The sequence below is a fragment of the Ochlerotatus camptorhynchus genome, unplaced genomic scaffold (assembly GCF_037179485.1).
Source record: "Ochlerotatus camptorhynchus isolate MF236.1 unplaced genomic scaffold, CSIRO-AGI_Acam_v1.1 ptg000477l, whole genome shotgun sequence".
In the NCBI taxonomy this organism is placed as follows: Eukaryota; Metazoa; Arthropoda; class Insecta; order Diptera; family Culicidae; genus Ochlerotatus; species Ochlerotatus camptorhynchus.
Genome location: NW_027040963.1, coordinates 185,001 through 460,000, shown reverse-complemented (window position 1 = coordinate 460,000; position 275,000 = coordinate 185,001). Strand labels below are relative to the sequence as shown.

The following is a 275,000-nucleotide window of genomic DNA, read 5'->3' as shown; positions in this document are numbered from 1 at the left end:
CCAGTTAAATCTGAGATACTGAGTCAGTACAACAATAATCATTCTACTGGATGTTGAAAAGTCCAATAGCCACGGTCCGACCATTATGTATGGAAATCACATTTCCAGCGTTGTTCAAAAGATAAAACTCTGTAAACTGATTTGGTAGTCTTCATCCGCTTGAATTATATATTATTTATTCAAATTATTCATCAGCTTCTTATTCGACATAGAGGCTACAAGCTTTTTTTTCATCGTTTCTTTCCGTCTTCCGGTATTGAAATTAATTCCGTTATAAAACCATCATGCACATAGTGTGCATAGTTGTACGATAAGTTGTTGGGCTGTGTTCTCAACAGCAATTGGTTTTGCCTGTCAATTTAATAAATATGGATATGTGCCTATGAAGGGACAAGCAACCCAACGGATATGTTCCTTCGAAATAAAAATAGCAGGTCGAGTATTTTGCTTTTCATTGCACACATGAATTAGTGGTCTTGCACTATTGGTCGTACACACACGATAGGAATAATGTTATATTTTATTACATACTTCGATGTCACCAATTGAGATAAGTAGTAAATTATAGAGAACATCCGAATGTAGACTTGTCTCAACGGATTTCGATTGCAGAGACTCAGTAGGGAGATAATACTGTCCGTCAGCTTACGATGAACCTTCTTGAAAACAGTTTATTTTTTGTTTTGTTCTGTATGCATGAGTTTCAATACTGCGGATGTTTGAAAAGTGTTTGCTACTTCTTGTTTATATATATCCATGCACAATAATACGAAAAAACGCCAGTACCGAACAAATAAGAGGCTATCCTTACTTTCATAAGGTAACGCGTGTAGAATAAATTAAACTGTACCTACGTCCAAGTAATCATATTCAATGTTGCCATCAATGGCTCGTGTAGCATTTTGGATTTTTATTGCACCGTTTCCAAAGAGACAACAGGAAGAAAGAATAAAAATCAACGGCTATTTATGTCTCCATCGCTAGCTTGTATGGTGAAGAAGAATATTATTATTGCGTTTTTTACATCACTTTAAGTCATGCACGTCAACGATCATGTTAACGGCGAAGACGAAGACTCGCAAGACAGGAACTGAATAAAAAAGAAATCTATCATTGAAATGTTTGTGAAAATTGAACGTTTCTATTTTGCTTCCGATCGCTGCAACGTTCAGAAGCATCGTATCGCTTACTTTACTTTTGTTCTCTCGCTTAATCTCGGTCGTGATCACGGGATATCTTCTCGCTGATAGTTTAATCGCGCCTTCTGTTACGTGTGGTTGCTCGAAGTACAAGATGGCAAGTGATCATAAAGAACCACATTTCTCAGGTGATTGGGTGGCAAAGTTTAATTATAGGAAACCGATGTATATTCGGCGCATCGTTTGTGTTACACGCTCATAATCCATGGGAAAAAGTGCACTGACGCATTGAGTTTATTTTTGGTTACGATTCATATATGTCGTTCGAAAAATGCAACAGTTAATATGTGAAGAAATATATGATAAATAAATAACAAATTGCTGTGAACAAAAGAGATTGAACAAAAAAGTGTTCTCAAACATCGCGCTAAAACTGGATAACTAACACAGAAAACAAAGTGAGAGTGATAAAAATTAACGCAAATATTTATTTAGTGTAACGTACAACGGAATGAATAAAAACAATTTTCAACTTTAAAACATGCAAGATGTTTTACGTTTTCGTCACTTTCTGTATGCATTATTATTTGAGAAATGAATACACTTCTTGAATTTCGAATTTGGTCAAACGATTCATCGGAACTTGATGCATTTTGTTGTAAGAAATGAGCCATCAAAGACATAATTTACCACCTGACAATAATAGGAATAGGGAGTGTCAAAGTTGTCATTTCTCCTAAACGAATGGATGAAATCTGAGTTCTGTGGTGGTTTCTTTGTATGATTCAGTTTTGAATTTCACGAAATGTCCTTGAATTTGAAACGTTGTATACACCTGCAAAAGTTCGTGATGATAAAAACTTGAAGGCATTGTGTTCTTTAAGCTATAAATTGCTTTCAAAGCAAGGATGCATACTATTTAAATGGTTCACTATATAAGCAAATGAGTGCAATCATTGCAGCCACTCCCAGTTCGAATCAAAGATTTCAAATATATGCCTGTGTAAACAGTCGTAAAGATTGTTGAAGGTTTTACAGGTCAGGCAAGAGGTTCTAAGGATGTATGGATGGAAGATTTTAAATTTTAATACATATTACTCCAACTTTGGTTCGTGTAGTCCCAAAAAGGCATGGCAAGTTTTCCAAAATAACGACCGGCGATAGAGGGGCAAAATGTTTTTGGTGATGGAAGATTAATTTGGTTAAATACCAATGGGTTGAATGCTATAACACTGAAGGCTGCAAGGCTGAATGTGAGGTTGTTGGACAAAAGGGCGAAGGACAAAAGGACAAAGGACAAAAAGGTCGAAGGGACAAAATGTCGAAGGATACAAAGTCGAAGGGAAAAAAGCTCGAAGGGAAAAAATGTCGAAGGGACGAAAGTTCGAATCATCAAAAAGATAATAGGACAAAAGGTTGAAAGGACAAAACGTTGAAGGGACAAAAGTTTGAATCATCAAAAAAACTAATCGAACAATAGATCAAAAGGAAAAAAAAAGGTCGAAGGTATAAAAAGAAGGGACAAAAGTTCGAAGGAAAAAATGGTGGAATCATAAAAAAAAAACAGTAGAACAAAAGTAAAAAGGAACAGAAAGCCATTATTTTTCTCTACAACTTTGTCCCAGACGTGAATTCAATCAGAAATGCTGTTTCCGTGTCACAATTTTTTGAAAAATTTCAAAGATGCCATTTTGAAAATTTAAACAATTACGCAAAGTTTCATACAAATCTCATATTGGCATACTACATCAGTATTCCTTACAATCATGAGCTTTTTCTCAATCCTGTATCATGATTTTTTTCTGTTTCTAAGATGTTGAAATATTACCACTAAGATCCTTTCATTATTGCCCTAGAACAGGAGTTTCATGCTTTCGCATTCCAGGAGAACTTTTAGGTAAAGAATTATTGGCGAAGCACTGCATTTCCCAAGTAACAATTTTGTTTTATGAGGGTTCTGTAGACCATGATTTAGACTTGTAGAATGCTATAAAACATCGATAAAACCTGCAATGTTACTTGGGTTACTTAGCCACCATTCTTATTATACAGTGGCTCCATTTTGCAACAGTCAGTGGATTTGATACACCACGCTGGGTCTTGCAGTATTTCCCAAAAGGGGTTTTGCACAAAGTTTCACACGACCTTTGTTTTTTGAAATGAACGACCGCGCCTACACGGTCGATGAAACCGTCTCAAAAGTGAGATGAATTTGACACAATTTGGTCAAAAGGAGATTTGCTCAAAAAGAGAGTACAATTTGCTGAACTTTTCCAGGAAAAACTTCTCGAATATGAAGAAAATCAATGGAAAACTTATTTTTTCCTGGAGTATTCTAATAGACTGAGTGAAACCTCTCTCGATTTTCTTCACATTCGAGAAGTTTTTCCCGGAAAATGTCGGAAAATTCAACTCACTTTTGTGCAACCCCTCTTTCGGAAAAATTTGATCCAATTCAACTCACTTCTGAGTCGGTTTCATCGTCCGTGTAATGAAAGGCTCAATGATATTCCCCATAAGGGTTAAGTAAACCGGGAGCAAAAAGCATGACGCGTCTTTTGGCTAGAGCAGTTACAGCAGTTTTCCAGTTTTCCACCGTCGACAGAACCCGATTAATGAAACACAAAAACGTTCCATACCAACAAGAACTATTTGGTGATATATCGTCACCAACCGGAACTTGTAAAAAGTGGACCCCTTTCACAATATACGTTACAGACAAGTGCACACCCAATATTACCCTCTCCCCTCAACAACTTGTGCAAGTCAAGCTACAATGAGAGTAACTCTCTATTCTACACTGTGCACCTGCATTGGGATTAGTATATAGTAGGAACAGTTAATTAAAATCAATAAATGGAACATTCTATCCTGAGTGGCTGACACTTTAACACTCCGAATACGATGCCTCCGAAAAACGTGTAACGGCAAGTTTGCAATGTCATAACTTAGCCATTTCTTAATGAATTTCAAAAATTGTGATACCTTTAGAATTTCTAGGGTTTGTAGATGGTTTTGATTGCAAAAAGATTGGAAATAGAGTCGTCTACTTTTTTAAAAAGCGAAAAGAGTTGTTACACGTTTTTTGAAAGGTGTGTTTGAAAGGTTTTGCAAGTGGCGCAAGATCTGTAATTTAGATTAATGGGCACAAATTTTCACAATTAGCCAGAAAACAGTCTCAGTTCCTATATATGGATTCTGGAGACAACGGAACGGTCCTCAAAAATCCGGAACATCCGTAAAAGTGGTCAATCCATGAACCTGATCCTAGAGCTCTGCGGTTTTTTTGAAAACATTAGGAACTGTGATATAAAAAATATTTGGGGTCGTGACATAAACATGTACCTGGCTGGCCATGAGACCGTCCTCCGGAAGATCCGGAACATCCGTAAAAGTGGACAATCCATGAAACTGATCCTAGAGCTCCGCGTTTTTTAACATTAGGATCTGTGATATAAGAATGAATTTGGGACATAGACCCAGATGACCATGGGACCGTCCAGCGGAAGATCCGGAACATCCGTAAAAGTAGTAAATCCACGATCCTGATCCTAGAGCTCCACGTCTTTTTTTATAAACATTAGGAACTATGATGATAGAAAGAATTTGGGCTTGTGACATAAACATGAATCTGGATGTCCATAGGACCGTCCTCCGGAAGATCCGGAACATCCGTAAAAGTAATCAATCCATGAAACTGATCCTAGAGCTACGCGTTTTTTTTTAACATTAAGATCTGTGATATAAGAATGAATTTGGGTCATTGACCAAGATGGCCATCGGACCGTCCAGCGGAATATCCAGAACATCCGTAAAAGTAGTAAATCTGCGGTCCTGGTCCTAGAGCTCCGCATTTTTTTATCATTAGGAACTGTGATGATAGAAGCAATTTGGGGTTGTGACATAAACATGAACCTGGGTGTCCATGGGACCGTCCTCCGGAAGATCAACAACATCCGTAAAATGGTCACTCCATAAAATTGAAAGGTGGAAGCATAACTATGACGAGCACCTCAACGGTGATGCAGCAGAAAACGAAGGTGGCACGGCAAAAGATCTTGGAGCACGCGCTGAAAACGACAGGCTACCGGCCCTTGACCTTCAAGAAGTTGAGGAGGAGATCGGTCGGCTAAAGAACAACAAAGCAACTGGTGTAGACCAACAATAAAGTGAGCTATTAAAATACGGTGGTGAAGTACTGGCTAGAGCGCTGCACTGGGTAATTGCCAATATTTAGGAGGAGGAGATATTACCGGATGAGTGGATGGAAGGTGTTGTATGTCCAATCTGCAAAAAGGGCGACAAGTTGGATTGCTGCAACTACCACGCGATCACAATGCTGAGCGCCGCCTACAAGGCACTTTCCCAGATTATATGCCGCCGCCTGTCACCATTTGTAAGAGTTCGTGGGGCAATACCGGCCGGGATTCATGGGTTCATATTCGCGAATCGATCCTAGAGCTCTGCAGTTCTTTTTTAAACACTGTGATATAAGAAACCACTGGATCACTTTTACGGATTTTCCGTATCTTCCTATGGCCATCCAGGTTCATGTTTTTGTCACGACCACAAATATCACAGTTCCTAATGTTTTTGTAAAAAAAACTGCGGAGCTATAGGATCAGTTTTATTGATTGACCTCTTTTACGGATGTTCCACATGCTTTCGAAAAAAAAACGCAGAACTCTAGGATCAGTTTCGAAGATTGACCATTTTAAAAGATGTTCTAGATCTTGCGGAAGACAGTCCCATGACCTTCTAGGTACATGTTTATGTCACGACCGCAACTTAATTTATATATGACAGTTCCAAGTGTTTTTGAAAAAACCGTGGAGCTCTAGGATCAGTTCCACACATTGACCACTTTTCCGGATTTTTCGAAACTTCCGGAGGACGGTCCGATGGCCATCTGAGTCCTTGATTATGTCACGATCCCAAATTCATTCTGATATCATAGTCCCTAACGTTTTCAAGAAAACTACGGAGCTCTAGGATTAGTTTTGTGAATTTTCCACTTTCACGGATGTTCCGGATCTTCCTGAGGACGGTCCCATGGACATCAAGGTTCATGTTTATGTCACAACCCCAAATTCTTTCTATCATCACAGTTCCTAATGTTAAAAAACGTGGAACTCTAGGATCAGGATCGTGGATTTACCACTTTTACGGATGTTCCGGATCTTCTGGAGGACGGTCCGATCACCATCTGATTCCATGACCCAAATTCATTCTACACGGACAGAAAATTGTTTGCATTGAACCAAACAAAACTTTAGTTGTATTTAAACAAACAATTCCGGTTGAAATTATATTGCATTTTGTTGTTTCAATAATACTTATTCATATAAATTCAAAGTAGGATTCTTTTTGTTTTAATAAGCCACTTTTCAATTGCAACTATTGTAAAAATAACTATATTCTATTATTAATCCAACAATAGTTCATTTTAATTTAGCATTTATTTGCTGTGTCCATTCCCCGGGCCATGAATGCAAAAATAACTACCAACCATTCCTTCGTTTTCACCCGGACAAAAGTGTAAACAATAACAAAACTTGTGAATTTCGGGAAATAAGTGCAAAATTTCCGAAAATCTTGAGACTTGAGGTAAGTAAGTATGCTGCAGTTGCTGAATATAATCAATTTTCTGTTTTTTTCCATGATTTTGATTTTAATATAGTAATGAAATTGGGTTGTTAGCGGAATGCTAAATAAAACAGCAAAAAAGGTTATCTTCCATTTAATTCCACTTAATTTATTTTGGTATCCATGACAGATACGTATTTCGACTACAATGTGCAGTCTTCATCAGTGTCATTCCCACTAAAGAACTTTTCAAAATCTAACCCCCTTAAGTACTCATCCCCTAGGTAAAAAAGTCAAGATCATAGGTATAAAAATGAAACTACAATGTGTTGAATCGGAACCTACCTAACTAATACAAACCAAAGATTTAAGTAAGCTAAAGGAGAAAAATCTATACAATTAGAGTGTTCAGGAAAATCCCCAAAGGCTTGGTAGCCATCATAATAAGTAGCCATCATCATAGTGGGAATGACACTGATGAAGACTGCACATTGTAGTCGAAATACGTATCTGTCATGGATACCAAAATTAATTAAGTGGAATTAAATGGAAGATAACCTTTTTTGCTGTTTTATTTAGCATTCCGCTAACAACCCAATTTCATTACTTTATTATGATGGCTACCAAGCCTTTGGGGATTTTCCTTATTAGAGAGTTGTATAGATTTTTCTCCTTTAGCTTACTTAAATCTTTGGTTTTTATTAGTTAGGTAGGTTCCGATTCAACACATTGTAGTTTCATTTTTATACCTATGATCTTGACTTTTTTACCTATGGGATGAGTACTTAAGGGGGTTAGATTTTGAAAAGTTCTTTAGTGGGAATGACACTGATGAAGACTGCACATTGTAGTCAAAATACGTATCTGTCATGGATACCAAAATTAATTAAGTGGAATTAAATGGAACATAACCTTTTTTGCTGTTTTATTTAGCATTCCGCTAACAACCCAATTTCATTACTTTATTAGTTCCTAATGTTTATAAAAAAAAAACACGGAGTTTTAGGATCAGGATCGTGGATTTACTACTTTTACGGATGTACCGGATCTTCCGCTGGACGGTCCGATGGCCATCTGGGTCCATGACCAAAATTCATTCTTATATCACAGATCCTAATGTTAAAAAAACGCGGAGCTCTAGGATCAGTTTCATGGATTGTCCACTTTTACGGATGTTCCGGATCTTCCGGAGGACGGTCCCATGGCCATCCAGGTACATGTTACATGGTTTGAGCACTTTTACGGATGTTCCGGATTTTTTGAGAACCGTTCCGTTGTCTCCAGGATCCATATATAGGAACATTGACTGTATTCTGGCTAATTGTGAACGCTTGTGCCCATTAATCTAAATTACAGATCTTGCGCCACTTGCAAAACCTTACAAACACACCAAAACGTGTAACAACTCTTTTCGCGTTTTAAAAAAGTAGACGACTCTATTTCCAATCTTTTTGCAATCAAAATCATCTACAAACCCTAGGAATTCTGAAGATACAAAATTTTTTGAAATTCATTTAGAAATGGCTAAGTTATGACATTGCAAACTTGCCGTTACACGTTTTTCGGAGGCTTCGTAGTCGGCGTAAAGTTTTTTACCCACCGTATTCGGAGTGTTAATCGCCGTTCCCGGTCATTCACTAGAATCAGCTAAGTGCCAAGAACAAACACTGCATCGTGATCGTGACATCTGTTATTTAAAAAAAAAACACAAAACACTCCCGTGAAAAAGCTAGCTCATTTCATCACACCAAACGAACAGTTACAGGGCTCATTTGATAATTGATATACCTTCCAATAATCTGTCTCTTTACTATAGTTTCAATAACGCAAATCAAATTTTTGATAAGACTAAATTTAAAACACTTCAATGGTGGGTCAAGAACACATGATATAATTTAAATAAATCTAAAAAAATCCAATGTTGTAGCTCAGAGGGAACCAATCACTTTAGGGCAAAATCCAAAAAGGCGTTTTCTCAGAATTTTGAAATAAGCAGTTTAGTATAGGTAGGTTGAAATCGGTGTCATCAACCTCAGGTGCTATACACACACTAAAAAATTCTCTTGGAATATTTCTTAGAATTGACTTCATAAACTATTCAGAACTACCTTGGGAATCTATTCAGAATTCTCTTAAATTTTACATCAGAATATGAATATGATAGTGAAATACTTCAAGAAATGTGCTTATTATAACTTTTACTATTTTGCTACTGCTGCTTGACTATAAAAGGGATTAAGTAAAGGAAGTTGGGCATTGTGTTGCAAATTGTGAAAAAATGAATTCTCGTCAGAATACGTTTAAAATTTTTTCGCAATCAGAGTGCCTTTCACTCATTTTGGCAAAAAAAAGTTTTATGAATTTATGGAATAATAAGATATTATGATGATATTTTGTATGTGATCACGAAGAGTGAAGAGCGAAGAGTGGGTGAGATAACTGACTTACTGACTGACTGATCGCTTATTGCGACCCTCAAAACTCATCAAAATCCTTTGGAATTATTCATCAAACTGAATCGCCCAATTAAATTAAAAACAAAAATCCTCGAACTGAATTTAATTAATTATCCACAAAATTCCTTTGGAATTGTTACAACAATTCTAAAGAAATCTCTTCGAAGTACCGTTATTTGGAGGCACTTTGATCACTGGAGTGATCATTATGAGTGGAGGTTTTGAATGCCGCGTATGTAATTTTCGAGAGAAATGTTAATAGTATTTTATCGTGAAACTCCAATGATTGGTTCAACGAGTTTCTCATAACAAAAAAAGTAGGTTTTAGTGCATACATTTCAATTTTTTAACTGAAGTTCAACAGCATTCAAGGTTGTAACGATTGATGTTATTAACTTGAAAGTGGTAGTTTTCATCAAACTAAGTGTGAATCAATCTGAATTATTTTAAAAATATACGGTACCATATTTTCAATATTGAGAAATCAATGGTTTTGTGTGACATTTATGCCACGGATACACTTGTATGACAAATTATGATCATGTGACTTATTTGTATAATGCTCCTCCCCTGGTTCTATCCTTCGAAAATGTATAACTCAAACCTCGGGTAAGCCGCGAGTTTCGACCCAACTCCTATTAGACATAGAAATAAGAGAATTTTGCTACAAATGAACAATGAACTAACGGCTCCGTAAAGCTAACGCGATTGAGCCTTTCAAATAAATGAACTAGATATAATTGATTATACAAATAATGCTCATGCTCATAGTCTGCCAAACAAGTACATCCGCGGCATTACAGTGATTTCTAATGAAATCTTTTTGAAATTTCGGCTGTAAATATACTTCGCACAAGGATTTAATGAGGCTTGGTAGCTTAGTGGTTACTGTTTCTGCTTACTAAATCGTAGGTCGGGAGTTCAATCTCAAGTCCGTCCCTTTCCTCGTATTTGTCACTATGCCTAATTATCTATCCCCTATATCTATTATTAAAAATCAGGATACATCAGGATTTTTCTATAAAAAAACAGTATAAATGAGTTTTTTTGCCATTTCATGAGGATGATAAATAAGTATATATGGCATCCCTAGCGTTAAACTCAATAATCAGTTCAAGCGAGTTAACATTCGAAGCAATTTTAGATATCAACGACGTATTCAGAGCAAACTTAAGTTGCACCCGAAGTCTTTCTTGAATTATGTAAATGAGCAGCGCAGAAAGTCCAGCCTACCATCGCCAATGGTGTTGAATGGTGAACGCTTGCATCCCTCATTTTATTTTATGTTTGTGGCCAGAACAAACTGAGTTTACGATTAAATTTACCTCAAATATATTTGTTTCCACGGTAATTTTTTCTGCGTAATGTATCACATGATAGTTTTGACGTAAGACTACGTCTATAACTTCTATACTGGGGAAAAATCTCAAACACGGACGTAACGATAGAGTGCAAATCGAACACACGACACATTGCGCATGCTCACATGAGCGAGCTCACAGCTTGGTTGACCGCTCACCATTTCACCAATGAATCGAAGGGAGGAGAAAAGCAGCGATATAATAAAAACGCTTGCCAAATCGTTTTCTTCGTCATTTACTTTCGAGTAACGGACAGATAAGCGTCGGACACGACGTATGAGTAGAATCCCGCATAAACAATAACCATAAGAAGCGCCTAACCACCAATTAGGGATATCATCTCAAATGTATGTGATATGGTCGTACTATCTATGATATCGTTAGTGTATGGTACCCGTTTATTAGGGATAGCACGCATTGCACCAATACAAAGACGACGAAGAATACGCCCACATCGACCGGAGGAAAGGCTTCCTGCAATAGGTGCATGACTGGGCCGCCGTCATTTGGTCGGCATCGACTTGCACTGGTGTGAAAGAGTCGAGTAGCGTTAGTTGTTCTTTCACAACAATCCAATTCAATGCTGGTCGAAGCACGTCTTGGTCTGGTGTGAATGCTGCCATATACTTGCAACTAGGGACGCTCTGATGTAAAATACTCCAAAAGGGAGGAGCCTAATTATCTATTCTGCAAGTATGAAACAGACTGTAATTCAGTGAACGCGATCATACATTCTGTGCTTGACCGTCAAGCAGTTCAGTTCGGTGTAGCTTGCTCTCTCTAGTTGTTCGAAAAGTTCGTGGCGATAGTGTTCGCACTTTCTCTTTCGCGGTTTTTTATGTGCGTGCCCCGAAATGGGGAAGTATCGCTCGAGAAGCCCGGTGATGGACAAGAACCCCGGTGAAGGAAGATCGGGTGTACCTGCATCCAACAGGTTTGCTGTTCTCTCCATGGATGGGAATATCCAGCTAGCTGTGACGGAAAAACGCAGCAAGAAGAGGAAGAAATATAGGGGCCAGTCCGATGGCACGATTGGTCGTGACGATGCCTCTGCAACGAACGGAGATTTCGATGACGCTGCCGAAAAAGAAAATGCTGCCGACATGAGCGCGGCAAGAGTGAAGCTACCTCCGCTGGCGGTGAAAAATGCCCATCTTAACGAGCTCATCGCGGATCTGGCGTCACCGTGCCTCAAAAGCCGAAATCAAGTTGGGCATAGTCGGTACCAAAGTTGTGCTCCGTACGCAACTGGAGTATTACTTGGTCATCGCCCACCTGAGGACTTCCAAGGTAGAATTCTCACCCACGACATTCCCGGTAAGAAACCTTTCAAGGTTGTCATCAGGGGCCTACCAAACATTGACCAGAAGTTTATCGAACATGAAATCAGGACCGGTACAAGCCGGCCTGAAGCGCCGTCTACGACAAGGAAGGACGAAAATGTGAAGGCGTATCCGGATTGCCTTTTCCTGGTACACTTCCAGAAGAGAACAGTGACGCTTAACGCGCTGAAAGCCATCCGCTCCATAAATTCCATCATCGTCCGCTAGGAGCCATCGCGATGTGACTCAGTGCCAACGGTGTCTGAACTTTGGACATGGCACCCAACACTGCAACATTAAGCCACGCTGTGGCAATTGTGCTCAAAACCACGCCACCTCCGAATGTGCTGCGGATGAAGCTGTGGCATCCGAATGTGGCAACTGTGGTGGTGCTCACCAAGGATCCGATAAGCAGTGCCCTAAACGGGAGGATTTCATGCGCATCCGAAAACAGGCGTCCACCAACAATCAACCATGACGAAGAAAGGATAAAGCCCCATCTTTCAGGGAGGAGGACTTTCCGCCTCTTTACGGAGGAGTGAATTTGCGGGTGCAATCTGCTCCTCCTCAAGAAACGTCTCGATCTTCTACTGGACAAAGCTCTCCATCCCCCTGGATTTTGGAGACAACCAACAATGCAAACCGATCTGTTTTCAGCGGATGAACTGATGGAAATTTTCGTCAACATAACCGGTGCTCTACGTAAGTGCTGCAATAAGCCCGAACAGATCAAAGTGCTCGGCAAGGTCATCATCCAGTATTGTGTCTAAACCGCTAAACATCGCTACCTGGTACGCTTGCTCTGTAAGAGCTAAACAGATTGAGCTTGCTGACTTCCTCCGCAGGCACAGCATCGACGTGGGTCTTCTAACCGAGACCCACCTAAAGTCCGATGACAGCTTCTGGTTGCCTGACCAGATCGGCTTGATCGCTCCAGGGGGGGGGGGGGGGGTGTAAAGGGAATCAAGTTCTGTACTCTGCCCCACATCCGCACCTACACATCGAGGCCGTTAGTGTGGAGGTGGAATCACCACCACGCCAGTGTACCGCAAGAAACGGACTAGGAATCCAATTCAAGAATGCCTGACCGCCGTCACTCGTACTAGCTCCCGATTCATCTTTGGGGGTGAACTGAATTCCCGCCATGAAGTTTGGCGGAACTACCAGCGGAACCGGAACGGATGTCTATTGTTCGACCACGCACAACATAGACTGTACACTGTGCAGTTTCCGGAAGATCCAATTTTTATCTCTCCAGCGGGAAATCCCTCCACCCTGGACTTTTTCCTGTCGAACATCGGACTATCCAAGCCAGAGCCGCACAACAATCTCAGCTCCGACCACCAATCGGTGGTGATTGAAGTCGGTGTCAACGTGGTTCCTGCTAGAAGCGGCCTACGTAAAGACTACCACCATGTCAACTGGGTGCAGTACGGACGAATGGTGGACAGCAACATCGATGAAAATCCACCACTCGACACCGTAGATGATATCTATTGACCGGGCGTTGGAAGGACTACAACAGGCCATATCCATGGCTGACGAGGCATACGTTCGACAAGCTCCTGTGAGGGGTAAGTTTGTTGCCATTGATTTCCACCCCCAATTACTGATTTGGTTGAGAAATGTTCGTAGACGCCAGTTTCAGAGGACTGGAGATTTGGGCAAAAAACGTGAAATGGCCGATCTGAACAGGCAGATTGCTTCCAGAATGGACTCACTCCGAAATGAAAGTTTTGAGCGTGTTGTCCAGAATCCATCCTGGAAGGTAGCCAAGGTCCTGAAAACTCATCCCAAACCCATTCCAACTTTCAGAGTCAAAAATGATGACGATCGGCTTTTAATCACCCCACAGGAGAAAGTTCTCGATGATCAGGTTGCGCAATGCGTTCAAAACCTAGAAGCCTACCCTTGTGTCGTGCCTCCGGTGGATATGATTACGGTACAACACATTAGCTCAGCGCTGAAATGCACCAAGAACATGAAGGCTCCCGGGTTTGACGGCACATTCAACTTGACTCAGCATGAAAGTTCAGTCTTTTCTAATCGCTATCTTCAACAGATGCTTGGAACTGCACTACTTTCTAAGTTTGACAATGTTTGGCATGACGGACTTGTGTACAAGCTTTGTAACTTCATCTTTCCATTACATCTGGTTAAAATCACCCGTAACTAGCTCTAGCAAAGGTTGTTTAAGGTATCGTTGAATGGTTGTCTTTCATACACGTTTTCCATCCCAGCAGGAGTACCGCATGGCAGTCTGCTGGGCCCCTTACTTTATAGCATTTACACTTCCGACATTCCTCCCTTCGGAGACGTTTGAGTGTTTTTCCTGTTCGCGGATGATACCGCAATAGCTGTCAAAGGAAGGATGCCTCGCGAAATAACGAACAAACTTCAACGATGCCTTAACGCCTTTGCTGATTATGCCACCACGTGGCAAATCAAAATCAATGCCTCCAAAACTCAAGCGTTCATGTTCCTCCATCGGCAATCGCCCAAACTGAAACCGGCTCCGTCTTGTACTGTAATCATGGATGGCACTAGGGTTGATTGGTCTGCCGAAGTAACCTATATCGGGATGTTGCTCGATGAAAAGCTCGTCTTCCGTTCGCATGTACAGAAAACTATAGTCAAGTGTTTTGCCTTGGTTATGTATCTGTATCCGTTGATATGCCGCAGATCCCGCCTCTCAACGGTGAACAATCTGGCTGTCTATAAACAAATCACAGCACCTGCGATCACTCACAGGAACAAAATCCAGGTCGCTCAGTATAGAGTGCTCACGATGGTACTTGATCGTCCTTTCGACACTAGAATAACAAATTTACACGAAAAGGCAAGCATTCCCAAAATATATTCTTGAATAAACGAAATTAAGACTAAATTTGCACTAAACCGTTATATATCAGAACATGCTTTGATAAGAAATTTGTATATAGTAGAGTAGGTGTATATAGTAGTTGTAGGTTAGTTGTAGTTGAAAATAGTAGTTATAAGTAGTTTCCCTTTTTTCAATTTAAAAAATACCAATCCCACCAAGGTGGTCATTCTCTAAAACAGGCCTGATAGAAGTAGGAACCCTAACTAATAAAAATTTAAATTTCAAAAGAACTAAAGTTGAAAAGTTGAATCTGTGTCACTTGATAAGTAATACATGTAAACCACCCAAATACAAGAAATAAAGATCATTTAAAGTAAAAAATAGTCGCAAAGCGCAAATACGTGTACCAACCATTGTATCGAACGGATCATCGTGAACATGATCAGTTGCAATTCCATTAGCTCTGGGGACAGTCGTCACAACTAATTTGAAAGACGCAGAAATATTTTTGAACCATGGGTATTTTCCAGGCCAGTGACAAGGCCTACACCATCAGCAGCGTTTGACAGTAGGCAGCATGTCCCAGGCTCAAATCATTTATTTTGCTGTGCTGAGCCTGCACTCACGGTATAGCATGTTGCCTACCTGCATAAACGCGAACCATAACATGACCTTACCGAAAATGGTTAAAAAAAAATTTATAATTCCTGCTAAACTTTAACTGAAATGGTTAAGGAACTTTAAATGAATGTTTGTGTGATAAAGTTTTAACCTTATGTAGGAGAAATGTCTATAATGTTGGCCTATGGATCTAATACCCTGGACAGACTATGGCTTATATCATGTAATATAGACGGTCTTGCAATGAGCACTCATACATAGGATTTCCAGTGAAAACTAGATGTATGAGTGCTCATTGCAAGCTAGCCTATATTACATGATATAAGCCATAGTCTGTCCGGGGTATAAGATTGCACAGCTAAAAAAAAGTAGAGTAAATTTCCGTTGCTATGATGCACATAAATGGAGCGTCATAAATCATACAAATTTACATTATAAATCGTGTAAATTTATGAGACATGTCATGCAATATTCCATATATTGTATGCAACTTTCCACCTTTGTTTGCAACATTTCTTGCAAGCTGCTAGTTTACGTGAAAAGGAAGTTTTACAGTGAACCTTTTGACGTAGGACTACGTCTTTAATTTATATAATGGGGGTCACATTAAAAAAAAATCAAAATTCTGACATGTAACGAAAAATCCCAAACACGGACGCAACGATAGAGCGCAAATCGAATAAACGACACATTGCGTAAGCTCACAAAAGCGAGCTCAATGCTCGGTTGATCGCTCACCATTTCACCAATGGAATGAATGGAGGAGAAAAGCAGCGATAATAGAAATGCTTGCCAAAGCGTTTTCTTCGTCATTTGCTTTCGAGCAACGGACGGATAAGTGACGGACACGACGTATGAATGAAACAGCACGCATCGCAGCAATACGAAGACGACTCAGTGTTGTCAAATTATTTTCAATTTCAATCTGTATTTTCACCGTGAAACATCTTTTTAATCTGTTTCTGGCTGACAAAAATCTGTAAAATAATCTGTATAAATTCTATAGTATGATCTTATTGCGGATCGTCGTAAATATACTTTGAGTTCATTTGAAGTTCAGAAATAGTGTGTTCATAATTTAGAATCTTGGAGAATGACTTAAGTTTGCTTTCTTAAGAATTTATCTATTTAACAGACCTCGAAATCCTGAATCATGATTTTTTAATGATTTGTATCTTTTCAGGGCCACTAATTTAAAAACGGAAAAAGTTAAGAACTAAATGGTCAACATATTTGTTCCGTCCACTAGCGGTCCTACGTCAAGCTTCCATTCGTGCCCCTAGGCACAGATCCTTCTACTTTTTTCTTTATCGCTCAGGGTCATAACCCAATCGCCGGAATCGGATTCTTTCTGATCGTAGATTTCAAGTAACTTTTTGTGAAATGCCTTCATGTTCATCGCTAGTTCCTTCCATTGCTCGTATGTAAGATTGCCGTAGCGTTGTATTGTTTGATGGATACTGTCCCACCAAGTAAAACTAGGTCTGAAGCGATGCAAATGTAGTACTCTCAGACGAGCTGCACAGCGTAGTTGATGAGATGAGGGTCGTCTCCTTACATGCCCCTCAACCCCCATCGCATCTGGTACATGCGTAACTTCTTGGTGATCCGCCGTTTCTGCAGCAAGTATAGCCCCAAGTATCGCAGAGGTTCTGTCGTCTTGTACGTTGCCACGTTGATGACGATTTCCAAAAGAACCTCACCGTTTGGATCTCGTATAAGTGCCTTACAATTTTTCTAATTTAGGTAGAGTCCGACGTAGGATAGGTATTCTTGCAGCATTGAATAAATTTTCTCAACTTCCTTCTTCGATTCCGCAATGATTATTAGGTCGTCCGCAAACGCTAAAACCATGGGAAACGTAAAACGCTCCGACTGATTCAGTTTCAGATTCTCTATTTCATCCTCAACTGACTCGAGTACAGATTCCATCAGCAAGTTGAAGATGAATGGTGATAGGGGACAACCTTGCTTGATGCCCCTGCTGCGGTAGAAAGGTTGTGACAGCTGCACTCCCCGCAACACTTGCTGCTGTTCATCTCTAAGACATTCCATAAGACAAAACCATAATTTATTAAACCAGATTTATGAAGAGGTCCGAAACACCCTTGCCTTGAAAGGGAGAAGAAAAGGAGAGGAAACCAGAGGTTGAATCAGATTTAGCATACGTCATTCGCATCAGTAAAACAAACCTCTTAAAATTGTTGGTAGTGCATCAAGAGAAACTTGATCGAACGCCTTTTCAATGTCAAGGGACATCAATAGAAGAGGTCTTCCACCATTCCATCGTTCCTGCAGAATTCTCTGCAACACATGTAAGTGATCAGTTGTCGACCGAAGAAATGCAGCTTGGTGAAGTCCTATTGACTCAATTGATCATTGAAGTTTTTGTAGAATCCAAGACGCATACACCTTGTATGCTGTGCAGCTTATGCTAATACGCCTATACTCGTCCACCGATTTAGCGTTCCTAACCTTTGGTATTGGAACTACCAGAACTCTCTTCCACTCCTCGGGCAACTTGTTTTCGTTCCAAACTCTGACTAGAACGCTGTGTAGTTCTTGAATCGTTCACTCATCGTAGTATTTAAAAAAATCGGAATAGAGACCATCTATTCCAGGGGACTTTCCGTTCTTCATGCTGTTGATGATCTGCTACACCTCACTCAAGGTAAGAGGGTTAGGAACGGCACGTGTAGAATCTTCAGGCAGATGTCCAGGAATCATTGAGGGACATGAAATATTAGGTATCCACTCATCCAAATGAATTTGAACCCTATTCGACCGAGGTTTGCTCTTCTTATTGAACCTCTTAAGATACCTGAAAATGCGATTGATCCTTTCTCTGGCTGAGTACTGATTAAAGTCTCGAAAGAACTTTTCGATCTCTTTATCTTCAAAGTTTCTCAATGCTTTTCTATACTCTTCATTTGCCTCAGCGAGCTTATAAGTCAATTTTGGATTAAAAGATCGATTTGCCCAGAACAAGAGTTTCTTAATCTTGGCGAAACCCAATAGGCATTGCCAATACATCAGTACCGCATGGTCGCACCATAGAGGTAACTCTAAGACCAGAAGGTCCCGAAGAAACGTGCTCAACTTTTTGGCTCAACTCTGGTACTATCTTCGGTCCCAAGCTAATCGATGCACCCCTCGAAACATAGGGAAATCCACGAACCCCTCATGTTATCTGTCAAACTTTCATAGCGAATCAAAACAAACATAGTGGAGTACTAGAATTATGACTAGAATGGGGTACGCTTATAGATGTACTTGGGACCAATAGGCTGGTCACCCGAGTAGCAAACTTTCATCACAATAAGTCATAGCAACTTGTTTATGACTGAAATAAGTCGTATATAAGTTTCTACAATTGATTTGTGATAAGCGTGCTACTAGCATAGAGGTAACTCTAAGACCACTGGGTCCCGAAGAAAATCATTATTATTTTTGGCTCACTCAGTACCAGAACAACGGTCCCAAGCAGTCCCAAGCTATTTCACTCACCCCTGCATGTTCTGCATGAATCCACACACCCCTGATGTTATCTGTCAAACTTTCATAGCGAATCAAAACAAACATAGTGTAGTAATAGAATTTCAACTAGAATAGGGTACGTTAATCGTTTGCTTGGGACCAATAGGCTACTAAAGTGGTGAGCCAATTTAAAATCGTTAGTTTCGTATTGATTGTTGCTACTAGGGCAAGTAGTGATCTAATTTAAATCGTTAGTTTCCACGGGTTGGTTGTACTCCTTTAATCTAGTACCTCAAAAGTACAATTTGTGGTACTAGATTAAAGCAGTACAACGGTAGTACAACAGTATACTTTGTATGTCTTCATCTATATGATTCCTAATCTTCTATTCGTTGTTCCCTAGTTTGAAGTGGTTAAGACTAGGGTTCTGATGCATGGTCATTATCGGTGTCATTCCTTAATTTTGTTGCTAAGGAATCTAATTTTGACTGAAAAAGGGGCGCGCCTTTGGAGGGTGTTTCAACACTCCGAAGGGTATAAATAGCGGGACCTTTCAATTAGAGTCGGATCCTTGCGATAAATGCAAGAATGACAACTGTAAACAAATCGAATAGGGGAAATGCAGGTAATGTCGGCCTAAGTGTCCCTAATTTGGGCCCATACATAAATTCAGCAATCGACTAAATTTTCAATAGCAACCAAAAATATGCATTAGTAACGTCCCAATAACGCGTTCATCTAGATAAAATTAATAAATAGCAGATTTTTAGCGATGGGCCCAATCTTAGATCCATAGGCCAACATTAGAGACATTTCCCCTACTTCATCATTTCTCAATAATGATGGAGTAATACGACATGCACTAAACTAAAGACACGGGATATATTACATTAGATCAAATTACTGGTCGCAGTGGTGTTAGGTCACGAACAGAGGGAAAAAATACTGATGGGGGAGAACAGTACATAATGCACCCCTGGGGTAAAATGACCCCGCGTGGTTTTTCGTTTACTCTTTCCAATAATGCAATATATAATAGGGGTTAATTTTTTCCGTTATTGTGCAACCGCTGAACTAATAGTTCAACTAGCTGTGAAATTTACTGTTATTGATGTAAGGGTCCGGGTTACCTTTCCACACATTAACAAATATATAAAACCTGATTATATGATCTTCTCCACTGTAATCATATTAATAATTCATAATTATCCTGATTATCATAGAAAAATACCAAATAGAGTTTAAGCAAAGAACAAGCTAATTAAAGACATTGGAGATGTGTTTCCAAAATCATACTCACACTGTAGAAAGATTTACCTCTGCTAGTTTGTTTCGTTCTAGCATAAATTCACTGCCTACATTTCTTATGACAGCTTTGTCTATGATTAATTTTTGCTCTTCGTACGATAATACTGAGAATATACCACTTACTAGGTGGATTAATGTTGCTATTTTATGTTGGTTTTCCTTGTTTGGGTAAACAAAGACGATAAGAACGAGCGTTTCATGTGGTGCTGCTATATGATCTGTTGCAATTTGAAAATGTTAAACTGCAGCAGACATTTAGTTCAGCTCTATCTACCACACCAAACATATGCATTTTGTACCAACAGTGCTGCAAAGGCATGGATTATCCATAACATTTTTGCGCTTAAGCTATTTTTCATAGAGGTGGTGATAATAAAATGTTTTTTTTTCTTTTCCTTTTAATCAGGTGAAAATTCAATGCATGCCATAGATGATATCCTGTTCGTCACAATCCGACACAATGAACAAGCTGTGATGTGGGTGAATCATTTGAAGACGTGCTTTGACAAAATAACAAAACAACGAGGCCGGTTACCTTTCAAGTGAGTATCGCAGGATGAAGCATTATGTTTTACGTGCATAGGTTTGTCAAAAACATAATTTGATATCCTTTATTTTCAGTTTCTTACACGTAAAAATTGACGAAGATCAAGTAACACAACAATTATCTCATCGATGCCAGTCAACGAAGTTGCAGATTGTAATTGTTTGCCCAGCATTTCTCTCGCTGTCGTCTCAGTTTTTACACTCCAATTTGGGACTGCTACTGAAACCGGAGCGAGTCTTAGGCATGCTTTTGGACGTAACAGAAGCACGTGTGTGGGAAATTCACAAGGGCACATTCCCATCGTATAACAAATGGCGTACGTGTGCCGTGGGCGATCACGAACAATCATTCGTTAGTGAACTACTCGGTATCGCTACGGACATTCTTGGACGCGCACTGCGTCAGCAACCGCTCTGTTCAGAAGCGACCATTGTACTTTCATCGCCAAAACCGTCGACGGCAGCTCATTCTGCTGGTCATCAAGAGGCATTTACTTTGTTTCCAAGAAAGGTGAAAGTTGGTCAGAGTAAAATTATTGCTATTCTCGTTGAGCCGCTGGTAAAGGACGATTGGATTAAGATCAAAATTGAAAAGGCTAATGAGATAATCGAAATAACCAACATCAAGAGAAGGAATCCATATACCATACAGTTCAATATACCCGGTAAGTGCAGAGTTGAATCATGTTAACGGGTTTTAGGGGTGTATTTGTATATGTAGTTGACCTGAGAGATGATAGAGATCTTCAGGAATAGCTTTGAAATACAACAAAAAAAAAAAATCCATTTCTGACATAGCGTTATCGTTCGGCTGGCTGATCGCTTGTAAATTTGTCATTTTGAGATATCTTTGATTCCTTATACCCCGTTCACATTACAGCGTATATCACGTGATATACGATGCCTTGCAATGAGCACTCATACATCTAGTTTTCACTGGAAATCCTATGTATGAGTGCTCATTGCAAGACAGCCTATATTACGTGATATAGACTGTAATGTGAACGGGGTATTACACACAACACAATATACGAGAGCAAAAATGGGAAAGGCTCAAAACGGTCTCATGTACTACTATTGATGAGCTCAAAGAGCACTAAGAAACATCTACCTATATTTGACTTTTTTGTGGTCCCTTGGCCCCCAAATTATGTAAGGGTTTAGGGGCTCTCAAAATTTCTTACAGTTTATCATAATGCAGGAGAGAGGGTTAACATTTTCTTACATAAGATTCAATAGTTAGAAGAAAATAATTTGATCTTAACCATTTTTATGTTAACAATCCTTAACAGACATTAAATGAGCATATGATAAACTAAATTATGATCCCAACTAAATTTTTTAAGATTTTCTGATAATTTTAAAATTTTGCTTAGATTTTAGGGGGAAGGGGGGTTAACTGAAATTTTTACAGTGTCCCCTTGGGGGATTCTATAAACATTCAAATCCCCTTACATAATTTCTGGATGACCCCTTGAGCTAAAATCTATAACGAACTTATATCCTAAAAAAGGGCACACGTTACGTTTTCTTGCTACCACCTTATTTATGAATTTTGATTATTTACTGCTAACCAAAGCTTGTGGTAATATTGTTGTGCAAGGACCAATTGCAGTAAATACCAGTGATGAAAAATTTCGACAGAACACGACGATATTCAAAATTCTACTTTGGTCACTCGTTTGAGCTAATATTCATTATCAAGGCAAACCATGCCAATTGTCAGTGACAATGCTGTCAGTGACAAACATGAGTAGATTTTTTTTTATTAGCTAAATTTGTAACGAAATTAAAAGACTTGAGCAAAACAATTACATGGAGCCGTTAAAGTGAAAAAGCATCTTCATCCTGAACTGCTTGGATAATAGTGATGTGATACAGAATGCACGATATCACACTTTTTGTTACCAGGTCAATCTTTGTTATTAACGAAAAATTGAATGAGATTTTGACGAAGATTTTTTTTTATCTAGTTCGTTTATTTGGAAGGCTCAATCGTGTTAGCTTTACGGAGCCGATAATTCATTGTTCACTGTGTGTAACAAAATTCACTTAATTCTATGTCTAGTAGGAGTTGGGCCGATTACTCGCGGCTTACTCGATGTTAGAGGGGTGAAGCGCCCATACTCCGTTGCGCATCCATGTTTCACTCCCGTGTTGAAGTGCCCAATGTAGAACAACAACTCGCGTGGTCTTTCTTTCTCCATAAAATGAAAGACAGTGCAATTCCATTTCTACTGTATGGAAAAAGCTCTTTGATGAATCCAGTTATCCTGAGGTTGGAACTGTGCTCGTCCGCACCTAGCAAACCTCGGATAATAAACTCATCAGAACAACTGCCCCGATTCTTTATTATTCGAAACCTTTTATACATGAATTTGTTACTTAAACTCTACACAATAGTTTTTCTCCAGTATGTACATATAAAGCGAGACAGATAGCTTTTCTCTTGGAAAGTCGGTGTCTGTTTTTTTAACAAGAATTAATGCTCCTCGCGGTAGGAACGGCTATGTAGGATGCTTACTCACCAATGTTTACTTTGACCTTTCTCGAAGCACCTAGTTAAGCCAGCGCGCATCGCTGACGACGCGGTAGCAACTGTTTATAAACAACTGACCCTGGAAATGTGCAACATTGTCACTGCTGCTGTTAAGTTGTGTATTTTCTACTACCGTATGGGGGTCTATTACTGGTTAATTTCTTACTCAGATTGATATTGGATTTTGAGGCCTTTGCAGGGGTACATTTTCGAAGGATAGGATCAGGGGAGGAGCTTGGGGTAGGGTTTCGTTGTCTCATCAGAGCGTTGTCGCTAGTATGAACGGTAGTGCTGTTCTAGCTTCGTCCGGAGTTCGACCGGCTATGGTGGGTGACCAGTGGGCGACGATGAGACTCATCGAGACGGGGGGACAAGACAAACAAAAACTGATAAAGAGAGACAAAAGACAAAAGGAATTAAATTTGTATACTAGACATTTGAAGAAAAAAATAAACGGACTGCATATAGCAGAGATCACGGGTTGCCAACACGTCTCTGATAGGAACATAGGGTTGTCTTCCTTGGGCCTCGAGGGTATTCAAAAGTCGCTCTCTGGCGGCGTCATTATCCGTACATTTGAAGCGCCCAAACTCCGTTGCGCATCCATGTTTCACTCCCGTGTTGAAGTGCCCAACGTAGAGCAACAACTCGCGTGGTCTTTCATTCTCCGTAAAATGAAAGACAGTGCAATTCCATTTCTATTGTATGGAAAAAGCTCTTTGATGAATCAGTTATCCTGAGGTTGGAACTGTGCTCGTCCGCACCTAGCAAACCTCGGATAATAAACTCATCAGAACAACTGCCTCGATTCTTTATTCTTCGAAACCTTTTATACATGAATTTGTTACTTGAACTCTACACAATAGTTTTTCTCCAGTATGTACATATAAAGCGAGACAGGTAGTTTTTCTCTTGGAAAGTCGGTGTCTGTTTTTTTAACAAGAATTAATGCTCCTCGCGGTAGGAACGGCTATGTAGGATGCTTACTCACCAATGTTTACTTTGACCTTTCTCGAAGCACCTAGTTAAGCCAGCGCGAATCGCTGACGACGCGGTAGCAACTGTTTATAAACAACTGACCCTGGAAATGTGCGACATTGTCACTGCTGCTGTTAAGTTGTGTATTTTATACTACCGTATGGGGGTCTATTACTGGTTAATTTCTTACTCAGATTAATATTGGATTTTGAGGCCTTTGCACATTGCCAAACTGCGTGTTCGATGTCATCGTAACCGTTTCCACACCGACAGATGTTGCTGTCCACGAGGTTTATTCTATTGAGATGAGCATCTAGCGAGTAGTGGTTGGTCATAAGTCTACTCATCACGCGAATGAAGTCACGACTTAAGCCCAAGCCTTTAAACCACGCTCTCGAAGAAACATAAGGAATAATTGAATGTAACCACCGTCCAAGATTTCCAGTGTCCCAATCGGTTTGCCAACTCGAAAAGGTACTCTGACGCACTAAATGGTAAAATTCATCGTGTGAAATTTGCCTGTCATACAATTCACCTTCCTGCGCCCCACCTTTGCGAGAGAGTCCGCCTTCTCATTGCCTGGGATTGAGCAATGTGAGGGGACCCATACAAAGGTAATCATATATGATCTTTCGACCAGCACACACATCTGCTCCCTTACCTTTGAAAGGAAATAAGATGAGTGCCTACCTTGTTTCATCGACCGAATAGCCTCAATCGAACTGAGACTATCCGTGAAGATGAATTAATGGTCTGCGGGCATGTTGGAAATCATCCCCAATGCGAAGTTGATTGCTGCCAGCTCAGCAACAAAAACGGAACAAGGTTCTTGAAGTTTGTGGAAGGCGCTAGAGTTTTCATTGAAGACACCGAAGCCAGTGGATCCATTGAGACGGGACCCGTCTGTAAAAATATCTTTTCATGCAATTGACTTGTTGGTACTTTTCAGTAAAAATACGCGGAATAATAATAGGTCGAAGTTGATCGGGAATCCCATGAGTTGCTTGTTTCATGGTCAGAAGATTTTTTTAAGGGTAAAGTCTATCAGTGACTATGTGAAAAACAATTTTGCCAATATCGCGCGAAAGTCTGTCAACGACAATGACAAATATAAGCACTGGTAAATACTTCAAGAATCGGACTGATTTGAAATTAGGGCGCAACTACTTTTGTAAATAATGACTTCTCGCGAATTAAAGCTAACTCTAAAAAAACTAGCTATACCGCCTGGTAGAGGAATCATTCATCTACCTGTTTAGGTTTACAAAAGCTGTTGCACCAAAATCTCAAATCACTCCAGATATCCTAATACTTTGGCGGTTTCTTTCAGAACACGTAGCACATCTTATACAGCGGTACAGCCTTATAAAGCAAGCGGTACCTTAATGCAGTGGGGAAACGGATTTGAATATTAAAGATTGCACTCGAGAAAAAAAAAATGCAACACTTTTTTGTGTGTATAACTTTTTATTGCATGGGTAAAAATGATGTAATTGTGAGTAAAACTAGTTTAGAGTGTAATGCTTACATGTGCAAAATCTCGTCTTAATCTGCCAAGTGGTTATCGAGATGGCTTCCAAGCAAGAAGTGCTTCGACAAAAAGTCATGGAAAATCCAGACCATTCTTACAGGTGGATCGCGAAACAGTTTGGAATCAACAATTTGACCGTGTCCTGTGTGGTAAAATCGTTCAAGAAGACCCAGACGACCCAGCGGCGAGCTAGCAGCGGAAGGAAAGCGAAGACGACCGACCCCGTGAACACAAGGAAGGTGAGGGTTTACTTCAAGCGCAAACCAAACCTTTCGATTCGGGACGTGGTCAAGAAGGTCAATTCTTCCGTTTGGCTCGTCCAGCAGACAATGAAGCGGGCCGGACTTCATGTCTTCAAGGTAAGGAAGGCGCTTAATTGAACCGATAAACAGAATACGATGGCCAAGTCCCGCGCCAGGAAGCTGTACCGCGAGTGGTTGGTGCAGACGAAATACATCGTAATGGACGACGAGACGTACATAAAGCGGACGCCAAGCAAATCACCGGCCTGGAGTTCTTCGTCGGCAAGTTCCGCCTGGATGTTTCGGAGAAGTTCCGGAAGAAGAAGGTCAACAAATTTGCCAAGAAGTACTTAGTGTGGCAGGCGATCTGTGGATGCGGCAAATTCAGCAAGCCATACATAATGCCTGCTGTCCTTCCTCCGGTCCCACGAACGTGACACTCTGTTTTGGCCGAGTCTGGCATCGTACCATTACGCGAAACCGGTGGTGGAGTGGTACGAAACCAACGATATTGTATTTGTGACGAAAGAGGCACATCCGCCAAACTCCCAAAACTTAGCTCAATAAAAAAAAATCTGGGCGATTATGAAGGACAAGCTCCGGAAAACAGGGAAAGTCTTAAAAAACGACAAGGATTTGAAGAAAGAGTGGATGAAAGTCTGTAAGAAAGATGGCGAAAGTGTTGCACAGGGTTTGATGGGTAGCGTAAAGTTCAAGGTGTGGGCATTTAGCTTAGTAGAGGAGGTTGATTTAACTAACTTTGCAAACACATAGATAATATGTGTTTATTTATTCCCTGAGAGTTTCAAAAATATACGACATAAAATGAATTTTTGGTCCTCATTTTTGTCTGTTGCATTTTTTTTTCGAGTACAGCCTTTACATGATTATTAGCCAAATACTCGTATATTATCTAAATCGTTTAATTTGACTTAAAAGTTGTTTAACCTTTATAAAAGGTACACATAAAATGTGACATGTTAGGGCAAACGTATGTTCTACAAAACGCATACGCACATTAAAAAAAATCATATAGTAATGAATTTTGGTTGGACCTATTTATGTAATTTTCACAGTGCGTCTAAATGTATGCCGTGTTTTTTTTATGACTATAACAATTTTTTTTCATTTCAATTTTTTTATTTGTTCAGGCTTAATCGAATAAACTTTACAGAGCATAATTATCTTTTGCGTTATACATTATTAATGTCTTAAATCTAAAGTTAAAATCTAAAGTTAAAATGTAAAGTTAAAATCTAAAGTTAAAATCTAAAGTTAAAATCTAAAGTTAAAATCTAAAGTTAAAATCTAAAGTTAAAATCTAAAGTTAAAATCTAAAGTTAAAGGAATTGAACCGAGCACTCGTGGCCGTCTCTAGGTTAGTGGAGATTTACAGTTTCATGGATGGGGAGAGGAAGAAGGAGGGTTGAAGTATGATTATAAATATTTATGATACAAATATTTCATTATTAGTAAACATGAACATGAACACAAACACACAGACACAGACACGCATACACACACACTCACACACACACACACACACACACACACACACACACACACACACACACACACACACACACACACACACACACACACACACACACACACACACACACACACACACACACACACACACACACACACACACACACACACACACACACACACACACACACACACAGACACACACAGACACACAGACACACACATACACACACACACACACGCACACACACACACACACACACACACGCACACACTCACACACACACACACACACACACACACACACACGCACACACTCACACACGCACACACACACACACACACACACACACACACACACACACACACTCACTCACTCACACACACACACACACACACACACACACACACACACACACACACACACACACACACACACACACACACACACACACACGCACAAAATACAAACTAAATACAAGTTTAATCAAACTTACAATCTGAGGTTAATATTTTTCAAGAAAACATATATGAGTTTCATAAACTCCAGATCACGTCCAGCCAAAACATCCCGAACTGGAACACTAGGTTGTCAACCTCGAGTCCGAAGGGGATCATATACCTCAGATCTGACTCCACGATGCTCAGCACAGGACCAAATAACGTGATCTGCGTCCTGGTAACCTTGTCCACATTCACAGAGATTGATGTTCTTCAGCCCAACACGGATCAAGTAAGCGTTTAACGAATAGTGATTGGACATGAGGCGAGATATCACACGAATCCACCTCCAACCTTTTGAACCAAGGAATCTTCGACACCTTAGGGATGATCGAATACAGCCATCGTCCCAAACACCCTTCACTCCATTTATGTTGCCAGCTGGCGAGTGACTGTTGACGATAAATGAAGAAAAATTCGTTGCAGGCGATTTGTCGATCGTAAATATCGCCTTTGCAAGCGACTTCGGCTTGTCATTGCCCTGAATCGAGCAATGAAATGGGACCCATGTAAAGGTGATGACAAAAGATCTTAAAGATAAATCATTTAGAAGCTCTCGTATTTTCATGAGAAAATACGAGGAGTGCTTTACCTCATGGAGCGAATAGCCTCGACAGAACTGAAACTATTTGTAAAAATAAAATAATGATTTGGTGCAAGTGAGGCGATAGTTTCTAGCGTATAATGTATTGCCACCAGCTCAGCAATATATACGGAACAAGGAGTTTGAAGCATTCGAGAGGCGCTATGAAATTCGTTATGAATACCAACGCCTCTTTTAGTGATCCATCTGCGAAGAACGATCTTGCGGAATCAACTTGGCCAAACTTTGCAGCAAAAATTGACGCAGCAATCATGGAACGATGATGCTCTGGGATTCCACGAATCTCTTGCGTCATAGATAAATCAAAATTAACTGAATTGCCGAAATCGGAGAAGCATACACGATGAGAATTATGTTGTGAAGGGTTGACATCCTGTATTATGTACACGTAGTACAATGACATAAAACGGGTTTGAGTGTTTAGCTCAAGAAGCTTGTCAAAGTTTTCCATTAAATTCACAACGGGTGAGGAGCCTGAGGGACAATTCTGAAAACCGATCACAGAGTGGCAATATGCCCGCCCACACTTTAAGGCTCATCGTATGAGTCGAATGCATGCATCCTAACGCGATACGAAGACAGCGATACTGGATCCGTTCCAGTTTGATGATGTGCGTTTTAGCCGCCGACTGGAAGCAAAAACTACCGTACTCTAAAACCGATAAAATCGTTTTTCGGTATACCGTTAGAAGATCTTGCGGATGGGCTCCCCACCACGTTCCGGCAATTGTACGGAGAAAAATGTATCCTTTGTTGGCATTTCTGCTTCAGATACTCAATGTGGGATTTCCAGGTGCATTTAGAATCGAACCAGACCCCAAGATATTTGAATGACATAGAATGAGTGATCGGTTTACCCAAAATTTGAAGCTTCGGTTGTGCTGGGCTTCCTAGACAAAACGACCAACTCAGTTTTCTCCGTGGAGAATTCGATACCTAGCTGAATCGCCCAAGTAGACAAACTGTCTAAGGTATCCTGTAAGGGTCCTTGCAGGTCGACCCCTTTGGGCCCTGTGACAGACACTACGCCGTCATCTGCAAGTTGTCTCAACGTGCAGTTGTCACTAAGACACACACCAAAAAATTCTGAATTTTACTGGCGATGTAAACATCCATGCATGCAAACATTCATACATGTAAACTTCCTTTTCACGTAAACTAGCAGCTTGCAAGAAATGTTCAAAATCAAAAGCCCCCTTAATATTCAAGAACACAGAAGCCATTTGCTTTTTTTTTTTAGCAAAAGCCAACTGAATTTCTGTGGAAAGCAACGCGAGGCACTCGTTCGTTCCCTTGTCCCTACGGAAACCAAATTGAGTATCTGAAAGTAGGTGGTTCGTCTCAACCCATTTGTCCAAGCGAAAAAGAATAATTTTCTCCAACAATTTTCGAAAGCACGGGTTTGCCAGGCTTTTTAATAGCTATAACTCTCACCCACCTCCAATCATCCGGGACAATATTGAGCTCCAGGAACTGACCAAACAAGTTCAACATGTGCCTCTTAGCGACGTCTGGGAGGTTCTTTAACAAGTTGAACTTGATCCTATCATCCCCGGAGCCGAATTGCTACACGAAAGGAGCGCGATTGAGAGCTGGCTGATCTCGTCTACCAAATTCGTCGTTTCGCGAGGAATCATCCGTTCTGGCACGGAATCAGGACACACTTTTCGCGCGAACTTGAGAATCCAACGATCCGATTCTCCTCGCTCTCGTTGTTTGAAGACCGGTTACGCATCCTTCGCGCCGCGTTCCAAAGCGTATTCATCGACATTCCGCGCGATAATCTGTCTACGAATTACCATCAGTATCCGCGTTTCATGGCTTTAATGAGGCTCTTGAGCTCACGTTCAAGAACCGAGTATGCTTCGAAATGTACCGGTGTCCCACGTTTCCGGAAAAGTTTACGATAAACCTCAGTGCATTGCTGGTCCCACCAAGGGGAAGGAGGTTTCCTACGGAAAGACGTTCCTGGAACCGGCCGAGTTTGAGCTTGAAGCGCGCTGTCCAAGATCAGATTGGAGAGGAAGTTATATTCCTCCAATGGTGGAAGCCCTTCTACCGACGTTAGTGCTTCATCGATCACAGTCTTGAACTTTGTCCAATCGATATTACGGGTAAGATCGTACACGACGTTAACGGTTTCCGACGGATTGAGTGGGCAACTGAAACTTTGATCGGCAAGTGATCACTACCGTGGGGATCTTGGATCACATTCCACGTGCAATCCAACGATAATGCATTAGAACAAAGTGTGAGGTCTAATCTACTTCTATTCGATGATGGGCCAGCCAAACGTGTTACTTCTCCATTGTCAAGAATTGTCATATTGAAGCTGTCGCAGAGGTCATACATCAAAGTAGAACGGTTGTCATCATCCAGTTCCCCCCAGCCTGTACCGTGGGAATTAAAATCTCCCATAATCAACCGTGGAGCAGGAAGTACTGAACATATAATTGAAAGTTGTTTTCGATTAACAACGGCTCTAGGAGGAATATAAACAAAAGCAATACAAAGGCTCTTATCTTTAAAAATAGCCTGACATGCGACAACTTCAATAACTGGAAATTGTGGAAGATTCACGCTATAGAAGGAACGGAACTTTTTGATCCCCAAAAGTACCCCTCCTCCACGCGAATCCTCGCGATCTAATCGAATAATGTTAAAATTCATAAAAAGGAAGATCTATATCAGAAGAGAGCCAAGTTTCACAAAGAGCAAATGTATCACAATCATTATTGTGGACTTAAAACTCAAATGAGTCTAATAATAATAATAATAATAATAATAATAATAATAATAATAATAATAATAATAATAATAATAATAATAATAATAATAATAATAATAATAATAATAATAATAATAATATTTTTTTGTATTTATTTAAGACACTTTTCATCCGCAGATGCATTCATGTCTGTTTCAGTTTAGTGTAATGATGTGTGGGTGTGAGCAGGCATGGACAATCATTTACATTCATTTCATGCATTCATTTACATTCATTTGCCTCTAACTTTTTTGATCAACAGCATTCCACAAAATTATGTATAGAGCTTTAGTAGGTATTGTTATAAGCTACAACTTTTGCTTGTAATTCAAATCTGTATCTCTTATGCATCACGAATCAGAGCGGGCAGAACTCGTTACTGTTTTTCAGTGAATGTAAAATACATTCACTGAAAAACAGTAGTGGATTCTGTTTGCTCTGGTTCGTCATGCATAAGAGATACGGATTTGAATTTTTAACAAAAGTTGTAGCTAATAATAAAATCTACAAAAGCTCCATACATCTTTTTGCGGAATTCTGTTGATGAAAAAAGTTAGGGGCAAATGAATGTGAATGAATGCACGAAATGAATGCAAATGATTTTCCATGCCTGGGTGTGAGTGTAAGTGTTTATGGTTAATTGCACTTAGCTTTGTTTTGTCTCCTTCTGGTTCTTCGTTGATCATTACATTTCATCTCTTTCACTTCTGCTTCTCAATTAATTTCACTTTTACTTCTTCTACCTTTTCTTCATCTTCTTTCTGCATCATCTTCGTTTTTGTTCGTAGCCTTCGTCCGCTTCTTGTTATTTTGTTGACGGGTCTCCTTCATCTTGCTGAATTGGCTGCGTCATCTTCTTATATCTTCTTCACTTCTGATTATTTGTTGCTTAATGGTATTCTTCTTCATTCACTATCTTCTTCTTTCTTCTCACCATACTTCAAATTATTTTTTTTACTTCTTCATCATCTTCTTTCTTCATCCTTCTTTAATTCCATTGCTTTGGTTTCCTCTTCCACGTCTTCACGATTTCTCCAGATTTCCATCGGTGTCGTCTTCTGCATTTTGTTATTTTCCGCTTTATCTTCTTGATCTTCTTCGTATTTTTCCACTTAATCTTGCGTTCCGCCTTTACTTCATCATAATTTTCTTTTGATCTTCTTCTTCTTCTTTTTCTTCCATCCGCTATCCGCTTTGTATTCTTGATGACCTTCATTTTCTTTACTTGATCTTCATCCAGTTACATGTTTGCCTTCATCATATTCTTCCTTCCTTCCTTGCTCAGTTAACTGTTTCACCTTCTTGCCTCTACACCGGGTTTCGGCTGCTCCATCTTCTTCACATTCTTCCTTCCTTCCTTGTTTCGTTAACTGCTTTGCCTTCTTGCCGCTACACTGGGCTTCAGCTGCTCCATCTTCTTCACATTCTTCCTTCCTTTCTTGCTACGTTATCTGCTTAATCTTCATTGCCATTACACCGGGTTTCGGCTGTTCCTTCTTCTTTTCTCTACATCCTTCAAATTTTCCGGTACAGTCCAGTTTGCCGAAGAAAATTCAGCATATTTGTGGTTTGCTCCTCAGAGTTTCCTAGCGCATATCGTAAGCTTGTTGTGTCAATGCTGTTCTCTTGTCATTGCCTTTGATAGTTTTTGCACTGCAAAATCACGTGTCGGACGTCTAAAACCGTTCCACAACAACTGGGCGGGGCTTCCTTCTTCAACAAGTACGTATGGGTTAGCCGCGTGTGACCAATTCTTAGTCGTGTTAGCACACGCTGGTCGAAAGTGTTTCCCCGTTCCGTCCACTTGTGCGTGTCGTCTTTGACTTCTCTTAGTTTGGAGTCTCTGGTCGCGAACCGTTGGTCGTTCCATCGTTGGCGAATGTTTTGCATCACCATTCTCAGCGCATCATCGCCTGGGATTGGTACATCAATGGGAGGTTGTGTTCTCGCCATGTTTGCCAACCGATCAGCTTCGTTGTTTCCGTGGATGCCGGCGTGTCCAGGTATCCAGCAGAAACGGACGGATTTGTTTCGTGATATTTGCTCCACTTCCTGAATCCATGGGTGCTTAGATGTTCCAGCTTCTAAGGCCTGGAGACAACTTGCAGAGTCCGTTAGAATGACAAACTCGTTCGAAATATTCGGAATGGAAACAGCCATCTTAATGGCGTACGCCTCCGCAGAAAAAACGCTACATTCTTTTGGGAGGCTGTACTTTCCCGCTAAACCATTGTTATGGAATGCGGCACCTACAGTGTTGTCGTGTTTGGATCCATCGGTGTAGACGACGGTTGATCGATGGAAGTGGGTCGACAGTAGTTGTTGCACTACCGGGTGGACTTTCTCTGGAGGATCGCCGGCTCGTACACATTTTTTAACGTCCCACAGTGTGCCACGGACAATCGGTCTGCCGTACAAGTTGACCGACAGCGGGGAGCTGAGTTTGTCAGCTCATTGAGGCGATCCGATGCTCGTCGAATGAGAGGGAGGCTGTTGTTGTTCTGATTCTTTGCTAGTATCCGAATTGCAATTCGCGCTATGGATTGTGCTGCTAGCAGTTCGAACGGTAAGGTGCCCGCTTCAGCCATGAACGATTGTATCGGGCTAGTGACGAAGGCTCCGGAAGCAAACAGTACCATTTTATGGTAGGCTGGAGCGAGACTCTGTAGCGTTACTGGTCCTCCTCGGCTAACTATTCCAATACCGTACATCAGTTTCGCGGTCACTAGGGCCGATCCCACCTGCAGTAGCGATTTTCGATCGCCACGCGGAAGTTTGGCACCGATCATCTGAAGGATTCGTAACCGAGGTTCGCACGCTTTCTTCACCATTTGACAGTGAGGTTTGAAGCTCAGAGTTCGGTCTAGGGTTACACCCAGGACTCTTAAACGGTTTGTCTTCGGGATGCATACTCGGTCTATCACGATGTTACTTCCAGGTTCTCGACGTGCATTCGGACTGCAATAAAAAATGTAGGACTTTGTTGCTGATATGCTGAATCCAACGCTTTTCGTCCACTTGTCGACAGCTTTGAGGCTTGTAGTTTGCGATGTAGTCCTTCACTTTTTGCCCCTCGTACGACGAGGAGAATGTCGTCTGCGTACAGAAGAGTGTCGACTCCTCTCGGTATTACCTGGAAGATAGGCTGCATTGCGACGAGAAACAGCGTCACTGATAGAACGGAACCCTGTGGTACTCCATTTTCCAGCTGGTGTTTGCGAGACATATGTCCTCCTACGGACACCTGGAATGTCCTTTCCGAAAGGAAGCTTTGCAGCATGTTCATCATCCGCCCACGTAATCGCCATGATTTTAGTATCCGCAGAACTCCGTGTCGCCAGGTAGTATCGTATGCTTTCGACAGGTCCAAGGAAGCTATCAGGCAGTGTTCATCTTGGGTTGGCAGCGATCTTTCCAACTCGCCAAAATAGGTATCAGTGCCGCGGCCTGTACGAAAGGCGTGCTGATGTTTGTCAAGACGTCCACTCAATTCTAGTTCGGTGGTCAACGACGATTGAGAATCCGTTCGAACAGCTTCGCCATGCAACTGGTGAGCGATATTGGACGGAAAGCATCAGGTCCGGAGTCGTTGCAGTGCGGTTTTGGAATGGGTACGACGACAGCATTCCGCCAGCTAACGGGAAACACACCCTCGTCCCAGATTCTGTTAAGAAGCTCAAAAAGCGTCATTTTCATGGATAGTGGTAAACGTTGGAGTAACGGATACCCAATTAAGTCAGGACCTGTCGAAGCACCTCACCCTTTGTCGAGGGCCCACAGAAGTTCATTAAGCGTGATATCGATGTTGTATACATCATCGATCGGTGTCGGTGTTTGATCCATGGATTCTCGTTCGGCTGCTGTCTTAACCATCTGGCAAGATGAAGAGTAGCTAGAGGTTGCTGATCTTCCACTATAGCATTTCGCTAATTCTTCCGCTACTTCTTCGGGCTTGTCCGTGAATCCATCTGCTCGCTTGAGCACTACGGTGCGTTGTTGTCGACTGCCTCGCAGAGTGTTGACCGTCCTCCACAAATCGGTGGTTGAGCTAGTGAGATTTTCGCTACGAAGTTTTCCCACGATTGCGTTTTGGCCTGGTTGATAGCCTGTCGTGCCACTGCTCTGGCTTCCTGGAATCTAGTCAGTGCTTCGTGTTGGTCTGTGTCGGAAAGTAGTAGACGTCGCAGGGATCGCAAACTTTTTCTTCGCCGTCGAATAGCCGTCTTTACTTCGGGGCACCACCATGATACCGCTTTAGGTCCAACACGACCGCTGGTTCGTGGTATGGACTTAGTCGCTGCGTCGAAAATCATTTCGGTGAAACTGTTGATTGACACTTGATCGAATACTTTCGGCTGTGATGCTTTCGTATAACGACCAGTCGGCTTGTTCGTAGAGCCATTTTCGTCGCGTCGTTCGCGAATACGACCACCCGGGAATGGACATCGTTATAGGAAAGTGGTCGCTGTTGAATGTGTCCGAAAGGGTTTGCCAAGTAAATCTACGGGCCAGATACTCGGAGCAGAACGTCAGGTCGATTGCCGAAGTGCTACCTGTAGCCGGATCGATAGGAGTAGGGGAGCCGTTGTTGAGAATAACTAGTTGGTTGTTTTTTCGGCAATGAATCTGTCGAGAGCGGTTGATGTTTTTGACCCCCAAGCGAGATGGTGCGCGTTGAAGTCACCCAGAAATATAACAGGACCGTTTAGTTGCTCGAACAACTCATTCAGTGCGGCCTGACTACCCTGGATTGCACTCGGCGGAATATAAATGGATACTACTGTTACCTGCATCGGTGCGTAGATGCGTGCAGCTACGAGCTGTAAAGTGGTATCAATTTGCACGCGCTCGAAAGGTATACCTTCCCGGATAGCAAGGCCTACCCCGTGCTGCCAGTGGTGTACACTGCTCGACTCTAAGAGGAGCGTGTAGTTCCTTCCAACAAAGTCTGGCTGTAACACATTTTGATTCACCTTGGTCTCCTGAAGCGCTACCATGGAGGGTTCATGGTCGGCAATGAGGAGTTTTAGCTCGTTAATGTTGGCCCGTAGTCCTCGCAGGTTCCATTGCAGGGCAAAACAACCGCCAGGGCGACTATCCGGGGATGATAGTGATGACGAACAAGACGATGATGATGATGAACTGTGCACTCGAGTAGAAATTTCGACCGGATTCCAGGAGGAGGTAGAAGGTGCAAGACACTCGTGACAGGTCCCACCTGCTGCCCCCTGAACATCCGCTCCCATCCTTGGGAGGGGGGGAGGTTACTTCACGCTCTCCCTCCCCACACCGATTTTGCGATACTGGTTGTTGCAGTGATGATGACGGTGTCGATGTATCTCGACGCACTTCACCGGTGGAATGCCGGTTACTAGGATCGATTGTATGGAAGGAACGAAATTCACCGGCGGTATGTCGAGAGGAAAACTGCATGGGCGTTCTTTCCCCCGGAGCAGACCCAAACCGGCTACTAGGAGTGTTGTTGCCAACACTGTTGTGATTGCTAGTTAGCGCTGTTGCTGTTTCCGAAATGGAAAAAGCTTCGTGACGTTGGGGTGATGGCGAAGTGCATACGTGTGGTTGTGGTTGGTTGGTAGGTAGGTAGGTGTTCGAAAAATCCGTTACATTAACATGGATCGCAGAGGGGGAATCTCTATCAACGGGTTGGGGTAAGACGTCCCGGACAGATCCTCCCACCTGCTGCGCTCTCGCTTGTGAGAGTGGAAGAGGTACTACACATTCCCTGCTTCCAAATCGATGGTCCAAATCGTTGTCCGTGTTCGTTGCTTGGTCATTAATACTGCTCATTGTGTAATTAGAGGAGTTGATGTCGTCGATTTTGCTGGCTAGGGGGCGTTTCGTCGATTTCAGACTCCTCGTCGATACTTACAGTTTCGGAATCGTGCGGTGGGTTTTGTTCGGCGATTACTTTCTTCAAAGGAGGACTTTGGCAACCGGGTGATGTACTGTTCGACTTGTTGCGTTTTTTCTTCTTCACAGGTTGACTTTGTTTCATTTCTACAACTGCAGGTGAGCGGGTCCTTAGATGCATGGATGGTCCCGCTGTTCGCGACTCTCTGACTTGCTGCTGCTGTTGTTGCTGCTGTTGTAGCTGTTGTTGTTGCTGCTGTTGTTACTGCTGCTGTTGTGGTTGTTGAGCTGGTTGGCTTTCCGCATGGCACATGTTTTTGATATGGGCAATCAGCTTGTCGATCTTCTCGTCCTTTCGCTTCATTGCTTCCAACAGATTAGCAATCTGGGCATCTTTCTTCTTCATCTCTCTCTCTCGAGTTGTTCGAGCTTTTGACGATCGAAACTTGGCTGGGCTGCTGCTGCTGCGTAGCTTCTCACTCCTGCTTCAACCTGCTTGCGTGCTTCCGGGTACGTGAGATTGCGATCGACCTTGATACGGATAACATCCGTCTCCTTTTTGTAAACGGGGCACTGGCGATTGTTCAGACAATGCGGTCCTTCACAGTTAATGCAGTGGGCAGCTTCTCCACATTCCTCATTCTCTTCAACATGGCGCTCGGCGGAACAATGCAGACAACGTTGTGGACCAGGACAACGGACACGCGGATGACCATAACGGAAACAACCATAACATAGCAGCGGGTTTGGGTAGTAAGGCCCGGTAGCAACACTCAAAAGACCAATCTTAAAATTGTCGGGATAATTACATTTAGCAACAGTAAGAATTAAAGTGGACGTGTTGACACGGCTACCGTTATCATTACGCGTAATTCGTTGAACACGAATCACCCTCTGCCTGATAAGTTCCAGCAGTACATCTTTTTCCTCTATGTCAATCAACTCGAAACAGGAAATGACGCAGCGACTAACGTTCAGGTTTGGATGTGGCTGGACCAAAACCTCAGTGTTATCGATCAATGCTGTCATCTTCAACAATTTTTCAACCTGGAAAGGGTTACGAACTTTTAGGGTGTACCTGGTACCTTGCGCTTCAGTTGACGCACCTTCGATAGGATCACCTGCGACTTTTTCAACTGATTTGCCGATTAAAAAAGGATTTTTCGGCAGTGGCGCATTGTCCTTTCCGATCAGTTGTAGATACGTGAATTCTCCGAACTTGTTCGTAGGATCCATGAACGTTGGCAGTCTTCTCCCAGACCCGCAAGGGTCACCGCTACTTGCGGCCGTCATGGCCACACTCCTTTAATCTACCACTACTACCGCAACCAGTTGCACGTTGGAAGAAATCAATGAAAAAAGACAACGCCCAAGTAACATTGCAAGTTTTATAGAGGTTTTATAGCATTCTACAAGTCTAAATCATGGTCTACAGAACCCTCATAAAACCAGAATTGTTACTTGGACGGTCACCCGTTGCCTACCCCAAAGATAATAAAAATAGAAAAATAAGGGTTTTTCTTACCTTATTATCCCCTTCAACGGCTATACCACAACACACAAGGTCAAAAAATAATTTTTCCGACCTTCCGATTCTGTCAACAAACTTTTCACCAAAAACCGAAAAAAATCGGTTTGTTCGCACTTGAACACCTCTTGCAACTCGGGTCACACAGCAGCGAAACCACAATGGGCCACACTACACACCGGTAGAACGATGCGATGGCGCGCCGTTGTTGTCACTATTGCTGCTGGCAGAGGCACTTTAGTCGCACTTATTTCACTGAAATCTTCGCCGATTATGATCGGACTTTAGTGTTAGACACTAGTAATCACTATCCACTTGCTCTCTTAAATAAAGAAAAAAAAAAAAAAAAAAAAAAAAACTATCCACTTGTTGCTAATCGCGTTTTTGGAACGAAAAAACCGAACTCGAATGAATAATAATTGTTGTTGTTGTTGATCTTTATTATTGACATTTTACATCCTGCGGATGCATTCATGTCAGTTGAATTTGTTTTTGTGTAAACAGTGTGTGGGTGTGTTCAGAGTGATTACTGCAAATTTCCTGCAGTGCAGAATAATGTGACGAACGTCAACAACGGTTCCACAGCATTCACATGCTGGCGGAGCTGTTTTCTTCAGCAGAAATTCATGCGTAACCCTAGTATGACCAATGCGCAGACGAGTGAGTATGCGTTGATCGGCAGAGCTGTACTGATCGATCCACTTCTTCGTTTCCCTTTTGACCTCCTTCAGCTTCACATCTGTCCATTGTGCCCAACGTGCTTCCCATAGCTGACGAAAGACTTGGTTCATGTTATTGATGGAATCAATCCTTGGTACGGCGACGTTGGTGTCGTACGCTTTCGACAGATCAAGTGATGCAATCAAGCAGTGTTCGTCCCGATTTGGCAATGACCTATCCAACTCCGCCAAGTATGTATCGACGCCTCTCCCAGCTCTAAAGGCGTGCTGCCTCTTATCCAGTCGTCCATTCGACTCCAACTTAGTCGTCAATCTGCGGTTCACGATACGTTCGAACACCTTTGCGATGCAGTTGGTCAAAGTGATAGGTCGGAAAGCAGCAGGTCCAGATTCAGAACAGTTTGGCTTCGGAATCGGCACTATTATTCCGGTTCGCCAGCTGATAGGGTAAACGCCACTACACCAGATTCTGTTTAGAAGCTGCAACAGTGCAATTTTGACGGATACAGGCAGACGTCGGATCATCGGATACCCTACCGAGTCAGGACCTGTAGAGACACTACGTCCTTTGTCGAGTGCCCACAGAAGCTCATCCAGGGTGAAGTCCGCGTTATATATCTCGTCGTTGTCCGGAAGAAAATCCACGCGATCCCGTTCCGCTCTTTCCTTCGCTGTTTGAAACAGTTGGGGATAGCTTGAGGTCGCTGATCTCTCACAGTAGTGCTCGACCAGTTCTTCTGCTATTTCTTCCACCTTCTCCGTGTAGCCATCGGGTCGCTTGATAACCGCCTTGCTGTATTGTCGTTTGCCTCTCAGGGTGTTCATCGTCCGTCACATTTCTGCCGTTGTGCTGCTAGGTGATATTTTTCCGACAAAGTCCTCCCACGAATGTTCCTTAGCTTCCTTCACTGCCTTCTTAGCCGCTGCCTTCGCTTCCTGGAATTGCTTCAAAACATCCGCTGTGTCCGATCCTGCTGTTCTGCTGCGCTTCAGTGCTCTCAGAAGTTTTCGACGCCGCTTAATCGTCGTTTTCACTTCCGGGCACCACCACGGTACCGATTTGGAACCAACTCGTCCTGATGTTCGAGGAATGCTAGCGGTTGCTGCTGATAATATCCGATCTACGAACTCATTAACGCCAATCTCGTCATCCGGTTTGATGCTGCTGGAAGTCAGTCGTTCGAAGAATGTCCAATCTGCTTGGTCGTAGAGCCATCTTCTTCGCTTCGTTGCGATCTGTGAGAATTCAGGTGAAGAGACGGTGATTGGAAAGTGGTCGCTGCTGTGGGTATCCGGAAGTGTTCGCCAGATAAATCTGGGAGCTAGCACCTCCGAACAGATCGAAAGATCTATGGCAGAAAATAAACCGTTTGCTGGATCCACCCGCGTGTGTGATCCGTCATTCAGGATTATCAGATGTTCCGTCAGTGTCTTTTCAGCGATGTAGCGGCCAAGCGCATTCGATGCCGTAGAACCCCATGCGGGATGGTGCGCATTGAAGTCGCCAAGTACCAACATTGGCACGGGCAGACGCTCCAAGAAATCATTTAGTTCTGTTTGGCACTGTTGCTGGGATTTCGGAGATATGTAGATTGACACTACCGTCATTGGCGTCGGAAGATGGATGCGAACTGCAATGGCTTGTATATCATAATCGATATCGATGCGCTCGAATGGAACCCCTTCACGGATGGCAAGGCCCACTCCTTGCTGCCAGTACTGACGACTACCGGTTTGAAGAAGCAGGGTGTAGTTCTTGCCGGCAAAGTCTGGCGCGACCACACGATTATCCACTTTCGTCTCTTGCAGCGCTATAACGGACGTTTCATGCTGGCTGATGAGCAATTTGAGCTCGCTGATGTTGGCACGTAGACCACGTATGTTCCACTGGAGGGCAATACATTTCGTGGGATGACTACTGCTGACTGTTGCTGATGACGAAGATGATGCTGACGGTCTACGCGTTGGACTTGACATATCGGCTGGATTCCAGGAGGAAACAGAGGGTGTAAGACACTCGTGACTGGTCCCACTCTCGTCCCCCTGGACATCCACTTCCCTCCTGGGAAGGGGGGAGGTTACTTCACGCTCTCCCTCCCCACACCGATTTCGGAATGCTGTCTGACGACGAACTTCACCGGCGGAAAAATTTCCGAACCGGTTACCGGTGGCACTCACAATGTTGTGGTAGCTAGTGTTGGCTGACGGTGGATTTTCGCTTGGCACTATATGCCGACGGCTGCTTTCGTTGGAAAGTGGCCATATGGGTGTATTGGATGTAAGCGAGTGATATCGAGGTGGTATTATGGTAGGTAGGTAAGTGGTATGTTGCTCTAATGTTTCATAATCGACCGCAGAGGGGGATTCTCCATCAACGGGTTGGGGTAAGACGTCCCGGATGGATCCTCCAGCCTGCCGCGCTCTCTCCTGTGAGAGTGAAGGAGGTACTACACTTTCCCTCCCTTCAAGTCGATCGATGTCGTTGTCCGTTTCGCTTGTCCGGTAATAGTAATAGTAATAGTAATAGTAATAGTAATAGTAATAGTAATAGTAATAGTAATAGTAATAGTAATAGTAATAGTAATAGTAATATAGTAATAGTAATAGTAATAGTAATAGTAATAGTAATAGTAATAGTAATAGTAATAGTAATAGTAATAGTAATAGTAATAGTAATAGTAATAGTAATAGTAATAGTAGTAATAGTAATAGTAATAGTTATAGTTATAGTTATAGTAATAGTAATAGTAATAGTAATAGTAATAGTAATAGTAATAGTAATAGTAATAGTAATAGTAATAGTAATAGTAATAGTAATAGTAATAGTAATAGTAATAGTAATAGTAATAGTAATAGTAATAGTAATAGTAATAGTAATAGTAATGGTAATGGTAATAGTAATAGTAATAGTAATAGTAATAGTAATAGTAAGGAGGAGGAACCACTTCAATGTCAATTGCTTCAAGAGTGTCTTCACAGTAGGAAGCATTGCCAGGACAATGCTTTTCAGAGGATCAGAAATATCGATACCGTCCACAATGTTATCAAATGAGAACAACCCAGTTGAAGAAGGGACTTGTGTTCTTAAAACTGAGACATCAGGGGTTTTGGAAGTTCCCGGGAGAGGTGGAAAATCCTGGGTATAGTCAGTTCTGCGGAATCCAGGAGGAGTAGAAGTCTCCTTTTTTCCGCCACTCCTTGATTTGGGCAAGCTGATTTGGGGTTCTTGATTTGCAACTTTCCGCGAACGGATGCGTTTTCGTTTCCATGCAGAACCTTCCAGAAAACGGAAAGAAGTTCCCTCCTCAGCCAAGTCAGAGTCAATCTCGTCATCTGACAAAAGAGAAAAGGGATTTTTGTCGTTGGTCGATGGCTTTTTTGCAAAAGACTGTCTGGAACGTTCCTTAAGTGAGCGTTGTACACACTTAGAAAAATTCATGTAAATTTAGGTGCTCTGAGACTGACATATACGAGCGTCAATTATGACATAAAATTGAGTCATAATAGACGCGAAATTCAGCTAAATCAAATGTACTTTTCGTCGAGTAATGAACTTTTCAGTCTCGGAGCACTTAATTTTACATGACATTTTTGTTTACGTCTCATCCATTATGTCAAAGATGGATTCCGTCACGTGTAAAATTAGGTATTTCTAAGTGTGTAGTTTCTCCCCGCGTTGTTTGTACATCGGACACGAAGGGGGGACCATGAGGAGGAGTTTCTTTGCAGTACACGCATTTTGGTGCAATGCACAGGCGCCATCCTCATGCTTCTCCCCGTATTTGGAATAGCGTGCCTTGCTGCCACACTGGGAGGCCGTATGTAAAAATGCATCATGGTTGGACCTATTATATAAAGTGTAAGTGCATGTGTACGCTTGGGAAGCCCGCAAGTAACCGCGTGTATGTGTATGTATGTGTGTGTGTATGTTAACCAGTTCCGGAAACATGGCCAGAACATGCTCTGGTTTATATGGGGCATGAGGCTAGTTCTGCTCTCAAACGAATAAAACTCATCATGTGACACCTCAAATCACATTAGAATTCAAAACATAGTTCAACGCTAGTTATTTGAAGGCTCAGGGCCGTTGGCTACACCTGGCTATGTTTTGAAACCCCCAGGGAAGTGGCCACTTTCAGACTTGGATCAAAATTCATCATGCAATGCCTCAAATCACATGAGAATTTATCTATTTCCTCTATGCCCTATGTTTAAGAAAGTTGTGTCTAGGAAAGTAAATAGAAAATCTTTTTTTTAAGTTTGTTCTGTGCTAATAGCCGCGACGAGATAACATCGATTCAAAACTGCTGCGTGCGAAGGAAATTGTAAGCACAGCTGACGGACAATGGAGGAAACAACTAGGTCCAACCATGATACAGCGTAGGTTCAACCATGACACAAATATGAATCAATATGAATTAATGCATTAATAATCTGCTAACATGAAGTTTACCACTTTAAGTATTATTATACTGCAGAAAACTTTTGAACATGTAACAAAACATTCATATTGTGGAACCAAGTTGATGAGAAAATGAGATAAAAGTGGGACTGTTTTTAAAAACATAATAAAACCGATATTATTTGAAAAATTGTATTTTTTTTATAGTAATGAGCTTTTAGAGGAAGTTTCTTAGAACATATGGACTAAATTAGCACTAGTTAAAATGAGTCCAACCATGATTTATGTTTGGATGGGTCCAACGAAAAGACATTACCCTACAAATTGTATGAAGATTTTTACATTTTACTGTGGACTTTAAATCAGAAGACCATAAGAAAGTAATTGAAATTCGCGCAGTACAGTGTTATCATATTTTGTTTGGGAATTCATCTCACCAAGCATATTAACCATTACTATTTTCTACTTTTAGAGTCATGCATGGAAATTTCAATGATGATTGGCATTCGACTGGAAAGGAACAACGTTGATCTTGGTAGTCGGCCTCTCAAATGTGAGAGTCGTTTACGTGAGCTCGAACAGATATTGAAAGCACATGACGCACCGATGGAGTTTCTCTGTCAGTCGATTGGCATCGCCATTTCGGATCGGGATAAGTTGGACACATACCTGTTGCAATCTTTTCAACGGAATATACCGCCCAACTTTCATCTACTGAATTCCGTTGACACTGTTGATCACCCGAAGTCACACCGAGAAGCAAGTTAGTATTTCTATTTTTGTAATTTTGCATTAACAAAATTACCAATAATTACTGCGATTTATTAGATCCAGAAGAATATCCGACTCTACTACACTTTGCCGCCTATTGGGGACTCGAGAGATTATGCCTTCAACTGATGGACTGTCCTGGAGGAGATGTTGCCTGTGAAATGAGGAACATTTCTGGCCGTACTCCTTCTGACCTGGCGGAGATAGGAGGTCATTTCAAACTGGCAAACAGTTTCAAGAATTTTTCGGTAAGTTTTATTACTACATAAATTATCTCTGCGAGAACCACACTGAAAATGAACGCGACACTTTTTTCAAAATGTTGTATCTCGGATTCTAACCATTTTCTAATATTTTTATTAAGTTCAAATTGACCTAGGTGGTAAATACAAATTTCAAAAATAGTTTTCTCATAGACATCACTTCAGATTGGAAATTCTTATGGCGACGATTTCTGCAACGTTTGTTTTCGGATCCACTTTTCCACGCTTTGACACATTTTTTTTTTCATTTTCCTCTGTTCCTTGGAGAGGGAAAGAGAGGAGTGAAAAGTCAAACCTCGAGTTCCAGTTTGTAAACGATGCATTTCAAAACCAGTGCAGGCCGCCATCGTCGAGCGTGGAAAGCTGGATATATTACCATTATTTTAGATCTTTTTCGAATGTTAGTCATGATGCCCAGCTACAAAATGTATTTATCACGATTGCATATTAGATAACAAAAAAAAATCATCCTCAGGCACGGAGACTATCAGAATCACCCGTTCTGTTTTAGACTCAGCCGATGAAAATCAAGTTGATGTTGTCCAATATACCCAAGACAAATTTCACGCAAACTCGACTAGTGGTTGGTAGTGCCCTCTCAGATTACAAATTACAGTTATTGGGTGTAAAGAATTGGACTTACTAGACATTTCTGTATACTTGTTTTCATGGCATGATTTTTGATATCAGTTGATATCAATGACGCGTTCATCTAGATAAAATTGATAAATATCAGATTTTTAGCCATAGATCCATAGGCTAACATTGGAGTCATATCATTTCCCCTATATATAAATTTACATATGTTTAGTAAAATTAGGTAAAAACATAAAATAAATTAAAAAATGCTTTTAAGCAATTTATTATCTAACACTTTGAACCAGATTTGAGGACAATTTCAACATTATTCACAAAATGTAAATCGAAGCGGGGTCTTTTGAGAAAATTTAAAAGAAAACAAGATTTTTCAGTGACTTTTTCCGTTTTGAGCTTCTGGAAAAATAAACGCGGTTAAAAAGTGTTAAAAGTGCACGTTTACATCAAATCGTTTTGTTGTCGTCGTTGCACTTATTCCTTAATCCTTATGAAGCAAGAAAACGATTTGACGTAAACGTGCACTTTTATCACACTTTTTGTATTTTTGAAGCAGTCCAGTTTTAGTGTCAACCAAAAATGCTGTCATATATTCTCCGATTTTGATGCGACCAGAAGAATTATTTTTCTTTTAAATATTTGATCGTATGCTCTGTGGCTTTTGCTCAGTAGTCTTAAATGGTGAAAACACATGCTTATTTTCAGTTATTATCGGACCTTTTTTCAATAATTTATGGCGTTATCTTTTAATTTCGATTTTGTTGTATTTTCTGTCATCCCGACTGTGAAAATTATTTACCACACTTTAGTATAGGTAGGTAATTATAGGCAACTAATCGCTCCCTTACTTCTTTTTCAGCAAATGCATGAGTTCACTACCATGTACCATTATTTCAAAGGAATCAGTGAAGCCTCCCCCCATAAGGTAGTCATTGAGCCCAAATCATCGGCGTCTGTGTCAGGGCATAATACAAAAGAGAGGTCACCGATGATGGTCAAATCATCACCGCATGCGGGTAGAGTACCGCGTCATCACCAAAGCGAAGGTTACATGGAAATGAATGGCAGTGGCAGTGATATTGAATCTAGTCAGTGCGAAACCATGAATTCGGTTTCGAATTTGAATTATTTGAATGTAGATGCCTTGGCATGTGGCCATGATGAAGTGGACTTTGAAATCGATTCACAAAAACAGGCAGAGAAGGATAAGGAGATATTGAATAATCTTAACAGCCATGACGAAAGTGTCGAGCGGGAGCATGGTATACTGTTCAACGAGCTGCGAATAACGGAGCCCGAATACTTTGAATCCAGTGATGTCAACAAAAGTGACGCTTTTAGCCAAGAGTGTTCCAATTTGTTGGAAAATTGTAATGTATTTTGCAATAATGACTTTGATTATATGACACATCCTTCTAATCTGCCAGTGAAAATCGCTGAATCTGAAAGCGATTATCTGGTTCAACCATCCAACATCCCCATACACGAATATTGTAATTTTGATTTCGGCAGTGATTATCAACATACTCCTAGTAATAAGCAAATCAATGTAAATCAAGAGGCTGGCAGAGAGATCTCACACCTTCGATTGAGTTTCAAAAGAAAAGACCAGGAACATGAGTCCAAACCGAAGGGTAATACCTTGAAGAGACAGGAAAGCAATACGTCGAAGAAGTCTGTGGATGATGAGCTGCTGGAAATAATAACAGATTTTAAGAATAACGTTTTTACAATTCAGGAAGTGGAGCAACTGGTCGACTCGTGGAAATCACGTAACGATGTGCAGAAAAGCTTCAAGGATAAGCAGGAACAGCTGCAGAAAATGCGAGAAGAGTATGAACGAATCCAGCAGCAGATGAAAGAAAAGCTAAAGAGACCGACCCCATTCGAGAGAATGAAGAAAATGTTTACGAAAAATAAGAATATTCCATCGAAAAAAAACAATCCTTGTGCTACCACCCCGTCAGATGTTTGTGATGATATCAAATTCTCAATGCTCTCACCTTCACCAAATTCTCACCGACCAATCAGTTCAACCAGTCTCCAGAGCATTTCTAGCGGATCATCAGGTCGCATGAGTACCCTAAGTGGTGCCAGTGTTGGGGATAGTGGGACACATTCGGATTCTGATGAGCGAAAATTCAACCGAAGCAGTTTGATGGATAACTATATGATTCCTCCGGCTCCGCGACCAGTCATCACTCCTTCGGGAACACCTACTCCGATTGATGAAAAAGATCGTCCATGTGTCCCATCTTCTAATACCGATGGACACTACACTATCTTTCCTTCAAATATACCAGTTTTCCAAGATTCTTCTAATGATTACGTAAATACGCCATGTTCTCCGATGCTGAACCCCATCGACGAAACCAAAGAATCAGAAACTCACGTGCAACCTATAAAGATCCAACGTCACGAAATTATTTACTCTCAGTTAGAAAACGTAAGACCTTCATTGAGTTCTTTTAGATCTAATTCGGACGATGGACAAACTCCTAGTATTGATGATAAATAGTTAAGATTATTATAGTACACTTTCAAAAGGCTTGCTAATGACTGCATGTATTATAAATGTTAGTGAAATATTTTATTACGCTCCTGTATATACTATGGTACCTATAACCTATATATATGATCGATACTCACTGAAAGCTAATAATGGAGGACTTCTGCTGGACTCTTCCGTTGGAAAAATATATTGCAAATATTTTTCCGTAATTATTTTCGTTCACTATATCCGAATGCAATGAGAAAAACAAAATATGAAAAGTTTTACTTCCAGGAATTATTTTTATTAATTTAGGGGAAAGTGGGCAATTTCGCCATAAGGTCAACTTTTTGAACATATTTTACAAAAATCTTCTGCAGGCTTAATGCTTGAAGCCTACTTGAATAATCAATTTAATTTTAGTCTGAACATTTATTTTTCTACAGTGTGAATATTCGAAAAGTGTTAGACTAGCTCAAAATATCACAAGTGTCTGCAAGTGTAGTTTCTTATGACTTATCGGTAATATTCCGTCAGCAGCTACATAAATGTATATATTTATTTACACGATGTTTTTCTAGTTTTTAATAAACATAACAAAATATTACCTAAGTCCATTTGGGAAAATATGAGCACCCCTCATATTTCAAACAGTTTCTACTTAAATTCTTCGATTTTGCATTCTTCCCTTTAAACATGACAGCATCTTTGTGATGAAACTGCTTTGTTTAAAAATTGTTCATTGCTGACCATACATAAATCCTCGTTATAACGGTTGTTTACTAAGGTGCTCATACCACCCCTGTAGAGTGCATTTAAAAATGTGTTTGTGATTAAATAAAAAGTATGTAACATATGCAACTTTTTCATTAAAAATTCTCATTTAATTTCATGATGTCATCAATGCTACATCGAATGAGAGATGTAAACAAACAAACAATCATCGCTAGATTTCTTTCAAAGTGATTACCGAAGAAATCTAGCAACATTTATTTATAGAATGCAAATGGATTAAACGTATTTTAGACAAATTTTCGATCAACATTCTATGATTTATGGATTGTGCTACATTACCCCGAATGTGAAAAGACCCAGCTGTTATCAAAAGAAGGCAGAATCTCATTCAGAGTAATGAAGCACAACCTGATATTTGAATGCTTACTTATGAAAGGTGATATATTTTTTATGGCCCGCCCGGGATTGTTTACATCCTTTGATGGACTGTCTAGAATAATGTAATAAATACAAGAATTGAGCTATTGGTAATTGCTGATTGGAAGCAACAATGAAACAATAGATGGGATGAATAACACTAAACTTAATTCGAAAACATGTGTAGACCTTGACTAAATAAGCACTTTTGCATACTCAGTTTTTCCAAAATTTATCTAGAGAGGGATTCCATCCAGAATGAGCTGAAAAAACCTGAAATCGTGCTCGACCATCTTCGATTTGGATGATACTTTGCCCATATTTTCAGTATGATAGACCAAGTATTTTCCGCAGGAGAGGAGACCCTTTTGACTCAAGGGTAATTTTTGAAAGGGCCTATGTGTTTTTGCACACATACTTTAAAAAAATGTAGTTCGAAAACAGTTGGTTGTAGAAAAAATTTACTAAGAAGTAGTTGTAGTAAACTAATAAGGCTTTATAAAAAAAATACACATGGAATTTTTTTTTTCGTTTTTTTACAAAAAAAAATTAAAAATAAACCTCAAAATTCAAAAAAACAAAAAAATGTATTTTTGATTTTTTTTTTATATTTTTTTTATAAAAACTTCAATAGAGAGCAGAAGTTTTGAAAACAATTCTAGGATGGACAAACTTTCAATAAAAAAGTTTTTCTAAGTGCAACTTTTGAGGCATTTTTGAAAATTTCATTATTTACGGCGAAATGTTCAGTTTGATGTTAGTATATTGTAACGCTGTGCGTTTTTCTTCTTTTTTTTCCTGTAAATATTTTATCGATTAAGTTCAACTAAATTTAAAATAAAATTCATTTCATTATTTAAATTTTCATTTAGATTTTCATTCAGTAGTGAAATATTTCGTGCGTTTCATATCGAAGCTACGCGTTATTTATGGTTAGGTGTCCTGGATAAACCTTTTGCTATAAAAAGCTCATCTTTATAGATAGTAGCTTTTATTGCACATGCTTTCGGAAGGCGCCATGAAATACTTCGCCATTCGATTAGTTTGGCGCAAATTTTGAATAAAAGAATCGGCATCCTTAATTTCTAAAGAAGAATGTCGTTAGGAACTTTCTTCTCGGCGAAAGGTACTCTGACTCGTCCATTTCGCTTTCGAATCGGCTGGTGAACAGAAGTGCGCGAATTAAGTTGTATGTATGTATGTATGTAAGGTAGCCACCATCCCTTCGAAGATCTTGTCTTGTATGCAGCTCCACTTAATAGCAAGATCAATTTGAGCTACCGATCTGAATTCACAATATCGCTGTATGAAGGGCCAAAAACGGTGGGGTGGACCCTGAAGTGCGCGAATTAAGTTCTCGTTAAAAGTCGTTTGTGCATTTAGAATTGCATTAAAAGGTAGTTAAACTTTAGTGAGTGAGTTTTATTTTCAGAAGTTTTACTAAGACGTTTTCTTTCTTTGTACAGTGTAGCTAAGGTAGTTTTAAATTCCGCGTAGTCTGTTCGTTTTGTTTCAGTGAATTCTGTACAAAAAAGGTAATAATTGATTTTAGTCTATTGTAATTATTTAATTAATGTGAGTTCGCGTTGAATTTCCAGCGCTTTGTGCTTTTTTTGTACGGGCTAGCTTTTATCTTCAGTTCGGCTATCGCAAGGCCGGACAAGGGGTCCTGTTAAGTGGCATCGTCCGTGTGAAACGGACCATCAGACTCGTGCGCCAAGCGAAGGCCTCAAAGGTAGCCAAACGGAGAAGAGTGAAGTTCGCTATTCCACGGAGCGAAACTTTTCCGACGGTCGCAAATCAACAGTCGACGATGTCATTTTTCCGCTACAACCCCTTGTGGACCATTCTTTCCGAGAGCGCGGACCGTTTGAGTGCGTAGCCAAGAGCGTACTACGGTCCGGATTCAATCCAAGGAGAAGGGTGGGTTTCATTCCATTCCGGGCGGTCATAGCGGAAGCTTAGTACGCGAAGCCGTGCGGCGGTAAGTTGGCCCTCTTTTCTCTGAGGGGTGAATCTCCCGGGAAAGCACGACTACGGTTGATGCTCAGCTCTCGACGTATTAAATCGGAAGCCTTCCGTCCAGCCGCCACTCTCTCCGCAACTCTAGTTCGGCCATACTGCGCACGGGTCACCTTCATCGCTGCTCGCCATACTGCAGCTCATGTGCGGCGCCATCACGCCTCGCCGCCATCGCCACGCTAACTGGAAGGTCGCCTTCCGTCGCCATAATCGAGTCGTCGAGTCCCCACCGTCAGCCATCATCGAGCCTTCGTTCTTCGCGTCGAAAAACCTGCGCAGGTATGTTAGAGCATGTTTTTATTCATGGCCATGATTTGCTCTTTTTCCGTACACTCATCGAGAAGTCCAACCCGAATAAACGAACTCAATAATAGTGTTTAATGAAAATTGAAGATTAGTTTTTTATGCTTTAGAATGTTTTTTCCTTGGAATAAAAGACACTCGCTATCTTACGTTCAGTTTTTCCTTCGATTACCGCTCAGATGAGTAAGAATTCCTTCTTTCTCTTTCCGTTTCGTTCATGTTCTGGGTAAGTCAGAGTAATTCTTTCGTCCGATAATATCTGCGGTTCTACGGGACTTGGCGTTTTACTTTTGATATTAAAGCTAGTTGTGCCATTAGATATAAGGTCTCACAAATCGGGCAAAATTCGAACATGACCAGTGGTCTCTCCTAATCGAGAGTGGCGCTTAAGCCACTGAGTACTACGAAAACCTCAACGAAAATTCGTGAACGGTTACAATATGATTATAAAAATCATTTCAAACGATAGTGCTCATATCGATAAACTTCCTAAATATAACCGTTTTCGAGATATTTCAAATTTACTTTCATCAAAATCAATTTTTTGTAGAAAATAAGCCATTTTCATAAGTTAATCGTGATTCTCCATCAGCATTGATAAGTTTAGCAAGATACACATATATTTACCTTCAATTTGTCTTTTGACGATTGAACGATCAGACAACCCGTTTAGAATTTACAGGGGAAATGAAAACACTATTATTTTAAATATAGAAACCAACACAAGTTAAGTTGCACTTATTTTCATTATCAAGCGTAGTTTCATCCTATTTAAGTTGTTAATATTGATGTACCTATCCATCTTATTATTTTAGGTACATTATAATGTCTTCCATGGTATTTTTCATGAAAAAAGAGCTTCTCTGTTAGAGTAGCTTCAATACCAAAACAATATTTATACCTGAATATCCAAATGGTACCTACGTTTGTGTATAAGCATGACCATCCTTTTGAAAACAGACATCACTAAAAAAATCTTTTTGAGTGAACAAGTATAATTAGCGTATGGAATTCAAGAAGGTCGAGTGTTGCAAGCCGTTTCCTAATAAACGGTGTTCGTCAAAGCTTCGTAAATTATCCAAAAATTTGATTGAAAAACATAAGTTCCTAGAGTGGAAATTTAATTTGGATGCATCTCTATCAATCTGTGATACGTGTCGCTTGAATTTAAATAGAATCAAACCATGTGCTGAAAATCTGGAACTAGAAGTGCAACCGTCAGTCATGGACATCGTGGAGCCGCAGTCATCTACATCTCGACATGGCCTCGAAGAAATACCATCAACTACGTCAATAACAACAGCATCATCTCAGGATAGTGGAGAGCAACAATTTTCCAGGACGCATAATAATGAGCTATTCAACAAGGGCATAGCTGGTATCAACGTATCGCCAATATCGACAAAAAAAATCCAGAATGTTAACTATCCCCGGAGAAAGTATATGGACATTACCAATGGCATTAAGAAACGCATCTTCGGTTTTCAAGCGGAAGAAGATGACCTGGAGCAACTAAAATTGAAATCTGCGGAACACAATGAGATGATCGGACAACTGAAGGAGAGATTTGCTGATCCAGGTTCATCGAGAGACGATCAAATAAGGATTCTGACGATTTTGCCGAAATCTTGGTCAACGCAAACGGTAATGGACGAGTTTGAAACAAATAAACACGTTGTATTGCAAGCTCGATGCTTGGCAAACGGGAAAGGAGTATTGGACACCCCCAATGAAACACGGTTTGGACCCCGAAATTAAAAACGAGGTTGTTTATGGTTTTGGAATTGAGTTCATCCATGACTGATTTTTCTGCAATACAATTACTGTGTGAGAGAGAGAGAGATTTCAAGAACAGGAACTTTGCCTGTCTACCCGATATCGTTTGTTTTTTGATTGCTACTACGTCTTAATTATTCTAATAAAAGTGAATTTGAGAGCAGACATTTTTGTTCTTCAAGTTTTGTTTATTTTCGTTTCGGAAATTCGGAAAAGTCCCGGTTTCGCGTGGTAGAACTTCGCGTCAGTTCTCGGTAGTCGTGCCTTGTCCACTTCCGCATCATTTCGAACGATTAACATTTGGTCCTTCGCGATCCGGATCGGCGTGAATCAGCGACAATGGTGGAGCTGATCAGGAAAAGAAACGTGGCCTTCGAGAGGCTGAAGAGAGTACATGCGAGTGCAAGGCAGCTGGCAGAACATGAAACACAGGCGTTCGAAGTTCACGATCGGCTTCGGAAATTAGCCGAGATGGAGGAATCTTTCGACAGGATTCAAGCTGAAATCGAAGAAGCAGTCCCGAACGTAGAACTTTCTTTGGAGCTCAGTGTGCGTTCGGACTACTAACAACTTTTCTACACAACGAAAGGACTGATTACAAAGCTGCTGCAAGTGAAGGAAGGTCCATCAAGTGCTGGCAGTGACTCTACAGGGGTAGATCCTAATAACGAGCTGAAGGAGGCAGTCCGTGTACTGCTCGAAACGCAACGAACCCTCCTTTCCAGCCAAGCGACAAGTACAACGAATATGGAAGGGTTGGCTGTGCAGCTTCGTCAGCAGCATTTGGAGCCAATCGACACGCAGTTGCCATCGTACAATTTGCCCGTGTTCAGAGGCGACAGGAAGCAGTGGGCTTCTTTTAAAGATCTTTTCGTCAGCGGCGTCGACAATAAAAACCTAACTAGTGCTCTAAAGCTACAATTACTGATGTACCATCTGGAAGGTGACGTCAGAAGCCTAGTTAGCTGTTACTCTATCACCGATGCAAACTATAAACAGGTGTGGGATACACTTGTTGAGCACTTCGACAAACCAAAGTTCACAGTTGCCGCTCTGGTTCAGGAGTTCTGCGACCAACCGGCAATAAGGCCTTTGAATCTTGCAAGCTTACGAAAGTTCGTCAACTCTGTGCCCTGGGGCCAACTTGCGAAACGAGAGATCCTTGGTTGAATCACATCGTACTGAAGAAGCTTGATGATGGTCTTCGGTCTCAGTGGGCACAGCATATTGTGGATAATGACGACTCAACGTTCGTCGATCTTCTCAAGTTTCTTAAAAGGAAGTGTGAAGCGTTGGAGACCTGTGCAGCATTCGGTGGAAAACCCTCGGAGTACGGCAGAAAGGAACCTCATAGAGATGACCGCAAGCAACTCACCGCAAAAAAGGAAATCAAGGCATTCAATGCAGTTCAACAGCAGTCTTGTCCGGTTTGCGCGGAAAGCCACAGGATTTATGAGTGCACCGTCTTCAAGGAATCTCCTGTCAACGAAATGCGCGAACGAGTGCAGCAAGCGAAACTATGTTTCAATTGTCTGAGACCAAACCATTGCGCCAAATCCTGTCCGTCGAAGTCGGTATGCCGCACACCACACTGTCAACAACGTCATCATACGATGCTCTGCAAGGCAGACAAAAATGAGCTAACATCGACCCCGCCGTCAGAAAAGCAAGTTTCGTCTTCGCCTTCACCACAGCAGCCGCAAAGTTCTGCAGCAGCGGTGTCCTGCACGACTAACGTCAAAAACAGCTGTTCTTCGGTTGTCATCGGCCTACTACTAACGGCATTAGTACGAGTGAAGCGAATTAATGGTCAGTGCCAGGAAGTACGAGTGATGATTGATAGCGGTTCACAAGCATCACTTATCACGGAGAATTGCGTGACCAATCTCGGATTGCAGCGAAGCAACGCTAATCTGATTGTCACCGGAATCGCAAGCTGCTCATCGGAAACCACCAGAGGAGTTGTCGACCTGGAAATTTCTTCTCGCTTTTGCTACAATTCGGTGGTCAACGTCAAGGCATATGTGCTGTCCAAGTTCCCGCGGATCGTACCAAACCAGCGATTGGATCCTGAACGGCTAAAATGTTTGGAAACATTGCAGCTAGCGGACCCACATTTTGACAAGCCCGGCAGTATCGATATTATTCTTGGAGCTGATGTTTTCTTGGCTATTTTGGAAGATGGCAAGGTAAAAGATGGATCGGGACTTCCAGTGGCGATCAACTCAACTTTTGGATGGATTGTTGCCGGTCAAGTTTTCGACGCAGCGGCGCCGGTGGTGTAGTGGTAAGCGTGATTACTTCTCACCCCAGCAGGCCTGGGTTCAATCCCAGTCGGCGCCGCCGGGATGTTCTGAGGCATAACATCTCTGATCACGCCTTCCTTCGGAAGGGAAGTAAAGCCGTTGGTCCCCGGTTCATGAGTTGATGGGTCGATAGGTAGGGTCCAGGTGTGGGAGCTGCCTCTCTGGCGTCGGTAGCATTGGTGCTCAGCACGGAAAACAAGATCGACGGAAACAAACCAAGAAGTTTTCGACGCCAGCGAGGTGAATTGCAAAACGGCCATCATCAGTCTCAACATGGACATGGACATCGACAAGGTTCTTCGGAAATTTTGGGAAGTTGAAGAGGTCAACAGACCGAAACCTTTGACGCAGGAGGAGCAGCAAGCAGTGGATTTATTTAATACTACGCATCGACGAGATAAAACTGGTAGATTTACAGTGCGTTTACCGTTCGACGAAAGCAAACCCGCATTAGGTGAATCGATGCCAGCAGCAATCCAGCGGTTGAAGGCGATGGAAAGGAGATTCGTTCGAGATCCAGGCTTCAAACAGATGTACGGTGAGTTCATGACCGAGTACCTTAACCTTGGTCACATGGAGAGGATTCCAGACGACGAGGTTAACGTTGCGCCGTAGAAAAGTTTCTACCTTCCACATCACGGTGTCATGCGGCAAGACAGTGTCACAACCAAATTGCGAGTCGTGTTTGACGGCTCATGTCAATCGTCATCCTAAATTTCTTTGAACGAGAAACTGTTGACTGGACCGAAGGTCACCGAGGACTTGCCTGTCGTCCTTTCCCGTTTTCGTAGCTACGCTTTCGACTTTATTGCGGATGCGGAAAAAATGTATCGACAGATATGGATACACAGAGACGATGTTGATTACTTGCGTACTGTATGGAGAGCGGAGGCCGATAAGCCCATTGAACATCGTTCGAATTACATCGGAAGCAGGTTTTCATCTTCGGAAGTGGTCAGCAAATGATTCCCGGCTGCTGGACGAGAATGCAAACGCTGCTCAACTCGAAGCTCAATCTTCAGTCCCTGTTAATTTACAATCAGAAGCGGATGCAGTAAAAGCACTGGGTATTCATTGGTATTCAGCCACAGACTCTTTCGGATTCCGTTTGAATTTCGACATCGACAAGCCAAACATTAAGCGGCAACGGTTTTTCGATCCCTTGGGCTGGATCTCACCGATAATTGTGCGTATCAAGATACTGTACCAAACACTGTGGTTGCATGACTTACAATGGGATGACCCACTTCCAGCTGTTATCCACAAGGAGTGGAACAACATCAAGGCAAGTTTGGCATCAATCAAAGACATTCGCATTCCAAGATGGATCGTAAATCACCACGGAGCGGTACAGCTACACGGATTCGCTGACGCGTCTGAAGCAGCCTATGCAGCAGTGGTGTACGCCAGATCCAAAGACGATGATGGCAATGTCAGCATATCGCTGGTTGCGAGCAAAACCAAGGTTGCTCCTATTCAGCAAGTGTCCCTTCCTCGGCTTGAATTAAACGCTGCCGTTCTTCTTGTGGAGCTCATGAAGCAGATTATCGAATCACTCGATCACTTGGATGTTACCTTTCACGCGTGGACGGATTCTACCGTTGTGCTTGGATGGCTCACGTCGTATCCCAAGAAATGGAAAATTTTTGTGGCAAATCGGACATCGGCGATATTAGATTTCCTGCCTCGTAGTTCGTGGCATCACATATCATCGAGTGAAAATCCTGCTGACTGTGCATCTAGACGTTTGCTACCAACGGAGCTGGTTGACCACAATTTGTGGTGGACTGGTCCGTCCCTCCTGTACGACAACGAAGACATCTGGAAGGAAAGTACAGAAGCGGTACACATTACGGAAGACACAACGGAGCAAAGAAGAGCAATTTCAGCGGTTACGGCTGCTGTCAAACCTGCATCGGACTGGAAAGTTGAAGAATATCTTCTGAAACGAAATACATCTTTAAAGGATTCGCAACGAGAGCTAGCGTGGGTCTACAGATTCAAGATCGTCAACTCACTAGGGAAGCTACGAGGAACTGAGAAGATTACTGGACAACTGAAGCCATTGGAAGTTCATGATGCCAATCTACAGTTGGCCCGTTTTGCTCAGCATCAGGTGTTTGGAAGCGATATCGAACATCTTCGAAAAGGTCAACCACTTCCTTTTAACAGTAAACTCAAATCGCTTTTCCCTTTTGTGGTAGTGGCTTTTAATATTCAGGTGTGTGTGGAGTGCGAAGGGGTTCGCGTTGTTTTATAGCAAGAGTGCGGGTAGTCCTACTTAGCTCGGCGTCGTATACGGTTCACTTTGTATATATATTATCAGTTCTCTGAAGTTAGCTACCACAAGATGGCGACGAGGATGGGATCCTCTGTAGTGCAGTGAAAGAAAAAAAAATCGTTTCCGTGAAGAAAAATATTACCAGTGATTTCCGTATTTCATTCGAACATCTGAAGCCTGGGAGGTAATGATTTGAAACTCCATTGTTGGTCAAAGAAAAACAAAAATAGAATAAAAAAAAAAGTGTGCTTCTATGCCAGAATCTGCGTTGTAAAATTTCTGCATAATTAAGCCTTGGCTTATTGAATAAGCTTGATAAACGGAGTAATATGCTGTAGAAGAATATTTCGGAAAATAGGAAATGGGTTGTGCGTGTAAGGTGAAGGTTTAATTATAAATAAATGTACGGTTCAATTAGAATTGCTCAAATTGGTGCGAAATTGAAGTGACGCTCGAGGTGACGCTATAGCCGCCATCTTCTATATATATAAAAATTAATTTCTGTCTGTCTGTCTGTCTGTCTGTCTGTCTGTCTGACCCTTATAGACTCGAAAACTACTGAACCGATTGGCGTGAAAATTTGTATACAGGGGTTTTTGGGGCCGTGGAAGGTTCTTATGATGGTTCGAGACCCCTCCCCCTTCTGTAAGGGAGGGCTCCCATACAAATGAAACAGAAATTTCTGCATAACTCGAGAACTAATCAAGCAAATGGTACCAAATTAGGCATGTGGGGGCGACTGTGTGGGTATAAAGAGATAATCATAGGGGGTAGCCCCTTAGATAATAGGGGGGGGGGGGGGCTACGTACAATATAGCATGCTTTTTTTTTAAATTGGCGCATAAACTCAAACTAATATTGAATCCCGAGCAAGACCAGACACACTCAGCTAGTATTGAATAAAAAAACAAAAATATGGAAGCGAGCCAGTCGAGTTTGGCTGTATGTCTGTGTATATACATATACATAATCTAATTCTATAAGTGTTCATACAGTGAATTACCAGAAAGAACAAGAGAGAAGAGAACAACGAATCAGTGTGAGAGTATTGGAAAAAATAACCAGTGAGAATAGTGCGAATGATGAGAATGTTTGTTGTAGTGAGATATTTATAAGCTTGGATAAAATAGTGAGAGGTTTTTGTTGCTTGCGTGAGAACCGCACATAGGAGTTCATGACGCTGTTCTGTGCCGAATTCGAACCGGTGCTGGAGAGATGGTATGTTGTATGGCTGTTTATATGAGTAAAAAAAAAGGTAGTCTACAAATCTGAGGTATGTACCACATTACCCAAATAAACGTTACAAAGATTTCGAAATTATATGCCAATTAGATTACCATTCGGATAGCAGGCATTATTTTTTTTTATTTATTGGTGTGTCGATTTTATTTCGGCTATTTGGATGAGCTTCAATCCTTGAACGTGAGAAGGAATTGAAGTGAGATTTTATTTGTGTGTGTTTATTCAATTTCGACTAATATGCTTATATTAGTGTGTGACAATATGAAAATAAAATAGATATAAAATGAGTTGATGTGTGAACAAATTGTTTCTATATGAGGCGAACGAGTATGTACAAGTCATCCTATCGTGGAAAATGAACGTGAGTGCCAATCACGTGAGTGCCAATTGATAATGTTAGGTTATGGCTCTTAAATGTAGCAATAGAGAATAATAAAGGAAATTCTAATGAATTTTGTATGAGAACTGGGAGAACTATGGTCAGTAAATAATTCTGAGAAGATTCTGGTATTAAATTGCACACAAATATATACAAAAAAAATTGATTTGTTTATTGAATCGTAAAAAGCAAATGCTTTTACTTAAATGTGCTGTGAATTGATATCATTGACAGATCCACCAAACATGGATGAACTTCGGAATGAACCTGATCTGAGTGAAGGTGGTGCTAACGCGTCGATCATTCAACAGAATTTATCGTTCTTTAGTCCGGCATCATACAATCTGCCACATTTTAAATACAAACATCTGCCACAATCCGAGATCCGAAATGCGTGGGGATCATGGATTCGATGGTTCGAAACAGTCATGGCAGCAGCGAGTATTACAGATGGTCCCTGCCGTAAAATGCAGTTACTTGCTATGGGAGGCCTGGAGCTCCAGAGTGCTTTTTATGGTATTCCTGGATGTGATGACGATGATCCAACAAAGGACCCGTACATTTTAACGAAAGATAGATTGACACAATATTTCTCACCGAAGCACCATGATAGCTTCGAAAGATTTCTGTTTTGGTCTATGATACCTGGTGATAGTGTGAGCATAAGCAAATTTGCTCTCAGGGTGCAGCAAAAGGCTGAAAAATGTTCTTTCGGGAATACAGAGAGTGAAAGAAGGTATATTGCGGTAGTGGATAAAATTATCCAATATACAATTATGGATGGTTTTACATAAATCACTTTTTAAAAAAGATTCACTTAGTCCTAGAGGACAGATTTATTCGCGAAGTTCACTGTTACACGATTGAATTAAGACTGAAATTCCCAGATTGCCTACTGAACCTAACTACCTCGTAAGGTCCTAACTGGAATGTGCTATCTAAGCAAGACGACATGTCCACGTGCTGGCCATAGGTGCTCGATGATTGCTGACTCGTCGTCTAGTGCCTCGGTGCCCGCCGGTTGGCGCCTCGTGGATAGCTGGTGCGATGGATCAGGTAAACGGCCGGATGTGCTGTGCTGCGTCAGCTTCTTGTTGGTTGATACTGGGTGTCTCTGTTGGATCGGGTTTGAGTTGCTAGGAGTGGTGGCCAGGTCCGTACATAACTCCCCCCGCCTTAGATTGAACCATCCCGGTTCAACTCGGATTGTGGATGCGGGTTCGCTTCTACGTTGGACGCTGGGATTCGAATCGTCAATCTCAGCTGAAGTTTACGAATTTCTCTTATTTGAAAAATGAAAACAGCTGCAACGATGAAGATAATTGCAAAGGTTCCTCTATAGCTTAGGATTTTTGTTCTATTGTATGTTTTTTCCAGATGTTCCAGTTTCATGCGGTTATGAATATGTTGTTCCTCTAGGTTGTCGATCGGTTTGATTTCTGTCGCTACTTCATTTATGTTTACTGAATGAAGAGGAAGAATAGGTGTCTTAATGCCAAAGTCGAAAATCTTATTGCTGTACTGCTTTCCATTTATAATGATGGAACAGTCTTCAAATGTTATAAGAAGTGTTCCCGTTAAATTTCTCGAACCGAAGCCACAATCATTGTCGAAAAGTATGGGTTTCTTAGAGTTTTTGATTAATACCCCAATATTTTCGATTGTCTTAACTTCTGGTTTCATCGAGGTTTTTATAAAGGTGCAGTTTCCAGTATTGCCTCGCAATATTTCATTCAAACACTCATCATTGGTTGCGTTGAAGATTTGTTTGACATCGCAAATAAGGTTTTTTTTTTTCGATTTTTACACATGGGTTATCGACTAAATACGTCTCGTTATTACCAATAACAGCATTTGTAGCATTTATCGCAATAACTTTGTTGCGCAAAGGTATGGTTTCTACTCGAAGTTGTACGTATGGTCCTGGCTTCATCTTTGGAATTTTGATTAAAAAGACGATGTCTGAGCCGTTGTGAAAAGTAATTGGCTCCAAAAACTCGTACGTCTGATCGTAGCTTTCAATGGAAATTCCTTGTGATTCTAAAAGTGTGGTCGCAAATTCCAGCTCAGCTGACTGTAAAAGTCCTTTAGAGATGATTCCAAGTTTTGACAGTTGAATTGACTCGAAGATGGCATCTAGATGGTGGTGGACTATGTCGATGTTAAAAATTATGCTATGTATTTGGAGCATATGCTCCCAACTTACTGCTCTGTATATGTTCGTTATAGCTTGCCTAATAAAGTTATTTAATTCTGCTGTTTGTCTATAAACTTGTTTGGTTAAATTATTAATTCGGTCTTCAAACAATTTGTTAATCATTACTTGTTCGTTATTTCCTGTTATTAGTTTGTCATTCGAAGTCTTAAGTGATGTCTACTGGTCTTCAATCCTGATCAGATCTTCGTTATTAAGGTTTCCTGTTATTAATTTTATAGTGGATCCTAAAATGTTAATTGCTCTTTTTAACCTGTGTTTTGGAACTAAATTTTCTAGAATGGATGTTGCTTGATTATGTCTCTGTTTAATTAATCTTACAATATCTGCTATGTTTGGATTTTTGTCTAGTTCAGAAATTATTGTTTCGTATTGTTTAAGTATTATTCTGAATGCGTATAAGTTAAACCTTTGAATTAGTGTATGGAATCCTTCTTTAATGAAAACTGTACCAGTTTGGATTGCAATAATTCCAGGGTTTTCGTTGAGGTCAAGGATTTCCAGGCGGGAATAGGAATAGGAAACCAAGGTTAGGAATATGATAATGATTCCGTGTCCCATGCTTGCGAATGCTGCAAAGATAATAGTAATTATAAAACAATAAAAACTGAAACGAGAAAAAAGGTCTACTTTAGTATTTTTTTTATTAATATTTATATAGGGTAAATGTTGGCTTCGGCACCTATTGACTGTTTTCGGCAACCAAAATTTAAACGTTAATTTCACTATGGTTTCCCATCTACACACTTCCCTGAATGTTTCCAAACGATTATTTAGTCTTTCAGCTTCAATCTGATTATATTTGTACGACCGAGCAATTCTGTAATGCCAGATTTTTCTTCAAATGAAGCATACGCACTAAAAAATGGGGTTGATTTCGAGTTGCCGATAATAGAACAGCTATTTAACAGGCAGTTCTAATGGGAAGGTTGCCGAAGAAAAAGAGGCTGCCGACAATAGTAACACTCACCTGAGAAGTTTGGAGCGTTATAAAAACGCTTTCAAACCGTTTTGAAAAATTCTGTCGATTGGAATGGATAGAGAAGCAAGCAGCAGATGAATATAAACAAACAGACACGTCATATATGTGCGTGACACTGAGAATATGCTAATACTGCTTAGATTGACGAGAATACGTAAATTCCCCTATTTTTTCTAATTTAGTTTCCGTTTTCTTTTAAGCTTAGATTTATGGATTTTCTGTCCATGTTCGTCGATGAAAGTGACATCTCTATTTTCTAATACTGTCACTTCCTTGTATCTTTCTTGATGCTTTAGTTTCTTTTTCGTGCATATAACATTTCGTTTTCCGTGAAATTTTCGGGGTTTTCACTATTTCTGTTCAATTTTTCGATTTGGTTATGTTTTTCTTTTGATATTTTTCCTGAGAATTCAGCATACATTCTTTCCTTTATTCTGATTCGCTCGTCTAAATCTTCTGGAACTGGATCACTGTTTCTGAAACCGTAGAATAATTCTTTCGGGGTAATGTTAGTTTGAGAATGAATTGAATCGTTATTTATGGAAACAGCTAAGTTGATTTTTGTAGTTTCAGAAAAGTGTTTTGTGGAGTCTTTATGAGATAAGATATTATGGAGTTCTCTTAAGGTTCTGTGGATTATCTCCACTGAGCCATTAGATGATGATTGTGCAACACTAGTAAAATGGTATTGCACATGGTTTTCGTCGAGGAAACCTCTAACTGCTGTGGATGTGAAAGATGCTTCCTGGTCCATGATAATGAGTTGTGGTTTTCCAACATTAGCCATAAAGGTAGTAAGGGCTTTAATTATGTGAATGGTATTACGAGTCTGAATTGGTATTGCCATTGCAAGTCTCGAAAATCTATCACAAAATGTTAAATAATTTTTTTCTTTCATTATGAAAATATCCATGTGAACTATCTGTAGAGGTTTTGTTGGGGTGTCGGTCAGTTTATATTTTACTTTGTACGGGTGTCGTTCATATTTTGATCTTTGGCAAAGTCTACAAATGTTAATGAATTTTGTCACTTTTGCCTTGAGTTTTGGAAAAAAGAACTTGGTAGAAATATGTTTAGACGTTTCAACAATACCTCTATGATTGGCTTCGTGTTGTGCTTGGATTATTTGATCCTGTTCAAGTTCATCGGGTACATCAATCAATAATTTTTCGGTCCACAATATTTATAGTGCTTTGGCTCTTGAAAAATAATTTTTGTAGACAATTTGTAGGGGCCTTAAAATGTCAGTATGGCAATACAACCCGTTAATACAATTTGGCGAAGCGAAGTCTCTCAAAATGTTGATGAGTACACCAGGACTAAATACTGGTTTCTTTATGATTGTTCTGGTATACCTGGGGAAAATTGTTACATGCTCTCGACTATCTTCATTTGATTGTTCAAGAATTATCTGGTTTTTAAATTCGTTCAGCGGTCGCTCCGTACTTCCAATGAAGTCACCGTCATCCGTATCTGCTGAATGTTGCGTCATATTATCGTCGGATGAATTTATGTTGATTTCACACGTTGGTTCTATCCTTGAAAGTATGTCGGCAATGTTATTTAAAATTCCTTTCTTGTATTTTATTTCGAATTCGAACTCTTCAAGATCAAGTTTACATCTGAGTAATTTTCTATTTAAATCGTTCTTTTGTCGGAGCCATACCAGTGGTTTGTGGTCCGTGCGGATCTCGAATTTGGTGCCATAAATATACGGTCTAAAGTGTTTTGTTGCATAGAGAATTGCCAAAAGCTCTTTCTCTGTGGCTGAATATCTGCACTCAGTGTCACTTAGAGTTCTAGACGCGTAAGCAACTGGGTGTTCTTTTCCATTTTCCGATCGCTGTGATAAGACAGCGCCCAAGGCAAAATCACTTGCATCGGTTTCTAAAATGAACTTTTTACTGAAGTCTGGGTATTTCAAAATAGGGTCAGTAATAAGTAACTGTTTGCATTCGTTAAAACAGTTTAAAAATTCTTCGTCATGCACAATTTTGGCGTTTTTCTTTAAACATTTCGTCAGAGGTTTAGTTAACTTGGCGAAATCTTTAATAAATTTACGGTAATATCCCAACAACCCTAAAAATCCCTTTATTTGAGTAGTAGGTTTGGGTAGTGGCCAATTAACTATTTTTTCAATTTTGTTTGGGTTTGGTTTGATACCGTGTTGGGTTACAATGTGACCCAAAAATTCACATTCTTCGCGAAGGAATTCGCATTTATCAAATTGAACTTTCAAATTTGCTTTTATTAATCGTTTGAGAACTTTGTCCAAGTTTTCAAGGTGCTGTTGTAATGAATTGCCGAAAATAATAATGTCGTCAAGGTAAACCAAACAACATTTACCTATCAGATCGCTTAAAATGTTAGTCATTGCCCTTTGGAAAGTCGAGGGCGCATTTTTCAGGCCGAAGGGCATACGAATAAATTCGAAATGCCCTTTATCAGTACTAAAGGCTGTTTTCGGTCTGTCTTTAGGTTCTACTTCGATCTGGTGAAAACCAGATATCAGATCTAAAGTAGTAAAATAAATGCTACGGCCCAATCGGTCCAGAATCTCCTCGATATTAGGGATCGGGAATTTATCATCAATAGTTTTTTCATTTAATTTGCGATAGTCAACGACTATTCGCCCCTTTTGTTTACCACTGGCGTCTACCTTTTTAGGCACGATCCAGATGGGTGAAGTCCAGGATGATAAGGAATTTTGAATTATACCATCAGCGAGCATTTCATTTATTTGTTTTTCTACTTCCATCTTGTGAATTTGTGGATACCTGTATGTTTTGGTATGAATCGGAATATCATCAACTGTTTTGATTGCATGTCTTACAGTAGTTGTACATGAGAGCATCTGATTTTTATTGTGAATGATTTCAGTGTTGTTACTAAGGAGTTTCAGAAGGGATGACTTTTCTTCAGAATTTAAATGTTCTGTACGGATTAGGTCTTCAAAGACGGTCTTGGGAGTATGAAGCTCAGCGTATGTGTTGTTCACTTCCATATAAGCGGAAATCGGTAAAACTTTTGCAGGTTTTGTCCAGAAAAATGTAACATCATCACCGAAATTAGTTGCTGCCACTTTTATTGATCCATTTTCTGACTTGTAAAGTCCAGCGGGAATTTCGGCGTCTTTGATTCTAATATTTTTCGGGAGAAAAACATCACAATTATTATAAGATACTGGCATTTCGATTATATGGGTGGAATGTGAATTGATAGTTATTTCCGGAAAGCCTAATTTCCTAATTTTTAGGTCAATTGTTTCGTCAGGTAGTACAAGTTTGTTATTACCAATAGGGGAATTTACGTATTCTCGTCAATCTAAGCAGCTTCCGCACTTCTATTAGCATTTTATCAGTGTCACGCACACATATGACGTGTCTGTTTGTTTACATTCATCTGCTGCTAGCTATTATATCCATTCCAATCAACAAAACTGTCCAAAACGGTTTGAAAACGTTTTTAAGGGGCTCCAAACTTCTCAGATGAGTGTGACTATTGTCGGCAGCCTTTTTTACTTCGGCAAGCTTTCCGTTTAAACTGCGTGTAAACCAGCTGTTCTATTATCGGCAACTCGAAATCAGCCGTATTTTGATGTGCTTATGTTTCTTTTGAAGAAACACCTGGCCTAACAAGTGTGCTCAGTCGTAAAAATGTATTATGATTGAAGCTGAAAGACTAAGGAATTGTTTAAATAAATTCAGCGAAGTGTTTTTGTGAGAAAATACATCGAAATTAACGTTTAAATTGTGGTTGCCGAAAACAGTCGATGGCTGCCGAAGCCATCATTTACCCTATCTAAAATTGCTTCCATTTCTGATAGCGTTTCATAACCCAAAATGCCGTCAAAAAAATCATGGAATTTAAAAAGGTAAAATGTTGCCTTTTTACTTTTTTTGAAAATTTTTGTTGTGAAACATTGATTAGTCGTGTGTTTACCATTATTTTTTGTTATGCTAATAGGTTTGCAAGATTTTCTTTGAGATTGAGGTATCAAGTGTGGTGAAATAAAATTTTTATTTGCTCCACTATCCACTAAAATTTTTGCATCATGGTTGCCTATTTTTAAAGTTACATAAGGTAATCCAGTAACGGTGTTTACCTCGAAGCGGTTATGTTGCTTGCAATTCGAAAATTTAATTCCTCGGGTTCATCATCAGTCTGGTCAGATTCGTGCTCTTCTTCTTCACCTTCTGCTGAATGATTAAAGATTGCATTACGAACATTAGACCTGATTGATGGATCGACTTCCATAGGTACAATTTTATGTCTCTCTGACGCTGGTTTATGAGTGTTAGTGTTTGAATTCTTCTGTTCTGATTTAAAAAATGGTTTTCCGAAAGTTTTTTGAGGATGCGGGCTAGGGTTTGTAGTGTGTTTCTTTGTATTCTCTGCATTTTGAAACTTACTGAGAAACGCATAGGCTGATTCTAAATCTTCTGGTTTCGCAGCTTGTGCGTAGCCAAAGTATGGTTTATTGAGCCCGTTAATAAAGGCCGCTAAACACTCTTGATCCAAAAAATCACTTATTGCTTCCCAATGATTGTTATATAATTCTTTTTGTTTGGCTAGGGCTTTCATATTTTGTAGAATTTCTTTCGTGCGCTTATAGTATAAATGGAGGGATTCTTCCATTTTTAATGACCACATCTGTGTTTGATACGTGGCCATATCATTCCTGTCCCCATAAATTGATTTGAGAACAATTGAGACTTCTTCAAAAGTCGGAGGGTTTCCGTTGACACAAATTGGGTCGCGAGCTTTGAAGGCAAACGACGGTTTGCTCATACACTGAGTAAACCTCGGCTGAGACAATATCTTTAAATATTGCCAGGGTTTTTTTAGCTGTCGCTAGCCAGGAGGCTAACTGCTTTTTGTTACCATCAAAAGACGGTATTGTTTTAATAGGATCGGGGATCCTGAAAAAATCATTCTGCGTACCTCCCGAAGATGCGGGAGCAACTTGAATAATTTGTGGCTGCTGCTGCTGCTGTTGCTGAGTCAGCTGCTGTGTTAAATTTACGTTTTCCCGTTGGAGAGAGTTCACTCGCTCTTCCAATGCGCAGAAATTGTTGAACAAGGTTTGAAGATTTGGCTGATCCATTTCTTCGGTGAATTTAAGCGCCTTGACTTTTGGCACTGGATTAAATTTTGGCATAAAGCACGAAGGAAGAAAGATCACTCACTTACCTGAGATTTTGGATGTAGGTTACACTCCTCTGGATTGAAATCCGCTAAGCTGGGGTCCACAATTTCTTGGTATCACCGCAAGTCCTCCACGGGTTGGGAGATGGTTTTCACCGGATGATTCCACACCGCAAGTTTGATGTCACGTTTCGGATTTAACTTCACGGCTTACTAAATGTCACTTGAGTTCGGTTCTTGTCGATTCTGTTCACTCACTCAAACGCTTTTTTGCACTAGCGTTGTTGTTCCTTAATTTGCTTCGGTTTGCTCACTAAGGACTGTAACACCAGAAACCTAAACGATTTTGTGTTTGAAAAAATCACAAGTCCTTTTTCAAATTGGCACTTAGCACGAAATTGTTTTCTCACTACTCAGGGAGTGGCCCGAACGACTGCGCCAATTATGGATGGTCTCACATAAATCACTTTTTAAAAAAGATTCACTTAGTCCTAGAGGACAGATTTATTCGCGAAGTTCACTGTTACACGATGGAATTAAGACTGAAATTCCCTGACTGCCTACTGAACCTAACTACCTCGAAAGGTCCTAACTGGAATGTGCTATCTAAGCAAGACGACATGTCCACGTGCTGGCCATAGGTGCTCGATGACTGCTGACTCGTCGTCTAGTGCCTCGGTGCCCGCCGGTTGGCGCCTCGTGGGTAGCTGGTGCGATGGATCAGGTAAACGGCCGGATATGCTGTGCTGCGTCAGCTTCTTGTTGGTTGATACTGGGTGTCTCTGTTGGATCGGGTTTGGGTTGCTAGGAGTGGTGGCCAGGTCCGTACATAACTATACATCTGAAGATTTACGTCTGAAGCTGTTATAGAAAGAACACTTGACCCTCGATGAAGCAATTAAAATAATCAATGCCTACCAATCAGTAAGGTACCAGTCAGCAAAAATGAATCCGAAACCGGTTGGAAGCTCACTTAACCGTCCCTACGAGCCTGTAGGAAGTACAATCAACCGACTCTACGAAAGTTCTTCTAAGACATTCGGAGCAAAGTCACGGTGCTTGCGTTGTGGATACAGTCGTCATAGAGAAGCTGAACAATGCCCAGCCTTGAATAAGGTGTGTCTTCGTTGCGGAAGAGTTGGCCACTTTCAATCTGTTTGCAAGACTAAGAACACAACTAATACTGTAAGTATTGTTTTTCTTTCTCATCTATCAATAGCAAACTCAAACCTTTATTGTTTTATTTTATGCAATATGATTAGGTATTCCAGGCCAGTTTACAAAATCAATGAACATAATGATGAATCAAAATCTGAAGATCTTTCAGTGTACAATGTGGGAGATTCCGACGAATTGATAACATGTTGTATTGGGGGAGTTGACATTACCATTGACATTATTGATTCAGGATCCAAGCATAACTTGATCGATGATACTACATGGGAACTTATGAAACTGAGAGATGTAAAGATACACAATGAAATATTCGATCACGAAAAACGGTTTCTCGCATACGGTCGAGTTCCGTTGAAACTTATTACGGTTTTCGACGCCGACCTGGAAATAAATGTCGGTGGAAAGTTATTAAAAACGAGTGCTTCCTTCTACGTTATCGAAAAAGGGCAGCAACCATTGTTGGAGAAAATAACTGCACAAGAAATTGGAGTACTTAAAATTGGATTGCCTAGTGACCACCCTGTCAGTCGAATAGAGATGGTCAAAGAACCATTCCCCAAAATGAAAGGCATTACGTTGAGTCTGCCTATTGATAGAATGGTTCCATCGGTTATCCAGCCTCTTCGTTGATGTCCTATTCCACTTTTGCAACAGGTTGAATCTAAACTGAACGAATTGTTGCAGTTAGATATCATTGAAAAATTTACGCGACCAACTTCGTGGGTTTCCCCTTTGGTTCCGATACTTAAAGACAACGGTGAGCTACGACTGTGTGTAGACATGCGAAGAGCAGACCAGGCCATCCAAAGGCTCAATCACCCTCTACCAATTTTCGACGATTTACTAACGAGGTTTCGGAATGCCACACTGTTTACGACATTGGACATAAAGCAAGTGTTTCACCAAGTGGAACTAACGGATGAGTGCCGGGATGTGACAACATTCATTACGAATTGGGGCTTGTTTCGATACAAGCGGCTACTATTTGGGGTAAATTGTGCGCCGGAGCTATTTCAAAACCTGAAGGAAAGCATTCTCGCGGAATGTAAAAATACAGTTGTATTCATCGATGATATCGTAATTTTTGGATCTACTGAAGAGGAGCACGATTTGGCAGTTAAACAAATTATGAATGTCCTGAATCGCGACGGTATTTCATTGAATGACCACAAATGTAAGTTCAAGCAAAAGAAGATATCGTTTTTGGGACATACGCTTTCATCAGAGGGAGTTGCACCTACAGAAGAAAAAGTTAGATCAATTCTGTAGTTCAGAGCACCACAAACCAAAGAGGAGTTGATAAGCTTTCTTGGGCTAGTGACGTATGTGTCACGTTTTATTCCAAATTTGGCAACTGTGAACTACCCATTGAGAGAATTGCTGAAACAGGAGATACCATTTGACTGGAAACCGGAGCACCAGAGTTCATTTGACCGGCTCAAGCAAATGATTGGATCCCTTGACCATTTAGGGTATTACGATCCTAAAGATAGAACATTGCTGGTTACAGATGCGTCAGGTGTTGGATTAGGTGCTGTATTACTGCAATTCAAGAAGACCCAACCAAGGGTTATTGGTTATGCATCGAAGAGCCTCACGGAAACCGAGAAAAAGTATCCAGCAATTGAAAAGGAAGCACTCGGAATTGTGTGGGGAGTAGAGCGTTTCAGAATATATCTTTTAGGGATACATTTTGAATTGGAGACTGACCACCGACCTTTAGAGACTCTTTTTACGGCCACTTCTCGACCGACGGCCAGACTTGAAAGATGGATGCTGCGTATTCAAGCATTCAAATTCAGAGTATGTTAGCTAATACATAAATTAATTATATGCAAAGAATTTAATTTCCAATTTCTACAGGTAGTGTATCGTAAAGGGTCAGCTAACTTGGCTGATTTGTTTTCTAGACTTGGGGCACATGTCCACGATAATCAGTGGACAGATGAATGTGAAGTGTTTATTCGTCGCCTTTCAGTTGAGTCGTTGTCAACATTAACAAGTGTGATAAATCAGGATGATTTTGATCCAGAAACAGAAAACATGATTCGAACCATTCAGGAAGCCGCCGCTATGGACATTGAGGAAGTTATTCATGCCACCAGTCTGGATCCAGAGATGCAAAAATTGAGAGTATGCATCGCAAACGACTCCTGGGGCCACGAAGGTTTGAAACAGTATCTTTCATTCCGTCATGAGTATACATATGTAAATGCACTTATCTTGCGCGGATCAAAACTTGTCATACCGACAAGCTTGCGACCAAGGATGCTCCAATTAGCCCATGAAGGTCATCCTGGACAGTCTCTGATGAAACGAAGGTTGAGAGAGAGATGTTGGTGGCCCAGCATAGATCAAGCTGCGGTTGAAACATGCGAAGCTTGCGAGGGATATCGTTTAGTTCAACTTCCTGACCCGCCTGAACCAATGATGCGACGTTCATTGCCCGATCGTCCATGGGTTGATATTGCGATAGATTTTTTCGGGCCAATGCCAACAGCAGAATACATTCTCGTGGTTATTGACTATTATAGTCGTTATATGGAATTGGAGGTTATGTCTAAAATCACGGCTCAAGAAACAATCAAACGATTGAAACGCATTTTTTGCATTTGGGGACCGCCAAGAACAATTACATTAGACAATGCTAAACAGTTCGTATCACGTGAATTTGAGGAATATTGCAAACTAAATGGCATTCACCTTAATCACTCTTCACCCTATTGACCGGGGGAGTCGAACGCCAGAACAGATCTTTGTTAAAAAGAATGAAAATTGCGAACGCTTTGTACAATGGTTGGAAGGCTGAACTCAATAATTATTTGGAACAGTACAACAATACCCCACATACCATCACGGGTAAGGCACCAAGTGAGCTTTTACAGAATCGAAAATTGCGTACCAAATTACCCTGCATTGACGATCTGGAAACGGTTCCTCCTAGTAAAGATTTCAGAGATCAGGACTATGAGAAGAAAATGCTTGGAAAGCAGCGGGAGGATGTGAAGCGTAGAGCGAAACCGAGTAGTCTCTCGGTTGGAGACAGTCCTCATGAGAAACCTCTGTCCAATGAACAAGTTGTCTACAAATTTCAATAAGGAGAAATTCACTGTTATAGACAGGCAAGGTTCAAACATAGCTGTTCAATCCAAAGATACTGGAAAAACCTACACGGGAAAAAAAGAGTTCCCATATTCGTGAACCACAGCCGTGAACCATAGTTCACGGTGTATATTTGATAAAATTTTGTTCTGGATAGCTGGCCGTGATTTTTAGTTCACGGTCCGTTCTCGTTTTCGGGAACGGATTTTTTTCCGAGTATGACCGCAACACATCCCATTTAAAAGCTATCTCTGATCCATTAACTGTTGACACTGATGACCAGAATTCGGATAAGCATCCAACACCAACAGCCTCAGGTGATTCAAGATTTGATGAAGAATCTTTGGACCCAATGATTGTTCCGGAGTTGGCTTTGGGTACAAATGAGCTACCACCGCCAACTACCCCACCAAGACGTTCAGGAAGGACACACCGACCGAAGGTGATATACAGTCCATGAAGATAAGTATCGTTTCTTGCTTTATATAAACCTTTAATCTATAAAAATATATACAACCTAGCATACAACATTGATATATGAGAGGTTGATAAAATAAAATAAGTATCTTGAGTGAAAGGGGGATGTGGTAGTGGTAGTGGATTTTAATATACAGGTGTGTGTGGAGTGCGAAGGGGTTCGCGTTGTTTTATAGCAAGAGTGCGGGTAGTCCTAGTTAGCTCGGCGTCGTATACGGTTCACTTTGTATATATATTATCAGTTCTCTGGAGTTAGCTACCACACCTTTCATCGATGGAGATGGAACACTGCGTGTGGGAGGAAAATTACAAAATTCCGACCAGCCATTTCACATGAAGCATCCTGTTATACTTCCCAAGTCGAATCGTTTTACACTACAGCTGATATCGATGTTGCATCTACAGAATCTGCATGCTGGTCCTACTCTGCTTATCGCGACACTGAACCAACACTACTGGGTAATCGGCTGCCAATCAGTGGTGCGGTCTGTGGTAAATACGTAGGTATGTGGTACGCTGTGCACGGTGGAAAGCTAAAACAGCAAACCAATTGATGGGTAGTTTGTCTGCGGTGCGAATTGTTAGCAATCGAACATTTGAAAACGTTGGCGTGGACTATGCTGGGCCTGTCACAATAAAGGCCAGCCTACTGCGATCTGTGAAAACCGTTAAATGCTACATAGCAGTTTTTGTGTGCCTTGTAACAAAAGCTGTGCACTTGGAGGCGGCTACCGATGTATCATCAAAAACCTTCATATCAGCTTTGAAACGTTTTTGCGCTTGTCGTGGTTTGTACAGTCAACTGTGGTCTGATAATGGCACAAATTTTGTTGGTGCCGACAGCCAGCTAAAGGAGCTTTTGGCGTCAGCTGCATTCAACACCGAAGTAGACCAATACGTGAGCAGTTTGGGAGTACAGTGGAATTTCATCACTCACACACACGCACATGGGCGGTATTTGGGAAGGAGCAGTAAAAAACATGAAAAAACACTTCCGCGTTGTGCTGGGAACCAATGTTTTGAGTTCCGAAGAGTTGACCACTGTCTTAACCCAGATTGAAGCATGCTTGAACTCACGACCTTTGTGTGCGCTTTCAAAATCAGTTGATTCCTGCGAGGCTTTGACACCCGGACATTTTATCATCGGCCAACCATTGAACATTGTTCCTGAACCGGACTTATCATCTGTACCAATGAATCGCCTCGACAGATATCGCCAATTACGAAAGATTACCGAAGAGTTTTGGGAACGTTTTCGGACTGAATACGTCTCAACACTTCAACCCCGGACGAAATGGCAGAAAATCCAGGACAACCTGCAGATCGGGGACCTTGTTCTGGTGAAGAACGAGAACACGCCACCTGCATATTGGGAACTTGCTCGGGTGGTTGCTACTCATCCGGATCGTAGCGGCATCGTTCGTAACGTAAGCCTGAAGAGAGGTCAAACTATCTACCAGCGACCAATCCATAAGCTGGTGGTCCTTCCTACTAATTGAGGCATCCGCCTCCAGGCCGGGATGATGTTTATGGTTTTGGAATTGAGTTCATCCCTGACTGATTTTTCTGCAATACAATTACTGTGAGAGAGAGAGAGATTTCAAGAACAGGAACTTTGCCTGTCTACCCGATATCGTTTGTTTTTTGATTGCTACTACGTCTTAATTATTCTAATAAAAGTGAATTTGAGAGCAGACATTTTTGTTCTTCAAGTTTTGTTTATTTTCGTTTCGGAAATTCGGAAAAGTCCCGGTTTCGCGTGGTAGAACTTCGCGTCAGTTCTCGGTAGTCGTGCCTTGTCCACTTCCGCATCATTTCGAACGATTAACAGAGGTATTGCAGTTCTTCGAAAGCGACCAGATAAGCAGAGCCACGCCAGGACTAAACGATTACGTTTCAGTGAAGAAGAAGGTTCATATTCAAAAGCGACTTTTAGTTTGTACATTGCGAGAAGCTTTTATTAAATTTCAAGAAGTTAGTAAAAGTAGCATTGGATTTAGTTCATTTGCAGCACTAAAACCAAAGCATTGCAAAATACTTGGTAGTTCAGGTTCTCACAATATTTGTGTTTGTACCATCCATGAAAATATTAATTTAATGCTTAATTATCTTAGAAAATATTCATTCGAAAAAGAATTCAACCATTATTTTGAAGAAATATTAGGCACCTCATCATCCAGAACTAAACATTGATATCTCCGCGAATGCGAACGTTGTCCAGGTCTCTCAGATTTTGAAAGAAGTTTTTCAGAAAAAATCGAGGAACAGGGTATGTCTGAAATATGTTTTGAACAATGGGTTTCAACTGATCGATGTAGTTTAGAGAAACTTGTAAAACCAGTAGATGGATTTGTTCCTTATTTTTGCGAAAAGTTGGAAAAACTGGTATCCCATGATTATATCAAAACTCAGCAGTCTAGTTTCTTGAGAAATACAAAAAATACTCTTAAAAATGGAGAAGTTGTCATAATTTGTGATTTTTCCGAAAATTATTCATTTGTTCTTCAAGATGCTGCCCAAATTAGTTCCTGGAATAATCAACAAGCTACTATTCATCCTTTTTGCATTTATTATTCAGAATCAGATATAATTAAAAATTTAAGTTTGATCGTAATCTCTGAAGTTTTAAAATACGATACAATTGCGGTGTAAGTATTTATTTCAAAATTACTGACCTTTTTGCAAACAAAAATACAAGTAAAAAAAGCGATGTTTATGTCTGATGGAGCTGCATCCCAATATAAAAATTGCAAAAATTTTGCAAGTCTTTGTAAATTTAAAACAAAGTACAATATTGATGTTGAATGGCACTTTTTTGCAACTTCGCATTGCAAGGGACCATGTGACGCAATTGGTGGCACATTAAAACGAATGGCAAGGAACGCAAGTGTGGCTGTAGAACACGAACATCCAATCACAAGTGCAAGGGCTAACCAGAAGAGTAATGATTATTTAACAAAAATGTCATTTTGTTTTGTGTCACAAAAGGAATACGAACAGGGGGCTGCAGAATGGAAAAGCATTTTTGAAAAGGCCAAAACGATCCCAGGTACAAGAAAATATCACTGTATTGTTCCGATTTCCGAAAATAAAATATCAGCGAAACTATTTTCGAATGACGAAGAACGCACCATTCATAACATATAAAAACATGCCAATCAAAAGTTCATCAAATAAAAATATATCCAACGAAAAGGTTTATGTACAAATTATTATTATTAAAGACGATCGAAAGTAATAAATGTAAGATACAAATAAAAACGCATGGGTATTTCATTTATTTATCTTATTTATCTTATAAGTTTAAAACCAATTTTCCTATAGTCTATTGGTGCAACGGTAAGTTGAAGGTAAGTACATGCATATCTTGCAAAACTTATCATATTTGATGGACAATAAAGTAAAACTTACGAAAAAGGCATATTTTCTACAAAAAAATGATTATGATGAAAGTAAATTTGAAATATCTCGAAAACGGTTGCATTTAGGAAGTCTATTGATATGAGCACTATCGTTTGAAATGATTTTTATAATCATATACTGACATAAATCTGAACATTTTGCCGTAAATAATGAAAGTTTCAAAAATGCCTTAAAAGTTGCTCTTACAAATTTTGTTTTTATTAAAAGTTTGTCCATCCTGGAGTTGTTTTCAAAACTTCTGCTTTCTACTAAAGTTTTTATTAGAAAAACATAAAAAAAAATCATAAATACGTTTTTTTTGTTATTTGAATTTTGAGGTTTATTTTAAAATTTTTTTTGTAAAAAACGAAAAACAAAATTCCATGTATATTTTTTTATAAAGCCTTATTAGTTTCGTACAACTCCTTCTTAGTAAATTTTTTTCTACAACCAACTGTTTTCGAACTACATTTTTTTAAAAGTATGTGTGCAAAAACACATAGGCCCTTTTAAAAAAATACCCTTGAGTCAAAAGGGTCTCCTCTCCTGCGGAAAATACTTGGTCTATCATACTGAAAATATGTGCCAAATATCATCCAGATCGAAGATAGTCAAGTTTGGTGACTGACCGATTTGGCGTGGAATTGGTCTAGACTAACATTTGAGAAGGGCCAAACTTTTTCTGCCGATTTTTTTCAAAAAAATGTTATAGAAAAATGACCACTCCTACAAAAATATGTTGTATGGATGACTTTAAGGAAATTGTCAAAGTTTTCGAAAAAAAAAATTATAATGGAAGAAATTCCATTTGAGACCTACACTGAAAAAAAAAACGATTTTTAAAATTTAAAGTCGATTAAATTGGCATGTTTGATTTGAATGACTTTGCCTCAAGATAGGTAATTATGTTCACTACCATCCGTCCACAAATCGCGAGATGGGCACTATAAAGGAAAAAAAACTTTTTCTTACAAAAACTTTTTCATGACTGAACTGATTTTTTTTAACGTACCTTTTTCACACAAAACTAAACCAGTGAAGCTCAAAATCATCTCAGAACCCAATGGAGCTCCATTTGTGATTCAATTTTGTCTAATCAGCAACTAATCAGTTGGATGAATCGAGAATCCCATATGAAAAGGACTTATATCATTAGAAATTGCTTCTATAGCAACTTAGCATTATAAGATAAAATTATCCATAAAGAATTAGGTATGAATAAAATTTAAATTGAGATCTTCTTTCGTATCAACAACGATTTGGGAAGTCAACCTATCGCATCATATTTCTATATGCCCTTCTTTTATTTATACCTAAACCATTAACATTATTTACCTAGCACTTCATTCTACCTATGAGCACTATAAAACTAAGGTTGATTTCATACAAGTAAATTAAGGCTCAAAGGATTGAAATTTTCATCGTTTTCTGGGAAATAATTCCGAGTATAAGCGTGTGGATCAAAAATAATTATGAGATTGCCATTGAGTAAAAATCATGACAAAATTCCGCGAGTATATAATAGATTAACACCATGGTTAATGTTCGCAACAGATGTCACTAGTAAAAAAATATATAGTATTTTATTTTGTATGCAGAAAACCACAAACTGTAGATTTTTATGATACAGGAACCTTTTTAGAAATAAATATTTGATACAAGTGTAGCATTTATTTTTAACAAACTGGCCACCAAATATTTTTCGCATCTATGATCGATTTTTTTCGATTACTCGAAACCTTAAATTGGTATAGATGAGCCTGACATAAGAGGTAAAATACAAAAAAAAATGTTCCCACAATACCATTCCAATACCAAACTATGATAATACAATACCAAAACAATACCACACAGGTATTCTTTTGGTATCCAAATATAAATTTTTGATATTTACAAAGTATTTTGCATGCAAATTTTTGTATTATTCTTCGGAATTTTACATCTTATGTCATGCCAAATTTTGGTATCAGGTCAGAATAATGTATTCATTAGCTATTTTCTTGTGCTCGGGTATAACGATCTAATAAACAATATAGCTACTATAATAACTAACGAATAATCAACGCTTTTTTATGCCAAAAGGTTTTAATACCAATCCAACAAATTTTTTAGGTGAAACTGTATATAAACTGATAAATCATGTTTTGTTATTTAGGTATTTATTTGATAATTTACAAAATATTTCGATAACTCAATAATACCTGAGCAGGAAAAAACTATCTTATTAATACCAAATTCAGGTATGAAAATAGCATAACTTGCAACCTTAATATGGTATTAGTGAGGCTGACATAAGAGGTAAAATACCAAAAATAATACCTCAAAAATATTCTGCGAATAACGGACTAATAAATAATTTAGTTATTACAATAACAAACGGGTAACAGACGTTTTTTTTAAATGCCAGAATACCATATTTTGTTATCTTGAAGGTCTTCTAATACCAATTAAATAACTCTTTTAGGAGTTATTGTCTAAAAACTGAAAGATCACATTTTGTTATTTTGGTATTCATTCCATTCCAATACGATTTCTATTTCAATTTAATGTGCTGGGAAATATTTCACTAGCGTTCTGATTTCATCACCTCCTGTCTGGCTTTCAATATTGCATAAGAGCAGAGTTTGAGTTATAGTATGCTTCATTGTGTGTGTATAAGAATTTAATCTAGTTTTTGCTGTTTATGGAATGTATTTTTATTCTCGCCATATGTGCTGATGAAGAGGCATAATGTGCACGGAAGTGGGATATTTAGTTGAGCTCGTGTTGTGTAGGGGCACGCCAGCAGACATAAGAACATATGGACACGCTGGGATGAGCCAGAAATACGGGCCACAGTGGCAATCTAGACGTGGCAAACGCGTTCTCCCGTCGTTTCGCTTCTTATGCTGGATAAGCAGCTGAAAAAAGCACACACAAGCACAGAAAACACTCGGATAGTTCGCATGAGGAGCGTTGCGCTTCGGTCACACGGTTACGCATTGTTGCATTTTCAATGTTTTTACTCGTTTTCGGTTGCTTTCTGTTCATATTATAATTCAGAATATTGCAGATTAAAACAGTTACATAGAAGGAGTGTTTAGGGGTGTCAATAAAAGAGAAGTTGAATCATAAAATGTATTATACCGCCAACGGCAGTGCTGCAAAATATCAACATGCAAAAAATAAATTTAATACTACATCCAATAGTCACTTCAATCATGTCGAAAATCTCATACATTTTTTAAGGCCACAAAAATAATCAAACGCAGTAAAAGCAGCGTAATGTCAGTTCATGCACTGTATTAATTATAATTTTGTCCTTTTTGACAAGTAATATTACACCATATTTTTGACACGACTGAAGTGCATCCACTTTGACGTGATATCAACATTATTTTTTGCTGTGAATGTCACTCACCTCAACGTCAGTGTGCACCTACTTATATCTTAGGTATCCAAAGTTTTGTAGCAATTATTTCTCATTTACGCCAGTTAATTGAGTACTGATCTTTGGAAAACTCATCAGAACTATTGAAACAATGCACAGTGCATAGTGATGAAGAGCGAAAAATACATGGAAATTGGGTTTTCCGCAAAATTTACTGGTTTTAGCGTTTTGATGCCTTGGAAAGAGATGTAGGCAGGCATGGAAAATCATTTGCATTCATTTCGTGCATTCATTTACATTCATTTGCCCTTAACTTTTTTCATCAACAGAATTTCACAAAATGATGTATAGAGCGTTTGTAGGTTTTGTTAATAGATACAACTTTTGTTAACAACTCAAATCCGTATCTCTTATGTATGACGAACCAGAGCGAACTGAAGCCACTACTGTTTTTCAGTGAATGTATTTTACATTCACTGAAAAACAGTAACAAATTCTGCCCGCTCTAACTCGTGATGCATAAGTGATAAAGATTTGAGTTATGGGCAAAAGTTGTAGCTAATAACAAAACCTACTAAAGTTCAATACATGATTTTGAGGATTGTTGTTGATAGAAAAAGTTAGAGGCAAATGAATGTAAATGATTGCATGAAATGAATGTAAATGATTTTCCATGCCTGGATGTAGGTATTAAAAAAACGTATCTTTTCATTGAATCAGTCATTAGGGTGGTTCAGTTTTAGGGTGACTTCAAAAATCTAACTCTTCGGGAAAATTATTGGGAATTTGTTTTTACTTCTAGTTGTAGAAGATGCAAAACCAAGCAACTTTGTCCAAGACGTCAAATTTTTATCTCATCATCTACGCATCAAAAGATAACTTTAAAACGCGCATGCCAATTTCAAATCTATTGAAAATAATGGAAAGAAGAAATTTGGTTCTATATTTGCTGAAAAAATGGCAGGGGTAACATTTTTTTAACTCGAGATTTTTGAATTAGAAAATTGTCATTTTTTAAGGAAAATAGCCATAGAACATGAATAAAAGTGGCAATAACCGGTCATTCCTCCCACCCATATAATTTACCGATCTAACCATATAAAAACGTCATTGGTTCGATTTGAACCCCTTGTTTTGACCGTTCTTTGCGTTCTTTTGCATTGACTGGAAGTTTGAAGATCGTTTCCCCTATGGAGATTCCCTAGTCAAAGATGAGTCTTGTAAACTGGCTTCTTATTTTTCTGCATATAATCGTTTTCTTGTTCTTCTTCGCGATCGCATTGAATCACATAGGCTGGTTCGCGTTTGACAGATAAGTTGTTCATTTTCGGAGACGTATTGGCAGTTCTTGGTCTTAGAGTCAAAGGTCAGCTGTATTTTAAAAATCTAGATAGAGCTGGAATTAGGGCGTAACAGCCTTTGTAAACAATGATTTCTCTAGATGATTTCTATGAACTCAAGGCACTACCACGTAAACCAACATAACCGTCGTGTAGGGTAAGTCTTCCCCTACCCGATGGTGTTGTTGATTTGCGTTGACGAGCCTTAACTTTCTAGACATTATCGAAAGAAGTCATTGTTTACAAAAGCTGTTACGCCCTAAGTCTAGCTCTATCTAGAAATGGTAGTCGCTCGATCTGAGTTTGTGAATCTCCTGATCGCCGGGAAGAAAGTGAAAGTATGACTTGATTTTGTAATACAACGAGTGAAAAAAGTAGATGTTGAGAAAACCCGTAAAACGATACAATTCTTCATCGCAGAATTCAGAGCGAAGTGGATCAGCAGCGGAAGAAAACGTGACGTGTTGCAGCTCCGTCATGCGGAATGGTTGAAATGAGTGGAATTGTTTCCGACGATTAAAATTCGAAGCAAGAAATCATTCTCCGCAGCATGTAGACGAACAAAGCTCAGCTGAGTTAAAGAGCTCATATCGAAGTTTTCGGCCGAGGAAGTTAATTTCGCCGCATATGCTAACGCTTCCAGCTTCGGGTTCCGGCGAGCAGCAAGGCGAATCCAAAAGCTTATCTTGAGCTCTGAAGCCGCCATCGATGTGAGCCTGAATCAACAATATCACCGTACACTGCAGAAGAAGCAGAGGCATTCATTGGCCGAAATAACCTCTCCAAAGCACAATAATCGGACATACGGAAGATGTTGATGAGGAAGAAAGTGGATCTGTTACCGGCATACAACCACATTATTGAGGCCAAATTAGAATGTTATCCACCGAGTAAAAATTATTGATCACTATTTTTTTATAGTATTTTAAACCAGCTTCCAATATGCAGGAATCTCTGTTCAACTATCCAAAGCCAGTGTGCTTCTGCAAAGTTTGGTAGACCACTCGGTTCAGCGGCTGTTCAGTCACCTGAATATCACTCCCAGCTCTTCGTTTAAATTTACTGTGCAGTTCAAGTGGGGTTGCGATGGTACAAGTAACCATGCACGGTATGTATTTCGACATTACTTTAAATGTGCCTATTAAATTTATAATTTTGAATTAGCTACAAGCAAACTTTCGTGGACATAAGTGAGTCTGGGGAGCTGGTGGAATGCCAAGATTCACACATTTTTGCTACTTGCATCATCCGACTAAGAGTTGAATGCCGCGAAGAAGGTACTGATAACACGACGATCACGTGGAATAACGAGCTACCATCTTCGGTTACATTATGTAGACCAAAAGAGTTGGTGTACGCCAACGAGAGCCAGAAACTGACAAGATTAATTGTTGACAAGATGAACGACGAGATTTCCGCTTTGGTTCCGACGAATGTGAAAGTTGGTGACACCGACAGTTCGGTTGATTCCAAAATGACACTCTCGATGGTAGACACGAAGGTTGTCAACGATATAACCGGAACCAGCTCGCAGAAATGTTTCACCTGCTTGAGATCTGGGAAAAGGTTGAACGAAGCTGTACCGCCATCGGAGACTTACGATTTGGGCATTTGCGCACAAGTGTTTTTCCCGTTACATGCAAAGATCCGCACTATGGAGCTACTTCTCAACGTGTCATACAAGATGACTTTAGAAAAACCGACCTGGCGCGTGAGCAGAGGAAACCTGATCGTGAGAGCTCGCCAAGAAACGATCCACCTAGGTCTACGACAGGGAGTGGGGCTTCACATAAGCGAACCGTTGCCGTTAGGAGGTAACACTAACGATGGAAATTCATTCTGACACATTTGTTGAAAATGTCGAAGCCGTTGCACGCATCACAGGTTTGGACCGAAACCTTCTGGAAAGGTGGTTCTAAGTAGCAAGGAGGAGATCGACCACGAAGCATATAAGGTGTATGCTGAGGAAACGCGCCTACTATATGTAGAACTATATGGTTGGTATCCCTTGTCACCAACTGTGCATAAAATGTTAGTACATGGGGCAAGCATAGTCAAGAACTCGTTGTTACCAGTCGGTATGCTGAGCGAGGAAGCACAGGAGACAAGGAATAAGTCTATTAGGAACTTATGTGAACACCACGCTCGGAAAATCGATCGAACTGTTAACCTCGAAGATGTCTTCAAGCGATTAATGTTCACATCGGATCCAAAGATTTCTCTCCTAAACAGAAATGAGAGAACTCGAGCCCATTTAAACTGCCGGATAACGCCAAGCACCTTGTGTAAAAGAAGTAAAGAAAAAAAAAAACTCTCAAAAATTTCCCTGAAGAGTTAGATTTTTTAAGTCACCTCAAAAACTAAACCACCCTAATGCGTTTTTTCATTACCAACAACTCTTTCGAAGACATCAAAACGCTAAAACCAGTAGATTTTGCGGAAATCCCAATTTCCATGCATTTTTTGCTCTGGATCACTGTGCAATGGTTTTGTGTAGTTCATTTATCCAGATAAAAGTAAGATTTTCAACTCTTGCTCAGTGATATTCATATGGATTCATATGCCTAAGTCGTGCTACGTCACGCTTGCTACGAATATCAGTGTCGGCTGGGAAATTCACTGCTGGAGCAATATCTAATATTAATTGACATTGTTGATAGCTTGCTGCACTGCCGTCAGACAAGCATTGAGCTGTTGTCCAGGATGTGAATGGGAAAGTCCTAGTCGTTTTGTATTGAGTTATACACGTTAATTAAACTTTTTTTTTTTTGCTTAACATGAATTCAAAAATAGTTCATAAACTAACTTTATTAGTTTTGAAAATAGAGACACATGACCTTCGGAAAAGTTGTAGCTGAGATGACATCAAGTTATTTTGTTGAATACACATTTATTCTAACTCTCGACGTACTCATTTTGTGTTTCAGGTCATACTCAAAAGTATTGACAATCACATTGATGTAAATATTGACGACGAATATATTGATGAGCATATTGACGCAAATTCAATAGTTTGATTTTATGTTTCAATATTTCCCCTAATTTCCCCCTTCTGTTCGAATACAGCATCAGATGGGGCCTGTTCCTCGGCATCTTTTGTCAAGATGCTTGTGATTTAACTCGGAATATTCCATGGGATGGAAAAATGTTAGTGATGATAGCCCCCCGATATTGTTAAAAAATATTGACATGAACATATTGATGGAAGTATTGACAAATATTCTGTTTTGAGGGGTACACTTAACATTTCCTCCTTCCTTCGTCCTTAAGTTCGGTTGTGGGGATTTAGGTAGCCCATAATTGAAAATCGATTTTCTTCGATTCGTGATTCGTATTCGCCCATCGGTAGTATAAAAACCCCAGAAAATGAGCACTCTTAACCATATATTTACCGAGATACAGGTAATAGAGTCAGACAGGTAACGATTTTTGTAAAAAATAAATAATAAATTCAATCTCACTTATTTTTAATGCTGCTTCTATGCTTTAAGATGTTATGTACTTATAGAGTGGTTGTACCTGATAATTTATAAGCATAAAATATTGACTGATACATTTTTTAGAACGATTTAAATTCAGGACAACCATTACGATTATCCTTCAGATGGCTAGAAAGGGTTGAAATCAAATTTGACTGCACTAACTTGCAGTTCCGAACTTAAAATTACTTGAATTAAATTGAAGGGGGCTGCATTATTTTGCATATGGAAGGAAAGTTGAATACTTGGTCTTATACAATTATCGATGCAATTAGTTTGTGTTTGTTTTGCCTCTCTCCTGCCTTGATGAGTCTCATTGTGGCTCACCATCGACAGCTGGTCGAACACGAGACGCCATACCCTGGTTACAAGACATCAACGTTGCTACAACGATACCCCATCTACAAGCTCTTCCCCTGACCCTACCATCAACAATGCTACCTTATTAACCTCAAGTAAATCGCGAGTAATCGGTCCACCATCCTAGACGATGTATTAAGCTATTTGTGTTAAACTGCAAACAATGAAATATAGGCTTCGTAAAGCTAACGCGATTGAAATTAATGAAATTAATTGAAAGAAAAACCTATGTGAAAATATTAAATCCTCTTCTTATTGGAAAGCATAGAATATCTTATTAATGCCATTCAATAATGTGCATGTTGTCAAATGTCTCTCATAGGCTCATTAAGATTTTCAGGACATTGTTCAAGACTTTATTTAGTCTGAAGTACTTCAATATCTGAAGAATGGGTTGGAAAGCATTACATCTCTCATTGATATAATTCCATGATGTGCATGTTGTTAAGAGGGTATCTTGAAATTCATGGACTCTTTTCCATCCGTGGGGGCTCTGGTCTATTTTTTGTGGGGTCCCCTATGATTTGTTAACAATTTTCATATTCTAGCAAACATGAGCAATCAACAAAATGTTTAAGCTGTTGACAATCTCAAATCAATTTCTATACCTTCATGGCTAATTTGAGCAATGCTATGACAGTTCATCATTAGTGCATTTTGTAGACTACTTTTAAATTTCTGAGGGAAGTATTTTTTTCCAACGACAGATGAAAATTATTAACTTTCTACTTAATTATTTTTAAGCTGCGTTTAAAATCAGAATAAACGTTTATTTTCGGAAAAAAAATAGCGTTACAACTCATCTTCTTCTGGTTTCCATTTATGGCTTAACAAAAAAAGAGATGAGTTTCTAGACGTAGTGCATGAGCATGAGTATTGATGACCATACATTTCAGCAGTTGCTACTCCGTGATTGACCAGATTTAACGAAATTTAACAATCCATTATCAGTGTACAAAATCCGGAGAATCCTTATTGTTGAGGTCAATAACCGCGCCGGCCACGTCTTTATGGTTATCGGGGACGGAAAGCCGATCTTTTCAAACCTTTTAGGACGTGACCCTATCAACTCAGTAATGTAAAGGTGGGTTCTAGCCCACGCTCTTCTGGTCAGTAAGCAAGAACGGTCGCTCTAAGGCCACCGTGCCCCTTACATCACAACAAGCTACGACCGATGATCGTTCATTATCGGTTACAAGAAGCTATTACAATGAATTGAAATCCTCCAAAGTAGTTAACAATGTCTTACGAACCGGATCAGGCGTACGTCACATAGGACTAAATATACTTATTACTTTTCTGAATCGTTCCTCCAATTTCTGTTATTAACAATTTTCTACAATAGTGGCCTGGATTATAGATCACACGTCTAGTTTCATATTTCATTTCACACGTCTATAGTTTCAGACGTCTATGAAAGCAGCCAACAATGTCTTCCAAACTAGATCACGCATACACCCTTTCCGAAACTCAAGGTTTAAACAATCCAACTATTGGTTAATAACTGCATTTTATGCTCTCGGAACCCGGAACTATGGTGGTTTATTATGTTGTGGGAGATCTTGGAAAAAAACCCATGATATTCTGCTCATTAACCAAAACCGATCCCTCTAGCCTAGAGGCTCTAGGGTTATCGAGCATCTCAAAACCACAATACTCTACGGCAAAACATGATTAAGTTTTCACTTGATATGTAATGTAATGTAATGAACAACAACGCGATAATTCATATAGTTTCAGCGGCTGATGGTTAATTTTAAATATACTAACGGTACTGCCTACGGTGACTACGATAGCGACTACGACGGCGTATACGACGACACCTACAAAGACGACAACAGCGAATTTGTAGCTTACCATATGTCTAGGATATAACACCTTTGCCCGGCACCTCCACTTGAGCTTCATGTCTGCTATCTGTCACTGATTGCAAAAATATCTAACAGTAATTACCTTTCTTGTAATCAGTCTTGTAAGCGGTCACGGTAGTCGACACAATTTCTGTGATAATCGACTGCTTTTGCCTCCGACATTTGCAAAACGAGCTATCATAGTACAGTACCAAACTAAAATGTCATATGACATGTTCTGTCATACGACACTGTCGCCGAAGACCGTGACGAATGTATGTATTTTAGTTTTTCTCATAATAAGAGCTGCTGATGTTGTGATTGTGTGAATTCTGAAAATAGCAAGCAATGAAGTAATAACATTTCTGATCAGAAATGGTTTATTTTACACAACGATTCAATTAGAACGAAATCACACAAATGTCATATGATAGCTATTTTATAATTTTCTTTTTGTTCGAATGTTATTCTACCGTTTGTGTTGTGAGAGACGACAATAGAGCATGAGTGTACGAATACAAACAGACTGTCATGCACGACAATGAAGCAAGTGTAGTAAAAACGTCAACTGTTTCAACCCCTGGTTGTAATACTTCCTTCAACGAAAACAAATTTTCTTGCATTGTCATGGTCAACTGGGAGGAGGTTCGCGTCTAGTGCTTTCCCCAGGAACCGTTCACGGCCACCAGCTACCTCTCGGCCCGTTCAGTCGTGAGCGTATCCAGCGAGGCATCCTTCAGTTTGCTCACAATCTTCGACACTGGCGAGAGACCAGCAAACGAGCATTTTTGCAAGCCGTAAACTTGCTGATTCACGGCAACTTCGGCCACCGAATCACCAAAAAAACTCGTGACGGACAGATTATCAGCACTTTACTCGGCTAATTTAACCTAGTTCAAACTCGCACACGGTAACGAGACTCTCGATAGAACTACACGTCGAAAGCGTGACATCCGAACACGGTGAACCGGCCTTCTGGGAGGCTATGAAAATCACAAGCACACTTACACACCGCTGGTTACAAAAACACACTCGTGCAAAGAAACGGATCCAATAAACGTCACTCTTGCGAAAGCAAACCCGTCGTCGTCGAACGGCAAAAAAGGAACTCGGTGGGCAATTTTGAGATCCGGAATTTCAACTGAAAATTAACCTACGACGAATTTCACCACATCCAACTGCAAAACACGTTCAGAAGCACTTTTGGTACACTTTCGATTTAAATTTTGCTCGGAAACACTTAATTTTTTGCAAAAATAGTTGCGAGCAAACTAAACTGAAAAATAAACTGAAATTAAAAATTATCACTCGCGATGCCACAAATTTCTGGTCCGGGAGAAAAAATCGAAAAACGCAGATAGCGACATCTCTTCTGATGCTTGCAAACATGATGAATCACGTTTTATTTCTCGATTCTAAAACTTCTCGGGTGCGTGAAAGAGTTCGGCACAATCGGTATTGATGTTGGCTCGATTCCAACTTTTTTTTGTGTTTTTGAAAGAAATTGATCGAAAGTGTACCAAAAGTGCTTCTGAACGTGTTTCGCAGTTGGGAATGGTGAAATTCGTAAATTCGCGGTTTATGTTCAGTGAAAATTCCGTATCACAAAATTGTTCACCGAGTTCCCTTTTTTTGCCGTTCGACGACGACGGGCATGCGAGAGAAAAATAAGCATCGGGAATGTGCTCCCGGATGTATTGATTTGGTGAGTACGTTCCAGTTGAAGATTGTTCTTATACATATCTCGATTGCATTTTCGAGGGGACGTCCGGAGAGCTTTGAGATTTAGGCGATGTTGCTTTTGCGGGCAGACGAGTTGGGCCAGTAAGGGCCAGTAAGTGCTGCCAGCAGATGAATCAAGAGGTATTCGAAACAAAATTGGTAAGAAATGTCCATTCAAATCGATTTAATAAAGTTGAACAAATTTCAAAACTATATACGTGCCAGATTTGGAAATAATATTTTTTGAATCTGGAAGTGCGTTTATGATACTATTATCCATTTGATAAAGGTAGAGTGAACATGCTTATTACTGCCAATACTGAAAAAAAATTTCATTTGAGACCTACACTGAAAAAAATCGATTTTTAAAATTTAAAGTCGTTTTAAAATAAATGGCCATGTTTGATTTGGATGAAACTTTGCCTCAAGATAGGTAATTATGTTTACTACCAATCGTTCATACATCGCGAGATGGGAACTTTTAAGGAAAAAACTGATTTTTTTTTATTGCCATTTTCACACAAAACTAAACCAGTGAAGCTCAAAATCATCTCAGAATCCAATGAAGCTCAATTTGCAATTCAATTTTGTCTAATCAGCACTTAAGTTCACTTTGATTAATCGAGAATTTCATATGAAAAGGGCTCATGATGCATTTCTCGCCAAATCGTATTTGGAATTGGCAGTACCCTCTCAGAGTTCAATAAAACTATTTGGACATGTAGACCTTGTCAAAAAAATATAATTCCTTTATTCTGTTGACTACTACTGATGCAAAATTTGATAATATGTGAGAGAAAAAAGACAAGATTTTTCATATATCATTTATTTATATAATTTCAATGTTTTAAACCTATTTTCATACATGCTATTTTTTCCTTTTTCCAATCAAGTTAAATATTTTTGGTTCATCTTCTGAATTAGAATACCTTTTTGCCGCTACTTTGTCACCAGTTATAGGCACAAAACTGTGGAATTTCTGTGTGCCAGATATTGTATTTGTGCTGTTATATAGTTCTTCGAGTTCTTCTGACATTTCGATGTAATGTTCAGTGGATATGTACTCGAAACTGAGTTTTGTGATATTTATATCTGTTTGTTCAACTACCCAGTTATATAATTCTCGTGGAGTTGTTATGGTGTTTCCATAATCTCGAGCAAGACTAGCTCTCTTTGCCATTCGCTTGAGAGTGCCACCAATGGCATCACAGGGACCTTTTCCATGAGACGATGCAAAAAATGCCATTCTGCTTCTAATCCATGCTTTGACTGAAATCTACACAGACTAGCAAAGTTTTTTTTTTATTTTTTTTATTTTTATGCTGCCTCATCTGACATAAAAGTAATTTTAGAAAAACCTATCGATTGTTTAATAAAATCTATCATTTTTGAGATGAACAACTGAACTGCAACTGTATCGTGAGTCATTACTTCTGATATGATAATGAAGCTAACATTTTCAAGTTTATTGTCTTTCCTATAATAAACTTCAAATGGATGTATTGTTGCTTGAGAATTATTCCAGTAATATCCTTGAGCAACGTTTTGGATAATGAATGAATAATTTTCAGAAAAATCACAAATTGCTAGAATGTCGCCTTCTTTTAATGATTCTTTTTTATTTCTTAGAAAAGATGAAGTCATGAGTTATAAGTTTGTTATTTTTATCAATGAGATACGGAAAAAATTCATCAACAGGCTTGATAATCGTTTCCAAATTACAACGATCAGTATTCAGCCACTGTTGAAACACAACATCTTGTTTGTCATTTGATTCTAATAGCAAAGTAAGTTCCTCTTCAATATGTTCATTGGAAGCACACTTTTCGCAAGCACGGAAAAAGCAATCTGTTGTTCTAGTAGAAATATTACAAAGTATTTTTTCTATTATTGCATCTTGTGACATAATTCTTAAACTGTAGATCATTAATTTTACATTTTCATGAATTGTACAAATACATACATTATGTATACCAGTAGAATCAAGCAAAATGCAATGTTTTGGTCGCAATTGTGTAAATACAGTGAAACCAATATTAATATCTTTATATTTATCAAAAAAAAAATCATGTACGCTTCTTTGAGGGACATCATTAACAGGCGTTTTTTAACGTGTTCTTTTCGTCCATTTCTAAACTCAGAAACAAAATCATTTGTTCCGGGCATAGGTCTACTAATATCATTGTCATCAAAAAAATCTCGAACTAGTTTTTTTGTTTCATCGTTGATCCCATGCCCACTTCTTTTGTTGGGTGTGCTTAGAATACACTGCTCATTAACAAGGTTCTTCACCTGCCTCACCATGTACGCTGGTGCGTTGAATTCTGCTACAACTTTATTCACGGACCAAGACTTTGGCAATACTGATAATACTGTTATCTGAGCTTTTCTGTCAGCTGTAGGAGAATTGAACTTCTCCTTTAGCTGCACAATCATTTCTTCGTATGCCTCTTCTTTGCTAATGTCTGCTGTATCTAGGCCAAATATATTTTTTCGCACTACTTGTGTAATTTCTAGAGATTTCATTGAACGATAATCCATGCTCCTCATGTTCCTCGATGAAATTGGAGATAAATTTAACGTTTCCACAAAGCCATTAAACTTCTCAACATTGTATGGGCGTTGCAGATCATCTGCTGATGGAACTGACTCCAATGATGGAACCGATGGTACCGTATCTGAAGGAAAGAAGAAGAAAAAATAATTAATAAGTGCAATTAGGAGGTTGCAGTTAAAAGTTGATATAATCATCAGGATGACTGTTCTTACCTAGCTCATCTACGGATTGATGGCCACTCATTGATGGACTTGGATCATCACTATGCTGCTGCCCACTAGTTGACGGTTGGATATATACTTCATTTCCAACCGATCGGCGTTTTTTCATAACTGAACTTTTATTATGAGATATCACGCTACGGCATGACTCACAAATACTCATCGTTTCATCATTTCAACACTGTGGTGTCCTAAATTTTGGCATCCGTAGAGCCCCGTTTAAATGGCAAAATGATGGTTTATGTTTATTAGTTTTCTGTTCTTCAACATTGCGAAGAGATGTTTTGACATAACACATAACAAAAAATATCAATATATCATATTCAGAATTACCATGAAATTATCCTTTAGGTGAAAGGGGACGTCATTAATTTTCAAAAATTCAAAACCAGTATTACGTTCATGGAAATATGTTTATTGCATTTCACTAGCCTACCGGAACACAAAGAATAGATTTTTATTTCAAAATATTGGTTTTTAAACGAAAAAATCTGCTTTTGAATTTCCAAAAATTAATGCCGTCCCCATTCTCAATCCCCCTGACACATTCCTAAAAATTGAATTTAATTTGTGATGAATTTTTTGGAACCATCTTTAGAATTTCCTTGAAGTTCTTTTCTAAATCTAAGTATTAATATGAAATTATCTTCGGAACACCATTTAAATTCTATTCATAAACCTCATTGAATTCTCCTTAAAATTCATCTGGTATTCTCCTCACGATTCAAAAACACGTCTCTTCAGAATAACCTACGAATTCAATTCAGAACTTCCTTTCCTCTCCCCCTTGAAATTCAACTGCCCCAATGTTCTTCTGTTATCTGACTGTATATGTGAGAGTTTTTAGTTTTCTTTTCATGTTATCAACTTGTATGATTTACTGCTCCTTTTTTTAAAGCTTTAGTGTTCGATACAAATACAAAACTAACCAACGATTAATTTCTTGAAACATATTATTGAGAAGGATATGATTATTGTCTTTAAGCTGAGGCTTCTTTCAAAAAGGGGCCCTGGTTTAGTCCACCATCGCTCTACCGTTAATACAGCACTGTACATTTTTCAAGACTTTCATTGAGTCTATAGAACCTAGAATAGTTTGGAGAGCAATAAATATCTTGATGATACCATTGATACCAAACAATCGCCTATTGAAGAAACGACTTCTTGACGATTTTATTCAACTGCATATTTAATAATACTTGCACTATTTTTAATAATAACTTCTCTTCAGGCTTTGTTCACACAAATCTGGAGAATTTATTCAACAACAACATTGAACTACTTGGTGTTGGTTAAGGTATGTCGAGACGATCATCAAATTTGGAACTGTTCATAAACTACGTAGACAGACTAAATACCTATCAGCACTCAGAATTGTAACTCTAGTTCCTAGTTTTACATGTGATCAATTCTACCTCTTCACCTTTCCAATTTTCAAGGAAAGGATGCTGGTTTATTTATTGAACTAAATCAATGAATTTGTTGTCGTGAGTGATTTGATCGATGATTACGATTTAGAACACAAATAAAAAAGGGATGAGCTTGGGATTGAACTCGAGACCTTTTACTTGGAAAGCGGAAACGGTAACCACTATTTTACTGATATCGTCTTGATGTTAGGCTGAACCAGTGTTATGGAATAATGAATCAAATATGTCGTTTATAAAGCATTTACAAAGCATGCGATTAAAACATGGATGCATAGTAGTATATGAGCTATTCACCTTTATTCAGCAATATTGTAAAGCAATGCAATGGAATCTAATAAAGGAGCTAGAAATAATTTATCAGACGTCTAATAAAGCACGTTATTAAATGAATTGAAATCACACTTATTCAGTTTGTTATTAGACCAAACTTCTGGTGCTGAATCAGGAAGACAGTCAACGTTTATAAAGCTTTTAATAAGTAAATTAATCATATCATAGCAAACAGTGGAATAATGGCGCATCTATCGATCTCAATGAGATGTTTTCAGCGCCTAATTCGACAACCCGTTTTATTCAGCATTTTACACTGCTATACAGCATTTACTCAATATATATATGCTTATTTGTGACTCTGAATTGTTTGTTGGGAGGCTCGCTTGAGCTTCACGGAATCATAAAGATTTTCAGGACATTGTTAAATATAAATAATGTTAATTATTCATAATGTTGGGGAAACTTTACCGTACCGTAGTTTGGTTGGACGAGCTAAGAGTTGCGACAAATTGACATTTTTAATTTAGGAAAATTTACGGCTTCTGAACTTCTTTACCAATTACATACAATAACAAGGCATACAAGTGCCGAAGCTGTCATTCCTCCTACGTCCCTTTGAAAATTCATCCTTGGTTTCTCTCTAGCAATGTAAGATTGAAAATGAACATGTTGCAGAAAAAGTAATATGTATGTTAATTCGGTTTCTCACTAAATACTGCACCGCAACTGCGACGGTGGTGGCTTTACGTTTTGATCAATCCTACTATAGTATGTTGTATACTCTTGAACACACCGGCATGAAAACTTTACGGGAGGCACTATACAACCCATTCAAACTGAAAATGCTCTGGGCCCCAAGCTATGCTTCGCGCCATGGTTTTCAGTCGAGTATATTCTCCGGACGTGGTTAAACGTACTTTCGACCCGCGCGCGCGCAAACTTCACGCTTACATGAGTGCAGTAGCCGACAAAATAAAACAATAACAGTTGGAAGAATAATTCTCTTTAGGGTATGTTTCAAATTAGAGTAAAAGTTACCTTCGCCATGGTTCAGTGAGAAAAAAGTCACCTAAGGTTACATGTATACACATGACCGGCATCCGTATTGTTGTTTCAGTGAGTGTGAAAAACCTTTGAAAAAAGGGAAGTGATTTTAATTTGAATGTTTGGTTTGTTACTGCTTTGGTGATGTTGTACTTTTTTGTTTTATTTGCAACTGTGGGATTGCATGCTGTTGTGATACCAGATTTTTTTTCTTGTTGTGACTCATCGCCGGAGCTGTTAGCGGAAAGTTTAAACCATTTGTATGTCTGCTGAAAACACGGAACTTGTGACTTTCTTATTGCCACTATGATTTGTTCTTTTTTAGAACAGAAATGGATTTATTGGTAAGTAATAACAGATTCATTACTGAGAATCGCAGGTTACGACTTTATATTTAGATCGGGGATGGCCCATTTAGCATAAAGACGATTTGCACAAGGAAGTTTTGTATAAGCACGTTTCGCATAATAGACATTCCGCATAATGGACGATCCACATTAAAGTTTATATACAAAGTGGATTAAATATTTTATATTTTTTGGATGTGACCAGGCCCTATATTTTAGATCTGAAGGAGACAGATTGACTCAGTCGTGAATCCGATCTTAAATACCGAGATTTTCTAGCTTCCAAGTGGCAGCGTTCCTTCTCGGTAAATTATTAACGGAGGTTTACATGAGGCAGGATTTTCAAACATGGCGTGATATAATCCGATCCAAAATTAATATTGGGGTTAAAATAGTGACCGTAAGGCGGTTGATGTTGTTTACGGTGAATTTAAATGTGTTCTGGGTATCTCGCTAGACATAATGGTAGTTTAACTGATGTTTGATAACAAACACAGATATTAACTTAAAAACATTACAATCAACATTTTTATTTTAATACCAATACCAGTACCAATCTTGTTGTATATTCTTTTGAGGTGAGAGTAAAATTGACAAACGTTGGGTTAAAACAGGAATTCAATGGTAAGATTGGTAAAAGCAGTTTAGATGATTATTTGGTACTGAAGTAGCTAAAAGTGATGTCTTAGGAGCTACACTCATAATATTTGAAAAAGGCCCCAGCAAAACATAAATTATCCGGAATTATTTAGCCGCATTTGTAATAAATAAAACTCATACATATCGTAAAATTTCAATTTGTTAGAAATGTACCAATGATCCTCAAACGAAATCCAGGAAATGTAAATAACAGTTCATTTAATCACATTTGCAAGATATGTCCCCATATTCTTCTTCTTCTTCTTCTTCGCTTTTTACGCTTATGTAGCTAGCGTTCTGCCGGCTCACAACTTGTTGTTCTAGCTGCACTTCCACAGCTACTAATTGAGTGCTTTCTATAACAAATTTGTATATTGTGTGGCTACCTGTGAGCCCTGTCCATTTTACCCCATTGGTCTGCATATTTTAAAAATGTTCGCAATTGAACAACATTAAACGCCGGCGCCAGTGGTGTAGTGGTAAGCGTGACTGCTTTCTCACCCCAATGGGTCTGGGTTCAATCTCAGCCGAGGTCGGTGGGATTTTTCTGAGGCATAAAAATCTCTGGTCACGTCTTACTTCGGAAGGGAAGTAAAGCCGTTGGTCCGGGCCCATGTGTGTTTGAATGGGTGCGATATCCTACACAGGTGTGGAAGCTGTCTTCCTGTACATTCGATTGCCGTCAATGGATGGCAATCGATGTCCATCGGTGATTGGCACTAGATTGCGGAACAGAGACCGACGTTATATAAAAAAAGGGACAACATTAAACATCTTTCGTTGAGAATCTATGTTGAAGACCTAAACTTTTTTTATAGCTATATTAGCGAGATTTTTAGCTTGTTGGCTAGTTCATCTCGTACATGAAGATCTAAACTTTTTAAATTGGGCAGCGGCTATTACAGTTTTTGAACTTTTTCCTTGTAACATTCCTTAGTTCAATTTTGTAACAATAACATCATGTTCATGTTCCGGTTGTCATGAAACAAAGTAGCAATAATAGGTAAATTATCGAAATAGTGATATTTTACGTTTTCTTGTCAAATTACGTACCTGAACGTTTTACCTCGCCTCGTAATAGCTACTAGTGATTTTTTTTGTTTGGGTCATAACTTCTGCGATCATTAATTAATTGATCTTTTGTTATATAGTACGTTAAATAAGTATAACATCGTGATTTTTTTTTTATCCAAAAAAGTACAAAGAGCTGTGAATTTTCCGACTGTTAATGAAATTTTCTGAAATCTTGGCGGTTGGTTGATCAAGTACTCGAAATTTATCTCTATAGTCTTGGACTTGAATAGTCGATTTTGAAATTAGTTTGAGTGTTCTTAGGAAATCTCCTCTCTTCGGAGTAGCATTTAAACAAATTTAATTTTCCTGAAGAACAGTTATTCGACTATGTTAAAAAATGTTTCACTGAAAGCCAAAACACAGTTCTTTATTACGGTTCAAGTTTTACTAATATCCGTTCAGTCTAAAAAAATTTAAATAGTTTGATTTTTTCACCGTCTGAAAAAAAAGAGATTGTTATTTTTGTCCGTTTGGGTTTTTCATTTGTGAACAGAAGTATACAGTATCGAAAAAAGTTCAAAAAGCCATAACTTTAAGCTGTAAGAAGTTTGAGCACTTTTAGCAAAACGCTTCGCTTTGGAGTATCGCATATAAATAGGAATTGCCTGGAGTAAAATAATCTAGCTGTGCTGTAATTTTGTTCATTGGTAGGCAGGCATAAAATAAATTGGGCATGGGCATTTTTTCACTAAAATTCACTTAGGAAAAAAAAAGAAATTGAAAAGTTTTGTTTTTAGTTCAAAATAACACCATGAAGCCAGGAGGCTCACCTTCCATTTGGTAGCTAAGGGTGTTACAAAAAACGTCTGTATGAAGTTCTGAAAAAAGTAATTTATAGGTAACACCGACGAGACTTTTGAAAAAAGTCCTATTTTAGCCGCAGGTAATTTTTACACATTTCTTGGAGTTAAAACAATTTAAGAGAAACTCGCCATGGCATGCTAGATGTGCTATTTTTTCGAGACAATTACAAGAAACGTTTATTTTTAGGTACATAATGTCATTTATTTATCAAAAGTGAGTATTAAAGCAAGAAATATGCGAAAAAGAAAGACAACAAAAAGTAACATAAATGGATGAAGTAGAGACGGTGAATAATGAGGAAAAAGAGGATTGCAGAATAGTATTAATAGCTTCATTGAATGTAAAAGGCTGTTCGAAAAAAAAAACGCAAGAAATAGATTCAGTAATGAGAGCGTTCAATGTAGATATTGCGGCCCTTCAGGAAGTTAACATTAAAGCGTAATCGATGTCGACGAGGAATTATGAGTTTTTTTTTTCCTTTATTATAGAGATTTAGGAATTATGAGTGGAAGATTGGTTCCAATGGGCAAAATAAGTTAAGAGGATTGGCTGTACTATCTAGGAAGGAATCAGATATAGAGATTACAGCAATAAAAAAGAGATTCATAGGAACAAGCGGCAAATGAGGTATTAAGATCATCAAAGGCCCCTCTAACACCTATAAGAAAGCAAGCGTTGCATCGATTAAGGAAAGCTACACATTTGGTAAACAAACATCCTTACCTTCTTCCATATAAGTAGAAAGACAGAAAGCAAGAATTTGAGCAAGCTGTTAGAAGTCGCAACGAGAGAAAAATAAAAGGCTTTTATAAAAAACTTAACGGCTTTGATGTAGCAGTATGACTAAAAAAGTCATATCAGTTTTTAAAGGAAATTTTGAAATGGAAAAGCATAGGAATGCTCATATTCCAATGAGACATTGGAATGATGTTGTCAAAGAATGTGAAGGACCTGAAATCATGCTTGGCATACACAGTTTTGGTGACGAACTGCTCATTTGCTAATAACTTTGCACACAGTTGACGAAACATAGTTCTTTTTGAAGTAGTAGATAGAATAGAGTTTAAGCTTGTTATAGATATGTAAAAAAAGTAGATTTTGCGTTGTAAACTTGAAGTGAGAAATCCTCGATACACATATCTGGCTTTAAGTGTAAAAATTAATTGGTGTTGATTCAAATGTTAAGATTCACCTACTCTTTGCATATCTATAGTTAACTATGATCCTTTAAAAAAAAACAAATTTCAACAACTGAGTGAAAAGTTATTCACAAATGAGCAACTGGTGTGTACATCTGTGCATGCCAAGCATGCCTGAGATAGAGTTTCTTGAAGATAACGATACATGCTCAATGACTGAACCACATAACGATGAGGACATGGTTTGTATTGTAAAACAACAATGTAATGGTAAGTAAGCTGATGGCAGCACAAGAATGAAACATCTGAAAAATTCCAATGAAGAGAAACAAATGAAATGAATAATATTTGGAAGATAATGGGGATTGAGAACAAAATTAAAGAGACAATACAGGTTCCTATACCTAAAATAGGTTTCCCAAAAGGAGTGCAGGATTTCAGACGAATAAGTCTGTGCAATCTCGAGCAAAGGATTATACCAAATTGATAACAAGTTCTGATACCCGGTTATCAAGATTTGATAACTGAACATTTTATCTTTGTGGTTGAATAAACAGCCAACATAACAAAAATTATAAATAAAGAATACATCTGGGATATCACAAAAATAACTGATTTAGTTATAATTGAAAACATCTAGATAACAAATTCTGTCATCCATGCCAATTTTATCAACAAAATTCCAAATTATTTTATCGATTTGGTATTAAAGCCTTACGCTGATAACTGAAATATAGTTGGCATTGTTTTTTTTTCTCACCATGTGGATAATATTTGAAGTTTTAAACTAACCTTGCATCATTTAATATTCTTTCATGATACCAACTGATAACAAAATTTGTCGAAGTTGATAACTAAATTAGTTATGCGATAACAACTGAAAATAAAATGATATCTTGAATAACAAGACTTGTTTTGAAGATGATATCAGGTTGTTATTTTACTTTGCTCGGGATGCGGGTTATAAACTTTACGCGAAATGGATCAAGAATCGTTTGAAGCAGTTTACCGGAGACTTTTACTGAAGGCAGATAAACCGATGGCCATATTTTTGTCTCAATACGGGTGCTTGAAGAGTATTGGAATGCGGGCAACCCTTCCCGAGCAGGAGAAAATAACTAATCAATGCCTAATTCTGACACAAAATAACTGATTTAGTTATAATTGAAAACATCTAGATAACAAATTCTGTCATCCATGCCAATTTTATCAACAAAATTCCAAATTATTTTATCGATTTGGTATTAAAGCCTTACGCTGATAACTGAAATATAGTTGGCATTGTTTTTTTTTCTCACCATGTGGATAATATTTGAAGTTTTAAACTAACCTTGCATCATTTAATATTCTTTCATGATACCAACTGATAACAAAATTTGTCGAAGTTGATAACTAAATTAGTTATGCGATAACAACTGAAAATAAAATGATATCTTGAATAACAAGACTTGTTTTGAAGATGATATCAGGTTGTTATTTTACTTTGCTCGGGATGCGGGTTATAAACTTTACGCGAAATGGATCAAGAATCGTTTGAAGCAGTTTACCGGAGACTTTTACTGAAGGCAGATAAACCGATGGCCATATTTTTGTCTCAATACGGGTGCTTGAAGAGTATTGGAATGCGGGCAACCCTTCCCGAGCAGGAGAAAATAACTAATCAATGCCTAATTCTGACACAAAATAACTGATTTAGTTATAATTGAAAACATCTAGATAACAAATTCTGTCATCCATGCCAATTTTATCAACAAAATTCCAAATTATTTTATCGATTTGGTATTAAAGCCTTACGCTGATAACTGAAATGTAGTTGGCATTGTTTTTTTTCTCACCATGTGGATAATATTTGAAGTTTTAAACTAACCTTGCATCATTTAATATTCTTTCATGATACCAACTGATAACAAAATTTGTCGAAGTTGATAACTAAATTAGTTATGCGATAACAACTGAAAATAAAATGATATCTTGAATAACAAGACTTGTTTTCAAGATTATATCAGGTTGTTATTTTACTTTGCTCGGGATGCGGGTTATAAACTTTACGCGAAATGGATCAAGAAACGTTTGAAGCAGTTTACCGGAGACTTTTACTGAAGGCAGATAAACCGATGGCCATATTTTTGTCTCAATACGGGTGCTTGAAGAGTATTGGAATGCGGGCAACCCTTCCCGAGCAGGAGAAAATAACTAATCAATGCCTAATTCTGACTTGATACCAAAATTTGGTATTGACCAGCATGACATAAGAGGTAAAATACCAAAGAATAATGAAATTGGGTTGTTAGCGGAATGCTTAAATAAAACAGGAAAAAAAAAAGTTTATCTTCCATTTAATTCCACTTAATTAATTTTGGTATCCATGGCTACCAAGCCTTTGGGATTTTCCTTATATGAGAGTTGAATAGATTTTTCTCCTTTAGTTTACTTAAATCTTTGGTTTTAATTAGTTAGGTAGGTTCCGATTCAACACATTGTAGTTTCATTTTTATACCTGTGATCTTGACTTTTATACCTAGGGGATGAGTACTTAAGGGGGTTAGATTTTGAAAAGCTCTTTAGTGGGAATGACACTGATGAAGACTGCACATTGTAGTCGAAATACGTATCTGTCATGGATACAAAAATTAATTAAGTGGAATTAAATGGAAGATAACCTTTTTTTTGCTCTGTGGTATTGTTTTGGTATTGCAGTATCATAATTTGGTATTGGAATGGTATTGTGGGAACATTTTTTTGGTATTTTTCCTCTTATGTCAGGCTCATCCATACCAATTTTAGGTATCGAGATATTCGTTCTTGCTCGGGTTTATTATGTGGCTGCATTAGATATCATAGATACGACAATGTTAGTTTACACCGATTGAAGGGTATTTTAATTGAATTAAATCTTCCTTCACACCTTATAAATAGGTTGTTACAGTGCTTAAGAAATGAAAAGACAAAAGTGCGTTGGCAAAAACACTTTTTGGAAGAGTCCACGAGAGGTAAGGGCATAAAAAAGGATGCCCACTGTCACCTTTTCTGTTTAGTATCATTATGCAAGATGTGCTACGGAGAGTCAAAATAAGAATTCCAGAATTGAACTTGATGACAATTCACTGAACTTCCATTGATATAAGTCTCTGCTGACTGTATTTTAATAATAAAGAATGATTTAATACACTAGAAAGAATAGTAAAAGCACTGGAAGAATGTCTTGCTGACGTGGAGCTGGAAATAAATTATAGAAATGTCAAATACTGTTGCGTGCAACCAACGCTACTGTTGAAATACGCAATAAGCAAAACTGTAAAAAGGTGGTGAAATTTTGCAAAAAGTATAAACCATCTTGGGAAACAGGACGGTTTATTTACAATACGGTCATTGCATCATCAAAACTCAATACGAAAACTGCTACATTAAAAAAGATAAACAGGTAACAGCTAGGAAGGTAAGAGAAATAAATTTTAAAGGACATTTTGAATCATTGCAGGAAACCAAACAGAAGCTGTAAAATTAAAAGGCAAAACTATCAACAGAAGAGTTAGAGTGAATCGAATCAGTTATTACGGGCATATACAAAAACGAGAGGAAGTTTGTTATTTTGAAGGTCTTCTAATACCAATTCAATTACTCTTTTAGGTGTTATTGTCTAAAAACTGAAAGATCACATTTTGTTATTTTGGTATTCATTTGATATTTAACAAAATATTTCGATAACTGAATAATATCAAAACAAGGTTTTATACCACGAGCATACCAAAATCGGGTATCATACCACATTAAGATATTCATTGTTTATCGATTAGCTATCGGTTCCTGCTCGGGAGACCAAGTAATAATGGAAAGACTTATTGGATCAAGATTTTTACAGATATAGTGATATAAGCGAAGAGGATTGGAGAATATTGGCACAGGATAGAGGCTAGATTAAAAAGAAAGCAGAAGAGATTTATAAAAATGTAGATAGTGAAATATCATAATGTGAAGATAGTAATGACGAAATTTTTTAATGAAATGATGCATTGAAATTAAACTGTGAGGATTAATGTAAGTTACTCGGAGTGTTGTGAATTGACGGTTTTATAAATTAATAAACAAATGGCTAATTTTAAAATTGTTAATCATAAACCAATAATAAGAAAAATCGCAAATAAATAAATATATTAAGCAAAAAATCAGAACAAACAATAAACAAGACTGTTCAACAGTTTAAAGATGGGAAATGAATTATTCAACAGTTTAAAGACGGGAAATGATAAGAGTATAAATTTGATAAGCATAATTTTTAAACGCAATTTTAAATTGATGATAAGATTGTAACAGTGCTAATCATTAAAAAATCAAAATAAAATCACGATGATAAATTAATGTGTTATTAATTAATTTCAAGTAAAAGAAATTATAGTAAGCAGTAAATAACAAAAAATAACTTAATTTCTCTAATTTTATCAAATAATATAAACGCGTCACAAATAAACAAACAAAAATCAATGAAATCAAAAAATCATTGATGGGAGGTCGTTACTATCATTTCAATGCATTGATCAAATTCATGACACAAATCCAATGGTAATTAAATAAATCAGTAACATACAGATTTGCGAGAAAATATAAAACAAACCAATACAAAATGAATGCAAAAAATAAGGTGGATTTTAAATTGTGAAACATAATATTTAAATAGAGATGATAATTATTATTTCACATTTATTTTTGTATCTGAATTTTTTGAATTTTCAAATCTGATACCATGGTGCATGAAATATTTGGATAGAGTATTATTTTTTTTTATCATATAGGGGAAATGGCTCTAATGTTGGCCTATGGATCTATGATTGGGCCCATCGCTAAAAATCTGCTATTTATCAATTGTATCTAGATAAACGCGTCATTGGGACGGTACTAATGGATATTTCTGGTAACTATTGAAAATTTAGTCGATTGCTGAATTTATATATGGGCCCAAATTAGGGTTACTTAGACCGACATTACATACATTTCCCCTATCATTTCTTATTTTTTATAGAGCTGAAATTAGTGTCAGAATTATTTTTAATTAGAACATATATACAGAAAGGAGAAAAGCGTGACAGTTGTTAGCTACTTCAAGAAATGTTGACCTTGGCTGAGTCCTTCTTTTTCTTCAAATTTTATTTCAACATGTTTCACTTACTGTTATTATTTTGGTTGCTATATATTATTTAGGTTTTTGGACAATCGTTTAGTTGAAAGCAAATTGACAATATTTAATTATTAAAATTCAAATTTTAAAAAGAGATGAACTAGCCTTCGGTTAAAAATCACTATAATAAAGAAAAAATAAATTCAATCAATAATTAGATTAAATTATTTATAATCGTAGGACATTGACAACAACTGGAAAATATGCAGGCAAAGTGAAACAAAAATTTTGCAGCTTTTTTATAAACTAATTTTGAAGCATTACTAAAATATCTATATTGTTATTATTCAATGATAAATATTTAAAACAGAATCAAAACACAACTGGAAAAAGCAACATAACATCATTTGATTTTCTCTATTGTATGTAAAACGTTTATATGCAATTAACACTTTTATTTTTCCTTACCAGGAGAGAAAATTACATTGCTTGTTGATATATTTATTTGTTTACTTGTAAATACTTATTCAATCAGTAATATGAGAAATATGAGTGATTGTGTTCGAGAGTCCTCCGTTTAGGCTGGATTTATAGATTTAAACCTTAATGTTCAGCTCTTCGATGATGGAACATTTTTAGATTAATATGATAATGATTCACTTTTTTCAGCCTTTGTTCAGGAAAATACAAAAACATTGTAATGCATGATTACAATTGCATAAAAACTATTAACTACCTGATGTCCAAATAACCTAAATTTTTCTGACTATTGATTCATTATTAAAGTTTACCAATATTTTTAAAAGCATACCATATTGCATAATAAAGTGTTTGTTTCAATTCCAATAAAATATAAAAAGTTTAAATTACTGGAATGTATTGAGGTTAACTAAAATTGAGCTTATTTGTGTTTTGTAATACTTGATTATTTAACACTCTTTATGTTATCGCATGACCAGTATTTTACTTTCATTTAACATATTTAAAATCTCATTTTATTATTATTACAATAATTTTCATTTATAGAAAATAGTTGTCCTGCAGATCCTGAAGTACCAGAAGGTGTATCAATTAGCATATGATTGTTATTTACTTTTTATTTAATTATAATATAATATGATCTATGGTTTTCAGAATTTGAATTACCCAGATCATACATTAGGTCAGTATACCTTTTTCGTCGATTTTTCCATTTAATTCTACTACTAAAAGAAAAAAATAGACGAAAAAGCAGCTATACAATTATTTTACTAAAACGCTCATCAATCAATTTAGATTAGGTCAATGTTTTTAAATTGTTTTACCTTTGCAGAGTTTTGCTATTTCAAGAATTATTCATGGACACTTGTTTTTATAACCTTTGCATGCTCAAATAACTTCAATTATTTAACAAATTTATTCTTTACTTAAATTGTGGATTCATTAAAAAGGCAAAGTTGAGCTCAATCATACCATGCAATGCTGAAGTTTAAATAAATTTAGTAACAAAAATCGAGGTTGTTTGTATTTTGTTATATTTTATTAATTAAATAATTATTTGAATTGAATTGCCTGGGAATCACTTCACCGTGAATGAAAACTTGTGACAGCGGCGCTGGTGGTGTAGTGGCAAGCGTGATTACCTCTCACCCAGCAGGCCTGGTTTCAATCCCAGTCGGCGACGCCGGGATGTTCTGAGGCATAACATCTTTGATCACGCCTTCCTTCGGAAGGGAAGTAAAGCCATTGGTCCCCGGTTCATGAGTTGATGGGTCGATAGGTAGTGTCCGGGTGTGGAAGCTGCCTCCATGGCGTTGGTAGCATTTATGCTCAGCACAGAAAACAAGATCGACGGAAAACAAATCATGGAAAAAAGAAAGACAACTTTTCACTTCACTTCGTTTTCACCGTTAAGTGACACCCGTAATAAGGGCCATTGAGTCTTTTTTAGTTATTATTTTGCATTTTGCGGTTACCGTGTGAGAGGCGGCAGGAATATGGGGTTGAAACGGTCAAAAATTGATGATTACGTTATTGTATATGAAATAATGATCAAACTTTATTTCATTTTAAAGTTCAATGACTACAAAATTCAGGAACATTATTTGATTAGACTTGCGATTTTCCAAATGCGAACTCTCGGAATTTACGATTCACGCCGTCCATCAGATTTTGTACCGCTGTTGTATCAACCTTATTTTATGCTGAACGTCATTTTGCTTTGAACTGTTTCTCATTACCAACTATTTTCTGAGATTTCTTGAGGTTCCGCTTAACGATTGACCAGTATTTTTCAATTGGGTGCAGCTCCGATGAGTTGCGAGGGTTTTTGTCCTTGGATACGATTTGCACGTTGTTGGTGGTATACCGTTCCTGAGCAATTTTCCCGTAGCGAGGTCTAGCCTAAACAGCACGGAACAACCAACCGGTGGAAATTAACGATTTTAAATTGGCTCACTAGCCTATTGGTCCCAAGCAAACGATTAACGTACCCCATTCTAGTCGAAATTCTAGTACTACACTATGTTTGTTTTGATTCGCTATGAAAGTTTGACAGATAAAATGAGGGGTTCGTGGATTTTCCTATTTTTCGAGGGGTGCATCAATTAGCTTGGGACCGAAGATAGTACCAGAGCTGAGCCAAAAAGTTGAGCACGTTTCTTCGGGACCTTCTAGTCTTAGAGTTACCTTTATGGAACAACTGTGTTTCTTCAAAAAAGACAACAATCGTTTTTTTTTTCAAACATTTCTTATATGTTGGTTGATAATGCCAGTTGTCACGAAAATTTCGCTTTTCAGCCCACAGGTGCAAATTGCCTGCCAAGTATTTTTTCGGGAACTTTTACAACTTTCTCTGCTTAAACTTTACTTGAACCTTTCCTTTTCCGGCAGCCGTGTAAACTCTTGACCTGGGAGCTGCTGGAAATCCGTCTTGACGTATATTTCATCGTTCATTATAACGCAATTAATCTGCGTGGGAATAATTTGAACTTCGCTTATGCGTGAGCAAAATTTAGATACGCTGTTCTTCTTGCTTCAATGCCATTTCAAAAACTGAATGGAAAATGTAAAAAATAAAATTAAATAAAGGCAACATTCCGTAACCACAGACCTACAAAATGACGGGTGTTCAAGTTTTTTAAATGCATGATTAATTTCTTTTGCCAAATTTGAGTTGTCCAGATTTTGACCGTTCCAATGGTTCCACCGCAAACAAAGTAACAGACGACTAACTGGCGAAGAAATCAATTAAAAAAAAATGTGGTTCGCTGTAATAGATTTTTCTTAGAAGCTTGTGCCATATGCTAGATTTTTTGGTTTGATTTGAACAAAGTTGATTTTGTGTTCAATGATCTTTGACAGCGTGCAAAGAATGTATCATTGTGTTGTTTTTTATGCATTTCAGTTTTGAGTAAAGTGAAAGAGATAGAACCAAAACATTCTTGTACATTTATTGTTGCCATGTGGTACACTGAAAAATTTCAATAGCAGGTTCCTCACCACCACACAGAGACATTGATTCGAGGTAGAGTACCAACATAGTTCGCTATTTGTAAACGTTCTAAATATTCGCTCAAATAAAGAGTTATAAAACGTGATGTTGTATAAAACATGGTATCATAAGTGATCGTGTGCTTCGAATAGTTTTTCCGGCGTCATTTTGTGAAAATCGCGAAAAAATTGGCGAAAATACTCTTGTGTACAAATTTTTGAATCGCGGCACGTCGGCGCCCATTTTCCTCGAAGTGGAAAAAGCTACGGTTGATCCTCATAGACATGGATCCCAACCAGTTCAAAATGTTTCTGGAGCACCAGACGAACATTTTCACGGTGTCATCTGCAAGAACAAAATTACAATTTTGAAGAATAAACAACAACGGAAACCGCTCTTCGTGCTATCATGGAAAAAGCGGTAGCAAAGCGCAACATAATCGTGGACAGATTGTATTTTTTCTCTGCGATCCGGGCCCTTCAGGAGTCGATTGATAATTTCTCTACTCGCTCAAGGGATTGTCGAAGGTTTCTAAATTAGGAGCTCTGGAATCGGATCTAATCACTTACAAAGTCGTCACGGCAAATAAATGGCAGCACATGAGGACGAAAATGTTAACGATTGCAGATATTAACTTCGATAAAGCGGTATACCTCTGTCGTGTCGAGGAGATCACTGCTAAACGGTCGTAGCAGTTCGGATTTCAGTTCCGGAATCCGAATTCAACAAAGTATGGGACAACAAAACAAGCAAAGCGAAAAGTCGATTGAAACATTCTAAACTGCTACGGTGTAAGTTCTGTGGAGACGCACATGACTTTTCGAAAGGGGTGTGGCCCACTCTCGGTAAACGTTGTCATCGCTGCAACGGGAAAAATCATTTTGAAAAAGTATGTCGACGCGTCAAGGAGGTAAAGGATGGAAGCAACTCGAATAGTGACGAACCGAGGATTCGTCGGATGAAAATGAACAGGAATACTTGATCAGTAAGATTTTTGACAACTCGGCCAACGGTGGTGGCGTAGTAGCCGAGCTGGGCCTTATGTTCTCCAAGTCATGGAAGTCCGTTCTATGCGATTTGGATACATGAGCCAACAGGAGTCTTATCGGCTATAATCGACTGGCTAAACTCACAGAGGATAACGTTGTGGATGCCGATCATCAGCCCTTAGTATCGGTCAGAGCATATCGAGAGCTTTACTTTGTCAAGTTCTGCGAATCTGTTGAGTTCATATCAGAGCCAGGCTCATCATCGGAAAAATTGCTGAAAGTATACCGAATTGAAGCACAGCAGATTGTGGAGAAACACCAGGCGCTTTTTGAAGGATACGGAACATTTCCGGAACTCGACAATTGCATTACACCCTCAATCCAATCACCTCGTAGAGTGCCTATCGCATTGCGGAACGAGCTCAAGAAGGAATTGGAAGCTCTGGAGCATGACGGTTTTATTGTGAAGGAGGCGAGTCACACCGACTGAGTGAGTAACCTGGACCCTTATTACGGGTACTTCACGGTGAAAACGAAGTGAAGTGGCCAGTTGTCACTCACGGTGAAGTGATTGCCGTGTAAATCGAATGGGAATCACTTCACCGTGAGCGATAAGTTGTCACTTCACCGTGAAGTGACATCGGTAATAAGGGCCTGCATTAATTATGTCACATATATAATTATATGGCTACAGAATGGTGAGTTGACAACCTGGAAGGAGCGGAATACCTAGCCCTGGTCCTCACAAGTTCCTACTTCACGCCTCCTCGAGTCATATGTTAACAAAAGACTACCAGCTGAAACATGGACACAGCTGGTTGGCGTAGCCTGGGCAATGTTGCCAGTCCGGCAATAGCAAAGTGAAGAGGTGCGACGCGAACACTGGCGCGGTAACCATAGTACGGTGATAGAGGAAATGCTTCACCAAACCTGAGCGTCTGCTCACCATGGAGGTGCGGCTCAAAACGGCGTCTGTTCTCCATGTTAGGAGCGGCTGATCACCGTCCTAGTGCCAGTGTGGGACTCTAAACAGAGCTGTGCACGATGGTCCCCCGACGAGACAGGGGGTTGGGGCAGGCCCAACAAGCCGCCCTGGAAAAAAAACAAAGTTGCAAATACCGAAGAAAGAAATACGGATCGGAACAATCGGCACAGACCTACGCGACGAAATAAGGACTACGATTGGAAACTCGGAACATGGAACTGCAAATCGATCGGCTTCCCGGGCTGCGATAGGTTAATCTATAACGAACTGCAACCACGCAACTTCAAAGTCGTAGCACTGCAGGAACTTTGCTGGACGGGACAAAAGGTATGGAAAAGCGGGCATCGAGCGGCTACTTTCTACCAGAGCTGTGGCACCACCAACGAGCTGGGAACCGGCTTTGTAGTGCTGGGTAAGATGCGCCAACGCGTGATTGGTTGGCAGCCGATCAACGCGAGGATGTGCAAGTTGAGGATTAAGGGCCGTTTCTTCAACTACAGCATCATCAACGTGCACTGCCCACACGAAGGGAAACCCGACGACGAGAAAGAAGCGTTCTATGTGCAGCTGGAGCAGGTGTACGACGGCTGTTCGCAACGGGACGTCAAAATCGTCATCGGCGACATGAACGCTCAGGTAGGATGGGAGGCAATGTATAGACCGGCAATCGGGCCAAACAGCCTGCATGCCGTATCGAACGACAACGGCCAACGATGCGTGAACTTTGCAGCCTCCCGGGGTATGGTAATTCGAAGTACCTTTTTCCCCCGCAAGGATATCCACAAAGCCACCTGGAGATCACCTGACCAACACACAGAAAACCAAATCGATCACGTTCTAATCGACGGGAAATTCTTCTCCGACATTATCAACGTCCGCACGTACCGCAGTGCGAACATAGATTCGGACCACTACCTAGTTGCAGTATGCATGCGCTCAAAACTCTCGATGGTGCATAACACACGTCGAAGTCAAACGCCACGACCCAACATTGAGCAACTACGGGACACCGGAGTTGCCCAGGACTACGCGCAGCAGCTGGAAGTTGCACTACCCACGGAAGAGCAGCTTGGCGCAGCTTCTCTTGAAGATGGCTGGAGGGACATCCGTTCAGCCATAGGTAGTACTGCTGCAGCGGCACTAGGTACTGCAATCCCGGACCGAAGAAATGACTGGTTTGACGGCGAATGCAAACTGTTAGTAGAGGAGAAGAATGCAGCACGGGCGAGAATGCTGCAACACCGCACGAGATTGAATGTGGAGCGATACAGACAAGCGCGGAACAGACAAAACTTGGTTTTCCGAAGGAAGAAGCGTCAGCAGGAAGACCGAGATCGCGAGGCGATGGAAAATCTGTACCGCGTAAACGACACATGGAAGTTCTACGAGAAGCTAAATAGTTCGCGCAAAGGCTACGTGTCGCAAGCCGATATGTGCAAGGACTTGGACGGTAACCTTCTCACGAACGAGTGTGAGGTGATTGAGAGGTGGAAGCAGTACTATGACGAGCACCTCAACGGTGAAGCAGCAGAAAACGAAGGTAGCACGGCAACAGACCTTGGAGCACGCGCAGAAGACGACAGGCTACCGGCCCCTGATCTTCAAGAAGTTGAGGAGGAGATCGGTCGGCTGAAGAACAACAAAGCAACTGGTGTAGATCAACTACCAAGTGAGCTATTGAAATACGGTGGTGAAGCACTGGCTAGAGCGCTGCACTGGGTAATTGCCAAGATTTGGGAGGAGGAGATATTACCGGAGGAGTGGATGGAAGGTGTCGTATGCCCAATCTACAAAAAGGGCGACAAGTTGGATTGCTGCAACTACCGCGCGATCACACTGCTGAGCGCCGCCTACAAGGTACTCTCCCAAATTCTATGCCGCCGTCTGTCACCATATGCAAGAGAGTTCGTGGGGCAATACCAGGCGGGATTCATGGGTGCCCACGCTACCACGGACCAAATTTTCACGATTCGGCAGGTTCTGCAGAAATGCCACGAATACAACGTGCCCACACATCATTTGTTCATCGATTTCAAATCCGCATACGACACAATCGATCGAGATCAGCTATGGCAGATTATGCACGAGTACGGATTTCCGGATAAACTGACGCGATTGGTCAAGGCGACGATGGATCGAGTGATGTGCGTTGTTCGAGTATCGGGGACACTCTCGAGTCCCTTTGAATCTCGAAGGGGGCTACGGCAGGGTGATGGACTTTCGTGTCTGCTGTTCAACATCGCGTTAGAAGGTGTGATCAGAAGAGCTGGGATAGACACGAGTGGCACGATATTCAGGAAGTCCATCCAGCTCCTTGGTTTCGCCGATGACATTGACATTATGGCACGGAACTTTGAGATGATGGCGGAAACGTACATCAGACTGAAGGCTGAAGCTAGACGGATTGGACTTGCCATCAACGCATCAAAGACAAAATACATGAAAGCAAGAGGTTCTAGGGAAGACAATGTTAGCCTCCCACCCCGAGTTCAGATTGACGGTGACGAAATCGAGGTGGTCGATGAGTTCGTGTATTTGGGCTCAGTGGTGACCGCCGAAAATGATACCAGCAGAGAAATTCAAAGACGCATTATGGCAGGGAATCGTGCCTACTTTGGACTCCGGAGGACGCTCCGGTCGAATAAAATTCGCCGCCGCACGAAGTTGACTGTCTACAAGACGCTGATTAGACCGGTGGTCCTTTACGGCCACGAGACCTGGACTATGCTCGTGGAGGACCAACGCGCCCTTGGTGTTTTCGAACGGAAGGTGTTGCGTACCATCTACGGTGGAGTGCAGATGGATGACGGAACGTGGAGGAGGCGAATGAACCACGAATTGCACCAGCTGCTGGAAGAACCATCCATCGTCCACATTGCAAAAAATGGGCGACTACGGTGGGCTGGGCACGTCGTAAGAATGCCGCACGACGACCCAGTGAAAATGGTTCTAGAAAGCGACCCAACAGGAACAAGAAGAAGAGGCGCGCAGCGGGCAAGGTGGATCGACCAAGTAGAAGGTGACCTGCGGACCCTTCGCAGACTACGAGGCTGGCGAACTGTGGCCATGGATCAAGTAGAGTGGAGACGACTTCTTCGGACAGCAGAGGACAACAAGGCCTTAGCCTGATTGGTAAGTAAGTATTAATTATGTCACGCTAAATCGAGCAAAAAATTACCCCTCCCCCTATCCTGACGTTTTTCCTATACCTGATGCATTGCTTGTCACAATATCTTAGACCCCCTCCCCCCTTAGAGCGTGACATAATATATGCATCAACCCTAAGGGCCCTGGTATTAGTTCAGCGAGTGGGCCGGGCATCGGCGTAGAAATTTGTATAGATCCCGTTGTTTTAAACAAAACGCTACGCAGACCAAACTTGCAGTTCACCACGCTGAGTTACGGAAGGCTAACGTATTCTCCACGATTGACAAGAAAAAAAGGATTCTGGCACGTAGTCCTAGATAAGAATAGCAGTAAACTAACAACTTTCTGGACGCCATTTGGAAGATACCGCTGGACTCGTCTACCCTTTAGAATCGCGTCAGCACCGGAGATATTTCAGCTCAAGCTGCAAGAAGTGATCCAGGATCTGAAAGGAATAGAGTGCATTGCTGACGATCTGCTCACTTTTTTTTTCCTTTATTTAACGTCGGTCTCTGTTCCGCAATCTAGTGCCAATCACCGACGGACATCGATTGCCCTCGATTGACGGCAACCGAATGTGCAGGAAGGCAGCTTCCACACCTGCGTAGGATATCGCACCCATTCACAACACACATGGGCCGGGACCAACGGCTTTACTTCCCTTCCGTCTTCCGAAGGAAGACGTGACCAGAGATTTTTATGCCTCAGAAAAATCCCACCGACCTCGGATGGGATTGAACACAGACCCATTGGGGTGTTAGAAAGCAGTCACGCTTACCACTACACCACCGGATCCGGTGATCTGCTCATTTATAGAGTAGGAAATACGCTGGAAGAAGCGTTGGTGAAACACAATGTCTGAAGGCACTGTTTCATCGGTTGAAAGAGAACAATGTCAAGCTGAAGCGATAAAAAAAAAACTAAATCGTCGCTTAAGTTTTACACCGTTCGAAAAATTCATGTAAATTTCTGCGCACATAAAACTAAAGCTAGATTTGGCGCATCAATTAGCAATATCGTATGCAAGCTTGTAAACGATTTCGCTGTTTATGCCAAGTATAGCTCAAAATTGAACGAAGGGAGATTTTACGCGATAGTTAAAATTCAGAATTTTTTTCTGTGTTCGGTCATGTTCTGACTACCCAAGGCATCCGTCCAGATGAATCGAAGATAGCAGCCATCAAAAAGTATCTAACTCCAAACAACAAAAAGGAGGTTCATAGTTTCATTGGTATGGTTAACCTTAGTACTGCGGAGTCGTTCGATTTTATTTTGCAAGCCAATGGAAAATTGCTTGAAAATTTTCTCAAGTTAAAAACTGTTTTGCTCGTTCTCAGTGTATTCCCGTCAAAAGTTCTGAGCCAGGCTCGGGACCCTATGACTCTATAAATGTTTTTTCAGTATGTTTTACTGCAATTGAAAAATCAGCTGAGTCATAAAAACTATCCTGGTTTATATACTTTCATCTCTGAGCCTGTTGGTTTTTGGTTTTGAGCTTTTTTTTATTTTTTCCTCTGTTCGAGACATAACACCACTACGACCAGTAATTTGATCTATTGTAGTATATCCCGTGTGTTTAGTTTAGTTCATGTCGTACTTCCCATCACTGTTGAGAAATGATTAAGTATTCGGTTTCGATACAGTTGTTATTCTTGCCTTTATCGCAAATAATCGATTCTAATTGAAAGGTTCCGCTATTTATACCTTTCGGAGTGTTGGAATACCCTCCAAAGGCGTGCCCCTTTGTGAGTCAAAATTGGATTCCTTAGCAATAAAAATAAGCAATGACACCGATAATGACCATGCATCTGAACCCTAGTCCTAACAACTTAAAACTAGGGAACAACGAATAGAAGATTAGGAATCACATAGATGAAGACTAACTTACTCATTTTTTCCTTGTTTCAAGATCATCCTCGGTCCAGGCAACCAGGGGACTTATCACTATCAACAAGGACTAAGATGCGTTCCTTTGATTACTGAAAAATCCTGTTCCCCTTGTTTGAAGTAGTCAAGACTAAGAATTGGTGGTAGATCTTACATCCCTTAACGTACCACGAAAAAGTGATCTACCCACGTTACGGGGCTGGGTTGGAGCTTAAACTTTAGAATGTAATATGAAAATGCATGGATAATTTTTATGAGACTACAATAGTTGACTATGGATAAGAACAGGAACTGCATTTGATGTTGAATGAATGTTTGGCTCCCGTTTGACAGTTCACACTGGCTCCCAAGTGACAAGCACATTGAGTGAGTCCGCAGTACTCAGTGGTTAACTACCTGATTAATTCGTAATCTCAGTGTCAATATTACCTGCCTTCGCAAGCTCATCTTGGAAGCAACACCTTGGCAATGGACATCAAACGAGCAGGAGGAATTCAACTTGGTAAAGTCTACACACTTAGAAAAATTGATGTAAATTTAGGTGCTCTGAGACTGACATATACATAAAATTGAGTCATAATAGACGCAAAACTCAGTATTATGACGTTACACTGCCGAGAACAGTCGAGTGTGATGAAAGCTGTTTTGGGCTGGGAGTGGCCGTTTTTCAAGATGATGGAATCATCAGTTACGCCTCTAGAACATTGACAAGCACCAAGCGAAATTACGTGAGCTTTTGGCTATTGTTTTCGCTTGCACCAGGTTTGATCAGCTGATTGTGGGAAACCCAAAGACAACCATCAAAACGGATCACAAACCATTAATCAACGTGTTCAACAAGCCACTTGTATCAGTACCAAGACGACTTCAGCATATGTTGCTGAAACTCCAACGCTACAACCTTTCATTGGAGTTTGTGACCGGTAAAACTAATGTGGTAGCAGATGCTCTTTCGAGTGCCCCAGTCAACAATCAAGAGAGCGCGGATAGATATGAAAAGCTGAATGTTTCCTCGATATTTGAGGAAGTATCACAAGCGATGCTCAGTAGCTTTTTTAATGTTTCGGATGCGAAGCTTACGGAAATAGTGCAGCATACAGAGGAGGACCAATCGTTGAAGCTCGTTGCAGACTACCACCCCTATTCTGTATTTCGTTTCGAACGAAATTCTCATACAAAAAAAAATATTTTTGTATGAGAATTTCGTTCGAAACGAAATACAGAATAGGGTGTACATTCGTCAGGGTTGGTCCAAATCGGCCGATCGTGTACAGGACTGTGCATAAATTTATATCAACTACCGTCACGAACTAAGTTTTCAAGACGGCCTACTGTTTCGTAATGATCGTATAGTTGTCCCGCACTCGTTGAGACGGAAACTTGTCGATAGTTGTCATCAGTGTTCGGAAAATCTCTCTCAAATCTCATTTATTGAGTCTCCCTGCGAGAATAAACTCGCATGCGAATGTGGCAAGCAAAATTCATGCTTGATATTCACATGTATATTCACGCACTCACACTCACAACACCGTAAAATCATTCCAGCTAAAAAAAACCCACTCAAACGTCAATTGATAGTATGCTTATGCATGTTGTATTAGTTTTCCAAACCCTGATGCACAAACAAGAGTAATAACAATTAATAGCGCCGACATATACAGAAAGGAATTTTTGAACCTAAAAACTCAGCGGTGCTTTTTGCGACGTTGAATTTTGGCAGGCAAAACTCATAGGCGCATAAACTCATGCATGAGATTTAAGTTTTTGAGTTTTTCCGAACACTGGTTGTCATGCAAGCCAGAACGGAGTGGAGGCTACATTAAGACTCGCACGAGCAAACTTGTTCTGGCCGGATATGAGTTCCCAGATTAAGGACACTGTCATCCTATATTCTTTATGTGTCAAGTTCGCGGCATCGCAGTTAAATCCTGCAATGAAAAGTCATCAAGTATATCCTTTCCAGATGATTTCGTTGGACGTGTTCTTTGCCGAGTACAAGGGGTTGAAGCGCAAGTTCCTGGTTACTGTGGACCACTACTCGGATTTCTTCGAAGTGAACCTGCTAAAGGATTTGACACCTGAAACCGTGATCGCAGTTCACGGTGTCAGACAATGGAATCAATTTTGTCAATCGGAAGATGATGCAGTTTGCCATGGAATGGTGCTTCGAGCATATAACTTCGGCACTTCATCATCAGCAGGCAAATGGCAAGTCGGAAGCTGCAGTTAAAATAGCAAAACGATTGCTTAAGAAAGCAGAGGAGAGTTAGTCAGAGTTCTGGTATGCTCTCCTTCATTGGCGTAATATTCCAAATAAAATCGGTTCAAGTCCTGTGGAGGAAGAGTACAAAAATAGCGCAGTTCGTTATCTGTAATCGTTCTAAATATTAGCTTAAATAAAGAGTTCTAAAACGTGGAAACCGTGTTTGATGTATTATAAAACAGTGTAAAACTCAATTTTGAGTAGTTTGTACTGGTTGTTGAGTGAAAACAACTTGAAAGTAAGTTGTTGGAGCGCCGGTGGTGTAGTAATCCTGTTTACATGCGAGTGAATGACAGCAACTTAAAATTGAGTAGGCACTAGAACTCTTAATTGAGTTGGCGCACGGATCTGCCAACCTGGGTGAAAAGAATTTAAAATTTAGTACTTTTTTCTTTCCGTGCAGAGCTTATCCAGGATGATAGTAAGAGCGTTTGGTAGAAAACATGAAAATAAATGGCAGCCAAACCCACTCGCAATTTAGCGGCGCCGGTGGTGTAGTGGTGAGCGTCATTGCCTCTCACCCCAGTTCAATTCCAGTCGGCGCCGCCGGGATGTTCTTAGGCATAACATCTTTGATCACGCTTTCCTTCGGAAGGGAAGTAAAGCCGTTGGTCCCCGGTTCATGAGTCCGGGTGTGGAAGCTGCCTCCCTGGCGTCGGTAGCATTGGTGCTCAGTACGGAAAACAATGAATGATTTGTGAGTAGGAATTATACTAAGTACCTACTCAGAAAAATGCTATGCTTTAACGTAATTTTCAAGACGGTAGGTTTTCCATTAAAACCTAAACCATTATTGATACAAAATTGTTTCTTCAGCAAATAAATAGTTCTATAGTTTTATTAAGCATTGTATCGGTCTACCTCAAATAATGAAAAACTAACCTTAGACACCCTAATTTCACTCACATCAAAAGATTAAAACTATTCGTATTCCTCGGCTTTGGGACTATTTCACTGTGGTTCGAAACTGAGATTTAGCGGCAATCATGAATCAACCTTTTCTTTTTTAAGTTCTAGGTGGGTACATTCTTCAGCAAAGTTTAAGAAAGAATTATTTTGTTTCATATGTTTTGGGAAAATAGTCTTCAAAAGAGTTATATGGAAAATTATGGTGTGGAGTTTTGCTCAAAGAAGCATTTTGGTATAACATAACATTCAAAAGTGATGGGAAATTTTAACCCGAAAACATGCAATCTTCAAATTTTAATATCTCAAGTTGGTAACGGCCAGTTTGGTCAATGACGTTTGACGAAAACAAAAATAAATTGTTACGGTACAAAAATCATCTTCTCCATACATCCAAGTCCAACAGTAATCACTAAAAAAAAATCCTATCGCATCTTTTACCTTCACTTCTCTTTATTATATAATGCAAGGACAAATAAATAGCAAAAAGCAGACGAATGATCAAACAAGTGGTGAAAACACAAGCCTGATCTGATAATCACAACGTTAATGGTTCGAATCCGATGTGTACCACTTTTAGTTTTTTTTTAAACATAATTCATTGCTTCCAACGATCATTATTTTTTTGTCAAGCAACAAGCAAGGGCTGACTTAATCGTGCAGTCAATCATCTCCGAGTAACCGATCATCTCCGAGTAACCGATAGACATCAATCATCTCCGAGTAACCGATAGACGTACTGAGGTAGTTTTTTCATGACTTGAATAAAAGATGACTGTGTTCATAAGGAAATTGTCATGCGGTGTTTGGAGTGTGACGAAGATAGTAATACAATATTTCTCATCACCGACTTTTCTCTCTCTACATTCAATTCAAGACAGCGCTGATCTCAAGTACTTGGATAGATAATTTTATTCTTGATACGACATCTGAAAGATCATACGTAATGTAACGTTTAAAACTGTGGGAATAAATTTATTTTAAATTGAGCAAATAAACTTAAAAATTACCTACAGCTTCGTATAACTCATGAACCCCTTAAGATAGCAACATACTTTCTTGTGAACAGTAACTTGTTCTAAAAGTCTTTCATTCGCTACTTTTTAAAGAAATGTAATTCTAAAAAGTTCGAATAAAAAACTTATCCAATGTTCACAAAAAAATGTTTTCTAAAAACAAATGAATGTTAGTATGAGTATTAGTGTTAAAGTAAATAATGCTACAAGCAGTTCATTTAAAAGAGTAAGCGTAATTTGATCAGACACTCAAATTATCGGTTACCTAGTTTATCGATTCACCTCACCACGTTTCACAGAAATTTCCAATTGGCCTCTTCTCGTGAACAAATAAGTCACCAAGCAAAATGATGCAACTGTGCAATATGAATCGTAACGTGTAAATTATCTTACTCAACTAGACAGTTTGCCACATCTGTGCTTGCGGTTAAACCGCCACGGTGTTATGTACAGTTGAATGGGCCACTTAACCTTGTTCCCACAGTGGCAGTGTTTGTTCTGCTTACTCCATAAATTGCCATCTAAGAAAAACCTGACACTAATTAGACCAGTTCAAATCTCATTGGGTTTGATTTATTAAACTCTCAGTCAATAGAATTCTCCAATAGCGATTCAGAGGGACCTTAAGAAAACCTTCATTTAGGCAAAATGTTTTTTAAAAGTTGATAATTTTTGATACATTAATTAATTGTTTCACATTGGAGTAAATATAATAAAAACCTGATTAAAAGTCCAAAAATAAACACAGTATCACGTAAAGTACCCAATTTTGTCAGTATCACACAGTATCCCGTAAAGTACCCAATTTTGTCAGGCCTAGCCCCAGTCAAACTTCAATTTTTCAATAATTTTACTTAACTGCAATTCCAAATCATACTCATTAATCTTCAAGATTAACGTCCGTTCAGTATATTCTTTGATGGGTGAAAAGAAAATTAAAAAAAAAATCTAATTATTTTTAGAATTCTTTGCTTCAAAATGCTGTATCTCAGGAAATACGCAAATTACGTTTTGCTGATAAGTGTTTCTTATGTAAAAAAGATGGGGAATACGATAGTGCTGTCAATTTGGAAATTTAAATATACTCATTCTGTGAAAATTACGTTTTAAGTTTTTAAACGCAAATATAAAATACTTGGCAACACTGTACGACAATAATAATTTCGTATATAGATTCCTTGTCTAACTTTATCACAAAAAACTCTACTATGTTAATTATAGCTTTATTTTTTGCGAAGATATTGATTAATGAAAGTAGTGCTTTCTTGAAAATCACGAAAAATAGAAAATGCTCCCCTGGACCGAGGAGTGCTTCGATCGGCACAAAAATTGGGATTCGAAAAAGTTAGACCAAAAATAATCATCTCATCCAAATTTGTTCCAAATCGGTCACTTGGAGCGGAATGACCCTTATTATGATTCGTTTAGGATTGTTTAAATAAATCAACTAAATACTTGAATTTACATCCATTGGAGTTTCAGAACATTTCTCTATCGTTTTACAAAGGTGCTTACTTGATATGCATGTGTCGCTGAATAGACTCAACTCTTTCGATACCGTTGTTGTAGTGAGGAGTCCAGACAACCAAGCAGTATTCTAATATGGAGCGACAAGGAGCAGTACAACGATTTAAGGCAGTAGATATCCGTGAAGTCTTTGGCATTCTTGAAGATAACCCTAGAATTCTGGAAGCTTTGTCGACGGCATACGAGATGTGGTGCTTGAAAGAATGTTGTGTATCCAGAATCACACCTAGGTCCTTAATTTGGCTAACGCGCTCAATTTCAGTGCCTAACAAAACATATCTAGATAGAGCTGGAATAAGGGCGTAACAGCTTTTGTAAACAATGACTTCTCTCGTTGATTTCTATGAACTTAAGGTACGCCTACACAAACCAACATATCAATCGGGTAGGGGAAGTCTTCCCCTACTCGATAGACATGTCAGTTTGCCAGGGAGGGTCATGACTTTCAAGAAATCATCAAGAGAAGTAATTGTTTACAAAAGCTGTTACGCCCTAATTCCAGCTCTATCTAGATATGTACTTAAACATACTCCTACCGTACATAAGTAAGAAGGGCCAAATATCACCATAGGTGAATAGATTTAGGTTTATATTTGAATGCAGTAATGCGGCGTCCATTAATTATAAAACGCTAAACATCGAAATTTTCAACTACAAACCCGCCCCCACCCCCGCCCTTTGCCGTGTGAAGTACCCACTCTGAAATTCAGATTAAATAAATTTTTGTATTGATTATATCACATCTTTTGGTGATAATTATATAAATCATTGTAAAAATTGCCCCACCGTTGAAGTATATACAGTAAGCACATACAAATCCAGATCATAATATAGTTATGTTCAGTTCACATATAGGTAATGATAGTTTCCCATTTTTCAAGGAGGGCATGAATTAAAACGAACCAAAGCAGTTAGTGCGCTTTCTCTCAAAAATGCACCCTCTTCACTTTTGTGTTTACAAAACAACCCAAAAACAAGCGAATTTCTTGGATCGTATCTGATGAAAAGCGAAAGCGATCGTTTAGCAGTCGTTAAGATGCCAGGCCAGTGTATGATGTATTTAGTAGAAACGAAACCAATAAGCATGAATGCTTTATTTTCATCGTACCTACAGGTGCGTACAAGTGTTTTCATGCCCCAAAAGGTGTCTGATGAGCATCAAACATAACAAGCTTGGAAATTTCGTTTGAAATGTTACGTATTGAAGAAACTATCCTATGTATTTATTTGACTTGCTCTCATGAAGTTGATGCTGAAGACTCGGATTGATTCAGTTTATGAAACATAGTGGGCTTGTTAAAGTAATCTATGATCGCTGCTTACACATAACAAAAATATTGCTTTATGATTCGATGCTGCTTAACTGCTTGAAATAAACTCAGCTACAACTTTGCTAAAGAACATGCGTCTATATTTACAAAAATACGAAAGTTAGTTTTTGAATAGCAATTAATTTGAGGACCACCCTAATATTAAAAATCACTAAAAGCTAGGAATTTTTAAGCATAACAACTGCACCGAAGACACCAAGCGTCTAAGTGATACAACTTGAGTTCTAGGACTACTTATCTGCTATATTATCATCCTGGATCACTGTGAATTGTGCATGGTCAGAACTTCTACAACTCTCAAGAGCAGCGCCTAATGCATCCGGTTTTCATTCGATGCAGCAAATTTGACACTTAGACAATAGATTTAGGTGTCCCTTTTCCAACAAGTTTAACATCCGGATGCATTGTGCGGTGCACTTCATAACAACAACAAAAAAAACAATAAGTATTCACTATCCAAGAGTTCTCAATCCTTTCTTATAAAGGAGTATCCATTCTTCTATGGACCATATGGTACAAACATTTCAAATGTAATTTGGTTAAATTATTTTAGTCCACCTAAGTAATGATTATTCGTGCTTCGTAGATTCTTTACTGCGTAAACTAAACGACGTAAAAAACCATGCATAGCTGATTTTTACTCAACAGTAATGATTACGTAGGTTTGACCTTCCCACAGTCTCAAGAAGAGCTTAAAAGAAACAAATAATATAAATTATCTCTGTCTATTTGGTTGCTACTAAACGTCAGTGGGAAAACTTGAAAATCACAATGGCGTAATATTACTTTGTTTTGTTCCACAAACATGACCATTGTGAAATTCCGTGCGAAGCATTTTCCCTTTCGACTGCAGAAAAGCCATGCAAAATTGTTCCCCACAATAGAGCTGCGCCGCGTGGTAAAGAACTTGATAAACTTGAGTTCAATATTCTTCAGCGGTGAACAGCGTGGTAAAACTAATTTCATATTCATATGGGATGTGCCTTGCCAGTGTCTACATGAGAAATTTCATTTCGTTTTTTATTGGCTCATCATTGCATTTATTCGTAAATGTGCGCTGTCTTATTTTTCATCGTTTATTTTTTTATCAGTTTAGACGTGGCAGACATTTAGTAAAGGTTCGTAAAGTTATTTCTCATTAGTATTAGTAGTTTTCAAGCATTGAAAGCATTAACATTCGAATGGAATGATGATACATTTTATTGGTGTAAGGACAATTTTATTTATAGAATGGAAACATCCTTTTACTTGTTAAAATTCTACTCCTCTGGAGTAATTTTTCACTTTTGATAGCTCCACCTATTTTGAAAGTTAATTTAGAGATCTGGACAAATGCGCTTTAAATTAAAAAAAAATGCATCTAAGTTCAAGTTAATTTTATTTATTTATTTTTAAATTGTATTCGAGTTACAGCTGGACAATTTTAGTTGAATTCTGTGTTTGGTAAGAAATTTGAATAAAAAAATGTTCTATAGATATGGAAGACTTACATATTACATTGTTTTTTTTTTTATGTTTGAGACCTTTTTAATGAAAGAATATGAGTTTTTCGAATATAATCAAACTCCAGTTGAGAGAGCAGTGTTTAAATTCTTTAATCCCTGGATAACCCGTTTGAATTGCTTTATAGCAACAAAAATCCGATTGAAGCTTAAGCAACGTATACATTACTAAAAACCTTAATATGTGGACTTGTTAAATTGCGAAGACAGAATCTGACTTAAGGCGAAACTCATTATGCAAAGCATTAAATTACATGATTATTCAAAATCACGATCATTGGCGGTCAAAATCTGATTTGAGTCGAATCTCATGGTGCGATAAATCAAATTTTATATTGGCAAGTAGGGTGAATTAATAGAGATTTTTAAGATTGTTGATGAGTATCGAAAAATAAGCACGCAGCATTCTAGGGCAACATGTGAAGGGCCAAAATGCCAAATGTTAACATGAGCTTTAAACGCCGATTTCCCATGGATTAAGGCTTACTAAGGCAGCAGCATCTGGTAGAGGAAGTTCGCTCTATGGGTAGTTCAACGGCAAAAAACCTTGCAAAAGTATTCCAGATTTTCAGTCGTCTTGACAGATACACAGACAGATAACGTTTATTTTCAGATTATATAAATATATTCCAGACTTTCCGTGATTGTTTAAACATGTTGCTGTTCATCAAGAAATAAAAGCTAAAACTGCTATTTAAATTACTAAAGGTCATCAACGTCCATTGGACAGTATTGCAACAACTTACATGGATTTTTTACAAACATACTTAGAAATAACAATTTTTACATGAGACGTATTCCTCATCTCTCACGTAAATTATGGAAAATGAAAAAACATGTCATGCAAAATAAAGTGTTCCGAAACCGAAACATACGCAACTAGACAAAAATGGGTTTGATTGAATTGAATTTCTCGCTTCTTTCAACTGATTCTTATGTCAAATGAGGCGCTTGCCTGTGTCGGTTTTCATTGCCCCGAAATTTACATTCTTTTTTCGAAGTGTGCATGGTGTTAACCAGCTATAACTTTTGCTCAATATTTTACTTTTAACTCTATTTTCAGTCAAAGCTAATTAATTTGCAAAACAAATTTTCAGCTTGATATTTTTTGTTAATTCATCACCATGTAAATTTGATAACCTAAAAGACCTCGAAAAAACTTCATTTTAATCAATTAATTTAATGAAAGACATTTTTGATGATTATGAAGTGAGATGAGTCTTCAAACCTTTGGAAATTTTAAAATTTTGAACTTGGATATTTTTTAATATGCAGTGTTTGCTAAGATTTTAGCCATAAATTATTTGTTAGGATCCTGCATTTTGGACAAATATTCCGAATTCTGGAACTAGGATGAATTGAAAAAAAATTCATGATTCTGGCACTGTAAAGTTTCGTGAGATTTTAAGGATAAGATTGTTTAAGGATAATTTAAAGGTTATTTGATAATTCGTAGCAGTTTTACTTAGCCTTGGAATTCTGAGCTTTCTTAGTATTCTTAGAATTCTGAATGCTCTTAGAATTTCAGAATTTTAAAATTAATTTGAAAAATAGTTAATAGGGAAGTGTGAGGCAAATGCCTTGTGAATTCAAAGGAGATTTCTGATGACAATTGCATGTAAATTGTGAGGGGAAAGCAAATATAGTTCTATGGAAAAATGATTGGAAATTTTTAAGATGAGTTTTTAGAACCGTTGATGATAAATTCAAGGAATTTCTGAAGACAAGCCATAAGGAAATCGTGAAGATAATTGCAATGGAATTCTGGTGATCGTTTCTTTGGAGATTTTAAGGAATTAAAAAAGAATTCTGCGAGAAGAACAGCTTGCCACAATTTGGGGAGAATTTTACTTTTATAGATTCTGAGCTCACTTTCAAAGCCGTTCTAAAGCAAATAATCAAATAAATCTGAGAAAAGTGTAAAGGTACTTCTGAATGGTGTACAAAGGAAATTAATAATTCTAAATGAATTTTATTGAGAAAAATGGAGACAAAATTAAGTGAATTCTTGGGAATTCTAACCAGTTTGAGGAAATTATGGAACTGTAGAGTGATTTCTAAGACATTTCTAGAGATAATCCGTACTAAGAGTCGTCTGCAGAGAACTCATGAAACATTTTGGAGATTTTCCATATTATTTGAGGGGATTTAGGTCGAACGTGTCCTGTGAAGAGTACCAAGGAAATTCAGGCTAACAAGAATGAAACTTAAAAAAAAAGACGCTTGAAGCCTGAACGTTGAGTTATATAGTAAAATTATTCTTTTGCATTCTGGATTAATCACGATAATGTTAACGTAAAAGGTCATGCAGTTAGTGGAATTACCCGTAATTTAGTTAAACTGTGTGTGTGCCACGAAGTGAGGCTTTGATTCCCACTTTTCATAAAAATAAAATTGCCTACTGAATTTTTGTTTGTGTTGTACGTTATCTAGAATCAAATTATCAGTTTGAGCAAACCCTGGTTAAAGCCGGTGTCAAAATTTTGAAAAATATTTTGAATTAATAAAATTTTTGAGTCATAGGATGGTACTCTGCTTCTTATTTTTTGCAAACAGGTTACAGTTAAACAAAACAAATCGAAAAATATAGTCTATACTATCTCACATAATAATTTTTTTTAAATTTGCATACTGAATATTTAAGCGTTTTGGATGCATTGTGCCTTTTTTTCAAGGTTTAGCAATACTCACCACTTATTTGCTTTGTACAATTCATAATTTAAAAACCCGAATTTATCCACCTATGGTGTGATCAGACCCTTCTTACTAATTCAAGTTTATTTATTTTATTGTCATTATCAGTGACCAAGCCCCCCACCCCCGTGTCATCCAGTGACGCTACGCCACTGCCTGGGGGTACCCGGAATATATCCGGGTGTAGTCTATTTGGTGAGGCTACCAATCACCTTACCATCGTATTTTAATGTGATTTAATGGGTTTTAATTCAATTCATATTCAAGCAACTTCCCCGGGGTACCCGGAACATGTCCAAGTGTGTCCAATGTGGTCTGGAACACTTAACACGACTTGCATTGATCTTATTTTTGAATTCTGTAGTAATTTGATGTGTCGCATGATGGTTTTAATACACAGCAAAAAAATAATTTTGATATCACATCAAAGTGGATGCACTACAATCATGTCGAAAATTTCATGTAATTTTTATGACCACATAAATAAACAAATGCAGTAAAAGCAGCGTAATGTCAGTTCATGCATTGTATTAATGATAATTTTGTCCTTTTTAGCAAGTAATATTACACCATATTTTCGACATGATTGTAGTGCATCCACTTTGACGTGATATCAAAATTATTTTTTTGCTGTGTACGTTTTCCGTTAAATCCAGCGTGAAGGCCCATATTCACCGGATCTTATTCCGGCCATATCTCCGGAACCAGTTCACCGATTCCAAAACCGTTCAATAGCTTTCAATAGGACCCCAAGACCTATCATTTGGCGCCAAAATTGTCCAAATCGGTTGAGCGGTTGCTGAGAAACGTGAGCGCATTCATTTCGTTACATACACACACACATACACACATACACACATACACACATACACACGTACACACACACACACAGGCTACAAATGGTGAGTTGACAACCTAGCTATGGTTCTCACAAGTTCCTACCTCACGCCTCCCCGTGGTGTAGCCTGGGCAATGTTGTCGTTCTGACAATAGCAAAGTGAGGGGGTGCGACGCGAACACTGGCGCGGTAACCATAACACGGCGATAGAGGAAATGCTTCGTCAACCCGCAGAAGTGCCAACCGGCACATTAGGATCGACGCCAGTAAGATCCTTATTACGGCATACTGGATACGGCATGGAACTATGGACACGACACGGTACAATGGATTGGATACCACGCTACAGGGCTGACAGTCGTGCTATTCTGCTCCCTAAGTAAAGAAGGGTGACACCTTCTTGAAATGGCGAGTGGGCTAATAGTGCGGCTGCCCCCGTCCCGGTAAAACCTTGGCAGGCCTCCGGATACGTTCAAAACTCGTCACCAATTGGTGATTGGTGAGTAGTAGGCTCAGATGTAACATTCCTGACTTACGCCGATCTGGCTCTGAACACGGCCCCCATGAAGGACCGTGTCAACCCTAGCATGGCCTCCCTGCTTGCATAGATAACCATGGGATCACGATAGGAGACTACATACAACGAGTGGAGATAGCGGCCCGAAGGGGGGACCCATCAGAATGGATAAAATTGGAGAAAAAAATAAAAATGAAGAAAAAGAAAAAACCAAAAAAAATATGAAGAACGACGGCAATACGCCAGACAGTGAAAACGGAGGAGCGAACGTGTTCGCAAGGAGTGGGATATTGCAGAGATCACCAGTGTCGAACCTGGGGGTCACTGCGAGTTCCAGCAGCAGCAGTAAGTTTCAAGAAGAGCAGCCAGGCGTTGAGCTAAGCCAGATATTCACACCGATATCCAGCAGTAGCAAATCTCAAGAACTGCAGCTCGGGAGAACCAAAATGACGGAGGTCAGGAGGAAGATCGATGATCTCTATGTGTTCGTGAAGGATAAAAACAACGTACACAAAGAGATCAAGCAACTTGTGACCGGTATCAAATCCGGCATAACAGTGGCAGATCGGGAATGTCAAGAGTGGAGAAAAAGAGCCGAAAATGCCGAAAAGGCTCTGCTGGAGGCCAAGGAGAGCATAAGACTGGCTCAAGCACATGAGACTCCGAAGGGACCCACAAATCCACGTCCTGAAAAGAGAGATAGGGACACGCCAGGAGATGAGGAGGAGCCCAAAAAACGCAGGGACGACGAGGAAGGCATCAAGGAGATGGGAGAAAATGGTGCGTGGCGTAAAGTCGAGAACCAGAAGGAGAGGAAGAAAAAACAGAAGGAAGATGAAGTGAGGAAGAAGGAAGAGGAAGCGAGGAAGAAGGAAGATGAAGCGAGGAAGAAGGAAGAGAAGAAGAAGGAAGACAGGAAGAATAAGGAGAAGCCTAGGCCTCGTAGGGAGAGAAGCAAGGGTGACGCTCTGGTTGTTGAGGCGAAGGACAAAACGTCCTACGCAGCACTCCTCCGGAAAGTGAGAGAGGATCCGGAGTTGAAACAACTAGGCGAGAATGTGGTGAAAACCAGGCGAACCCAGAAAGGCGAGATGCTATTCGAGCTGAAAAGGGACCCTACGGTTAAGAGCTCAGCTTTTAAGGAGCTCGTCGAAAAATCTCTTGGCGAGACGGCGAACGTAAGAGCCTTATCCCAGGAGTCAGTGGTCGAGTGCAGGGATCTGGACGAGATCACAACAGAAGACGAGTTGAAAAGTGCGCTGAAGGTGCAATGCAACCTGGGAGACGTACCGATGGCAATTCGGTTGAGAAAGGCGTATGGTGGCACGCAGACGGCGTCGATACGACTTTCTTCGGACGCAGCTAACGAGCTGCTGAAGACTGGCCGAATCAAGGTTGGGTGGTCAGTGTGCCCGTTGAAAGCTATTCCTCGGGTATCTAAGAAAATGGAGAGATGCTACAAATGCATGGGCTTCGGTCACCAGGCGAGACACTGCAAAGGCCCTGACAGATCTGATCTGTGCAGGAAATGCGGAGAGAAGGGGCACGTTGCAAAAGACTGTACAAAGCAACCGAGGTGCATGCTCTGCAAAAAGGAGGACGGAAACGGCCATGTGACGGGAAGTTTCAGGTGCCCTGAGTTCAAGAAGACGATGGTGGGCCAGCAAGAATGAAGGTAACCCAAATAAATCTCAATCATTGTAGCACAGCACAGCAACTGTTGTGGCAGTCAACAACGGAAACAAAGTGCGACGTTGCAATCATTTCAGAGCCATATCGAGTCCCTCTCGATAATGGTAACTGGGTGGCGGATAGAGCAGGAATGGCGGCCATACAAGTCATGGGCAGGTATCCCATTCAACAAGTGGTGGCAATCCCATACGAAGGTTTCGTGATCGCCAAAATCAATGGAATCTATGTATGTAGTTGCTACGCACCCCCGAGATGGACAATTGAGCAGTTCCACCAGATGCTAGATGGGCTCACCGAAGAGCTCATTGGACGGAGACCAGTCGTCATCGCAGGAGACTTCAATGCTTGGGCAGTGGATTGGGGGAGCAGATGTACCAACGCAAGAGGGTATAGCCTGCTGGAAGCTCTGGCAAAGTTGAACGTCAGTCTGGCCAACGAAGGAACCATCAGCACCTTCCGCAAAGATGGTAGGGAATCCATTATCGACGTCACTTTCTGCAGTACGTCGCTTATGGCAAATATGAACTGGACAGTGTGCGAGGAGTACACCCATAGTGACCATCAGGCGATCCGGTACAGTATCGGCGAACGAACACCGGTGGAAATGCGGAGGACGAAAGTAAGCGAGCGGAAGTGGAAGACGAAGGCATTCAATAAGGATCTCTTCATCGAAGCTCTAAGGGTAGACAACAGCGTCCCGGGCCTAAGCGCGAACGAGTTGACCGAATTATTAGCAAGGGCATGTGACACAACTATGCCGAGAAAACTGGAGCCAACGAACAGGCGGCGTCCAGCCTACTGGTGGAACGAGGAAATTAGCACCCTCCGTGCTACTTGTCTTCTAGCCAGAAGGCGTGCTCAGAGAGCAAGAACAGAAGCAGACAGAGAGGAGCGCAGGGTGGTGTTCCGAGAGGCCAGGGCTGCACTGAAACGAAAGATAAAGCTGAGCAAGTCAAATAGTTTCAAGGAGTTGTGCCGCGATGCCGATGCCAACCCCTGGGGCAACGCATACCGAGTTGCGATGGCGAAGATCAGAGGCCCAACGATGCCGGTTGAAATGTGTCACAACAAGCTGAAAGTCATCGTGGAGGGACTTTTCCCACAGCATGACCCAACGAACTGGCCACCTACACCATATGGCGAGGTAGATGAAGACAACGTTGAACAAGTCTCCAACGAGGAACTCATAGCAGCAGCGAAAGGGTTGAAAGCGAATAAAGCTCCCGGCCCGGATGGAATTCCCAACGTGGCGTTGAAGGCGGCGATCCAGACGTTCCCGGACATGTTCAGGATGGTGCTGCAGAAATGTCTGGACGATGGTCAGTTCCCTGATAGGTGGAAGGTACAAAAGCTTGTGCTGTTGCCGAAGCCCGGAAAACCGCCGGGGGATCCTGCATCGTATAGGCCAATATGCTTGCTGGATACTGTAGGAAAGCTCTTAGAGAGGATCATCCTCAACAGGCTGACGAAATGCACGGAGAGTGAACACGGATTGTCGGAGAGACAGTTTGGATTCCGGAAAGGGAGATCGACGGTGGATGCAATTCGGACAGTGATTGACAGAGCCGAGAAAGCTTCCAAACAGAAGCGGAGAGGAAATCGATACTGCGCCGTGATTACGATCGATGTCAAGAATGCATTCAATAGCGCCAGCTGGGAGGCCATCGCCAAGGCGCTCCATAGAATGAGGGTTCCAGGCTACCTCTGCAGGATTCTAAGTAGTTATTTCCAGAACCGGGTCCTTGTCTACGTGACAGACACGGGGCAGAAATCGCTTAGAATCACGGCGGGGGTTCCCCAAGGCTCCATTCTAGGTCCCACGCTGTGGAACGGAATGTACAATGGCGTGCTGACGCTCAAGCTGCCCAAAGGAGTTGAGATCGTTGGCTTTGCGGCCGATGTCGTCTTGACGGTAACCGGTGAGACGCTGGAAGAAGTGGAAATGTTGGCGGCTGAGGCGATAGATACGATTGGTAACTGGATGCAAGGAGCGAAGCTGCAGATAGCCCACCACAAAACAGAAGTGATGTTGGTCAGTAACTGCAAAGCAGTGCAGCGGGCAGAAATTACCATTGGAGAGCACACCATTGCTTCGAAGCGCATGCTTAAGTATCTGGGAGTGATGATCGACGACCGGCTAAACTTTAATAGCCACATCGAATATGCTTGCGAGAAGGCGACGAAGGTCATCAACGCAATAGCCAGAATCATGCCGAACAATTCTGGTCCAAGCAGCAGCAAGAGACGTCTTCTGGCTAGTGTTTCCTCATCAATACTAAGGTACGGAGGTCCAGCCTGGATTGAAGCGCTGAAAACGAAGCAGAACCAAAGAAAATTGAGCAGTACGTTCCGGCTCATGGCCATGCGAGTCGTGAGTGCGTACAGAACCATTTCGATGGAGGCAGTATGCGTTATCGCCGGTATGATCCCAATCGGCATCACCTTGGCGGAGGACTACGAGTGCTATATGACGAGAGAAACCAGAGGAGTACGAAAAATGGTGAGAACGGAGTCGATGGCTAAGTGGCAGCAGGAGTGGGATGCAGCAGAGAACGGTAGATGGACACACAGGCTAATACCGACTCTTTCGACCTGGGTGAACAGGAAGCATGGAGAAGTCAACTTCCACTTGACGCAGTTCCTGTCTGGTCATGGCTGCTTCAGGAAGTACCTGCATCGGTTCGGACAAACAACGTCACCCTTCTGTCCGGAGTGTGGGAATGTGGAAGAATCACCAGAGCACGTGGTCTTCGAATGTCCTAGATTTGATGATGTGCGAGAGGAGATGGTCGCCCTTAGCACGGAGAATGTCGTCGAAGAAATGTGTCGAGAGGAGGGCACCTTTAACGCCGTCAGCAGAGCAGTAACGCAGATCATGTCAGCGCTGCAGCGAAAATGGCGGGAAGACCAACTAGAAAGTAGTAATGTGCTCACACAAGTGCGAACTGAAAGCCGAAGCCAGGAGAACTCTCCGTCAGAGTTGGCTGTATCCACCACCAGGGATAACCGAGTAGAACGTGACGCTGGGAGCTAAATGGCTCACAAATTGGAGAGACGATCAGCGAACTGGAAGCGCCAATTAGCTGAGGTAAAGTGAGGTGCGTAATGCACGGCCCCCTCCGAAGTAATACGACAAGTGGTTCCGGAGGAAAAAGGGCAAGGCGTCTAAGGAGGTTTTAGTGCGGTAAGAATCCCACACACCGTGTCACCGCGACTGTGCGCCCAGTCGTCAAGGGGTGGCACGATGGCCTTTTTGAAGGTTTCCTCCTTGCCAAAAAAAAAAAAAAAAAAAAAAAAAAAACACACACACACAGACATGTTCCGATCTCGTCGAGCTGAGTCGAATGGTATATGATGGTTTTGATACGTTTTCCGTTAAATCCAGCGTGAAGGTCCATATTCACCGGATCTTATTCCGGCCATATCTCCGGAACCGGTTCACCGATTCCAAAACCGTTCAATGGGACCCCAAGACCTATCATTTGGCGCCGAGTTTGTCCAAATCGGTTGAGCGGTTGCTGAGAAACGTAAGCGCATTCATTTTGTTACATACACACACACATACACACATACACACATACACACACACAGACATGTTCCGATCTCGTCGAGCTGAGTCGAATGGTATATAACACTCGGCCCTCCGGGCCTCGGATCGATAGTCGGTTTTTCAAGTGATATCTATACCCTTCTTTGTAAGAAGGGTAAAAATATATATGTATTTAAGTATTTCCCAAAATATTGCGCATATCACACCAAATTTGACTAATAAGTGCGTTTTCACTTATTAAAACGTGTGTGCGCGAGCTTCTGTCTAATCGTCTTGGTGTCTTCGGTGCACTTATTCCAAGGAATAAGTGATGCAAGCAATAAGTGCTCCGTGTTGAGCACCAATGCTACCGACACCAGGAAGGCAGCTCCCACACCCTACCTATCGACCCATCAACTCATGAACCGGGGACCAACGGCTTTACTTCCCTTCCGAAGGAAAGCGTGATCAAAGCTTTTATGCCTCAGAACATCCCGGCAGCGCCGACTGTGATTGAAACCAGGCCTGCTGGGGTGAGAGGTAATCGATCTTACCACTACACCAAAAAGCCAAAATTTTAAAGGAAAAATATAAAAACCTACAAGCCATGAAAACCATAAAAACAAATACAATCAATGTTTTTCAATACAAAATCTCAATATTTTAAATTATTAAATTTTTTTCTCAAAATTATTTCTTAATTATAAATCATTGAAATCGGCCCAGTAATTCAAAAGTTATAAATTTAAAAAAAAACTAATTTTTGAAAAAAAAATCGGTTTCAGAGTGGTCAACTATCATGGAAATGGTCACCGTTGTAATGTATAATTTGACTGTGATACTTGTTTCGGAGAAAGCATCCGTTTCGGTTTGCGTAACGGTTAGTAGTGAATTTTATTTCTCTAGCTTAAACTAACGAAACTTAAACTCTACACATTTCAAGTAGTCTGAGAGAGGTACCTTGTCTGGTTAACAAAACATCATGAAACAATACCCTCGCTATCGTACAAGGAAGTACATAGACGAGTGTAGCCGAAAAGGAATGGAAAACAATTCAACGCTATGCGGAAAGAAAACATGTGGTGACAATTAAATCAAACGTTAACATTCTAGTGCAACATGTGCGCAAGTCGCTTGTTGCTATTTTACATCTCTGTTTTGTCCATTGGCTTAAGTGTGTCAACTTGGTGGGCTACAACAAAAGTCTTTGTTGTCTTTGAGAAATTCGACACTGTTGCATGTAATGGAAATTTGGGTACTGTAAATCTAACAGCTCTGAAACTTAGAGAATTTGAGGTGCATTGAAATATTATGCTACACCTCCTCCGTTTGGAAGAATGACATAAAGGAGTGAAGTCATTCAGTGTATTGTTGTCAACAAATGATATTTAAATCGGAAAATAAAATATTATTTTGACCAGATAAGATATCTTAACAATTTGTTTTTATTATTATGCTTCTATTATTCGATTTTTATGAATGGTGCTTATTTTTTGTGTTAATGCATTTTTTATTGTACAGTTTGGGTCTTGAATTTGTGTTATTTCGAATGGTCCAATATAAAAAGGATCAAATTTTCTTCTATTTTCATTTGTGATATATACAAAATCGCCAATATTTATATCTATAGGATTTATTTGCTTATTTAGAATTTGTTGTCTCTGTTCTTTATTATATATGAGATTTTGCCGAGCTATTTAAATAGTATTTTGCAGTCTAAATTTCAATTCATTATGATATTCATCTAAATTGTATATTGGATCAATATTTGGTTTATTTGATTCTAGATCATGTGATAGCATAGCTTACGACCAAAAATAAGTTCATATGGAGTATAATTATGTTCCGTGTGTGGGGTTGAGTTAAATGTAAAAGAATATAACTTAATCCATTCATCCCAATAACATTGGTGGAAGATCGTAGATACTCGTTAAGGCATCTATGGTTTCTCTCCACGCATTGTCTATTGATTGTGGATGATATGGTGTCGAAAATTTCTGTTTTATTTCTAATAATTTGCATATTTATAAATAATGATTTGGTAATGGGAAATGATATTATTTGCGATTTCCTTTAATGCCTGCAGTGAAACGTATTTGAAGAATAAATCTTCTCCCGATAGCGCTATATTGTCTCTTTTGTATGCTTGATTTTTTTTTATATTTCTAGAAGTGCGAATTCTAAAGTTTGACTTCCATTGCTACACCTAATCTTTTTTTTTTTAAATTATGATTACGTACAATTATTTTCAATTGGTTGTGATGCACCTCACAACCAATTTTCAATAATTTATTAACCTCAGACGGATTTTCAGTTCGCCAAACAGTGAGGTGATCAGTCTTTCTGTTGGTGTTTTCCAATCGTCTGGAACTATTGCTTTGATTTTGGTTTTTCGTCATTGAGCGTGTGTTAACCACAAGTACCAAGGATTTGAGGTCTTCTGATTTTGTTAGTATTCTGGAAAGGGCGTCCGCTGCAACATTTGTTCTTCCAGGAAGATATTCGATGTCGAAATCATATTCTTCTAAATTAAGTCTCATTCTCGTGAGTTTTGAAGTGGGTTTATTCATGCAAAATAAATAAACCCATGGTCTGTGGTCTGTTCTAATTTTAAACCTTCGACCATAAAGATACGGTTTAAAATAATCAATTACCCAATGAATGGCAGTTAACTCTTTTCAATTACTGGTTTAGACTTTTCACCTTTGGAAAAACTTTTGTTTGCGAATGCAATTGGCAAATTGCTATTTCCATGTTGTTGTGAAAGAATTGCACCAGAAGCAACATCTGACGCATCTGTTGTTAAAATAAAATCTTTTGAAAAATTAGGATATTGAAGAATCCTAGAAGACAAGAGATGACGCTTCAGTAACAGAAAACTTTGTCTTCGTTCATCATTCCATGAAAATGTCGTACATTTTTTAAGTAAATTATTCAATGGTTTCGCTATATGTGCAAAATTCGGAACAAATTTGCGGTAATAATTACAAAACGCTACAAATCGACGTACTCCGTCTACATTTGTAGGCTCTGGATAATCTCTAATTGTTTGAAATTTAGAGTCATCTGGTAAAATTCCAGTGTTCGTGATTTTGTGACCTAAGTAAGTAACTTCGGTCCTAAAAAACTTACACTTTTGTGGATTGAGTTTTAAATTGTAATGCCTCAACCTTTCGAAGATTTGTTCGAGATTGATCAAATGATGATCAATTGTACATCCAATGACAACTATGCCATCCATATAAACAAATGCACACTCGGGTGTCAGTCCAGCCAAAGCGATATTCATCATTCACTGAAAGCTATTGGGACTGATATTTAGTTCCGAACGTTAATCTTTTAAATTGAAAATGCTCATCTGGGGATGAAAATGCTGTATACTTCCTAGCTTCTTCCGCCAATGGGATTTGGTGAAATCCAGCCATAAAGTCAAGGGTCGTGAAGTACTTTGCTCTTCATAGCTGGTCTAAAATTGAATCTATACGTGGCAATGGGAATTTATCTGCCAGTATTTTCTTATTTAACTGACGAAAATCGACAACTAATCTCCACTTTTTAGAATTTTCTTCCAATTTCTTCGGTACTAGAAGAATCGGAAAATTAAAATGTGACACTGAAGGTTCGATTATGCCGTCCGAAAGCATTTTTTGAATTTGAGTTTTAATCTCGTTCGCTTGGGAGTGAATCTGTTTATAAATTGGAATGTAAACCTTAGATTCATCCTGTAAATTAATATTCTGTTCATAGAAATTGTTTGTTGATGAATGTTCATTAGGTAAACAAAATATGTCTTGATACTTTCTGATCAAATTTGAAAGTTTGTTTTTCACTTTTCTAAACTGATTTGTGACTTCAGTTCATGTAATCTTTCGTTACCGTTAAAATATGAGTTATTATTGTAAGTTATTTTATAATAATTTTTTAATGCATCTACTTTTGGTTGAAAATTTCTTATAATTACTTGATTTTCTGTTCTATTTACAAATTTAATACATTTTGAGGTTGGAGATACAATAGTGTTCCCACAGAAAACACCAGGTTGTATTTCCTGTGATAGCACTATTGAATCTTCACTTATTGAAAAATTTGGTACACTTCTAACTACTTCACATCTAGCTGGTATTGTGAAAGCATTATCTGAATTATCCTCGATTGGTTTTGAAACTATTCTATTTGCTAAATTAAAATTGGGTAGCCAATATTCATAGTCAATGCTACACTTGAACTTGACTAGAAAATCCCTTCCAAGTATATCATCGGTTGGTATGGGAAAAATATCATTAACTATCTGAAATGTATGTACAATAAAGTCATCATTATCTGTAGTTAATGCTGTTTGGGTTCAGCTATTGTTTCAATGGTTTTATTTGTAATTCCACTAATTCTATATTTATTATTTAAATTTTATGGTTGGTGATGTGGAATTTTTCCGCTTTTAAAAATTGAAATGTCCGCTCCACTGTCTACAATAAAGGAACATTAACAATTTGTCATCTGTACATTCATCGACACATAATTTGATGCGTTGAGATTCATTGAGAGGATGGTACCTGTCCTCCCTGAACCTGACCAAAAAATGTGGTTGCTGATAAGTTGTATGTTGTGCTTGAGGGGTAGATTGTGAAAAACCTGGAAACATTTGCTGTGAATGTGGAACACTTGAATTCGATGCTGAGTATCCTTGATAGATTTGTTGATAACCTGGCTGTAGTTGACCAGATTGAATGTTAAAGACGTGACGCGTATTTCCACGCCTGCCTCTGTTGTTGTTTCCATGATTGTTAAAAAAAAAATGATTTTTCCTTTGTTGGACATTGCTCCTAAAACGGTAATTGTTGTGAAAACCGTTATTATTTGAATTGAAATTTGTCCGATTGAATGCGTTTCTAAATCCGCCTCTATAACCTCTGTTTGGACTTCTGCTCATCTGTCCTCGTGATCTATTGAAGGACAATACTTGAGCACTTTGAATTGTCTCTTGATGACACTTCTCATTTACTGTCGAAATTGCTTCATTCTGACTGGTAAATGTTCCAGCCTTCAGAATCAATTTAGTTTCTGAGTTATTAATTCCTTTGATTAGTGTTTCTATACCTGCCTTCAGAGTCATTTTGTCTGCTACAGCGGATGGGATTTGCTGTCCAATGTAAGTCGCTTTTCATTTGGAGCAAATTTTTTCAACTTCTTCGCAATATCCCTTCCAATTTTCGTTTGATTTTAGTTTTAGCGTCTTCATTTGCGCTAAAATATTTTCAGGTGTGGTGGTATCCTTGCATCTCTGTTCGATGTCCGCAATTAATTCATCAAGGGTGTTAATATCTGGATTCAACCCTAAACGTGCCTTTCCTGTTAATTTCCTTTTAGCCAATTTAATTAGTGTTGCATGTTGGTATGCTTGTACTAAATCCTTGGCTAATATCTGCTATGCTATCAATAAAAGCATCCAAACCTTCGGCATTGCCATCATAAGGTTGAAGGACATTTAAGATGGTTTTAATATCCATCTGAGTTTGCGCCATTTTTGTTGATTTTGACTGTTCTGAAGCCTTTCTGGCAATCTCCTTGAATTTAAAATTTGGAGGTAATTTTGGACTTGCGTCTAAAATTGCAAAAGCAGTATTCCTCTTTATTTTCAAATTTTGGTATTCGTCAACTTGTTCGTTATATTCGTCAGTCAGTAGTACGTTTTTTTTATTAAATTCAGTATAATTTTGAAATCATTCAATTCTTTTAAAAACAAATCTTTCTTTTTCTTAGTTAAATTGGTACTTTTGACGTTATTTTTTCCTTTTCGTATATTGCTATACTCTTTATCAATATTTTTTTATTTCGATAAGTCGATTCATTAGATCGATTCATGTGTAAATGGTAATGTTAAAAATATATTTTTTATAGGAAAGTTTGAACATACTGAGAGGTAAGCACATATCATCGGTAAGAGACATGTGTGTGAGAAAATTTGCGAAAAAATCTAAGGGCACCGGTGGGATTCGAACCCACACCCGTGTACTGAATGGGAATTGTGGGTTCGAATCCCACCGGTGCCCTTAGATTTTTTCGCAAATTTTCTCACACACATGTCTCTTACCGATGATATGTGCTTACCTCTCAGTATGTTCAAACTTTCCTATAAACAATTAAATTGACTGCAAAGTCGCTAAACCGTAAAATCAAAAAGTTAAAAATATATTTATATAATAACCATAGAATTTGGATTTCTGTACCTTTCATGTGCTGCGTTGCTGCTGCTCTTCCTTCTTTGTTGTTCTGCTGCTCTACTGTTGCTGGCTAACGAAGTACCTGGCGACTTAACCGCTCTTAAATAAAAGGATGGCGACCTGTTGCATTTCTTCGCCCATGTCGGCGTTCTTGACCACTGCCGTACGATCACTCATTTTGCTGCTGCTGCGGTTGTATTATAGATTTTTACACGTTTACGTGTTTGCACTTTTTTTTCTGCTCCGCGCGCGTACTATTTTTGTTCTGGTAACTTACGCCCGCCGGTATTAATGTGCAACGTAGCGGCATTATATGCCAAGTTCATTTCACAGCATTTATTTACAACTAGCTGTGCGGCTTTAACTTCGATTTGATTCGATTAACGGTTTCTGTTGTACAGTTTGATTTTTTACACACACTCCACTTGGTGTTTATAAATTTCGTTATCGTTTTAATTTTTTTTTTACACTGTATCGTTTATTTAGTTCAACACACAACTCTGTTCGTTCAACTATTTTTTCTTGACGATCAAACATTTTGCGCCATCACGGCATTTTGCGCTACTTTGTTAATGGTTTTACGCATAAATTGCAGCAGTATTTTTGCGACTGCTATCACTGTGTGAACTGCGATTATTATTAAGATAATGTTTAATTTCAGTTCATCACTAACATGAAACTCGGTGTGAACCTCCTGGTTCTCCACAATTGTCACTGTTTGATCACCCATGGTCTTGGGGGATTGTTCCTTACTTTCCTCAGTAGGGTAATTGATTCTGTTTGGACCTATCCAAAAACTGATGATGGTTGGACCTATTTTTTCAATCGCTAGTTTAGTCAATCTTCGCAATTTTTTTTTTCAAAGATCGCTTTACTATCATAAAAAACACTCTTTTTCTTCTTCTTCTTCAAAACAATTGAGTTTCAATGTGTTTTCAAAACTGTTAACTATCCACGCATTAGCTCGTCATCATGCCTTACTTTCAAACATACAAAAAAGGAATATTTTTTATATTTATTAAGGTGTATTAAGGTGTACGCCATTTATCCATTGGTTTCACTAAAATGTTTGAATAATTGACGAAATTCGAAAAGATAAATATGATCATGGTTGGACCTACGCATGATGATGGTTGGACCTATGTGTTTCCTAAGACGGCCGCTAGGTGCGCTTCGGTTTGTCTACATCCTTCATGCGCAGCTGATTTGAAATTCGATTTCGTTTTGGCCGAGTGATCAGTTTCTTCGATTGAAAAAATGGCTAAAGAAAAGAGTTGTACGGTCGAAAATCTTCAAGAGGCTGTTCTTTTAGTAAGAAATAAATCACTTACCGCGTATCAGGCAAAGAAAAGGTACAATATTCCGAAAACGACACTTCATGCAAAAATTAAGGGAAGCCACGGCAAGAAATATGGAAGGGAAATAGTGTTGAGTGTTGATTTAGAGAGCCAGCTAGGGGATTGGGTTTGAATGTGCGCTGCTTCTGGCAGTCCAAAGACGACCAAAAAAATCTTGGAAGCTGCTAAAGACCTTGCGTCACTAGTTGGGCGTAAATTTAAAGGAGGAATTCCATCGTCAGGTTGGCTGAAAGGGTAACTACCGATTTCCAAACTACCACGAAAGCGCCGAAAGAATCTGTTAATAAGAATTTACATTAAGCACTTCTCATACACCTTCTGTGTGTGAATTAATTTGAAATAAAATGTTAACAAACTAAAAATTGCTAACTGAAGCTTATTTCCTTCCTGATATTCTGTCATTTTAAGCCCCTTATATTCCCCGGGGCACCCAGAACATGCCCGGAAGTAGCCAATGTGGACCAAGGCACTCAATTTTGTTATTGATTTTCTTATCAAATTTGGAAGTAATGTGAAGTGTCGCATGATAGGTTTTATTCCTACCATGTCAAAGTTAGGTCCATGTTCCATATACTCTGGAACATGTTCCGGCCATATCTCCAGAACCAGTTGAATGATTCCAAAAACATTCGATAGCTTTCAATGGGACCACAATACCTATAGTTTGACGTTAAAAATTTTCCAAATCGGGTCAATGATTTCTGAGAAAATGAGCCATGATGAATAGCTAATGCGTGGAAAGTGAACTTTTTTTTTTAAACGAAGTTGAACTCAAATTTATTGATTTTTTTGAATAGCAAATTCATAAAAACTGTATAAAAAGGGTTTTTTTCATGATACTAATAAGCTCCAAACAAAGTTTTTGAACAAATATGGGCTAAACTAGCATTTGCAAAAATAGGTCCAACCATCATCATTTTTTAGTTCCAACCAAGATCATAATTCTTTGCTGAATAAAAACGTTTTTTAAAATTATTTGTTCATAATATTTAACTTTTTATGTTATTATTAGAAACAAGAAAGGTAGATCTTTCCCCTAATCACGCATTTTTCATAATTATATGTTGAATTAATAAAAAAAAATATGACATGAATGTTGACGTCGTGTGAAACCGGCCTAAATAGGTTCAACCATCATCAGTAACCCTACCCATTTTGGTTTCACTTGTACAAAATCACTTTAAACACCAGTGGTTTAACTCACTTTAACTCTTAGTGTTCCAACTCACTTTAACTACTGGTTATCTAGCACATTAAAACTGTTAGCGTTCCAACTCACTTCAACTACCGCTTCACGGTCAGCCATGTAAAGTATAATTTGGCTGTGATACTTGTTTCGGAGAAAGCATCCGTTTCGGTTTGCGTAACGGTTAGTAGTGAATTTTATTTCTCTAGCTTAAACTAACGAAACTTAAACTCTACACATTTCAAGCAGTCTGAAAGAGGTACCTTGTCTGGTTAACAAAACATCATGAACCAATACACTCGCTATCGTACAAGGAAGTACATAGACGAGTGTAGCCGAAAAGGAATGGAAAACAATTGAAATAGTGTTTTCATTCAACGCTATGTGGAAAGAAAACATGTGGTGACAATTAAATCAAACGTTAACATTCTAGTGCAACATGTGCGCAAGTCGCTTGTTGCTATTTTACATCTCTGTTTTGTCAATTGGCTTAAGTGTGTCAACTTGGTGGGCTACAACAAAAGTCTTTGTTGTCTTTGAGAAATTCGACACTGTTGCATGTTATGGAAATTTGGGTGCTGTAAATCTAACAGCTCTGAAACTTAGAGAATTTGAGATGCATTGAAATATTATGCTACACCGTTATGACAAAATAAAAAACAATACGGGTCTAATATTTTGCAATATTGAACAAAACTACAAATTTTTACAAAATTCTGAGAACCACTATATCGTTTTGCTATGGAATGGCTGAATATTTGGCTGTACAAGGTGCTCTGCAGCAAATATTTATTGATTAGAAACTCTTATTGATGTATTTTAATACTTTCCTATTGTTGCAATTTACGATAATACGTTAATGCACAGTAAACCTACAGCTAGTATTTTGTAAACTAATGAAATAATCCTATGATCATTTGACCAATTCATTTTATTTTTAATTGGGTTAATTGTCAACAATAGAATGTATGATAATTTCATTCTCATTTCATGGTTATATTTTTGCATGGACTGAACTACCCACCATCATCGGGGGATACTTATATTCTCATCAGGGGTTGATAATGTCCATGAACAGTTATTTTACTATTTTACTTCCCAACAAACTGTAGAATAAGAACTTATTAAGGCCAAAATTTGCTTCTTAAGCTAAAACGTGGCTTATTCAGCTTTTAACCAGCTCAAATTGTTTGTTGGGTACAGTGTTCGGAAAAACTCAAAAACTCAAATCTCATGCATGAGTTTATGCGCCTATGAGTTTTGCCTTGCAAAATTCAACGTCGCAAAAATCACCGATGAGTTTTCAGGTTCAATAATTCATTGCTTTATATTTTGGCGTTATTCATTGTTATTACTATTGTTTGTGCATCAGGGGTTGGAAAACCAACACAACATGCATAGGCATGATATAAATTGAAGTTTGAGTAGTTTTTATGAGTTTAAAGCTGGAATGATTTTTCTGCGTTGTGAGTGTGAGTGCGTGAATTTTCATGAGAATCTCAAGCGTGAATTTTGTTTGCCGCATTCGCACGCGAGTTTATTCTCGCAGGGAGGCTCAATGAATGAGATCTGAGAATGATTTTCCGAACACTGGTTGGGTAGTTGATTTTTCATATGTGCGCCCCCTACCTACCTTACATCCATGCGCCCCCTATCAGGATCGACACATAAAATCAGAGATTTCTTAAGTATTTAAACATTTTCCTAAGTTTGTAGAACTCCTCTACAGTTTACTGCAGATCTAAAGTTATTAGAACTGCCTTCAAGATCTCTGAGCTTCCCTGAAGATATCTGAACTTAGTATCCCGGAGCTTATTGGAATTTCTTTTAAGTTTAATAATTTTCCTCTAGTTCTCGAGATGTCTGAAGTTTTCTTGACTTCCTGAAAGTTCTCCAAATATCCCAGAAGTCCTCAGAGCTTTTAATAAGCTGCTGCAGTTTTCCTGAAACTAATCGAACGCCGTAAAGATTTTGAAGCTTCCAAGAAGAGCCCACAGCTTTCCAGAAGTTCAGGAAGCTATCCTTATGTTCCCGTAGTCTGTTCAAGAATCTTCCCAGAAATTCTCGGAACTTCTTTAAAGTTTATCATATTTTTGTCAAGTTATAACGACTGCCCCAAAGTTTTCTATTCCTGCCTGAAGTTGTTAGGGCTTCCCTGAAGTTCTCATTGTTTTCTTAAAGATGTTCATGGAATATCCGATAAATTTATGAAACAGTTCTTGTCTGAAATTTTCGATTTTTTTCAAGGTTTCCGCTGATTTCCTTAAATGAATGAATGATGTTACCGTATTCTTTCCGATATTCATGGAATTATATTGAAGTTCTATAATTTCCCTAAATTTAACGTAACATCCCTAAAGATCATTAAACTTTCCTGGAGTTTTGGCAGCTTCTGTAAAGTTCCTGCAATTTTGCAAAAGTCAATGGATCTGCTCCGTATAGAGACTTTCTTTACAGAAGTTCTGCAAATTGTCATGGAATCTGTGGAGGAACTTACTCTTTAAGATCTTTAAATTTCCCCAAAACTCCTGATGGTCGTGAAACTATCCTGAAGTTCTCAGAACTGACCCGAAGTTCACGTAACCTTCTTTCGTTTTCTCGACTTCTTCTTCTTTATTCTTAGAACTACTATACTATTTAGTAAATTTCGCTAAATGCCCTGAAGTTCTTAGAAGTGTTCCAAAGTTCTCTGGTCATGAAATTTTGTTTCAAATGCAATTTTGCTCATATTACTTATTCATTTTCATCCACAGCTTTTAGTTTTGAATTGAAATAATTGGTTTTTGGAGCTGATTTCTCATGAAGTAATTATTAGTAACCACCATGACAGGAATTACCATATAACAGTATGAGAAATACATTGAGCTGCAGTAAATTGCACGGAGGCTCTCCAATGACACCGAAATAAAATTAAATTGCAAACAAAGATTTTCAGCTCCAAAAACTATAAATCATCGAAACATGCCAAATTCATTGTAACAACGCTAACTGACAAAGTCTTCCTTTTTTTCAAATATAAAATGCATGTTTTTCGTTGATGCGGTGATCATATCGTTGGTGTCCCCTTCATACATAATTGTTATCACTGCATCATTCTAATTCGTTATTATTTCTTTCTTTCTTTCTTTCTTTCTTAGATTAACTCAGTAGTAAAACATCCAGGCTGATTCTCTGTGGTGATGAAAATGTGCCTCCGTCAACAATGGACAGCATCGCCGTACATTCTACAATGTCGACAATCGTTCCTGATCTCTACGAATTTGCGGTCAGAAAACGAAAAGGATCTTTCTATAAATTTCGAAGAGTACGATTAAAGCAGATATTTGATTGTTTGTCAGTGGTTATAGCGTTAGTACTTATTCCAATAGTGTCATGTAACCGTCCACCTAGATTTTTGATCGACGGTCATTCAGAAATAGTTTTAAGGCTAAAAGAAGGACCCGAAACTCCTGTCGGTACCCTTATATACAAATTGAAAGGTTACGATCCCGATGGTGATCCACTCACATTCGGTGTGCGAGAATCAATAGATAGTGATGTGATAAGAGTCGAGCGTAGTGGTGTAAATGAAGCCAATGTCTATTTGAACAAAGAGCTTGATAGGGAATCAAAAGATGAGTACTCATTAATTTTAACGCTTAGTGATGGTCGTTTGGGGGACTTTTCCGTTACCCAAAGTTTGTTGCTGCTGGTGGAAGATGTTAACGATAATGAGCCTATATTCAAGCCATTCACATCAGCAGTGGAAGTGTCAGAAGATAGCCTACCGGGGATTATCGCTACGATTGAAGCAACCGACCGCGACGAAGGAGCATATGGCCAAGTGGTTTACTACTTGGAGGAACTGGATGGAGATAACGATGTGTTCACCATATCTACCACATATGGAAAAGGGATTATTCGGTTAGTTGGCTCACTGGATTATGAGAGAAAAGGTTTATATCAACTGCGTGTCCTGGCAAAGGACAGAGCCAACCAGGTAGGATTATTTGCAAAAATACTATTCATACACGCAAAAATTACATTTATCACATCCTGTGCATATGTTTCATACAACAAATGAAATGGCAGTTCTTACAATGTTTTTTTTTTCAGAATGCATATTTTTGTAAAAAACCTTCACGAGATGATTTTCTAGACGCAATGCATTTGGGGAAACAAACTTTGTGTGTGTGTTCAATCTAACCCCCACTGGCCGGCAGTGGTATTATGGAAGAAATTTGTTTAAAACAATCCTTGATGTAATAATTTAAAGCAAGTTTAGTCCGGGAGTTAGAAAACGATAGCTCTACTACAGATTCAGTAACCCATTTCAGAATGCCTGTTAATTCACGTCCATTCAGAGGTTACTTTCACATACAATAAGCCCCGCATGTAAACACTACCGTTATCATATGAATAATGATACTGCAAACACACTTCCACACTTCGAAATGTGAAGTTTCGAAATCTGACACGTATTTAGTAATATATGGAAATATGCATTTATGATTGATTTATAATCAGATGCATCTCACCAAATTCTGCCTCCGTAAAAGCACCTCTTCACTCGCAGTAATCTAAAAATTCTTCCGCGTTGTTTTTACAACCGAACACAACATTTTGAATCACATGCGAAGTTTTTCATTTGCACCGAACTTTTGCCTAACACCTCATTCGCGTGCATCATCCGGAAGGCAGAACACCAGCACCAAGAAAAGAAAAAAAAAATACTCGGTAGAACTCTTCTTGGGAGGGAGGCAAAACACATAAAATAAACTAATAGAAAAACCGATCAACGCGACACCACAGCTACTCGAAACAAATGCTTGCCCCAGAGCTTTCACGTTAGTTACAATATCACTAAAAAGCATCTTAAACCGTGATAGATCCTAATTTACGCTTATCCACACGAGAAAACTCATATTTTTTTTAATGCGGTACAATTAAAAAATATGTGGAAAAAAGTTAAAATCAGCGCCAGCGAAAACAAAACTAACCGTTCGCGGACAGAGCCTACTGCGTTTTTTCACATTTGGGGAGACAAACTTTGTTCGAAAAATAGGCTAACATAAAATCTACAAAATTATTTCAAAACCCTTCTGGCGACCACATAACATAATCTATTCATGTCACGAAATAATGTAAATTCTGCATACTTTTCATGACAATCTGTATTAGAATCTTACATTTCCACATTGGGTGTATCATCAGTGTCAACAGTTGTTACAGATTGTAGGATGACCTTTTTGCATTAAAAAAAAAAACAATTTTTAGCATAGTTGAATGACGAGAAATTAACCGAAGTTTTCACTCTGAGACGTGTAAGGTAAGGTGGGCCAATAGTTTGTTTTGGGGTTTTAAAGAATGTATAAACTAAAATTCATCGTTACAACCATACATTAACGATATGGTTGATTTTAGCATCAGAAGTCACTTGTAAAAAAAGTTACGGTACGTTATTTTATACGCAGAAAATTATATTTACTAAATTAGAACTTTTCTTGAATAACATAAAACTGGCCTAGTAATTGTGAGATTAAAACTGGCAGCATACATTAATCCATTGCTTGAAGCGCAATATTATAACGTCTGCACTAATTTGTTTTAGCATAAATCTTGAGGAAATCAGTAGTGGATGGATGAATTTATTTCAAAGCATGTCAATGAAGGTTAGAGGCATATTTGATTTCTGATATGTCAGCATAAAGGTTGGATAGGCTATAGTTGTGCAAAAGTTCGAGCCTAGCCCCTAATTCATCTAAACTTTCACATAGAGTAAGGTTTGGCAAAAGTTCGACCTTAGGAGTAAAATTGATCCTGCTTTAAAATGCCGGATAGTAAGGAAAGTTATCGAATATTGGGGATATTTAGTTAAAGTATGTGATAAGACTTCAAAGATGGAGTGTCTTTTCAAATGCTGCGAAAGCAACAGGTAGCAGCAGTTATTTTCTCGGTGTGGATCACGCATTCATATAGCCGGTAGAGGCTATTGGCTCAAGTTCTTCATTGCCCACAGCTCGGTCTGTCGGTGAAACAAATAAAATTTGATGATGCCTGGAATTGAAATTGAGATCAAGAACACTGGACGCGAATGCTACTGAGATGGAAGCAAGTTACAGGAGTTTGGAAGAGAAAGCCCTGTTAATTAAATTTAACTCGAAGGAGTCTTGCATTAAGTAACAACAGAGATGGACTAATTTTTCATTAAGCGAATGGCATGGCAGTGAAGGAACATATCGTCAGGTTGATCCAATACAGTCTTGAAAACTTCATTTGTTTTTGATTTCTAGTGCAGATTAGAAATACTCAGAAGGGCGGAGAAAACAAAATACAATTCGGCAGCAGGGATTTGTGTCTAAATTATCTTGCAACCCTTGCTAAAACATAGCATTTCACATGAGTTTTACTTTTGATTCGATTTACGTGCAAATTAATAATTGATTGCATCTCAATATTTTAGAATATTGCTTTTGATTCCAAAACTATAGTTGAATTTGAGAAGCACATTAAACATAAAGGTGATTGAATTTCTGTTCGCTTGCAATACTCTCAAATTTAATCTAGTAAGAATAAGAAATCCTCGGAAATTTTTTAATGGGAATGGTCGTTTGGCTCAGATTTTGACAGTTGATTTGGCTCAAAACATTCTCTCCGCCCATCTCTCCTTCTAGTATTTCTAGTGCAGATCTAATGCCTGAATTCCAATGTTTTGTCAATCCACCGCTAGAGAAATGCACGGTATGAAGACCGTGGTGTTATAAAGTTTTATTATTTGGATTTTATATGCTTTCCTTAAAACGGGAAGTAAAGGACATTTTGAGTTGTGGTAGTATTGCATGAACCAGACCAACAAAAATCTATTTTCGAAATACTGCGAGGCAAAATGCGCTTACTGATTTCATGACTCAGAAGCATACATTTAGGCTGTATCTATGTTTTATCTCTACAGAATTTCAAAGGTATACGCCTGATGGTTATGCTTTCCACCCCACAATTCAGGGAGCGCATTATACCAATTTAGAGTAACAAAAAGTAATGTTGAAAATAACTGCAATTCTTCTAATGAACAATAGAGCTTTCGGGCCGAAATACGAAGGATGTACCTAAAATCTTGCATCAATAAAATCGTTAAATTGGGTAGCGTTCTATACCAGCTGTTTCTAAAAAATTCTTTTCTTGCGCGTTTTGCTGCTAAAATTGTTTTCAATTTAATAAATTTCAAATGAATTTCTTCTAACAGCTTTTTGTTTAAAGTTCAACGTATGTTTTTTCGGCTACATATCAAATTACAGCTAAGATAGAAGGTATCCCTATTTCTGCTACTTGAGAGGAAGAGGTGGTCGACATGGACTTGACGTCACAGGAAGCTGAAAAGAACAGTGAAAAGAAAGCTCAGAAACTCTGAAGCATCACGTATTATATCTACAAATTTGGAATTGTAGATGAATTTAGGGATTTGCGTGCCTGACAGAAATAAGACGAACTCATCATTAATGTATTTCATGAATTTAACCGGATTCCAAATGCTAAGAATTTTGAGAGTTATTTGAATTTTTTAGCTAAGGTCGAACTTTTGTGCCACCTTACTCTACAGGGGATAGACATAATAATTACGATAGGAACAATTTTGATCAATTTTGAAGTGTCGTAACTTCGTGAAATACTGTCCGATTTTATTTATTTTAGAAGAATTTGACTGAAATACCATTAAAAGGACTGAATCACCCTTTCCTTCATTTTAGGGAAGAACCAACACAGGTACAGCTGCCTTACTCGTCCAAGTTAAAGATGTGGAAGATCAACCGCCCGAATTCATCGTAGCATCGTCAGTTCTCCGGGTTTCAGAAGATGCACCAGCTGGAACCATCGTTACTCAAGGTTTGTATGCGGTTAAGCTATTTTTTATAGCAGTTTAGAATGTCATCACGGAATAACTTGATTTTCATTTACCAGTCAAGGCTATAGATGGTGACCGAGGCGTCAATAACCGTGTTCGTTATTCAATATCGACAAACATGAGCATTCCTTTCAAAATAGATGAAAATCTGGGTACAATTGTGACTACAACGAAACTTGATCGAGAAGATGCCAGGAACCGTGCCAATGCAGCCTATATTCTCAAAATAGTTGCAATGGAAAGAGATTCGAAAATTAAGGTAATTTTAGATATAAGCAGTTGTAGATTATTGATAAGCTAAAATAACGTTTGCATTAAAAAAAAGATACCAAATTATAATTTTCGTTTACTTGCTTGTGTTTAAAAGCGCAATATTTTACAAAGTTGTAGTTTTTTTTTTTGAAAAAACTTGGTTGAAAAATCACTTTTTCTATCTACAATAGTTAACGTGTTATACATTAATTTAACAAACAAGTAGGGAAATTCCCTAAACTATTAACTTTTTGGTATGTTTATATCCAAGATGACTTCTAAATCTAATCACCTTTCCATTCCTTAGGATTTGGTAAAGAGTTACATATTGTTGAGATACTGTTAAAAATCCAACACTGCTTCTTGATTCCAAATTTGTTATACGAGTTTCAATTCCGTCCCAACGCATTCAAATGCCATTAGATTTTCTTCGCCCTAGGAATGAATGTACAAAAAGTATATTCGCTAGGAGCGCTTCTTTTGTTTTGAAAATGATGAGTGTAAATATTCATACAATGTGCTCTAATAGGGTTTGGTGTTTTAACTTATGAACTAACGCATCGAAACAAACGTATTGTTATTATTGATGTTGTCTGCTCGATAGAACAGAAATCGGCGATTACGACGAAGTAGTGACAACCGGTGGAAACTAACGATTTTAAATTAGCTCACTACTTAGCGGCTAGCCTATTGGTCCTAAATACATCTATAAGCGTACCCCATTATAGTCGAAATTCTAGTACTACGCTATGTTTGTTTTGATTCGCTATGTAAGTTTGATAGATAAAATGAGGGGTTCGTGGATTTTCCTATGTTTCGAGGGGTGCATCGATTAGCTTGGGACCGAAGATAGTCCCAGAGCTGAGCCAAAAAGTTGATCACGTTTTTTCGGGACCTTCTGGTTCTAGAGTTACTTTTATGGTAGTGGATCTACCCTTATTTTGTGGGAAGTACAATCATACTCCAGGGAATTCGACAAATTGTTCGACCCGCCTTCAGCATGGTCTTACTTTATAGCTATGCCTTTACCGACTGAGCTGAGGGAGGCCCGAGGGGCAATGTACTGACCGGTAATATGGCCAATCAGCCTGCACGCCGTATCGAACGATAACGGCCAATGATGCGTATACTGTGCAGCCTCTCGTGGAATGGATTCTGTAGGTGAAAGGAAGGAAAATGAGTCCAACATCTACGTTAGAAGATGCAAGGAGCTCATACGACATACCTATACCCATAGACCTCACGGGAGGGGAAAGTGAAACTGTAATTCGATAACATATTTAGTGTGTATGGTAGAGCTTATGAGGTAACTTTATTAAATAAAAAAGGAAAGTTCTCACCCGCATGATCCGTGCCAGCCTTTTCATATTTTCAAAGCTTATTAATTGATACAACAAAATTCAATTAGCCAATGCTGCATGTTCGATCGCGACCACGGTATCTATTCTATTCCAAAACGCCTCACACTCGCGTAAAAAAGGCTCCATCATCACACATATTCAACTACAGGGCGGACTCGATTATCCGGAGTCTTAAAAAAAAAAATTCACTCCGGATAATCGAGCCACCAAAAAAAAAATTTTTATTTGGTCTTATGTGGTCTCATTTAATGTTTTTAGTGGTCCCATTGAACGCTATTGAAGGATTGTGGAATCGGACCACTGGTTTTATATATATGGCCGGAACAAGTTCCAGCGTTTATGGGCCATGAGGCTGAATTTGACTTGAAAGGAACAAAACCCATTAAGCGACACATAAAATTAAATCAAAATTTGATATCAAGATCAATGGTGGCAAAAATTAAGTACCTTGCACCATATTGGCCACTTCCGGGCAAGTTCCGGGTGCCTCCGGAAAAGTGGCCAGAACCAGACTTGAATAATAACCTATCATGCAACACATCAGATTATATCAGAATTCGATAACCAGATCAATGGTGGAAAAAATTAAGTACCTTGGACCATATTGGCCACTTCCGGACAAGTTCCAGGTGCCCCAGGAAAGTGACCAGAATCGGACTTGGATAATAACCTATCATGAGGCACATTAAAATACATCAAAATTCGATAAGCAGATCAATGGAATTGAACCCATGGCCCATCGGCTTGAGAAGCGAACGTGTAGCCAACCACGCCATGCACGGACAGAAAATTGTTTGCATTGAACCAAAAAAAACTTTAATTGTATTTAAGCAAACAATTCCAGTTGAAATTATATTGCTTTTTGTTGTTTCAATAATACTTATTCATATAAATTCAAAATAGGATTATTTTTGTTTTAATCAGCCACTTTTCAAATGCAACTATTGTAAAAATAACAATATTCTATTATTAAGCTAGCAACACGCAGAAAAAAAATATTTTAAAAGTAATAATATTTGACGTAAAATCAATTAGAATTACATTTTGTTTTGGCTGCAAACAGAAATCATTATTGTTTCAACAATCCAGTATTTTTGTTTCTAAAAACCCATGGATTATTAAATCAAAAAGAAAATCTTTTAGAATTTATAAGAGCTTTCATGGTTTTGACGTAAGCTGTCAAATTTGGCAGCTGGGTCAACAACTAAAATATGTTTGTTTGTAAAAGAGATTTCTTGTTGATTCAATCATATTTATTTTATAAAGTCTGACAATTCACGCAGTAGAAATAAAAATATGTTTATTGATGAAAAAATAATATGGCAATTTTTTTATGTTTTGTTTTCTTTTTGAAACAAAATTGCAGAAATTGTAATTGAATTTCTGCCCCCGGTTCATGAGTTGATGGGTCGATATGTAAGGTCCAGATGTGGGAGCTGCCTTCCTGGCGTCGAGAGCATTGGTACTCAGTACGGAAAACAAGATCGACGGAAAAAAATTAAGGAAAAAAAAAAACAGAAAATTGATTATATTTATCAACTGCAGCTCGAATTGCAGCATACTTACTTACCTCAAGTCTCAAGATTTTCGAAAATCTTGCACTTATTTCCCGAAATTCACAATTGAAAACAATACTTACGTGGAACGCGGAAGTATTATTATTGTTTACATTTTTGTCCGGGTGAAAACGAGGGAATGGTTGGTAGTTATTTTTGCTTTCATGGCCCAGAGAATGGACACAGCAAATAAATGCTAAATTAAAAATAACTATTGTTGGCTTAATAATAGAATATTGTTATTTTTACAATAGTTTCATTTGAAAAGTGGCTGATTAAAACAAAAAGAATCCTATTTTGAATTTATATGAATAAGTATTATTGAAACAACAAAAAGCAATATAATTTCAACTGGAATTGTTTGCTTAAATGCAATTAAAGTTTTTTTTGGTTCATTGCAAACAATTTTCTGTCCGTGAATAGTTAATTTTAATTTAGCATTTATTTGCTGTGTCCATTCTCTGGGCCATGAAAGCAAAAATAACTACCAACCATTCCCTCGTTTTCACCCGGACAAAAATGTAAACAATCACAATACTTCCGCGTTCCACGTAAGTATTGTTTTCAATTGTGAATTTCGGGAAATAAGTGCAAGATTTTCGAAAATCTTGAGACTTGAGGTAAGTAAGTATGCTGCAATTTGAGCTGCAGTTGATAAATATAATCAATTTTTCTGTTTTTTTTTTTCCTTAATTTTTTTCCGTCGATCTTGTTTTCCGTACTGAGTACCAATGCTCCCGACGCCAGGAAGGCAGCTCCCACATCTGGACCTTACATATCGACCCATCAACTCATGAACCGGGGGCAGAAATTCAATTACAATTTCTGCAATTTTGTTTCAAAAAGAAAACAAAACATAAAAAAATTGCCATATAATTTTTTTCATCAATAAACATATTTTTATTTCTACTGCGTGAATTGTCAGACTTTAAAAAATAAATATGATTGAATCAACAAGAAATCTCTTTTACAAACAAACATATTTTAGTTGTTGACCCAGCTGCCAAATTTGACAGCTTACGTCAAAACCATGAAAGCTCTTATAAATTCTAAAAGATTTTCTTTTTGATTTAATAATCCATGGGTTTTTAGAAACAAAAATACTGGATTGTTGAAACAATAATGATTTCTGTTTGCAGCCAAAACAAAATGTAATTCTAATTGATTTTACGTCAAATATTATTACTTTTAAAATATTTTTTTTCTGCGTGTGGGACTCCTCAACTTGAGAAAAATCGTAGCTTCGCGACTCTCACGAGTGTGTAGAGACAAAGTTGAGCTTGGCTTCCGTGAAGGCACCATATTTGAAGCGGTTCCTAACTTGACGCACTCGATCAATTTCGACCATTTTCCATTAATATTTTTGAAATGTTAACATTGCAAATATTAGTTCCGGTGCTCTGGGGATGATAGTGTAACGATTCAACTGATGGTTGCTGATAAAGCGGCTACAGGCGAAAATGAAGACGAGAATGCGGAATTCGATGTCATGTCTGATGCTGACATAGTCAATGCTGTTCTTAAACATGATTCACATTTTGGTGAAGGAGAAAGCGTGACGAACACCACTCTGGATGAAACTGCAAACATTTCTACAGCAGATGACAACCAAGATGAGGAGTACGAACCAGTTCCAGATCAATCAGCGCTGAACAGTATTGACACTATCACATGGGCTGAGGAAAACCAATTTCCGTTGGAACGGCAGTTTTTACTTCGTGAAATCAGGGGAAATATTGTTGATAAAATAGTCAATAAGGATTGATTTATGATCAAATTTGCAATTCTCTTTGTTTTTACTGAATCACTTTACTGATGAACTACTGTTTTTACTGAAATGATGAATAAATGAATTGAACTACAAAATAAGATAAGAATAAATATAAATTTTATTAATATTTATATAGATATACATTTTCAGGTATGAAGCCACCAAAAGACCAATTCTCACGAAACCCCCCTTTAGCCCTCCGTTACTCGCGCCAACTTTTATAACACGAGTACTCGCGCGTTGTACTTTGTACAACAGTGTGAGTTTTCCATTGCCATTTTGCAGCCGAGCTACCAATCGATATGAAACCAACGGGTATTCATTAAAAAACTTGTTTTTAACTAAACAAGCTAAAATTGTATCACAGTTAACCCACAAAAATGCGGATAATAGAGAAAATGTGAATGGAAACCGCGTAAACGGTGTCCGTACTACGTGGGATTTGACTTAATTGGTTACAACATGGAAAATCTCGAGATCCTGACCAGATAGAGAATTACTGTCTTCCGCAAAGTTGTTCTAGAGATCATAATCTTTTTGCTGGTGGAGAGTAGTTCAGAATTTTCTCACTACGTAGCGCTAGAATACATGTGAAATTATCGCAGATAGAAAATTACTGTCGTCGACGTTCAGCGTTTTCTCACTTCGCTAGTATACATGTAAAATTCTCGCATATATAAAATATTTCTAGATCCTTACCATATAAAAAGCAAAGTTTTTCAGGAAGTCCAGATCTTTTCGTTGGTGGAGTAGTTCAGAAAATTCACACTACGTGGCGCTAGTATATACATGCAATTTACGCATATACAATAGCTCGAGATCCTGAGCAGATAGAAAGTTACTGTTTTCAGTAAACTTGTTCAGGGGGTCAAGGCTTTTTGGCTGGTGGACAGTAGCCTAGAAATTTTTCAACACATGGCGCTAGTAAACGTGTACAATTCTCGCGTATGCTAAGCTCGAGATTCTGAACAGGTAGAAAATTACTGTCTTCGAAAAAGTTGTTCATGAGGTGCACAAGGTGGTTCTTGGTGCACAATAGTTCAGAATTTTCACACTACGTGGCGCAAGTATACACGCGAAATTTATTTATTTTTATTTATTTATTTGTCGTCAATCAGTGTAGACCGTTTTACAATAGTGCTGTTGCCTTACATGCTATTTTAAAACATACGTTTTATTTTAAATTGTCAGTAAATGTAGACTGCATATACAAATATCTAAAAAATAAAAATTGTTTTAAACTTAACGAGATGAAATCCTAGCAGTTAGTGTTCTCCTTACTGTATCTTTAGACATCGTTAGATCTATATGCTCACAACTATACACTCTCATCATTCTATTAATTGGTCGAGTTCTTAACATGCGTGATGGTACGTAAAAATTTAATATTGCTAATATTTTTTTCTGAATTTACGCGTTGTGAGATAAAATCATTAACAAAGGAAATCATGGAAATTTCTCTTCGTTTCTTAAGTGTTTCAATGTTTATCAACATGCAACGGGACTCTTAAGAAGGAAGGGGAAAAGAGGTCCAGCCTAGTTTCCTAAGAGCAAATAACAAAAACTGTTTTTGAACTGATTCTATACGATTTATATAAGTTTCATGGTATGGAGTCCAAACCACACTGCAATATTCGAGAATTGATCTCACGTAAGCTATATAAAGTGTTTTGATGGTATATGGGTCTTTAAAATGATAACTAAATCTTTTTATGAATCCCAACATATTATTTGCTTTGTGAATTGTGGTATTCACATGATCTACAAATGTCAACTTCGAGTCAAGAATTACTCCTAAGTCTCTAATTTTATCGCACCTTACAACCAGTTGGTTTCCTAGAGTACATGTAAAATCTAGAGTAGTGTGTTTTCTGGAGTATGATATAATATTGCATTTTTTAACATTAATATCCAGCAGACTTTTAACGCACCAATTGTAGAAAACATCAATTTCATTTTTAAAATGTAGCAAATCATTATTGTTGAAGATTTCCATGTACAGTTTCATATCGTCAGCATATATGAGCACATTTAAGCGATTCAACACAAACTTCACATCATCCACAAATAAAATAAAAAATAAAGGACCTAAATGAGATCCCTGTGGAACTTCCGAGGTAACATTAACTGGCGAGGACATTTTTCCTTTAAAGTGGACCATCTGTATTCTTTCTGTCAAGTATGATCCAATCCATTTTAAAAGTGTACTTGTCATACCTAAACATTTTAATTTAAAAAGAAGTAAGGGAATGTCTACTCTGTCAAAGGCCTTGCTAAAATCAGTGTATAAGGTTTCAACCGTATTACCTCTATCCATTGCTTCAATAGAAAAGTTTACAAATTCCAACAGATTAGTAGACGTTGACCGACCTTTAAAAAACCATGTTGATTATTTGAAATGCGATGCTTAACCTGGTTAAATATTTTCTGGTTAACAATTGCTTCAAACATTTTAGGAATGCATGACAAAATTGCGATACCTCTATAGTTTTTAATATCTGACCGTATGCCAGATTTAAATATAGGGACCAACAATGATTTCTTCCAAATTTTAGGAAAATCACCTGTTTTGAGAGATAAATTGTAAAGCCAAAACAATGGTTTAACAAAAGTAGTTGCTATTTTTTTCAATAAAAATGGAGGTATTTCATCAGGACCAGGTCCTTTGCCGGCATCGATACTTTCAAGAGTCATAAAAATTTCTTTAACAGTGATATTATTAACTGATACGTCATTTTCCCCTTCATGTAGGTAAGAAAAATACACGGAAAGACGAAACAACTCAAAATTAAGTCATTTGCACTCATCTTGACAGTTAAGTGCAACCACTCAAAATTGAGTTCTTTGCTAAGTATCCAATTTAGAGTATTTTCAAAAGACATCTCTTTGAGTGAAATTGAACTGTTTCGTGATGAGTCAATATTGGGTAAAAATGACGTAAAATCAAGTTTTGGGTTTGAAAATATTACTTGGGAAAAGAGGGCGTTTTGATTTATTTTTCTTCGATATTTCTAATTAAGAATCAACAGTTTATTAAATTTAAAATCAATACGACGTTTTTATTTGCTTTTATAAAACAACCCAGAGGGTTTTGACATTAAAAAAAACTTAAAGAGAGGAATTTTCGAACTCCCTTATGCGTAAGGTAAGTTCCGTTACCTTGGTGCTCGTGGAACATTGTTTAATATTTCAAACATTTATTGCAACAAGATCGTACAGCTTTTTGAGCAGGACGGGTACGTTTATGACCAAAACTGGAAAAAGCTTAAGCAAAACGTCAATCGCCAATTCTCCTGAGTTTCCACATGGAATAATGTATTCTGCAAAGACAACATATACGTCACCCTTTTTGAAGATTTCAGCGCAGCATACAATATGAGGAGGAAGATCACGGTGAGCATGTAGATGGTTGTTTAATGCAATCAAGTTGGTTGTATCATCGTCAATCTGTAAATAAACGAAATAACTGTTAAATGAATTATGGAAACAAAATTTAAACAAGATTTTCTCTAATAGGCTTGTATTATGATGATAATGCTAAGCAAAAATATGACTAATAAGTTAAATTAAGTTTTTTACTCCTAACTCTTATATATTAAATCTCACTCACCTTTACCCAGCAGATCAACGGTACCGCCAGGAACTCTTCGATACTCATTTCTTCTTCCATCGGTCTCATAATGCCACAATGTGCCATTTTTTTTAAAAATCGAAGGGCACCACGGATGTGAGCTGAAATAATTATCAATTATGTATAGTCAATTCTCTCTACCAGGATATTAAGGTGATTCGCTGTGACATCCTTATTCTCGGAACCACTTCGAAACAATAAGTGCACAAATATAAGCTTCTATAGAATATACGACATGTGCAACATTAAAATTGTAACTCCACGTTTGCTGCACTGCAGCATACATGAAGTAGCAATTTCAGATGAAATTGGGCACTGATTTCCGAGATTTGTGTAATTGAAAATTTGAAGTAAAAGTGCATATATAGCCTACATAGCGGTCATTTGTGGACTCTACTAGAAATCACCTTAAAATTATTTAAAGGGCATCGAGTAAGAAAGAATATCGATTTGAATTGGAATAAGGGAATTAAATACCGTCTTCAACTGAGCTCCAAGCATTCGTTTCCACGAGGAGACCGATCTGTAAAAAAGAGCTCATGCTGCAGTCCTTATTTGCATCGGGATGGAGTCGCTCAAATACTTGCTGTATCTGAAATGTGCCGAAAGTAAGTCAGTTTAGAAATGACATAAATAAAACCAAATTCGCAAGGTCATAATCTTACCATACGTCCATTGTAGGCCAGCAAATGGGGAAATATTCTCAAAATTGAGTTGCAGACATCAGTTTTCTGCATGAGCAACCATTGATGCAAAACCGTGCAATGCACCATTTTTTCTGATATTTCGCGAATATTTTGTGATGACGGTGTTAGTGCTGCTGTGTATGACGCGGTTTCGTGGATACCATCAGGCAATATAACGGGATCATTCTTTGGCCTTTGGAACAGTCGTTCCTCCGAGGGCAAATCCTTACGCATGTTTCCTACGCGCGTCTCTATTATTCCGTAATGGGCACCTTTTCCTCGTCCCTTGTTACGCCAGAAGAAGTATGACTAAAAAAAATATATTCAATTTAAGGATAATTTATTTATATTTTGTTTTGTTAAATTACCTCTTTAGGAGCATCTGCATTCACTCTTGTTTTTTTCCAATTGTGGAAAAGCTTCAATGATTTTTACAGCTAATTCCTGTTTTCATGCCATGATGGATATCTGTAAAAGAAAAAATTCAAGCAATAAAACGATGAATTTCTCGCGTAAAATTTGAAAACGGTCTAAACATTTTTGTAAACAAACTTTTGTAGGCCCTTTACTCGCCACCCGAAGTACACCCACGCAAACCAACATCATCGGGAAGGGGAGAATTTGCGGGTAGTGAGTAAAGGGCCTAGAAAAGTTGGTTTACACAAGTTTAAAGGCCGTTTTCAAATGTTACGCCTGATTTTCTTACCAAAGCCTTACCTTTTTTCTTCCTGGATCATGCGTTCAAAATAGAAATTTGTGAGAATTCTGTTCATTCTCAACAGCTCTTTGTTATCGGGTATGGTATCAGCGTTAAGGAGCTTAAGAGCACGCTGGAATCTCGGTTCGCTTGCCAAAACTGATTGAACTGTCTGCAATACATTATTAAATAATATTTCTATTAGAAATCATAATGCAAAAATTACTGTTTTCTGTATATGGAACAAAAGCAAGATAATATTTAATTGAAGTAATCATTATCTTTTCATGCAGTAGGTGAGTTGCCTCCGGAGGATTCTCAATTGTTTCACGTTTAAAAATTAATTGAGCGATGACGCTGAGGATGATCTTTCTTGGGCCCATCTCCAGAATCCCTAATTCTGCCAGATCATTTGCATCCAAATGGATCAACGACTCATCAGTGATAAGATTGGCTGTTCATAAATAAAACGTTACTAAAACATTACCGCCATCTGTTGAGTACACTGTGGTGGGTAATACACAGAACAGATGGCGGTAGTGTGTAAACGTCAAACTCATGGGAAATGACTATGCGCGCCTCAGTTGGCGGTACTACCAACTACGATTCTTTTAAATTGACCGTTAAATGCTTGTTCGATGAACAACTTGCGAGCGTTATGTCTGTTTGTCTGTGGTATTACCATAGAGGTAACTCTAAGACCAGCAGGTCCCGAAGAAACATGCTCAACTTTTTGGCTCAGTTCTAGTACTATCTTCGGTCCCAAGCTTATCGATGCACCCCTCGAAACATAAGAAAATCCATGAACCCCTCATTTTATCTGTTAAACTTTCATAGCGAATCAAAACAAACATAGTGTAGTACTAGAATTTCAACTAGAATGGGGTACGTTAATCGATTTGCTTGGGACCGATAGGCTCAAGTAGTGAGCCAATTTAAAATCGTTAGTTTCCACCGGTTGGTATTACCATAGAGGTAACTCTAAGACAAGTAGGTCCCAAGAAACGTGCTCAACTTTTTGGCTCAGCTCTGGTACTATCTTCGGTCCCAAGCTAGTCGAATCACCCCTCGAAACATAGGAAAATCCAATAACCCCTCATTTTATCTGTCAAACTTTCATAGCAAATCAAAACAAACATTGTGGAGTACTAGAATTTTGACTAGAATGGGGTACGTTAATCGATTTGCTTGGGACCAATAGGCTAGTCAAGTAGTGAGCCAATTTAAAATCGTTAGCTTCGTATTGATTGACACAGACAAACAGACGTAACACTTCATTGTGTATCTTCGTTCACGCATTTAACGGTTGATTTGAATATTATCAGTTCCGCGAACTACTCGCCGCAGCGCTGGCATGGGATCACTTTGACGTTTCTATACATTCTATAGAACTTTTATGCAATATTGTTTGCGAGTTATCGAGCAAGCTTGTTCTCCGCGAGAAGCCCGAGAGATGTCGTTACTGAGGTCATATGTTTTGAGATACTATGTTTTCAAGAAAAACTTTTTCAAAGAGTTACGTCTGTTAGTCTGTGGTATTACTGTCAAATTGAAGTGAAAATTCACGAAATGGTTGGAACCCAGCCTAAGATATAAATACTTACGTGAGTAACGTGGAGTTCCAGGAAAGATCGAGTAAAGGAGACTTGACTGTATTAACAAAACGGTTAATTTTGAAAAATATTTTTAATCAACATGATACGACTACACATTCCATTACAATGTATGTAAGCCTACTTAATCGTCGTAGTGTTTTAAACTAATATAATAATGAATATCATCTTTCTTTAGTTTCCACAAATTTCTAACATTTACGTGACAACAGTTTATCTTTTGTAACTCTAATCAGGTTCTGAGAAAGTTTGACTTTAAAAGCAAACAATGTAAAATCAAACTGATCAATTTCTAATTCTTGGATAATAGTTATTATTTCATTTTGATGGCAAACTATTAATAGAATTATGCCATAGTAACTTCCAGTGTGCTTTAGATATTTTACTACATATCCTGGCCGGAAATCAGTTTTGTTTATTTGCAAGTGCTGAATTACCTTAATTTGTTGTGGTAGATCAAAAAGTAAACCAGATGAATCTATGATTGTTTTGTCTATCATAGTGGATGTAATTATTAACGGATAATCTATGACATAAGAATGCTTCAAAATTGAGTTGATTTGTTTAAATGCCAATCTCTTCGTTAGGCTTAACGTAAGATTTTTATAATTGCCACAGGTCTTGCCTTGGCCCTTGGACTCCTTAAATTTGGCCTCATACAACAAACAACTAGCATTATATAGCGGTCCATTTTCTACACATGACTGTGCATAATGTGCAATATGGTGCATTTTATTAATAGCAATAGATGATGAGAAGCACTCTTTGAAAATAAAATGAAAGTCTCGAATAGCATTATTCAGATCATTTACCATGTCTTGGGTCAATCTATGTGAAAAACAAACGTAACTAATTAGGAGCAGCGATGAAACCAGTTGTCCTAATTTGGAGTCTTGCTGAAGGACTTCATCGAAAATGAACGGAAATGCACGCATGAGTAACCAAGTCTGAGATGCAGTTTGGCTCAAAGCATTTGTTTTCGAATTCAAAACTTGAAGAGGGTTTGGCAGAGTCTTCACACTCTCCGTAATCGAATGTATTGATGAGATGGTTGATCTCTTGTTCTGTAGTTATTCTGGACTGTACTGCATGCTTCAAAATCAATTTGATAGTCATTGGAAAAATACCTTCCAATACATCATGCATTGGATCAAAACAAACTGTATTAGCCCATCTGAAGAATCGCAATTCATGTAACGCACAATTTGATCGTATCCCACATTCCTTTGGGGTTTTCTGCTGGTTTAATACGGAATCAACGTCCTGTTGCACGTTTTCTAAGGTTCTGTGGGTAAAACTGGGATGTTGTAAAAATTGCTTGCTGTCTTTGAAGGATACTATTGAGACATCCGTTTTTGGCTCCTCAGTATCCACCATAGATCGAGCTTCTGGATTTGCCATGATCAGATGCAACGTGTCAACTATCGGAATGTAATGTACAATATCTTTCTGAACTTTGACAGTGGGAACAGAATTTGTCAATTTAACCCTTCTTTGAAATTTTTTTTCCTCTTGCTCGTCCTAACAGCGTACAATTATTTAACCTACTTTCTCCTAATATTGTTTCGATCGGTTCTGGAACCGTACAATCAGCTTTGGCAATCAAAAAATTCATGCTGTCTTCAAATGTGAGCGCGTTTTTGGTTATATCGGGTATAAACAAAGAATTTATCAAATTTATCGAAGGTTCTTGATCAAAAGAGTAGTTTTCGTTATTCAAGAACCACTTCACTTGTGACATAGCGTGTCGTTGACTCCAAAGAACAATCGAGGAAAACCCAGAAAGAAACTTCTGCACCTTTTTCTGGAAGAGACACATCACAGCGAAGTTCCGTTATCATCTCCATAAATTTTGCCGTTATATCTTCCAGCGACACGTCGTTCTGGTAAAACACTGGGTTTTCAATTGGGGTAAACGGCATCGGATCATCCTCAAGGGTTGGCACTGGTGAGGGCGAAGGAACTGCTAGCTCAAAAGAGTTTTCTTCAACATCTTCTGTGTTGCCCGGAAGAGGGTTATGAGTAAGAAAATGCTTTTTGATGCTTAAAAAAAAGCTAAAAATCGAGCCACATAGGGGACATCTCAGCGGGACTGACGACTTCCGACTTGTTGCGATTTTATGGACCGTGGAAAGGTGCTGCTTAAAAAGCTCCAGATCACCTTTGATGAATTCGCTGCATCCATCAACGCAACATTTCATCCCTCAAGAATTAAAAGTTGAAAATGTATACGTAATATCCACTGATAAATTAAATAATAAAGCTTACCTGTCAGCTTTTGGTAGCTTCCTTCGTCGATCTTTTTCTTTAGATGCTCCATTTTAATATTTTCCACCAATTCACGCAATTTTAACACGGCAATACCTTCAAAACTTTTAAAAGCGATTGCTTCCAGGAGGACGACAGAGCTTAAATGAAATAAGTATGATTTTTTCATCCAAAATAAAGTGAAATCACAACACTTCATTTTGGATACTTTCAAAAAGTGGAAAAGGAAACAACTCAAAATCAAGATAGAAAGCCCTCAAAACTAATAACTCTCAAAAGACTACTGTTCTGAGCACAATAAACGTAAAAGTAACTATTTTTGTTATACTTCAAGATTAAGTTTTTATTTTATTTTATTTATTTATTTTATTTATTTATTTCATCAACCGATGTAGACTAGTACAAATACATATACAAATTTGTTTTTCTTAAGAATATTAAAAAATATATTGTCAGCTATTATATTTTTACTTCCTACGAGTTATGATTCCGTATGGAGTTAAAATATTGTTTTAGTTTATGCCGAGACATTGAAAAGTCAATGGTTTCGCAGTATTGATTGTAAGACGCCATCATGCGATTTAATGGCCCAAATTTTGCATAATTTGTGCGATGATGGGTTACGGCAAATAAATTTCGATTTCTGAGTTGTCGAGTAGGTACATAAAAATTTAATTTTGATAAAAGTTCTGCTGAGTTAATGCGCTGCGAAACGATATCGTTTACAAACGAAACCATTGCATATTCACGACGCTCTTTTAATGTTTGTATGTTTATAAGCATGCAGCGTGCTTCATATGATGGAAGAGGAAATGATGTCCAACCTAATTTACGAAGGGCATATAATAGAAATTGCTTTTGTACTGATTCTAATCTTTCTTCGTGCGTGATTGAAAATGGAGACCATACAATGCTGCAATATTCCAGTATTGACCTCACATAGGCAATATATAGTGTTTTAATTGTGTATGGGTCCTGAAAGTTATAGCAAAAGCGCTTGATAAAGCCTAGCATGTTATTTGCCCTGTGAATAATTGTATTGTAATGGTCTATGAAAGTTAGTTTGGAGTCTAAGATAATCCCTAAATTCCTGACTCTTTCACATTTTTCTACATTCTGATTTCCTAATGCAATTGAAATGTTTGATGGTGTTCTTTTTCTGCTAAATGATATTAAGTTGCATTTTTTTACATTCAGTTCTAATAGGCTTTTTTTACACCATGTGTAGAATATGTGTATTTCACTCTGGAATATATTGATGTCTTCATCATTTTTTATTTCCAAAAAGAGCTTCATGTCGTCGGCATAGATTAGCAATTTTATTTTTTTGAGAATGAAGGAAATGTCGTTTACGTACAGAATAAAAAGAAGAGGTCCCAGATGAGAGCCTTGCGGGACTCCTGAGGTGACTTGAATTGGGGTCGATTTCTTTCCGTTGAATTTAATTATTTGTTGGCGGTTAGTTAAATATGATTCAAGCCATTTCAGGAGTCCTGGCTCAATTCCAATTTTTTTCAATTTGAAAAGAAGCATTGGTATGTCAATTCGGTCAAATGCCTTGCTAAAGTCTGTATAGAGAGCTTCTACGTGGTTTCCATTATCCATTGCATTTAATGAATAGTCTATAAATTCAAGTAAATTTGTCGAGGTCGAACGTCCTTTAAAGAAGCCGTGTTGCATGTCAGTAATTCTATTTTTGGTTTGAAGAAATAATTTTTCATTTACAATTGCCTCGAAAAGCTTTGGAATGCAAGAGATAATGGCTATTCCACGATAATTACGTACGTCAGATTTTCGGCCAGATTTAAAAATAGGTACTAAAAATGAGCTTTTCCATATTTTTGGGAAGGTTCCGGATTCCAGTGACATATTAAAAAGCCAAAACAATGGAGCAGTGAGTTCCATTGCTAGACTTTTTAAAAATACTGGAGGAATTCCGTCAGGTCCAGGACCTTTTGAGGCGTCTAAATTCTTTAAAGCCTGCAAAATATCCTGCACTTGAAGTTGATTGACGCCAATGTCCCTTGAAAATTCTGGATGAAATGCAAAATAATCGCGGTCGCGATCTTCATCGGAAAATGTCGTATAGATTTCTTGAAAAAAAATTGCAAAAAGCTTACAATTTTTTTCCGAGCTATCCCCGACACGTTCGTCAAGATGCATTATTGATGGAAAATTGTCAGATTTTAATTTGGTTTTTACGTAATTAAAGAAGTTCTTTGGGCAGGACTTTATTTCAAGTTCAGTTTTTGAATTAAATTCTTCAAATGCATTACTGATGGCTAAATCTAGTTGATCGCATAAGTCCAAATAGATAGCCAAATTTTCACTATTATTGTGTTTTTTGTAATGTTTATGTGCTTTCTGTTTTCGATTTTTTAAGTTTTTTATTTGTCTGTTATACCAGACTGGATTTTTTGTGCTTCTGTAGCGTCTTTTTTTCTTCAAAGGTATTTCTTCCAAAATTATTCCTGATAAAATTTGGTAGAAGATGTCTACAGCAGTTTCGACATTTCCTTCATTCCTTAGAATTATTTGCCAATTGACGCTGTTTAATTTATGTTTGATTTTTTCGTAGTCTGCTAATTTGTATTCAAAGACTTCCTCGTATTCGCAGTCGTTGGGTCTTTGGTATTCGTGTACAAATAAAGAATATTCAATTGCTGTGTGAAACGCTTCGTTTTTCCACAATGGGTTTAATGATTCGGTCACACAGAAATCTTCATAAATATTCGTTAGTAAAAAGTCCAAATAGCAATTTTGTTGATTTTTGATGTGGTTAATTTGGTTCAGTCCTAAATTAGCAGTTTTGTCAAAAATGAACTGCAATGTTTCATTATCCCCAACGACTGGGAGTAAGATACATTCATTTTCAGAGTCCAGAATGAAGTCAGCATGGCGTTGATTAAAGTCTCCATAGATGTGAACTTTAACCTCAGGAGGAAGCTCAGATAGAATTTGTTCAGCACTTTGGAAGAAGGCTTCATAAGTGCTTTTATGAGCATGGTCTGGTGGAAAATACACTGAGGCGAACACGTGCGTTTCACCGGCAATGTGTGATTTCACCCAAATATGCTCAAATTCTGTAAATTTTGGTGTAAAGATAATTTCTGAGTTAAAATTGGCCGAAAGAGCTATAAGGACTCCACCGCCTGACTTCTTCTGAGTTGCATGAAAATTTCTGTCGTCTCTGAATACATTAAAAGCATTTCCAAAGATTTCTTCACTTTTCACGCTTTCGTCCCAGCTTGTTTCAGTTGCGAGAAGGATGAGCATAATAAATTTTGATAGATTTCCTTCATTTTAGCTGGGCTTTTCATGCGATTGAAATTTTGACAGTAAATCAAAATTTCAGTCGCATTCTGTTTATGTGAAGAGATCTTTGGAAGTACGTCGGTTGATAAAATATTTTCATTGGTATTATTATTTACCTCTTTCTCGTCGAAAGGAGTCATTGCTTCCGAAAATTCGGGTTGTGAAATTTGTCGGCGCTTTCCCTTATACGCTGCAGGTGTTGGATCCTCTGGTTGTTAAGATGACGCCGATAGGATTCCAAATCGTCAGATGCCGCCTGTTTTGGTACACCATGTTCTTCATGCACCTCGAAAAAGATTTTCCTAAGTTCCTCCGCTGAAGTCGGTAGTCCTTCGGATGCCAAATTAATTTTGATGCTAGTAGTGGTCATTCCTTCATGGCAAAACGATGGCTCCTTGTCATGCATATATGCCAAATAAAGGCGAACGATGTACATTATTTTTGTGTCCCGTAGTCGTGCTTTCAGGAAACGCCCGTCCCCATCAGCTGATTGCTGCGTCAAGCTTACGATGGGTGGGCGCATAGGGTCGAGTGACCATCCAGATGTTTGATTTGATGTATTTGTATTTGATTGCAATGATGATGATGATGTTTTTGGTACTGCTGGTGTGGATTTGTTGTTGTTTTCGTCGTTTTCTGCTGCGTTTGGATTTTTCAGCAGCTTTTTCCTGCAACCTGCGAGTCTGTTGTTTTGCGTCAAATTTAGACCAGTCCTGCTTCCAGTGCCATTTGTTGCCTAAAAACCGCCATCCAGGAGATGAATGGTCAGTTTTTGGAGATATTGTATTTTTGTGTACTGGAGGACTTTCAGCTAACTCTTCCTCCAAGGTCTTCTGATGAGGTTCTGCAGCATTTATCTGAAGACTAGAAACAGCCCCAGATACAAATTTCACTTCCTCAAGAATTTCCAGAAGTTTCGGCTCTGGATGATGATGATGAGGTGATGATTCGGCCCCTTTTATTGAAAGTGCCATGTCATTAGATAAGCTTGATAGCCGTTCGTCAAGTAATTTTGTAATTTTTTGTGACATCAACGAATTTGATTCGTTGATGCCGGTTATTGTCGCGTGCGCTTGTGAATCACACGTTTTCATATGCTGGCCGACCGCGCTGCACATGTTATTATTGTTTTTATTTATTACTGCCAACGTTTCTTTTACGTCATTTAGCAGGTGCTCAATGCTGTCGAATAATTCTGATACTAAGCAGAATTTTTTTAGGTCAGCAGCAATGCGGTGGTTCGCGTCCGTTTGAGAGTGGATTGCTTCCACAAGTTGCTCCTGTTGATGAAGCAGCTTCCTCACGTCGGCTTCCTTCCGTAAAATGTGCTGGCAGTCAGCACACATAGGCACCATGAATGCCGTGATGAAATGCTCCCGTTGTCGCTGTACTCCGACACAGGCAGCATGGTATTTTTTGTTGCAAAATTCGCACTTCCATAGAAAGCGGTCGTCGTTGATGCTGCATGATATTACACCGCACGGCATAACTGCTTATGTTTTAAATATTCGACGCGATACTATAAGGTACAAATGGCCAGCGAGACCCACACGCGTCGTTGTCGAAGTGTAAAAAAAAAATATATATATATATATACAAATTACTTGCGGACCAAAATGCAAATGCGTCCGCGCCCGAAGACAGCTCGTGGCGAAAAAAAGAGTACTTATCAATCAGAATAACAATGTATCCAAAATAGTAGTCTTTCGAGAGTACCTATTTTTAAGTACTTTCTATCTCGATTTTAAGTTGTTTCGTTTCTCCGTGTAGCACAAATCGAGAGCATTACTGGATTTCTTATATGTGTTTTGGAAAAAACGAGCAAATAGGTTACAAATATCCTCACTATCAGTGCTATCAAACTCTTCAAACTGCATGCGTGATGGGAATGTACATGACTTCATTTTTTCGTTCGCGAAGTTAAAGAACGTTTTGGGATCAGATTTTATATTGTTCTCTACTCTTGAATTGTAATTCTCATATGCTGACGATATTTCTGCCTCAAGTGCTCCGCAAATATCAACGTATTTTTCTAAATTTTGTGACGTTTTAAACTTTTTATACGCCTTGTGTGCTTTTTGCGTCCTGTTTTTAATATTTCTGATTTCTTGTGTATACCACACAGGATACTTGGTGCTGTTCATTATTCTCTTTAGTCTGTTAGGAACGAATAATTCAATGATATGATAAGGTAGTATAAAATATAAAAATGAATAAGGTAGTATTTTCATCTTTTAAAAGGCTTTGCCAATTTATGTTATTCAGTCTGCTGTTAAATTCAGGAACATTTGCATTTTTAAAATCATAAACTAATTCAAAATCAACAACGCTTGGGCGTGACCGATGCGAGTCTGTGAACACTGGGTATTCAATAGCCGTATGAAATTTTTCATTTTTCCATAATGGAACTGCTGCTTCTACAATACAAAAATCTTCTGTACAATTAGTAAACATAAGATCCAAATAGGAATTGAGCTGTTTACGAACATGGTTAATTTGATGAAGTCCCAAGTGGCTGCTTTTATCAAAGATGAATTGCAAAGTATCGTTTTCACCTACAATTGGTAACAGCAGAGAATCATTATCATTATCCTGTATAAAATTAACAGTATTCTGGTTAAATTCTCGCATGTAAAATATCTCGAGATTCTGATCAGATTGATTTCTCTAGTGGACAGTAGTTCAAAAAATTTCCACTACGTGGCGCTAGAATACACGTGAAATTCTCGCATGGGGTTTGTTTCGAGATCCTGACCAGATAGAAAGTTACTGTCTTCGACAAAGTTGTTCAGGAGGTCAAAGCATTTTTGGCTGGTAAACAGTAGTTCAGAACTTTCTCACCACGTGGCATAGATACGTATAGTAACGTATACGTATACGGTAAATTCCGACACGGGCCAATTGATTTTACTTTCGATCTGTATGTAACATCATGTACTCTACCTGACAAAATGCGCTGTATTCGCACAACGTTGTATTTGTACAATCTATCGAATTGAAACATGTTTATGGCGGTATCTCTCAACCGGTATTGTCGATCTACTTGAAAGCTAGAAAATATGATTCGTGAAATAAATATAAAAAAAATATGACTTGTTTTATACGTTAAACCTAAGGTAAAGAGCACTGAATAGCGCATCATTGGGTGAATACAAACAAGAAAAAATCCTTTTTCACTAGTCTGATTTTCCAGTTTTCAAGTGGACCGACAATATTATACTCGGATGAAATCCCGATCACAAATGTCCGGCTGATTTGATATCGACGTTGGTGTTAATCAATACAAACATAAGCTAACATTTAGCAGATTTTACAAACAGGGACTTGTAAAAGTTAATCCTAGTTGGAGTTTGCCGCCTTTAATGTAGAACTGGAATCTTCTCTCGCTTCCGCACTCACCATGTTTGGGGGCATGGTTACCAATTAGGGATCTGTTGGTTAGGCCTGAAGAAAACATATATATTCCAAAAATCTGTATCTTAGATTTATGGATAAAGGAGCACAGCTAAAATTAAGACCATGCTGGAGGTGGCTGTGTTCTCATTCGGGTTCAGTAAAAGAATATTTCGGGTTGGACATCTTCTCGACTTCCTTGGGAGTATGGTATGATGCTTGCAACACAATATACGAATACAAACATGGTGCAGGTTAAGAAAGCTTTTCATTAACAACAGTGGAGGGGGTTAGAGGCAAAGGGGTACAAGTGATTTTGTTCGATTCTCTTCATCGACTTTCTTTTTTTTTTTTTTTGTACTGAATTGATCCTCCCATCGAGCCAAGTTTCCGTGAATACATTAGCGTCATATTCCCCATCAAGCGCAGCCAGATAAACATCGTCCAATTTAGTCATGAGCCCCCTGGTGTTCTGATAGTAGACTCGTAAACCGCTAGAGGGTTCGGTGCGAGCCGTGTCTATGGTAACTTGTCCAGGATCCGAACGAGAGAACGGTGAACTATTAGGCAGCGAAAGATCACCTGGCGTAGAAAGGCTCGAGCATGGCCACCTCAAGCGAAGTTGAACTGAAACCAAGCGGCGGATCAACAGTTGAATTCACATGGACGAGTTTATACTTGCCGTATACGAGTGGTTGGAAGACCCGTTCACCAGGCCCGCACACAGGGCCGGGACGGCTGCAGGTCGCTGGCGGGAATGGTACGACTGTGGCGGGGGGCTCGAAGGCTTGCATGATGCCAACGGCAGTGCGTCCCAGTAAACAAACAGAAGTTGATTCATCATAATGGTGTACGTCGTCAATCTTCGGCAGGAGTAGATCAGAGGATCTGGATGCTTCTGCCGGTGAATTTTCTGTGGAGCGTCTCGGCTTCTGGTATGGTGGGGCTGGTATACTGTTAATGTCATCTTCAGACCACAATTGTTGAGGAGCAGACAGTTGAAGTTTGGAAGACCCCCTCTCCCAACTCAAACGCAGGGCTGGGACGACTGTTGAACGCTGGCAGCATAGGCTCGACTGCGATGATAGGATCAGGGGCTTCCACAAGACTAGTTGCAAGTGTGCATCCGAGTGTCGAGTTGAATAAAGCAGGTTGTGCTTTTATCGGAAATGATCGGCTGTAAGCATAATACATTTCAGGAAGTGGATTGTTCAAAATAATGTCGTACTTGCCTGAGATAGGGTTTTGGAAGACCTCTTCTTCAAATCCAAATACAGGACAGGGACGGTTGGAGGTAGCTGGCAGGAATAACTCGACTGTGATGGATGAATTAGGGGCTTCCATAACACATATGGCAGGCGTGCGTCCCGGTGTCCAACTTGGGTCAATCACGAAGGAGTTCATTGTTGAAATTCAACTAGAAGTGATAATCGTTTCAGGGACGAAATTATTCAGAAAGCGATCATACTTGCCTGCGGTTGGATTTTGGAAGACCCCGTTTCCGGACTCAAACACAGGACCGGGACGACTGCAGGTCGATGGCGAGAGAGGCTAGACTGTGATGACAGGATCAGGGGCTCCCAAAATGCTAGTGGCAAGTGATCGTCCCTGTAATCGGTTGATAAAAATGCGGTGTTGAGGTTCAAGTTCCTGACTCGGCAATATCACTCCGTCACAGATGATTGATGACTGGAATTGGCGGACTTTGGAGTTGTTTGCGGTATGCTAATTTGTAACAATCCTTGAGGCTTCCAAAAAATTTCGACTCTGCGGTTGTCCACGAATTTACGAAATAGCATTCCTTTGGGCCATGTAGAGGACAAAAGTGCTTTCGACTTCAAATCTGCTGAGACACCGACTTTGAAAGAAATGAAAGACATGGTGCTGACGTCTTTGTTCTTTGAAACCAGTCGGATAACTTCAACATCGTCGGTTGACAAACGATTTTTGGCCAGCTCACCAATTTGCTCAGTAAGTAAGCAAAAGGAGTAACATCACGAGAAATCCGAGATAGGTAAATCCAAAACTTTTCCACCGGGACAAGCACAGTGAAGTGGCCTAGGCTTGGAGATACAGATTCACCTATAGCACGCATTAGGTTTGGTACATTATTGTCCTTTCTTGGAAATAACCGCCGGCTTCCTATGGTTCTTGACATAAAACCAGACCGTCTGGAGGAAACTGGAGTTATGGAAGCAGTATTGGTCAACTTCGTGAAATTGGACGGAATTTCAATTTTCAAGTCCTCCAGAATCTCTTGTTTCAATTTCCCCAGCAACTAGGTACTCAGCTGTTTCTCCAGACCAGCATCATATGCTACCTTTATGTTCTACTATGCTGAATGTCTGACATTATGCTCGCACAAGATTTACACATCCAGAATAATTGCCTGTTCCGCCCTAATAAAAATAACGATAAAAGAGAGCTTAACGACGTGTTTGGGGTATAGATTACCCTAATAAAAATAACCATAAAAGAGAGCTTAACGACGTGTTCGGGGGTATCATCCAAACCATTTGTGGGATAGTTTACCCATCCGGGATACAGTTCGTTTATGGAATTTGTTTATTAGGGCGGTCAACTTCATCCAACATTTCACTCGGCAAGTGACAGCATTTTGGGTGAAATACCGCATTACAGAACCCACGACAGGTAATAGTTTTTTCATGGATGTCATTGGCGCAAGCATGGCAAATTACACTCATTTTGCAGGAACAAGACGGCACTGCAAAAATCACTGGAACGCCATGAAATTGCAAGGTAGCGCAATACAACGGCAGAGCCCAGACGACAGCAATGCGCCAAAATGTATACAGCAATTATACCACAACCACAGCGATTTTGCTGGTAGATGGCGTTTTGGAAAAAATCGCGTTGGGTGTGCGCCTTTCAAGTTCGCACACAACTAAACAGCAGGATAACAGCTGTTTAGAAGCGTTAATGGAAATGCAATAAGAGCTTGTTCCAACCGTCCCAACAACAGCCATACGTAGTTGACTATGTAGAGGTTGAGTAAAGGTTGCCTCATATTTTAAATTTGTATGCACCACCAGTAGATCGCCATCGGACCAATTACGCTAAATTTGGACTGGTAAATCAGATGATGACTATTTATAATCATCATTGTGAAATAATTGACCTAAATATGCCCTCAACAGAATTATAAATATATTTCAGAACCCTGCGAAGTCATAGAACATAAGTCCTAATTTTAATATGTAGTCTACGATTTGATTGATTGACGAATAAATAAATAAATAAATAGATTCACAAATCGAGACGCTTTCGATTTCGGTGAAGGAGCTCGCTCACCACACTACAAAAGATATAGATGTTCGTAATTTGATTGAGGCATTACGAGCAGGAAGATCAGTAGAGGGCCGCGATCGTTTCGGTATTGATCAGAGCGAGTTTTCCATACAGCAAGGTTGCCTAATGAGATGAATCCGTGTTTATATTCCGTCTACAATACGTCGCAGAATATTGGACGAACTGCATGCTGGTCATTTTGGAGTATCCCGCATGAAATCGCTAACAAGGTCATACTGTTGGTGGTGTAATATCGATCATGATATTGCAGAGATGGCACGAGATTGCTCCAAATGCAAATAATTGTCACACTCACCTGGGAAGTTTGGAGCGTTGTAAAAACGATTGTATACAGTTTTGGACAATTAGGTCGATTGGAATACATACATCAGCAGACAGCAAAAGAATTTAAACAAACAAGGTCTTCAGTTGTGTGCATGAGAACGAGACAATGTAAAAAGAAGCATGTACGCTGCTTAGACTGACGAGAATATGTAAATTCCCCTATTACGCGAAAATAATGTTATTACACGAAAATCAGCTAATCTAATCAAGAGCCATATGTGAAAAGGGCATACAAGCTTTTTGTAAACAAACCTTGGTAGGCCCTTTTCTCGCCAACCGAGGGTCACCCACGCAAACCAACAACATCATCGGGAAGGAGAAAGCTTCTTCTTACCGGTGATGTTGTTGGTTTCCGTTGGCAACATATGGGTGGCGAGAAAAGGACATAAGAAGGTTTGTTTACAAAAAGCTTGTATGCTCTTTTCACATGTTGTTCTTGTAATCAAATATTTGAAAATGTTGCATTTGAAAGCAAATTTGCGCATTTTTTTCTGAGCTCATTAAAATACACATAAAACTCGATCATGGAGCATAAAATGACCTGCAAATATTTGGAAAAAAAAATTGCTGACCAACAAAAAATAAATTTTCATGTGTTTCTATTTTTTTTTTAATTTTTATAATTTATTAATATTATTCCATCGTATTATATTTCATTTTCATTGAAAGCTCTTTTCATGAGCTTTCTAATGGTATGTAAAAACATAGATTGGAGTATTCTTCACTCTTATTAGAAGATGAGCGGTTACGTATGTTTCGAGCCACCACAAGGTGGTCATTGAGGTTTCTCGTGAGAGTCCCTCGACGAAATTGCGCCAATAACTGCGTTTTTTTGCTTTGATTAATTGTTTCAGCTTTGTCTCAAGCTTTGAATATTCCTCGAAGTATGTAGAGGTTTTGTGTCTACGAAAAGCTTTGAAAGCATCAGATTTTTCTAAATACAATTTTGTGCATTCTTTGTCCGATCCTGGTGTGAACGCATACTGAAGCTATGCAAAGGTCTTTGTTCTTCACAATTTATTTAGCAAGCGACGCTTGATAGAGCAGGAAGGGACATTTTGTAGAACCCTAAATGTACTCCTCCATAAGAATCGTCTCTATCCAGGCGTATAATGTTAAAATCGAGGAAAATGAGTTCTTTATCGGAAGAAAGCAATGTTTCATAGAGTGCAAATATATCACAATCAGAATTGTGAAGTAAAAATTTGAACGAGTCTAGTTTAGGCACTGGACTACGGCAGTTCCACTGTAGCACAGTGATCATATCTTCAACCTCGTTCGACGAATTATCCATCGAAAGATATTATTGGTGCAAGGAGGGTTAGGTTAGGTTAGGTTTTCTTTATTAAGGAGGTGTGCAAAGAGGGGCCGTTGGAAGCAAGGTAGAAAGTAAGCTTCTTAGAGGGTCTTGTATGTTGAACATGTTTAATATGAATTCCGCAATGTCCGAAAAAGCTAGCAAACCTCGTTCGGACTTGGATTTATTTTGAGAAGTTTCAGGAGTAGCTTTTTATATTTTTCTTATCTCTGTTGGGTAATGGCAGAAAATTCTTGCTGCAGCCAGGGATTGGATCAGCAGGAACCTTCGGTTTTGTTTTTTCACCCCCATTACTCTGAGAATTTGGAAGTCTTCTGGAGGTGACTTTAGTTTTCTTACGGCGCTTTTTCGGGGAGGGGCATTTAGTAGAATCACCCTCATTGGATGAGTCAGAGTTCGATTCTTCAGGTGACAAAATCGAAAATTGGTTTGCATCTTGGACGGCTGAAGCAACCTTCACCATTTGAGCATATGTCTGCTTGGAGCGTCCTGAGATTGAACGCTGCACTTTATCGAAGTGCTGCTTGTACATCGGGCACTCCTGCAAGGGGTGAGGATTTTCACCGCAGTAAGTGCATTTTACTGATTCTTTGTGGTTTTCACCACATTTGCCACAACGAGTTTTGTTGCCGCAATGGCTGGCCGAGTGTCCCAGCCTTTTGTAGTTGGTACAATTATAAACCCTCTGTACAAACAACCGCACCGGAAAAAAACACCACAAACTTTGACAAAGTTTGGGAGAACTGAACCAGCAAAAGTCACTCGAAACGAGTCTGAATGCTGATAAACTTTCATGACATCTCGTAAAGATACTGAATGCCGTTGCCTATCTTTACAAGCTCGCTTGTGACTTTTCTGTTTTTAAAACAACCCGAGGCACGTTTCAAGTCCTCGACAGACAGACTCACGTTGGAGACCACGCCTTCTATCTCCACATGTCGAGAAGGGATGTAGATGTTGTACTCAACACCAAACAGCTCGTGTTCAGCAATTTTATTTTCTACATCATAATTAATTATTTTTAGGTCGAAAAATGACAACCCATGTTCCTTTCGAAAGTGGTTCACGCAGTGTAGGCATCGGAAGATGCCATAAGTGTTGCGCAAAAGCACTGCGCAACCACTTAAGTAGAAAAAATAAATAAAAAATTTCACAAATTGATTAATTTTAATTACTTGTAATTAAATTTTTTGCACGGTGTACTAGCACATCAAAGAGAAAAAAAAAATAAAAAAAAAACTTATATCTAGTTGCAACAAGTTGTCTCACTATGAACCATACTCCCCTACTAGGGGTAATAGACAGAGCCACGAGGCAAAATTAATCATTTTTTTCGACCATTTTCCACAGAGATGGCGCTGTTCCGCTGGTAGGAAGTGATAAAAATCCCCATATAGAAATTGAGAGAAGTGGGAATAATTCGCTTTCGGTGCATATTCAGGTCAAAAAAAGTGAACGACAACCTAAAGAAATTAGTCAGGGGCTTTGTCGTTCAGTTTTTCCCGGAAATTAATGCTAAACAAGCTACAATTAAATAAAAATGATTTTTCCCCATACAATTTTACCTGCTTTACTACCAGTCCCCAGAGAGCCAAAAAAATTCAAATTTGAGACAGAAATTCTCTCTCACGAGCTCATTCTCTCAACATGCCATGTATTTTGTTGACACTCGATTTGTGATTTCCCTTTCACAGATTACAAAAAATAGAGTACCTGACACTACAAAACATGTCTGGTACCTCTATATAAGCATTTGCTTTAACATTTGAAGTCCCTCCTTTTTTACATATTCTGCGCAAAAGATACTTTATGCCCCGCCCCATACATAAAATTCGGCGGGAAATTCTGTGAGGGGTGAGCTATTTTGTGTGCAGAATGTGAAAAAAGGAGGGACTTCGAATAATAATCTAAATGCATATATAGAAGTACCAGACATGTTTTGCCCTGCAGTGTCCTCTGTGAACAATTATAGGAAAACATATTGTGTCTAGTTTCCGATAGATGTCACCACAAACAACAGCAGTGACATCTGATGGAACATGAATGCAGAAGCTTGACAAAATGATTAATTAAACTACAATAGGGAGGCAATGGACTTGCAAATATTAATACTTATGTCGGTTGTGTAAACAACCTATCAGCCGGTGCAGCTAGGTATTCCGTTTGCTGCTGCTACGATGCGGCTATTGACGGAGATGATGCGATGGTGATGGTAATGATTTGATAACGATCGATCAATGGGGTAAAGGTGCACAGTCTATACGTAAGACTCAGCTTACGATAGCTGCTTCCTAAAACCGTGCGCGATTCACCTGAACATTTTTTTTAATCAACGAGAGTGATGGAAACGCGATAAAAAAACGAGTGTCGTATGAAGAGACCAGGACTGTTAACTGGCTCAGCACTCGATACGGAATCCTCCGAGTGTGATGTTGACAAGTCGGAAACAGTCAAATGCGCCAACTGTGATGGCGCTCATCAAGGTGCCGACAAGCAGTGCCCGAAACGCGAAGATTTGGTCAAACACGGTCAAGCAAATCCGCGGGTGCAATCCGGCCCTCGTCAAGAAACGTCTGGTGCTTCTGCTGGACAAAGCTCCCTATCCCCCTTGGATTCTGGAGACAACCATGAGCACAAAACCTCAATCCCGATCTCTTCTCTGCTGATGAGCTGATGAAGATTTTCGTCGACATGACCAGCGCTCTTCGTCAGTGCCGCAGCAAGCCCGAACAGATCCAAGTGCTCGGTAAGTTTATTATTCAGTATGGTGTCTAAACCGATAACTGTCGTCACATGGAACGCTTGCTCTGTAAGAGCAAAAAAGCTCGAGCTTGCTGACTTCCTTCGCAAGCATAGTATCGACGTGGGCCTCCTAACAGAGACCCATCTCAAATCCAGTGACAGCTTTTGGTTACTTGATCACCACATTATCCAGCTTGATCGTATCGACTCTTGGTGTTGCAATCATCATCAAGAAAGGAATCAAGTTCTGCATGCTACCCCATATCCGCACTTCTATCATCGAGGCCCTTAGTATGGAGGTGGAATCACCAACTGGAAATGTCCGGTTAATCGCAGTCTACTGCCCTCGTCAGTGTGCTGCCAGTAATGGATTAGGCATCCAATTCAAGAATGACCTGACTACCATCACTCGCACGAGCTCACGATTCGTCATTGGGGGCGATTTAAATGCCCGCCGCGAAGCAGAATCAGAACGGACGTCTACTCTTCGACCTCTAGCAGAATGGACTGTATACAGTGAAATTCCCGGATGAAAGTTTTGGGCGTGTTTTCCAGAATCAGGAGGACCGCTCCAGACCATTCTGGAAGGTAGCCAGGGTCCTGAAAACTCATCCCAAACCCGTTCCACCTCTCAGAGTCGAAAGTGATGACGATCAGTTTTTAATCACCCCACAGGAGAAAGCAAATGCAATCGGCGAGCATGTCGCTTCATCGCATTTTCTTGGCTCGACTATCCAAAGTCCGCTCATTGCTGATTATGCCACCACGTGGAAAATCAAAATCAACACTACTATAACCCAAGCGATCTTGTTTCTCCATCGGAAATCGCCTAAACTGAAACCGGCTCAATCTTGTACTGTAATCATGGATGGCACTAGGGTCGATTGGTCTGCCGAAGAGACAACTGTAGTCAAGTGTTCTGCCTTGGTTAGGTATCTGTATCCGCTGATTTGCCGCAGATCCCGCCTCTAAAGGGTGAGCAAACTGGCTGTCTACAAACAAATCATAGCACGTGCGATCCACTACGCAGCTCCGGTGTGGGAATCATGTGCACAGACTCCAGGTAGCTCAGAATAGAGTTCTGAGGATGGTACTTGATCGTCATTTCAACACTAGAATAACAAATTTACACGAAGAGGCAAGAATTCCCAAAATAGATTCCAGAATTAACGAAATTAAGAATAAATTTGCACTAAAATGTAGTATATATTTGCGTCGCACCGTGAAAATAATATCTACAAAAGGCTGATTTGACCGGTAGACCAGCTCGTGGAGGACTGTGGTGTTTTGAATGGAAGGTATTGCGTACCATCTACGGCGAAGTGTAGATGGAAGATGGAACATGGATTACACTCAAAAAATTCCACACGTCATCATCATGTGTCTCACTCTTAATTTTGCGCTTATTGTGAAACACATCCATTTAATGTGTGAATTTTATGCTATGAATCATGCCTGAACACTATGGATTTGAATTGTGACACACTTGGATTCTATGTGCCTCATTTGGTGATATCAATAGCTTAACACATAATAGTTCAATATTCTAAAATATTCTGCTTTACCGACTTCTACTTTACCGACTCTAAAAATGAATCGACAAATATATAAACAAAACTGCCAGAGGCCAGAGCTTTCACATATCTTCTTAAGGGGAAGCTCACCGCTCCGAAAAAATAATTACGTTTTGATTTTTCTAAAAATATTGGAAAAAGATATCAAAATTCTAAGAAAATCACTTATTTTTTAATTTTTCAAAGAAAATTCACGTGCAAAAACATTTTTTATAAGTCATTATGGCATAAAGTTGGACTCAAAAAACCACAAAACATCAACTTTTCGGTTTTTCTGAGAGTCCAATTTTTTTTCATGATGGGATAGAAAATTTTTTTTTGCATGTAATTTTTGACAAAAATCTAAGGAAGAAACTGATTTTCTTGGATTTTTGATAATTTTTCCCAATATTTTTAGAAAAATAAAAACGTACCGAAAATATTTTTTTTTATTTTTGGGCCGGTGAGCTTCCCCTTAATGGGTCTGATTTGGGATTCGATCATGGACTGTTGGGGTGTGCTGCTGCTGGAGTCTTCGTTCGATCTGACTGTGCCACGATTGTTCTCATATATGAGGCGGGTTGATAGGATAAAGTCACAACTCTTGTTTTCGATGTTGTGATTTTTCAAAATTTGAAACATTATAAATTAACGTGTATAACACATTGAACCAAGGTTAAATACACTTAAAGTAAATGTGATTGTGCATTTAAAAAATCAAGTGTTTAAACACTTCGATCAAACGTGTGGAATTTTTTGAGTGTAGGAAAATGAACCGGGAATTGCACCAGCTACCGCAAAAATCGGGTGAATATGGTGTGCTGAGCACGTCTTAAGAAAGTCAGACTACAGCTCGGTCAAAATGGAAATGCGTAAAAGCGAAAAAGATATCGCAACAAATTCTTACTGTTTTCTTTGACATGGAGTGGTAGTTGTTCAGCCTCTAAGGCTGTGTTCCATTTGGTGAAGCGGTCTAAAGCGTTCGATAAACAACGGATATTTTCGAATATTTAAATTTCTTTTCGATTTTATTTACCAATTTTGCCAAGTGAAACTGTTGGGTGAGTTTGATAAACCGAGGTCATAAATGTCTGATCAGTTCTTCCTTCGGAAAGGAAGTAAAGCTGTTGGTTCCGGGCCATGGTTTCACTATCTTGGGCCCATGTGGAGGCTGATGTATGGTGCGTGTGAGTCACATTCATTTGCCCCTAACTTTTTTCATCAACAGAATTCCGCAAAATGATGTATGGAGCTTTTGTAGGTTTTGTTATTAGCTACAACTTTTGCCCACAACTCAAATCTGTACCTCTTATGCATCACGAATTAGAGCGGGCAGAACTCGTTACTGTTTTTCAGTGAATGTAAAATACATTCACTGAAAAACAGTAGTGGATTCTGTTTGCTTTGGTTCGTCATGCATAAGAGATACGGATTTGAGTTCTTGACAAAGGTTGTAGTTTATAACAAAACCTACAAAAGCTCCATACATCATTTTGCGGAATTCTGTTGATGAAAAAAGTTAGGGGCAAATGAATGTAAATGAATGCACGAAATGAATGCAAATGATTTTCCATGCCTGCGTGTGACTGCGTGCGTAAGCATATTACAGCTAGAAATACATTTAAGGATTTAGCGCTAGATGGGAGGACCGCTGCTTATAAACCGATGAAATAGTTTTTTTTTTCAATGCATTAATTTTAGGAGTTTATGTTCAACGACCTTATATCAAGCTGAACATTGCGTTAGGTCCTAAGTACCATTTACAGATTCTCTTCGTCGACTCTCTTTGTATCCCCCCGGCCATGTAAAGACATAATGCCCCTAATTTGGGCTCATACATAAATTCAGCAATCGACTAAATTTTCAATAGCCACCAAAATATCCATTAGTACCGTCCCAATGACGCGTTCATCTAGATAAAATTGATAAATAACAGATTTTTAGCCATGGGCCCAATCTTAGATCCATCCATCATATTTGCATAGCAGTTTTGATTATTTGCGTTCTGAACGGAAAATTGATTTTCTCATTTTATTGCAGCCAGCTCCATCGGTTAGAACGGAAATCACAATCATCATCACCGATGTCAATGATGAGACCCCTACATTCAGAAACCACTCGTATGAATGTGAAATCAACGAAAATGCGCAGCAAAATACTCCCGTATCGTTTATTGGGTTCTCCAGGAATGAAGTTTTCGATTACGACCAAGGACATAACGGCACATTCGATCTCTATTTAGAACCTAACAATGGTTTGTTCGAAATTTCACCCAGTAGAGCAGTTAACGAGGCAACGTTTATCCTTCGTGTGAGAGATCCAGATTTGCTAGACTATGAGAAGGTGAGATCAATGAATTTTACGATTCATGCCAGAGAAATAGCATCGGAGGGAAAACATACCATGGCAAACATTATGGTTCACGTTAGAGATCAAAATGACAACTTTCCAGAATTTTCTAAGGCTGTGTACGAGTGTTATCTTCCTGAGAACAGTGGAGTAGGAGCTCTGCTGACGCAGGTTCAGGCTGTTGATGTCGATTCGGGTGATTTTGGGACAAGTGGCATACGATTTATTAATTTATCTGGCAGTATAGCGGACCTGTTGGCACTGAATCCACTTACTGGTGTCATTAAAATAAAATCACCCGGAGGACATGCTCTGGATCGGGAAATAGTGCAAAAACATTACTTAACGATCGAAGCGAGGGATAATTTGGGAAGAGGAAATCGAAATACGGTTCAACTGGTCGTGCACATTTTAGACGTTAATGACAACGCACCATTGTTTCTACAAAGTACATATGAGGCCCGCTTAATGGAGAATAAGCTTTCATTTGAAACGCCGCTAGTTTTGGAAGCCCGGGATGCTGATTTAAATGGAACGAAAAATAGTGAAATCAAATTTGACATTATTGAAGGACAGTTCAGAGAAAACTTCACCATTAATATGAAGACAGGCCACCTTACCCCCGTAACTCCTATTGATTTTGAGCTTCTTACTAGCGGCACGTTCAACATAAGACCAATATATCTTACCGTGTTGGCATCGGACGGTGGAGTTCCAAAGTTGAGTTCAAAAGTTTCGGTGATAATTTATGTTCAGGATGTGAACGATTATGCTCCTCAATTTCTACACTCGGTGTACACTCAATCTGTTCCAGAGAACTTACCAAGTGGCAGCCACATTGTGGAAGTCAAAGCCATAGACAAAGATGGATCATCACCGAATAATTTCATTGTTTATAGGATACATAGCGGAGCGAGTGACAAATTCGTTATCAGTCCGGATACTGGGGTTATTTCAGTCGCCACAGGGGCTACTTTAGATCCAGATATGACAGATCCTAAAGCAACGGAGTATTCTCTTAGTGTGCTGGCATTAGACGGAGGAATAGGTGAACAGCAGTTACAAACCTACTGCAAGGTGAATATAACAATCAACGATGTGAATAACAAATCACCATATTTCTTGGATCCTGGAACCATATCAATCCGAGAAAACACGCCAGTCGGAACGTATGCATATAGATTAATAGCCAACGATCTGGATAAAGATCCCATTCTTCGATACTACATGGACAACAACAGTTCGGAAGCTAGATCGGAAGAAGGAGGACTGGTGAAATTAAGCGAGTATGACTTTTTATCAGCATTTATGTTGAATTCCACGGATGGATTGATAAGGGTACGTATTGAAAAAATCCTTTGACTATGTATACACGTGGTAATAAGTGTCTGAAAAATCAATTTTATTGTGTAGGAGGAGTTTCGGAGATTATACTGCCGGTGGACGCAGAACTGTTCCATGCAGACGTATGCGTCCACCATTCAAGTGGGACAAATTGACTTGAATTTTATTTTTCAAATTTATCTAGAATAGAATAAACAGCATGTGATTACATAATATTCCAGAAGTACGTATCAAATTGTGGCGTTGAGTATTAAAACCTCATAATTGTCGAAAAGTCACATCCCAAGTAACAATTTTGTTTTTATGAGGGTTCTGTAGACCATGCTTTACACTTGTAGCATGCTTTAAAACCTAGATAAATCTTTCAATGTTACTTGGGATGGGAGAGTTATTCGTCCACCGGCACTATAAGTGGTAGGAAAAAAAACAAATGCATCGTCGAACTAAAATAGTTTGTTTAGAAAGTTTTAAAAAGTACCATAAAACGATGCAGTACCATCGCGGTGTGAGGATGCGGCTAAGAATAAGGTCTAGATGAACATTTTCTTAAACAGTTTCTATCGAATTTATCTCGTCTATATAAACAGGTTTCGTGCTATAGTATAAATAAAAGAGTTTAATTTATTTATTTTCTCCATTAAAAAGCACGGGAATGTAAAATGCTTAAAAAAAAAGAGTCCAAATGTGATCCAATTATCGAACATTATTACTTTTTCTGTAAATGTTGCATGGTTGATAGGTGTATTGCAATTCATCGATAGATAAAATAATAACCCACATTTCCCTTCAAAGAATAATTTATTTGATTGCATTGTGATCTAGTAATGCATAGCTTATTTTACAACTGAGGATTATTAACTGAAAAATTTAGAAGTCGCCATCATATGTACAATGTCAAAAATAATTAGAACATTTTTTTATTATTATAGTCACTTTTGGGTCATTCGTGACTTGTCCGGGGTGAGATTTGAACTCGTGACTTTGGCGTGATAGGTATGTGTGGTAACCACTATACCGGTGTCCCCTCTGAACTTAGAACATGTTTTATCACAATATTTCTTATACTGAATATTGAAAACACATGTTTAATCATTCAACAAATGATCACTGATTAGCTTCACAGTAAACAATGTGAAGTGTGCAACAATTGGCCAACGCCAATCAACAATGCAACACTAATCCAAAGGATGGCCATCTTACTCGGGGTGGCCATCTTCCCGCGTCATCCCCTTTATTTTAAGATGTTCAAATTAACTGACAAAAATCGTAGATCATCAACTATTAGTAAAATGTTTGAACATCTTTTCACTCAATATTTTTTTGTAATTTATTCATAAAAAATGTTCAGAATTTTAACTAAAAGTCGATGTTCTATACGATTTAAAGTTATTTAAAGTGTCCATTGTGTCCAATAGCAGAAAAATATTGAAAGTGTTCTTTTTTTTTGTTAACAGTTTTTAACAGTGTTTTTTTTTCATTTTTTGACAAACATTGTGTTATTTTTTCAGTGGGTATTTTTTTTTTTAAATGGACAATCCAGTTTTCTACAAATTTTCCCTAGATATCATTTTGATTAGATGAGCCGTTTTCGTGCTAAGATTTATTGAAAATGTCTGAATTCTAGCACATAGGGGAAATAGCTCTAATGTTGGCCTATGGATCTAAGATTGGGCCCATGGCTAAAAATTTGCTATTTAGCATTGTATCTAGATGAACGCGTCATTGGGACGGTACTAATGGATATTTTTGGTTGCTATTTAAAATTTAATCGATTGCTGAATTTATGTATGGACCTAAATTAGGGGCATTTAGGCCGACATTACGTCCATTTCCCCTACTTGGTTTATTTCCCCTAGTGAACAATTATGCAAAATTTCATTGAATTCGGAGAGGGTAAACTAATTCGTCAGTTGGCGTGGATTTGCTCTCTAATATTTCTTAAAATAAAAGCTTTTTCCTTGATTGATGAACTTCATTGCAATTAGAGATGATGTATATTAAATGGAGAGAAATATAATAATATATAATATCACAATGCGCATAATAGATTTTGCACAAAAACTACAATACTATTATTTGCAGGTAATAAAACTTCTCGACCGCGAGAAAGTCGAGGTCATCAAGTTAGGATTTATTGTTGAGGACATTGCGGCTGAATCCGGAAAGCAGACGGCAACAACCACGCTAACCATCCTGATAGAGGATGAGAATGATAATAATCCGAAATTTAAAAACTCTTTCTATAAGCGTTCCATTCCGGAGAACAGTCCACACGGTGTAACGATTATGAGCGTGGTTGCCTACGATATGGACAAAAATAAAACCATCCGTTACAGTCTTGAAGGACCAAAGGAAATAACTGATCTACTTCATCTCGATGCGGAAACTGGAGAAGTTGTGGTAGCCAACAAGATCGATTACGAAATATTTCCATGGTTGAACTTTACCGTGAGGGCTACTGATTCTGGCTATCCATCTAGGTCAACATTGGCGGAAGTATTTATTCAGGTCATCGACGAAAACGATAATAATCCATACTTTCCAACTGACGCCACAAATCTCACAGTATATGAAAATTCGCCAATTGGAACGAGGATTGCAATCATACAAGCACTCGATCCAGATTCTGGAGCGTTCGGTAGAGTTACGTATCTGATTGATAGGGTGAGCGCCAGTGTAAGTTTTTTTTTCGTTTTTGTTTTATTTAGATTGCTTCTTATCCATTCAAACTCTGCTCCAACAGGGAAAATTTTCTATTGATCCGGATACTGGTTTGCTAGTCGTAGCAGATTACTTGGATCGAGAAAAGAAAGATTCATACATGGTAGTGATTGAGGCTTGGGATAACTACCAATTTGGATATCTGAGTGGTGAAAGTCGAAACGCTTTCAAGCAAATATTGTAAGTATCGAAAAACCAAATTCTTGAATTTCAGATAAATATCATTAACATTGCTATTTAAACAAATAATTTATGTGAATTTCTGGGGTTCCTGTGGAAACTTTAGTCAACTCTCCCTAGCTCCCTAGCTTGAACCACTCTTCGCATACTAATATCACGAATTCATCGATACCCGCCTTAACTCGAAGGTCTCTTAAATACCGAGCTAAAGAGAGATGACGCTTAGGGAGAGCCTTACAGGGGGAGACGATTGTCTACCCAGGGAGAACATTCAAATAAGGTTCTCTGCTTTTGCTCAATTTTTTTTGTTAAAGCGTCTTCTATCATGAAAAAATATTAAACTATAGTTTAAATAAAAAAAAAACTTACTTTTTTAAGAGGATGGACCAATATATGGTGTCTGTTGTTTCAGCTTGCCTCATACAGTACCTTACCTTACCAGTCAGGCTAAGGCCTTGTTGTCCTCTGCTGTCCGAAGAAGTCATTTCCACTCTACTCGATCCATGGCCACACTTCGCCAGCCTCGCAATCTTGGCTATTTGGCGGCTTGTTAGGCCTGCCCAACCCCCTGTCTCGACGGAGGACCATCGTGTACAGCTCTGTTTAGAGTGCCACGCTGGCACTAAGACGGTGATCAGCCGCTCGTAACATGGAGGACAGACGCCGTTTTGAGCCGCACCTCCATGATGAACAGACGCTCGGTTTTGGTAAAGCATTTCCTCTATCACCGTACTATGGTTACCGCGCCAGTGTTCACGTCGCATCTCTTCACTTTGCTATTGCCGGACTGGCAACATTGCCCAGGCTATGCCACCCAACTGCGACCATGTTTCAGCTGTTAGTCTTTTGTTATCATATGAGTCGGGGAGGCGTGAGGTAGGAACTTGTGAGGACCAGAGGTATTCCGCTTCTTCCAGCCATTTTGTAGCATCATACAGTGGGGTAAGTTAAAAAAAAAACACATAGGGAAAATGGCTCTAATGTTGGCCTATGGATCTAAGATTGGGCCCATCGCTAAAAATCTGCTATTTATCAATTTTATCTAGATGAACGCGTCATTGGGACGGTACTTATGGATACTTTTGGTAGCTATTGAAAATTTAATCGATTGCTGAATTTATGTATGGGCCCAAATTAGGGGCATTTAGGCCAACATTACATCCATTTCCCCTATTACATCAGTTTTACGGTTAAAATCTCCCGTATAATTTCTCTTATAACATGTGGATTAGATAACGGTGCTGGTGGTGTAGTGGTAAGCGTGATTACCTCTCACCCCAGCAGGCCTGGGTTCAATCTCAGTCGGCGCCGCAGGGATGTTCTGAGGCATAACATCTTTGATCACGCCTTCCTTTGGAAGGGAAGTAAAGCCATTGGTCCCCGGTTGAGTTGATGGGTCGATAGGTAGGGTCCAGGTGTGAGAGCTGCTTCCCAGGCGTCGGTAGCATTGGTGCTCAGCACGGAAAACAAGATCGACGGAAAACAAATCAACATGTTAAGTTGAGCTCCTGGACAATTTTTTAGCAAAATTGGTGATGTTTCAAATCAATTTTGTGATTTTCTGGTAATATCTGTCTTATTTGGCTGTCTTATATGTGTATCCCAAGATTGAAAGCATATATACTGCTTCAAGCATAGTTTTATGTGTCTTTCAAAGATTAACTGATAACAATCTAAAAGGAAGTTGTAATGGATAAAATCCACAGCACACCTCAGCCAGGAAGAGCGGCAATCAGATTAGCAAACAAAGTAGCATAGCTTTTCACTAACGACTGATGATTATTTGATCATATTAACTAATTAAGGGGCATGCAACGTGAAGGTTGTGAGTTCGATGATATCCTCTTACTTCGGTGTAAACTTTTTTTTTTTATTAATTTCTATGGCTATTGAGTGTTTAAAAATCTTCAGTAGCGTGTTAATTGAAAGATAATTATTGTTATTTGAAGCAGTTGAGATGAAGTAAAGAGACCACAGAATATGGAGCAAATATTATCTATGAAAAAAAAAATTCTCTTTCGTCTTGCAGAGAAGCAATAAATAATATTCCAACAATCCTGTAAAAAGGCAGAGCATACTTCCGAAACTATTTGCACATTCACCAAATGCCACCTCTTCATAAACTTCAATACTGAGTTGTGGTATCTTCTAAATCTCAGGCTGATTATTTTGGAATGATGGAAAGAATAGAAATTGAAAAAATCTTTTGCAAAAAGAGATGTTCAAATCTGGTATAGAACTCATTACCGTAAGATTGCAGTTCATTAGCTAACGTGACCAAATGCACTTCGTGATAGAGATTCATTCATATTCCAGACAAAGGTGCAATGAGCTATTTTCACCCATCATTCAAATAATCATTAGTCGTCAGATGAAAGCAATGCTACATTGTTTTGTCAACGCTATTAATTACAACCTCTTTTTCGATTTATATCCATTAATCTGTGAAAGACACATAAAAACAATGTAGAGAAAAAAGCAAGATACATTATGCCGTAACGTGCATATTTTTATAATACAAGGCAAAAAATCGTAGAACACATACTGTAAAACAAATTGCGTTTTGGGATATCTTAAAGCATGACACTAAGTCAAAATGCAATACAATCATTCTAAATCTAGACATTGTTTTTACATACTTGGTAAGATAACTTGTTTAGCTTTAGTATGCAAGTTGTTATAGAAGGCTTTATAATTTCAGTCTCGAGATATAAATATTATAAGCCATAAATTACCTGAAAATTACAAAATTGACAAGTATGTAAGGTAGCCACCATCCCTTCGAAGATCTTGTCTTGTATGCAGCTCCACTTAATAGCAAGATCAATTTGAGCTAATTTGAGATCTGAATTCACAATATCGCTGTATGAAGGGCCAAAAACGGTGGGGTGGACCCGTAAGCAGAGGCACTTACGCGAAATCCACGGGAATTTAAGAATCTCCTTCCAACGATACGATCCAACAAATCGAATAACGCAATTCGCAATACTTATTAAGCTTCCTACAGGATGGTTTGTTAAGAAGGGCGCGTCAATCTCCATGAAACTGTTGGAGTAGAATTCACATCATCACAATCGAATCGGTAGGATAAAGAAAATGATAGTGTTTATTCCCTCCTAGACTCCGGTTGTCATACCACTCCAATCGTCCATTTCCAGGTCAAATGATACCCTGATGCTCCCTTCCAACCCAGTATTTATTTATATATATATAGTAAACATATGTAATGGAGAAATGAAATATATCAGAACATTAAAATACGTAATAATGAAAATACATTTACATGGATAAAAAAAAACTGGTATTCCGCAATGAAAATAATAATTATTTTACATACAATATGATGCAGCTCTATGTCTCCTCAGCTCCCAATAAGGAAGATGTAACCCTGAAATTTCCAGGTTATATTATGCAAATAAATATTTTTAGCTAGAATGATACTTGATATGTTTGTGTTGTGTTATGTTGTGGGAGAGCTTGGGATTAAACCCATGATGTTCTGCTCATTAAGCAAAACCGATCCCTCTAAGGTTATCGAGCATCTCAAACCCAAAACACTAGATGGCAAAACATGATTAAGCCCTCACCTGGTATGTAATGAACAACAGAAATACGCGATAATTCATATATTTTCAGCATATGATGCAATATCACAACTGTTGATAAAAGGAACGGATCCCATCTTATTTAAGACCTGGATGACCTGAAATGTGTGTAACCGCGTTAATACTTATTTAAATGTAATGTAATATTGAAAATGCGTTATAATGCCATGTAACAAGATACAATAAACACAAGATTTTTACAAAACAGATAATGAACGATTCAGATTTCTTTTCAAGCTGACACTATGCTTCCCTGGAGCCGCTCATAATAGCTAACATTAAGAATTAAGTATAATAAAATGTAATTTACAATAATATTAAATGATGTTAAGTCAATAATGAAAGATATGTAGTACTATAAACACTATACAAATAGGATAACCAATAGCTAGGTTAGCTTAGATTGACTGCACTCCGTGATTGATCAGAATCAGTGAAATTGTACAATGAATCAACTGAATGGGGCTGGGAGTGACCGTCCATTCTCATTGTACAAGTTTCAGTGACTCTATATGTTGTAGATCAATAACGGCGCCGGCCACGTCCTTGCAATCAGGTGGGAGTAGGGAAGGAATATTAGAGTGAGCTTTGTTGTTTGTGGGCCGTGTTTACCTCTGCACCCCAACAAAAGACACAGAAAAGGAGATTTTGTTAGTAAGTTGGGTTCGTTGGATCAGGATTCACCTTGATAAGTGATGCGACCATGGTTTTAAATGAATCAGTGTTATCATGCATTATACTTGGATTTGCCCGAAGCCAAAACCAAATGGTGTATCATTGGGCCTTATTACGGGTGTCACTACACGGTGATAAGCAAGTGATACTCAGAATAAGAGCCGTGATTACCGTACAAATCAAATGGGAATCACTTCACCGTGACGACAAGTGACAACTTTTCACCGTGATGTGACATCCGTAATAAGCCCCATTATAATATAAATCTGAAGACGTTCCATCATCGAAATGCTGAAAATGAACTTAGAGCATGAGCATGAGCAAAATTGATCGCCCGCGACTGCCAACACCAAAGAGCTGAAAACCAATTCAAACAAATCAAATCAACAGACAAAACCAGGGTGAAAGCTGTAAGAGTGAATCATTACAGTATAAATCTAGTGATGTTCCGTCATCAAAGAGCTGGAAGAAAACTCAAATAATTTAAATCAATAGATCCAGTCTGAATGAAGGCTGCAAAAAGAGAATAATTATACAGCAATGACCCCATTTTGTCAGCTAGCAAAGTATGTGTATCTTAAACATTCATCTTGAAGGAGGAAGGTATGAAATTACAATTATGTGGAATTATTGAAAAATAACAGTCTGATGCGCGGAGAGATTGACAGGATCGGGTCATAACTGTAATGTGAATATTAGGAAGATTTATCATCATCAAACTATTCTTGAATTGACCTGGAAGAATGCTTGTGAATGATTGTTATACAGATAAATTAAATTGATAAACTAAATGGTTCAAACAACAACTCCAGCCTGTAAAAAAGCTGAAAATAGGGAATATTTACAATGTGGATCCCCGACGGTCTTCTACTCAGTAAGCAAAAGCGGCAGCCACCAGGCTAGTCGAGCTGCTCAATTTAAATATTGAAACCTTATTTTGTGAAGTTCTTAAGAATACCAATTGAAACACAATGTAAACAAATAAAAGTTAAGAGTCTCATCCGAATCAAATGATTCCAAACGATACGCATTCATAGAAATTAGGTTTAAATAGACAAAAGTAGAAAAATGGAACAATCTCACCAAATCAGTCCAACTGAATCCCTTGCAAGCAGCTATGTCACGCTTGGTGTAGTAGCTCCGATCATAGACCCGCCCTACGGGGATCAATCCTCTGGTCGAATGTAGTCGATTGCTCCATGACGCGAACACGAAGCGACCGCTCACAAAATCATACAACGCGTAAACAAACTGAAATCAAAAACTATCACACGCGACGCCACAAATTTCTGTAACGGGAGCACAAGCGAAGAAAAAAAACAAACAACGCAGATAGCGACATTTCTTCTGATGCCTGCAATCATGATGTATCACGTTTTCTTTTTCGATTCCAAAACTTCTCGGAAAGCGAGAAAACCACCAATCACACACGTATAACCGTCCGGGAGGCAGAGTGCCAGCGCTAATCTGGCAAAATCAGCGAACGCACGCACAAAACAGAAATAAACTTATACACAACCGTATCCGAACAGGTTCGAAGCTGAACTGACCTGAAAATTACAAAATTGACAAGTACCTCTAAAATATGACCGATTTTGCAGAAAATTTGTCCAGAATCTCAACTAAGCACCAATAATGTCAGTTAACCGGCCGGTTCAATCAAATCGTACGGCTTTGTGGTTTAGTTGCCAAAACCGAACCATGCCAAAGTCAAACGGGTACTGTACTCACAAATATTTTTTCTCTATAAAAAAATGCAATGGAAATGCATAAATCATTTCTTGCTTTGAGTTGACTCCTTCTTTAACGGATTTGTTGTTCTTTAACGGATAAATGCTTTTAAAATTCTATCATAAAGTACTTCTAAATTATGTTGCTCTTTCAAGAGCAAGAACTTCAGTTGACTCCTTTTTGTATCTTGTGCTGTTTTTATTGCTAGATAAAAGTTTTTAGAAAATTCCATCTGAAAATTCTCAAAACTAAAATCTTTTCTGGATTTGACTCCTTCTTTACAATTTTTTTTTTTAATTTAATTGAAATATTTACAAATTAATTTTCTCTTTAAGTCGACTCCTTATTTGTATCATGACCTGTTCTTTGACAGATAAAATCACATCTGAAAATTCTCAAAAGATTTCTTGGAGTTGATTCCTTCTTCACAGAATGACCTGTTATTTGAAATTTGTCTTTTATGGAAAATGCAATTGAAATAATCACAAAATATTTTTATCTTAGAGTTGACTACTTCTTTACATTATGAGCTTTTCTATGATATTGTTTTTTTTTTAATAAAAATTCTATTGAAATATTCACAAAACATTTTTTTTATTGGAGTTGACATCATGAGCTGTTCTTTGACAGATAAAATAGTTTGAAAAAAAATAAAATAACGGGTTTATTTCAATTTTAATTAATTAAAAAAAATAGTTACATACTAACAGATAAGTGAAAATGAACTTTAAATCATCAAATAAACGATGAGATTTACAAAACAGCGGTTTATCAAGTTTGTTTCATCCTCGAGAATTTATTTATTCTTTGACCTAGTTTTTTTTAATAGTTAATTTTTCAGCTCCCACCAGTTGTAAAATGTGAATTAACAATAAATATATTATGGAAAGCCTACATCCAATGTTTTGAAAAATGTTAGTTAATTTGATTATTACAATTATGGAAAATGTGCATTATGGCTATCGAGTATTATGGATAACGTCCACATACGAAAATAACAGTATGGCTAACGTCCATTCTGGCACTCGTCCGTATGAATAACGTATTTGGTCATATTTTACATACAAGTTTTTTTTTTATTTTGCTGTTAAAAATAATCACAGTGATAACTCACTTCCGCATATAGTTACAGCTTCCGTTTCAAGTTACCCCGCATTTCAACTTGCCCGGTGTACCTAACTATCTACGTAGTTTATGGAGTTAGTTGAGAATACATATTAGTATCTCGAGCTAGGAATTGTCCCAACTAAAACTCTTTAAAAAATTAATGTTTTTTGCCTACAGAATATTTCATAAAGGTTTCGATCCAGCATTTTTATAAATTCGAGTTTTTGTTTAATATTTTTCAAAATTTCAGTCTATGAAAATTTTGAAATTTGAAACAACTTGGATTTTACAAATTTATAAAAGCAAGTAGTATCACAGTTTATCATGTAACGTCACAGAATACCATGCCCACCACTTTTCGGTCGTGTTTCAGTTGATAATTTATAGCTATAAAACTAAACAATCAAAATAGGTAAATGATAGAAAAATAGTCCATTTATCTAAATTTAGTGATATCGAGATTTCTTTTCCCAGCAGTGCATTATCATATTCTCAAAATAATCTTCAAGCGTTAGAAAATTAAATGTTTTCAAAAAAATGAGTTCTTCCCAATAATGACAAAATTAAAAAATCAGTATTTAATAAAAGAATAAATTATAAAAGAAGCTCACTCACTTGTACACTTGAATATCAGAATTCAATTTGGAAAAACTGATCCCTTGTATCCAGTTTTCTAAATTCATGTTATTTATTGCAGCATTTCCATTCTTGACGAGAACGACAACTCCCCAAAAATACAAGCACCTGACGGATGCGTCCAAGTCACTGAGTTTCATGATGTTCGAGAGCCATTATTGGTGCTGAAGGCTACTGATGCTGATGACCCAAAGACAGGAAACGGCCTAATTGGATTTGATATCATCGATGTTGCTGGAATGGATATATTTTTTCTAAAGCAAAGGGAGAGAGGTGTGGCTGAAATATATTCGGGTCGGTCACTAAACAATCTTTATGGAAACTATTCCCTGCTTGTAATGGCCAGGGATGAAGGAAGTCCACCGAATACTGTCAACGAAAAAATCGATATCTGTGTGTTAGATTTCAACGATCACGCTCCGGAGTTTGTTTCTCCATCCAGCAACGTAACTATTCGTATTCCAGAGGTAAGTCACCGTACGTAGAATATCATTCAAAATTGTATCTGTGTGAATGCATTTCTTTACAGAATGCAACTGTTGGAACGAACATTATACAAGTCATGGCCAAGGATGGTGATATAGGCCCTAATGCAGCAGTGAAGTACCGTTTCAAACCCGATCCAATGGGCAATTATCGGTCGTTCTCGATTGATGAAGACACTGGATCAATCACGCTCAAACTGCATCTTGATCGAGAACGTCAGAAGGTACATGAGCTACGAGTCGAAGCGTACGACCAAGGAATTCCTACACCACTAAGTTCTGATTTGGACCTGACCATTTATGTTCGAAATGTCAACGATTATGAGCCGCAGTTTTTAGTAGAAGAGATAACGGTGAATTTCACCGAACATGCTAAACCTGGCACGGAACGAAGACAATTGCCGGATACGATCGATCGAGACGAAGTTGATGATTTAGATGATCCACCGACTACTGTGTGCTACTTTATTGTTCATGGCAATGAAAATGGGTATTTTTATTTGGATCCTCATACTCATATTCTGACGGTAAGATATCATATAGGAGTCATGCTCTAGGAATTCATAAGACTTCAGTTTATTCAGAGTTTTACGCTGGTTATGATTTAAATAGTCAGGGGGTGATTCAGTATGGGCTCGTTTGCTTGTTTTTGCTTGATTATTTAAAAACAACGGCACTTATCCCTATCATTTATTCTTGTGCGTCTGCTGTGGTAGAAACCGTTTCGTAGATATGTGCTTTTTTATTTGTTTTCCTCTTTTCGGGACCTAACACCACTGCAACCAGTAATTTGATTTATTGTAGCATATCCCGTGTCCTTAGTTTAGTGCATGTCGTATTACTCCATCACTATTGAGAAATGATGAAGTATTCGATTTTTTTTACAGTTGTCATTCTTGCATTTATCGCAAGGATCCGAATCTAATTGAAAGTTCCCGCTATTTATACCCTTCGGAGTAGTGTCAAAATTGGATTCTTTGACAACAAAATTAAGAAATGACACCGATAATGACCATGCATTAGAACCCTAGTCTTAACCACTTCAAACTAGGGAACAACGAATATGTGCTTAGTTGATGAGTGGATGAATTAACGGATTTTCCCATACTGGCAAAACTGCTTGACCACCACGGTGCTAGAACTAGGAGCTGATTTTTTTTTTGAAATTAGAACCTTTTTCAAAACAAATATTTATTATAATTAGAACAATTTATTTATACCGAACTGTTCTACCAAATATTTTTTTCTCTTTTCGCATCTGAAATTTATATTTTTGGTAAAATGTTCAAATCTCCAAACATTTTACCGATTGGAAGATGGTACTGGCACCATGCTGTCGCTCGATCATGCAGTGTTTGAGCTTAGCTGATCGGAGAATGACCAGGATTGGTGATGAGAGTGTGAGCCAAGCAAAAATGGTAATGATATGGATGAAAAGTTAATCATATCTTATTATAGTTCGACTAGAATTGGGTGGAGTAAAATATGCGCGGAACTATGGTCATTCATGTCAGTTTGCCGGTGGTTATCGTGTGGGATCGGGATCTTTGCACGTGGAGATAGATTTGGAACCGATCTGCCTTATGCAGAATGTATACATTTTGTGTGGGTGAACGAGTTCCGGGTCGTTTTCTGCCATTTCTGAATCGGGTAAATGTAAAGGTGGTGCAGTTTGAGTTTGTAGTGTGTGGACCCGCAACATTGGGAATCGATCATGGATGGGTTTGGTGAGTTTGTTCTAGTTGAGCAACATTCCTATACATTTGTTGTCATTGTTGTTGTAATTCAGGAAAGCAGAGAGAATGGAAAGAGTAAGAAAACTTGGTTGTTATTTTAGTCATTTCTAGATAAACATTTCAAAAGGTCCTATCTGCATTGATCGATTCTCTTCATCGACTTTCTCTTCCATTAATAACTCAACTTCAAAAGCATTCCCTGCTGTGTTCAACGTTCTAAGCACTAGATAGGAACTTCTGCTATCAAACTTTGTGGCAAAAATAGCACCAAATGCATTTGCGTAGGCGTGGTTATCAAAAGAGAAAGTCGATGAAGAGAATCGATCAAAGCAGATAGGACCATTTGAAATGTTCATCGAGATTTCTAGGCAAAACTCGAGAAATTCTCGCGCAACACGAGAAAAGGACCTATCATTGTTGATCGATTCTCTTCATCGATTTTCTCTTTCGCGAATAACCCGACTGCAAATGAATTTCCCATTCAGTGTGTTGATTCAGGCGCGAGCGGCGGCCATTAGCGGCGCCGGTGGTGTAGTGGTAAGCGTGATTACCTCTCACCCCAGCGGGCCTGGATTCAATCCCAGTCGGCGCCGCCGGGATGTTCTGTGGCATAACATCTCTGATCACGCCTTCCTTCGGAATGGAAGTAAAGCCGTTGGTCTCCGGTTCATGAGTTTATGGGTGGATAGGTAGGGTCCAGGTGTGGGAGCTGCCTCCCTGGCGTCGGTAGCATTGGTGCTTAGCATGGAAAACAAGATCGACGGAAAACAAATCTAGGGGCACGAACGGAGCTTGACGTAGGTCCGCTAGTGGACGGAACAAATGTGAAGAGCATTTAGTTCTTTTAATTGATCGTTCATCTATTATCTTAACTCTTTCCGTTTGTGAATTGTAGGCGTACCAAATTTGTAGTATTTTTTTTCAAAGAGAAAGTTGATGAAGAGAATCGATCAAAATCACTTGCACTCTTGCTTCCAAGTTTGGTTATAAGATTACATCTCTGGAGAGCATTTTGTATGGCCGTTTGGGGCGTGTGGTTCTGAATATGGACAAACAGGCACAAATTATATTCCAACTCTATGCTGCAATAAGCTTGTTGGTACTGAAAAGGGCCGTTTTGTTGCTAAAGTTGGTGATGATTTAAACTCCGAAACCGTACATAGTGCTTCTGTCGCTTCAAAACTTAGACGACATCCATGGCCGCTTACGCTTGGCGTGTTCAGAGTAGGTGACAGCATCACGGATCACATTTCCAGGAAAAGCTTCAGCACACCTCGTGTTTTCTCGTAGATCAGACCGGAGATACGTTTGACACCGCCACGGCGAGCCAGACGACGGATGGCGGTTATCACGAAGAACCTTGCGATGACGCTTGGTGCCTCCTTTACCTTTTCCTCTTTTGCCAGTATGTTGCTTGTTGGGTAGAAGAGTGGACTACCAACCTTCCACCACCTTCCTACTGCTGCTATTGATGCTTCTGCTGCTTGCTCACCAAGCCGTCCGAAGCGAAAATGAGTTGAGGCTAGACAGCAGCGCTGTTTTATATCATTTCAGGTTAAAGCAGAATGATGTGCAACCAAGTGGTACTCGATTATGACGACTAGGTTTGGGAAGAACGTTTATGTCATGAAAACAGTAATAAATTTATCCCTTTTTTATTTGTACATTGGACAATTCTTGACATCACCGCCTTTTTAATAGTTTCTTGTTGAAAATTATTAGTCGAAAGTATTGCCATTGAAGCGTGTAAAAATTTAGTGATAAAATTATTGAAATTAGTCCAGGGGCAGCTGAGTTATTAATGTTCAAAATCTTACATAATATTGTTACATGTTCCATTTTCGGGTTTCACAAAGTGTTACCCCATATAGAAATCACAGATGTAGTCCTAGATACGTAGACGTAGATATCTAGGATATCTAAATAAAATTTAATTTTAAATTTAAATTCCCTAATTAAAATGACAATCACACTCACTTTCATTCAAAGATTCCTAAAAGCGTCAACGTACTTTCTAAATCAGTGGTGCTCATGCCCATTTTTTTCAATAGCTGTATCTTTGATCGGTGGTCATATTTTAAGTTGAATTTTGCGTATTTCCTAATAATTTCGGTCATACATTCGTAATGCAAAAAGTAATTCTAGCTGAGGTTGTTGCATCCATAGAGCACTCGGGCTAAACTTTGGCCATCACTGTTCTTAATGATGATGGTTTCAAAAAAAAAAAAAAAATATGCCAAGATAGATTTTTTAATACTAATTGTTGACAAGCAAATTATATTTCTTTCCATTTCCTATACTTTCTTCAAAATACGCCCAAAATACAAATCACAACAAAATTCATTTAAATTTGGCACAATTGAGGGCCTTAGTATAAACACAGACAAACAGACGTAACTCTTTGAAAAACTTGTTCTTGAAAACATAGTATCTCAAAACATATAACCTCAGTAACGACATCTATCTGGCTTCTCGCGGAAAACAAGCTTGCTCGCTAACTCGTAAACAATATTGCATAAAAGTTCTATAGAATATATAGAAACGTCAAAGTGATCAGATGCCAGCGCTGCGGCGAGTAGTTCGCGGAACTGATAATATTCAAATCAACCGTTAAATGCATGAACGAAGATACACAATGAAGAGTTACGTTTGTTTGTCTGTGGTATAAATCTCACGAGCAGTGAGGTACAGGGGTTTGTAATACACCGTGCTAAATTTAGCCCATCCTTATTGTATACACTTTCTGGATGATTGATTATACGTTAATAAAAAAAATCTTGGTGGGACTATCGGGGAAACTTTTTAATTCGATGCTGTCAAATCCTACGAAATGAAAACATAAACAACTGAATTACTACGGAAAACTTCGTTGCTTTTTTCGATACTGTTGATGTGCAGCCTACTAGGCATCGGTTTTCATACCGGTACCCATTTATAAATCAAATTATTAAAGAGAGAATTGACCAAAGTAGGCGATGTTGACTGCTTAATCCCTATGTTTCCCATGTGCAAAAAATTGCCCTCTCTTATCAGGCTTTTGTTTGGAATGAAACATGTAAAAATAGTATTGTTTTATGGTAATTGTGCTAGTTTGTGACCCTACTGGTTCGCAACATTATTGACCCTATCTTAAATTTCACATTTTTTACATTCCATACAATATTAGAAATTGTAACTAAAAACATATATTTTGTCATGTTTTTTTTTCCTTGATTTGTTTTTCGTCGATCTTGCTGAGCACCAATGCAACCGACGCCAGGGAGGCAGTTCCCACACCTGAACCCTACGACCACAAAACTAAGGATACCCCGTGTCACCACAATATACCAAATTATTGGTCGCAGTGGATTTATGTCCCGAACAGCGAAAAAAAAAAAATGTTTTTAATTTTTGAGTTGACATTCACACTATGGAAATAGACAAGAGTTTTGCTTAGATAACAGTGTTTTTTGTAGCTACGCATACAATGTGCTACTTTTGTAAAATACCTACACCCACTCTTATATCCAATCCAGTAACAAATTTCAATCAAACTAAATCGATTTATCTTTACACACCAATTCATTTAAGGCATTCAACAATCATACATGCAATCCGTGACAATTTCCTCTTCCCTTAGGTGACAAAAGAGCTTGATAGGGAAACCAAATCCAATCACACGCTCATTGTAAAAGCGACAGAGGACTGCATCAATACGCCACCGAGCATAAGTCTTAGCCGGCCGGAAGCTGTCGCTCTTCAGAGGATACCGTTCAACAATCATCAAAGGACAACTAGACCGACGACGGTGGTGAACCAATATGTCAATATTTATGAACGTTATAAGAAGTCGCGCAGTCTAGATGCTCCACCAAGAGGCGATAATAATCGTATTGCGGAGGTAGAAGTGGGAAGACAAGCTGCAGAATCAACATCTCTTCTTGCGCCATACTTTGAAAAATATACGGGGGAGTTATTTTACCACAATGACAACACGCTGGTACGGATTCTTGTTAACGTGCAAGACATCAACGATAATCCACCGGTGTTTATACAAAAGATTTTCACCGGTGGGGTCACCACTTCGACAGTGTTCGGAACTCAATTTATGATGCTTACGGTAGGTGGTTTTGTTTTTGCTTGTTCGTTTGAATTGGGTTTAGCTTATACTGATGTTTGTTGTGTAAACTTGACAAGATATTTTACTTTGATTTTTCCGATTGTTTAGAAGTGCAACTAAATTTGGTTGAAATTTAGGATCAGATGATCAAAAATACGGACGAATAAAAATCGCTTTAAAACAGAATTAAGTGTTAGCGTAGGCTCCACTACAGTTAAAAAAATATGTTATGTATTTTTAAATTCACATTTGTAAGTATGTCATGACTCAAGTGGGAGGGAGGTTATGAAATCTGTGAAAAAAGTGCCATGAAAGTAGCGTATTCTGCCCAGTTATGGATTTAAATAGCATTTAAGTTTAGTAATAAATGTTCTGTTTAGTGATGGTATAATCAAAATATCATGCTTGATATTGATTTTACAAGCTCCTTTGTTATTGCAAGACTATTCACAACGGCAACCATACTTTTGAATATAAAACCTAATAAATGATGCATCAATAATGATACATTAAAACCCGGTGAAGCGTGAATGATCCATAAAAATATTTTTATTATCCCAATTTTATATAAAATTTAGCAACATAATTGTACAAATTTACCGTAAAATTCCTGAAGAATTAGCATTTAAATTGTAGAAATTACCCATACACATGTTGCAAATGATGCATAAAACATTTAGCAATGAACTTTGAACTGAAGAAAGCGATCCATAGAAAATCAAGTTTGCGCACTTAAAAAATAGTCATGATCCATAAATTAGACGTATATTTTTCATGTTTTGAAAACTATTTTTTATTTTATTTTGATCCATAAACCTTGAAAAATTGTTCCATAGGAAGCTTCTTAAGAAGATTATTACAGAAGCTTCTTTCCTAATCATAGACGTTTACCCGTCGCTCCGCATCTCTACCTAAAAAACATGGGCAGAACAGTAAATCTAAGTAGCTACTTTTCAAGGTTTATGGACCAAAATAAAAAAAAAATCCAAACAAGAACAATATAGGGGAAATGTAGGTAATGTCGGCCTACATGTCCCTAATTTGGGCCCATCGCTATTTATCAATTTTATCTAGATGAAGGCGTCATTAGGATGGTACTAATGGATATTTTTGGTCACCATTGAAAATTTAGTCGATTGCTGATTTTATGTATGGGCCCAAATTAGGGACATGTAGGCCGACATTACCTACATTTCCCCTACGTCTAATTTATGGATCATGCCTTTATTTTTAAATGCGCAAACTTGAATTTCTATGGATCGCTTGCTTCAGTTTAAGCTTCATTGCTGAATGTTTTATGGATCCTTTGCAATATGTTAATGGGTAATTTGTACAATTTTAATGCACATTATTACAATTGTGTTGCTAAATTTTACATAAAAAAGGGATCATATTAATATGTTTTATGGATCATCCACATCTTTTTTGGGATATTTTCTGGTGTTTTATTGATCATTTGGATGCTTTTTAAGGATCGTTTTTCAACATTTTATGGATAGTTTTATCAATTCTAAAGGTGCATACTTAGGGCTGCCATTCACAACGTGTAAAGTTGAAGCTGAGAGTTCAATCGACGCAAAAAGGATTCCGTTGCACGTCGTTTTCTAAGAAGGAGAAGGTAAAATAATGTTATCTCCATTTTCTCTTGACCGATTGCAGACACGAAGCGACTGCTTCCAGCATTTATGGAAGTTTCGGTTGCGTTCGGGTTTAAAGCAAAACTCATGAAACTCAATTTTCCCAACACTGGTTCTGTTACTATAAAAAAACGGAAAAATGTTACACTTAAATGGAAACTAAAAATCGCGTGCAAAAAAAAAAAGATTTTATTTACCGATGCACGTTGCCAAAGCCAAACCTCAGAAATGCACAGAAAACAAGTAGCAAGGGGGTAGGTAAGGTCATGTTTTGGTTTCTCTAATGGCGTCTAAAGTTATAAAAATGCTATTTGATGATATAAAACCATGTTTAATTAGAAACATTTCAACAAATTTCACAGGAATATAACCATAAATGTGTAGTTCAAAAGCTCTGGCTTTTTGCTTTCCAAAACCGTATGAAAATCTGATGAAAAATGATATAGTTACTCATGATAGTATGTGGTCAATTACCCAAAATCGTTTTTTTTTTAATTATAGTCACTTTAACGCTCTTGGGTTATTTGTGACATGTCGGGGGATGATCTTTGAATACGTGACTTTGGCGTGAGAGGTATGGATGCTTACCTCTATGCCGGGGTTACCCCGTAAAAATATCGCTTTATTAACAATAACGTTAAACTTTGAGGGTGCAAGAACAATTTTAAATGTGTTTTAATAGTGTACTCGACTAGATTTGCAACCTTGCAATAGGTCACTTGGAAAGTTTTTTGATGTGTATCACCGTGTTATCATAGAGGTAACTGAGACCAGAAGGTCCCGAAGAAACGTGATCAACTTCTTGGCTCAGCTCTGGTACTATCTTCGGTCCCAAGCTAATCGATGCACCCCTCGAAATATAAGAAAATCCACGGACCCCACATTTTATCTGTCAAACTTTCATAGCGAATCAAAACAAACATAGTGTAGTACTAGAATTTTGACTAGAATGGGTTACGTTAATCGATTTGATTATTGGGACCAATAGGCTAGTCAAGTAGTGAGCCAATTTAAAATCGTTAGTTTCCACCGGTTGGTGTTATGAAGCCTGAAGTTCCTCGTGTGCTTTCTATAGCTTCTAAAGTAGCCAAAAAGTTGTGTTGGAACTTTATATGCACTTTATGGAACTTCAAAGTGTGTTTTATTGTTGAATGCGTAGCTTTTGGTCGCTTTTTTTTCCTTTATTTGTTTTCCGTCGATCTTGTTTTCCGTGCTGAGCACCAATGCTACCGACGTCTGGGAGGCAGTTCCCACACCTGGACCTTACCTAACGACTCATCAACTCATGAACCGGGAACCAACGGCATTACTTCCCTTGCGAAGGAAGGCGTGATCAGAGATGTTATGCCTCAGAACATCCCGGCGGCACCGACTGGGATTGAACCCAGGCCTGCTGGGGTGAGAGGTAACCATGCTTACCACTACACCACTAGCGTCGCTAACTTTTGGTTGCTTGGGAGGTAAGTACTGTCGGAACTTTATTTGAACTTTATGGAACTTGAAAGATCTGTCGTAACCAGTCTTGTAAACGGTCACGGTAGTCGACACATTTTCTGTGATAATCGACTGCCTTTGTCTCCGACACTTGCAAAACAAGCTGTCATAGTACAGTATCAAACTAAAATGTCATATGACAGGCTGTGTCATACGACACTGTTGCCGAAGACCGTCACGAATGTATGTATTTTAGTTTTTCTCATAATAAGAGCTGCTGATGTTGTGCTTGTGTGAATTCTGAAAACAGCAAGCAATAATGTCCTAGTCATAACATTTCTTATCAGAAATGGTTTAATTTATACCAATTTGAGGAATTAGAACGAAATCACACATGTCATATCATAGTTATTTGATCATTTTATTTTTGCTCGAATGTTATTCTACCGTTTGTGTTGTGTACGAGAGACGATGGTAGAGCATGAGTGAAGGAATACAAACAGACTGTCGCGCACGACAGCGAAGCGAGTGTAGTAAAAAACGTCAACCATGTTAACCCCTGGTCGTAACTTTATGGAATCTGAAAGTTCTGTCAGAAATTTATGTTGAAGGTTCTGTTGGAACTTTATTTGAACTTTATCGAGCTCTGACGTGAGTTTTATCGTTGAATGTGGAGCTTGAATATTTTTGTATGTATCAAATTTTTCTTTGATTTTTCATGATTTTTTAACACCAGTTCAATCAAGTTTGGTTTTATGTGAACATCGGAGAAAAGGAAAATAAGACCACGTAAAAAATGGTCTAAAATACATAAAACTTTCCCGGCTCAAATATTTTTGGTTTAAAGTGGTGTAAACTAGGTTATTCATTAGCAAAAGATTTGTGTGCAGTGTATTTACATCAGAAAAAAATATATAAACTTGCATGGTTGTTAATTAAAATTTTAAAGTTGATAAAAAATAAATGCAATTGTTATATTAATTATTTTACAGTAGCCCAACAAACAATTTGTCCTGGTTAAATTGCAAATAAGCTATTTTTTTTAGCTGAAGAAGCATAATTTTGCTTGAATAAGCTCTTATTCTGCCTTCAATGTTTTTTGGAAGGCTAAATAATTTTGTTGAAAAAATGTTTTTTTTTTATAAGCTCCAGAACTAGACTGGCCACGTTTATTTGGGAAATTTTTTTAATCATTTTTTTCAAACATGCAACCTCCAGATTTGTGTCATGAAGTCAAAAGTCCACTCGCTAAAAATATCAACTCATTTGCTTGTAACACGAGCTGGCGCTTTGGGTTAAAAGTTTACATGAGGATTTTAGTTGGAATGTATAGAAAAATAACAATCCTTCACTCTTTCGTGGATAGAACTCAGGTTCAAACTCGATTAGGCTCAGAATTTCAGCACATGTAGCCTAAACTATAAGAAACAATTTTGCAGGAGTAGTACCAATAGACTGAATGAATACAATAATTACTTTTCTCATATTCGGTAAGTTTTCCCTGGACAAACCTGGAAAAACCTGAAAAAACATGAAAAAAAAATACTCATCGCTGAGCTCCTGCACTTTATGTGATTTATGAGTAAACTAAACTCAAATTTGGGTCGTTCTCTTGCGCCGTGTCAAACCCACAATGTTTCAGCAGTTTTTGATGCAATACGGTCTGGCGCTTTGGTTTAATGTTATATACATACTTAATCTAGCTCGGTAAAATCTCCAACAGCCGATTACCTAGGCATTTACTTTTGCTGATATCTGTTTGCTAGCTGCAGCAAAATGTTATTTGTTAGCTGAGTATCGGCAATTGTTTTACTGAATCTCAGCAAAATAAATTGCAGAGCTGCTCGGCTGTTGGAATCTCGGCGAAACAATTTAAGTGTGTACAGCCGATTTTTGAACTTAAAAAAAATCGATTTTTTTTTACCACAACCACGGTAAAGTGGATCTCAGAATTTCTTAAAAATTTGTAGTTTTGTTCCTTAACCATATATGTACATGTTAGGGAGGACCAAAAAGTCGATCAGAATGATTTTTTTTCTTCAAATATTCATAACTTTTGAATCGCTGCCAAAGATCAAAATATCAAATTCAAGTTAATTAAACATAAAATAACTAGTCATGTTTGTGTTTCTCCATGTGGAAAGTTAACGATTTACATAGTTCAGGATGCTTCACGTCAAATATCAGACTTAAAGTGGTCTGTTTATACGATATATATCGTTGATTAATACCCAAGTAACATTTCAAGCTAACAGCAAGAACACAACCTGGTTGATTTAAGGTGTACAAAGCTGATTAACACATGACTGAATATATAGTTGATTAGTAGTGCATATAGCGAATTGTAGCCCCATAATTAAACGTCAATAAATTAGCTGATCTAAAGCGTCGGAAGTATTAACATTTGTATTCCTGTATTTTGATTGGTCGCCACTTTATAAGGCACTGAGCTCTCAGACCGCATTCCAAAAATATTACTCAATTCTGGCCTACAAATGTCAATATTTGTTGTTTACTATTCTGGATTGCTGTATAATACTCCTCCGGTTGCTATTATTCAACTTAAATTTGCCTTTCTTCAAGTTAATAATCATACCTTTGGCCACACAAATGCTTAAGTGGTCCAGTAGGTAGTTTACACCTGTGAATCAGCGACTGCTGGTTCTAATCCCAAAATGTAAAGTTAATTTTTAGACTTATAATAAAAATATAAATATTTAAATCCAACTAGTCAGCAGACAAGGTAAAGCAGTCCCATAAAAAATAAAAGAAGAACAAAGATTAACGTGGTTCGTGTACAATAATTATTCAAATTAAAGCTGAATTAAAAGCGTTGAAACAACACTTGTTAAGTATCAAATTGTTACTTTGGTGTAGAAGATACTCTAGTGTGGCATAAAGGTATATTAGTGTGGAATAAAGAATGAATAGAATCGAGTGAGCGTTAAGCATGATAGTCCGTATGTAAACTGAATCTCATTGGTTCGTGAATTTTGATAGGTTAGCAGATATGAGGTACCTATGCTCTCATCCATTGCAGGTCATGGCAATTCATATTTACCATCCATCAGATCATGACAATTCATTTTTACTATCCATAAGGTTATGGTAATTAATTTTTACCATCCATCAGGTCATGTTAATTAATTTTTACCATTCATCAGGTCATGGCAATTCATATTTACCATCCATATCAGGGCATGGTAATTCATATCCAAACCATCCATCTCAAGTCAGGCTTAAAAAATGTATTTTTTTTTTTATTTTTAACGTAGGACTACGTCTTTTGGCTACATATTGGGGGTGCAATTTCAAAAAACCAAAATTGACAGCATTTCGAAAAGTGGTCACATTTTGACCACATATAACTCTGTCAATACCAGATGGATTTTAATTCTAAACAAACCAATCGATTAGAAATTTTGCTACAAATCTGCTAAATTGAACATTTTATTAATTTTCAATAGGTCATTACTGAAAATTACCCAAATGTCCAACTGTTGCAATAGTGATCAAAATTATCACCGATTACCTGTTAAAAGCTCATTCCCTAACACAGATTTCAAAATCGAATTTGATCCTGTCTCTCTGGACGGTGCTTATTTACCACGGTCCATAACTTTTAATGGCACATTTTAACAGTCAGAACAACTAATTGCATCTAAGTTTAATGTGTTTCATTGATTAATCAATCCATTGAATTGGTCGATGAACCAGACGAAATAAAACAGCCAGTTAAAAGTAGTTGTATATTTGAAGGTTTTCACCCAATTTCATTAGATGAACTAAGAGTTATTTGTTTCTCATTAGGAAAATAATAATGCTAGAGTTATTCAAGATTGCTTTCATGTCATTGGCTACATCTTTCTGGACCTTATTAATAAATCATTGCAGAATGGACATGTGCCACAAATTTGGAAGGAATCCTTAGTGGTTCCTGTTCAAGAAGTTGCTGGAACGACTAAAGCCGAAGAGTTTCGTCCTATCAACATGTTGCACACATTAGAGAAAATTTTAGAACTTGTTGTTAAAGGTCAGCTGTTGGAGTATTTAAATAGTAATAGTTTGTTGATACCAGAACAATCGGGATACCGGGAAGGTCATTCTTGTGAAACTGCGTTGAATTTGGTATTGACGAAGTGGAAAAATAACTTGGAGTGTAAAGATACGATTGTTGCTGTTTTGTTGTATCTGAAACGCGCTTTTGAAACAATTTCTAGGGCCTTATTGTTAAGATCAATCAAGCGCTTTAGAATTACGAGTACTGCATATAAATTTTTTGAAAGCTATTTGTCTGACAGAATTCAATGGACTGTTTTTAATGATTTTGTTTCCAGTCCCGTGGGGAATAACCTTGGAGTTCCCCAGGGAAGTGTATTAGGGCCCCTTTTATTGATTATGTATATTAATGACTTGCGACGTGTTTCACGGTTTTGCGACCTTAATCTTTTTGCAGATGATACTGTGTTATTCATTGCAGCTAAGGATTTAGAAATTGCCGTCTCACACTTGAATGAAGATTTGCAGTATCTAAGTAGATGGTTGAAGTGTAAGCAGTGAGTTAGTAGTTAAAATTAAATACAAGTAAAACTAAATTTATGGTAATTTCGCAGAATTTACTAAATGAGAACGTCTCTGTTGTAATTGACGATGAGATGATTAAACGTGCAACAACATTAGCAGAATTTAAGAGAAATTGCATTTCACACGTTAAAACTGTCTTTTGAACGGTTATCCAGTGATTTTTTTTTTAAGAATTGACAAATTATGTATCTTGACGAAGTTATTTTTAATGGATTATTGTGTATGGATAGCTGTTATAACGACTATTTAATAATTATTGTAGCACTGCAAAAACTAATTTGTTCGCCACGATGGTGATGCTGGATTTTTGATATTTGATTTAATAGTAGATTATTTAAAAAAAAAGTAGTGTACAAAGGTTTGAGCCTCGCGCGCGTTATACGGATATAGAGGACAGAATTTAAAATTAAAAAAAAAATGCAATTTTGAAGTTAGTAGTAAGTTTTCAGGCAAATGTTGGGAGTTCGTGAGCATTCCTGCCATTGCTGAAAATTATGATAGCATCAGATTGCGGGGTTGCTAGTGTAATAGGATGCTTTGTTGATTGTTCACTAACTTTTGATTGCTTGTAAAACTTATGAATATTTTAGGTGGACAAAAAGGCGAACTAAGACGTGGACGCCTGAGCTTTTCCACATTTATATCGCTGTGAAGCAACTGTAAACTCTAGAGGGAATTTATATCTGTAACTGAAACCAGTTCGATTTTGTTTGCTAACCTGGTTAAAATGTCATATTTAATTATCTTAAAGATAAATCGTCCAGCTCAATTCTTTGTAGGGGTAAGAGGTGGGACCATCATCATCATCATCATTACTTTTTTTATCTTAAATTTTATAAACGGAGTTCAACCTTTTCTGAAGTGGTTCATACCTAGTGCAAACTTTTCTGTTGAGTGATTGAATTATATTTAATGTTAGTCTGAGTTTTCCTGATGTGATTTAACTAGCTTTTAACGTACACACTACGAAAAAGTAAAGTAAATTTCGTTTCCCTGAGACCGGCACATATAAGCGGCCCTTTTGACATAAGAATCAGTTGAAAGCAACGAGAAAATCAATTCAATCAAACGTTCTCTTTGTCGACTTGCATATCCGGAGTGATTTGAGATTTGGGCGTAATTGTTTTTGTAAACAAACACGCCAATCGCCGATTTAACGTGAATAAAAGCTCAATCTCATAAACAAACTATACCAAATGATAAAAGAATCATTCCTCTACCTCATAATGTTATTAGTTTTTGAGATTGAGCTTTTATTCGCAAGAAATCGGCGATGGACGTGTTTGTTTACAAATGCAATTACGCCCAAATCTCAAATCACTCCGGATATGTTTCGGTTTGAGAACACTTAATTTTACATGAAATGTTTATTTACGTTCCATGATTTACGTCCAATATAGATAACGTCTCGTGTAAAAGTAGTTATTTCTGAGTGTGTAGATCCCAATCCCCTAGACTCCTTCCTCGTTCTTATTAGATTCACATCTTTTAAACATTAGGCTGAGAATTTTAAGGAATGAACGTTTGTGTTCATACCTGATGAAAGATTTTTTTAATTAAGCACAATTGTTGAGAAAATTAGGTTTACATCCACAAATGTACGCAACATGTTGATGGGACGAAACTCTTCGGCTTTAATCGTTCCAGCAACTTTTTGAATAGGGACCACTAAGGATTCCTTCCAAATTTGTGGCACATGTCCAGTTTGTAATGATTCAGCATTAAAATTATCTACTCTAGCCGATTTTCCTAATCAAAAACAAATAACTCTAAGTTCATCTAATGTAATTGGGTGAACAACTTCAAATCTACAACTACTTTTAACTGGCTGTTTTATTTCGTCAGGTTCATTGACCAATTCAATGGATTGATTAATCAATGAAACACTGTCTACAAAATAATCATTAAACTTAGCTGCAATTAGTTGTTCTGACTGTTCTAATGTGTCATTAAAAGTTATGAACCGCCGTTTGCAATTACTAGGTTTTAATAAAGATTTAAAAAATTTCCATAACTCTTTGCTGTTTTTTTGATGCTGATCAATCTTCCTTTGAACATATTCATAACGAGTTTTCTTTATCGATTGTGAATACTAATTACGAGCAATTGTGTACCTATTCCAATGATTGTCATTATTTGATCTACAAAATTTTTTGTACCATTTGTCCCTTTTCCGTTTAAGACGCAAAAGATCCAAATTTTACCAGATGTTCGAGTTCTTCATAGAAACAAACTTTTGCTCAACTAGTTGATTGAGCTGTAGATTCATCTAAGTTATCGGCCGCGAATGGAAAATCCACGCTCCTTTCAACAAGATTCGAAACAGCTTGCTTAGAATATTTCCTCCAGCACTTCAATTTTACAAAATTATCGTTATCGTTACCATGGGCTAAGGCATTAATAACTAAGGTCTCATGAATTAATATTAAAATCACCAGCCAATATATTTAATTTACTAGAATCAAGGAATGTCTTGAGCCAGTTCTCTAAAACTTCAACAAAATGCTGGTCACTAGAACTGGGAGAATGATACATAATTACCCATCTGCATGCCACGTACAACTGTAATGCCCAAGAACCAGTTGCCATCAATAACTTCGTTGATACGAAGGTCGAATTAAACTGATTATTTGACATAAATAGGAACACCACCAGTGTGTCTAGAATATGATAAACAAGCAGAAACAATATATCCCGGAACACTATACTGATCAAAAGTTTCGGTTTCTACAATATGAGTTTCAGATAATAAAACTAAAAGAGGACGTTTTTCCTCAACAATCTAACGTAATGCTACGTAGTTTGTTGACAACCCCGCAATATTCAAATACAACAAATCGAATTGATTCACATTCCTGGAACTTGGCTGCTATTTATTGAAACGCAAGCTGCTTTTCTTCTGATCAAAAAGTCTTTTATAGAGCAAACATTCCGATCAAAATGCGGCATGGTTGACGTTCAAGTTCATTTTACGTTCTTTATTTATTTTCAAACAATTAATACATTTCCATAAAGTTGACGTACATTCCGACGTTTTGTGTTGTGGGCTGCACCTAGAGCATCTCTCACAATTTTTGCAATCCATGCTCTTGTGCCCAAATTCTCCATATTTGATGCATCTCAACACATTAATCGCGGGAACTATCGAGCACCGATCGGTGTCAAGTGTCGGTTCACTTCGGAAAACTTTCTACACTTTTTGAAAAGCTAGTTGACCTAAACAAGATTGCGTCCTTGCCGAATGCCAAAGCAGTTAACAAGTAAAAAGCTTGGATTCAGTTCGGAAATAGTTAAGTCAATGCAGGAATCCTTGGATTAATTTTGGAACGGGATTAAATCAGCTAATGTGGCCTCACTCCAGAAAATTAGAAACCAATTCTTTCAAGCTTGGGCTCGGGATATGTTGGATCACTTCAGGAAAATTTTGACAACTTTAAAAAGGATTGAATAACATAACAGAAGTTTAGACTCAGTTAATAAAATGATGATGACTTATTCGAAAGTTGGAACTCACTTCAAAAAAGCTAGGACACAGTTTTGAATCTGCTTTTAAAAGTGTTTACTCAATGAGGAATTTCTTGATTCGTTTCTGATTTGGTCTCAATTCTAAACCAATTTTAAAAAGACCGGATTTTGCTTGGAAATTGTTGAATCACTTTAGAAAAAATTGAATCATTAAGTATCATTGCAGCAGGTTTGTAAGTTGATAAATTTACATCGAATGCAAAAATCGGGCGACTACTGTGGGCTCGGCACATTGTAACAATATCGGATAACGACCCAATGAAAACGGTTCTTGGTAGCGACCCGACTGGAACAAGGTGAAGATGTGCGCAGTGAATAAGGTTTACTTAGTAAGTTGCCAAACAAGATTAGGAATGATGTTCGATGAAATCCGTTTACAACAACTGAAACCGGCTGATCTGATTTCAAGGACCTGGCATGCTGTACTGGTCTAGTACCAATTTATGTAAACATTTTGTAAAAGAACAAGGTGATATTCTACAACATAATAAAATCTAGAAAAGCGAGTATCAATACCCAAGCGATACTCGAGAACAAAAGAACTATCCTGTTCTTTTTATCGGCTGATCCGTTTCCTAGACGAGTGTGTCGAAGGGAAGCAAAATCGGAGCAGCTCCAGGAGTCCGTGATGATCCGTGATATCGTCATCCGACGCTTTCCAAACGCGAATATTGTTCTACCCGACATGGTTACGAATAAAAGTTTGTAAACAACAACGTAACAACAATTAATCACTTTTGAATCTACACTTCGATACCCAGTGCATGGAAAATAAATAGGGGAAATGGCTCTAATGTTGACCTATGGATCTAAGATTGGGCCCATCGCTAAAAATCTGCTATTTATCAATTTTATCTAGATGAACGCGTCATTGGATCGGTACTGGATATTTTTGGTCGCTATTGAAAATGTAGTCGATTGCTGAATTTATGTATGCACACTTAGATTTTGTTTCCGTGTTCGGTAAATTTTACCAAAAGCAGAACAGCTGAACATTCGGTAAAACTTTGACCTTCATTTTAAAGGCTTTTGAATTTGAAAATAATATCAAAACATGTTCAGCCTTTTTTAAATGATAAAATCTTGTCATTTTAGTGGAGATTTAGTTTCAAAGTAGCTGAAAAGCAATTGAATTGAAGTGCATAAATTTTACCGAAAAGTTCAGCTGTTCAGATTTTGGTAAAAGTTATCGAATTCGGCGATAATTTCTAAGTGTATGGGCCTAAATTAGGACATTACATCCATTTCCCCTTATGCCCTGAAAGTTTTTTATTTCGCCTTTTGTGATATTCCAAACCTTTGAAGGGGGGGTTGACAAAAGAAAAACTTGAAATTTGTTACAGCCTAATACACTGAAGTCTTTTTTTACACGGTTTTTTTTACGCGGTTTTTTTTACAAGGTTATTTTTACACGGTTTTTCTCGATTTACACGGTACGTTTTTAACGATTTCTCGACAACGATACAACCTATCGACTTGATTCCAATAACATTATCCGTTTCAAGCTATAGGTAATCGAATGGCATGCTTAGAAAAAAAAAAAATTACAATTTTTGGTGTAAATACAGAAATTTTTAAAATATGTCTGTATGGACCATAGCATGCTATAATTACAAATGGCATCAAAATCCGATTTTTTTAAAGCATGTGAAAAATCAAAATCTCGTAGGTTTTTTTTTACACGTTTTTTTTATCCCCCGTGTAAAAAAAGACCTGAGTGTACCAGAAAAATGTTCCCACAATACCATTCCAATACATAATTCTGCAAATACAATAATAACAAAATACCCCACAGGTATTCTTTTGGTATCCAAATATCAATTTTTGCTATTTAGAAAGTATTTTGCATACATTTTTTGGTATTCTACCTCTTATGTCAGTCTGATAAACTCCAAATTTTGGTATCAGTTCAGAATTAGGTAGTCATAAGTTATTTTCTCCTGTAGGTTGTGCATAAAAGTGCTGCGGTTTTCTGAGGGGAGAAGTGCTGTATTAAGCAATATAATAACATTTAAAATCATTGTTAAAATTCTTATTTTTAGGCCATCGATCGCGATGACGGTGTTCACGGTCAGATAAGCTACTACCAAATTGGTGAAATCAAAAAAACACTAACTGAAGGATTGGAAAATGTGCAAAAACCACCGTTTCTGGTCGACCGCCGAACCGGAGCTGTTCAATTAAATTTCGACCCACAAAAGGGCATGAAAGGCTATTTCGACTTTAAAGCTTTAGCCAACGACAGCGCCGGTCACACAGACGAGGCTCATGTATTCATCTACCTGCTGAGAGAGGATCAAAGAGTAAAGTTTGTCCTTCGTTTGCAACCAACAGAAGTGCGGGAGAAAATTTTCACTTTTCGAGAGTGAGTAATTTAGTGAATCGAATTTCACAATGAAATAACTTTTCGACGTTTTCCGGATTTTCAGCGTGCTGAGTGACGTGAGTAGCAGTATCGTAAACATTGACGACTTTAGAATACATGAAAATCGAGACGGGTCCGTGGACAAAACTAAGACTGACTTGTATCTTCATCTGGTGAACCGGCAGGATAATTCGATTTTGGAGGTTTCGGATGTATTAAAAATTGTAGACCAAAATATCGAAAAGTTGGACGAGCTGTTCAAAGTAATTACTCTATTGGGTTTGAATTGTTTCTTTGTCGTTTTAATGATGTGCCAATGTTTTCCTCTCTAGGAATTCAACGTTCTGGACACCCAGGCATCAGAGGCCTCATTTTTCGTGGCAGAGTTATCGGGCACACCGGTGGTAGTATGGTTATTCGTGTCCAATTTGTTTATCGGAGCACTACTGACGGTTGTGTTAGGATTGTGTGCCTCGCAACGTGCAAGCTATAGGCGACAGTTGCGGGCTGCTCGTGTTGCCAATTACGGTAAAATAGCGCGTATTTGATTAAAGCTGTAACTTCAAATGACTCTTATTTCTATCCTTAGCAGTAGCCCATTCGGATTTGGTGTCGCGAGGTGCTTTGAATTCAGTACCTAATACAAACAAGCACAGTATTGAGGGCAGCAACCCAATTTGGATGAAAGCATACGAAAACGAGTGGTTCAAAAATGATGACGATCTCACTAAGAACATTTCCGGACCAGAATCGATGGACGACAACATCATAAACACAGATGATTACGTATCAAAAATGTATAACACGGACAGGTATGATATCGTGAAGCAGTACAATTTATATTCTCAGATTGATAAGCTAACAAATGGGAACATACTCACCAAAAAACTGGAAACTACGGAGCTTTAATTTTTATGAGGTATGGTAAAAAATATAACTCATCAAAACGTTTCACCACTGTTGTAAACATTTTGTGCTGAAAGAAAATCCCACTTGAGTGGAAGCACTTAGTCTGTGCGTGGTCATTTCTAGTTAATTATTTTAAATTATAAAACATATTTTTGAGACATTGCTTAGAAATTTATCTTACTTTTCATAGGAGGTGACTGGAGCTTTGCTTTCGCTTTCTGCCGTGCTTTCTGTGTATAAAAGGATTAGGATCTTTTCAATAGTTCGATGAAGTGCATAGATGTTCTGATATCATCGTAGAATTGAGTGAAATTAGAAAAAATGGAGCTTGGATGAAATTAAGGAAGCATCGTAAATGTTGATGAAATTTTCTTAAACTCAGTGATTTTTTAAAATGTTTAGGGAACGTTGCATAGGTTACAGGATATACTTTCAGATATTCTCGTATAAGTTATTGGATTTTCTTTCAGATTTTCTCCCTAGACCGCATGAAGTATTCAAAAGATCTTGAGTTGGCTGAAAATATTCAGGATCAAGTATTATTCTGCAGATATTAAACTGTTTAAACATACACCTCCACACCAACCATTATAAAGAGCCTAGATGTTGTTAACAAGTTGTGTAATGTCGGTTTTGCACAAACCGAAGGCTTTTTTTTTTTTCCTTTGGTTTGTTTTTTCCGTCGATCTTGTTTTCCGTGCTGAGCACCAATGCTACCGACGTGCCAGGAAGGCAGCTCCCACACCTGGACCCTGCCTATCGACCCATCAACTCATGATCCGGGGACCAACGGCTTTACTTCCCATCCGAAGGAAGGCGTCATCAGAGATGCTATGCCTCAGAACATCCCGGCGGCACCGACTGGGATTGAACCTAGGCCTGCTGGGGTGAGAGGTAATCACGCTTATCACTACACCACCGGCGCCGTTGACAAACCGAAGGCTGCCAATGCACAGTGTTGCTTTTTGCCGTTTTCGCGTGCTTTTTTAATAGCTTCTCAAACATTGATTTTAGGGGTATAGTTTGTTCAAAAATGTTTTTGCATATCTTTTGATGTTTGGTGATTAATCCACCTAAAATTGAGATCAAAAATTATTTTTTCTTTTTTGATTCAGATAGAGACTTAACGTCTTCCAAAAATTTGTAGCAAATGTTATTTTAAGCAACATTGCTCAAAACACAAAATTTCTAGCACTTATATAATGCGAGATAAATATCGTTTTTCGTGAAAGGCCCCTTTATATCATGTTTTTCAGTATAACTGTTTTTCTAGACATCCTAGGAAAAGTGGAAGAGGCTGATAGGCAAACAGAAGGTCATCAAGATGGAGTGAATCAAGCGGGCCGCCATCCGGGAAGTTGAAGCATTTGAGTAAGGGTTGGTCGCCGGTAAGGGACAGTAAGTGCTGCCAGCAGATGAATCAAGAGGTATTCGAAACAAAATTGGTAAGAAATGTCCATTCAAATCGATTTAATACAGTTGAACAAATTTCAAAACTATATACGTGCCAGATTTGTAAATAATATTTTTTGAATCTGGAAGTGTGTTTATGATACCATTATCCATTTGATAAAGGTAGAGTGAACATGCGGGGCTTATTGTAAGTAAAAGTGACCTCGGAGTGGTCGTGAATTACCAGGCATTCTGAAATGGGTCACTGGAGCTGCAATAGAGCTAACACCTTCTAACTCCCGGACTAAACCTGCTTTAATTTAAGGAAATAAAAAGCAGTTTTCTTCCATAATAACACTGCCGGACAGTGGGGGTTAGATTGTACACACACACACACAACTGTTTTTCTAGACATCCTACAATTTTGGTTCTTTGTAACTATATTTTGCATGTTAAAACACATGCTTTTGCTGAACATTGTAACTCATTATCTCTTGAAACAAAAAAAGTTATTCTTAAATTATCGATATTTTGGGGGGTATTTGCTTCTCAAATATCTATTTCCGACGCGAATTGGCGCAGAAATCTATGTAGGGTTCTGAATCTATACTTATTTTACAGTCGAATAGTTTTTTTTTAACTAGTTCGTTTATTTACTAGGCTCAGTCGTGTGTGACACTTTGCGGAGCCAAAATCAGTAATGTTTGATTTACATTTTAAATAGCAGTATTTCTAGGTTAGTATTGGGTACCAATTACTCGTGGCGGGCTCGAGGTTAATGGGTAACAATTTCAATTGGAAAGATCTAGGTAGGAAACTGGTTTCTGAAGCCTCCTTCAGATACTACTCTCGGACGGTTGACCAAATCCTGACTGGGCAGGGGCAAGTAGCACAGGAACAGGAGGATAATAAGACTGGGACACAATGGCGGGAAATTGTTTGGAAAGGAGGGGATAGTCACATCAAACTCTAACATCAGACAAACAAAGGAATTCGTAGATCGCTTGCATGTAGGGAAGATCACGTGTTCCCAATACATCTCTTACTTCACGGAAGGGTTGTCTACCTCGGGCCACTAGGGTATCCAATAGTCGTGCTCTGGAGGCGTCATTACCCGGGCAATACCAAACTGCGTGATCGATGTCATCATAACCGGTTCTGCACCTACATATATTGCTGTCAACGAGGTTTATTCTATAGAGATGTGCGTCTAGCGAGTAGTGGTTGGACATAAGTCTTGATATCACTCGAATGAATCCCCGACTTACATCCAGACCTTTGAACCACGCTCTCGAAGAAACATTTGGAATAATGGAATGTAACCACCGCCCAAGAGAATTATTTGTCCAATCGTTTGGCCAACTTAAAAGAGAACTCTGACGTACTAATGGGAAAAAATCATCATCATCGTCTTCGTAGTTGGCAGCACCCTCTCAGAACCTTATGAAACTTTGTGGGTGTGGAGACTTAGCAATTTTAAGCAACTTTGCGTCCTTTTTTTTTTCAAAATTTATCTCGCCTAACATTTGATAAGGGTCAAAGTTTTTTGTCGATTTTTTTTTCAAATCGATATAGCTTAAAAATGACAAGCCCTACAAAATAGTGATGTATGGCGAACTTTTAGCAAATAATCTGAAATTTTATAAAAAAATTTAAATAAATTAAAAAATTGGTTTCTACATTCTAAAAAAATATATTTAAAAATTAAAAGTCATTTTCCCAAAAATGGTACCCCTCAGATTTGCTTGATATTTTTTCTCATGAAAGGCAATATAATTACCTAACTTTTCTTGATACATCGCAAAGTGGGCGCTTTTAAGGAAAAAAAGTTGTTCGAACAACAACTATTTCATGTTAATTTTTTTTTAGCGTGTTTCACTCAAAGTCGAATAGTAATACGCGCACAACCTTATTAAAATCCGTTGAAACTTAATGAGCATAAAGATTTTGACCTTTTGATAATCTGGGCGTGCTTAAAACAAAAATCTAGCCTAACATTTGAAAGGGCCTAATACAGAGGATTTTCCTGCATTTCGAATGGTGTTTTAATAAATAAAAACTCTAGTGTTTTTGTTTAGTGCCAAATTTATTTTCCTATAATTCTCCATACATAATTTGAGTTTTTCATTGATTATTAGTCTATCGGAAACAGAGTGAAATTTTTCGGAGTTTCCTTTGAATGTGAAAATCGCTTAGTAGAAATTATGTTTTGAGAAATAGGTACAGAACAATGAAATTTTTGTGTACCAGGTATAGTTTTTACATGACTGAACAGCTCCTTGAGTTCATCGGACATCTTTGTGTATTGATCATTTGATATGAAGCAGAAGTTCAATTTTGTTATGCTTGTATCTGTTTGTTTAACTGCCCAGTCATACAGTTCTTGTGGAGTTGTGATTGTGTTTCCATAATCTCGAGCAAAACTTGCTCTCTTTGCCATTCGTTTGAGAGTTCCTCCAATTGCGTCACATGGGCCTTTCCCATGAGACGTTGCGAAGAAGTGCCATTCTGCTTCCAATCCATACTTGGACTTGAAGTTGCACAAACTGGCAAAATTCTTTTTATTTTTGTAATGAGCCGCTGCTCCATCTGACATGAAAGTAATTTTTGTGAAACTAATAGATTGTTTAATGAAATCTAACAATTTTGATATAAATAATTGAACTGCTATTGTATCATGGGTCAATACTTCTGAAATAATAATAAAGCTTAAATTTTCCAACTTGTTTTCTTTTATGTAGTAAATTTCGAAAGGATGTATCGTAGCTTGATTATTGTTCCAATGATACCCCTGTGCTGAGTTTTGAATAATAAATGAATAATTTTCAGAAAAGTTGCAAATCACTAAAATTTCACCGTTTTGAAGAGAATTTTTTTTATTACTAAGGTAAGATGATTGCTCTTTATGAATAAAATCATGGGTTATGAGCTTTTCAACTTTTTCCGTCAAATATTGAACAAACTCATCTGCAGGTTTAATAATAGTTTCCAAATTACAACGGTCGGTAGTCAACCACTGTTGAAATAAAACTTCTTCCATATCATCTGCTTCTAATACTGATGTAAGTTCCCTCACGATACTATCTGTGGAAATGCATTCTTCACATGTACGATAAAAACAATCTATGGTTCTAATAGGACTACTGCAAAGTATTTTGTCTGCAATTTCTTTATATGAATCAAATTTTACACTATTAATAATCAATTTAACATTTTCATGTATAGTACAGACACATACATTATGTGTACCTGTACTATCCAACAGTATGCAATGCTTTGGTTGGAGCTGAGTGAACGAAGTAAATCCGATTTTAACACTTTTGTATTTCTCTTCAAAAATCATAAAAGCCTCTTTAAGAGACATCATCAATAAACGTTTCTGAACATGCTCTTTATATCCATTTCGATATTCAGAAACATAATCATTACTTCCTGGCATAGGCCTACTAATATCATCACTGTCAAAGAAATTTAAAACAATTTGTTTTTCAGTATCATTAAATCCATGACCACTTCTTGCTTTCTTACTACAAAGAATACCTTGTTCTCTGACTAGCCTTTTCATCTGTTTCACTGTATGATGGGGTGCATTAAACTCATTAACTATTTGATTCACTGACCATGATTTAGGGAGCACTGATAACACTTTTAATTTGTCATTTGTACTCGTAGAAGGCAAATTAAATTTCTCCTTTAACTGCATGATCATTTCGTCAAAATTATTTGATTTGTTGACATCGTCTGAATCCATCCCAAATATATTTTTACGCACTGCCTTTGTGATCTCTGCAGATTTTTGAACACGATAATTCATACTTCTCATACTTCTCGATGAAATTGGTGATAACTGTAAGGTTGAAGCTATACAATTGAATTGTTCCACATTATATGGACCTTGGATCTGATCCGCTGATGGGATTGATTCTAGCGATGGATCTGTATCTGTAAAATTAAAGAAAAGAAAAAAAAAAAAATATTACCACACATTAATATATAACGCTGTTAAGGTGATAGTACCATGAACGGGGGTGGTTTTGATAATAGGGGTAACTTTGGTAATGCAGCTAAGCCAAAAATTTATGACTTAAGGCACATCGTACGCAATATTTTGGATAGGAAACCGATGTTCCCTTCCAAAATAATGAATACGAAGAGCATTAAGTCATAACTTTTTGGATTAGCTGCATTATCAAAGTTACCTCCATTATCAAATACATCCCCGTTTACGGTACATCGAAGCCGCATCAGAATTTTCCCCATGTTTGTGGAGCACGAGCTGCATAAACCGCATATCGTACAGTCGTGAAAATTTGATAGATTGTTCACCGAGGTTGGCCTACCAATCGATCAAATTTGTACGATAAGCGGTTCATCCAGCTCGTGCTCTAAAAAAATGTTGAAAATGAAGTTGTATCTTCGATGTACAATCCTTAAACCACACAGTTGAAACAGTTAAAGTTATTATTATTTACCTAGTGTATCATCAAATTCCTGATGTTCTGATTGCTGATGACTTGTTGATGGTTGCGGCTCTTCAAACTTCCGAGCATGGCTTGATTCTTTTCCATCCGATCGCCTCTTTTTCGGGAGAGGTGTCCTATTGTGCACTAAAATTCCACGACACGATTCACAAATACGCATTGTTACATCCAATTGATGATCAAAGCCCCATGAATGTATTTTCTCTATGAGACTTGATGATAAATTACGTAAATTATTGCGGCTGCAATTGGGATTGTTTATGTTGGCACTACATTGCACCCTTTTAATAATCAATTCAGCAGATTTTTCCATTGTTGTATATATAAACACTTTTTCGTTTCAACAACTATGCAGCACTACACTTTCAACAACTATGCACTACAGCAACTATGAGCATTGTTGTGATATCACCAAACTTAAATATTAGATTATGTCGGTAGAAACAGACTGCGGTGCTTTAAGTTTATACCTTATATCTCTCATGTGACTACCTGCGTTGTTATATAACTACTATATAGCAGGTAACTTAACGATTATTTTAGGCATGCCTTAAATAATCGTTAAGTTACCTGCGCTATTATATGTATTCACTTGAGAGATGAGGTATAAACATATATATGCATATTGCTTACTAATGGACACACCTAATACATAAAAATAAATGAATGATTATTTTTCTAATTAAATTAATCACAAATACATGAATTGAAATCTTTTCATGAATAAAACTTACTAAGTGATTTTTACTTAGTTTACCTGTTGATTTGGAACAATTTGAGGGTGGTTTTATAGAAGTTGGATAGAGTGTATGCATATATTATAATACAATCCATCACAGGAAAGTGCAAACCATGCTGAGATGGCTGTTCCTCATTAGAACGTTTTGTTCTGAACTCTTATTGGACGATTTGCAGGTAACTTCTCTGTACCCTTTTCAAATGTTAGGCTAGATTTCGCCCAGATTATCGAAAAGTATACCCATAAAGTTTAATCGAATTTTAATAAGGTTGTGCGCGTATTACTATTCGACTTTGAGTGAAACACGCTAAAAAAAAATTAACATGAAAAAGTTGTTGTTCGAACAACTTTTTTTCCTTAAAAGCGCCCACTTTGCGATGTATGAAGAAAAGTTAGGTAATTATATTGCCTTTCATGAGAAAAAATATCAAGCAAATCTGAGGGGTACCATTTTTGGGAAAATGACTTTTAATTTTTAAATATATTTTTTTAGAGTGTAGAAACCGATTTTTTATTTTATTTAAATTTTTTTATAAAATTTCAGATTATTTGCTAAAAGTTCGCCATATATCACTTTTTTGTAGGGCTTGTCATTTTTAAGCTATATCGATTTGAAAAAAAAATCGACAAAAAACTTTGACCCTTATCAAATGTTAGGCGAGATAAATTTTGAAAAAAATAAGTACGCAAAGTTGCTTAAAATTGCTAAGTCTCCACACCCACAAAGTTCCATAAGGTTCTGAGAGGGTGCTGCCAACCACTGGATGAGTTGGCGTGAAATCCGTCTCATTCTTCTATCATAAATCTCGCCTTGTTGTGCGCGCACCTTTGCGAGAGAGTCTGCCTTATCATTGCCTGGGATTGAGCAATGTGAGGGGACCCATACAAAGGTAATCATTTATGATCTTTCGACCAGCAAACTCATCTGCTCCCTTACCTTTGAAAGGAAATAAGATGAGTGCCTACCTTGTTTCATCGACCGAATAGCCTCAATCGAACTGAGACTATCCGAGAAGATGAAGTAATGGTCTATGGGCATATCGGAAATCATCCCCAATGCGAAGTTAATTGCTGCTAGCTCAGCAACATAAACGGAACAAGGTTCCTGAAGTTTCCGAAAGGCGGTTGAGTATTCATTGAAGACGCCGAAGCCAGTGGATCCATCAATGCGTGATCCATCAGTGAAAAGTCTTCTATTGCAATTGACTTGTTGGTACTTTTCAGCAAAAATGCGGGGAATTGAGATAGGTCGAAGTTGATCTGGAACTCCTTGAATAGCCTGTTTCATGGAGAGATTGTAGTCAATGGGGGAACTGTAGTTAGTAAAGCATACACGAGAGGGGTTATAGCAAGGAAGGCTAATATCCGATGACATATAATTAAGATAGATTCGCACGAATCTAGACTGGATGCTCAATTCGAGCATTTCTTCGAAGTTTTCAATCACAAGGTTGTTACTGACACTACATTTAATCAATATTCTTAATGAGAGCTCCCAGAATCGGTTCTGCAGGGGTTTTACGCCCGCTAGGACCTCTAGGCTCATATTGTGTGTTGAATGCATACAGTCAAGGGCAATACGTAAAAAACGATATTGAATACGTTCCAATTTGATTAGGTGGGTTTTTCTTGCCGAGTGGAAGCAAAAAGAGCCATACTCAAGAACTGAAAGAATAGTCGTTTTATATAGTTTAATGAGGTCTTCCGGGTGAGCACCCCACCATGTCCCGGAAATTGATCGTAGAAAGTTGATCCTTTGTTGACACTTTTGTTTCAAATACGTAATGTGGGTACCCCAAGTGCATTTTGAATCAAACCAGACTCCAAGGTATTTGAAGGTTAAAGATTGGGTAATGTCTCTGCCCAAAATATTTAGACGCAGTTGGGCTGGAAACCGCTTCCTTGTAAACACTACCAATTCAGTTTTTTGCGGTGAAAACTCGATCCCTAAATTTCTTGCCCAGAGAGACAGATTATTTAGGGAATTTTGCAATGGTCTTTGCAAGATTTCTGCACATGGACCTCTCATGGAAACCACGGCATCATCTGCAAGCTGTCTAAGCGTGCATTGATTATCTAAGCAGTTATCAATATCTTTGACATAGAAATTATAAAGTAAGGGACTTAAACATGAACCTTGGGGTAAGCCCATGTAGCTAATTCTAGAAGTTGTCAGTTGACCTAGATTGAAGGTCATTTGTTTTTCTGACAGCAAATTATACAAAAAATTATTCAAAATACCGGGTAATCCACTACTGTGCAAATTGTCTGACAGTATGTCTATGGAAACCGAATCATATGCGCCCTTAATATCCAAAAAGACTGAAGCCAATTGCTCCTTGTGCGCAAAGGCCAGTTGAATATCAGATGAAAGCATCGCTAGACAATCGTTTGTTCCTTTACTCTTTCGGAAACCAAATTGCGTATTTGAAAGTAGATTGTTTGATTCAACCCAATGGTCAAGTCTTAATAGGATCATTTTTTCTAATAATTTCCTCAGGCATGATAACATAGAGATCGGACGGTAAGAATTGTGATCAGACGCTGGTTTCCCAGGCTTTTGAATAGCTATTACTTTAACCTGTCTCCATGCTGGTGGAACTATATTGAATTCCATAAATGAATTATATAGGTTGAGTAATCGTCTTTTAGCGATATCGGGGAGGTTTTTTAGAAGGTCAAATTTGATCATATCGCTTCCCGGAGCAGAGTTATTTGATGAAAGAAGTGCCATTGAAAATTCCAGCATTGTGAATGGTTCATCCAGAGAACCGTTACTTCGGGCTGTATCCCGTAAAGTTGGTTGTGCTGGAACAGAATCTGGACAAACCTTTTTAGCGAAGTCGAATATCCATTGGGAGGAGTATTCTTCACTCTCATTGGAAGATGAGCGGTTTCGCACATAGCGAGCCTTTTTCCAAAGCGTTGTCATCGAGGTTACTCTAGAAAGTCAAAAAGCTCAGATCTTTCATGTCTACGATAATCTTTAAAGGCATCGGATTTCTCAAGATACAACTTTGTGCATTCGTCATCCCATCCAAGGGTGGCGGGTCTTCTTTTGAGCGATGCACTTGGAACCAGTGCTGCAAAATCTCGACAGTACACGGTGATATTGACAATTCTGCTTTGGTCACTCATTTTAGCTAACAGTCATAGTCAAGGCAAACCATGTCAATTGTCAATGACAATGGTGTCAGTGACGAACATGTGCAGATTTGTTTATTAGCTAAATTTGTAACAAAATTAAATGACTTAAGCAAAACAATTCCATGGATCCATTTTAGTGAACAAGTATCTACGTCCTGAGCTACTTGGATAACAATAATGTGACACAGAATGTTCTAAATTACACTTTTTGTTATCAGGTGAATCTTTGTCATTGACGAAAAAATGAATGAGATTTTGACGAAGGTTTTTTTGAGGATCAAGTCTGTCAGTGACTATGTGACGAACAATTTTGTCAATATCGCGCGAAAGTCTGTCAATGACAATGACAAATCTCAGCACTGCTTGGAACACGTCGTTTCTGAGCTTCTAATGCGCTTTTGTAGATTAGCTCGGTAAAGAAACGATACTCTTCCAGTGGTGGTAGAGGATTGGTAGAATCAATACCAAGAGTTACCGCCGATACAAATTTTTGCCAATCAATGTTCCTCGTGAGGTCAAAAGGAACTTGAATTGACTGATCTGTTTTTAGACGACCACTTTTGATTGAAATAATAATTGGCAAGTGATCACTACCATGGGGATCATTGATAACCTTCCACAGACAATTTAATGATAGTGAGTTAGAGCACAAAGAAATGTCAAGACGGCTCTCTCGAGCAGGAGGGTTTGCTATACGTGTTGCTTCACCAGTGTTCAAGATAGTCAAGTTGAAATCGTCGCACAAATCATAGGAAATACCCGCTCTATTGTCATCGTATGATTCGCCCCAACCAGTACCGTGTGAGTTCATATCGCCCAGTATTAGAACTGGAGATGGAAGGATATTAACTGAACTCCAAAGCTGACGGCGGTTTATGGAAGTCCTTGGAGGGACATATACAGAAGCTATGCAAAGAGCTTTGTTCTTCACATTTATTTGGCAAGCGACAATTTCAATGCCTGAAAATATTGGGATTGAGATTTTATAGAAGGGGTAGCACTTTTTGATCCCCAAAAGTACGCCACCATACGAATCATCTCGGTCCAGGCGGATAATGTTAAAATCGTGGAAGTTTAGTTCATCTTCAGAAGAAAGCCAAGTTTCACAGAGTGCAAATATATCGCAATCAGAATTGTGAATCAAATACTTGAACGAGTCTAATTTAGGTATTAAACTACGACAGTTCCATTGTAATAAAGTGATCATATCTTGATCCTCACTCGACGAATTATCCATCGAAAGATATGAATTCACCAATAAGGGGCCATGATGCAGTCAATTGCTTGAAGTAGTTTCCGACTATAGGAACAAGCAGGTCAATAAGCCCTCGAAGTGGCGATTCGTCGGGAAAGCCGAGGGCATTCAAAATATTATCCACAATGTCCTTAAATTTAATCTTTCCTCGCTTGGACGGGAGAGTTTTCTTTGAATTGCGAGTAGACGTGGTGTTTATTTTTGGTAACCTCTTACGATTACCTTTATTAGGTAGCGGCGGGGTGGAAAAGCTGCAGCAAGGATCAGATGGAGCAGCAATTACCGATTTGTTCGGGTTTTTCAATGAATCCCCGCTACCTTCAGATTTTTGCATGCTTTTGAGAGTGGTTTTATTTTTTTTCCGGCGCACTCCCGGGGAGCTAGTCGGCTTCCTTTTACCGGGGGCGTGTACCTCCGGAGACTCACTGTCATCTGCTATGTCAGAGTCCAGTTCATCGGAAGACAAAATCTCAAAAGTGTTTTCATTTTGAGCGGCTGATGCCAACGAAGCAGAGGATCCATTTTGCAACTTAACCATTTCTGCAAACGTCAGCTTGGAGCGTTCTTTTATTGAACGCTTCCCATTGTTGGTACGCTTCTTGTACGCGGGGCAGTCCTGCAAAGCATGAAGAGGTTCTTTTCCACAGTAAGCACATTTAGTTGCTTCCTGTTGGCAAGCACCCTCCATGTGGTCTTGGCTACATTTGCCACAACGGGGCTTGTTGTCACAAAAAGCAGCTGTGTGCCCAACTTTTTGCAGTTGGTACAATTATATACCCTTGGTACAAAAAGTCGCACCGGGAAAAAAACATTTTCAATTTCTAAGAACTTTGGGAGAACCGATCCAGCGAAAGACACCTGTAGTGAGCCTGAAGGGGAATAAGTCTTTTGACCATCTACCGTGGTCGCTGAATACAATATCCTGCAACCCAGAACGTCCACGGTAGATGTAGCAGCATTTTGAAGGCGCCCCATACCTTCCATGACGTCATCACACGTCAGACTCACTGCAGAGACCACGCCGTCTATCTCCACATCTCGAGATGGGATGTAGACGTAATACTCTTTGTTATAAGCCAATAAGCCTTGTCGTCAGTAATATCATTTGCGATATTATATGTAGGCGCAGTTATACGCAGTTTGTTCAGATTGACCTGATGAAATTCGGTCCCCGGGAAACGACGCGTCAATATTCTTTTAATCCCTAAGAAGTTAAGGGCTTTCTCTTTCTGCCGAAAATAGACAACCCAAGGCGAGGCAGAGGACGCCTGATAATGGCGCTTTCTAAGTTTATCATTGGGAGGCTTACTGCCCCCCTTTGAACCATCCATTAGAAATTAAAAATTGTCGTCAAAAAGTAATTATTATTTTACTTTTTTTTTATTAACGAACCACCCTATGTGGAACGATTCTACTGGGGGAGAGACAGACGATCCACAAGCAAACAGTCAGAGGAATGGGAATACAAAAACAGATACGTGCTACTATTTGCCCTTACCGTTTCTACTGCTATACTGTTGCTGCTCTGCCACAATAGATGCCGGTCGTACACACCGTCCGTGCGGCGGCTCACTGCTTTCTGCTGGTTATTGTTTCCAGTCGTACACACCGTCCGTGTGGTTGTTGTTTGCCGATGTGTATTACACGGCTCTTGCTGCTGACCAGCGTTGCCAGGTTGCCAGATTTATCTGGCACAGCCAGAGAAATTTAAGCTCTGCCAGACAATTTTTTTTGAGAAATCTGGCAGCTTCCTATGTTAATTTGCTGTGCCAGATTTTTGCCAGACATTTTTTTCGGCTTTTGCCAGATTTTTTCAAAATAAGCCTGGCATCTCTGCTGCTGACTATGGCTCCGATAAAATCAGTTTGATATCTTCGAGCGGGTTAAAGATGGACAGTCCGATCGTAGGCTTCGCCAGGATCGGCTGCTTCCTTATGTAATGCGCGAGTCACCTGAGGCACAAAAACTGCTTTCGAAAAAAAAAAAACTTTTCGCGGTGAAAACACTTTTAAAGCTATGCCATGTGACGAGACAACAGGCCTTGATGTTGCTCATTTGCAAGCAGAACGAGGAATGTAGTCGAATAGTTATAGAAGCATGTATCAGCATGTGATCTTGTATGTGTTTTTATAACTAAAAAACTTCTGCAAATGTCTAATTTTTTAGCACATATTTTTATTTTAAGAGATAGCATGTTATCATGTTCAGCAAAAATATGTATTTTTGTATCTTTGATCAAACTATACCCCTAAATACAATGTTTGAGAAGCTATTAAAGAAGCGCACGAAAACGGCAAAAAGCAACACTGTGCAATCCAAAGCAACAATATTATCGGGTGGGGGATATTCTCCCCATCACGATAGTGAAGTTGGTTTGCGTGAGCTTAATTTCTTGAGAAAATGGCATTGCAAGTTTTGTTTACAAAAGCTGGTAGGCCTTTTCAATTGTTGATCGAGAAATGGCATCTCAGAATACACATATTATTCCAAGACGAAATGTTAATCTGTATTCAAAAGATCTCCAGCTAATCAAAGATTTCAGTAATATGTAGATATTAAGATTTAGCCTCAGAAGTCTTTTTTAATTTTCTTCGGACATTAAGAAAAAGTAACACATAAGACATTAGGGTCATATTGACCTGGATTTCACCCTCTCGTAGAATTGTGAAATTTTAACCTACTCGCAATGTGTATACGTCATTTGAAAGGTAAGACAATTAAAAATTCGTTGCTGAGTTAGAAAACCGGTTCCGAATACATTGGCCTCCAGGAATCTGCTACAAAGGGAAGGAGGTTTTGGTATGGATGTGTGCGGATAATTATATACAATGGCATAATTCCACACATAAAATCGCACCAATTCAATGATTCTTGATCATGTTTATTTGAATATAAGTGACTTTGGACAAAAAAGACACCCCTTACAGGCTGGTTGTAGAGAGCTGCCGTCTTGGACAAAGTCGTTTAGTATGTCAAGACCGTCATTTTACATTATCAGATTAGTTCCATATCGTGCAGCTGAGATGGCACTGTAGCCTATTTTTGCGAAATGAAGCTCCAGAAAGTTACAGTCTTCGCCATAATTGTTCAGCATGTTAAATTCTGGTATTTGACATTATTAGATTAGTTGCAGATCATGATGCATGTCACTGTAGTCTATCTTTGCGCAATGAAGTCCTAGAGAGTTGCAATCTTGGGAAACGTTGTTCAGTATGTGAAATGCTATTACCTGACCTTATCATATTAGTTCCAGATCGTGCAGCAGAGATATCACTGTTGTCTAGCTCTGCGAAATGCAACTCTTGAGAGCTGTGGTCTTCTGCAAAGTTGTTCAGTATGTGAAATGCTGTTATTTGATTTTATCATATTAGTATTAGTATTTTACGTAATTTAGATGTTTACCACTAACCGGTTTTACTGACTCGAGGTCGTCCCTTAAGCGGTTTTGGTGCAGATTAATGTTTTGGCGGCTGTCGGATTCAACGTGCCTACGTCTACGGAGCTTACGCAGAAGTGATATGCAATTCGGTAGAGTTTGTCAAACGCTTTTGAACTTATGTAGTATAGAATTTGTTCGGTCTGGTCGCGAAATCTTGAAATGATTGATACGTTCTTTAAATTAACTAATTTGATACAAAGCTCAGTAGTAAATAAGTAGAATATCTAGGGAGGAAACCAAAACTAATCAACTTGCCAACGTAGGCTATCACATTTATTTTGGTGGCACTCTTTAAATGATAATAAGCCTTTTTTCTCGCTTCGGTTGTCTCGCACGGGTTTCGAAATTCGCGCGGTTTTCGTAACTTACATAATTAAGATATTTCGTTCGACACGGATTAACTTATTCAATCGGTTTACTACGCGCACACGTCACAGCATTTCTTTCCATAACTATCTTGAAACAATACACACGGAATCCAGTGTTCAAGCTGCTAACATAGGCTAGTCCTTCTGCTGTATTGTCAAAGATAGAAGCAAAATTTATTCAAATGGGTCAAGTCTTGAAAACTAAGCTGTCACGCAGCTCCAACTTTATACCCAATAAAAAAAAAGATATGAGCCCAGCAAATTCACCGAATCTTTGCCCAACTGAAAAATTGTGGGCAATTGTGAAGACGGAACTTCGAAAAAATCCCAAAACCATTAAAACAGAGCTGGAGTTGAAGAAAATTTGGGTAAAAACAACAAAAACACTGGGAAAATCGATTATACAAAATTTGATGGGTAGAAGTAGTTTTTCATTCCCTGAAAACTTCAAGAAAATCCAATAATCGGTTTTATTTTGGTGACTAACGTATACGTGATAATGTTTGCACCATCGTACAAATAAGGTTTCCGTTTCACCTGTGCACACAATGCCGTGATTTTTATTTATTTATGTATTTAATCTTCGATATATAAAAAAACATCGTACAGACAAAAATAACTTATCTACTAATTCTAAGCTTAAACACAGTTTTAGTCATACCAAAATCAAACATATTGGAAACCTCGTTGAAACGATTACAGCAGACATCCAGAGGGTTGTTCATTCCATAGTCAGTACGGTGATTCGATCGGCGGAAGAACTCCGGTTGCCGCGTCACCCGAAACGGTGTGTTAAAGCGGAGTTTCTCAAGTATGTCTGCACAGTCGATATGGTCTGTCAGGACATCAAAGATGAGCATGCGTTGAAGGAATACTCGTCTGCTTGATAGTGTTGGTAGATCAATCAACATGCAACGGCTTTCATATGATGGCAGGTTCGTTCTATCTCTCCAGTGAAGGCCTCGAAGAGCATATCGAACAAAGTTCTTTTGAATTCGTTCAATCCGATTGATGTGAACTGCATGGTACGGGGCCCAGACTTGCACCCCATATTCTAAAACACTGCGTACAAGTGAGCAATACAGCGTCTTTAGACTGTACACATCTTCAAAGAGTTTCGTGTTACGCTTCAAAAATCCCAGCAGAGAATACGCTTTGGCTGTTACTGAAGCGATGTGTTCGACAAACCTTAGTTTGCTGTCAACGAGAATCCCCAAATCCTTAACGGTGCTCGTACGTTTCAAGCAACAAGTTTCCATTCTGTACTCGAAAGCAATCGGTGTACGTGAACGACTGAATGTAATCACGCAACATTTCTTGATATTGGCTTCCATTCCATTCAAACTGCACCATTCCAGAAGTCCGTCGATATCCGTTTGAAGCGCACAGCAGTCTACCAGCGACGTGATTACTCGGTAAAACTTGAGGTCGTCAGCATACAAGGATTTTGGAGATTTTATCTTCATGCAGAGGTCGTTAATGAACAAAACAAACAGCAAAGGTCCCAAGATACTGCCTTGAGGCACTCCGGAATGAACCTGGAATGGAACAGAGTAGGACTCACCGACTTTCACCGAAGAACTGCGCCCTGTGAGATAAGACAGAATCCATTGTGTCAGCCACTCAGGAAGTCCTATCCTTTTGAACTTTTCAACTGCAAGGATGTGTGGCACCTTATCAAAAGCTTTGGCAAAGTCTTGCTGTCGTTTTTCCATCCTATTCACAAGATTCGATACATAGCTTAGCAGGTTCGTTGTGGTCGAGCGCTTTTTCATGAAACCGTGTTGTTCAGTAGAGATAATACATTTGGTAGACTGGTACAGCACATCATGCACCAAGCTTTCGAAGATCTTCGGCAGACAGCTGAGAATGGAGATCCCACGATAATTCTCTACATCGTTGAGCGAACCAGATTTATGAATTGGTGTGATTGAAGCAGATTTCCAAATCGTAGGAAAGCACTTCTCGTTAAGTGAACGGTTGAACAAAATGCTTGCAGGTAACGCTAGAGAATTCGCACAATGTTTAACGACAAATGGAGGCAATTGGTCAGGCCCAGCGCCTTTTGAACCGTCGATTGATTGCAACTTGAGCAGTACATCGTTTGGTGAAAAATTCATCCGTGGCACGTTTACATCATACTGCGGAATACTGTCCAGGTACGTTACAGACAAAGGTGGTGAGTTATTACTTGACACACTTTGAAAGTAAGACGAGAACATATTCGCTGATTCCTGCTGCGTAGTGGTAGTCATTCCTTGGTAGCGCATGTTCTGAGGAATCCCTTTCGTCGATTTTCGGTCGTTAACGTAATTCCAGAATGATTTCGGGTCCGCTTTCACGTTGTCCTCGATGCGATGAATGTAGTCGCGAAAACATCTTGCGTTTAAAGAGTTGTATTGAGCCTCTGTATCACGCATTTCAGTTTTTCGTGACTCACTTCTGCGTTTAAAGTATCGTTTCCTAGATTTACGAAGACGATTCCGAAGGTGCTTATTTCTTTGCATGCATAACCTATAGCTCATACCGTAGTAGGCTGTTTATAAAAGAAAATGATTTACTTTGTTTGACAGTTGCACCAAGACGAAGTGGCAGCGTATTCGTGATTTGTCCCACGCGTAAATGTCGCAAAAAGACATTTCAATCGCCGTGGGAGGGTCCCGGTGGACCGTCAAAAGAACGAGAAAAGAAAGCACAACTATCGCTGCTATCAAAATGAAGATTCGGGTGAATTCAGTGGGTGAATAAGGAAAATGGCACAGGAACACGGGATCAGTAACTTCACGGCACGGAAGATCGTAAAGGAAGATTGCGGGCCGAAGTCGAGGGCACGAAAAAAACTCACATGACTACCAACCGCATCCGGGAGCTACGAGTCGAACGATGCAAGAAAATCTTGAACTTCCTTAAGCGAAAAAATCCGGTTATCCTGTTCACTGACGAGAGCATGTTTACCGTCGAACCGACCGGTATATTAGTTCTCTTCCGGTAAAAGACGTGGCTGACAAGCACAAGAACGTGTATCTGACCAAGCATCCTACTAGTGTTATAATGTTTGGATTGGTGGCTTTCGATGGCAAAAAAAAAATGGACCCGGTGTTCATTCCAGAAGGCGACAAGGTCAACACGGAGGTCTACATCGGGATTTTAAGTAAGTATGTTCTTTCGTGGATCAAAGAACAGTACGGTCTGAAGCCAAATGTTGTATTTCAACAACATCGAGCTCTGTGCCACACCTCGAACCGCACTCAGAAGTGGATGCAGGAACATCTTCCGTTCTGGACGAAGGATATGTGGCCGCCATCCAGCCCCGATCTTAGTCCACTGGATTACTCAATATGGCGCGTCATGAAGGCCAAGGCCTGTTCTAAACGCCACCCGAGTACAGCAAGCCTCAGACAAACATTGACCCGTACCTGGAGAGAAATGGATCCAGACTAGATTATTAGAACCTGCCGTGCATTCCGGAAGCGTGTGGAGGCCGTAATTGTAGCAAGTGGAAACTCGATGGATGATTAACATAGTTTAAGACTCTGAGAAACATCCCCTGTTGGCGTGTCAACGCCAGCGCGCCGCTACTGTGATCAGACAGCAGCTCAGTTTCGACTATTGCGCATGACATCGCGATGCGCAATAGGCGTGACAGATAGTCGCAGCGATGACAGGTTTGGTACTCAGGTATTGGTGAGTAGAATAGAGGAATGATTTGGCAGAAGAGATGATTCAGCACAAACATGGGAGAGTGGGAGAGGAATTGGACTGATAACAGGATTGATAGGAGAATGAGTAAACAAATAATCTAGACAAAAAAGTAGAAGGCAAGTGAAAGAACACAGATTGCAGAAAGTAATTACTAAATTTACTACTGAAACATTATCCTAAATATCTAAATTCCTTAGTGCTTATTTCTAAAATTATCAGGTAATTGGCTTAATGATAAAATCAAGTGAAACTTACTTAATCTAATATGTTTTTGGACAGGAGAGCATATGATAAATGAATTGTATATTTCCAACCTAAAACTAATATTCTTAAAACTACATTGTTTAAGGTAATTGAATACCGCTGAACTTATACAACTATTTACAACTAAATTTATTATAGTACGGTGAATTAATACGGCAAAGAAGAGGTATAGACATACCATCAGGCAAACGAAACACATAGTACGGGACTAAACGTAAGTTTATGCATGAAAATATGTTTAAAAAAAACAGCATAACACACAGAAGCAAATGATTTAGTTCTTGGTTCAACTGCTAGATAACTGTTAAAATGAAGCATATTCTTTTTAGGATAATAATAATCTTCCGGACAGTAAATCAACCCCAGTACCGGTCGTTATTATTATTGCGGAATTTCCCGAAAAGTTGGCAATTCTCTAACATATTATTATTATCGTTTATTTACGAACAAACCGCGGTTATGTCGAATCGGTCTTTGCGATCAAAACGATCGGGCAAGTCAAGTGATGTGGTAAAAAGTAGTGCAAATGGTGGTGTGCAAACGGTGGTCATGGAAGATCCGGAGGAGTCCCATCCCGGTCATACATGTCAGGTGTGCCGAGGAGAAGATACGGACGAGATGGTGAGATGCGACGATTGCCTGAAATGGCATCACTTCGGAAGTGTCGGAGTCACCCAGGAGGTTGAGAATTATACCTGGAGATGTACCAAATGCGAAACAGCGAAAGGTGTCCAGGCAACAAGTTCAACTTCTGAAGCAGTTCGTCCTCATGAAGGTGGTGGTTATAAAAAGCAGTCGTCCGATCCCGTCGATGCTACCAACTCGAGTCAAGCAGAAGTCGCTGTCGATCCAGTTCCGTCCATCACAACTCTACAGTGGGATACGAGGAGTAAGAAGATAAACCCATCGATCAAACCGTCGAAAACAACCTCTATAGCATCGAGTCGCTCCTCGCAAGCCCTTGCGAAGCTAAAGCTCCAGAAGCTCGAGGACTTGAGGATAATTGAGCTGCGTGAAGCAGAACTTCAACGAGCGATTGCAGCGGAAGAAGCGAGAAAGGAGAGGGCCTATTTGGAGCAAAAATATCAGCTGATGGAGGAGGCTATACGTGAAACTAGCTCAGTCAGCAGCGTAGTTTTAAATCGAATGAAGGACTGGGTGGCATCTTCCAGCAATCAACAGGAAGAGCTTTTAGATCCAGAGCAGGATCCGGATTCGGAGAGTCAGTTTGATCCTGATAATCATTCAAGCAGGAAGCAATTGAGATATCCAACGGTTTCCCAACTCGGAAGCAACCAAAGCAGCAGTCACGGTACGCTTTCTGGAAGTTCAGAGCCTGGTCCTCCGGAACCATTCCCATGGACGGAGTCTTTGAAATCGCTTTCCGTAAAGCATCCAGACCCGACTCCGAAAAACCAACGGCCTGTTCAGAATCCAGCAAAATCATTTCTGGTTCCAGATCGTCCAAGGCCGGCTTCGAATCTTAGATCTCCACGTTGGATCTCACCAGAGGGATCGTCAAGGCCTGCTCCGGTTCAGAATCGCCCACCGTCAGTTCCGATGCCTGCTATTTCACAAAGAATATCGCATCATAGGTCTTCAGGTTTGGCGCCGAACTCAGAGCGTTTGCATTCAGAACCGACTCGTTATCGTCGACATCCAGAACCATCACGATCAGTTCCAGCCCCGACGCCAATAAATCTACGGCCAGAACCCGTTCCACGATATTCACAACCAGATCCGATTCCTTCGTATTCAAGATTTGTTCCTAATCCGGATTCACGGGTGCCAGCCCAATACAGGATACACCACAGAACTATCAAAGTTTTCCTCCAAGGCGATCGAGCCGTCTTCACGATCGTGACGAGGATGCATTGGATCCATGTATGCTTACTCGAAAGCAATTAGCAGCTCGGCAAGCTATATCGAAGGATCTGCCGGTGTTCTCTGGAAATCCTGAGGAATGGCCGCTTTTCCGCTCTACCTTCGACAGCACGACAGCGATGTGTGGGTTTACCGACGAGGAAAATATAGCTAGGTTGCAGCGAAGCTTGAAAGGTCGAGCGTACGAAGCGGTGAGATGTCGGCTGATGCATCCTGCCAATGTTAACGGAGTTATGTCGACGCTAAAGATGCTGTTCGGGCAGCCTGAAGTTATTGTCAACTCGATGATTACCAAGATCAACTCGCTCCCAGCGCTGAAGGAGGATAAATTGGAAACGCTTGTGGACTTTGCAGTCAACGTAGAAAACTTCTGTGCGACAGTAGACGCGTGTGGTCTGGAGGAGCATCTTTACAACGTAACATTTCTTCATCAACTCGTCAACAAGCTGCCGCCTTCTATCAAGTTGAATTGGGCTCAATATAGGCAATCGCTTCCAACGGTCAACCTTCCGTGGTTCAGCACCTGGCTCTATTCTTTAGCGGAAGCCGCCAGCGCAGTGATTGTTCCCAATACCAGCTTCGACCCCAAACCAGTTCGAAGCGATGTTCGTGGAAATAAGAAAGGGAATTCCTTTGTCAACGCACACTCAGAAGAACCTGAATCGTCATCCAGATTGAAAGTAGTTCACGATAGCTGCCCAGTATGCAAGGGAACCTGCAAGTGGATCGCCAAATGCAAGAGCTTCATAGAGTTCTCTCGTGACTCACGCTGGGCTACAGTGCGAGACCTCGGCCTCTGTCGGAGATGTTTGCGTCGACACAATGGAGGATGTCAAGCCAAGCTGTGTGGGAAGAACTGGTGCGAGCTAAAACACCACGAGTTGCTACACAACGATCAGAAGAACAAGTCACCGTTCAAGGATACAGCACCCAATTCCACGAACAAACCTACAACACAGCGCAGTGATCCTGCTCAACCAGGAACAAGTACGTCGGGACACGGATGCCATACTCATCAGGTTACATCCAGTCAGGTTCTATTCCGCTACCTGCCGGTAGTACTTCAAGGAAAATACGGTTCGATCAAGACGTTCGCCTTTCTGGATGACGGATCAGCGCTCACACTTCTAGATAAAGATTTAGCCAAGGAGTTGCAGCTTGATGGGGAGAAAAAACCACTGTGTTTGCACTGGACATGTGGAGCGCAACGACGAGAAATCAACTCAAAGGCCGTAAGTCTGGACGTCGTAGCAACACATTGCCCCACCAAGATGTATACCTTGAACGGCGTGCGCACAGTAGATGAGCTTCTGCTTCCATCACAAACGCTCAATGTAGAGGAACTCGGCAAACTGTATCCTCATCTCAAGGATTTGCCGATCACCTCGTATGAAAATGTTCGCCCGAGAATTCTGATCGGTATGAAGGATCAACACCTAAGCTTGGTCCTAAAGAGCCGAGAGGGAACACGTGAGCAGCCGATCGCTGTGAAGACCCGACTAGGTTGGACAATTTGTGGAGGAGGAAACCAAGACGATGTTCCAAACCTAGTGCACTCAGTGTTCCATATGTGCCCATGCGAATCACAAATGGATGAGGATCTACACAAGGCGATCAAAGAATACTTCACAATCGACAGCTTGGGAATTGCGCAACCGAAGATAGCACTCATGTCCGCAGAAGATGAACGAGCCCAAACCCTGCTTGAATCTCGCACCGTTATCAAGGGTGACCGCTACGAAACCGGCTTGCTATGGCGATATGACAATATTCGACTGCCGGATAGTCGCCCTATGGCTCTGCGCCGGCTCCAGTGTCTCAAGAAACGGATGGACAAAGATCCAAAGCTCGCTGAAGCGCTCAATTTGAAAATCGCCGATTTCGTCATGAAAGGATACGCTAGAAGACTCACCAATGAGGAGCTGAAGCAACCATTCCATCGGGTCTGGTATTTGCCGACTTTTCCGGTTGTCAACATCAATAAACCGGGAAAAATCCGAATTGTATGGGACGCTGCTGCCTCTGCGTATGGAGTATCGTTAAATTCGGCTCTATTAAAAGGTCCTGATCAGCTTTGCGCACTGCTCGCTATCCTCATCCAGTTCCGGGAAGGCAAAATTGCGCTCACTGGAGATGTGCGTGAGATGTTTTTACAAGTCCTCATGCGCTCGGAAGACCAGCATTGCCAGCGATTCTTCTGGTATGACGAGGAAGGTAACATCGTGGTCTACATCTTGCAGGTGATGACCTTCGGAGCCTGTTGTTCCCCTAGCAGCGCTCAGTTCGTCAAGAATATAAACGCGGAACGATTCAAAGCAGCATACCCAGCAGCAGTTGAAATCATCCAGAAGCGGCATTACGTCGACGATATGCTGGTAAGCGTTGAGACGGAAGATGAGGCGTTTCAACTTGCGCAACAGGTGAAAAAGGTGCACTCGAAAGCTGGATTCGAGATGCGCAACTGGATAAGCAACTCGAAACGCGTTGTGCGGGATCTGCAAGAAGAACATACAGATGAGAAGAATCTCGATCTGTCGCGGGAGCTGGCCACCGAGAAAGTGCTCGGAATGTGGTGGTGTACTGATTCGGATACCTTTACCTACAAGGTCGGATGGACTCGCTATGGAGAAGCGCTATTGAAAGGTCAACGACATCCTACCAAGAGAGAAATGTTACGCGTTCTTATGTCTATGTTTGATCCGCTCGGACTGAACGCACATTTCCTCATGTACCTTAAGGTGCTACTTCAAGACGTCTGGCGTTCCGGTATAGACTGGGATGATGCAATCGACGATGCGCTGTTCGACAAGTGGCAAACATGGCTGCAAGTGCTCCCGCAGGTTGAACGAGTCAGCATTCCTCGATGCTACCGTGCACGAACCTCTCCCAATTGTAAAGACATCCAGCTACATACGTTTGTTGACGCTGGAGATAACGGAATTGCTGCGGCCTGTTACCTGCGCTTCGCTCAAGATGATGTCGTAGAATGCAGATTAGTAGCAGCTAAGACCAGAGTCGCTCCGTTGAAGTTTCTCTCAACACCTAGACTAGAACTTCAAGCAGCATTGGTTGGGACCAGGCTAGCACAATCCGTATCAGATGCACTGTCATTCCGAATCTCTCGTCACCACTACTGGTCGGATTCCCAAGACGTACTTTGCTGGATCAAATCTGACCACCGAAGATACTCCCAGTTTGTCGCGTTCCGAGTTAGCGAAATCCTGGACACCACGGAGATGAACGAATGGAGATACGTTCCTACAGATTTAAACGTAGCAGATGATGGGACGAAATGGAAAGGACTTCCTAGTTTGGCTTCATAGACGAGATGGTTCACCGGGCCCGAGTTCCTGCAGCACCCGGAAACTGATTGGCCAGACTCATATACTAGCTCGAATGAAGCCGTTCTCGAACTTCGCCGTAGCGTATTAACTCACTTCATCGCCCCGGAACCGATAGTCTGTTCAAGCGATTTCTCAGACTGGAATCGGATTGTGAAAGTGGTTGCTCTAGCTCATCGTTTTCCTGCCAACTGCAAACTGAAGCGCCTCCAGCAACCGATCGTAAGCGGACCTCTCACCAACCACGAAATACTCACTGCCGAATCCTATCTCATTCGCGTAGCACAACAGGAAGCCTATCCGGAAGAAATAGCAGTCCTTCAGAAGTCGCTACAGTGCTCGGATCAACTATCAACCCCGATCCCCAAATCAAGTCCGCTACACCAGAAGACGCCATGGCTGGATCAGAACGGAATCCTGAGGATGCGCGGCCGCATCGCCGCTTGTTTCTACGCAACCGAAGATGCTAAACACCCCAAAATACTCCCCCGTGACCACCACACCACCAAGTTAATCATTGCACAATACCACCAAAAATACCACCATCAGAATCACGAGACCGTGATGAATGAGATACGACAAAAATACAGCATACCGAAGCTACGCATGACCTACACAAAAGTGCGAAGTGACTGCCAACGCTGTAAGAATGACCGAGTGATCCCGCGCCCAGCAATCATGGCTGACCTGCCTGCTGCACGACATGCAGCTTTCGAACGCCCATTCACCCACGTTGGCGTTGATTACTTCGGTCCGTACGAGGTCGTCATAGGCCGACGAGTCGAGAAACGCTGGGGAATGCTCGCTACCTGCCTCACAATTCGCGCAATTCACATCGAGGTCGTTCACTCCCTCAACACCGATTCTTGCATCATGGCGATGCGAAACTTCATTTCCCGCCGAGGAAAACCACGGGCGATCTACAGCGATCGAGGTACCAATTTCATTGGTGCAAAGCGGGAGATGACGGAAGCTGAAGAATCAGTCAACCAAAATGAACTGATGAGGGAGTTCGTGGATGCTGGAACAACCTGGGAGTAACTGCCTCCCTCTTCTCCACACATGGGCGGTAGCTGGGAGCGCTTGATCGGTTCCGTCAAAAAGAACCTAATGGCGATCCTACCAGCACGGAAGCTGTCGGACGAGGTCTTACGGAACCTGCTGACTGAAATCGAGAACACGGTGAATTCCCGCCCACTGACGCACGTTCCTTTCGATGACGATTCAGCTCCAGCCTTGACGCCCAACCACTTCCTTCTGGGCTCTTCCAATGGAGTCAAGCCGCTCAGCACCATTGATGACAGCGGAGCAGTTACACGACAAAGTTGGCGATTGTCCCAAGCCCAAACTAACCGGTTTTGGAAGCGTTGGGTAAGCGACTACTTGCCCGAGATAACCCGGCGTACCAAGTGGTTCGTACAAACGAAACCGATTGAGGTCAACGACGTTGTGGTGATAGCGGACCCGAAGATGCCACGGAACTGCTGGCCGAAAGGCAAAATAATCTGCACTCAACCTGGACGAGACGGCCAACCCAGATCAGCAACGGTGAGGACATCGACCGGGATCTACGAGCGTCCGGTTGCCAAACTAGCTGTTCTAGACGTGCGACGCGAAGCGGAGTAAGCTGACCAGGTGGTCAACGTACCTGGGGGGAGTGTTGGCATGTCAACGCCAGCGCGCCGCTACTGTGATCAGACAGCAGCTCAGTTTCGACTATTGCGCATGACATCGCGATGCGCAATAGGCGTGACAGATAGTCGCAGCGATGACAGGTTTGGTACTCAGGTATTGGTGAGTAGAATAGAGGAATGATTTGGCAGAAGAGATGATTCAGCACAAACATGGGAGAGTGGGAGAGGAATTGAACTGATAACAGGATTGATAGGAGAATGAGTAAACAAATAATCTAGACAAAAAAGTAGAAGGCAAGTGAAAGAACACAGATTGCAGAAAGTAATTACTAAATTTACTACTGAAACATTATCCTAAATATCTAAATTACTTAGTGCTTATTTCTAAAATTATCAGGTAATTGGCTTAATGATAAAATCAAGTGAAACTTACTTAATCTAATATGTTTTTGGACAGGAGAGCATATGATAAATGAATTGTATATTTCCAACCTAAAACTAATATTCTTAAAACTACATTTTTTAAGGTAATTGAATACCGCTGAACTTATGCAACTATTTACAACTAAATTTATTATAGTACGGTGAATTAGTACGGCAAAAAAGAGGTATAGACATACCATCAGAGGGATTCCATCCAGAATGAGCTGAAAAAACCTGAAATCGTGCTCGACCATCTTCGATTTGGATGATACTTTGCCCATATTTTCAGTATGATAGACCAAGTATTTTCCGCAGGAGAGGAGACCCTTTTGACTCAAGGATATTTTTTGAAAAGGGCCTATGTGTTTTTGCACACATACTTTTAAAAAAAATGTAGGTCGAATACAGTTGGTTGCAGAAAAAAATTTACTAAGAAGGAGTTGTAGGAAACTAATAAGGCTTTATAAAAAAAATATACGCGGATTTTTTTTTCATTTTTTTACAAAAAATATTAAAAATAAACCTCATAATTCAAATAACAAAATAAAACGTATTTTTGATTTTTTTTTTATATATTTTGTATAAAAATTTGAATAGAAAGCCGAAGTTTTGAAAACAACTCTAGGATGGACAAACTTTTAATAAAAAAGTTTTTCTAAGAGCAACTTTTGAGGCATTTTTGAAAATTTCATTATTTACGGAAAAATGTTCAGTTTGATGTTAGCATATGATTATAAAAATCATTTCAAACGATAGTGCTCATATCGATAAACTTCCTAAATATAACCGTTTTCGAGATATTTCAAATTTACTTTCATCAAAATCATTTTTTTGTAGAAAATAAGCCATTTCCATAAGTTAATCGTGATTCTCCATCAGCATTGATAAGTTTAGCAAGATACACATATATTTACCTTCAATTTGTCTTTTGACGATTGAACGATCAGACAACCCGTTTAGAATTTACAGGGGAAATGAAAACACTATTATTTTAAATATAGAAACCAACACAAGTTAAGTTGCACTTATTTTCATTATCAAGCGTAGTTTCATCCTATTTAAGTTGGTAATATTGATGTACCTATCCATCTTATTATTTTAGGTACATTATAATGTCTTCCATGGCATTCCAAAAGAGCTTCTCTGTTAGAGTAGCTTCAATACCAAAACAATATTTATACCTGAATATCCCAATGGTACCTACGTTTGTATATAAGCATGACCATCCTTTTGAAAACAGACATCACTAAAAAAATCTTTTTGAGTGAACAAGTATAATTTGAATATGGAATTCAAGAAGGTCGAGTGTTGCAAGCTGTTTCCTAATAAACGGTGTTCGTCAAAGCTTCGTAAATTATCCGAAAATTTGATTGAAAAACATAAGTTTTTAATTTGGATACATCTCTATCAATCTGTGATACGTGTCGCTTGAATTTAAATAGAATCGAACCATGTGCTGAAAATCTGGAACTAGAAGTGCAACCGTCAGTCATGGACATCGTGGAGCCGCAGCCATCTACATCTCGACATGGCCTCGAAGAAATACCATCAACTACGTCAATAACAACAGCATCATCTCAGGATAGTGGAGAGCAACAATTTTCCAGGACGCATAATATTGAGCTATTCAACAAGGGCATAGCTGGTATCAACGTATCGCCAATATCGACAAAAAAATTCCAGAATGTTAACTATCCCCGGAGAAAGTATATGGACATGACCAATGGCATTAAGAAACGCATCTTCGGTTTTCAAGCGGAAGAAGATGACCTGGAGCAACTAAAATTGAAAGCTGCGGAACACAATGAGATGATCGGACAACTGAAGGAGAGATTTGCTGATCCAGGTTCATCGAGAGACGATCAAATAAGGATTTTGACGATTTTGCCGAAATCTTGGTCAACGCAAACGGTAATGGACGAGTTTGAAACAAATAAATACATTGTATTGCAAGCTCGATGCTTGGCAAACGGGAAAGGAGTATTGGCCACCCCCAACAAAAGGTTAGGACACGGATTCCGAAATTAAAAACGAGGTATTGCAGTTCTTCGAAAGCGACCAGATAAGCAGAGCCACGCCAGGACTAAACGATTACGTTTCAGTGAAGAAGGAAGGTAAGAAGATTCATATTCAAAAGCGACTTTTAGTTTGTACATTGCGAGAAGCTTTTATTACATTTCAAGAAGTTAGTAAAAATAGCATTGGATTTAGTTCATTTGCAGCACTACAACCAAAGCATTGCAAATTACTTGGTAGTTCAGGTTCTCACAATATTTGTGTTTGTACCATCCATGAAAATATTAATTTAATGCTTCATTGTCTTAGAAAATATTCATTCGAAAAAGATTTCAACTATTATTTTGAAGAAATATTATGCAGCTCATCATCCAGAACTAAACATTGTTATCTCCGCGAATGCGAACGTTGTCCAGGTCTCTCAGATTTTGAAAGAAGTTTTTCAGAAAAATTCGAGGAACAGGGTATGTCTGAAATATGTTTTGAACAATGGGTTTCAACTGATCGATGTAGTTTAGAGAAACTTGCAAAACCAGTAGATGGATTTGTTCCTTATTTTTGCGAAAAGTTGGATAAACTGGTATCCAATGATTATATTAAAACTCAGCAGTCTAGTTTCTTGAGAAATACAAAAAATACTCTTAAAAATGGAGAAGTTGTCATAATATGTGATTTTTCCGAAAATTATTCATTTGTTCTTCAAGATGCTGCCCAAAGTAGTTACTGGAATAATCAACAAGCTACTATTCATCCTTTTTGCATTTATTATTCAGAATCAGGTATAATTAAAAATTTAAGTATGATCGTAATCTCTGAAGTTTTAAAACACGATACAATTGCGGTGCAAGTATTTATTTCAAAATTACTGACCTTTTTGCATACAAAAATACAAGTAAAAAAAGCGATGTTTATGTCTGATAGAGCTGCATCCCGATATAAAAATTGCAAAAATTTTGCAAGTCTTTGTAAATTTAAAACGAAGTACAATATTGATGTTGAATGGCACTTTTTTGCAACTTCGCATGGCAAGGGACCATGTGACGCGATTGGTGGCACATTAAAACGAATGGCAAGGAACGCAAGTGTGGCTGTAGAACACGAACATCCAATCACAAGTGCAGCAGAGTTATATGCATGGGCTAACCAGAAGAGTAATGATTATTTAACAAAAATGTCATTTTGTTTTGTGTCACAAAAGGAATACGAACTGGGGGCTGCAGAATGGAAAAGCATTTTTGAAAAGGCCAAAACGATCCCAGGTACAAGAAAATATCACTGTATTGTTCCGATTTCCGAAAATAAAATATCAGCGAAACTATTTTCGAATGACGAAGAACGCACCATTCATAACATATAAAAACATGCCAATCAAAAGTTCATCAAATAAAAATATATCCAACGAAAAGGTTTATGTACAAATTATTATTATTAAAGACGATCGAAAGTAATAAATGTAAGATGCAAATAGAAACGCATGGGTATTTCATTTATTTATCTTATTTATCTTATAAGTTTAAAACCAATTTTCCAATAGTCTATTGGTGCAAGGGTAAGTTGACGGTAAGTACATGCATATTTTGCAAAACTTATCATATTTGATGGACAATCACGTATAACTTATGAAAAGGGCATATTTTCTACAAAAAAATAATTATGATGAAAGTAAATTTGAAATATCTCGAAAACGGTTACATATAGGAAGTTTATCGATAAGAGCATTACCGTTTGAAATGATTTTTAAATTATATACTGACATCAAACTGAGCATTTTTCCGTAAATAATGAAAGTTTCAAAAATGCCTTAAAAGTTGCTCTTAGAAAAACTTTTTTTTTAAAAGTTTGTCCATCCTGGAGTTGTTTTCAAAACTTCTGCTTTCTATTCAAGTTTTTATTAAAAAATATAAAAAAAAAATCAAAAATATTTTTTTTTTGTTATTTGAATTTTGAGGTTTATTTAAAAAAAAATTTTGTAAAAAAACGAAAAAAAAATTGCGTGTAAATTTTTTTTATAAAGCCTTATTAGTTTCCTACAGCTCCTTCTTAGTAAATTTTTTTCTACAACCAACTGTTTTCGAACTACATTTTTTTTAAAGTATGTGTGCAAAAACACATAGGCCCTTTTCAAAAATTACCCTTGAGTCAAAAGGGTTTCCTCTCCTGCGGAAAATACTTGGTCTATCATACTGAAAATATGTGCCATGTATCATCCAGATCGAAGATAGTCAAGTTTGGTGACTGACCGATTTAGCGTGGAATTGGTCATCAGGCAAACGAAACACATAGTACGGGACTAAACGTAAGTTTATGCATGAAAATATGTTTTAAAAAAAACAGCATAACACACAGAAGCAAATGATTTAGTTCTTGGTTTAACTGCTAGATAACTGTTAAAATGAAGCATATTCTTTTTAGGATAATAATAATCTTCCGGACAGTAAATCAACCCCAGTACCGGTCGTTTTATTCCCGGGATTATTATTGCGGAATTTCCCGAAAAGTTGGCAAATTTCCAACATCCCCCTTTGAATAAATGAAAAAAACTCGAAAACGAAACTTTTGAGAATTTTTTTTAATTTTGACATTGCTCAATTGCACCACATTATCACGCATACGGTAAATATGTGTGAGCCATTTTTATCGAATACACCATTTATACTCATTCGCTCACATTTATACTAAAACCTTCTTCGCTTTGTAGCAGATTGTGTGTCCAATGAAACCGGAACCGGTTTCTTCACTCAGTAATGAATTTTTAATTGTCGTACCTTTCAAATGAGGTATACACTTTGCGTGTCGGTTGAAGTTTCGCAATTCTACAAGAAGGTGAAATCTGGGTCAATAAGTATCACTACCTGTCTTAAGTATCACTACCTTGAACATAACATAAAAATAATATGAAGATTTCCATAAAATATCAAGTTTCAGAAAATTTCAGCGTGATCCGTTTAAAAATGACAAAGATATTACACTTTGAAGTAGCGCTTCGGGTCATATTTACCCCAATGCCTTACGATGGTTAATTTCAACATGTTTTCAAAAATCTTCTCAAAACATGGCATAAATGTGAAAAATGTCTTAACAGAATTTCAAATGGCCTCAAAATTAAAACATTCCTATACCTTTTACGTTGTTTGTTCCTTTTAATTCTACTACTATTGTATCACATTCACGTTCGTTAATTCACTTTCGCTATCACTTTAAACTTTAACAGAAACGTAATTCGTTTACTACTTGCAAACTTCTTCAGTGTCTAAAAGACTTCCATTCCTTATGAACGTGTATAGGTAGTGTGTGTTGTGTTTTCATGTATGGTGTTTGCCATTAGGGAAGTTTGTTATGCAGGTAGTCAGTAGTACCTAGTGCAGGTACGCGTGCTATGTTAGATAATAAAACATTCCTTCAAATCTGGTATTCTACAAGTAACATGTGGTTAGCCCATGATTTTGACATTCAATAATAATATTCTAGAGCTCATGTCATATGATCTACTAGATAAACCAGGACTTGCACGATGTCCTTAATTTCAGGAGACGAACCAGTCCAGAGCTGAAAGTCTCCTTAATAAAGATAGAAAAAGATGTCCTTAATCCTGGATTAATATGTATTAGGCTCTGCAAATTGTCTTATAGCTCCGATCAAATAATCTACTTCAACCACGACTACTTAAGACAACAACTAACAACTGAACATGTAGCCGATCAGCTACGCTCCGCTTCATCAGCGCATTAGCTACGATCCATTTCATTTATATATAATATATTATCAGTTCTGCAATTCGTCCTGAAGTTCAGAAGCTGGGTGACGAACGGACTCTAAAATTGAACCAATTTTGAGCTATCAAATCTAACAAATATTTTTTTCTCCCGGTTACGAAAACAAATAGTACATAAATATGAAAAATATTCAAGGTGGATTCGAGGTTATCATTCTATTTTAACGAAGCGGTAGTTGCAGCAATCCAACTTGTCGCCCGTTTTGTAGATTGTAGATACCTTCCATGTACTCCTATTCCAAAATCCGACTTTTTCTTATTTTAATAACTCGGTTGATAGTTGGTCAACGACAGCGACTTTATTGTTTTTCAACCGCCAAATCTCCTCTTTGAATTCCTGGAGTCTGAGGACTACCGAGCCACCATCGTTCTCAGCGGTATCACTGGTAAAGTTATGACTGCCTCCTTCCACCTCTCAATTACCTCACACTCGTTTTTAAGAAGATTTCTGTCCAGATCTTTGCCTTTGTCCTCCGAAGGACTGCGTTTTGCCTGTCTGTAGCGCTCTCGTGCGGTGTTGCAGCATTCTTGCCGGTGCTGCATTCTTATCCTTCCTTCTATTCGCGGTAGTGTTTAACGTATTTTAAGTGTAGCCTCTAGGGCATGCATTTGAATGTATCTTCTATGAGCTGTCACGTCGGTTGGTCTGTGTATATAATCCACCCAAAAAAATCAGGCATCTTGGAGTTTCTATACTATAGATAAACAAAATAACATCGTGCTTAGGATCATGTTTATAAATATATTTTATTTGCATGATAGTTCATCAAGTTTACACAATGGTTTCAACTTAAATTCATTTTCATATTTTAGCAGGTGTCTAACACTGATAAAATGACGTTGTTCCAGTTCGATATTCTTCACATCACATTCCAACAGTTCAACAGCAATATCGTGATAGGGGAAATGAAAGAGCTTGACCTAAGGTAACAATTTTTACATCTAATATAGTTGGTCCATTTAGCGTTTGCTACATATTGCCTGGCCTGGTTCATTTGGATGGGAAAACTTATTCTCACCTAATTATGAGGGGGTAAGTTTATACAAATAACGGTGATAGCCATCTCGCTGTTCCGCTTAATGATTAAGTACAGCATTAGCCAAAACATTCGCATCTCCAGCAGCCTGTTGAGAAGAATGACAAAAGAGGCCTACGAACGCATAATTTGTGTTCCAGTAGAATTATATCTATCATAGTGTATTTTGCATCACAGTTCTCAATGAAGAATGCCTTTCATATACTTTGTAAAACATATCCATAACATATCACGCTTTTATTAGCTTAACCTTCACTTCCCATTTTGTGACTGGAGAATTGCGAATGATTTGTCCGATACTGTAGCATGCAGAATGTGCCTATAATCTTGTTTGTTTTCCTTCACGAAGACGTGTCAAGTCAGGACAGCAATTGGTTATCAGCGTTGTTGGAAATGTCATCGTTATTGAATGGGCCGAGGGCACTATTGTTTTTAAAGCTATTGAGATTGCTTGATAGAAGAGCGGGTCTATTGTTGATGTTGTTACTGATGCTCTTACTATTCCACCGTGGCTGCTGCTGATCTTGTTGATGATGTTGGTTGTGATAGCGGTGTTGAATATGATGTCCATTGCTTGATGTCATCGTGTTTGATCTGGTCGGGAAGCTTTCATTCCTTGACGGAAGTTTTTGCGAAAAGGAAGTTGAACTAGTTGCTGGGTGATGTTGACACGTAGACAAGTGCATTGGAATGTGAACGGATCCTGCAGCACCAGAAAAAATGAAAAGAAGAAGAAAAGGAAGAGCGGAAATCATAAGCATTAGAATGGCCTTTATGGTAGAGAAGAGCTGGTGCAGGTGTCATTCACGGATGGTATGCACGTGTCGTCATGACAATGGTTTATGTCCATGACAGGAATTTCCATCCCTTTGAATTAGTTTTCGTTTTTGAATGCTTTTACGACAGACTCTCCGGGGCGAATTTTTTTTTCCTGGAAAAATGATCGACCGCTTGCCAGGTAGTGATGAAGCATAAATTTAATGGAATTAAAAAATCCTGTTGGATTGCATAAACTTTGCAGTGAAATTCACAGGAGAGAAATAGAGCAATTTTCATTGATGTTGAAATTGTCTGTGAGAACTATCACTGCAATATGGAACTGTAAAAACAGGTTATATTTTTAAAGTTTGGGATGGAAGTTAGATTTTGCGTCTGTCTTATAGTTTTACAATTACACCCAACGTTCGGTAAGGGTAGTGCACAGACCAGTACCCTAAGCAAAATCAATTAAAAATGCAATGGTTTCCACTGTTACTGTAACTATGATATTGGAAATGTGTGTCTATTAGAACAAAATTACAACGAAGTTCATAGTTAACAATAATAAAATTCATGGTATTTGAGAAGTTTACATGGGGTTGTTAAGTATCTTAACAGTACATAAAATCATTTTTCCCAAACATAGTTTTCTTGAAAAACTAAAATCGTGTTTTCATGTCTCACTCCAGATATACCGGTTTTTAAAATGTATTATGCCATAGCACTCTGGGCGGGTAAAAAGGGAATTCTGAAGAGAATTTAAACGGACTTCTGAGGATAGCATCAAAAGAATGCTGAAGAGTATACCAAGGCTATTTAGAAAAGAGTTTCATGGGAATTTCTAGAAGAATTCCAAGTGAAACTAATTCTGCGATCGAAGTTTCAAGGGCAATTACAAGGGAATTTAAGAAGAATTCTGAATAGATTTCCATACGAATTGAATCTATGATTTCAAGATAATTCTTAGAAATATTTTCAAGACAGTTCCAAAAAGAAATTCAAGGGGAATAAAATTGAAATCCATGGTCATTTCATGAGAATTGTACAATTTCTCTGATCAACATAGGTACAACAGTAGAAGAAAAGGCAATATTCTACTGGTTACGATCGCGGCACTTACAACTCACGTTGAGATGGAACAATATTTGATTCTTACTTATCTCTAAGTACACACACTTAGAAATATCTACTTTTACACGAGACGTAATCCATATTGGACGTAAATCATGGAAAGTAAACAAACATTTCAAGTAAAATTAAGTGTTCTCAAACCGAAACATAAGCAACTCGATGAAGGGAATGTTTTATTGGATTGATTTTCTCTTTTCTTTCAACTGATTCTTATATCAAAAGGGCCGCTTACATATGTCCGTCTCAGGGAACCAAAATTTATATTATTTTTTTGTAGTGTGCAGAGCACATAACATTGTAAACATGAATGATACAAAAACAAATAAAACACGTTCGACATACCCATCAATTGACAAGTTCATTACGTACATATACCTCACAGCATATAATGTCAGCATCACCACGTTGTAGCTACTTACCTTGAGATCTTCGTTGTGTCTTGGGCGAACCCGGGCAGGTGTACAGGAACGACCTTTCCGTATCTGCAACATCAATCAAGAGCAAAAGAGATTTCAATCTTTTCCAATTTGTTTAGCGTTGGGTAGGAGCAATACCATTTCGCACGATACGATGATGATCCGGAGAGCCCGAGCAGGAGTAACGCGAGTTGACGGCGCCTCGTCGTGTTAGCACATCTGGACTTATTCTAATGAAAGGACACCATCTAAAAAACTGCTGGAATCCTCGCCGAAACCTTGAAAAGAATAGAAAGATCTTGATTGCAATCAGAGGTATTTATCATAAAGTAGACCGCAACCATAATGCATGAGGAATCCCATTCGCGTAGTGCAGTAACGCAATTAAAATATTTTATAGGCAGTAAACCATCCCCAAGTAATATTGCCATAAACTGAAACTGGAACAGTTGGAGCAAAGAGCTTCAAAAATGAACGTTAAAGATACTGCCTCGTGGCTGATATGTGACCAGTAGAGCATTTTATGCGACGTGTCTGATCAGCTGATTTTTCACTTCATGTATGAACTTTGACAGGATGCAGTTACCAAACGACAGTGAGAAGCAACATCAATATCAGAGGCAGAGCTTTGCCGACTGGACCCTGTCATTTCGTAAAATGGGCAATGTCTTCTTCTTCTTCTTCTTCTTCTTCTTCTTCTTCTTCTTCTTCTTCTTCTTCTTCTTCTTCTTCTTCTTCTTCTTCTTCTTCTTCTTCTTCTTCTTCTTCTTCTTCTTCTTCTTCTTCTTCTTCTTCTTCTGCTTCTTCATCATCATCATCATCTTCTTCTTCTTCTTCTAATTCTTCTTCTTCTTCGTCATCATCTTCTTATTCTAATTAGTCTTCTTCTTCTTATTCTTCTTCTTCTAGGCTGTTAACGTTTCTATAGAACGAGCGTTTTGCCAGCTCTTAACTTAGTGTTCTAGATGCACTTCCTCAGTTATAAAACGAGAGCGTTCTATACCAACCAATTGTATATATTGTATGTCAAGCACAATTATTTTTGAAGAGCAAAAATGTACAGCCAAATGAAAACAAAATTTGGCATCAAATTTGTCAATTGCGTAAACTGAAATCAAATTATGATTTCAGTTTGATGTTGATATCAAAACTTGATTTCAATTTGCTGTCATTTTGATGCTGGACTTTGCTCGGGTTATTATCCACGCGATGTAAAACTTATCGAAAAACATCGCATTTTCAACGATAAAACCTATAACTTTACATGATCGTGTAAATTTAAACCAACAAACATTGAGAAAGCTGATATGGCGGACGGACTGATTATTCAATCAGTTTTTTCTCCGCCGCGTATAGCTCAAGTCAGTTAGTAGAAAATGTCGGGAAAAGTGTATTGTTAGTTTTGTAAGCTTAGTTTTGGTGATGTGGAACGATTTATCGTGCATTTGCGCGTCCACAAATATAAAAGTTCCATGGAATGTGTTGCTGATGCAACTAAGGTTAGAATAAAAAACACTCCTTTTTAGCGTAGATTTCATTCGCTTTAAGCTGCAAATATTTATTATTTTAAGTAGATTTTAAGTAGGAATATCTATATTTAACTTACGTTTAGTGTTTAAGCAAATTTTAATAGTTTTAAGCAAGAAAATATAATAGTTTTATCGAATACAATGCAATTGAGATCCACGTTTCACAAAATATCGTCACCTTTTGATTTCATGTAATCTTCGACGAATGACAGTTGCGCTGACGGCTGTAGCGATGACAAGCAGCGGTAGGGCTACCAGATTCTTCGCTCGTCCGTCCGTTACGAGTTCAAGGGGACTGCGGATGGCTCGTAGCAGTACCAACATTCCCCGGCCCGTAAGGTTGAGTTTGGTCCTGTCCACTAGACTCGACTTTACCATCTTCAGCTACCTCGATGACGGCGAGCTTCACTGCCGGACGTCGGATGACTCCCGCTTCCGTACGAACCAGGGCCTGTCTGGTAACACCATCTTTTCCACGAATAACCTCGACGATCTGACCTCGAATCCAGGTATTTCTCTTGTTCTCGTTGGCAACGAAAACCAAGTCCACTTCAATTGGTTTAGTGTCTCGGAACCATTTGGTTCTCCTGGCAATCGTTGGAAGGTATTCGCGCAACCATCTTTTCCAAAATCTATCCAGAATGTGTTGTGCCAGGTTCCAGCTGCTGCGTAGACAATCGGTGGCCTTCGTAGGTTCCTTAGGCAGTTGCTTAACTCCATTTGAGCTACCCAAAAGAAAATGATTGGGTGTCAGCGCTTCTTGGCCGGCGTTGTCCAGCGAGATGTATGTCAAATTCTTGAGTTGATCATACTCTCGGCCTCTAGGATGATTGTCTCGAAGGTTTCATCGTCGGGTACTCTTGGTGCGGAGGCCATTGTTTCTATAGCGACCTTGACCGATCGCACAAGTCGTTCCCACACCCCACCCATGTGGGGTGCGGCTGGAGGATTAAAATACCATTTGGTCGTGGTATTGGTGAAGGTTTCGGCGCACTGCTGGATTTGGTCTTGTAGCTCATTCGCGGCACCGCGGAAGTTGGTGCCGTTATCAGAGTATATCTCGGATGGGGCACCTCTTCTAGCAATGAATCTACGGATGCAAATCTTGCAGGACATCGAAGACAAGCTATGTGCCACCTCTAAATGTATCGCTCGAGTTGTCAGGCACGTGAACAAGGCAACCCATCTCTTAGCGTGTTTGCGACCAACTTTGACTGTCACTGGCCCGAAGTAGTCCAGCCCGGTGTAGGTGAACGGACGAAGAAATGCTTCCAACCATCTTCGGCGAACCCAGCGATGCGTTGTAAACCTTGCACATCTGACATCTAGCGGTGACTTTGTGGACCAGGTTTCGTAGACCTGGAATGTAGACCAGTTGACGAAGCTCATTGACTACCGTCTCCTGGTTACGGTGGTGACATCGACGGTGGTAGAAATCTACGAAGAGAAAGATTACTGGATGGTTCGGAGCTAGTATAACGGGATACTTAGCTTCGATCGGCAGGTTGGGGGCGGCACCGATACGACCATCCATTCGCACCAATCCCTCTTCATCGATGAAAGCTGACAATTTATACAACGGGCTCGATACCGGCACCGCCCCCGAAGGCTTTGTAGAATGTCGACTCTGCAACACAGCTAACTCCTCAGGAAACGTCTCCAGCTGAACCATCTTCCACAGCTTCACTTCCGCTTTGCACAGAAGTTCTGAATTTATCGGTGTTTCCAACGACGTATCTTCGCTCATCACTCCTCCGAATTTGAGAACGTACGCTACCGTTCGCTTCAGCTTTTCCCATCTCGAAAAACGTTTCACATCGATCACAGGCTCTATTTTCACCCATCGGTTAACGATTACCGGGCGAAGTTCTTCTGCTGCATCTGTTCCTTACCAATTTTGTTCTGGCCAAAACTCCTCTGGACCCCATAGGAACTGTGGTCCTCGATACCATGGATCTTCAGGATCAAAGCACGGCCCGTTGCCCCACTTCGTTGCCTTATCCGCTACATTCTGCATCGTTGGTACTTTCTTCCATTCGCTTGGGTTGGTCGATGTCAAAATCTCTCCAATTCTGCAAGCAACGTACGGTCGATACCTGCGGGAATCGGAGTTGATCCAATGAAGGACCGTCGATGAATCGGTCCAGTAGAACCGTTGATGAATAGGAAGATGATGATTCTCCAAAATCGACTGTGCTAGCCGGGTTCCCAGGATGGCAGCTTGCAATTCGAGCCTTGGGATTGATAGTGTTTTGATTGGAGCGACCTTGGCTTTCGCTCCTATCAGCGCACAATGCGGCTGACCAGCATAGATAAAGAAAATATACACTACGCAGGCGTATGCAGTGCTGCTTCCGTCGACGAACGTGTGAAGTTGCAGTGGCTGGCAGTCTTCTGGAACAGCGTCTCCAAAATACGACCTTGGAATACGGACATCGTTCAGCTTTGGCAACAAGTTTATCCAACGCTTCCAATCTCCGAAAATCCCGTCATCTATCAAGTCATCCCAGTCACAGTTGGTTCGCCACAAGTCTTGAATGATGATTTTCCCTTGAATCACGTACGTGGCGAGAAATCCAAGTGGGTCGTACAGACTCATAACCGTCTTCAAGATCTGGCGCTTCGTAGGACGAACTGAACCGTCTAACAAACCCTCCTCTGTACCAGGCATGTAAGCGGAGAAGGTCAGTTCATCTGATTGTGGTAACCAGCGGATACCCAGGACAGATTCTGCAACGTTAGACTCCTCTGAATTCCACATCTTCTCCTTCGCAGCATTTCTTTCTCCAAGTCCTTCCAGTACTTCTCGGCAATTTGACATGAAGTTTCGAATTTCAAATCCCCCTTGGCTATGGACGTATCTGACTTCCTCGGCCAAACGAATGACCTCCTCCACGGTATCTCCGCTGTCCAGAAAATCGTCCACATAGTGGCTATTGATGATAGCGTCAGCAGCGTTCGGGAACTCTAGTGCATGCTCTTTCGCATTTAAAATCGCTCCAAAAATCCCCACATTCATCACGTAAATGACGGGCTCTTCGGATGAGTCTTTTCTATGCAGGAACATCTGCGACTTCTGGTCTCTCAACCAGGCTTCCGGAAATCTCACGCGTGCACAAATGCGACAGCAAGCTGTGAGACGGAGCGTCGCATGACTCTCAAATCCATGGTGTGCTACATTATTGTACAAAAGAGAGACCAGAACGATGCGCGCGACAAGCTACACGCTCTCAACAAATTCGAGCGTTTCAATTTTTGTTTGTCTCATCGCATTGCTCTCTCAATGCGACGCATGTATTCAATCACATGCGACTGTTTCATTGAAACATCTCAATGCGCTCTATCAGGGCTCCATCGCCGTGCGCTGTTTCGCATGCTTTGACTCTCGCGGTCCCATCATAAGTGATGTTGTCGGGTGACGAGATAAGGGACTGCAAGGGTTTGTTCACAGAAGACTTGTGTGCCCTTTTCGTATGTGTCTTTTGAAATGGGGTGAAGTTTTTAGATGGTTCCAGAAATATCTTCTAGTATAGATTCAAGCAGACTCAACACATGGTTCCAGAGATATACTGGAATCACCGTAAGATCACCACTCATGATCCTAGGAAGACGCAATGGCTTGTCGAAAGGATGCTAAAGGAAGGTAAAGGAAGGCTACGTGAGCGGTGGATGGCAACCTTACGGTAGTTGGGATACCGTTAGCATGTTAGCACCCAAATAATACCGGAATATCTGTGGAACTATGTGTCCTTCAACAAGTCCTTATGCGGAAATCTTCTAAAATACATTTTTTGGAAGCCTCTGAAGCTTTCAGGCCATTTGGTGGAAAAATAAACAAGTTATTGCGCATTTGCACCAAATTAAACTCAGAATCCCTCAGACCAGAAAAATTTAAATGGACGATTTTGAATGTAAAACAGCACTATACTATACAAGATCATATGGTCGGCCTTAAGTCAGAAGGGACTAAGTAGCAAAATAAAAACAAATAATGAGTTAATGATATCATAAGATCAAGAATTCCCTCAGCTACATTTCAATTTTTCAGCCAGATTTGAAAAATTAGAGTAGCACGAGAAAACGGTCATATGATTTTTCCCATTACATAAGACACAATATTGAACAGCCAACTTTAAATTCGTTTTTCTCAAAATCATATAAAAAATTCACATTTCGGTCTGACTTGACCGATCATATCAACACGCTAGTAATGATAGAACTCTGAAGATTAATATTTTTATTTGTCTGGCTTGAGTGAACACTATTTTAAGGGATTATTTTCAACGCAGAAGTGTACTTTGCTGCAAAAACGTTGGTGGTGACTTCTCATTGCATACACACAAGTCTGCACTTAAAAATTAACCAAGTTTAACATGTTGTAAATGTGTTCTGTCAGATCAATTGAGTTGAAATTATTGACACAAAACTTGCTTTTCCATTGACCTTTGTCCGATCAGCTATGCACAAATTTTATTTTTATTGTCACCTTCCAGCAGGTGCTTCAAAAAATTTGGTATTTCTTACACGTGAAATTCAACATGTTTGTAGTTTTGCGTCAAAATTTCAGCCCAATTGATCATAACAGAACACATTTATAACATGTTAAACTTGGCTAGTTTGTATGAAAACAACCTTTGTCCGATCAACTTTGCACCACAGTGTACGTAGGTTAATGTAATAAATTTAGGAACAATTTGTATCATATCTGTATTACGGATTGTTGCTAAGCTTCTTGCTCTCGGAGACGAGCCAGCCAACGGCTGAAAGTCTCCTTAATAAAGATATAAAAAAAAAAAGCTTCTTGCTTCAGGAATTGTATTGAATACCTGTCAATCAAAAAAACTTATTACGGCAGCAACTGAATTCTTCAGATGTGTTAGCGCTCACAGGATAGTTCATATCAGCCACCATGATGCTGAATTGAAATAATCAATTTGCGACGACAGATTTCTAAATAGTCCTAGTGTTAGTACCGTGGACCCTCGGTGAAATTAAAAAAAGCATATTAACGAGCAAATAAACCACAACTTGATTGTACATTTCGCTTACCAAAGCCACATCTCTTCCTTCGTTCGTTATGAATGGGCTATTTTTCAAGTTAATCCTTTAGTCAACGAAAATTCCCGCTAGAAAAACTTTGTTGGTCATAGCTATCCGACACCTCTTCTCCATGTTCGATAAGAGTGTAGTAGCTAGGTCGCTTTCGATCGTTTCCAAAACAAAACAACACTTTCCCCACATCAAGAACACGAGTTGGTCTTCCAGTTGAGTTTGTTATTTCGATGTCGCATTGAAACGTCGCTTAGCGACGTCTCATTGCGAAAAGCGCATGAGCTTCGGCTCACGCGACGTCGCATGATACTCGTTCTCATGAAACGCATACATCCGGAAATGTGCTGTGCTTACAAAACAGTGCGACACACAGACATTATGAGAATGTGAGATGCGACAAAACTGAAGAGAGAGAAACAGAGTGCTACAAATCTCTTGCGCATGAGACTGCTATGATTATGAGACTATTCGTATTGCGTCTCGCATACGGTAGCGCGCGCACTGGAAGCCTGCTCTCAACGCGATCTTGAACTGGTGATACATTTCTCGTATATCCCCCGTGACCGCGACGCGTCTCTGCCGGAATCGATACTGCACACTCGTTAGTGGCGTCAGCAAATCGGGACCCTTCAGCATCATTGAGTTAAACGACTTGAGCGGCAGCATCCCATATCAACCGCAGCTTCTGTGGTTTCTTAGGATTAATTATCACTCCCAGCGGCAAGAACCATATTGGATCTTGATCATCGGAACACAGATCATCCTCCGTTGCAATACGCGCGTAGCCCTTTTCCAAATAGGCGTCCACCTGATCGTGGACTCGCTTAGCCAGTTCTGGAACCTTTTGAGTCTTCCGCTCCAAACTCTTCAGTCTGCTTACAGCCATAGGATAGCTGTTGGGGAAGTGGACCTCATCACATCTCCAAAGCAGGCCAGTTTCGAATCCACCTGGTACACGTCGAGTTGTTGATTCGAGAATTTGTCTGGCCCTTTTGTCTTCTGCCGATTCAAGCTCAGTAGTCAATGGAGTGACACCGAGACTGTCCGTCAGGAAGTACTGCTTTACCAAGTCATGCAACTGACGATCTTCAGTCATACGGCTGACGTGGAAAACTCCTCGGAAATCGTCTGGTATGGTAGATGCTCCTCCGTAGACGCACCACCCTAATCTTGTCTTAGTGGCGATTGGTTGACCCCGTGCTCCTTCACGAATCTTCAGCGGAGTGGACAAGTAGAGGTTTTCCAGGCCGCTCAGTGGCTGCGGACGAGCTTCATCGTATCCATCAATATTCAAACCTTTGAGGTACGGAAAGTTATTGATTAGTTCATCCGGGTTGATCGACTGAACAGGAAGTTCTAACTCTTCTACAGTACGTGCGTTGACCACGTTGAAACGTCGTTTCTTTTGCTTTCCGGAAATCTCCAGCTTCACCACGCAATACTGTTCCTCTACTCGGAACACATTTCCGGTCCAGCGAAGGTGCAATGGATCTGGTGAACCCTTGAGACCCAGTTCGTCAGCCAAACTCTTCTCGATCATCGTTACCTCGGAAGCCTCGTCGAGTAACGCAAATGTGTTAATGAAACCAGAAGCACCATGCACCGTAACAGGGAGAATGCGATATATTACGGTCTGACTGACGGAGTGGAAATTCTGTGAGCTAGCTGCTAATTTCGACTGTGTAGGGAAAGAGTGGAGCAAGGGATGGTGACGTTGTCGACACCCGTCGATCGTACAATCCTTGGGTCGCCGATAGGGATAAGGAAGGTGATTCCTCATACAGGATCTGCACAAATTGTGCTGCCGCACCATCTTCCAACGTTCATCAGAATTCAATGCTTTGAACTTACCGCAACTATCCACTCCATGGCCTACTTTGCTGCAGATCGGACATACCTTTTCCGATGGTGTTTGCTTCAACTGGTCATCACCTGACGCCCGAGTATCGCTGTGGTGATTGACGAATCCTCGAGCCTGTGCAATCCCGCTTTTCTTCGTTTCATCTTTCGGTGCCTTTGCCAAAGTCGCTGGTCGATACGTTGTTACCTCGCTTGCTTTCCGTACTATATCCGCCATAAACTGCCCGAAGGTGTCCAGACTAACTACCGGTACAGGATCCTTGAAGTCCACCCACTTGAGCTTGATCTCCGACGGAAGCTTCTCGACAAGCTCATGCAGCAACGATGGATTGCCCAAATGTGCTTCAAGATTCGCTGCAACTAGGTGATCGCAATAGTTCTGCACCGCCATCCCATAAGCGATAAGTGTGTCGAACCTTCCTTCCTTCGGGGATTGCGTATTTCGGATCTTGGCCAATAGCGAGTTGATCAGCACCTCTGGCCTGCCAAAGAGCATTCGCAGGGTGTCAATTACACGCGGGACCGCAGCAGGAAGTAGAAGCCGACTCCGTACTGCTTCTAGTGCATCGCCTTTCAAGCAGCGCTGTAGGCGGATAAGATTTTCTGCGTTGGAATACCCGCATTCTGCAGTAGAGTTTTCATAGTTGCTAATGAAAACTGGCCAGTCCTCCGCGAGCTGCCAGTTGTGAGTTCGTCAGGCCGAATGCTCCGCGATTGGGTTGCGTAGGTGCCCGTAATTGGTCTGGGCGTGTTCCTTCCCTAGGGGCATTGGAACCTGGATTTGGATGATTTTCTTCGGGAATCCTGCGTAGACCCGGTGGCCTGTTGCGTGGAATATCAGGCTGTCTCTGGTCACGATGGTCAGAGGGCCCTGGCCCGTCATCCCGGATATGCGGACGCTGTCCTCGGTCCTTGGAGGTTCTGTCAGGAACAGGATCTTCATTCACTTTGTTGCTCGCTTTTGGTTTCGTCCCGGTGTACCGTTCCTTACCGGATTTTTCCATCGGTAGGGGAACTGGAAGTACCTCCAGTGGGTTGGAGTTTTCCTTTTCGAGGTTGTCCACCCAGTCTTTTACCCTTTGCGCGCGAGGTGCGTACAATGTTTTGTGTTTTTCAGCAAAACCCATCTGCTCCAACTTCTCCCGGAACTCTTCACGGCGTTTCTCCTCTTCAATCCACATCCTATACAGGCATTCCCGTTCTGCGTTTTTGGCATTCTGCGCACGATCGATTTTTCGACGATCTTCTTGGTTCCTCTGCTGGTGATCTGGAAGGGCTTTTGCTCCATCAGACGATTGATCGAAACTAATGCTGCTCATTGAGCTACATCTACGGACTGATCCTTCCAGTTGGGCGTTCAAAATCCGATACTTTTCGGCGAGATACTTCTCCTCCAGCTTCCGGAGCAATTCAGAACGGGATTTCTCATCGTCCAGTTTCTTCTTCGCTAGTGCTTGCTCCTGCTCCTGCTGCCGACGTTCGTTTTCCAGCCGCTTTCGCTCCAGTTCTGCCTCCCTTTTGCGCTGCAGCCTTTCTTGTTCTTGCTGATGACGTTCTTCGTCCAAACGACGGCGTTCGAGTTGCGCCTCCATCTCACGTTGCAGCTTCTCCTGCTCGATGCGGGCTTTCTCCAATTCCGCCTCTTGCATTCGACGCTCTTCCTCCTCGAGAACCCGCTGCAACTCCAATCGCTTCCGATCCTCCAACTGCTGCAATTCCAAAGCGGCTCTTGCTGCACGGGCTGATGCACTGGTGCTTACCGTGATCGACGAACGACGTGAGGAAACGGAATTCTTTTGTCGACCAACCGGTGTACTGGCCGCAAGCAGTTCTTTACTGCAACCTGGACAGGTCCAAGAACGATCCGCTACTGAATCTCCTACATGCACACACTTGTAGTGATACCACATATCGCATAAATCGCATGCGACCATACTTTCGTCCTCCGGATCTTCACACAGGCCACATCGCACTGCTGGAGCGGAAGCCTTCGTCTTCGGCATCTTGGCCGGATCGTTTGAAAACCACCGAAATTCACTATATTCCGTAAACCTTAAAGAATGTTGCCGATGCAACTAAGGTTAGAATAAAAAACACTCCTTTTTAGCGTAGATTTCACTCGCTTTAAGCTGCAAATATTTATTATTTTAAGTAGATTTTAAGTAGCAATATCTATATTAAACTTACGTTTAGTGTTTAAGCAAATTTTAATAGTTTTAGGCAAGAAAATATAATAGTTTTATCGAATACAATGCAATTGAGATCCACGTTTCACAAAATATCGTCACCTTTTGATTTCATGTAATCTTCGACGAATGACAGTTGCGCTGACGGCTGTAGCGATGACAAGCAGCGGTAGGGCTACCAGATTCCTCGCTCGTCCGTCCGTTACGAGTTCAAGGGGACTGCGGATGGCTCGTAGCAGTACCAACAGAATGTGTTTTTACGGAGTGAGGAATGCGGTACAAACACACTTAGAAATAACTAATTTTACACGTTACGGAATCCATCTTTGACACAAAATATTGAATGTAAGCAAACATGTCATGTAATATTAAGTGCTCCGAGACTGAAAAGTTCGTTGCTCGATGTAAAGTAGTTGATTGAGCTATATTTCGCGTCAGTTATGACTCAAATTTATGTCAAAATTGACGCTCGTATATGTCACTCTCAGAGCACCTAAATTTACATGATTTTTTCTAAGTGTAATTTTTACAGCAATGAATGTTTTCCAAATTTTATATTTTTAAAACAAGTACCCAACAAACAATTCAAAGTCACAAATAAGCATACACAATGAATAAATGCTGTATAACAGTGTACAATGCTGAATAAAACAGGATGTCGAATTATGTGCTGAAAAAAGCTCATTGAGATCGATAGAGGCGCCTTTATTCTGCCGTTTGCTCTGATATGATTAATTTACGTATTAAAAGCTTTCTAAGCGTTGACTGTCTTCCTGATTCAGAACCAGAAGTTTGATCTTATAACAAACTTAATAAGTGTAATTTGCACACACATTGTCGCTTTAATTCCACTGTTTTCAATTGATTTAATAAAATGCTTTATTAAACGTCTTATAAATGTTTTCTAGCTCCATTATTAGATTTCATTGCATTGCTTTACAATATTGCTGTATAAAGGTGAATACAGTCAGCAAAATAGCTCTTATACCACCCAACAAACAATTCAGAGTCACAAATAAGCATATATATTGAATAAATGCTGTCTAACAGTGTACAATGCTGAATAAAACGAGTTGTTGAATTATGTGCTGAAAAAACTCATTGAGATCGATAGATGCACATTTATTCCACTGTTTCCTCTAATCTGATTAATTTACTTATTAAAAGCTGTAAAAGTGTTAATTGTCTTTCCAATTCAACGCCAGAAGTTTGATCTAATAACAAACTGAATAAGTGTAATTTGTACATACATTGACACTTTAATTCGACTGTTTTCAATTGATTTAATAACATGCTTTATTTGACGTCTAACAAATGTTCTCCAGCTTCATTATTAGATTTCATTGCATTGCTTTACAATATTGCTGAATAAAGGTGAATACAGTCAGCATAATAGCTCTTATACCACTATGCGTCCATGTTGTTATCGCATGATTTGTAAATGCTTTATAAACGACGTATTAGATTCATTATTCGACAACACTTGTTGGGTGGTAGTTGAGCAAATTTGTAAAGATTCCGTTCCGAGTTCCTGTTTATTGGTAAATTACAAAATTCCTATCGAAATTTCAGCATATTAGTTTTAAGACTATGTTTATGATAGATTTTAATTTCTTACTTTAGTGTTCACTACCACTCAAACTTGATAACCTGTTCGTTGGTACAGTGCCGTACATCTAATCTTTGTAGTAGATAATTTGGCTAGATGTAAGAATGATCGATTAGGTTTATGAGGTGCACATAGTTCAGTTCTTCTCACCTTTTTAGGTCACTAAGTTTAAAATAGTTCACCAAATTTATCTAGCAAAACCGTTTAGCTGTAATAATAGTTTTTAGGTTAGAATCCATGATTTACTTTTATCGTTAAGAATTCACTTTTACAACTAGTACCTAATGAATTTCTATATAAGCCGATCGCTCGTAAGTAGATAAGTTCAACTATAAGAAGGTTTAATATTAAGATAGTTTAATAATGTGTAAATAGCAGGATAAATTTTAGCACGCCGTTCTTCACGTCTAGTAATTTTTCACTCAGTCCACCTTTTCTCTTTTACGTCTATTGTTCCCTTGGTGTTTGTTTTGGTAGTTTCTTCACTAGCTTTATATTCGTCCGGGTCGCTGTTGACGTGGGATGTTCAGCACCGTTACCATCGGGGCGCATGGGGTCCGACGGGCTATTCGACGTAGCGTAATCAACACTCCCCCCGTAATGCGCTTCTGGTCATCCTGATGTGCATTGCTTCCAACGCCTACGTCGAGCACGGCAAGCTTCACAGTTGGGCGCTCGTAGATACCTCCGGAAGTCTGCACAGTAGCGCTTCGCACCTGTCCATCCGAACCTTGCTTGATCCCAATAACTCGGCCTTTAGGCCAGGTGTTCCGAGGAAGTTTCGGGTCCACGATGACAACGATGTCGTTGATTTTGATGGGCTTCACCTCCGTATACCATTTCGTCCGACGAGTGATGGAAGGAAGATAGTCTCGGAGCCACTGTTTCCAAAATTGGTTGGCCAAGGCTTGAGAAAGTTCCCAGCAATTTTTGAGTACTTCTGAGCTGTCGTCGAACGGTACCCAAGGTCTCAACCCGTTGCTTGATCCCAGTAAAAAGTGGTTGGGAGTTAGCACTGGTGACTGGTCATCGTCGAGAGGAATACTGGTTAATGGGCGAGAGTTGACAATATTCTCAACCTCCAGTAGCATGTTTTCGAGGACTTCATGGGATAACGTTCTGTTGGCTTTCAGCTTCCCAAGGTTTTGTTTGACAGTTCGTATGAGTCGCTCCCATGCTCCACCCATGTGTGGTGAGGCGGGAGGAAGAAAGTTCCAGGAAGTATGTGAGGAGGTGAACTCCGCTGCAAGCCGCTCTCGATCTAAATTCGCCATAGCTTCTTCGAGTTCTTTACTTGCCCCCTGGAAGTTTGTACCTCTGTCACTATATATGACTGCTGGTACACCTCTCCTAGCCATGACGTTTCTTAATGCCATAATACATGAATCGGTAGTCATAGTGTGAACGATTTGCAAGTGGATGGCGCGAGTGGTAAGACAAGTGGCGAGAAGTACCCAACGCTTCTCGAGACGGCGTCCAAGGATGATCATAAATGGACCAAAGTAGTCCACCCCCATATAAGTAAACGGACGAGCGTAGGCAGCCAGACGAGGCAGTGGCAAGTCACTCATGACCGGTGGTTGTGGTTGAGCACGGTCGTGCTTGCATTGCTGACAGCATCGACGAATACTGTTGTAGGCAGCCTTTAGACGAGGGATGCTGTATCGCTGCCGCAACTCGTTGATCACTGTGTTGTGGTTCTGATGATGATACTTGCTGTGGTAATGCGATATGATGAGATGTGCAATCTGATGATCTCGTGGAAGGATGATTGGATTCACCGTATCCTGCTGAACAAATGGACAAGCGCTGGTCCTACCACGAACACGGAGTACATCATGTTCATCTAAAAACGGACAAAGGTGATATATTGGACTGCTTCTGGGTATAGTCTTCGTGGAGTGTTTGGACGCTCGTATATCCAAAAGCATCGCTATCTCATCTGCGTAAGCACTACATTGAGCACACCGGAACAGATAGTTTTCAGCCATGGTCAGCTCTGAATTCGTCAGTGGTCCAGCGGTTCTTTCTTCTGGTTTGGTTGTACTCACGTTTCTGATGAATCGAAACACGTATGCGGTCCGACGTAGAAGTGGAGTCCATTTAGAGTAGTTTTGAGGATCGATGATTGGCTCCGGTTGTTTAACATGAACGAGTAAATGGGGACGCAGTTCTTCCATGGTGGTGCTATCGATGTGTAGTTTCATAGGCCATTCTCCCTCAGGGGTCTTGAGAAATTCCGGCCCGTTAAACCATCGACTAGTTCTACTCATGTCTGGCGCCCGTTTCCACTTAGTTCCATCATCCGCAACGTTCTTCATTGTCTGGATCCACTGCCATTCGCTGACCTCCGAAGCTTCTAGTATCTCACTCACTCGGAAAGCGACAAACTGACTATACCTACGATGATCAGATTTGAGCCAGCTGATGACGTCACTTGAATCGGTCCAAAAGAAGCGCCTGTTCACCTTGATGGACAGGGACTGCTCTATGCTGTTCGCCAATCTGACTCCGATTACACTAGCTTGAAGCTCCGAACGGGGAATTGACAGAAATTTGATTGGTGCCACACGAGTCTTCGATCCAACCAACGCTGTTTCGATGGTGAGTCCCTCCTTATATCGCAGATAGACCACTACGGCGAAGCCCTTCTCACTAGCGTCGACGAAGGTATGCATCTGTACTTCGTTGGTGTATCCAGCAGATGTGGTCGTCCTGTAGCACCGCGGGATTTCCACTTTCGCCACTTCAGGAAGGACCTTCAGCCATTGTATCCACAACTCGAATTGTGCTTCTTCGATGGGGTCATCCCAACCGACAGACGTTCTCCAAATTTCTTGCAGTACCACCTTCAGGAACATCAAGAAGTGACCAATGAGCCCTAAAGGGTCGAAGATCATCATTAACGTTCTGAGCACTTCACGCTTCGTTGGTTTTCGATGTCCCGACATAAGCTCAGGATCATATCGTGGAGAGATTTTGAAGGTGAAGCAGTCAGTGGCCGTGTTCCACCACATTCCGAGTACTTTCTCGGTTGTCAATCCTTCTCCCATATTAAGGTCCTTCTCTTCCGTCGTTCGCTCGTGTAACGCCTCCAGAACAGCCGGGCTGTTCGAAATCCAACTTCTCATTTCAAATCCGGCTTCCGCATGAATCTTCTTAACATTCCGTGCAAGGTCTATAGCTTCTTGTTCACTTTCGACACTTGCGAGCATGTCATCGACGTAATGCTGATCAACGATGGCTCGAACGGCTGTCGGATGATCTTTCTCGAATCGCTGAGCGTTTGTATTTTTTACATATTGCGCAATGCTTGGAGCGCAAGATACTCCAAACGGTAACACCGTCATGATGTACACACTCGGATCCGCATTGACTTGATTGTCTTTCCAGAAGAAGCACAGTCGAACATCTTGCTTCAGTAAAACCTGTAGATACATCTCCCGGATGTCCCCGCAAATTGCGATCCGGAACTCTCGAAATTGGACAAGAACTGCAAGTAGTGAAGTCAAGAGGTCAGGGCCTTTGAGTAACAGCGAATTGAGAGAAACGCCATACGCGGGAGCAGCTGCGTCCCATACTAGCCGCACCTTACTCGGTTTGTTGGGGTTCACAACAGGAAATACGGGCAGGTACCATTCCTGAGACCGATGTTCGTTGAGTTCGTCCTCCGTTAGCTTTCGAACGTATCCTTTAGCCACATATTCGCTCATCTTCACCATCACAGTTTCCGAAAACTCCTTATCCCGCTGCATACGTCGGTCTAAGCATTGCCACCTTCTAAAAGCCATTCCTTTACTGCATGGAAAGCGAACATTATCGTACTTCCAAAGGAGACCCGATTCGTACCGCCCTTCTTTTGGGATTGTCAGCTTCTCAAGCATCTCCATGGCACGTTGATCCTCCGTTGATCGCAGAACTTTTTCTGGTTTGACAACGCCAAGACTATCCAACGTGAAGTAGTTCTTCATAGCAGCGTGCAGGTTTTCGTCAGACTCGAGGTTGCATTCACACACTTTAATCGTGTGGACATTCACGTAGCTTGGCTGTTGCTGTGTTCGTGAACAACTCCCGTAAACTATCCATCCCAACCGTGTTTTGACTGCGATAGGTTCGTAAGGCTTTCCTTCTCGACTTTTCATAGCATGCCCAAGCGATGTATGGTCAAGACCAATCAGGATTCGAGGACAGATGTTGCTGTAGGATTCGACAGGTAGTCCGCCGAGGTGTTGAAACCGTTGCAGCAATTCTGAGTACACTAATGTCTGCGGCCGCAGTTGTAGGTTCTGAATCGTATGTACGTTAGACATCCTGTGCGGCTTCGAAGTATTTCCGATAGCTGATATTTGCACCTCTACTTTCTGGGATGCGTTCTCCACTCTTTTGGTACCACCTGTCCATTTTAAGCACAGCGGCGATCGAGGTCCTTTCACGCCTAGCTCCTCTGCTAGGCTATCCTCCATCAGCGTCAGCTCAGAACCGTCGTCTATGAACGCGTACGTCCGGACAACCTTCGATGGACCATGGAGCAACACGGGAACAATTCTAAACAGCACTTCGCTGGTTTGAGCTTGATGGACGTTGCAGCTTCCAGTAGCTGGTGCCTCCTGCTTTTCGTTGTGCAACAACGGATGGTGCAAAAAAGTGCATCCTTTAATTCCGCAAGGTTTCTGCTGCCTGCATGAACCATTGTGCTTCCGCAGGCATTTACGGCATAGCTTTGCCTCCCGTACAACTGCCCATTTAGCATCTAGACTTAGTTCGGCAAATCGTTTGCACTTGGCAACTGTGGTACAGCTACCTTTGCATGTGGCGCATTCTGTGATTGGCACCAAAGATGATCCTTGGACAGCGCGTGTCTTTGCTGGCATTGATCGGGATCGTTCTGGTTCTGCGTCAGAGTGAACGTTTATAAATCCGTCATTCTTTGTTCCACGACTTCTTTGCGTGTTAGATGCAATTGGCATAACTGCACTAGCATCTTCCGCTATTGAATACAGCCACTGACTGAAGTGTAATAGGTTTGGTGCTGGGTTATTCCTAGAATATTTTGCCCAATCCAGCTTCAACCCGGGGGGAAGGCGTTTCACCAGTTCAACTTTCAAAGCCGCATTGTAGATGAAATCCTCGACTCCGCATGCCTCTATCGTAGCTACCAAGTTTTCAACTGTCAATGCGAAGTTGACCAATGTGTCAAGTTTCTCCACTTGTGGCGATGGTAACGACCGAATCTTTCTAATGGATGCCTGAACGATTTCTTCTGGTCTACCGTATAGCATTTTCAACGTAGAAATTACACTGCTAACGTTGGATGGATGGAGTAGTCGGCATCGAACGGCCTCTAAAGCCTTTCCCTTCAGACATTTCCGAAGTCGAAGCATGTTTTCTTCGTTAGAGAAGCCGCACATTTGCGTAGAAGAAGCGTACATTGAGAAGAACAGAGGCCAATCTTCAGGATTTCCGTAAAACTCTGGTAAATCCTTAGATACGGCCTGACGTGCAACCACCTGATTACGGCTTAGGATGCACACGTTCGCTTCGACATCACGAGGGTCTGGCTCCGGGTAGTGGGAGTTTTGGAATGGTGTATCTCCTTGCAGTATTCGACTCCTCGATGCTGAAGTTTGTGTATACTGGTTTTCCGGCACGAAGGTAGGTTCTGACCAGAACTGACCATTTGCAGCTGTGGGTATCTGCCGTGAGCCCTGGACTCTTGGAACTGGAGCTGCCTGAGAGGCTTGCAATGATGGATGGAACTGAACTCCTGAAGCTGAAAACTGTCGTGAATCCTGTGGTCGGTAGTTATGAGTAGCTTTCCAATGAGCTTGCGGTTGTTGAGCCTGGTTTCCTTCTAAAGCTGTCGTTGATCGATGAATTTGAGGTTGATAGAATTGGTTTTCGAAAGCAGGCGGTGGAGGTGGTCGTATATGAAGTTCTGGAATCGGTGCTGGTGGCTGGCGGTGCTGATTATCTGAAATAACAGCTGGCAGCGGCTTGCGGAATGGATCCACTGGATAATGTGCCGGTGGACGACGGAACAGGTCTGCTGTCACTGGAGGCTCCTGTATACGGCTTCTCGATCTTGAATCGACTTGAACTGGCTCTCGAGGTGTCGACCGTTGATTAGGAACAAAACCCTGTAGAGTTGATCGTGGTTCTGCCTGCTCTCCTATCGGTGCCTGTTGAACGACACGTTGCGGTTGATCATCGTACATATCTTCTTCAACAAGGCCGGAATCATAATCTTCACCACATTTTTCCGTATCTCTCAACCATCCTCGAACTTTCGAAATCTCCTCGGATCCAACGTCATCATCACTCACCACAGTTCCATCGTCGTCGTCATCTTCTTCGTCAATGATTCGATATTTCTCGTCCAGGAACCTTTGCTCCAACTGCTTCTGCTCTTCCAGCTTCTGCAACAGTCGATCAACCTTGCGTTGTTTGCTGCGATTACTGCTTGCCTTTCCGATGGACTTCGTTGATCTCATAACGTTGGGGGGTGGATCTACCGGATGAATCTGGTGGAGTATTGGTCTCTGCTGCACTAGATTACTTGCATTGAAATACATGTGTGGATGACACTGTGGGCACATCCAGGAATAATTCGCTATGTCGCGACTTACTTCTACACAAGAAAAATGATACCACTTATCGCAACCATCACACTGCACCATTCTACTATTGTCACGTTCATTGCACACTTCACAATGACTGAACCGAGTAACCCGAACGTTTAGGTTCGGATCATAACGCGCGTTGGGTTTCGCGTAAACGACAGCGTTCATCGACCGGACGGGAATGTCTACGACATGAGTCCCAGTATGCATTTTGGGTTTGGCTCCCTTGGTTTGAGCCTTTTTAAGATTGGCAACGTCAAAATTTACCTGAGAACTAGGAAGGGGAGGAACTCCTTTTACCGCAGCTGCATTGCGCCTTGCGCCTGTTACCGTTGAGCCCTTCGCTTCGCGTTCCGCGTTGGTCACGATTGTGAGGCTTTTGGTTTTGGTAACTACATCTGCATCGGTTGCCGAAATTTCCTTATCTGCTGCACCACCGATCGTGCCAGTAGCAAAAAGTTGGCTGACAGCACCCATGGCAGAACTCAATTCTGACATGGAAAGGGTTGATGTTTTGCGTGACATCCTCGATGTTCTTAAAGAATTTTGTAAGATGTTGGGTGGTAGTTGAGCAAATTTGTAAAGATTCCGTTCCGAGTTCCGGTTTAATATGCTGAAATTTCGATAGGAATTTTGTAATTTACCAATAAACCGGAACTCGGAACGGAATCTTTACAAATTTGCTCAACTACCACCCAACATCTGGTGTTTGTTTTGGTAGTTTTTTCACTAGCTTTATATTCGTCCGGGTCGCTGTTGACGTGGGATGTTCAGCACCGTTACCATCGGGGCGCATGGGGTCCGACGGGCTATTCGACGTAGCGTAATCAACAACACTGATTCATTCTAACAACACGGCGGAATCAGTAGAGCAGTGGTTACCTTTTCCGCTTTCCAATTAGAAGGTCGTGGGTTCAATCCCAAGCTCAACCCTTTTTTTATTTGTGTTCTACGTCTAATTAATTTAAATAGTAATCATCGATCACATGACTCACGACAATGAATGCATTGATCTAGTTTAACATATAACCGAGCATCCTTTCTTTCGACTTGGAGGGGTGAAGAGGCAACATTGGTCTCATTAAAAACAACGATGAATGAATTAATCATTCCCACAGGGCCTTGAAGGAGCTAGAGTTGCGATCGGGAGTGCTGATAGGTATTTACTTTCAAGCGAGCTTTTATTGATTATTGAGTTGCCCATATGCTGAATTCTAGGATAGCTCAGATGACAAGGCAAGCGGCTGGTGATCGAAAGGTACATGTTTCGAATCCCATGCAACGACGACATGTATAAGTTTTAACCAATTTTCTAATATCTATGTGGTGCGAGCCACGTCAGAAATAATGAATACAAATACTTAAGAAACACACCCTTCCCTGTCCCCGTCTCTCTTATTTTCGGGTTAATTTTCCCACAGTTGAATAATCATTTAATAAATGTATAATAATGTCTAATTAAACGTTACTTCACATGAGAATCAAGCGTATACAGAGCATCACTGTTATAAGAAAGCAGTGATGTCTAATAAACGCTGAATAATCAAAAATTTTATCGTATAAACTCTGTTACAACTCATATGAGTCGAATAAAAGCTTATCGATATACCTTATACAAAACTAAGTAGTTCAATGTTGTTGTTGAATAAATTCTCCAGATTTGTGTGAACAAAGCCTGAACAGAAGTTATTATTAAAAATAGTACAAGTACTATTAAGCATGCAGTTGAATAAAATGGCCAAAAAGTCGTTTCTTCAATTGACGATTGTTTGTTGGGTACTGAGGATCAAAAAGTCAGTTCGTTAGTAATATGTTTAAAGGAAATTAAAGCATTTTTACTATATTTTTAAGTTTTGTGACCGAAATTCAGTTTTTTGATTTGGGGTTACTTTGCCCGATGAATGTAGAAAAATATGGTTGAAACTCAAACAATTTAGTTCTTTGAATATGAAACTTTGAATGAGTAAATCATCAGAAAACATCATAAGCAATAAGAATACGAATTGAATTTGTGATGGCTATATCGGAAATACATTTCATAAGTGATGGTTTGAGTGCTTTTTCAAACAGGCGAAAAACACGAAAATTGTTTTTTATATGTTTGTAAAATATGTAACACATATTATATAAAAAACTATATACAATATCAACGGAAATACCCTAAACTACAATATGGAACCAATTTTTCTAAATTGGAAAAAGCGCAACGAGAAATTGTAATCTTTACATTATACTATCAACGTTACCCGCAGTATCAAAGATACCCCGTTTTACGGTACGTTTGATTGAGCTATATTTCGCGTTTGTTATGACTCAAATTTATGTCAAAATTGACGCTCGTATGTGTCACTCTCAGAGCGCCTAAATTTACATGAATTTTTCTAAGTGTGAATCTTTCGATATACCCAGGGAAGTCTAGAAAATTTTCAACCCGAAAAAATCTTAGACCGGACCGGGGATCATCCACGCTGAAGTGATTCCTGGGCAAATTGAATAAGAAATCACATCACCGTGAGTGACAAGTTATGATTTCACTTCGTTTTCACCGTGATAAGGGCTTTTGTTTTGACCATGAATTGAGTGCAATATAAGGGTTGTTAATCGATAACTCTATAACGTCTTTTCGTATACGTCTGCAATGGAAAATTCGCATAGCAGGCGTTTACGAAAAGACATTATCGACTTTTTTTTATTGACAACCCTTGTCAATATCATTCAATCCCACCCACCCAAGACCCACTCGCGACAATCGATTTTACTTTCGTGGTGTACGTTAAAGATAACGTCGCATCTAGTGCGAACTATCGCGCATAATTTAACGAATATAGCGCACTAGATGCGACGCTATGTTTAACGTACATAACGAGAGTAAAATCGATTGTCGCGAGTGGGTCATTTCGGTTTCTAAGTCTAACGACAGTAAATATAGTGCAAGACTTAGTTACTATATCTGTTGAATTGTTAACCTTTTCATTCATATATTATTTTTAATTACGAGGAATATCTCTGTCAGGCTTACTGGGTCAGAGCTAATCGTAATGCTCGTGCTGGAAATGAACAGCTTAAGGTGTTACGCCTACCTGCAAACTTTCAAAAAAATCGATTTTTTTTATTGTCCTAATCGAAAGTATATAAAGTCAAGAATATTTCCTCGAAAAATCAAGTTGATCCGATGAAAATTGTGAAAGATATGCGACGTACAAAAATATTCACTTATACTGGACTAAACCCAACTTGAAACTTCAAACGCGATTATCTCGAAATCATATTTTCAAAACCGGTGCCAAAAATTTCTCGAAATGAATACATTCGATTCGTCCGATTCGTTTTGATTTCTGTTCAGTACTATTTTGTGCAGTCCACGATCGTTCGGATTTCGTCTATCATTTAATTTCGATTTTTTACAGCCGATCAGCCGATTCTCACGTGCGTGTGAGAAAATTTGCGAAAAAATCTAAGGGCACCGGTGGGATTCGAACCCACAATTCCCATTCGGGTTCGAATCCCACCGGTGCCCTTAGATTTTTTCGCAAATTTTCTCACACGCACGTCTCTTGCCGATGATATGTGCTAACCTCTCAGTATCTTCTAACTGTCGCATATAACAAATAAAAATTGACTTTCAGTCGCTAACCTAAATCGAAAATTAATTTGATGATATATCATCACTATGGCCCGGTGGTCGGAGGTGAGGCCAGCAGCTCATTGCTCTATTCATACCGCATTGGACATCCCGTATCCAACATGTGTGATGTAGAACAGAGACGAATTGTGTTTGTTCACATCGACCGATACTGAGTGGTTGCGGTACAAGCACATATCGTCGGTAATAGACGATTGTTGTGTATTGAGAACGCTTGCGCAAAAAGACTAAGGGAGGGAAACGGATTCGAAACTCATATGTCATTAGCCAAATACATCTGAAGACCATAGGTCCACCGTTGTATAATTGGCAATGCACCCGTGTACTGAATGGGAATTGTGGGTTCGAATCCCACCGGTGCCCTTAGATTTTTTCGCAAATTTTCTCACACGCACGTCTCTTGCCGATGATATGTGCTAACCTCTCAGTATCTTCTAACTGTCGCATATAACGAGATTCTGAACTTTCCAGATTGACGTAAACATTGACGGCGCCATTGAGCCGGACTGTCTCTTATAAAGTAATACAACTGAAAATGTGCAGGTTGTCTTATAAGGAGTTGAACATACTTTTAAATAACACTCTGGCAATTAGATATGCTGCTAACAAAACATCTTTATCACGGATCGAAAGCGTGTTGAAAGAGAATATAATGTTCATGTCATTGGCAAGAACATGATAGATACTTATAATAAACCTCTCATCAAGCGGAGTTGGTCTAGTTAGGAAGTAATAAGTCTACCATGCCAAGGGCCAGTGATCGAATCCCATGCACAAGTTTTTTTTGTTATTGTTTTTTTTTTGCTGCTGGTTTTTATGAAGTTTCCAAAACATGTTATAAGACCAGTATTTAGTTGTATAAACTCCGCGTCTTGCGCTTTTTAGGTTATATAAATGTATTAAATGACGTATATTAAAGTATTATTGATACTTTACGTAAGTCATAACAAAGTATTTTCAACTTCTTTATGACAAGTCGTGTTGCTGTTGGTCGAGACTAGGTGCGTAGAGAGGGAATAGGTAATTACACTAGTTTACAGCATTTTTGAACTCGGTAAGGTGATGATCATTTCCAATGCAAAATCCTACGCTAAATTCAATGCCGTGGTCAGAAAAAATTAAAGTAGAGCCATTTTTTAGATATACAAAAATTTTTATTTTTTGAATTTCGGACAAAAGTACGATTACTAAAATATCAACATCTTTGGAACTAGTGCGTCAATTTTAAATCATTTTTTATGAAAATGAAGCTTAATAAATTTGCTAGAATATTATGTCTCAATTAAAAATTTAATTTTGAAGTCATTTAAAAATTTACAGCATTTTTTTTTAATTTTTCCTGCGAATTTTCCATAAAAATCTTGTTTTAATCAACATTTTCAATGGGATAAAAAGATTCAAAAAATCATTCCATAATTTATTCTTAAAGTCCATTCAAAACCGGAGAAAATGAGCCTTTAATGGATGAAATCGGTTGGAAATTGTCGAAGTTATGAGCATTTTTGTAAAACATTAAAAAATGTTGCTGAACTACAACAGCTTTAGAGTTCCTTTTCTAGGTGTCGTTGTAAGCATCCAAATCGCATGTAAAGTTTTCATGGGAGATTTTTTTCTCTACATATCAATTTGATTAAGGCATATCAGGATTTAAAACCGAGTTGATACAAAAGAAATTTATTTAGGTTTTATTAAAAATTATTGAGAATCGAATGCCTTTGTCTTCGATGTTTTGAACTTGTTTCTCGAATCAGAAACCAACAATAGTCACCCATCATTGCTTCATCCCAAAACCCTTGGTAACGACGTTCCATCATCTTCATTTGTTGGTGAAAACGTTCGCCGTGCTCATCACTCTCGTCACCAAGATTTTCCGGGAAAAAATCCATGTGAGAATGTAGGAAATGTATCTTCAAAGACATATTCACACCTGTGTTCAGTGAAATAAAAGGATTTGAAATTAATTATATGCAACAAACACAATATTTTTGATTTATACCTATTTTCTCATAATTTTTGAGCAATTCATCAACGGCTTCTTCATAATCTGGGCTTCTGAAATTTCCTAAAAAGGTTGTGACAACACGCTGGAACGATTTCCACGCTTCTTCCTCATCTGGTGTCAAAACTGTATTGAATGCGGAATCATTGAGCAGTTTTTTGATCTGTGGGCCAACAAATACACCTTCCTTTATCTTTGCGTCAGATAAATTTGGAAATACTGATTTCAAGTACTGGAATGCCGGCCCTTCTTTTTGCAACGCTTTGACGAAATTTTTGAATAGCCCAAGTTTTATATGTAGTGGTGGAAGTATTATGCGTTCTTTTACCACAAGAGGATCATTTTTAACGTTGTCTTTACCAATTGTGAAATTATCCCGTTTTGGCCAATCTTTTCGGATGTAGTGTTCCTTACGAGCTCGACTGTCCCATTTACACAAAAACACATATATTTTGTGTATCCCTGTTGCAATCCAGTCAACATGGCAACCACTTTAAGATCGGAACAAATTTTCCAATTGTGTTGATTGTAATTTATCAAATTGAGCAATAGAGCCATTGATTCATACGTTTCCTTCATATTAACGGCATGAGCTAATGGAATAGAAGGTTTCTCATTCCCTTGATGCAGTAAAACGGCTTTCAAGCTCAACTTGCTGCTATCGATGAATAAACGCCATTCAGCTGGATCATATGGCTCACCAAACTCTTCAAACAAGCCGTTTACGTCATGGCAAAAACATGCCTTGTCCTTTGTAGAATAATATTTGTCAAATTTCTTGTGACGATTCCTGTGACAAGAAATTTTGACCTCCTTGCTCAGCATGTTGTGTTCTTTCAAGCGTGATGCCAGCAATTCGGATTTCTCCTTCGATAAGTCGAGATCTCGCCCCAAATCATTAAATTCGGATTGTGTAAACAGTTTTGGGTTTCTTTCCAATTCCACCTCGAAGTCTTCCTCGCATTCCTCCTTGAATTCCTCCTCACTTTTTGTAACGGTCGATTCAACAGAGGGCGCTCGTTTCCGCTTTGGATAAACAGGATACGGGACCGAACTTGAATGTGGAACAGGTTTTGTCATAGAAGCCACTTGTGGATACTCAACTGTTTTGTGACGTCCTTGTTGCTTAACTTTTGTCAAGCAGAAATAACAATCCGTTGCATGACAAAACGGTCGACGCCATATGGTGGGCATGTCAAAGGACAAATAGCGACTGACAGATAACAAATAAGTGAGTTAGTAAGTAAGACATTAACACTTACCAAAAATAGATGAAGTAAGATAATGTCGATCAGGAAAGAACAAAGCTCTACCATGCTGTACATAAATTGTTTATATGAAAGTTATTCAAAAAATCAATTTACCTTGCGCCTGACATCCACCTAGCCAAGCACGTTTTGCACGAACTACATAATACTTTTGGAATCCACGGTTCGTCAAAGTCTCCAGGATCAATTTTAAAATAAAGCATGTATGCAGTTTGCAACGAAGCAGTGAAATTGACCGATTTTGTAAATATATAGTTGCCACACGCGTAACAAAACTTTTGAGGATCATTTTTACACTTGAATTCACGTTTTGTCGTATACATCGTTAAGCAATGTTAAAGAAAGAAAGCTGTCAAATTGAGTTGGTTGCGTTAGGTTCTCGCCGAGCGGTCTCACAAACACTAGCGTAAATTATATTGTTGAAAATATCCCATTTAATTTTTCGTGACAGCTGGTAGTGTTAGTGAAATGTACCGTATGAGTACACGTCCGCAGAAAGGCTTACTGGAAGTGGTGCATGAACCTAGGAGCGGGACAACGGCCAATCTAGGAACATTCAATTTCCATTATTTTACAAAAAATTTCATAACTTCGGCAATTTCCAACCGATTTCATCCATTAAAGACTCATTTTCTCCAGTTTTTAATGGACTTTAAGAATAAATTATAGAATGATTTTTTGAATCTTTTTATCCCATTAAAAATGTTGATTAAAACAAGATTTTTATGGAAAATTCGCAGGAAAAACAAAAAAAAAATGCTGTAAATTTTTAAATGACTTCAAAATTAAATTTTTAATTAAGACATAATATTCTAGTGAACGATAGCAAATTTATTTAGCTTCACTTTCATCAAAAAAAGTTTTAAAATTGGTGCATTAGTTCCAAAGATATTGACATTTTAGTAATCGTACTTTTGTCCAAAATTCAAAAAATCAAAATTTTTGTATATCTCAAAAATAACTCTACTTTAATTTTTTCTGACCACGGCATTGAATTCAGCGTAGGATTTTTCATTAGAAACGTTGGTCAACCACTAAAGTTCACACTTCTTATGTTGTTTTGTAAACTAGTGTTATTATTGCTCATGCATTTCTGGCAAAAGAACCCTCTGATGTTGTGCACATATTATGACTGTAGTATGGTTTTTAAGATACGCAAGATAACATTAACCATCCTGCTCAATTTTTGGATAATGCTGAATAAGCAATGTAACAAAAATCTTTATTATCATTTTTCAAATATCTGGGAATTACAATATTATGTTTCACCTTCTAACATCAAAATAAAATAAAACATTTTTCGTTATGCTTTTTCTTCTTTTGCAGCTGAAAAACCTTTTGAAGTACTACCATTGATGTTTTTTTAATGAACACTAAACTTCCTCGATATTTGACGTCCTGCTGATTTTAATAAATGTTACATATGATTGCTTTGAATCAACCAATATCCACAAATGATTTGATTGATTGATAAAAAGGTTGTCTTTATTTTTGTCATATTATTTAAAATCATTGATTTATTCATATACCTTTAGTTTTAATAGCGTTTTT

The 275,000-nt window shown here is 39.1% G+C and overlaps 5 protein-coding genes and 1 pseudogene across 5 annotated transcripts in view; 3 read left to right on the top strand and 3 right to left on the bottom strand.

Annotated features, from left to right (window-relative positions):
- Positions 1–1,155: 1,155 nt before the first annotated feature.
- stumps (DBB domain-containing protein stumps) lies at positions 1,156–48,074 on the top strand. Its single transcript, XM_065235386.1, has 6 exons — positions 1,156–1,327; positions 20,501–20,636; positions 20,716–21,305; positions 44,247–44,537; positions 44,603–44,793; positions 46,262–48,074. The coding sequence occupies exons 1-6, from the start codon at positions 1,294–1,296 to the stop codon at positions 47,918–47,920; spliced, it is 2,901 nt and encodes a 966-aa protein (XP_065091458.1). The 5' UTR covers positions 1,156–1,293; the 3' UTR covers positions 47,921–48,074.
- Positions 48,075–53,617: 5,543 nt separating this feature from the next.
- On the top strand, positions 53,618–55,431 carry LOC135712391 (uncharacterized). The gene is made up of 3 exons (XM_065235382.1): positions 53,618–53,693; positions 53,736–54,089; positions 54,209–55,431. Exons 1-3 carry the CDS (start codon positions 53,618–53,620, stop codon positions 55,429–55,431), a joined length of 1,653 nt encoding a protein of 550 aa, XP_065091454.1.
- Positions 55,432–93,361: 37,930 nt separating this feature from the next.
- Positions 93,362–212,504, top strand: Cad88C (cadherin-88C). The gene is made up of 14 exons (XM_065235384.1): positions 93,362–93,846; positions 142,810–143,651; positions 147,397–147,532; positions 147,608–147,810; positions 179,402–181,048; positions 183,137–183,730; positions 183,798–183,955; positions 191,771–192,176; positions 192,239–192,721; positions 197,550–198,029; positions 211,252–211,574; positions 211,639–211,837; positions 211,907–212,102; positions 212,164–212,504. Exons 2-14 carry the CDS (start codon positions 142,875–142,877, stop codon positions 212,481–212,483), a joined length of 5,922 nt encoding a protein of 1,973 aa, XP_065091456.1. The 5' UTR covers positions 93,362–93,846; positions 142,810–142,874; the 3' UTR covers positions 212,484–212,504.
- On the bottom strand, positions 155,600–161,438 carry LOC135712399 (uncharacterized; annotated as a pseudogene).
- A 32,612-nt stretch (positions 212,505–245,116) lies between the features above and the next one.
- Positions 245,117–275,000, bottom strand: part of LOC135712398 (tachykinin-like peptides receptor 99D) — a 102,784-nt gene continuing 72,900 nt past the window's right edge. The window contains exons 7-9 of the mRNA XM_065235387.1: positions 247,822–247,961; positions 247,687–247,749; positions 245,117–246,080 (exon numbers count right to left, since the gene is read on the bottom strand). Of these exons, the coding sequence (XP_065091459.1) occupies positions 245,737–246,080; positions 247,687–247,749; positions 247,822–247,961 (547 nt within the window). The 3' untranslated portion in view covers positions 245,117–245,736. The remainder of the gene's footprint in view (positions 246,081–247,686; positions 247,750–247,821; positions 247,962–275,000) is intronic.
- Positions 256,772–258,164, bottom strand: LOC135712401 (trichohyalin-like). The gene has a single exon (XM_065235388.1). It carries the CDS (start codon positions 258,125–258,127, stop codon positions 256,772–256,774), a length of 1,356 nt encoding a protein of 451 aa, XP_065091460.1. The 5' UTR covers positions 258,128–258,164.

What these genes read in the sequence shown, in the direction of transcription:
- stumps (XM_065235386.1), top strand. Translation starts at nt 1,294, where the DNA reads ATGGCAAGTGATCATAAAGAACCACATTTCTCAG. An exon ending in CGAGGCCGGTTACCTTTCAA is followed by an intron (nt 20,637 to 20,715) that starts GTGAGTATCGCA and finishes CTTTATTTTCAG; the next exon opens with TTTCTTACACGTAAAAATTG. An exon ending in ACAGTTTCAAGAATTTTTCG is followed by an intron (nt 44,794 to 46,261) that starts GTAAGTTTTATT and finishes CTTCTTTTTCAG; the next exon opens with CAAATGCATGAGTTCACTAC.
- LOC135712391 (XM_065235382.1), top strand. Translation starts at nt 53,618, where the DNA reads ATGGAGGAATCTTTCGACAGGATTCAAGCTGAAATCGAAGAAGCAGTC. An exon ending in AGAACTTTCTTTGGAGCTCA is followed by an intron (nt 53,694 to 53,735) that starts GTGTGCGTTCGG and finishes ACACAACGAAAG; the next exon opens with GACTGATTACAAAGCTGCTG. An exon ending in ACTGATGTACCATCTGGAAG is followed by an intron (nt 54,090 to 54,208) that starts GTGACGTCAGAA and finishes GCTCTGGTTCAG; the next exon opens with GAGTTCTGCGACCAACCGGC.
- Cad88C (XM_065235384.1), top strand. Translation starts at nt 142,875, where the DNA reads ATGGACAGCATCGCCGTACATTCTACAATGTCGACAATCGTTCCTGAT. An exon ending in TTGATAGGGTGAGCGCCAGT is followed by an intron (nt 183,731 to 183,797) that starts GTAAGTTTTTTT and finishes CTGCTCCAACAG; the next exon opens with GGAAAATTTTCTATTGATCC. An exon ending in TAACTATTCGTATTCCAGAG is followed by an intron (nt 192,177 to 192,238) that starts GTAAGTCACCGT and finishes ATTTCTTTACAG; the next exon opens with AATGCAACTGTTGGAACGAA.
- LOC135712401 (XM_065235388.1), bottom strand. Translation starts at nt 258,127, where the DNA reads ATGCCGAAGACGAAGGCTTCCGCTCCAGCAGTGCGATGTGGCCTGTGT.